The 247,829-nt window shown below is 39.3% G+C and overlaps 2 protein-coding genes across 5 annotated transcripts; both read left to right on the top strand.

The window, feature by feature from the left end:
• The first annotated feature begins 42,364 nt into the window (after positions 1 to 42,364).
• Positions 42,365 to 232,988, top strand: NCOA2 (nuclear receptor coactivator 2). Of its 4 annotated transcripts, none has more exons than XM_038127372.1 (24): positions 42,365 to 42,511; positions 52,753 to 52,832; positions 112,697 to 112,941; positions 157,278 to 157,379; positions 158,262 to 158,434; positions 180,312 to 180,415; positions 184,499 to 184,676; positions 186,084 to 186,269; positions 187,121 to 187,222; positions 187,319 to 187,459; positions 190,788 to 190,935; positions 193,065 to 194,334; positions 202,945 to 203,155; positions 206,305 to 206,514; positions 208,283 to 208,498; positions 209,144 to 209,273; positions 212,271 to 212,436; positions 214,299 to 214,577; positions 215,425 to 215,502; positions 216,041 to 216,278; positions 217,004 to 217,181; positions 219,429 to 219,627; positions 225,020 to 225,109; positions 228,831 to 229,164. In XM_038127372.1, exons 4-24 carry the CDS (start codon positions 157,297 to 157,299, stop codon positions 228,840 to 228,842), a joined length of 4,392 nt encoding a protein of 1,463 aa, XP_037983300.1. In that variant the 5' UTR covers positions 42,365 to 42,511; positions 52,753 to 52,832; positions 112,697 to 112,941; positions 157,278 to 157,296; the 3' UTR covers positions 228,843 to 229,164. The 4 variants fall into 4 exon arrangements, with proteins under 4 accessions (XP_037983300.1, XP_037983299.1, XP_037983301.1 ...); XM_038127371.1 differs by having other exon boundaries at positions 42,401 to 42,552; positions 228,831 to 232,988; XM_038127373.1 differs by lacking the exons at positions 42,365 to 42,511; positions 52,753 to 52,832 and adding an exon at positions 75,035 to 78,040.
• A 7,358-nt stretch (positions 232,989 to 240,346) lies between these two features.
• Positions 240,347 to 247,301, top strand: PRDM14 (PR/SET domain 14). Its single transcript, XM_038126925.1, has 7 exons — positions 240,347 to 240,887; positions 241,189 to 241,245; positions 241,315 to 241,472; positions 241,650 to 241,920; positions 243,451 to 243,653; positions 244,896 to 244,997; positions 247,074 to 247,301. Exons 1-7 carry the CDS (start codon positions 240,347 to 240,349, stop codon positions 247,299 to 247,301), a joined length of 1,560 nt encoding a protein of 519 aa, XP_037982853.1.
• The last annotated feature ends 528 nt before the right edge of the window (positions 247,302 to 247,829 follow it).

Here is a 247,829-nt window from a genome sequence, read left to right as displayed (position 1 = left end):
TCATTCTTTGACACGGTAGTCTTGAAATGTAAACTTCAGGTTAATTTCCAAAAACTTAAGAAGTATTCTTGACTGTTAATACTGACGTTGCTTTTTTGTCTCCTTTTGGCCTTATGGACAGACATTCTTGTCCTTTGGACATTTACAAAAGCACTTTTGTTTCCACAATGGCTTAATATTCATCATTGCCTTATAGGAGTTGTTGGTATCTGCCAAGCAATAGAAAGTAACAACAAGTGTTCTAGAAATTGGTTAGAGTATTGGAAGCCATCATTTTCTGTCTCTTCTCTCATAACTAAAAATACATATTTATCATGTTTGATGAGGCAAGACCAGTAATTTTTAATTACCTGCCTTGGGATGGAAACACTCATAAACTTAGAAGATATTGAGACTTCTATTTCTAATTTGATATTCTTTGTTTTAGCGTTAGAGTATTGTTTGGCTGAATAACTTCTTTCGAATTGCTTAAAATTGATTTTCAAATGTCATTGCAGTTTTGGCTCTTTGCTTGTAATCTGAGTTTCAGTAAGATGGAAGAAGATTAGTTGTCTAATCATGTTTTCTTAATTATGGCATCAAGAAAATTAGAAATGGAAATGACTGAGGAGTTCATTATTATATCCTATGCCAAATAAAATAGGCAGTAGTTAATTTATCCTCATCAATTACCAGGTCCCACAAAGAGAAAGCTTTGTCCATTTAGATGGATTTGAATTTAATAATTTACACAGACAGTGGATAGGGTTGGTTTGGTTTGGTTTTTTTCTTAAACCTCCTTCTCTTTGCCCCATCTTGTCGAAACTTTTCAAGATTTAACAACAGATGATTTCAAGCCTTTTTTTGAGGCCCAAATGTGTGTTTGTTTTATGTGCCAGAATATTCTCTCAAAACCAGTATTTTACTTTTAAAGTGGTTATATTTAATTTCAAAGTACAAACAAGGAATGCAGAGCAGCTGAAATTAATTTTCAGAGTTTTAGTTTTCATCTGGGCACTTTCTCCTTGACTGGTTGCAAAGACTGATTTCTGCTGTGTGAATCATTCATGAATGTGAAAATACTCTTTGGAAGTACTGTTTTTCTGGTGATCCCATGCCTAGACTTAAAAATGGTGAAGGAATTTGCTGAGCAGAGAAAATGCATAGGCTATTTCTTCTAAGTTTAGGTTATGCTGAAGGTAAATCATGTATGTTGGGATAATGCATTTAGAAAATCAGCAGTTATTTGTAACCATTTGGTATTTTTTCTAAACACTCTTTTTCTTTGAAAATTTTAGTTGTGTTTCTGGAGTTATACTACCCAGAACTGTAACAAGCAGTGTGGTCCTCTGGTAAAGGTAATTGGACTTCTATAAAAAGGGTCAATACACATCTGCAGTCCTTTGTTCTTTGAAGATTTCTGACTGACTGCACCTGAGTTGATTTTGTTGGGGGCAAAACTTGATTTGAAAGGGAAGGGAGGATTTCCATAACCATGCTAGCCTGAAAGTAATGTAGGTTGCTGCCAGAATTGTTGTTCTGTCCCTTGCCTTAGCTAGCACGAGCCTTTCTGGTTGCTTGGTGAGCTAGACCAGGGAGCTGGTGACCTGAAAACAATCATGTTTGGGTTTTTTCCATTGGGTTAGTTGCCTGATAGTAACCCCAGAGTTTTACAAGTAATTATGGATAAGCAAGAAGAAAAGTTGCAGGGTAAAGATCAATCAGGTTCCAAAGCAACTGCCCCTTTCAACAGCATGTTGCTTAAAAATTCCACTAGATTACAGTGTGGGAGATCTTTAAAGGCTTCCAGTCACCAGTAGCAGAAGGGAGCTGGTCTCTCTGGTAGTTCCTACGTGCCAAATCCATGAAGTATTAATGGATGTTTTTCAGATCTTCTGGGGAAAGGGGAGATACTCATTGTGGTTTACTGTACTGTGATACCTTTTATCTGTCATCAGGGTTTCCAAGCAGTGCAAGAGGATACTGCCAGTGTAGAAATAGGGATTTTGAAAATGTAGATTGTCCTGGATCAAACAAATAACGTTGCTTTCCTTAACAGCCAGGAAATTATGGGGTTTTTTGCTTTTTTGGTGTGAGATTTATTTTCTTCTGCATCAACCCCTTATGTACTGAAGGAGGTCTTCCAGAGAGCTTCACAAGAATTGCACTGTATGCGAGTCTTGGTAAATGGAGGGGAGGATTGTTTGGTTTCTCTTATTTTGTTTTCCTGTTTTCAGGAAGTTCACCAGCTGATTCCTAGGTCATACTTGGGTTTGGTTTCATTTGTGACTCAGCCCTTTGGGCCTGTGTTGTAAATGTTGGAGATTGGCAGTTTCAATAGGCTCCCTGTGCAGTAGTGATCATTGTTGTCCTAATTGTTCTGTCTGGAAAATGTCAGTATTGAAGGGACTTGAACACAAAGTGGAGACAGTGGTGATGTTTGTAACATTTACAGGCCGGTGGGAGCCTGCATACAGAGATGGTATCTGGAGGGGGGGCTGTGGTTTAATGCCTGAATCTTGTTATGCAAATATTTAGGTTATTTCTGGTGCAGGGTATAAGAATGTCCTACAAAATGAAAGCTTGGGGAATATTTAGAAAATCCTTTAAAAAGAAAAAGACTTCAAAGGACTGACGTCAGTTATCATCTGTTCATCATATTTGAATTTCTTACATTGTGAGCTGTGGATTATCTTTAGAGCACTGGATTAGCCCATGCTTGTCGGTTTGTTGTTGGGGTTGTTTAATACACTGTAAGTTGTTGTGGTGGCTATCTGGTGAGTATCCCCTCTTCACACTGCTCATTGAACTACTCAGTTTTGGATCTGATAACCCTTCATCTGTACACAATAAGGAATCTTGTGTGCTCTTCAGAGCTAAAATAGGATCAGTGCTGGAGTGTTTCTGGATCAGATGTGCAAAAGAAACATGCACATCAATATGTTGAGTGTCATCAGAACCTCCTTAATGGGAACTGAAACTCTTTAGGATGAATAAATTGCAATACAACTTGGATATAGCTCACATCCACATAGCAAGTGCTGGGTGAAATGGGACTGCTGTTGGCATCTGCCATTGTCCATTCCCTTTGGTGAGCAATGGGTAAGGAGGGCTCGGCTGCAGCAGCAGTAGGCTGACTGCTTTCTGCCTTTTAGAGAAGCTCTTTTGATGTTGCCAATTCAAAAGGCAACAACTTTTATTTCTGGTTAAAAAAAAAAAAGTGTACGGCCTAGTTTTGAATCCAATACACTTGCTCTTGATCTCTCTCTATGTGTCCTGTCATTTTTATTTTAGGTTTCTGCAGGTACTTTAGTTTTATCCAGCACAAGGATGGCAAGTCTATGATGTGAGTGCCAGAAATGACAACTCCTTTTTCTTCTTTTTGTGTTTGAAACTTATTGCAGAATCAGAGCAGCTAAAGTGTAGCTTTATAATTCAATAGCGTTTCAGTATTCATTCTTTGTCTGTGTTTATTGTGGTTAACATTAAAGGTCAGGCATTATCGTTCAGCACAACACAGTTGTTACTCCTTCATGCCACACACAAGAGCATTAGGCAATTTGATATACTGAATTGAAAAAATAATATGTTAGTCAGTCTGGTTTAACAGAAGTTGATATTCCTGGATGGTTTTGCTTTGCATATGGCAGTTCACTCTCACTGCCTTTCTCATTTAGGAAACCGGGCACCTAAGATCTCAGAATCTCTAGACTGTAGTTTTGCTGTATACCGCATGAAAAATTATGGTCTAGAGCTTTGTGTCTCCTTATATTTGTTTTTAAATGTTGAAGACTGTATCTTGCATTGTAATCAACAGATAAGTATTCAGCCCATGGTAATAAGAATACCGTAACAGGGTAGGAATTTCAACTCTTGAACTCCGGACTAGAAACCAAGCCAAAACTTAACTCCTGTTCTCACGCAGGTGATTCCTCCTCTTTGTTTCTTGATTAATCATTATCTTTGTTTTGTTTATGTAGATTGTAAGTTCTTGTGGCAAGGGTTGTCTTTTGTGCGTGTGTGTGCGTGCGCGTGCGTGTACCCAGGACAATGAGGTCTGGAGCCGCAGTCCGTGGAAGCTGTAATAAGCAATCACCTTGTTATTGTTTTCCTGGATATCATAATAAAGAGTATCAAATTAAAACTGTGCTTGAATAGTCTGTTACAAAAATGGAAGCATGTCAATTGCTTCTGGCCTTGCTTACAGTCCGGCAGCATCAGGGAGATGCAGCTCAAAGGCAAATGCGGTGTTTTGTTTTGGGATATTCACTTGAACCAGTGAACACCAGAGACAGGAAATCTGCTTAGGCTAAAGAGGAATGGCTTGTAACTTGGGCTGGAGCTGGAACTTGCACAAAATTATTAGTTCAGGACTGATTTTCAAACCTGTTGTCAGCTTGAGAAACTGCACTGGCCCTCCCTCTTGGGAAGGAGGAGCTTGTTTGCTGTAATGTTTGTGCAGCATTTTGTGTCCTTTGAGTAGAACTTTCCAGCTTGAGAGGGTAATCATGAACTTGGAGAACACCAAAAGCTGTGCTGGGCAGTGTCTGGTGCTGCCTGGGAACTTGCTGTTCTGGTGTGTCCACTCCCTTCAGCTGAACAACTTTTAAAGCCTTTGTAGACTTCAGCTTCCCTGATATAGAAGAGTAAAATTTCATCCAATCTGAATTGGAGCCTCCACACTGCTCTGTTGGTGATTTGGCAATGTGGTGGGATCTGAGAACTGTTACCAACCTAGGGAAAGTTAGACTGCTTTTAGAAAACTTCTACCCTGAATGTTATTTTCCATCAGGTTTGATTTGGTACATAGTAGAAGGGATGTCTGCAGATCCCATGAGCTCTGTATTCTCTTCAGTTCATGACACATCAGATTGTTGCTTTTGAAGAACTGTTGAACTACTTAAATATTTCATTCTTTAAAACCTGCATTTGTAACTTTTAAATCCTCAAACTAATTGAAAGACAATGTTAAGTGAAGATTAGTCTTTCATGAAGACACGTTCTTGACTTCATGGTTAGACATCATAGCTTAAACTGTGGCTTGAAAAGAAATTGTCTTTGAAAATCAATGGAAAACACATAATTTCAAGAACCAGAGCTACTTGCCACTGTTTATACCTGTCAGGTGACAGAAAATCTATTGTAGGTGATGAGGACAGGTAGATCTTGATGGGTACATGGCATCTAAGGTGATTGTAACAACTGCTACTTTATCTTTCCCTTACTGCACCTCTCAATATCATCGTCTCGCTTTGATGCCAGGTTTGGAGTGATCCAGCAAGTACGGATGGGAAGTGGAGCAGATGGGATCTTAGGAGTCAAATCATGTGATGAGTTTGGGATGTGGACAAAACAGCCACTAGAGGCCACCAAAGTCTGCGACAGCTGCGTTTGACTGGGGGTGACCGGTAGCCAGCAAGAATATCTCCAAAAGCCCACTTCTTTGCTGCACTTTCAGCGAAAACTACTTGTCTTTTAAGAAGCATCTGTACTGTAACTAAAAAAAAAAAACAGAGCATTGAATTAAATAAGATCGATCTCCTTGTAGTTTTGACGTAGTAATAAAACCTGGGTTATATTGCGCAGGGCTTGGAAGGCGTCCTAATTTGGCAAGAATCTACTTCCTCACTTCTGGTTGAGAGAACAGAATGTAGGCATCCAGTATTAAAGCTTTTGTCTTAGCCCAAAGGGGCAACACCTTAGATGAAAAGCAGCACTGAGAGTGCAAAGTAAGCCTCAGATTGCATCTGCTGTCTGAGATCAGTTTTGTAGGCAAGTACACAGTGTTGTGGCAGATGCTGCTTTCTTTGCTGAATATTTGGGGTGGGAGAAAATACAGAAAACCTGCTCTCTCTATTTCCTCAATTTTTAGTTCTTTCAAAATGAAGTTATTTGTTAGAAAGGCTTATGAAATTGTTTCCTGCACTGAAATTTCAGCTTTTATCTGCCAATGGGAGATGCTTGTTCCATGGGAGCTTTGCTTTTGGACATCTGCCTTTAGATGCTACAGGAGCTATATGAAAACTTAGCCTGCAATAGTTAAAACAACTTCTCAGAAAATACAAGTTAAAAGTTGCAGCCTACAGAATTTTTTTACAGTAATAAGGAAGTTTTTTGTTCTTTAACACATTCCCTCTTATATATAGAAAAAAAGTGTTTTGGTGTGACGTTGGAAAATGGTGTGGTCCTCTAATTTTTATAGTTGTCTTTGGGGTAATTTTACCTTATTCTGCCCAGAAAAAAAAAAAAAAAAAAAAAAAAAAAACAAAAAACAACAACAACAACAAAAAATCATGCATTGGCTCTAGCTGTTCTGAGTCCTGATAGGATTGCTTTTGCTGCCGGCAAGCAGCACAGGGAAATCTATCTCTGGAAAAATAATAAGAACTATGGCTCTCCTTCAGGAATTTCCTGGGACTTTGGTGGAGTCTGGGCAAAATTTTCCTGAACATCTGGATTTGGGTAGCCCTGTTAAGAAATGGCAAGCTATCTGAATCATGTTATGAACCATGAACATGCTTTGTTATGTAATTCATTAAACTGATGGCGATGGGTTGAGCGTCTGACTGGCCTAATCATTGGCTTGGCAGAGCCACAGTGCCTCCTGAGACAGTGTGAAACGTCAGTTTGTATGGCTCCACATCTCTGGAAACGCAGTTGAAAACAGCTCCAAAGACTTGCAATGCTCACACTGAGAAGGTACAATATCAAGCATTCTCCTCTTGCTCTGGTTATCGCTTTGGAGATGAATGGCTGCACTGAGACCAGCAGGAATGCTGCAGCAGCCAGGAGCTGAGATTGTGCTGGAAGCAGTTGATTCCCTCAGGACTTGAATACATACCCCCTGTTCCCCACCACCAAGCCGGCTCTGCTTCAAAAGCTTCAGAGATTTTAAATGGAAACCTTCTAATTTATAGTGACAAACACAGCTTAGCAGCATGGGGAACATTAGGAGCCTCTGAGTAGAGAATAGAGTATGCCCCACCCTGGAGAGAATGATGTAAATCATTCTAATTCTTGGCACTGGTATTTAAATTTTGTTCATTGCATGCCATAAAAAAAACATTCAGACATTGTAAACTGTCTGTGTTGTCAAGAAAACTCTCAGAAGCTTTCTGGAGGAAAATTTTTTAGAAGGTAGAGGAAATGGTATCATTTCTAGAGGCAATACAAATGGTGCCATAGTTCTCTCGATACTCTGCTTCTGCTCTCTCACTCTCCCCTCTTCCCCTTCTATGCCCCACAAGTCAGTGAAGTCATGAGAATGAGCTGCAGCGAAGGCCAGAGAAACTACGATTAACCCTGGAGGTTCCTCTTACAGGGAAGCCCAGCAGACTTCTTGTCTCCACAGCTGTAAGGCTTCTCTGCAAAGAGCTGCTATCCTGGACAAACCCAGAAGACCACATGCTCCAGTGTCTGGCACTCATGGCCCTTTAGGGAAGGGATGCAAAACTGTGAGAGGTGTCCTCATGTTTCATCCCCCCGGTTTCTGGCAGTTATCACTTCACAGGCTTCTGAAGCATCTGGTACATCAAAACTGTAGGGGTTTTTTTCTTTTAATTTTTTATAGTCACCAATAGAAGTATTCTACATGCATTTGTGTAATCCCTCTTGAATCCGTTTAAATACTTGGCATCCACAATACTCAATAAGTTACACAATTTAACTATGCCTTGTTTGGAAAAAATATTTCCTGTGGCTTGTGCTTTAAACCTGATGATTTCCTTGTGTGAGTCTCAAATAGTGAATAATCATTCCCTCCTCATCACTCTCATATTATGCTTGATTTTATAGACCTCTCTTTTTCAAGCCTGATGGTTCCCTCTTTATTTAGTATTTTCTTGTGCAGAAATTGTTCTGTACATGTGATTATCTGTGCTTTTATGTACCTTCTCTAGTTCACCTAAATGCTTAATTTTTGACCTTATATGTTAAGTTCATTGGGAAGTATATCCTAACAGTTCATACACTTCTAGATTTAATTTTTTTCTATCTTGGACCACTTTTTTCTGATACATATTTCACATCATAGTATGGGTTGGGCTGGAAGGGACCTTGAAGATCCAGTCACATGCCATGGGCAGAGACATCTTCTACTAGACCAGGTTGCTCAGAGCCCCATCTAGCCTACTCTTGAACACCTCCAGAGATGGGGCACCCACAACTTCTCTGGGAAACTTGTTCTGGTGCCTCACCATCCTCACAGTAAAGTATTTCTTTCTAATATCTAATCTAAGCCTACTGTCTTTCAGTTTGAATCCATCTCTACTTGTCCTGTTGCCACATGCTCTTGTTAAAAATCCCTCTCCAGCTTATAGGCTCCCTTCATGTACTTGAAGGCTCCAGTTAGGTCACCCCTAAGCTGTCTGTTTTCCAGGCTGAACAATCCCAGTTGTCTCAGCCTTTCACCTTTAGAGATTCCCTCTAATCATCTTGGAGGCCTCCCTGGACTCACTGCAACACGTTGATATCCTGTCTGTGCTGAGGCCCTCAGAGCTGGATGTGGCACTGCAGGTGGGGTCTCACCAGAGCAGAGTAGAGGGGCAGGATCCCCTCTGTCCACCTGCTGGCCATGCTGCTTTGGATGCAACCCAGGATAATTTTGGCTTTCTGGGCTTCAAGTGCACATTGCTGGATCATGTCCAGCCTCTCATCCACCCGTGCCTATGAGTCCTTCTCAGCAGGACTGCTCTTGATCTGTATTGACATCAGCTGTTGCCCCCACCCATGTGCAGCACTTGGCATTTGGTCTTGCTAAACCTCTTGTTAAACTCCTGTGGGCTCGCTTCTCAGACTTGTCCAGGTCCCTCTGGATGGCATCCAGTCTTACATGTGTTTACATGTCAGTTGAGCTGCAGGTGTTTACATGTCAGTTGAGCTGCATAACTATATTCCTAGAATGCTGAGATATCAATCGATTAGGGATACAATAGTTCCTGCCAAGGAAAATAAACAGTGACTTGCTAACACAGAAGTGAAAGACTTTATTTTGAATGTAGCCTGGTCTTCCTCAGCCATGCTCACTTTTGTGGTCCGTTGGTTTTGCTTGTAGTGTAGAGCCTGTGTAGTGGTTGTTCTCTGTTATTGCTCTAGTTGATTCTATGAAAACATTTTTTATATGATTTGGGAAAATTCTCTTCGACAGCACCATTTATTTGCAAGTGAAGCTGGCTTTAATGCCTTAGTTCTGCAATATTTCAGTAGCAAGCACTGGATGTTTCAACATGAGGTCTTGAAAGAAGGCAGCATAACCAACTAACCCCTTTTGGCAAGAGTATTGCTGACCCACCTCCATTGCTGGGAGTAACTTGGATTTCTTTGGTCATCAGCTAGTTCTTAAAGGGTCACAACTAATCTACAAAACATAATTTTTAGAAACAAAAATCTTCAAGACAGAGCTACCTTATTATACTGGTTTGTTTTGTCCTTTTCCCATTTTACTAGTCACTCATTGTCCATGGCAATTTCATAAAATGCAAAGTTGTTTTCTTCGAGTGAGGAACTATCTTTTGGAGTCTCAAGCACTACAGTTTGATCACACCAACATCAGCTGGCTAATACTTCCAAAAGCAGATTTAGATCTGACAGCAAAAATCTCTGTCTTTTTATGAGCCTTGGAATAGTGATTTTAAACTTACTACCTTCTTCTCGTTAAATAGTGAATCATATTTAGCTCACATAGATACTAGGACACTGACTTAAGGATCTGTGACCTACAAATGTACTTTATCTGCTGTGCCTTGCAGTGGCTGCTCTACAGGAAAACAGTAAGGCCTTGGATTCTGTACTGCCAGATCCATGGGGAAGGTTGTCAAAAATCACCAATAATTTCAAAAGCAGATTTTCCTACTCAAGACACACCATGATGAAAACAAGATGTTGTGCTGTATTGCTTTGGATTATCCATATTTTCAAGTGGGAGTCCTTTGACCTGGATGTCTGAATGACACTGTGAGTTAAAATAGCACATCTGCTCTAGAATAGCTAGAGGCCCCAAGACTTGCATCTAGATGTGATAAAAGATGGTGTGTGTATCAGACAGGGCAAACTGGAGAGGTATGTTCTAATCTAAGGAGCTGATGGTCCAAAGGCTTTTGTGACATCATGGAGCATGAATTACAGTTTAACCACTGGATGTGTGCATTGGAAATGTTGTCTTAATGTGTTGTTAAAATTGATCTGAACCTAGAAGATATGTTGGTTTTCTTGGTTGTGTTTTTTTTTGGGTTTTTTTTTTTTTTTTTAAAGATGAACTAAAAAGAAGAATTGAAGAAGGTTGGGATTTGAGAGGTGCTCTAATAACCAAGACCTAGAGGCAGTGGAGTGCCAGTGTTCAGATGAACTTGCAAGTGCCTACAGCAAAAAGAACTTTGTTCTGGAAGTCACATGCCTTTGAGGGAGATGCTGACTCCAACACTCAGGCTCTGAGGTACAGTATAGCCATTTATTTTGCTCCAAAAATGTCCCCAGAGGATTAAAATCTTTTTTGAGGTTTTTCCCCCCCACTGTGGCATGCGGTCCCTTTTCTGTGCCTGCAGCTATGAGCAGCACTTGTCTCTGGGCCTGTAATTTGGTGCAGTTTGGGACTTCCAAGTTCTCCAGTGCCCCCACAGTTCTTGGCAGCAGCACTGCTGCTAAGCGGCCAGAACTTTTGATCTCCATTCAGCCTGCAAATGAACATTTCATCCAACACCTCCATACCTGTGCTCCCCAGAACAATCAGACTCTTGATTGCATCCTCCACCCCTCCCTCCCTTCCTCCCTCCCAAACTGGAGCACTGCAGAATAGCTGCACAATGGATGACTATACTTCCAGCAGCGTCTGGAGGACTATAAATAGCCTTAAATAAATGCGCGTAAGGATCCAGCGTATTGTCTGAATGATCTAAAATTAGATTGCTCTAATGTTTGTGCATCAGTCTTCCTATGCTGTAGGAAAATGAATTTCTTTCCAAAGTATTTAAGCTTGAATTATGGTTCCTGAAGGATGGGGGAGGGTGGGGAGGCTGCTTGAAGGGAAACTCCTGTAGGGATGCATCTAGTTTTCATTTAAGACAGAGACCAGCCACAGTCACTACAGAGAGAAAAATAGCAGCTGCAAGTTCCTGGAAAGCATGGTCATATGTAGATTCAGTTTGTTCCTAAAATATCACCTTTATGCTCTCTTTATTTTTGTCTTTCAAGGACATTTGCACCTTGAATGCAACAAACATTTTGAATGAGAAGGTGGGGTGGCAAAGTCCCAGAGAGCGCATTTCCTTTTTTTTTACTGGGATTAAATGACATTGTATGTCTTGTGTTCAAGGTATTTTAATTCTTGATCTCCATCCATTCTTTGCAACACATAACAGTAGCTATGTATTTTAGATAAATTTGAACGTTTTCTGATATCAGCTGGAAATACCTGAGTTGGCTGTTACTCCTGAATAAGCATATTTGCTCATACTATAATGGAATAATGCTTTCTTATTCAAGTACCTTGCTATTGAGTTAAGGGAACACAAATTTCAACAATATCAGTCTCTCATTCCCATTTTCACTCTCCAGCATTTTTGGGGAGGAATTTATTGCAAAATGATCTTTTATATAAACCTTCAAATTGTGATTTGTTAGCAATGAAAGCACAGAAAATTATACATTATTCTCTTGATTAAATTGCACCTTGGCTGGAAGTAGTACTGAGGTTTTTTTGGTTTTGGTTTGTTTTTTTTTTTCTATAGAAACCTGTTTAGGCAAGCTTATTGTGCTAAGCTGTGCAAGAAGGGTCCACTGCATTGAGACAAAATGAGAGGTATCCTCTGTGTTGTACTATGAAGCTGGAAACCAGGGCAAGGGAGGGGGCTCTGAGGCATTAGGGTGCCTTGGTACAGCTCTGTTGAACAGCATTAATAACACATCTCTTGTCTACTTACATGCTATAAGGGACTCTGTCATTACACTGTGTGTTGAACTCATAAATGCCATTCAGATCTGAATTAACAGGTAAATTGATGAGGTCTGTGGACTCTCTGAATGCTCACAGAAAGTCTTGTATAGGATTCTGCACACTCTGAGAAGATATTCAAGGGTGTGTGTTAACTGTGTAGGGATCCAGTAGTTTCACATCTTCAATTTTCAAGCCACTCTGTGGGTTTAACTATTGGTTATCTAGAGGGCAACAATTCAATCACTGTTTGCATATGAAAAACTCTATTCCTTACAGCTTCTTTTGTGAGGAGCTGTAGATTTATCCATATCAGATCCCAGTTTTCTTTGCTGTTTCTATCAGCCTTTTGAGGGAGATGATTTTTTTAGCCTTTCAACACAGATACAAGGTGAAATTGTCTATTCAGAGTGAACTCCGTGCAAGGTGTATTATTGTATTCATACCTTTGCATGCATGAACGCGTGTGTGACTGTGCCTTGAGATGCAAATCCCGGCAAATAATCCTTTCTTCCCTGAATTTGCATGCAAAGATCTGCAGTGCTGCTAAATTAGCAGTAGTGAGTTTTAACCACACGAGGGAGCGATGCTTATCTGCACTGGGAACGCTGCAGTCCCTAGCAAGGCTTAGCACCTATTTACAAGATTAAAAGTCTGTATTTCCCGTTCTTAGCACCGTTCTTTCTGTCTTTTCTATGTCTCTTGGTGATGTGTATGATAAAAAGAATGTAAGTAGAAAGGATAAAACAGAACATGGTTGATTACAAGCCTCCAACTATGTCAACTTTCACCTGAAAATGGCAGAGTGGTTTTGAGCAGAGCGAATCCACCAAACCATGGGTACACAATGCTGAGCCCCCAGCCTGCCTGAGACACTGCTTCTGACAGAAGATTTCTCCAGCAGAACTGAGAACTGCAGCTATACCTGCTGATTCTCCAGAGCTTTGCTTTCCTCTTGGATTCCTTTCTGCTCCCTTGGAGGCAGCAATTGGAAATATAATTTTATTTCATTTTATTTCATAATTTATCCAACAGCAAACAAGTTCAGAAAGCAAATGTCTGTCTTTTGCTCTTACAGGCTGCTGGTGTATTTTTTCCTGCATTTCTTTTGGGGGGTTCCCCCTTCCCTACCCCCACCAAATCTTCCAGTTAATCTATTTAAGAGTTTGTCCGGGACACTGGCCACTTTATTAGGTGATTCCTGAGCTGGGATACAGGCACCTGCACAGGGGAAGACAAAAGGACAAAGAAGGAGGTCTGGGTAGCTCCACCAGCTACAGGCAAATGAGTGTTACATCTGATTATGCAAGAGCAGTCATAAAACAAGTGAAAATGGGAGCAGCAGATTGGAAGTGGCTGGTCATTCTGGGGGACTGTTGGAGACAAAAAGCTTGAAAGTCAAAAAATGAGAGCAGTGTGGAAAAGAGGGATGAGGAGCAAGGAGGATTGACAGCTGGTGGGGGAAGTGCTATGGATGAGAACTCTTCTGCTGTTCAGCTTGAGGTGTTGGGGTGAGAACCTGGTAGGGAGGGCTGGTGTCCTGGTCTCCTGCAGGCAAGGAAGTGGCTCTTTAGAGGAGAAGAGTTTTAAGGGCTCAGGGTGTGAGACTGGGAAGCAGCCTCAAGTCACTGCTAAGAATTCTCAGATTTGTAAGTATTTGTAGGCTGCTGTGTGTACCCACACTGTGGATACAGATTGGGGTTAGAAAACTATCTGCTGCCTCCTTATCTAGTCACTTAGCTAAAAAAAGATCTCAGTGATCTGTCATTAGTTAGTGTCATGGCTTAACAGAAAACCCTTACAGTCAATGTGCACTCATCCCCGCTCCACCTGGAGTCTATGTGAGCTTTCTTGAATTACCAAAAAGTATAAGGCTAAAATAAAGTTCAAAGGTGGTGTTATAAATGAAAGACACTGCCATTCCTCTGTTTCATTTTTCCTTATGTGCCATTTTGCATTTTGTTTTCATTAAATAAGTCTCATTTGGTGGGGTTTTTTTACGTATCTTCCTTTTCATGGAAGACTAGAGAGCTGGTCTGTAATGCAGAGACATCACACTCTTAAGGGCAGCCTTGTCACTGTTCATGGGCTCTCTTCTCTGGCAAAAATGAGAAATGACATGCGTTTTGCAGTAGCATAGCTGCAGCAGCCCCTGCTAGCCTGGTGTAACCTCTGGACACCCAGCAGTGCCCTTTCCCTCTAGAGGATTTTATGGTTTTTATTGGAGCGGGAGGGGGGGAAGGAAGGACCACAGGCAGCTTGGTCTGGGGGCGTTATACCCTGGGTCCTTAAACAAACATCTAGTAGTGCTCCACACTCTTTGCAAGCTTTCATAGGGGTTGTCAAAAAAACTCCATGAGGATCTGTTAGTATAAAGCCCAGTTTTCAGGCAATATCAACAAATTTGTTTTTTCTAAGCTTGTTATGTTAAGGCACTTCTTTTCCTGCTATGAGATGAACACAACTGAACTTTACATTGTGTCCATGCCTAGAATATGAAATGATGAAGAACAAATGTACTTCTGGCAATGTTCTCGGGGTAAGTAAGGCTGTAGATGGTCGATTAGGCTGGGGGATTCAGTAGAAGTTTAAGTATTTGCATATGATAGAACTGGCGGTTGTTAAAGTGTTTTATTGCAGGGTTTGATCTAAGCTATTATAAGAGTCTGAGCCTGGAAACAGAATATCGTCCTTCCCACCAACAAAGCTCCATGCATTTTTGACAGCCAACATGACCAAAAAGCTGGAACTTCCCAATGGGTGTATCCTAAAGAAGAAATTTTTGTAATACAACCAGAAATGTGCTTTAGATCAGAAACACTGGGTAGTTTTGATCTGCTTTTCTTTACATAGAACAACTTGGCCTTAGTCAGAAAACCCTTTGTATAAAAGCTAGTTTTTCATCTGTTTCTAGCTGTTTGGATGAATAATTGTTTTTCTCTGTCTCATTTCTGAAGGATGCTTGGATCCTTAAGAGATAGATATTTAATTCAATAACAGACACCTAGAAACATTTAGGTTGGGAAAGAGTTTCAAGATTGAGTCCAACCACAAACCCAACACTGCCAAGCCCATCACTAAACCACGTCTCTAAGTGCCTCATCTCTACCCCTAGGGATGGTGCCTCAACTACTTCCCTGGGCAGCCTGCTCCACTGCTTGACAACCCTCCAAGTGAAGAAAATTTTCCTGATATTAATTCTAAACATCCCTTGGCACAACTTTGAGGCATGCTTAGTTCAGTTGCCATTCCCCCTTCTACAATTTATTTGCAGAAAGCAAAATTATCATGGTAGCTTGTGCACCTCAAAGATCTTTCTGAAAGCACAGATTCCCTGCAGCAATGCTGGACCAGGGGAACTGTGTCCTCGGGCACTTTGATATTGCTGCAGATGTGAGGCTTTCATTCTTGCAGCATGGTGCTACAAGGCAGCGGTGAGGAGAAAAAGAGAATAGGGCCACTTCTCCTGTTACAATCATCTTGGCTGTATGAATATGCTGGTTTTGAGAAAGTTAGAGGCAAACTAGACCTTTCCTATTTTTTTTCTCTATAAAATACCAGTTTTGATTCACAAACACACTGCTTGATCACTCCTGAGACCATCGCTTGTAGAACATGGAAAGGAGTAATGCTTGGAAATGCTTTAGCAAATCAAGAAATATTATGTAGGGGAAATAGTTTCTAATGGAATAATCAATAAGACAGCCAGAAGAAGTCAGTGCTAAGATACAAGTGCTGGTAAATGGAAGTTTGAATTTGGTGTGGAAAACAAAACATTTTAGATGTGAAGTTTTGATCTTCCTGAAAAATAAACAGCAAAAAAAACCCCAAAAAATCCCCACACAAACAAATAACCAACCAAACAAAAATACACCGACAAAACCAAACCAACCAAGATTTTAAATAAAAAACAAAACAAAGCCCCCAAAAAACCACATCCCAAAACAAAAAAAAATGTGGCTGATAGGCAAGATAGAGCTAATTTCAGTACTTGAAGGCCATTCTGGTTTACTTTTAGGGATGCTGAAGAAATGTTAGCTTGATGGGAGCAGTGCTTCCATGGGACGAGGAGGGATCATTCAAGTTTTTCTTTGCCAGTTTAATGACTTTAAGCGCTTCTGTTGTGCTCAGACATCCTCTCTTCTCTTGCTGTATGAGATGACACAATGAAGGAATAAAGCCATTTTTCAAAATATTTCTCATGCTCCTAAAATGTAGCCGTGAAGTGAACAACCTTATTCCGCTTTGTAGTGAAAGATTTCCGGTATTACGTGGTCAGTCGTTACTAATGAAAGATCACATAAGTAAAGACAACAACAAACCAGTATTCACCAAAAAGCTTAACAAAACAAAATCATTCCATTTATAATTATGTTTTTAATTCCAGAGCTGCTCTGGGAGTTGTAGTATTGGGAGGGTTATTTCACTGATGACTGAATCACAGCACTTCTGCTTGAAAGAGAGGTATCAGTTTGACAACTCAGAGCTTTATTGCTCAACAGCTTTGAGCAGGAAGAGGAGCCGATAGTCATCTCGGAGGAGTCTGAGGACAGCTTCCAAAGCTGGAGCCTGGCCAGGAGTCTGGGCTAGGCTGTCTTGCTGAGAAACCTGTGCCAAAGTCTTTTCCTTCACCCACAGTCATCCAGCACTTCACATTTTGGTCTTGTTCAGTAAATTCTGTCTGTTTTTTTTAAAAACAGTCTTCTTGAAAACCTTATTTTAAAATACCAGTGATCTAAAAATAGGACTTGTAATGCAAAAGTGTGGAATTTTTTTCCTCAGCCACTAGGTGCTTCTGGATATGCTCATTTTAGACATGTTGTTCAAGTGTCAGCTGGATGCTTTAATGCTGTGACTATCCTAGCTCATCTCCAGCTGCTGTTCAAAAGCAGGCTGAACAGAGTTGCTCTCTGTTGCTCTCTAGTCCTAGGCAAGCAAAAGTTTATATAAATTGTATGGATGTTAGACAGTTTTGTTTGTTTTCTTCTTGTTCCAGTCTTCCATGTTCCCACTTTGTACATTTACACCAATGGAACAGTCAGCATTACACTTCATAATGCCCCCACTGGCTTGGAGATTACACCTCTTCCATCTTCAAGGAACCTACAGTACCTCAAAATACAACTAACCCAGAGTACATCTGGGAATTTGACAAAGGCCTATGTTTTATCACTGCATCAAACTTACTTCTTTCCCTTCGATTTTCTTTTACTTTTCTTTGTTTTCCTACTATATCCTAGTTTGAGTCCCCATAAAAGATCTTAGATTTGATGGGTTGTATTACCTAGGATTCCAAGTGAATCAGCATTGCTCTACTGCTTCAGATGATTTGGGTTTGCGTTTTGGGTTGGGAGGTTTTTGTTTGTTTTCCAGTTGTCTAAAGTTTTCCAGGCCTTTAGTGCTTTAAATGCTGAAGAGCTTATTCTGTGCAGGATAGAAAAGCTACAAAAATGTAGCAGCAAAAAAAAGGTCTTCAAATTCCTATACCTGTCCTTACGTTGCTGTATTCTTTCTGAGAATCTGGCTTTTTAAATCTCCACCTCTTTGCTGCATCCTTCATCACTGCAGAGACACCCTACTTAAGTAACTTTCCACTTATAGCAAAACAGCCCAGATTCCTGTGCAGCGCATCAACCTCACTCAAGAGGTGATGTTAATAAAATAGTGCTACAATGCTAAAGCATTATTCTCCACCTCTCTCTTTTCAGAATCCTCTTAATTTGTGTTGATATTGTGCTTATGTTTCAGCTTATGTTAAGAATATTCATAAAAGCAGACTTACATGACCTTTCAAACTGTAGTAAACTGAAAGCAAAAATAAAATGTTCGCTTCTGTTACAGCAAGGAAATTCTGAGTTAAGGGGGGGTTTTCACTTTTGGTAGCAAGAAAGATGAGTGCTTTGCATCTGTTGTGTATCTAATTGTCAGCAAGGTGATGGAAATGTAGCTCTGCTCTGCACTGTAACTGAATTAAAGAATGACCTAGGGATAAGATTATTTAACTCCAGGTTTTTACACCTGGCAAAGCAGTGGTTGGTGTCAGCGATGCGTACTGCTCCCAGCTGCAGATGGATGCTCTCTGATGCAGAACAATGACATGTTATGTCTTAAAGATGCAGGAAACAGAACTCACAGGCCACAGATTTCTGAAACTCATGGAGGACTTTAGAATGCCTTGGTTTTTGTCACTCTTCTTGATGCCAGCTGCTTTTGAGATGCCTGTTTGTTGCACTCACCACCAGGCCATCTTCTTAAACGTTCCTTTCAGGATTTCAGCTTGGCTTCACAGCAAAATACACTGAAAAACATTAATGATTTTTTGAAATGTCTGAATCTTTGAAAAGCATTTGGAACTGATTAGCCAAAAAGCATTACAAGCAACTGTGAAAGTATTAGGAAACAATACTGTGTAACACACAGAGCCTTCAGCTAGGACAGGCTCTGGATGAGCAGTTCAGATCATATATGCTGTCAATCACTTTTCTTTGTTGCCTACTGTACAAAGGAAATTTTTCACATCTTCAAAGTACATGAATTGTGTTTGAGACCAATAACAGGGTCACCTACAGGAATTTAGAGACATTGGACTTGCAAATTCTTGTCCGCAGCCCAGGGATGGTTAAATAGCACATTCACTACCCATGGATCAGGTTGTCTTTATCGTGCCAAAAATGAAGGTGTCAGATTTGTTGCACATGGATAGATCCATTTAGTGATATGATTCTCTTACATGTATGCAGCTCTACCCCCAGAAAAACAACTTGCCCTAACAGAAAAGCCCTGTCTCCTGTGCTTTTTCTGGGCCATGCTGAAGTTTCTTTGGTCATATACTAGGAAATCACACAGTATTTACTATGTCTTGCAACTCTATTGCAAATAATGGGGGCTCTCTGAATCAGTACTCAGGCTCTATAATGCAAGCCCTTGCCTTAAGATGACACCACTTAGCTAAAGAGTCCCCACAGCCATGTGAGGACTGATCTTGACAACAGGAATTTCTCATGGCCCTTACCTTAGGTTACTGAGAAGAGCCTTAGGTCTTTACAGTCTTTTGCCATGCTCCCTTTGCAAAATGGAAATATTTTCAGTTATAGATATATATTTTTATATAATTTCAAATTTTATATATTTTTATATATATATAAATGTAAAACCAGTCACATAGCAAAGGAAAAGCAAAATGAAGCATCAAAATATAGGAGAAAAGCCTATGAAAGGTCTGTGTGTGCAGAGTATATATGTATATATAGATGTATATGCACATGCACACACAACTTTCTGGATGCTTTCTGGTTACCTCCCAGTTAGAATGCATCCAGGGTGTTTAGGTGACTGGTTTCCCTATGGTGCTTTTTACACCATATAAAAATAATATTATTTGAAATAGATAGCTGCTATGGATTAAGAGAAAGCTTGTTCAGAATGCCACAGATAACTTCTTGGAAATCTCTCTCATTTAATTAAAGCAGGGGGTTTTGTTTCTTTTTGAAAGCTATCTGTCAGCACAAGAGCAGCATTTTTTTTCTCAGGGATTGTTTTATATCAGAGTTTGTGTACCATGGACTTACTGTCTTCTAGTAGAAGTTTTCTCATAAACAACAATTATATATATCTATATTTATATAAAATACATTTCAACTTTGTTTTCCTTCTAGCAAAATATTCTGTATTTCATGAGGTTAGGGATTGTTTTTGCCAAGAGACTGGGTTTTGCCACTTGTAAAAGTCATTACGCTACTGGCTTCAGTCAAGATGGCCAAGTGCAACATACGGAATTGCTGTTCTGTGGAAATGTGTTTATTTTTCCAAGAGGTGATTGTGGCTCCCAAAATAGCTTCTGTATGACTGTGTAGTAAATTTTAGATTTGCCAGTCTTGGCACTGTCCTTTCAAGCAATTTATTTCCTCCTCCATATTACTTCAACAGTATCTTTAATGAGTATATGTCTCAAGCAGTCACAAGGGCAATTTGAGTCCATCCCATTTCCTGGTAAACATGCAGCCTTCAGTGAAATAAGCTCTTCTGCATTTTAAGTTGTGTGCAAACTTTCACTTGCATTTATTAGCACTTCCTCAGATCAGCCAGTGCATATTATAGCAGAAAATGGAAAAGAAGACCTTTATTTTATTCCATTCTTAGGTGAGAAGAGTAAGAGGAAATAAAAGCATAATGTCTATTTTTACTTCTCTTTTAATATTAATATTGCTAAAGTGGGTAGTGCAAATCAAGCTCTATTGCTTTTATTCTAATAAGACCCTTGAATATTTGTCATGGTTTAACCCCAGCTGATAACTCAGCCCCACGCAGCTGTTCACTCACTCCCCTCAGTGAGATCAGGGGAAGAATCAGAAAGGTGAAAGTGAGAAAACTCAAGGGTTCAGATAAAGAAATGTAATAGGTAAAGCAAAAGCAGCACACACAAGCAAAGAGAAGCAAGGAATTAATTCACCATTTCCCACAGGAAGGCAGGTGTTCAGCCATCCCCAGGAACACAGGGCTCCATCACACACAGTGGTGACTTGGGAAGGCAGACACCATCCCCACCTTGCTCCTTCTTCTCCCCACTTTGTATACTGAGCCTGATGCCATATGGTATGAAATATCTCTTTGGCCAGTTGTGGTCAGCTGTCTCAGCTGTGTCTCCTCCCAACTCCTTGGCACCTCCAGCTGCTCCCTGGTGGGATGGAGTGAGGAGCAGAAAAGGCCTTGACTCTGTGCAAGCGCTGATAAGCAACAGCTAAAACATCTCTATGTTATCAACAGTTTGCAGCACAAATCCAAAACACAGCCCTATACCAGCTATGAAGAAAACTGATTCTACACCAGCCAAAACCATCACGATCTTTTTATCCAAAAGACACTGGCAGGTATTGGTAGAAGTTATGTCTGAAAACCAGGGAAAAATCTCAAAGCATTCCTCAGTGATTAGGAGAAAAAACATATTACAAGGGTGTTGCAACATGAAGAAAGCATCAGAAACACAAAGAAGGCTGAAGAAAGTCTAGTGAAGCGGAGGAAGGCCTATCTAAGGAGACCAGCAAACAAAGGGCTGCTCCTCCTTGCAATTCGATTAAGCAAATCTTGTCAATGGCAACGATTAAGGCTGTGAATACTGACAAATTCATGAAAAATGCATTGTATGGTATTTTCACTTCCTGTAGAGCAGTCTCATTAAGCATTTTCCTCCATGGGACCCTTGTGTAGGCTAAACTTCCACAAGTTACAACATCCTTCATGCCTCTTGGGACAGAAGCCAAAGTCCGTTCTGAAGAGGATGTATCCCTTTTCCTGCCAGGGGCTGGAAAGGGACAACGCAAAATAGATTAAAAGAAGCAGTGATTGTCTCTGGGAAGGATGGCCGCTGGTCTGGGACCACATTGCTGAGAGCAGTGGCAGGTGACATCTGTGTGGAGAGGGGAAGTTCCTCAGTAAAGTTCCATCCACAGCTCCGCTTATCAGGGCTTTGCCAAGGACAAATGTTTGGGGCTGGAGAGCAAAGAGGTGTGGGGCAGGGGGAACTTCCTATTTGTGAGCTCTCAGCACTTTTCAGCTCTGTAGGGAAGATCTGAACTGCTTGGCTGTAACTGCTTAGGATGGGACAAGTGTGGTGCTGTCTTCTACAAGGTCTCATTCTAGAAACAAGCTTTATCTCACAGTCTGTCTTTGTCAGAAATAAATTAACAGGCCTGTTCTTATTCTCAAAAAATTACTTCTGTCACAAACAATTATTTTCTTCATTTTGGGAAAGAGATTTACAACAGAAATACCACAAAAATTGAGTTGCTGCTTTACTGATAAGGCCATGTTTACATTTGCTTGTGGACTGTCTCTGTAACACCAGCTAAATACAGATAGCAAATCTTTCAGTCTACCTAAACCCAACTGCTTTCCACCTTCCTTTCTTGTTGGCTTTAATGCCATGTTGTCCTATATACTGAGTTATGATAATTAGTAATAGAAAAATCCTTTTAAAAATACTGAAAGCCTGATTTATTTTTATATCAATAAAGCTTTTGTAATTTCTCAGCTGTCTTGTAGCTTCAGAGAAAATTCAGAGTACCAGCAGAGTAAGTGTAGTGTGGGAGGGGTTCAGCTGAAGCATAAATTAACTGTATTTCATTTCCCCTTAATAAAGAATTTCAGTTTTTCCACAGCTAACTGTATAATCAATTTGATCCCCTGCTGGCTTGCTAACTTGCTGTTGGCTTTGCTTCAATAATATCAAGCCTGTAATGAGGGAAATGGGAGGCTCTAATCACACAGAGGAGAAATAAGCAGCTGCAACTGAACGTGTAGTTTAACTGTGCAGAATTTTGCTGCGGCTTTTATCGCTGAAGAGCTCCAACACATTTCCCCCCATGTCCGCCTTGCTTTGGAGACTAAAAAGCAGTGTACTCCTCCAGACTCATTAATCATATTTCACTGATTGGGTGACACTAAATACTTAAATCCTATTCAGTTTTCGGCAGCCTTGAGCTCATTCCTTCACCTCTGTAAAGTTTTAGCTGTAAGCTGTACTTGCGTAGCCAGGGTGCATTGCAGCTCTGCTTTGCTGTATTAGTAATGTCACATAATTCGTTCCATTCTGCTGTGAAATTGTTGGTCAAAGTATGCTTTAATTGTAACATTATTGTGCCACAAGTCTGGGAGTGCTTATAAAGAAAAAAGAGAATAAATACAGTATAATAACTGCTGAGTTTGTTTTTCCTGCCTTCACCATGCCTAGAAATTATACCCTGTGTTATGGGTTTGTTCAGTTACTCACTTGTAATTCCACATTTTTTTCCCAACACTTTGGGTATACAAGACACAAGTTAAACATACAAGATAAACAAAGATTATCTTTAGTCACAGTATCACCAGACAAAAGACTCTTCTGAGCTAGCAGTCTCCACGCCTACATTTCTATTTCTGCTCTTCATTCTAAATGCTCCACTTCTCGTTGCAGATAATCTGCCTGGCAGAACTCTGCAAAAAGGAAAGTCTTTGTGTCAATTTAAACATTTTAGCTGTTTGTCTGGGTTTTTTTTTTTTTTTTGTTTGGATTGGGTTTTATTTGACTTCACTATTTCTGTGAGAATGACTTCTGCTTCATATTTGAGGGCTTTTTTTCTTGCCAGTGCATGGGGGAAATAACTGGTGAGAAGAAGTGGGGGTTAAAGTTCAATTTTAGTTTTCTGCGTCATTTGATCTCATTTTGACTCGTGGCCATGTGATCAGGCAGAATTCAGTGCAAGGAGAGGCAGAGTGGGGGAGGCTGAGCAAGTGTCAGAAAAGCTTAGAACAAAAGTAAAGATCATTAACTAAAATTTCTTTTTGTTTACTTTTTGCCTGCCCCCCCAATTATTAATATAAAAGTATACTTCATAAACAATTTCTTGTTGCTTCATGTCTTGTTTTGGAATCCCCTACATGCAGATCCCTGATGAAAAAAGCATTTTTTTATTGCACACAAGCATCACAAGTCAATATTGCTGCAAAGTTGTCTGACTATTTTCTGTGTCATTAGAAAGTCCTTTATGCCATTCCAGAATATGTGTCCTGTTTATGATGAAAATTTAAAAACCAAAGTGACGTAAATGTAATTAGAAAAACAATCTTGGTTTGATTTATAAATGGGATGATGCTCACCATTGATTCTGCCAATGCAGTGCATATAACAGTGCATGAAATGGCCCTCTTCTTGAGAGGAAAGACATCAGAACTCATTCATCACCCTTTTTTTCCCAGCTTTGAATGGCTGTCACACTGTGTGTGCATGCAGGCAGGTATGTGAACACGTGGATGCCTGCTCAGGTATCAGGAAGCTGACAGGAGGTGGGATGGCTCCTTGCCCTTGCACTCTTTCAGTCTCAGAGGACCATGCTGTTGTCAACAGTGCCAGGGCTCTGGTTTTTCTACTCCTGTGTTTGGCAGAACTCATTAGATACAGCCCAAAACCAGAGCACACAAGCAATCCTGTGGGCCACAGCCTGGCAGGGTGGAGTTCTGGGGATGCTGTTTGGGGCCAAGCAGCATCTGGAGGTGCTGTGGAGGAGGAAGTCTGGTTGCAAATCAGGGGTAAGCCAAGTTTGTGTGCTCATTTCAAACATCATGGGTAACAGCCAGGAGTGAGGGATCCTATATATTGATGGTGAGCATTCTCTGACAATGTTTTGTATGCTGGCTGGACTGAGCAGTTCCTCTTTTATGTTGTTTTCTAGCAGGATCCCGAGATTTATGCAGCAGATGAGTCTTTCTATCTTGGCTCAAAAGACAGAGTTGCATTGCCTTTTAATTCTCGTGAGTCACCATTTTCAAGTCTGAGTGCATAAAATTAAGGATGAGAAGCATGTTGTTTTGGTTTTAGCCCTTAAGAAAGGAAAAAAATATTATTAATGAAGTTTTACATTTCTCCCTCTGCATAAGGAAGAGTGGTTTTTATTACAACATGACTACTCCAAAGTTTCAGAGAATAACAGCAGCACTGAGGAAGAAGTGCACAAATCCTAATGGGTCTGTAGTAGCAGTTATATTTATTAGAAACTAGGCCAGGAATTGCTCATCCTCAAGACATTTGCCAGTAGCAGCCATTACCTGAAGTACTAGTTGAGAAGAGCTGAAAAGTCTTGAAGTAGAGTCAGGCAACACAATTTAAAGGAAGCTTTGGCAGGATGAGGGAGTACCAAAATCCAAAGAGCAATGGTGCTCTTTGCTAAACAGAGCTTAAGGTGTGGCTTTACACTTCAAATAATTTAATATTATTTGAGTGTCACCTTCCAGAATGACACATTATTAGAATGTTGGTCAGAATTCTTGTGAAAAATGCAGATAATGAGCCCCTGGTCCTCATGATGAATATTGTTCATGAAATAATTTAAGAATTATTGAGAGCACATACATCTGAAAAGAAGCTGCTTGTCTTCTCCTTTCAGATCTTGACTCTTTTGTTGTGACTGATGGAGATGTCATTTGGCACAAGGCCTTTGCAAAATGAAGCCTTTCTCCGTGGGACTAGCAGAGAGAATGACAGCCCATTTCTAATTTGCCACCATTCATCTGCAAGAGACTTTGAATGGTTTCTGGCTGGAATGATTTGACTCAATCAAAAAATATACCCATTGCCAACCCCCTCCTTCATTTCCCTCCATCATGTTTTATCTAATGTTTCCAAACTTTGCCTCCTGTAAAATTTGTGAAGGGGAGATTTCAAAACCTCTTAGGAGTTTAATGTTCTCCTTGCAACCTTTAAGACCTTTTCTCTCTTTCTACCCTTCATTTCAGTTTGTTTCAATCTATGCCAGCGTGCTGCATGTCTTCTGGGAGTGAAAACTGAGCCAGATTTAGCTAGAGGGAGTGTCTTTCTCTGCCTTATTAGAAGAGAAATGCCACAGTAGCAGCCTGAGTTTTGCATCCTTTTTGTGCTACAGCATCACGTTGTGAAACTGCCTCCAAATCGCTGTCTAGTGTCACCTGCAGGGCTGCCTGGGCACGCCTGCTTCCGCTGCTCCACCTTCCCTTCCCTGGCTCTGCCTGTACTCTCCCCAGAATAATTTTCAAAGCTTGTTATTATATTTTCTTACACTGTTTTCATTGTCTCTGGTTTTCGTTTTGTTTTGGTTTTTTTTTAATATTATCTCCATTCTCATCAATGCCATCAGACCCTCTCATTTTAGCATTATGTGATGCGATTAGCATGTTGTTTACAACATGCTCTGCCATTGTATTAATGAAGCTGCTAAATGAGATGAAACCAGTTTATAAACCTCCTTAAGCTCATAGAAAGCTAAATAAACTCATATTCTCACTGCTTACCTTTCTGGTTTTTAAAGATGTCTTTCAATGGCTTTCAAGCCATATAAGTCAGCTCAAATTCACCCTTTATGCAAGATTAACAGGACACATCACCAACCATCACACAAACAGTGAAACAGGCCCTGCTATTATTTCATGAGGACAACCAGGTTGGGCACTGCAGGTGTTACTTCCATTTTCAAAGTATTTTAAATAAAATTTTATCACAATTTTTTTTAAGCAATCAACATTTCTTTCAGGTATATTCGGATCCTTGCTGAATCTTACTTGGAACTATCATTTTCTCTTCTGATCTGCTGCCTTGCAATAAAAATCAAAGCATTCAAGCACTTCCTTTATGAGGTTACTCATTATGAGTCTGGAAAATGTACGCAGAGAGATAAATGTTCTCCAGAAAACTCTCTAGTAATTTCTGACTTTTAATTTAGAAAATAGGCACCCATGTGGCTACAAGTCCAGACCATGGGCTGTATAAGACACTTGATGTTAGGATAAGGGAAAATGAAGATTTTGAGCAGACTGAAATATAGCACCTTATATACTTTCTTTCTGGTCCTAACTTTCTCCTGAACATATTCAAATACATTTGAACAGTTGTATCTTACTTTTTCTGGACAACAGTCTTGATTGTTGTGGATATCCTATACACAGGTATGTTAAAAAGATTTACCTGTAACTTTATGGCTAAAAATTAAAAAGCATTTTAAGAGCAGTGATAAAAATACATCACGTAGCACTTTATTATAGTTTTATAATGCTCTACAGAAATTAAAGCACTACTGCATCCTGTGTTATTAGTATTGCACCAACTTATCATGGTAATATGGTCAGAGAGGAATTTGTCAGCATCACACAGCACTGCGGTTACGTTGTCTCACCGAAAGATATTCCTGGCTTTTAGTTTGGTACTTTCCCAAAACATTCAATACATCTGATATGAGTTTGCTTGTTAGTGATTACTCTGATATTCTAGGAGGTTGTTCCTCTATCTCATAAATAAGCTGGATTTTTTTTCTTCATAGTTTTATCACATAGGATGCTGCATTTTAGTTTTTCTTTTGAGGAGGTGTGACTTACATGTTACTATTCATTGTTGGACATTCCACTGTACTCTGCCTCTGCCCAAAATTTTCACAGGAGTCAGTCAAAATATTCATCAAACTTTGTGCAGTTGTCTATTTCCTAAAGGTATTTTCAGGCCGCAGTTTTAACAAATTGCTAGTTATTCTGTGTGCCCCATTTTCTGAGAAAACATCAGAGGGGACCTGATTTTCAGAAAGCACTGAGGACAGCAGAACAAACCACATTAAAATTTCAACTACCCTGAAATTACCAACTGTTAAATCTTGACGATCATTGCATTCATTTCCCCAGATTGTACCCTGTACTTTGCTTATCATGTAGTATTAGAAGTAACAAGTGTTATCTCTTGCTACATGTTTGCTGCAAAAAGTATCTAATTGAAGAAATGTTGATGAATGTATAATTTCTGTGCTATGCTGGATTTATAATATTTATTTTGATCGTGTTAAAACTACATAAATACCAGTTTTAAATCCCTCTCTCAAGTGATTTTATCTTGCCTATTTATTATGATTTAATTTAGTATTTTTCACTTTGTTTTTATAGTTTGCTTGGACCTGGAGTTATGATGTCCCTCCCACTATGTTTCCCCTTACTTTTACTTATTTATACCAATTTTCAACATTTTTTCTTTAGGATATCAATTTCTTTCACCAATCTCATAAAAATACCTTGCTCTCCTGTCCTGTATTCTCCTTTCTGCAGAGTGACTGTTTTTTTTCTTTTGAAATTTAATGCAGCTATAATCCTTTCTTTGATTTTCATCCTCATCTTCTAATGAAATTAAACATTCATGTCACAAAACTTGTGCTCAGTTAAATCCAAAGGTCTGTTTAGTGTCTCAAGTTATATTGTAGTATTTCAGTGAAGGGCTTGGACAACTGTTCTTCATTTCTTAATGGAACTCTAAGCAAAACCATGTTAAACAAGGATTTTTTTTTTTTACTCTCCATTATTTTGTTCATTTTGAAAGATGATATCTCAGTTTTCCATGTGAATTTTCTAAGTTCATTCTCCAGCTAACCTAAAAAAATATGTTGTTTACTTTAAAAGATTTCAAAGTCTGGGCAAGCTAAGATAGGGAGACTCAAATGCGTTTGCATGACGATATTATACTACAGGCCGTATATTCCTTTCTTCTACAGAAATGGGATTATGGCACGAATATACAGGATTTCTTATCCATATAATTTGATGGCAGGAAATATTAAAATAAACTATAAACTCAATTTGCAGCTTGTCTTCGGGAGGAAATTGGGATATTACTGGTAAAATACAGATTGCAGACTAGCAACTAAAAAACATGGATTTGCAGAAATAGAATGATTACATAACGTTCTCTGTCATTTTCTTTCAGTAACATTGAATATAATTACCTTACCATTTATCTCAGTAAATGTTAGGTTCCCAAACAAAGCTACATAAACAGAAATTTTTGAATCCCTTAGCAAGAAGACCTTGAAGAGACTTCAACTACCTATATTCTTGATGAGGCCTCTACATCTTAATTCATGCAATCAAATTAAATAAGGAATTAGTCCAAAGAAAACAGTTATTACTTTGTGGGAAATTCACTTCCACAAACAGAATTAGTATACTTTGTTAATTTTTTACAACAATGAGGGCCTAAGTTTTAAAGGTGTTGAACATCTAATCAGTTAATAAGTGAATTAATTGCTTATGGAAAGTGTTCTATGGAGATACAAGGAAGCTGCAAATTAAGCTTTGCTGCTGTGAGCTCCATCTCTGTGCATCAGGCCCATTGGTATCCGATGTGTTTTTCTTATGCTCATTTCAGGCCTGTTCACGTATGAGGAGTCAAAATGGGTGCCTGTTGGTACTGAGTGCTGAGGCTGCTCGTCTCTGACGTGCTGCTGTCTGGTACCCTGTGTCGTGTGGCTCCTGATGAAATGCATCGCCTACGGCAGGCAAGGGGAGGTTGTCCTTTGTTACCATTAGATAGCAACTTTTTTTTCCCAACCTTCCCCCATCAAACTGGCGCCCAGGTTTCAAGAAAAGAAGTTTCACCAAAAAAAAAAACACAAACAAAAAAAAAAAAAGACCCAAAAACCCACAACAATATTTACTTTCTTTTCAAAAAGCAAGAAACAAGTAAACATCAGAATGTTTATTATTTTTGTGTTGTTTCCACACACAGCTATTGCTTCGAATTGACAGCAGTGCAATTTTTTTCTTCCCAGTGCCTGTGAGGAACTGCTGAGGTTGAGCATTGGCTCTGAAGAGCTGGGGAACCGCATTACACTTCCCAGCACCTACTGAGGCAAGCATCCCAAGCTCCATCCACCCCTGAGATCATGTCCTTCCCCTCGTGGCCTCCTATCTTGGTCAGGATGGAAAAGAAAGCGGCTTCTCTGTTAAAAAGGTAGCCTGAAGATTTTTAACGGTCTCAGTGAAAGAGGAAGTAAAGACCAAGAGAAGATATGATGAAGATAAGGATTGATTTAAGGGAGCCCAGCTGGGGCAAGAGTACCCTACTAGAAACTTTCCAGTTATAATCCAAGAGGTGCATATTCGTGCCTCAGTCCTGGCTTGAATTGAAATGGACTGCTTGACCCAAGTGTTACGTAACATCTCATTATTTTGGCTAAGATGTCCAAAGTAATGTTTTTGTTTTCAAAAAGTTGAATGCTTGTATTGCTTTTCCCACAATTAAAACCATGCTGGGATGGTTAGTTTTTGTCAGCTTTGAAACTTCGGCTTCCATAGTAGTTTTGTTCAGAAGTTTTACAAGGACATGCAGTATTTAGAAACACCGTCAGCGCCTGAATTCTTGCCTGACTTACAATACCTCAGCACCTATTGCATCTGGAGCCCCCAAACGCACACGAATTTGGATGTGACAGTAGAGTTTGATTACTGGGGTATAAAACACAGAAACTGGCTGTGAAATAGTACAGCTGTTCTGTGCTTTTTAATAAAAACCTAGGATGTTTAGGGAATTTCAAGCCTTCGGTTTGGAGCTAATACACTGCAAGCTGTTTGGCTTCCATTGCCTTGCACGTTGCAGCATTTCCTCCTTAGAACAGGCAGTAAGGAGCAGTATCACTAGGAAGAGCCTGCAATACAGTGAGATGACTGCTGCTGGCTGGGAAAAAGCATAGGGTATAGCCAAAGAAAAGCTGGCTGTAGTCTGCTTTTAATGTTTTTTTTTTTCTGAAGTACGACTTAGTTTGCTCTGTGTAAATGACGTCAGCCCCGCAGTTCCACCCCATTTCATGGGGCAAGGAAAGGGTAACACACAGCACTCCTAGGAAAAAGAGCTGACGCAGGGGTTTGATGCAGATTTCTACCTACCTGTGTGTGAACCAGTTACACAAGAACTACAAAGTGTTCTTGTCCTCTTTTTATTTTTTTTCAGTAAGTGGTAGTTGCAGACACTGTGATTTGAGTTAGGGCGAGGTTCCTTTCTGCTTGTATTTAGAATAATACTTGCATTTACAAAACACAGTGTAGGGTTGAACCTTCACATTGTGCCTTTTGGCAGCTTTTTTTCTTCAATAAAATCAAGCCATATTTCAGTGAAGATTCTGTCTTATTGCAATCTGTACAGGATTTTCTCATGTGTTTCTATCTGGATTATAGGTAGGTAGGTAGGTCTTAGAGAAACATGAAGTTTGAGATTGCTGCAGGTATAATGAGATATTTCCATATCTTGACTATTCAGGAACCTAATTTTTTTTCTTTTTTCTTTTTTTTTTTTTTTTTGCAATAAACCTTTCTTCTTGCTCTGAAGTAGCAATTCAGTCATGATTTAGTTATGGATTATGGGATATCTAAAATGTATGCACATTTCCTTGTGTAAGAAACAACTTGATTTTCATTTTCACTTTAATTTACATTTCATTTCCAGAATTTCTGACTCCAGTCACCAAACTGGAGAAATTACCCTTGAAAGTGGTCTTGTTTATTACAATTTTATCTACTCAGAAATTTACATTTTTATCTTTTCTTCTCTTTGTTTCTATTACTTTGTCTTTTTGCCCTGACTTCAGCATATTTACTTAAAATGGCTATGAATAATTACAGCTGGTGATTTTATAGATGTCATTTTATGTCTATAATGTGTATATAGGCACATTTCTAGATATAATGCATTGTATTAGAAGTGATATATATATGTTTTAAAAGCAATATATTTGAATGGCGGTGTTCAGATGAAATTCCAGATGTTTAAATACTCTGCTTTTACAAAATAAACAGCATTAATTAGAAATTACTCTTGCATTACTTCTTCATTCCATTGTTTGGGGTTTGCCAGCTCACTTGATTTTCTTGTTTGAGTTATGCGAATTAGGAAGACTTATTAGACATAGGCAAGCCTACTACTCCCTGCTCATACTCTCCCTGATCTCCATGATTATAATCTATTTCTTCTAGTTTTTGTCAGAATAGTGAAAAAAAATATAAGGAAAATAAGCTTACAAAATGAGAAAATTGCAATTTATTACTACATAGCTGCAGAGGCCTTCTGATGTTTTAACAGAAATATAATACCTGACTTCTCTAACCAATGCATTTTCCTACCCCTCTAAAATCTGCAAGTATTCACAAACAATGTGTCAGTGAAAGGGGTGCTAAGACACTGTGGAACTGAACACACTTTAAAGTAATTAATCAAATGGAATTCCTGAATAATATCACAAGCAGTTCCTCCATAGAAAAGGCATGTAACCAATTTAATAGGAATGTGTAATATTTTAGTCAGTTTTCATGGGTAGATTATAAACTAAAAATTGCATGCAAGATAGCCAGTATGGAAAACCAAACCATGTGTATTAAAAGTTAATCAACACATTCAAAATTATACACAAGTTATACACAACTATACATTGTTTTCCTTAAATAGAGCTTGTTCCATGTCACAAATCAGGGTTCCTCCTCTGTGACTGTTAATCAAAGAAAAGGAAAGACTTTATCAAAGTAGTAGGGGATGAGAGTTAAGTAGTATCTAAATAATTTTTTTTTTTTTTTGCTGGCAGACAGGCTTTGTCTCAAAATTGTAAGTGTTGTATTGTTTTGGGTTTTTTTAATTGTATGATTTTAACAGAAAAAAAAAAAAAAAAGAAGTACATGGATCTACAATAATGAGTAGGAAAAACAATCTTAAAAAATACACCGGTAGCAAATAAATTCAACTAAATGCATGTTTGGAAGGCATATTTTATTATGCATGATAACCTTCCAAGAACCAGCTAAAACCAGGCCCACTAGCTTCAAACAAACACATTTCAGTTTCTGACTCCAAATAGCTTAAATAGCCTCCTGATTAGCAAGGTGCTTAGGCATGTAAGTAGTCTCAGTGAGTATCCCCAGCAAAGCTAAATATATTTGCCAAATCACTTAACTAAGGGTGTCTCCTGAATTTTTTGAATTGTTGCATTGTTTACCCTGCTCTAGTTTCTACCAAGTGACTCAACGACAGTTTAGCAGCAGGAGTAGGACAGCTCTCTATCATACCAAACCCTGTACTTGGCCAGAGTTTCATGGTTCCCTTTAACTCCACTCTCCAGGTGGAGGGTGAGGATGCGACTTGTAGGTTGGATTGGGGTGGTAGGGGTTTTTTTTGTTTGTTTGTTTGGGGTTTTTTCGGTTGGTTTTTTTTCTTTTTCTTTTTTTTCCCTCCGCAGTCCACCCACTCCTTATCTGGTATTTAGCTTGCAATATTTGGCCAGGGAAAATCTTTTTGCAATAAACTTGTACAGTCCTTAGCAAAATGGGATTGGGTTCAAGAGGTAATCACTACCACAGCAGAAGTGTAGTGCCCTATGTTTAAACCTAGAGTTTTGTGACCTGTTTAGAAAAATACATAACTGTGAACAGAACACCTAAGCAAATGTGACCATCTCAGTTTTATAAACATAAACATATCCTTCTCCATTTTGGAAGGTTTGGATTATTTTTTCCGACATATCAGAATGTTTGTTTTAAGACTGTAATGAGGTGTTACTGAGACTTTTCTGTAGTTTCCTGATCGTTCTCTGATATTCTCGATCCTGATTTGTAGAAATACAGACAGCACAGAAAATAATGCTTGTGCCGGTGCCGTTGTGTTTGAAAAATTCAGGCAGATCTGCTCACAAGCACAAGCGGTGTTATTTGTTAATTATGCTCTGATTTAGAATCTTGATTTTGCCAATATGTACAAATATTTGTGCGCTAAATAGCTGTCTTAGATTTCTTTCTTCAATTTTTGTTACATAATGGCTGGGAAAGGTCCTCATCGGAAGTGGTGTATGACTTTACATCAATGCAAATCATGTAATAATGTACAAAACTGCATTTTAAAATTCGGCAAATGCTAAAGTTAGGATGGTAGATCTGATCTTTGAACAACAGCAATGCCATATTGTTGGAGGGATGGGGGAGAAATAAAACAATTATTGGGATGTGGAAAGTGACGTACAGCTTGCATGGCAAATTATGGCAATGTCAAAGTAATGCTTCCAGCATCAGTAAGGCCTCAAACTAAGCAGTAAGTTCAGTATCTAAAATTAATTCCTTTCTCTGAACCAACAGCAGAAAGCCCACAGAGTGAGCAGGGACTAGCCAAACATGCCCTGGAAGGAGAGCGGGCAGGAACTGGGTTTGCTCAGGATAGCAACAGACTGAAGAGAAACACTCCTGCAGCTCTGCTTAAGGATGAGAACAGCAAAGAGACAGGGGAAAAAAAATCTCCATCTCTGTGGTAGATTTGAGGAGAAGATAAAGAGCTAAACTGCAGCAAAAGAAAGCCTGTTTAAGCACTAGAAAAACTTATGGGGAGAAGTTTAAAGCAATACAGTTGCCTGGGAGGCTGAGATGTCTTCATTACAGGTCATTAAGAACAGGTTAGACCGATCCATTAGGAATGAAACAGGTGTTGATCATCCTGTCTTAAAGGAGGGGGAGGACACAGATGGCCTCCTGACCTCTTTCAGCCTCATGATCTTGTTGTTACATTTTTTTTTCTGGATTCAGGTTATATATTTAACCAACCCAGCTGTATTTAAACTAAGAGGGAATGTGATAGTTTTCTATAAAGAAATTAAATTCCTCTTAATACTTTGGTTCTCTCTGATGGGCACCTTTGTCTCAGCTTGGTCTGTCCTTCATAGGACTTTTTTTTCCTTTTGCTAAACATATGGCTGAGACTTAGTAGAGGAGAGCACGAAGGACAATCTGCTCTGGAAGCCTGCATCTCAGCAAGTACAGTATTTATAAGACTCTTATCAAATATACTTGAATTGTCTAACGCGGGATCTTTCTTAAATGTAAGCATCAAAACGAGTAGGGGAGGCTGTAAGCTGCCTTCAGAGAAGGACAGAGCAGAAAGGACTGCAAGGGTGGGGGAGGAGGAATAGCTTTACATTGCTTCTCCTCGAAACCTTGCAGCTACAGTGGCTCTTGCAAAACACTTGTTGATTTAAAGAGGGCAAGCAGAGCTATTGACAGAGCCCATTACCTTCGCTGTCAGGTTGGACTCACCAGACAATGGTAAGGCTGAGTTGGTTAAGTTGTGTGTAAGTACACACATGATTACAAATTGTGCTTTTCCAAACTATTCGGTACATTTGCATCATCTTTCAAGCACCTAGTCAAGCATGTTTTGTCTTACTGCAAATAGGAACCTTCAGTTAGTGTATCCATTTCGCTTTTATTCCCTTTCCCCTTAAAATTTTTAAAGGAAACAGCTTTACTGTCGAATATTTTTAAACATTGCTATAATTATTACAAATGCATTTGCGGACTCAAAAGTGGAATGGCTGCAGTATGACAGCACAAGAAAAAAATATCATGATAAATACAATTGTAGCCTCTCTCTTCTTCAGCTCTGGCTTTTGCTAACTTCACTATTTCCTGATGAGCCAGTGGATGACAGGCATGTGTAGTAAAATCAAAACCTCTGTCTAGAAAAAACAGAGGTGAGAATGTATTATGGTATAATTAGAACTTCAGAAATGTGAACCATCTTTTTCTGTTATAGAGCTGTCTCCTTGAGTGTGCAAGGAAGCTGGAGCAGATACTCATTTGGGTAAGGTAATTTTGATGATCAATGATTACTTTTATTCAGTTCAGTGCTGTTGCCTCTTCTTCCTGGTGCAAGAAAGGGGAAAGAAACCCACAGAATTTCTTGCTGTATTGTGAACAGTGTGTCATCTCAACAATAGAGGTTCATGTGGCAACAGTATCTACTCCTAAGGTAGGGAAGGCAGTCCGAGGAGACCACCAGAGTCTGCAAATCCAAAGAGCTGTGCAGGCAAATAGGACAGATGTCCAAAACTGATTAGGGAAATCTGCAAAAGTTCTGGTCGCTTTGCACTCTCTGGCTCAGTCTTCAAGAATGACTGCTCCCCATTCCTGATGCCTCTGGTGAGTCAGATGAAACTGATGTCAAGGAGTTTGCAGAGGCCATGCCATTAGGGTGAAATGGAGGGGGTCTCAGGGAATGGAAAACCTCTGCCCGACCACATGGTCCAAACAGCTCAGGGACAATATTTTTTTTCTAATTTTGTTAGATTAAAATAATTCCATACAAAAATTTCGTTATTCTAGGGTTTAGGGTTGGAAGTAAAAAAAAAAACCAAAAAAACCAAAAAAAACCCATATAACTTTGGGAAGCTCTAATGATAATGTAATTGTTTTAATAATAAAAATAAAATTTTAAAAAACCCTAATGATTAAAAAATAGAGCAAGAAGCTGATTGTCTGAATTTACAGAAGTATAACTTGAAATGCAACTCTCTACTGAAGTGAAGCCAGACTCTTTAAATTTACTTCATGCTTTCTGGACTTTATTTACTTCAGTTAAAAGTTTCTAAGATCAAGCTTCTGTGCTATCTGTAAATCAAAAAGCTATCTGTGGCCTCCAGTTTGGAAAGTCATTTAACTGGTTCTGTGACTAAATCACTGTCATTCTTCCATCTTAATTTCATTTCTTTCACAATGGTATTAGGCAGGTACTGCAAAAGAGGGAGGTAGATTTTAAGTCTGCTGCATGAAATGTATTGCTTGTACAGACATGTTTAGTTTTTGACAGTTAAAAACATGCTTCACTACCACTCTGACTTTTTTTTTCTATCTTCTGGACTCTAATTACATGAGCTGGTAAATTTACATGTGTACATAACACTAGTTTTACATAGTAAGTGGACAGTGGTGAGCAGAAGTTGATCAGACTCAAAGCGTAATCATCTTAACAGTAAGTTTAGAAAGTACTTTCAACATAGAAGGTGTAGCGTCACTCAGGGTTGCATGTTCATGATTTAGGAGGAAAGTTTTCTATGTATAGATGTTTATGGTCAACAATGAGAAGCAATTGTTAATTATGAATTAATAAATCTGCCTTAGAATCAATATTCAGAGTACCTCCTAAACAGAGCAGCACAAAGGGAGCTCGTAAATGTGTACGTCTCCACTTGGTGATGGTGGGGTGGCCTTTACTTATGCCCTTCCTCAGCAATGCTCTTCAATATGGAAATCTTGTGAAGGTACAAAAATTTGTGTATTCAAGTGCAGGAAATCAAGGGAAGAAGACAACGTTGCACAATTCTAAACAAAAGGTAAGTTAACATATTCAGCAATGTAATTACAAGGGGAAGACAACACTGCTCTTTAACCAGCAAAACCATAATGAAACACTTCTACCTCTATTCCTTATACATAGCTCACTTTTGCCCCTTAATGTGTCTGCTTGAGGGCTGTTTATCATTTTGGTTAAAGGCAGAGTATAGGGGTGAGCTGGACTTTTTAAATCCTCAGTAGGAGGGATGGCAATGTCTTCTTTAATAGACTGCATGAATACACAGAATATGTCACAGCATAACGATTGTTGAACACATGCTGCAGGATGAGAATATGGGAGAGACCGAGAATAAAAGACTAGCAAAAACAAAGATAAAAGAGAAAATAAGGGTGAAAGGGAAAAAAAAGGTGGTCAAAGAAAAGAACAATTGAAGAAGTTGGAAAGCAGTGCAAAATAAAGCAGAATAGCATAAAGAATTTTTTTCCTACAAAAATATCACAGAGGCACAGAATTCCTGAGGCTGGGAAGGACCTCTGGAGATCACCAGACACTGGGTCCAGGACTCCAGGGGTACCCAGCAGGCACTATCCCTCTTCTCAGGGTTGGAATTTGGTTTCACCTGCACAGAAGTTTCCTCACAGTGTTCAAGAAGAGCTTTAGAGGCAGGTTTTGCTTGTCTGATCCAGCACTTCATGTGGTCACAATTATACATAGCTGAAGGAAAGTAAAGAAATGACAGGGCTGGGTAAATGGAGGTGCATCCAGCAAGGTAAAAGGCTAGGGTTTTGATATGACATTACAGCATGAGACAAATAAATACACTTCTGGTAAAATTATAGCAGTTGTGCTTTAGTTCTACATGTGTATTTCTTTCAGCTGAACATTATTTTTTCTTAGCATGAATTGTTTATTAAAGTAGCATGAGTAAAATGACTCTTCTATTCCAGTATAAAAATATTTGAGCAAATATCCATTAAAATTCTTATTCTTAGCTTATAACTTTCTTCGAAACACTTCTTTCAGTAAAATTTATCTTGATTGATTTTTTGTATTAAAAATTTATTAAGCTTTTCAATGACAATGAAGCAGATTATTAAATTAATAAGGCATAAACATACAACAAGATGTTTAAGTAATCACTTTTTTAGTTAGGAGCTTGTTATTTGAGGTGAAAAAAATTATCTCGAAAGTTTTTCTAGGAAAAAAAATTTCTAACCATATAAGCACTATGTGCATGGGATATGCTCTTCACTGCAAGCTCTTAATGAGGTTGTTGTAGCACTGTATCAAATCGTGATAAAGCCAAAATGTCCTTGAAGAACCTGGGCCAGATCCCAGATTCTTTAAAGGAAGCCATGTAAGTCAATGTGTTATTTTGAAAGGACAGATTGTGGTAAAGGGTTAATGGAAGCAGAATAATTAGCAATAGTTTGGAGATGTGAATGGAGGCCAGAGGGTCACTGTAGTTGTAGGAACTATAGGGTGTATGTGTCATGCCAGGGGGGTGGTGTGGTGGTGTAGTGGGTAAAGGTAGTGGTGACTGCGGAAGGTGGAAAAAGGCAAATGTCAAGTCCGTCTTCTAGGAGGGAGATCCAAGGAACTACAGGCCAGCCAGCCTGACCTCAGACTGTGGGAGGATTAAGTAGTAAATCCTCCTGGACACCTTCACCAGGTGTGTGAAAGGCAGAAAGGTGCCTGGGGGCAGGCAGCAAGTTAGTGTATCCATTTCTCTCTTTGCAAGGGTTTACAAAAGACAAATTATGCCTGACCAATATGACTGGTTTGCATAATGTGATAAGTGAATCTGTGGAGGAGTGGAGAGCAGCTGATGTTGTTTATCTTGATTATAACAAAGCTCTAGACACAATTGACCACAGACCTCCTTTAACCACACTGGAGAGGTATGAACAAGGCTAAGTAGAAGATAAGGTGGAACACTGGCTGCCCCACTGGTCTCAAGAGCTGCCATCAGTGGGAGCAGGTCCTGCTGGTGGCCAATGTACTTCAGTGGTGGATACTGTGAGTGATACTCTGTAACAGTCAGTGAAATGAAGAGCAAAGTGGGAGACAGCGGTCAGCACTCTGGACAACCTTAGTGGACTGCAGAAATGGGCTGGCAGGAACTTCATGAAGTCCAATGAGTGGTGGAGCAGCATTCAGTATCTGGTACAGAATAGCCATTTGAAGGCCAAAGCAATAGGAAAGGATTTTCAAAAAGAAATTCGGAAGTCCTGCTGAGCAACAAGTAAGTCAGCAGAGACCTTGCAACAAAGAAGGTCAACAGCATCCTGGGCTGCCATAGGAAAAGAATAGCCAGCAGGTTGAGAAAAGTGGCTATTCTATCCATGAAGTGAGACTGGAAAATTGAGTGCAATTTTGAGCTACCCAGTGTGGGAAAGACACAGACATAAAAAAGAAAATCCAGAGGAGAGCCACCATGATGGTAAGGGTGCTGGAGCACATGATGTACACGAAGAGACCAAGAAGGTCAAGCCATTAGTCTGAAGAAGAAAAGGTATACATTATAAAAGGTATAAATTTTAATGTTCTCTTCAACTTCTTAATGGGCAGATAAAGAGAAGACGGAGCCTTCTAGGAAGTCCACAGTAACCTTTTCATTGTGGGAAGCAACAGGCATAATCTGGAACAGACCAATTAGACATCATGGAAAAAAAATCAACTCACAAATGTGTTCAAGTTGTGGGATGGGTAGTACAAAGAGGCTATAGAGAAAGTAAAAATCATCTGGTAATGACCCTGGAAAACCTGGCATAACTTCAAAATTGGCCCTACTTGGAGATGAGGCTTCAACCACAAGACCTCAACAGGTCCCCTGAATCCTGAAGAAGGTTAAGATAGTGGAGTATTTTTACATAGTTTTAATTTTTTTTTTATGGGTTTGAGTTAGGTATATACTGTGTCAACAAAAATCTTATGGGTTCATAAAGACCATATTTAAATCCACTTGGGAAGGTTAATGAATAAGTGTGGATTCAATTCCCCATAAAGGTGGGCAAAGTGATTCTACAGAGTAAATGCAGCTGCTCATGAAAAAGGCTTTGTGCACCAACCAGCTGGGTTATATATAGCCCTGATGTCAGCAGGTGCACATAACCATTCTTCCTTATGCATATAAGCTGCAGATAGAGCTTTATGAGACAGCAGCCATAACTGAATGGCCTACCAAGTTCATAAACTACCAACAATTTGTTCATAACCTTTCACCTTATGGAAAAATAATTTTACTTATTTGAAAACCAGTTTGAAACACACCTGCAAGTGCTAGTTTTACTCTGTGTACCAATTTTTAAAGAAGTATGGTACGTAGAAAAGGTAAGAAAAAATAACATTGACAATATATGACTGTACTGACTGGGAAAACATGGTTGCATTCAGATTTTGAATTTTTTCCCATTAATTTGGGGGGGGGAGGAAGTTATGAAAGGAAATTCAACCAAATCTCACTGAAAACTCAAAATAATTAAAAGCTGCTCTCAATGCTAATTTTCACATCAGGAAAGGTTGGCAAATCACAGTGAATAATCAAATGAATGCATAAAGTGGTGTTGTGAACAAAATAGCATGCAGAAGAATGATGGCAAGGAAAGTGAATACAAGAGAATAACAGGGAAACTCCTCTATTACTCTTGTTTAGAATGGATGAAGTTTTTGTTTTTGACTGAAGTTTTCAGTTTTTGCTGAAAAACAAAGCCCAGCTCTGGTCAGTACAATGCAGCAATGGTGACACTGGAGAAGTTTCATAGAAGAGCTGTAATGCTGAATAAAATCTGCACTGAAGTGTGTTTATGGAATCCATTTCCTATCTGGAAGATGGTCCTTTCCCTTTAAAGAGCAGCAGTTAGGAATAACATAATTACTGGTCTTTGCATGCAATGACACTTGTAACTTTGGGTTTTGGCCTTAGATGACAAAATGTATTTGCTTACGAGTTAGAAGCTTGTAACAAATTTCAATGGATCTGAGCATATGTGAGTAGTTAAATCTCCTCTCCCACACTGTTTGACTAGGAAACTTAGCCAGATAGGAGCCAGGGCTTTTTGTTAACGTTGAGACTAAAAACTCCATGTTATATGAACTGTCTTTTATGTGCCTACCACAGCAAGTTAAAGATCTTCCATGCTTTTCCTGGTGGATTTAGGTATTAGTTTAATAAAGATTTTCGGTTATGTTAAAGAAAGTTAGATGTCAGAAAAAACCAAACCAAGCTTTCCTAAAAAAGAAACACTGGAATTAAAATTATCTGTGCAATTCTAAATTGGACTATTTATGGTCACAAAATTAAAGACATACTTTTTTCTTTCTTCTCCCCCAGTGAACCACTGTTTCACTTTGCATCGGAGAACAAATCACAACTGTGAGATAAATGAGATTATTGCCTATCTAACTGTTAGCTTATTTGCTACAGAGATTTGCACAGATATGACAAATGAGGTCAGAGGAAAAGTTCTGTCTCTCCAGGACTCTTTATGTGCCCCCCCCCCCCTTTTTTTTTAATTTTTAATTTTTTTCCCCCTCAAATGCAAGCTACTCTTACTTGCTATGTTATTTCAAGATAATATTCTGGTGTGTATGTTTCACAGACAGAATTAATCCTCCATCTCTTTTTTGCCTGCCTGTGTATGGGCAGGGTGGAAAAGCTTCCTGAAGACTAAGTAATTTCTCGGCCAAATACAACTGATGGGGAGGGGCATTCAGAAGGGTTGTCCTCTCCAGCTGCTGCAGCCCTGCGCTGGAGCCTTGTCTTCTGAAGATTATGTCAAAAGTACTCCAGCTAAAATAGTGGCATTAAGGTGGATTGGATCTTTGGTTACTATCACATCAAAGCTCCAATTGAGCATGGAAGAACGACAATCCCTCCATCCTCATGTCTAATGGGACTAAATTCAAATAGATTTCTGATGGGCATCCCTCCCATTTCTGAGTTCTCTCAGTAGAAGAAGAAAATATTGCAAGTTTTCAGCTAGTTGATTGCAAAGGCTTTTTTCTTTAACATGGAGGAGGAGAGTGGGAAAGAGTTTTCCTTTAATTTGTTTGGAAAAACAATTGAACTATTTTTGCCCAATGCAAGAAAACAGCTTAAAAAAATGAAGTCAGAAAAGTATGGGAAATTTCATGCAGCACAGTAGAGCAAAATGTAACCATCTGAAAAACAAGGATTATGATCAAAAAAATATAGGACGAGCCTAATTGCAAGCAGTTAGCTATACGACCAGGAACAATATATAATCTGCAGATAGCTACAGAACAACTTGGGGCTGCACATCCAGGCTACAAAATGTCAAAAATAACGACTGTTGCAGTGTAAAGTACAACTCGCCATTATCCAAACGTGTGAAAACGTAAAGCTTTTCTTGTAAGATAGGATTTCTGCATCACGGATTGCTTCTTGAACTAAAGGGCAATGTTTAACAATCGCCCTCCCGCCCTTAACAAATTTTAACTCATTTATTCACTCCTCCAATCCTCCTTTCTAGGGAAAGCCTGCCTCTCAATCCTCTTGCTCCCATGAGTGAGATACAGCTGACACGATTTTCAGCATGTGTGTCTTTTTTTTTTTTTTTTTTTTTTTTTTTTTTCCGGAGGCAAAGAAAGGAAATAAGACTGTATCCCCCCGCCTCGCTTCCCTGTTTTCGTGAATATGGGCCACTGAAAGCCGTAAGAGGGCTGACTTCTCCGGTCCCGCCTGGGAGCGGGGTTCCTCCAAGGACGGACAGCAAAGGGCCACAGCCAAAGTCTCTCCCTCCGAGAGCGAAGGACTTTGTTTTTCCCTTCCCCTTTCTCGCCGGTTCGGGTGCCGAGGAGGAGGCTCCCGCGAGCGCTGCGCAGGGCTGCGAGCGGGGCGGCTGCCATTGTCCCTGCGGGCGGGGCGCCCGGCGGCCCCGCGCTCCGCCGAGCGGCAGCGCCGAGGGGCGGTGGCGGCCCCCGGACCGCGCCGCGCTGCCGCCCGCCCGGCCCGGCCTCCCCCCGCCCGGGGCCCGGCCGCTGCCGCCGTGCCCGGGGGCAGGGGGGAGTGACTTGTGCCTCCCCCTGCCTCCTCCCCGTCCAGCCCTCCTCTGGGTAGAAGGGGAGGAGGAGGAGGAGGAGGGCGAGCGGTGGGAGGGTCTCCATTGAAATAAACAAGCAGGCAGTTATTAAAAAGGAACATGGCGGCCGCAGCCCCAGCTTCAGCTTCATCTTACAAAGCGAAGGTCAGCGCCGGCGGCAGCGGCGGGAGACGGCACTGACCCCGGTAACGGCTCCCGCACGGCCCCGGCGCGGCGGGGGGTGTGCCCGGGCCCCCCGCGCCTGCCCGGCCGCCCCGTGTAGCGCCGGGGGGACGCCCGGGGCCGCGCCGGTGCGCGGAGGGGCGGCGTTGGCGGGCGGCACCGCGGCCGCGGCGAGGCGGCTTCCCCCGCGCCGGCGGCGGGGGGAGCGGGGCGGGGGCTGCGGCCCCTCCGTGGGGAGCAGAGGGACCGCGGGGCCGCCCCTTGCCGGGGCATCGTGCTCGCACCCCCGCGCCCGGCGGTGGGGGGTGGGCGCGCGGGGTTACTTCTCCGGGACGTCCCCCTGGTTCGGCGAGGGAGGGGGGGATAGGGCACCCCACCCTGCCGGGCCGAGGGGGCCGGTTTCCTGCTCTCAGGCCAGGCGGAGGTCGGGTGCCGCCTCTCCGCGCCCCTGGCTGGGGGGGAAAAGTGCGAGGAACCGGGAAGGCGAGGGGCTGATCTGGGGGTCAGGGACTGCCCTGGCCGGGCTGGGGGATGATGGGGCAGCGGGGTGCAATTTTGAAGGGACTGTTCAGGACGTTCCCCCTCACCCCCACCACGCAGCGGTAGCGAAACTTGAGGGAGGGTCTCTCCCCGATGACAAAAGGGGTGATTTGGGGGGCAGAGCGACGCCGCCTCCCTTTCCCCGACTGACAACGACCGGGTGCGCAGCGGCGCGGGCCGCTCCGCGCTCCGTCCGCGGGGCCGAGCCGCCCGCCCCCCTTTCCGCGCCGGCCAGCGACCGCGCCGCTGGGCGCCCTCTCCCCTTCCCCCTGCGCAGGGCGCCTCGCCGCCGCTCCGCGCTCTCAGGGGACGCGAGGGGAAGGAGGGGGCGAAGCGGGCAACTTCTCTAACTTTCTGCGCGGGGGTTGTGCCTGCCCGTGCGCGCAGCGCCGGGCCGGGCCGAGCCGCGGGGGCGGGCGGCGGGGCGTCGCAGCTGCGTGCGAGCGCAGCCCGGGGCGCCCGGCCGCCGCCTCCCCGCGGCCCGGGGAGGGGTGGGGGCCCGGCCGCCGCAGTGCCGTGTGTCTGCGTGTGTGCGCGGGGCGGGGAGCGGCGGCAGGAGGAGGGGGAAGAGCAGAGCAGCCGGCCGGGCGCGGGGCCGGGGTCCCTGGGCGGGTGCCGCTCCGCTCCCTCCCGCTTCCCCGCAGCGGGCGGCGGCTGCAGGCGGGGCGCTCCGCGGCGAGCGGAGCCCCACGCGTGAGGCGCGGGGGAGGGGTGCGGAGGTGCCCGCCGCCTCCGCGGAGGGCGGGTGCGCGGCCCCTCCCCTCCTCCGCGGGGGGCGGTGTGTGCGCCGCCGCGGGCACCGCGCGGCTCCGAGGCTGCGGGCCCAGGCGTAACCGGAGCCGTGTCCCTCGCCTGCCTCGCTGCCCCTCGCTCCTTCGGCGCCGCTTGGGCCTGAGCGTTCCCCCCAGCTCAGGGACCGCGCTCTGCTCTTGCTGGAGAGGGGCATTCAGGCCGTGTAGTTTGTGGGAAACCTGCCCGAGGGCCTGGCAGAAAAAGGTGGGGGGGGGGGGGAGGGAAATTAAAAAAAAAAAAAAAAAGGCAAGGAGGTTGCTGGTGGTCACTGGGAAGTCGTGGTGTCTGTATGTCATGATACATACTTAGTTTGAATTCGCCTGTATACTTCGGTCTGAAGTGTGTGTATGTGGGACACTGTAAATATACTTGTAATTTAGCTTTCACCAGGAGAGTCTCCGTGTGAAAGGAGAACAGCCTGCTTGTTCGACAATAATCAATTGGTTTTTTGGGGTGTTTTTTTGTCTCAGAGTAGTAAGAAGCAGGTGAATAGGCTTTAGAATTCAACCCATAATGTTTAAGTATAATTTAAACTAAGCATATAGTGCCTGGCTATGGCATTTACAGCAGAGCTCTATTGCCACTGTAAATAAGTAAGCATTTAAGACTGCCAGTCTTTGTACTTACAGCATTTTTTTTGTTTTTGTTCTGCCATTGTGGGTGAAGGCAGTCATTTGGATTTTATCCCTTTGGGTTTTTTATGTACTGAACTATAAAAACAGCCCTAGTCAGTTAATTTCCTGGCTCCTTATAACCCAGTGGCAGTGTTGGGCCACCTGGTGGGCTCCTCCTGTGGGGAAATCCTTTGGCAGTGCCCGAAGGGAGGGAGCTGCCAGTCCACTGTGTTGGATGCTCTCTGAGAAATGCCCATGTTGTATATAATTTTTAATGTCATACCGAAACTATTACACCCCACAGCAGAGGTTGTTTGCTTAAAGACAGCTTAGTGTGGATGGAAACTGGTTGTTTTATCTCACTTGGGGTAGGTTCTTGGTGCCTCCTACTTTTTTCCAGAAGACTTGTTTGTTTACGTCACCAGTGGTGTCACAAATAGGATATACCAGGTTTGCACATATTTCCACTTACAGATGTGTATGCAAGCACATACGGACACTGATGCATTTGTCCCCCTTACTTTTGCATTTATGGTAACAGATCTTTGGGGACTGGACATAGAAGTTGGCTCTGTTGTGTCATATGAGATAAGGAAAGTTGTATATTGCCCCCAAAAGGTTAATCCATAAATGTGAGAAGCTTAATGTTCATAGGAAATCTTGGTTATCTACAGTCTTGAAGAAAATACTTTGTCACGGACTCAACCTTCAAGAATATTGAGCACAACTTTAAGAAGAAAGGTTCATCTTTTCTCAACATCATGCGTTATTTTGAAGAATCATATTATTTTTAACATGTTTTTATCTTCATGGGCATTATGCAATAAATGTATGTCAAACGTGCTGCAATCACCTCATCTTTTTAGTCACTGTACTCTTTTATTTCGCATAAAACCTGAAGATTTCTCAACTTTGTGTTTTCTCAGGCTTGGGGTCTTTACTAGGGAGAGAATCCATGTCTGATGTGGTTCTTCAGTATCTCTGCTATGTCTGAAGGCACTTCTTTACTAAGTGTGTAAATTCCCCATTGTGTGTCCTGGTGGTGTCAGTGCTAAATTTGAAACTGAAGACATTTGAATACTTTATTGCCATCAAGAATGGTACTGTACTTTGGAACCAGTTTAAGTTTTTAAACTGGAATCGTGTTATTTGAGAGCGAAAATAAAGGTTATTTCAGGTGGAAACATTAGAAAATGTAAGGGATTTATTCACATATAGTGTAGAGTATTGCATTAAACTGAGACTCTGAAGTAAAAATTAATTACTTAAGAATAATGTTTATGTTTTTATAATCATTTAGGGTGTAGCTTGCTCATTAGAATGCTGAAAGGCTCTGTTGAAAGAGGCATGTAAACCGTCTGTAGTGTTGGCATTCCCAACTTTTCACTCCGTCCTCCAAAAAGCCAGTAAGAGCTAGCCCATCTGCAGGGAGCCCAGATTTTGCAGCAGGAAGAACAAAGTCAGTGAGCGAGCCAGCTGCTGCTACAATGCCCACTGTCTTCTGCTCCTTGCCTTTGTTGCTGATGTCACCGTCTCATTGGCAAAATCTGGGCTTCTGCGCTCAGCTGGAGTTTTTATAGCACCTGACACCAGAATTGCAGAGGCTTAAGAGGTCTAAGCCTTGAGGATGCTGTCAGTTCATTTGAAAGAAAAGACTAACCAAAGACTGCTACCAAATTTAAATATAAACATAACTCTCTTTGTCTGCGGAGCACTAATAGATTGTGCATTGGAGAAAGGGAACACTGAGCTAAAACTGTTCTTGCCATGCTCAGTTCTTTGTACATTTGCTGTGGCTGGCCTCTCCAAACAATGCAGATTGCATGCAAGTAGGTATATTTAACAAATTCCACACATTTCTTCAGTATTCTGATAGGCATTAAAATGCTCAATATTCATTTATGTCCATGTTTGGCTTTGGAGGTCAGAGGTTAAATGTGTTGTTACTGTATATACTCTGGTGTGTGACACAGCATTTTAAACTAAGAACAGAGTAACATTGATAATTACTTTATAGAAGGCATATAACAGCATTCATTCATACACCCATTTTCTACTGTTAGTTAACTTAGTTACAGACAGCTACTCTGGCAGGATCCCCTATTTTTATTTTTAAATGAGGTGAAGTTCACTGCACTGCTTTATTTTTGTTAGTTGTTAAAACATTCTTATACTTCTGGCAGCAGATAATGACAAATTCTTCAATGTAATGCTCGGAGCAAGGGAGGCGGAGAGGGAGAAATAGGGAGGGAGAGGAGGGGAAAAACCCTCCTGAGCATATGGAGACATCCAGAAAAAGATGTGCATCGTCAGCTGTGATTCCATTGTGTGCTTGCAGACAGGATCTGAGCTCTTCTTCTCTTGGGAATTTAAACCTTACAGAAGTATTCTTTGGCTTTTACCCGTCAGGATAATGGAGCTTAGATAACATATATTTCATGTATTTACTATAGATAATATTTTGATAATATTTTATGATTTCAGGGAATAAAATACATTTTCCTGGACTCCAGCTCTGTGTTGGAATAGCATTTTAAACAGTCATATGTATTGCTGAAATGGTAACTTAAGAGTAGTAAGAATAATTTCTAATATTACATCAGTGGTTACATATTACAAAGGCATCTTACCGGTTCTACAGTTAGTAGTTTGTCAGCAGTATTTACATTATGCAAACACTCCCTGTTTTAATGATTCAGTAGCTCAGCCTTTTCAAAACATACCAAGTAGAAATCTGACATGAAAAATGACAGGTTGTATGGTTTAATCAATTTAGGATACAGAATTAGAAGGAAAGAAAAGACAAAAAACCCAGGGTATTTTTTAGACAGTTTTAAGACAAAGCAATTTTGTCAGTGTTGTGAATATTCAGAAATAGCATTTATATGATGGAAAAATGAGTGAAAGAAATTAATTTTCTTTCATTCAGTCCTGAATTTACCTATTACCTAGAAGAGCCTTTCCTCTCCTGAGTATCTGGAATACTTTTGCCGATTTTATAGAATTATTTCAAGTTGATGAATAGTTTGAAAAATAGATCCTGAATGTGGTAGATTTGCTGCACCGTGTTTTGTAACTGTTTATGATTTTTCAATCTTTTTCTGTGGAAATTGCACGTTATTCAAATTAAAGACTAATGGAAATTTTATTTAAGGGTTTTATGGATATATAATGGAAACAATTCCTATGGAAAATGTATCGTCATCAAAGTGCTTGACATCTTGAAGTTTGAAATTAGTTCATTAATTTAAGTGTCTGAAGCTATACCGCAGAATATTAACAATATGCACATTTTTTTCCTCCTGCAGCTTCATCATTATGCTATTCCAAGTCTTGCATTTCCTTAAATGGCTTCCATAACAATGTCCCATTAATACAGTTACTGACAGATATTATTTTTCCTTTGCTCTCGTTTTAGCAGTTACAACTGATAGTAAATCTTACTCCTTTTGTGAGTGTGCTCCCATTACTTAGGTATTAAGAAGCTTCTTTGGAATGTGCATTTGTTTTTTGCAGCTAAGATGCAATGTCCTCAGTAAATCCTATTTACATTTTTCTCTTTGTTTTTAAACTTCAAGAAGTTATTTTCTGTTTGGAAAGGAAAACTTGTATTTTTCTAGAACAATCCCCATTACATGGAAACCTTTATTGGATTAATGAAAGGGCGGAGAGTATAGTCAACAAATTAATTAAAATATGTACAGAATGTGTTGATTTGTCCATAAATCTAAGGTAGTATGGATCACATGAGCTTCTATGAGGGGACATAGTGAGAACATATATCTGCTGTAGTGTTGACTGAGAGTTGCTATTTTGATGCTTTTTTAGTGAGCTGTGTAAGACATATTGTTGCTCTTGGGTAGGATTTATAGTGGGCATATCACAATTGGCTGCTTTATTGGCTGCCTCAGTGGAGAAGCCTGGGACTGAAGAATGGGCATGGAAAGTGAAAGAACATTTTGCTTGTTAAGTCAGAATTATTATAGAATTTTACTCTTACTCTGCCTATGCTGTAATTCATCTGTGTGTGAACAGATTTAGTTTTTCATTGCTGTCAGTATTGATCTCTAATGAGCCTGGCTGACGGATTTTGAAGAAAATCACTCCAATTAAAAACAATGCAGTTTGTCACCTATTTTTACCTCATGGATTATGTAGGAGATACTAAACTGCATTTAAAAATAAAACTTATTGAGTAGAGAGGTGTCGGAACTCAGAATGTCCCACAGACATTCTCGGACGTTCCAGACCCAGGTCAAAAGCATCTGAGACCCTGGCATGCAGCCAGAGACCCCTGTGGCTTTGAACCTGACCCATGGAACAGTTTACCAACTTTGCAGGAAGAACAAGAAGTCACAAAAGTTTAGATATTGTAGTAGAAGTAGTCACGAAGTAAAGGGTAGGATTTCTGAGTGCTGTACAGGGGGGTTTTAGGCCTTGTACGCAGGGGTCCAAGTTTTGTACAGGGGGGTTAGGAGATCTAAGATGGAGGGACTTGGGTGTGCCCTGTCCTCTTTCTTTCTCCTTCCTAGCCTCCATGTCTTTGGTGGTGTTGGCACTCACAGATTGGTTTAGAGTAGAAAGTCACTATTCAATATAGATAGTAGGTATTGGGGAAAAAGTATAAACATGTAGTACGTAATATATGATATAAAAGATGGCACCATCCTCCTGGGAGGGCAGTGTGCCTTTGTCTGACCTGCTGAACGGGCCACAGCAGTTCAGGAGAAAAATCTTGTAGATAACCAACAATAAACAACCTTGAGACCGGACAACAGAAGACTACTGAGTCTTTCTTCGAAGGCACGGGTTGGAGGAGGGACTTTTCCATCTTTTGGGGTCACCCCAATCCGGGGGTGAAACCCCACAGAGAGGAAAGTCTGCCTATGAATAAATTTGAGAGTATATGCTGACACTTTTATTACACAAACTTACAAATTCATCATATGTCTGTGTGATGCAATTAGAAATTAATAAAAAAACCCAAAACCCCAAAAAACCCAAAGCAACCCAAACCCTATGAAAACCCAAGGTCATAAGTTTTAATACTTTAGAATCTGAGAATTCAAGTATCATCTAGGCTATAGTGGAGATTATTTTTCTTCCTTCTGCTTACACCATGCTTTGAGTTCATTCAGCCCTTTCTCTTTACTCTTTCAAAATTATTGTCAGGACTTGCTGACCAAGTACTTATGTATTCTGAGAAATACATGCGATTATTGTCAACTAATTTCACTTGCTAGTCTCTCTCAGTTTTATACCTTGGTCTCCAGATACATGAACAATGTCCTTGTCCTGTTCTATCCATTTCCTGAAATAGATTCTCTGTGGAGGAATATTGAGTGTATAGAAATAAATAAATAAATTCCAGTTTTCACTTATATTCTCATGGAGAAAAGTTCTTCTTCCAGTCTAAATCTTTGTATTTTTTCCAAAATTAAAATATACAGATAGAAATGTACTATTTTCTTTAAATGAGTCCGGAAGAGTTGTTGCTATTATCGAGGGTGCAAAAAAAACCAAACAAACCAAACTTGTTGATATTTTACAGGTTATAAAAGTGTAGCTCTAATAGCATAGTTTAAAGTTGGGTTTTTTTTTTTATTTTAATTGCTTGCCAATTTTTGTTGGCATTTGCAGTGCAAACATACTTTTGCTTGTTTTGCTGGATTTTTTAAGTGTTACTTTGTAACAAAGATACTGAATTTTTCATGAGGCCTCCAAATATTTTTTGCTACAGTTCTGTGTGAAGCTAGTGATAACTGCATGATGGTGAGATCATTTGTGACTCCTTTTCTTCTTAGTTTAGGAATGATGGAACCTGAAGACTGAATGTAGATGAGAAAAGCCTCACTAAACTTGCATACTGTGGATGATCTCTTCCAAGTATGTCTGAAAGTGGAGGCTCCCACTCCCTTTCAGCTAAACTGTAGTTTGTAGCGTTGATATTGTGTGTTTTGTTCACAATGAAGTTTTTATGGACCATGGAGGTAAATGCACCTTAGGTACCTGGAATGGAGACAAGAAGGGAAAGAAATGACTGTGCACAAATGGAAAATAAAGATGTAAAGTGTTCTGAAGTCAGAAGATTGTGTGTTATTCTGTTCCATATCAATTGTTTTTAGTTGAGGTTTTTTGACCTTTAAAACAGTTTTATTTTACTCTTTGTGGGATGGAGGATTGGATGGTGGTGTTGGAAAATGGCAGGTGTGGCTGGGGTGCATTCCATTTTTATATCGTAGGTAATGCTGATAATTTGTGTATTGTTTGAGGCAGTGACCTGCTCTTCATGTGGGCTTTTGTGCACCACTGTTGACAGAGTTATGCCACTGTGAGTCTTGGCTTCTTGCAAGAGTAGTTCCCTTGAGTTGTGAGGGTCATCCCAAGAATCCTGATTATTGTGGGTTGGGTGTAAATTTGCACAGGCATAGGTGGTAGTTGGCTTGCTTTTTCTTCAGCCTCCAGAATGGGCTTGAGAAGGGAAGGCAAAGGACTAACAGATAATTTCGTTGTCCATAATTTCTTCACTGACAATCTAGTTTAGTTAGAAAAATGTATCAGAAATATACTAGATAATACATCTATTCAAGTACATGAGCCTGTCGCTAGTTGCTGTATAATTCAAGAGGGTTTTTTTTGGAAGAGAGGTCTTGTTAGTCATGTTTTTGTGTTTTGAAGACTGTGAAGCTATAATGCATCGTCTTTGTTTTCAGACCATATTACTGTTAAACGTTTTATGACTAGAAAAAGGAAAATCAGCAAAGTTTGTCCTTTCCAGTGGGGCCTTGTGGACACTACTGTTATGGTCAGGAGCCACGTCGCTTGTGTACAGATTCCTTGAGCGGCTGTATTGGAGGCCGCAGAGACCAGGAGGTGGGTTGCAAAAATATGGAAAAACAGCAGGAAAATAAAAGTGAGCAGCCGCTTTAGTTGTCAAGAAGCAAAATGGTAGTGGAGTACTAATTCACCAGCGCCCAGCAGATAAAAGACAGGAGATGAGTAGGAAACGCTCCTTTTTGCACAGGCAGTGTCCTGTTTACTGCCCCCCAGGAGAAAAGGTCTCCCCACTATGGGCTGGGGCTGCAGCCCCCATGTGCTGCTGAGACTGTGGCTTCTCTTTGGTGTCTCTCTGAGCTGCCAGAAGATCTAGTAGCTTACTTAACATTTTATTCCAAGACAAGATGATTCTTTTCTGTCAGCAAGGACCCACTCAAAGCCCTGAGTTTGTGATCCACAGAGCTTGTGTGCTTTTTGGACATTACTGAGGAAATAATGTAGGCTTATCTTCCGTGTGTATATTTTATATAAGAACACTTCTTTGTTAGTGGTGCCCCTAAAGAGTCTGTTACTGTAGTGGTATCCTGTCTGTGACTGAAAGAACTTTGCAGAGTTTGTTTGAAGAAGGTTTTTGTAAGATGGCAGAAATGGCAAAGAGGTTGATTGTAAATTCTGCTACTCTCGAGACATAATTAGTGTATGGTGGTTTTTTTTGCTGATGATTCTTGTAGCGTATCTCTCATTTTATTTGTGTTCTCATTTGCTGTATGTTCTGCCTTTTTGTTTGTCAGAATAGGAAAGTAGAAAACTCTTCTTTGGGGGTTTGCTTGGGTACATTTGTCATAAAGTGCTCTTTGACCTACAAACAGAAATTCAGGTATAATATTTGTGTGGGCAGTGGCACATTCCTCCTGCCTTGAAGGAATTATTTTGCTGTGCAGTGTATGGCCACTGTTCTGTGGACTCTTCACTGCTTTATGGGACTCCATATGAGTGAAAGGCTTTCTGTTCACTGATGCTTGTCACTTGGGTCAGGAGTATTTTAAGTGGAGGCTGAGAGAAGAAACATGCTTCTGTACATGCAACTTATAATAATGCTTGAAAGAACACCAGTTTCTCCTTTTTAGAGATTTGAAACTAATGTGCTGTCAAATCAAGCAGTCAACCAAAAAAGGAACCAAGCACTTACAGAGTTCTCACAGATTCTTTTGTGAAAATAGAGGCTGTGTACTGTGTAAGTTAATGTAAACATTTTAGCTGCTATCACTGTGAATTTGCAGTAGGCAGCAGGTAGAAAGGAAGTTGTGTGACTGGAGTGATTGTGCAGCTGGAAGGGGGTTGTAGTTATGTCTGGAAAAGCAGATAACGCTCCACAAAGTTTATGTTTCCCTCGCTGTGTTTTGCTTAAAACGGCAATGTGCTAAACATCATATTTTTGTTCTTCTATGCCCATCTCCAAAAAAAAGTAGACTAATATTTTTCTCTCAAATTTTTTCCTAGCATACTTGAGATGTATCTGAGCAGTGAGGCACCCTGCATACACAGCCCCTAGAAATCATTGTCTGCATCGCTGAGTGTTGGTGAGTTGCCTATATCCTATTGCATTTAATTGGATTGTGTTGCAGTTTTATCTTCTTCACTGGGGAGTTTGATGTGAGATGTCTTAAATTGATTGTGTGGATACAGCAGAACAAACCTTGGTTTTAAGTAACATGGGATACTGTACACAGAGTGGAAAGACTAACATTTTGGAAACTTTGAAAATAAAGGTGAGACTGGTTATGGAAGCAGAGAGTCCTTGCTTTGGTGCCAGGACTAGGAATGGGACTTTCTGCTGAGAAAGAATAACGCATGTTGATCCCTTCAGCCTTTCCCATTAGGTTTGTTTGATATTTTATACTGTAACTAAGGAATTGACATTTTTCGGATGTGCTGATTATGGTCTGTCTTATGGCAAAGGTTGAATATGAAATAATATAAGCTTTTCCATCCAACTCTGTGCACTAATAAATTACTTAAATTGAGGGTTGAAATTGGTATAATGACACTGATGACTTAAACTGCTTGTTGCTCAAGAATTACTGTCTTACGACTCCATCAAGCAGTGCTGTGCCTGTTTAACTCTGCTCTCAGGAAGGGATAATACTACTGAGAATTAGAAAAAGAGACCCCTGCGGATTGTTTAAATGCAGACTAATAATAGTTTGGTAGTGCAGTGAAAGAAAGTAGAATATAAATGCTGTGGTTTTATTTTAGGTATGTTTGATATATCAGTATATTCACTTGGTATAAATCTTTTACAGCAAATACGCATTTGAGATTTTATGTGAGAACCTTTTCAGTCTACTCATGAATAAATGTTGTCTTTTAACACATAGAGTGACTTATTAAGGTCAGAAATATGTATTTTTGAGGCTTGCACACTAAATATAGAGGTGGGAAATGAGCCTGCTGAAAGAGTTTTTAGTTGTTTGGGGGATGACTGTTTATAAAATGCCAACCAAATATGGGTAAAATTATGTAAGCCCACATCAAGTATCATTTCCTCTTTTGTTAATTATGTTCAGCAGTTTTTGAAAACTAACAATGCTTTTCTTCAAACTTTCCTAATTTTCTAGCATCAGTGAATGAGAAAACAGGTTAAGCAGTTTTCCAGTGCTTTTTTCTGTCTTTTCCCTTTTCAGTTCAGATAAAACACTCTGGAGTTCATTCTATTCAATGAAGTTTATAATTCTCGTTAATAATTTGTTTTTGTTTTATACTAACTTGAAAATGCCACAGAGATGTTATTACTTATTTACACATATTACTTACACCATATTAGTTATTATTTATTTACACTACTTACCTGGACTGCATTATCATAAGGTACTTGTGTAGGTCTTCTCAATAATGATCTGCTTTTGTAATAATTTAAGCAAATTGTTAAAAAAAATGCATATACTCTAAAGTATTGTTTTCCTAGTGAATAGCACTGAGAATGAGTTAGGTGTATTTAATAAAGAGAAAAATGTCACTGCCAGGATTCTCTATAGAGAACATGAAATTTTGTTGTCAAGTTGATTGTATGTTTGTTTTCAGTTGTCTCAATTTCAATTTTCGATTAGAAAACCGAATGCATTAGGGAAATATGAAAATAAAAAGCAATTTCCATATAATTACTTGGGGTTTTTTTCCTAATTAATTTATGTGGAGAAAAAAAAAAAAAACAAACCCAACTTGTCTTTTCCTTAGTGTTGTTACATTCTGCAACAAAACTATAGATTTGGTTGATACAGTGATAGAAAATAATCTGGTAACTTCACACATGCTGACCAAATCACAGTTTCTGTGTTTAGGAAATTCAAAGCCTTTAATAAGAGCAAATATGACATGAATATTTGTATATGAAGTCTGTGGTGATGACATTGAGGAATAAACCACTGTAAAAAAATGGATGTCATGAAAGGATTTATAGGGCAAGGATGAAGCAGAGAGATAGTTTTCACTCAAAATATCCTTTTGCTTTAAAGTGTGTGGTTATCTCTGTGTTCCTGTTATAGACAGTTCAGCAAAAATAGGTTCCATAAGCCAAAGAATAGTTTAAAATTTGGATTCTATTGAATCCTTGGAAATCTTTCTATTGAGTTTTGAATGTCTAGGGCTTCAGTCCTATTATTTGACATACTTGCATGTTCACCTTCTCTGTTGCAAGTTCAAAGAGCTGTAGCTCTTTATTTTCACCAGTATACCCGTCTGAAATTATACTGGTGTTGGAAGGATACATCAGTTGGAGTGTCATTTAAGAAATCCAGGCCTTGGCTTTTGACTAGTGTTGCTTGTGGAATTATAGATGTTGGTTTTGACTGTATGCTGCAAGACTGCACCATGACTGAAATTGTGCACATTCAGCTTGTCTACCACTGTATCAAGTTTTTTGGCAAATGAACCTACTAGTTAAAGCTTATTTGGTCTATTTTTTATATTAGTTGAGGTAGTGGGTAGCAGCTGCTGTGTGCTCACAAAAAAGGGAATGCAATTAGAATGATGGTGAGTTTAGACTTAAAAAAAAACCCAAACAGATACAAAATCTGTTTTAATTTCCAGTCTAAAAGTTACCAGTCAGAAAGTGTTTTTTATCTCCCTCTCTCTCTCCTTTTTTCATGAAGTGTTTTGCTTTGAAAGGAATATTTCTCAGCAAAAAGAACATAGATTAGAGAAATCTCAGTTTTCTGTCGCTCTTGATCTGGAGAGTCTGTTTCCATCTAACTTTGTAGTGATTTCATTGTCGTTTGTGTTGCAGTTAGTGTCAAGTGTGGTAGAAAATATTTGTGAGTCTTTTCATTCTGAGTTATAGTGCTTGTTGTTTACAGCTGTAGTAGATACAGAAAATTCTGACAAATGTCTCATTTTTGACTGTGTTCTCCTAATACATGTTTGTGTAAAGGGAATGCTCTCAGAAAATAAAGTGCAATACTGAAAATAAAACTGCCTTATATAGGAACAAATTTTAAGAGCCTTGGGTATTAATTTAAAGATGCAAATGAGGAACTTACAGTAGATTCCAAGTATCAAACCTGAATAAGGCAGAGCTAGCTTATGTGAGCTTGCAAAGCAGAGCTGGAGTGGTGCTTACCTAGAACCCTGGTGTCAGTTCAGAGCACCCTAATTCCCACAGAAGCTGTGTTTCTGAAATAGCTGAAATAATATATTGGTATGTGTTGTCTTTAATGAATTTGGTCTTCTCTGTGAAGGATACTTAATCTGCGTTGAATTGGTTTGTGATAAATAAAGGGAATGTGTTTTCATTGCTAGACCTCAAAACCAGGGAGTTGTGTCTTGCATGAAATGTGATAAGATTATTCTGTGTTCAGTCACTGCCGTTCAGTAGTGACATAAGTTAACATGAATTGCCTGTGAAGATGCTTGTAAAAGTGGATGCTTGATTATGGTGAATTTAATGTAATCAGCGTTAAAATGATACTCCTAATTTGAGACTGAAGTTCTGTGTGGGTGGTATGATGAGAACTGAAGTATTAGGAAATGAGCATCTATTGAGATTTATACAATTGCCCCCTAAAAGATTTTTTCCCCTAAAATTGGAACTGGGAGTTTATGAAAAACATTATTTTGTGGAAAAGTTGAAATTTACAGGAATGTAGTATATTGCATTTCTTTCCTTTAAATTTTATGAAAATCTAGAGTCCTCTAGAGAGAAATCTTATGCTTGCAACTAGCAGAACTAGATTTGTTAGTAATAAAAGTACTTTTAAAGTACTTTCATAGTTTTGAGGCCACAATGTTCAAATTCATTGTAAAGCTGGATTAAACTATTCTTATATATGTAAAACTCATTAACTACTGTAAACGGATTTAAATGGAGTGCTCTGTCAGTGAACTTTTTACTGCATTGATGGAACCAAACTTAATATATATCCAGGACTGTTGAAAATGCTCATTCAATTGATTGAAGCTGGCCTTTTGTATGTAGTTATATCCTGGAAGATTATTTTGAACATTGCAGTTTCAGTGAGATAAATAAAAAATATTTAGGAAATGGGATTGCTAACTTGATTTTATTCACTTCTTAAATATTGGTTTTGACTTTGTAATGGACTTTGCTAAGATTTTTCATTTCTTACCTTGATAGGAACCTTTTTATATGAACAAAGTTATACTGTATTAGCATTAGCAAAAGAAATAGCTGTCATTATCATCTGTGGAAAATCAATGTATATTTTATATATAGATTGATGACATTGTATCACCAGTATTGGAGCCTCAGAATTCTAGAGGGGTCAAGAACAGGACAACTGAGCACTTGCATCATCAAAGAAGATGAGATGCATTTACTTGGGCAGATTTTCCTCTGGGCCTGCCTTTAGTCCCTGAATTGGGAAGAGTGAAATATTTACACGGCTTGGCTCTTGACAGTAAATAGTATTAATTAAATACAGGGCTTGGAAATGGTACTGGTATTTCAGATGAAGGCCAGTAGATTTTGCCTTGGCTTTCTGGAAATTGAATTCCAGTAGTCTGTTTATTTGACAGCATTATAGTACAATACTTTGCGGTTCATGGATATTTGTGTACATTTAAAGTGGGTGAATTTTTCTGATACCACAATGTGGGGATGTTAGGCTCAGAAGACTTATCTGCTATAATGGTAAGGAAATTTGTAGATGATTATAATACAAAGTCTTGTACAATGTTTTTCTCTCTCATTAATTTGCTTTTATATTAACTGGACTGCCAAGAAATTACAGGTTTTCTTTTTAAAACAAACTTTGTATGTTGAAAAATTCAGATGAAAGGTCCTAGATAAGTCACAGGAGTTCAGTATTATGAAAATAATTTAGAAATATTGGTGAGTATTACAGTATCATTGTGCAGGGCTCTAACTGTTCAAGTATGTTACAGAAACCTCCTTTAGTCATCTCACCACAACCAAAAAAAAGGGTACTGTCACTCTTCTGTACACAGTATTTGTTACAGTATGTGTGTAAGTGTGTTGCTAAAACTTTATTTGCAACTGTGACCATGATAAATGAAGAATATGCTCTGTTCTCCTATTCCAACATCAGTTTTTATGATCCAGATTTTGCCTTTTTTTCATTATCAGCATTTTTCTTCCTTCAGTAATCCCAAATCAATAAACTACAGCATTCTCTGTACACTGTATCTTTCAAAATGACAACAATAGGCAAACTAGGAATATTTAAAATTAGAATTGAGAAAAGAATTAGTTTCATAGTAGGTATTGCAATTAGGTTTTTCCTTGAGGGAAGCTGTAGTAGTGTCAGGAGGAATTAAAATGTTTCTATTCACTTTTTTTTTGCAGCATGTTTTTCTTAGCTTATATTTGAATGTTCTCACTTAAACTTTAAAACATTATCCTTATGAGTAACACATAGAATTGGAAATCCCTTTTTGCCTTGGATTCTTTTGTCCTTCAATCTCTAGGTACCTATTTTAGTGCTTTAAGAGAGAGAGACATCCCCTACATTGCTTTCTTCTGGTTGTGAGCTTGAAACTACTGTGTGGTGACACAGTGTATAATAGTATTTTAAAATGGGATGAAACCATCAACATTTCTCTAAAAGTAGGTGGCCAGCACATGAAATTTCACTTGGGTTAATTTTTATGGCCTTTCAGTTTTCAGATGTGGTTTTTTGCTTGGCTTCTCTTCACAGATCCTGGTTAACTGTGTTTTTATTGCTTAGTCCTGCTGAACAGACTCATGTAAAACTTTTTCTGTCTCAAATTACAGTATGTAACTTCCAGAATGTATCCTGTGGTGGAATAGGGTTTATCTGCAGCTGATGGCACATAGAGCTTGATGCATGACTACTAATGTTTAAAATATTTCTTGTCCCTGACTGTGATTTTAGTCTTTCCTTCCTCATGAGCTTACTCTTTTGTCAATATCCGAGCTCTAGGCTCTTGATCAGCTGTATTGGGTTTTCGTGCCCAAGCTTTGGTAGCAGGTAGATTCTTTGAGAAACTTCCTTCTTGTGTAACAGTGAGTGTGCTCAGCGAGTTACTGGCACTTATGCCAGTAACCCCTGGCACTGCCAAAGACAGACCTGCTACTGGTCAAGGCTGGACCAGTTTGGAATGGGGGATATGCCTCTGAGAGAACATTTAAGAAGAGGGAAAAAAAAAATCCTTGCACAGTTGTAATTGCTATCAGAGAAGAGCAGGGCAGGAATGTGTAAGAGGAACAAATGTGCAGTGTGCAGACGCCAAAGTCAGTGCAAAAGGAGGGCCAGGAGGTGCTCTGGGCTGGGGTTCCTCTGCATCCCGTGGTGAGACCATGGTGAAGCAGCTCTGCCCCTGCAGCCCGTGGAGATCCATGGGGATGCAGAGATCCTGCAGCCTGTAGAGGACCCCCACCCTGGAGCAGGTGGGTGCCTGAGATGAGGCTGTGATCCTGTGGGAGGCCCATGCTGGAGCAGGGTCCTGGAAGGGACCTGCAGACCTATGGAGAGAGGAGCCCATGCTAGAGCAGGTTTTTGGTAGGACTTGATATCCTGTGGCGGTCCCGCTGGGGAACAGCCTGTCCTTGAAGGACTGCACCCCATGGAAGAGTGACCTAAACTGCAGCAGTTTGGGAAAGACTGTTGCCCATGGGATGGACTCAGATTTTAGCAGTTTGTAGAGAACTGTTGCTCCTGAGATGGACTCACTTTAGAGGAGTTCTTGGAGAAGTCTTTCCCATGGGAGGGACCCCATGTTGGAGCAGGGGAAGGACTCCACTTCCTAAACAGTGGCAGAGACAACAGGCGATGACCTGACCCTAACCCCCATTCTGTCTCTTCCTGAACTGATGGGGGAGAACGCAGAGCTGGGGAGGAAGGAAGGGGGAGGGGAAGGTGTTTTTAAGATTTTGTTTTACTTCTTGTTATCCTTCTCTGATTTTGTTAGCAATAAAGTTAATATCTCTGAAAATTAAGTTAATATCTCTGATTCTAACCTGTTTTGCCTGTGATGGTGTTTGGTGGGTGATCCTTCCCAGTCCTTATCTCAACTCATGAACTCGTTGTTATACTTTCTTTCCCCTGTCCATTTGCAGAAAGGAGTGAGAGAGAGGTCTTGGGTGTGTGTCTGGCATCTGACCATGCTCAGCCCACTACATCAACTTTGAAATATTTGAGGAACCACTACCAGCGAGTCAAATTGTATGACACTATTGTTGCCACACTTAAAACATACTGAATACAAATCTACAGAAGCCAAAATACCCCAAACCAGACCATCTTATATGAAATATCACTTGCTATTCCACCACTGTCACACCCCAACCATGCTACCACAGGCGATGTGCCACAACCTAAATGGTTAAATAGATTTGTTCTATTAATTTTCAGCCTTAGTTGTTTAGTGCCAAATGTGCTTTGTGTATAGCACATATGTTTCACAATAGTATGTATTTATTTTTGAATACAGGCATGGAACCATGCATATGGTGCTCTGGTCCTGTTTAGGTACTGTGGGCACTTAAAGGGGAAAAAAACCCTAGCAGCCTGCTGCTGCTGAACTTGATTCCAGTAACAGTAGTTATCAAAGTTGCATCTTACTTACTCGTCCTCTTATTTGCTTCATCACTCAGTTTCTGAGCTATTTTCTTCTGCCCCCAGCTTCCAGGAAAACTGTTTTGTGGTCTTCTGATACAATCTCGTAAAGCTTCAGGATAGTCCCACGTTTTGTGTCATGACAACTTGATCCATGATTGTGAGACGCTTTCTAGAGAGTTGAACTTATTTGTGTCTGTGTGTATTTTGAGGGGGAATTGCTCATTGAAAATTTATTTTTGGCCAGTGTAAAGCTGTTAATGAGTTGGCTGGAATTTCATGAGTAGCTTCATTGAGGAAGGGGGTAAAAGTCCCTGCTAATCAGAAATGCTGTAGTGGCTCACTTAGGAAATTCTGAAATGAAGTTTTGGATTTCAAGGCTAGAGTCACAGCAAGACTCTGCAGTCAGTAAGCCACAGGAAAGCCACCCGCGTGGCTGTGGGTACAGCTCTGAGTGGGAGCGGTTGCAGGGTGCAAGGACAGGCCTCTTGCAGGGCCACCATCTCTGTGGCACAGCCTGTGCCCTGGGTAGAGGGACAGCTCATGGGTCAGATGGCTCCCTGCGTCCTAGCCCCTGGTCTCACTCCCTGGCTGCTCGTGGGACCAGGGTGGCCCTGCCTCTCCCCATTGTGCCAAGCTGGGGACGGGCAGGTCGCCAGTGTTTTACAGCTGTGGCCCGGAGTGTCACCCGCTTCACCCGGGGTGACTGCAGGGGCTGTGCCTGCGAATGCACCAGCAGGCCTGGGCGCTGGGGCTGCACCCATCTTTGCTGAAGCAGGGAGAGGCTGCGGGCGATAGCAGCAGGCCTCCGCCTTCTGAGCACTGGGATCTGGGCGCACAAGATGGAGGAGGGAATTGCGCTGCTCCCGATTCAGAGCAGAGATTTGCTTTTGGGTCTCCTTCCTCTCAGGAGATGGCTGCTTTCTCTGGGTTGCTCAGTGTTTCTGGGCAGAGCTTTGCTGCCTCTGGAATAGCTCCGCTTTCTTTACTGGTATGTAAATACTTTGTCAGAGAAGTGGTTTTCCTCCACTGGAGGTGATCATTCTGTCTGTTCCATGTGTCCTACAGTAAAGGGCAGTAGTTTCTTCTCATGCCTTCTTTTATAGATGTAATTTATTTATCTGCTACCCATAAGGTTTTCTTCTCAGAGAAGGTACTGCAAAGGAAGCTAAGGTATACATTCACAGATATATTTAGCAATTACATCCCCTTGTGGATGTTCTTAATGCTTTGAATAGCTTACCCTACTTCGACGTGAAGTAAGCTATCTGAAACAAGGGCATTTTTTCCTGGTGAATTGACTATTTGCACAACTTGTAACAGTTTTAAAATATGTGTTTTTTCTGTTCAGCGGCTGAAATAAAAAATTCATTATAAGCACAGCTCTACTTCTTGTATCAGATGTATGATTGTCCATAATTAAATGGATGCATTTGACTACAAAGATGTAATACAATTAAAGTTTCACGTGGTTGCCGCTGCTTATGCCATCTTTTCTTTCCAAATCTGTTGCTAAGGTCAGTGTGACGTATTTTCCTGTGTAAAACTGATGAAATTTTGAAAACCTGAAAAGATCAAAATGAGACCTATTTAGATATCTCAGAGCAATTGAGAAGTAAAAATGTGAACTATGTATAAAGTGGCCAGCAATGGTAGAATTGAACTCTTAAAAATTTAAACCCACTAAGGGTTTAAATTATGTGTTATGTGTTATGGTGGGAATGGCCATAAGCTATAACTTTTCTTGCTTTTGACATGATTTGGAGACTGTCCTTACTGTTCTGATTTTGTAGAAATATTGCTGTATAAGCACAGTGGTAACTTCTTCATAAATGAGCTGTACTCAGTTCTGTTACACTTGTGTAAATAATTTCTACTCAAGTTGTATTGCGGAAGCTGAGAAAGGACGACTGTGACCCTGCCCTTAGAATTTCCTCAGGGGAGTAGGGACTTTTTTTAAGAGATGAGATTCTGAGAAGGGAAATAAGGTTTCTTGCAGAAAGTTTGAGCTAACTGGCAGTACAGGAAAGATGAAAATGTAAAATCCAATATTAGGTCAAACCGGCTTCTGCTAATATTTCACTTGCATTAGCTGAATGTAAAGACAACGTTGTGTTTTATTGGTTTTTAAATGATTTTGCTTACCACTAGCAGGGAAGGAAGTCAGTAAAAGGGAACTGGTATTTTCTTACACAGACTATGTCTTGAGGAGGAGAATAAATCTGCAACAACATGAGACTTCTTATTGCATATTTTAATAATTAAAAATGTGTAGAGGTTTTGTGTGTGGTTTTTTTTCTATGTTGTAATTTGTACTGGTTGCAGTATCAGTTTTTAGTTCTGTCTTGTTGATTTGTTTAGGATCCAGGTGATACCAACCACTCTTACACCATGCTGGTGACAGGTTCTGTGGCTCTTGCTGTGCTAAGCTTCTGCTGTTGTGTTGAGCAGGCAGCTAAAATGATTTATTTAAGCTGGCTTAGGGTCAGCTACAAAAATTTAACATATTGTTGACAATTTTTTTTTTAAATTCCACCAATAGTTTACATGAGATGGCAGGAATGTTTTTTAGAATTTGGGGACTTGGAATATTTGCCCCTGCGTGTGATTGAATTTTCCCTATAATGTTACCCATGGGAATGAAGTTGCAGTAACAGCAGGGATGGACCTTGCGCTAGAGAATCAGGGGCTTTTTCTTCAGTGCTAGGTTTGCCAGAACTGTACTAAACAAATCACTTGAGCTTAAGTTCCTCATTTTCTTAGCTGTAAAATGGGGTCAATCCTCATTATTTTCTCCATATGCAAAATTCTGATTCATTGGCATTTGTGGATTGTGTTGAGAAAATAAATATATTTATGTATTTAATTTCATAAAATGTAAATAAAATGCCTGCTTCTCTCTACCAATGTGAATTAATACTGAAATTCAAAAAAAATGCTAGAGAGAACTTGCCTATTAAAACATTGAAGCAGTGGCCTTTTGCTGTTTTATTAAACAAGAATCAACCTAGATTGTTTTGAGTTAGCAGTATTTTTGTCTGCTTTTGTTATGAGATAAAACACCAAGTATTGACTTAACTTCACATTTCACAGGAGAAGAATTAAAAATTATCCCTGTGAAGGGTGACTATGGAGTTACTCTTTGAAATTCTAATTTAACACTTCAATAATGGGTCAAGCCTGCTCTGAATCCTCTGTGGGATTATTTGATTTGCTGTCTGGTTAACCTCAAGGAAAATGGGATGTCTTTAAATTACTAGAGGTGCTAGCTATCACCTTATAATGGAACTAAAAGGGAAAATTTGTTGTTTTAAATTAGGATTGTGACCTGATGACTAAGGTCTTGTATGAATGGGGCTTATTTTTAAGATCTAACTTAAGGTTGAAATTGTAGGGTGGTGATTAAGGTCTTTTTGTTGTTTGGTTTTTGGTTTTGTTGGGGTTTTTTTGGGTTTGTTGGTTTGGGGTCATTTTGTTTTGTTTTTCTTTTTTTGTTGTGGTTTTTTTTTTAGTGACCATCAGTTTTCTAATTGGAGATTAATATAATTGAGGGATAAGGGGGAAATGTCTTCTTTAACCGGGGAGGGGAGTTGGTGTTAGGGTTTTACTATTTGTTTTGTCTTCAGTGTTATTTACGCATGGAGAAGTTTTTGTTTTGTGTTTCTTCTATTTGCATAAATGTTTTGTGCCCCAACAGGAAGAATCTGTATTTTTTTCATAATAAAATTGATTATGAAATTTAATTCACGTGACTGGAACTGAAGGGAGTTCTGCTTTTTATAAGTAGATAAAGAAGCAGATTGTATATTTTGCAAGTTTATGCATGTAAAGTTTATCCTGCCAAAACGTTTAAAATTAATTTGCAAATTATTGAAATACAAGTACTCAACTGTTTTTTGCTGTGTCATACGTGAAGGGAGTATTTGGCAGTTATTTAGTAACTTTTTGAATTTGGGGGAGTAAAATATTTTTTGAATTTGGGGGAGTAAAAGCAGGGGAATTTCAGTTAAAAATTAATTCACTCGAACATTTTACTTTTTACTATTTCATATTGGAAATTTGGTACATGTTGTTGCTACATTTTTTTCAGCCACACTTCACCTTTAGAAGTCATAACAAAACTAGTCATATCCCAGCTTACTTCTCTGTCTTACAAGTTAAGTTGAATGTTTAAAAAACATCTATAGTTTGTGATGTTATAGGATATAAATTAAGACAATGAAATCTTAGCATAATGCATCATTTTTAATGATGAGGAGTAGTGAATGGAGACAAGCTGTGCCGTGTGCATTGCTTATACTGAGAAAATTCACAAGACTTTTTGACATCAGTTTTGACTTGAATTGTGGGCTCAGCTCCAGCACTGTTCTGAGTGTAGCCCGTCCTACAGAACTTTCCATTGCCACACACCACGTGCCTGGATTTCACTTAAGATTTCTGGTTTGAGTAACTGGGTCTATAGATAGTTTAAATTGCATATTTAACAGAATTTACTTACTGTTGCTTCTGAGAAAATTTTGTTCCTTTTTAAAATTAATGCAGCTATATTTATTATGATGTAGTTAGATATTTATCGATTTGAAATAAATTTTGAATTGTATTTCAATGTCTTGTATCATGTTTCTGAAGTTGGTAATTGATATGGAAATTAGAGTCTTGACCAAATCTGAGGATTTTCAATTTTGGGAGGAAATACTAGGTAAAACAGCATAGTCATCAGTTTTGTACACATGCAGGGGAAGGGAATTTTTTTAGGATATGAGAGATTTTTTGTGCTCTCTAAGAGCTGGCACATATGTAACTAACATAGTGCAATAAGGTTAATAAAGAGAGAAAGGACACAGTTTATTTTACAGTATTTTGATCAAAGGTTTGTTTACAAAAGGAAAAAAAAAATACCTCTCTTGCATTAAAATGGATGTAAGGAAGTGCTAGTTGCAGCAGAAGCAGGCAGGGCTGGGCTTGCAAGCCTCTATCTGAAGAATTGCTAGCATGCATGAGCTGGGCTGCTTGTCCACTTCAAGCTGGATAGCTTTCTGGTGATAGGAGAGGTCCTACAGGCTCCCATTTGCTGGTTACTAAAAATAGTGGTGCCGGAGTGAGGCGAGTGCAGCAGCACAGCACCAAAAAACCTCTGCAGCCCTCCAAACACTAAAATTTAACAAGCAAATGGTTAAATCAAAACACACCATCTCTCTGTGGTAGACAGAGTTACAGGCCAGCTCATCTCCTGAGTCTGGCTTGGGCAGCATTCCCTGGAGCTCACTCATTCAAGCTTTTGGGGAGGAGGATGGCTTAGAGAAGCACAGGTAAAAAAGCTTTTGTTAGGGAGCATTTAATTTGCTTCTCTTGTTTTTTTCCTAGGGAGGAAATATTAACCAAAGTGTCTTAGGGGAGTGTGGGGAGTCAGTCAATGGCCAGACAGAAACTTCAAAGTATTACTGTGAAATAGAAATCATCAGATTTGGGCTTCTGTGAAGAGTGAAGAAGAGTGATTTTATTATTGGCAGATGAAGTCCATCTTGATTTCTCTTCCCCTTAACTGAAGTGACCCCTCAGAAGGTGAAAGGTGGCTCAAACTCTGATTAGCTAAGATTTGGAGATTTCCTGAATATAAGGTTACATGTTTTGCCAAATGAAATGGCCACAAATCCTCAGCTTTGCTCTAAAATTCCAACTTGGCTCAAAGAAGAAGAAAAGAATACCACATAACGTAATTTAAACAGACTGTTTCATGTGACAGTGTTTCGTTTTTGCTAGCTACTGTTTTCTCTCCATTTTATTTTTTAACAGTAGATATGTAGTTTAAGCTGTATTTCAGATGTGCCTTTTCTTCAGTATTTATGTACAAAACACCACTAAGAATAAAAGAAGAAATGCAGATTTTTCTTTTTTTTTTCAAGCTTGCTTATAGCATGCACAGAGAAGTGATAAATATGTTCACAATCCAAATAGAAAACTTTTCAGTATTGTAGGTATCATTTGTTGTGAAAGAACTAGTCACTCAGCAAACCATTTATGTAAGTAATTCATAAGACATTTTCTCTTTGTGATCGCAGCATTTCCCCCAATGGCAACAACTGCTTTCATGTGAAACCAGTAGTAAGTACATGTATTGATGTATTTTTAATTTCGTTTAATGTAATTGAACACCTGGAAGTAGACAGGACCATAATCATGTGAGCAGCCAGCTTTCCACAGAACCTCAATTTGCAAATGGCTACTACAGTTATTTAGTGTCTAATCTTTGTTCATGATCCTCAATTTAGGGGCCTGTGCCATTGTTAGGGTTGGTTTGACATCTGGCCAATATTCCTAACTGCTTACTATTAAGTACTTAGCATGCTTGCTGCTCTGTGTGAAATCATTATTTGTTAAGGTTCACAATGGTCTTGTGAGGTAGGGGCTGCCCAGGAAAGTCAATGGCAGAAATTAGGGTGAGAGACTAAACTGTGTCTTCTAGATATTAATGAGAAAATCAGTAGGGTGATGACTAGCAACAAATAAGATAGTTTAATTTGTAGGCATTGATGATAGCTCAATCAACTGGGTTTCATTTGTAGAAGCACACTATGACGGAGTGAGAAGTTGGTAGCTCAGTAGTATCTGTGCAAACAAACTCCATCCGAGTGAACTTTTTGCCTTCCAGATCTGTGCTGTGTTTGTATTAGCTGGGTCTTTAAATGCAGAATAAATGAACAAGAAAAATAACTCTCTGGCAAAAACTAAGATGAACACTTCATAAGGTGTTTAAGAAAAACAATCTTGATTTCCCTCTCTCCCCCCTACCTTCTCTGCCTTCACAGTCTCTGCTTTCTGCTCATGTCCAGCTAAGATAATATAGTAAATGTCTGAGCTCTCACTAGTAAGGCTGTCACATTGATGTTTAACTGACTTTGAAACACTGCAGCTGTAAAGGGGAAATGAATTCTGTTCTCTGTCAAAGCCTGTAAAAGAGTGTTTGTTTTAGCAGCTACTGAAGATGGAAGTTTTTATTCCATGACTGCTTTGCTTGTCAAAGCTGGACATGTTTTCCTGTATTAATAATATTTGGAGTTTTTCATTAGTTATCATTTCCTGTTGGCTCTTGAAAGGAGTATTGAGATGCTGATCACTGTCTCAGTCTTTTCAGCTTTTTCAGCCCTTCCAAATCTTTTCAGCATTTGAATGGAAATCATGGAATTCCTTTAGGATGGGGGTGTATGTGTGCACAGGCATGTGTGATTATGTATTATATAAAACTTTTAAAGCATTTGCAAATCTCTGATACTTTTTGATCCCAAAAGGCAATAGCTTTCTGTGCAAGAGACAGAGGGGAAGCTCTTCCAGTTTGTCAGGTGATGGAAGACTGTACCGAATATGCATGAAATGCAACTTATTACTCATCTAGTTGTTTTTTCAGATGACTTCTGTCACAGACTTTTGCTCCTGATACATACTGATCTTTTTATATGAAAAGACTGACCAGAATCTGGATGCTTACTGTTGCTGAAACATATGTTATGCTGTGTAATTTATTTTGAAAGTGGCTTATCTCATGCACTTACCAAATCCTAGCTGTTCCACAGAAATGAAATCTTTCTGAAGTGTTTCTGATGCATTGTTGCTATAGCGAGGGGGGAAAAAGGTGATGTAATGGAGTTGGAGTATTTTTGGTTTGTTTGGCTGCTTAAGACAGATCATCTAGAGCTCAAACTTAATTAAGTATAAGAGTTTGAAACTGGAAACAATAACCATGTTAAGTAAGCCTGTCACGATCTTGGCATCATTAGAAGAGAGAGCAAGCAGTGAGGGAAGCTGGATTTGTGCTGGTGTTGGTTCCAGTGGTATATAACTTACTAATTACCTTTGCTGTGAAATGGTTGGTAAAAAGCCAAAATACTGCTTCCCTAGTTCCCTAGGATCCTTGTTTTGAGAGGATTATACTTCCTAGTGTTTTTACAAGAATTACATGGATGCCAGAATGTTTCCCAAGCTTCTCTTTGATGATTGGTACAGTGTAACAGGGAAGGTTTACCAAAAATTACTGAGGAAGTGAGCAGGAGAGATATAAAAAAGGTGTGAGAATAAATGAATCTGATAGTTGTGCGTTTATGTGTCTTCCCTACCTTTGTCCTTTTTAGTCTCATTTCTGAAGGAAGTGAAACCCATGTGATCACAACTGAGATAAAACATGTTTGTGTGCGTTTGTGGGATAATGTGTGTGTGTTTGCCCTTCCACTGCCCCAAAGGAGCTGTGCCTCTGCAGGGTATAGGAAATTACATCATCAGGTATATGACTGTCATCCTGTTAGTGAAAGAAGGACCTTACCTGTTGGCAGCCCTCATGTGGCATCAGAAAATCATTATGGGGGAGCAAAATGAGGTATGGCTGAGGGCACAAAGTCCATCAAGTGCATTTTGTCAAGCTAAATTTCCAAGCTTCTTACTCTCTGCTTGTCACCTGGGGATTGAAACACCTTTTCATGCAGCAGAGGGATTATGAGGTTTAAGACTTAGATTAAAAATCAGATGATAAGTTAGAGGAAGACACTGTTTTATGTGCTTCAAAATCTGTTGAAAAAAACATATACAGTATTAATATAATCCTCTGTAATGTGTATGAGTATTTAAAATTTACACCTCCCTTTCTTTATAGAAAAATGTGAAAAACTCCATACACTGAGAAATTCAGGTTAAACATGCAAGTTACAGATACTTTCATTGTACAAAATTAAAATTACTACTGATAGTTGTAGTCTTGTTTTTCATCTTTGAGTTAGCCATAATGTCATGTCTTAACATCCTTTTTATTTTTCCATAGTCTCTTGATTTTCAAAGTAGAGGCAGAAAGAAAATGGCAAAAGAGTTCTCTGGCAGTGGATCAGTACAGGCCTTCATTTGTCCTTCCCCACATCTAACATAATGATTTTGACTGTCAGTGCTGCAAGTTGTTTGTTTCAACCTCAGATAATCAATCTGATTAAATACCTTGGTGGTATTTGATATTATACAGGAAGCATTTGAAGTGGCAGTAATATTTCACTGAGCTACTGCTCATGTGGAAAGCTTCCTTTTAATAGTCTTGGTGATAACAAAAACTTACTGAAAAGAATGAGGTGTATGTATATATCTTTTGCCACAAGTGATTGTAGGCTTACACCATTATGAGAACTTTTTTCATGTGCTTAGTTGCTGTCTGGATGAGTGAAAGCAGTGAGATTTATGCAGTTAGTCTACATTAAGTGTTTCTCAGTAATATGATTGAGAGGAAAAGTCCTTTGCATGGTAACATGGTAGAGGCAGGTGTCACAAACTCAAGCTGTTACTGGCCAGTTTTGTGCACATCACATTTCTGTGTGGTAGAAGATGCCCTTGGTCAGGTCTGATACCCCTGGTGAGGCCAGCTGTACTGCAGCCAGTTTTAGCCTAGGCTTCATTATTTCTGAATTTCAGTGGCTGGAAGACTTTGCTTCAACTTACATTATAAAATAACACCTAATAAAATTTTCTTACCGGAGTTAAGAAAGTCTGTCACTTCCACTGGGTTTCACCAAGTTCAGAGCCTGCTGCAGTGTCTTTGAAAGCCAGGAGTCATAGTTTTATCCCTTAGGTCTCATCTGTCTCCTCTTCTGATTTGAAAGTAATTTTCAGAGAGACTAAAACTTTTCTACTTCATAACATTGAGGCAGAAATTAACTTTGCAAATTAAAAGGATCCCAACAACCGAACTATAAAATTAGTTTCTAGTGAAAACTTTTCTTCATTCACTTTCCTCAGCATTTAAATAAAATGTCACAGTGGGCCTGGTATGTGAATAAACGCAGACCTGATTTAGCTTCCTGACTACAGTAGAAAAAAATTCAGGCATACTTTTTAAGGAATGGTTATTTAAAAGTAATGTGTTTTTGTTGCAACATGATTATATATTTAACAGGAAGCTAGGTTGGAGTCTTTATGACTAACTCTTATTACTACTGCTCCTTTGGTTTCCAGGAGATGATGACTATAATGATATACAAAATCTTCAGCTTGGTAGCATAGTCTTGGACAACTTTCCCTTTTGTCCCATGGTACAAATGATTGCTCTCAATCATTATTTTTTAAATAAACAAATAAGTTCAAAACCTATATCGATATAATATTTTCATTTTCCTTCCAACTTCTTGTTAGTCTGTATGGACTGTAAGATGGTAATGGGACCACATCCTGAGGTTTTAGTGCTTCATGTGCTCAAATGCAAAGTGTAACTGGAATTCGTGTTTGATGTAGAGGAAAAACATTGCTTTTTTTAAATCAGTAAGATATACCAAAATAATTAACTCTTTGAGATGGAGTCAAGCAGGGAATTATTGGGAGGAATTTTTTTTTCCCTCTTGCATATGTTTTTAAAATACTTTTCTTATTGACAAAGGTAAATATACAATGAATGGCAAGCATTCCTTGACCCCATGTCATTTGCTGCTTAGGAACAGTATTTACCTACAATAGCTGTAAAGGCTTGCATGACTAACAACTCATGCAATAACTCCAGGTAACTCTTTCAAAAAGCCTTGTGTGGAAAAGAAATATTTTGGGACAGAGTTTCATTTGAGATTCAGAAGCATTAAGCATGAATATTTTTCCATGGACCACCAGCCCTGTTCAGTTACTTTGGTAGCAATGCAGATGCATGCATTTTATGATTGTTCTTTAAAATACCAGGAATGTTGCTGTCAGTGTGCCTTTTACCATTGTATATTACCATGATTTGACAGCTGACAAAACAAGCATGTGAAGGCTGACATTTGTGCCAGATGTCTTTCATTATATATTTTTACAGGCTTAATTTTTCATGTGTGCACTTTATATTGGCAGCTTTAATATATTTTGCAGATGAAGCTTAATTGTTTTTCTTTTGTGCACATTTATATTTTAGTAGATTAAAATTTTACCACAAAATGTACTTGTAATTTAAATGGCTGTGCAGAAAGTAGAAGCTTACCAAAAACATGACCTAAAAAGGTTCAACCACTCTTTAGACTTTAGGAAAAAAACCAGAAAGTACCTTACTCTGGTAGAGAGGTTTTTGGCCACTTGAAGAACTTAACAATCCATTTTTCTTTTTATCACCTTTTGGTGGCCCTTGAGAAACTCATGTGAGACTGCTTTAAGGAGCAGAGTCCTGTTATTCATAATCAAGTGTGGTAATTTAATTTTTTTCACTGATTTAGCTAGGTTCTGTTAATACATGTTATTTTATGGCAGTTTAGGAATCCTTGACAAACAGGTGAAGGCCTGTTTTTGCCACCTTGTTTCCTAATGTGTCCAGGAAGTGCCTCCTAAGAAGGAACTAAATACAATGGAGTCCTTTGGTATCCCATAGCTCATGCTGTAGACTCTTACCAGCTCTCAGCCTCTTTTCACAAGAATATCTTAGGAAATGGTAGTGGAGAGTAAGTAACAATTTTTAATGCTTTAACAAGGGTAAGGAGTTAAGTAGGGTAGAATTAAGTCAGATTTTTATTTTCCTTTTCTTAAAGAGAGCAAGACATTTGAAAAATGCTTGTTGCATATGAGGGTGAGATTATGGTGTTGGACATTTATTTACAGACTGTGTTGATGAAAGGGACTTTCTGAAATAAGAAATAGCCACTACTGTGGCATTTTCCTGTGGTGGCAGGAGCTCAAGTTGTGAAACTGCCAGCTTGCCCACAACCAGATTATGGTTTTAAATACCTGTAGTAAATGCCAGGCCTGTTCAGTGTGTTGTCTTGAGGTGATCCTCAGTCTCGCTCAAAGGTTCATCATCAGTCTTATTCTAACAGGACTCTCTTGAGTATGTACTTGCAAAGGAAATGGTTTTGGTAAGTTAGTTCTTTGATGATCCCTGCGTGTTAGGAAATGAATGCTGCTAACCTGACGTTGAGCTGTCTGTAGTTGCAGCAGTGACCCCTTTTTCTCACTCCCATGTGGTAGCGAGATAAGTGAAAAGGAACAGAAAATGGATGCCGTTGCTTTTGCCCTAATACATTTATGATCCTCTTCCAAATGAGATTTGATTCTGGAGAAAACAAAATGGTGGGAAAAAGACTTGTGATTACAAGAATGAGATGGTAAGGTTATCCACTGAAGTCTGCTGAAAATGATGGAATAAAATTTAATGGGTATTTTTAAAACAATAAATGTAATTGTTGACTCATTTATTTATTTCCTTTTACATCATGTCCCACCCACATACATACACTTTTTTTGCTCCACTGTACTTTACAAGACTCTCGTGCACCTTACGTTGTTGCTGTTATCCTGTCCTTGCTTCTCTCATCTCCCTTAAGAATTTTCAAATAATGGTTTGAAATGTTAACACTTCTCCTTTTGAAAAATATTGTTCCTCAGCTTTCCAAATGAGCACCACTTTGAATTGTACTTATGATTTTCATTTTTCTGCATTTAAGAAACCAAAATGGAGTGCTGTCATCCTTTGTTTCCCTTTGGTAACAGAAACCATAAAAATGAATACGACCTAATTTGTGCTAGCAAAACTGGTAATGTTATCTGCATACATCTGAACACCATTTAGAATTCTGGTCATATAAAAATCTTCTCTCATCTCCCTTTCCCAAATGCAGAATTTTTGTGCATTTTAATATAACACAGTCATGGAGATAAATGAGAATTTTGAGCTGCAGAAAGGCTTTAAAAACTTAAGATACTTGTTTATTCTAGCCAAGTGACAAATGTTTTTGGCAAAGACACTGTTATGGCATGTTAGTTCCGTTGTAAATATATTAATTTGTATATTTGACTACAGATACTATGATGGATATTTTTATAACCATACATTAAGGACATGTTTTATTCTAAGATATATCTTCTAAGATATCTTAAAGTACATAAATTTCTGTTGTACTGTTTATATCAGTAATAACCAGAAAATTCTAAATTAAGACTGACACTTACTTTTCATGTACAAGTGTATTCTAAGGTTTCTGTTTCTAGATCTCCTAAACTGAGAGCTGAAACAGTGATTTCAATACTCATGAATTTCTGTGTTTGTTTTAGTATGGCATTGTTTCAACATAATTATGTGAATTATGTGTTTATATCCCTTCTATATATCTCAGGATTTGGTCAATAGAAGAGGTTTAAAGTCCAGCCTCTTGTGATTCCAATAACCAAGTAAATAAATAAATTGTTATAAACTCTGGCAGAAGCGGAGAAATTGGGCTATTGCATCTAGTGCTGTTCTACAAATTAAATGAGTGTTTAGTGCTCTCCCAAGTGTAATTCACAAATGGATGTTACTGAAATATGCACTGTTATTATCAGGCAAAAGATCCAAGAGAAACAACCCTTAGAGTAACAGTTCTACTTTTCACATAAATGCCTTTTATTCCTCTCCTCTACATGCTGTTTTTCCTGTCCTTTTTCTATCTACTGGTGTTACATCACTTGCACACTTGGTTTTTAAAGGCTCTTGTGAAAGTATCACTCTATTACTTCCAGCTGAGTAAGTACTCAGTTGCACCTCATAAGCTTTCCAAGTCACGTCTTACAGCAGTGACAACCCTGTTAGGAAAACAACTGAGTTTTTAAAGCCGCGTTCTTGTTCTGGTGCACCACGCGGGCAATGCTGGGAGCTGACTGCGGGCCCGTCGATGAGCGATGCTGCAGTAAATTCCAATTATTCTATCCAGCGGTGATGTGGATGTTGATCGGTTTTCAGATACTAATCCTGTTCCTTAATATAGCAGTTGGCCACATGTGCGAGCTCGTCCTGTTGAGGAATGGCCTTCGGGGAAAATGAGTCCTGAAACATTTGGGCACGGAGTTTATGCATTTCCTAGGAACTGGAGAGTTAAAGAAGAAATGGCGGATGATTTCAAAGGCAATGACAAAGTACCACTGGCCTATGTCACTGAAAAGCAAGTTAAGCAGTCTTTGTAAGACAGAGTATAAGACTTCTTTCCTCTATTGCATTTGGTAAAAACTGACTTAAACTTTTAGACAAAATTATTGGGCTATTCAAGTGCTGTCAGGAGTGGAAAAAAAACTTGAAAGCGATATGCAAGGTGGTTTCTCTTCTAGCGCAAATTCGACTATTCAACCTTAATGTCAACAGCTTTTGTCACCAGGAATGTCATATAACCAATTGCAGAGTAAAATCTCAGCCTAGCTACTTAGGGATGATTCCTTTCCTGTTGTAAATTGGTGGGAATTCTTTTGAAGGAGGCTTCTACGTCAGGAGTGTTTGGAGAGTGTCAGTGCAGGCATCAGCTGCCTTTCATTTGCCTGTCTTAACTGCACGTTATGTCCATCTTTGCTCTGAAAAGTTGTGTGTAAATAATTACCTGTCATCCCACAAATAGCCCAACAGAGTTGTGATAGGAAAGCAATCTTTGAATGGCCTGTACACAAAAGGACAAGTGGATTTTCTGTGTATTTGAAATTACTTTTTGTGAGAGTTTTTCTTTGAACTGTTGTTCTTCAGATTTGTAATTTCAGAAAACTGCTATACATAAAGTTCAAATCCTCATGGTAAACTACTAGTACTCTTAAATCCATTTTTTTCAACATTTTTTCTGCTGAGTTATGGGTGGTTGGTTTAGTTACCTATCTTTAGACAAACATTTGAGTCTGATGGGGCCAATTTCATGATCTGTGGGGAAAGTATGTTTAATTTAAGATCCAAGGACGCTTCTGAAGGACAGGTGTGTGTGTGTGTGTGTGTGTGTGTGTGTGTGTGTGTTCAAAATAGAATTAAGAATAAATAATCTTTTTTTTTCTTTTTGCCCTTTTTAAACTACAAAAATGTGTTTCAGTGAATTTCCCCAATACCATAATGTGTGGAAGCTTTGTACTTTATGGTTCTACCTTGTTCTTAGCTTGCTTTTCATTGCATTTTCATTTACTTTGGCTCCTATGAAATATGAGTGTCAGATTTCTAATGTACAGCAAGTTGGAACAGGTTTTACTGCATCTCCTTTCTTTCCATTTGTGCGTTTGGGTACACACAGGCTTGAGAGTAATCTACATTCGCTTGCTGATTAGAACATTTAATTTCTTTGCAGGATTGAAAAGAAGATTTACTTCTGTAGATCAATAGAAATTTACCTGTTTTGAACTTAACTTGTAGTTGTTACATGTTTTTGTACTTTGGTAGATATGACTAGCTTATTTTAAATTAACTTTTGGTCAGAAATCAACAATATTGAGAGGGAAAGACCTCAGGCAAACCAGGTATATATTCCAACTCTTGGGATGACTAACATTTTCTGCTTACTGTCAGAAGCACTTCAGAACTATATTACCTTGTTTTCACATAAAAACTGGATTCATGTCTTGCTCTTGCTTTAAATTCCTTTCCTCCTGTCCCCCTGCTTTTTTTTTTTTTAATTACTAATTTTTTTTTTGTTTGTTCTTGTAAAAAACCTTAATGAGATGTAGATTTGATAGGTCAGGGTACTATTCAACTTAGCTGCAGAACTGTGGATTTTAAGTTTTATGTGATAGGAAGAGTTTTCTTTGAATATAAATTATTGATATGGTAGTATTTATTCCTGATAGCATTTTGAACACATCTGCTGTCATGAGGATATGCTTGAGCCTTTTTTGAAGCACAGTTGAAGGAATGAATTCTGATGGCACCTCTAATATATATGCAAGGCCTTTCTAGTCCCAGTTGTAGTCATTTGTGACTTTTTGTGTTCAGAGGGACTGCAAGGAGAAATGTTGTTAAAATTTGTTTGCATAGCTATTCTCTCATGATATTTGTACAAGGTGTTTCATAAAAGCTCTCATTAGCTGCCTTAAGATAAGCCAGAAGAAAAAAAATCTGATAATAGTCTGTATTTAACATTTACTTTGTGGAGTTAGTTGTTTAGTGGACTGTTATATGTTTTACAGAAGCAAACCAAAATCGTGCCATCTTTTTAATAAGAATGCTAATTTTGACAGTTGGAGCAGTTGCTGAGGTTGTTGAGATTTCTAATACCTCTGTCATGTTGTCTGGCTTTATGTGAGCATTTTAGTTATTTTGGCTTAGTCATTTCTGCTTTTTCTTTTTTTTTTTTTCTTTTTTTTTTTTTTTACTGCCAAGGTTCCTAAAAACAGAGGCAGTAATAGTTTGTTCCTTGACACACTTTCATGCTTTACTGGGACATCAAGCACTCTTCAGGGAATTTTACAGAACTTGTGTAATTATAACTGCACATCAATTTGTTCATGTAAGAAACCAGGAAGATACATGTTTGTTTCTGCAGCAGCATAAATAGAATTGTTGCAGCAGCCAGTCCCATGCTTAGTTCTCCAGGTTGTGCTGCTTGTGCAAAGGTATTGATCTTTAGCGTGTTTAGCAATCTTTGCTTGGTTGCCCCTTTGTACATTTCAGGATTTGTCAGACATGGGATATGTTGCCCTGGAAAAGGGCTCATTTGACAGGAGGCTTCATGTTTTGCCCTTTGGGTCTTTTCCAAATATTATGAAGCACAATATAAGTTTTGCAGGAATGTTCAGGCAGTAATCTCAGTCTTAACTTTTAACATATGTCATATTAGTTGTTTAACATGTAAGAGGACCCTGAATGTTTCAAGGCGTTTATTTGAAATCCTAGTTCACAAAGACACTTGTTTCAAGAATTGAAATGTGTTGCATTTGTTTGACATGCTACCATATATACTTGTTTACTAATACCATACATTAATGGAAGCCCATTGTTTATTTAGAATAATGCTACTTGGAATAACACTTTGGGGGGATTTTTTTTTTTCCCCAAAAAGTAATGAAATCTAAAACTGAGGGAGTGTTGACATGCCTTTTCACTGTATCATAGGGTTGGGAAACCTTGTTCTGTTTTTTTATTAAATTCTGTACCAATCCTGTGATTACTTGAATTACTGGATTATCTTTTTGCCTGCATGGAAGCGATGCACTGACACAGCACTTGCTGTGATCATAGGGAACCCAGAAGATGATGCTTTGAGTGGTCAAGTGGAACCTGCTGTGTGTTCTGTAGATAACAAATGTAAAAGCACAGACCTTTAACTCCTCACTTATACCTGGTATTTGTGTGGTGCATGTGTTACCTAGGGAAGTTGAGCTGGCAGAGGCAGAGTACACAGAGCAGCATTCCACAGAACTTGTGACTTTGTACCCAGAAAGTGTTTAGCAACCTGTAGAGGTTGTAACAGCAAACATTTTAACTAACTTTGAAAAAGTTGCTATTACAGGAAGAAAATAATAATTTAACCTTAAATAAACACTTTCTGAAACTTAAAGAAAAAAATAGTTTTATTACTTCGTGGTTTTGTTTCTGGGTGGATTGCGAACATATGCAAAGGTTTGTAAGAGTTCATCATAATGGATGGTTGGTAGGATGATTTTATACATTATAAACAGCAAAAAAGGATAGCTTAATATGTAGCTGTGTTAGGAAGAAAAATCAGATTTTGTCAGTACTATGTAAATCTGACTAATCAGTAAAAAATACAGTCTGAAACATGTACGTACTAACTGCCTGTCTGAGGTGTGTGTCTTGGCAAAGTGCATTGGCTTTTTGTCAGGTGGACAAACTAAAAAGTAAATGCAGTAGGTATCAGGAAGAATAAAAGCTCAGTTCTGGAGCAATATAGTATTGCCAGGATGTAGTAGTTCTGAGGCCATAGGAAGTTTAATAGCAATAATGATAGTGAAATTGTTAGCAATTTGAAATGCCTTAAGTCCATCCTGGAGGTGGGTGAGACTTTTGGAGCACCTTCCTTTTCCCCCCTTATGGCTCTGTGAGTATCTTTGCAATCAGGTTGTCATTAACCACTGATAGGTTTTGAATGTTGAATGCCAGTGGAACGTGTGTTGTATTTTGGGTATTTTTGTTGTACTGTTTCTGAAGGTGAACAGACCCTTTAACATGAGTTTGTTTGTCAGCCATGCATAAAATTAAGGTTCATTACATACTCTGGACTATATACAGATCCATGCCACTTTGAAATGAGCATTCTGTGTCTACCTGAAAGGCTGGTGTTCCAGCTTAGCACAAAGATAGGTGTTACTATACTGATTTAGGTGGGCAGAAATTGCTCCTGTGCTTGGGCTCAAGCTAAGGGCTGGCTCAAGCTAAGGAATAACTTCCTGCTTGCTTCCTGTGCTTACATATCATGTAAAGGTAAATGAAAGATAGTCGAGTTCTGACAAATCTGTTACTCGTTGGTGGGGAGTTTTACGACTATTTAAGGAATAAAGTAATGCTTCTGATTTGTTTGCCAAGGATAGTGAATCCTGCTGCAGAATTTCAGTGAGTTGTTTAAACTATGAATTTAAATATTGAATAGAATGGTGTTTCCTAAGCAGTTATTTAAACAAAACATTGTCTGAGTGATGTTCAAAAAACCTCTTTTAATTGGCTTTTTAAAGCTAATTAATGAGAGGGCCTTCAGGTCTTGAAAAACTCGTGAGAGTTTATATTTGCTTTTCAGATTTAAAAGGGGTTATATAATTGATTAGGATGAGCAGCCTCTACTTTTCAGACTATAAAAAAGGAACACAGCTTCAAAGACGCCAATTTGCCAAAATAGCTTGGATATATTTAAAAACATTATTTAGTAACTGTTTTTTACTTGGGTACTGTTTCTATAAAACCTCTGATAGTTATTGAATATGTATGAAAGAAAAGGTTAACTATTTGACTTTTGAAACATACTGGGGGTTTTTTGTGTGTGTATTTTTTGTTGGTTTTTTTTTAACTCAAATTGAGACAGGATATTCCAGAACTTTTTAGCAATGAAGCAGTTCTCCTCCTTCAGTATATTCAAGACCACCATGCATTTCTAATGGAGACTTACAGGGAAAATGCCCTAAATAGAGCCATGTGCCAACCATGGCCTTTTGAATCACTGTTTGGAAACCTGCTGCTTTTTAATATTTACTTCTAAGCCTATTGTATAATTCTTTTGGCCACTGCATGAACATGCATTTTAGTAGTGTTAGTACTGTAAAAATCATAACACTGACTGTCGTGATTTTATTCTTAGATAAATCTACTATTACAACATTTTTCCAGCTTTTTAGTGTTTGGTCTGCTGTATTGGAAGATGTGTAAGTTTTTACACTTGAGTAACTGTACATGTGGAATCACTTAAAAATGAGAATAAATACATTTCCACATATGGACTTTTCATGAGCCTGGATTTTCAAAGCAGCAATTAAACACATTCTTCTTTTTTTCTTTTTTTTTTTTTTTTTCTTTTTTCTTTTTCTTCTCTTTTTTCTTTTTTTTGTTTTTAAAGAAAACATTTACATAACATGTAAGAGAGTAACAGAGTAACATGTACCTTATTAAATAGGGTTATCTCCTGAGCTGGAAATTAGGTGTGCTAATTTTTTTTCCTGGATTCAGCACTTATGACATGTGAGCAAGTCCAGCTTTTGTAACTGATTGCTATGGACATATTGACTTGAAGATTATCAAAGTGCCATTGCAGAACTGCAGACAGTAACAGAAAAAGTTTAAAATGATTAAATTTATTTTTGTGTTCAAGCTGAAAAGTTGTAGAATGAAGTCTGAGTTGCTTGTGTAGTAAAGCTTTCAGGTTTTGGTTCTTAGTTTCTTATATGTAATTCAGAGAGTGGTGGTGAACTGTACTGCATCCAGTTGGCAGCCAGTCACCAGTGGTGTTCCTCAGGGGTCTGTGCTGGAGCCAGTTCTGTTCAATATATTTATTGATGACATGGATGAGGGCATTGAGTCTCTCATTAGTAAATTTACGAACAACACTGAGCTGGGAGTGTTGGTCAATCTGTTGGAAGGTAGGAAGGCTCTGAAGAGAGTCATGGAATGGTTGGATGGGTGGGCAGAGTCCAATAAGATGAAGTTCAGCAAGTCCAAGTGCTTAGTCCTGCATTTTGGCCACAATAACTCCCTGCAGCATTACAGACTGGGGACGGTGCGGCTGGACAGTGCCCAGGCAGAAAGGGACCTGGGGATACTGGTCAACAGCTGAACATGAGCCAGCAGTGTGCCCTGGTGGCCAAGAAGGCCAATGGCTCATGGCCTGTGTCAGGAATAGTGTGGCCAGCAGGAGCAGGGAGGTCATCCTTCCCCTGTGCTCGGCACTGGTGAGGCCACACCTGGAGTGCTGTGTCCAGTTCTGGTCCCTCAGTTTGGGAAGGACGTTGAGAGGCTTGAGCACATCCAGAGCAGAGCAACAAGGCTGGTGGGGGGCTTGGAACACAAGCCCTGAGAGGAACAGCTGAGGGAGCTGGGGGTGTTTAGCCTGGAGAAAAGGAGCCTCAGGGGTGACCTTACCACTTTTAAGGGGTTGGTCTCTTTCACTAGGCAGCAACTGACAGAAGGAGAGGTCACAGTCTTAAGCTGTGCCAAGGGAAATATAGGCTGGATATCAGGAAAAAGTTTTTTACAGAAAGAGTGATAAAGCACTGGAATGGTCTGCCTGGGGAGGTGGTAGAGTTACCATTCTGGATGTGTTTAAAAGAAGACTGGATGAAGCACTTGGTGCCATGGTTTAGTTGAGGTGTTAGGGTGTGGATTGGACTCGATGATCTTGGAAGGTCTCTTCCAACCTAGTAATTATGTATGTGATTTTGTGTGATTAGAAATACTTGAAAATAGCAGCATTTTTTCAGTCTAACTGTAGTGCTATTTCTGTGACATTAGCAGACCTCTTGAATCTAGTAACTTTTGGCTTTGATTTTTAAAGGCAATTTCTTGTTATGTAATTATTTCATTGTGCTCATGTTTGAGTTGAAACCTGGTATGCTGGGTGTATGCCCAGAGTGCCCAGGGTAGCTGTTCATGCAGGATATCAGATGTGCACAGCTGCCCAGAGCTGGTGTGTGTGCTTTGCCCTCCAGCAAAGGTACAGCAGCATCAGCTGTGCCCTTGTCACATATAGCTGTACTCTCCTCTTTACCTGAAGGTAATTAGGAGTTGCTTTTAAAGGTAAGTTCTAGTTAAGCTCTTTGTATTTTACCATGATGTAAGTCATGAGTTGTTCACTTTGATTTTTGTTTCTTGATACCAAGGTCTGTGTAAGATAGCAGTCAGTACATGCTTAGCTCCAGAATGTCCAGAATTTTGCCCTACAGACTCCCCTTTTCTGGCCACCCATCTACTTTGGCTGTATGTCTTTCCTGTGCCAAGTGAGTGCTAGACTGCTACAGTGCTTGATGTTGATGTGTGTGCTGGAGGGTCCTCTCTGTGACTGCACCTGCGTTTTTTATTTCATTATCGGGAGAGCAGACAGGTCCTGTCTTGTTGGTAGCCTAGGGGCAGCCCTAAAGAAGCAGGGTGGTTAAAATCAAAGTATTTGGTCTTTGAAATGCCTCTTGGATGACAGTTATGTAGAGGGCCTGTTTTCTAGCATTCCACCCCTCCTCATTTCTAAACTGTCAATGGAGACTTGTGGGAATTCTGTGAGGCTTTCTGAGAAGTCTGCAATACCTGTCTAAAATTATTCTTAGTGGAAAATTTCATTACGTTCTGGTGTGACTCTGAGATGCTGTCTCAGTACCAGAGTCCTGCTGTAAAGTTGCCTCTGTCACGTGTTCTGGCTGCAGGAGCCAGATCCAGGAGACAGGTGATCCATTGCCTGAAAGAATCTTCATGTTATGAAGAATTACTTTGACCCACTTTATCCATCTGTCTGGGCTACTGGTTATTCTTCTCTCTGAAGAAGGAAAGATCAAAGATGCCCAGGTGTGGCTCAGCATTACTTGCTGCACAGAGCTGGCTAAACAAGGGGATAGGAGAATTCATGAGAGTTTCTCTAAGCAGGCACACCTCTTGTGTCAAAGTTACATCAGTTCTGTGGGGCTGTTAAGGATTACATACCTGGAGGATTACATACCTTGGAGTCAGGTATTCATCCTTCATCTCAGTGTGTATCAAAGTATGACTCTTGTTGTGATGTTAAGGTTTGATATGCTGGTTCTTCTTGGTAAAGATGTTTTTCTTCTTCTAAGACTGCTTGGTGTCTGATAGAGGTCTTCCTGAAATCTTCTTCCAATGTAATTTTACCCTCCATGTCTCTCTAGTCTCTGTAGTACTAAAAATGTGCTACTTTTTCCCCTTAGTAGATTTCTTCCTTTACTTTGGTATTTCTTCAAGAACTTTTCTTGTTAAAGATTATTTACTCTGGGAGATCTTTTTTTAAAAACTGTAAATGTTTCTTTGAACGCTTAATTCACACCATACAGAACCACTGAGCTCTAGCCTGTAGATTATATGAATATAGATTTGGGAAGTTTTTCTTGGAGAGTCTGGTGACTGTGGTCAGCAAAGCATATTTCTTTCAGGTGTCTTTAGGGCATATACAATCCCAAAGTTGGGTGAGTCTTTCATAGTTCAAACTATATCAGGGCATGAATGTCCAAATAGTGTTTGGGCTCATCATAAATGAAAAAAGTTTCTTAGACTTAAGTTGTTGCATTTAGAAGCTGAGGAGTCTCTATCCTTGGAGATACTCAAGGCCCATTTCAGCCATGTCCTGTGGAGCCTGCTGTAGCTGATCCTGCTTTGAGCACTGGGTTGGGCTAGATGATCTCCAGAGATCCCTTCTAACCTCAGCCATTCCATGTTTCCAGTGTCACTGTCTCTTCAGTGTAGTTTCGCCAATTGGGGAAGGAGGGTGGGACGGCAGGGATAGCTCCATGCAAATTGAAGCAACAAGAAGAAAATTTCAGAGAGTATTGGCCTCTCTTTGAGATTATCTCTCTGATTGGGTAACAGCTGCAGCCCTGAACCTTCCTGGAGTAGGATCAGTTGAAACCTGCAGCTGTGGATGAGGGCTGTGGCTGATTCCCACAGTATGCACCTCAGTACTTCACTCAGCATGATCAGCTTTGTGTCTGTCCTGTGACCAGAAATGATAGGGCAGGAGTTAATAGACATGGGGAAATTAAGAGCACGACAGTTGTCAACCGATTTGTTTTTTATCCCCCCAGTCACAGAATTGGGGCACTAAATAAAGTTAGCAGTGGTCCTTAAAGTGTGGTGAAAGTATGTATGGGCTTCCATTTGAGGCGGAAGTATGTAATGTGCATCCTGCTCTGGTGCTACCATCATTTGTGAACTCTGTTCTGTGCTTCTCTGTTCTGAAGCAGGAAGGGAGGGGGAGAAAAAAAAGGAAATTCAGAGTTCAAGGTTCCCTAGGCCAAAGCTTTAATACTGAAAAAAAGTACTTGGTATCTTGAGGAAGAAAAGCATTTTGCCAGAAGAGATTTTCCTGTGGCAATGAATTTAGAATATGTGAATGAGAGTCACTTCGTCATCTGGAAGTTGCTATTCAATGGGAGGGAGGGTCCTGCTCTACTTATATTTGGTTGCTGTACTCATTTGCCTTTCTCAGCATGTTTTTCTTAACAGTAAAGAAGATAAAGTTAATGAAGGAATTATATTACCTAGGTAAAAAACTTAATCATAATGCGTTTGCATGACACAGTAGAATATCCAAAGCAGCACTGATGACTGTCAAGCTACCATTTCCCATGTTTCAAACACTTGAGTGTTTAACCTAATTTACATTCTGTAATAATATATGCAGGAACGTTCTGGGGTTTAATAAGTGGGAAGCAATAAGGTTTTAATTTTGAATTGGAGCAGTGATGCCTTAAAGTTTTCAACTGAATTACAGAAATGTCTTCAGCTAATCTACAAAATTGTCTGCCATCTTTGTCTTTGATATGCTGGTGGTTCACTGTGGGTTTTAAGTGTTTGGATGGGCAAGAAAAATCCTGGTCATGATTGATCATGCATTATTTTCCCTTGTCTGAGACTGAAGGAAATTATTTTCTTTGTTACCACCTTGTGGAGTTTTGGCTGCTTTAGCTATGTGCTAATTCTGGTTTTTTTAGAACCACTCTGTCATGGTTGGAGGTAAGGGATCTTCTGGCCCTCATAGTGTTTTTTGGAAGGTCTCCTTTGAGAGGATGCTGAAGGAAAGAGTTTTCTGCTGACCATTTAAAATTATTCTGACATTTATATTGCTGCTTTGGTGGTGAAACGAGCCCTGCTTTGTAACCAGTGGTTATAACTACGGTATGCTAACAAAAATTTGCAGGAATGCAAGAGAGGAGAAAAATTTGGACTTCACCAGCGTATACATCATCTAGAAGTGAACAGAATTTCATGGGACAAAATGAAAACAGTTGCATAGCCCATGGGGATTTCCTCTACTGAATATCAAAGGTATACTGTAAACCACTGAGGTGTAGGCACTTCTGCTTGAAAAGCTTTCAAGATCCTTTATGATGAAAGTAGTTAGGCAGTTGAGTTTCTAACAAGTCTCGTTAGAAAGTACATAGCAGTGTTATTTGAAATGTCCCATTGACCTCAATAAGTCTTTGTTTTATTTCTTTTTTTTCATTGTTGCTGTTTGACATTGAGACTGTGTTGAAAAGACTATGATTTGATGTTTTTGGGTATGCCTGGCATTTTCATCTCAGTGGCCTGGCTTGCACTGGGTCAAATTCAACTTTGAAAAACAAATGTCCTAAAATTACTAGAAACTTCATTCTTTTAAAAGCAAAACTGAAATTACAGGTTTTTGACTATCATCGTTTCTGAACTTTTTAGGAATAATGAATTTTTTGGTTGCTAGATGGTATGTGTGTATTATGTACTTAACTGTTGGACGAAGAATTATTATGATCTGTACTAGAAGACAGTTTTTTCCAAATCTACAGAAATCACTACCATGCAAACAGCAGTCTTGAGAATAGTAGGAAACCCATGCAGAGTGTAAGACAGAGGCTTTAATGCTGAATAGGGTCTTTGTGAATGACCAAAAAACTTGCTTAAAAAAAAAAAAAAAAGAGGGAGTTTAAGGATGTCTGAGTTACCCGCTCCTGATTTTCATTAAACTTCTCAGCCATCTAGAATATTCTTCTCTCTTTTTTGAGAGGGCACTGGCCGGTTGGTCCAAAATCTGAAACTGGCAGGCATGTTGCAGTTTTAAATTTCTTGCTTCCCCAGGTATCCATGCTGAAAACCAAAAGTTTTGTTCAAATTGTAAAAGGCAAATATATTTGATAGCTTTGATTACAAAGTTAATTTGTTTGGTGTGTGTAGATTTAATCAGGATGCAACTGGAACTCTCTTAATCTCATCTAGCAAGCACTTTCAGTGACTAATTGTAGCTTGACTTCTGGAGTGGCAGTTTATAGAGATCTGAGAATCAAACAGTTAATGAAAAGCAAGCTGATGAGAAGAAGAGTGCTGCTGAAATCTGAGGAGTTCTACAGTTTTCATTCAGAAATATATTTAAAAAATTTAAATTAATCAAGATTTAGATTAATCAAGATACTTCAGTTGTCCTTCAGGTATTTTTTTGCTTCATATTGCTCTGACATTAAATAAGCACATACACAAATGATTGTAATTAACTTAGGAACTAAAAAAAAAAGCTTTTTAGAACATAAGCTACCTGAAAGTTGCAGTTTTTACTGATACAACCGTTCATGTAATGCCACTGGTAAACAAAATACAGAAGGAATTGCAGGCTAAAGAAAATAGAGTTCTGTGCCAGGAATACCATCTCCATTGCACTTTTTTAGCTGAGCTGCACACAGGGCTCTGCTGTCATGCTGTAGAACAGCAAGTGGTTTTATTCCACCAGCCTGGCCAATGTAATCAACATTTATGTGAACAAATTACAGATAACTGCAACAGGATTATCTCTACTACTTAACCTGTGATCTTTAGAAGCTCAGTGCACACATGTAGTCAAGAAATCAATGGCAGTGCTACAGCCAGCTTGGGAACATAAGGAGAGGTGTTAGTTGTCTGAAGAGAGACGGAAACAGAGGTTTGTTCCAGGCAAGATGATTTGTGGGGTTGCTGGAAGACATTTCATGAATACCCCATCTTACGTTCTCTGGTCAGGTGACGTAGGAATGATATATTCTCCAGCAGCTACGTGTTGGTTCTTACACCCCTTCCACACCCCTCCACTTTTTTTTTTTTTTTCAAAAATATAGTAGAGTTTTTCTGTGTTTTACATGAGATGCCTAAGGGACTTCTTTTTGTTTGTCTTGATGTGTTCCTCATCTGTGCACATTGTTCTCATAATGTACTTTATGAAATAGGCTATTATAAGGATAAGCTAGAGTAAAAATATATGCAGTAGTGTTGTTTTAGTAAAACATACTAAGATGGCAAAAGGTGTAACACTAAGAGGCATAATCACAGGGTCAGGTCAGAATAGAGAGGTCTTGGCTCCCATTGCAGCTAGACTGGCTGTGGCATAGCAAAATTGCATACAAGAATGTAAGGAATTAAAAGTCATGAGATTACTAGGAATTATAAGACTCAGCTGTGTCTGAGTACAGAAGAATATTTTAGTGCTTTATTAAAATCAACACTTAAACACAACTTGCAGAAAAAGATAAACCCAGAAAAGTTATAACTCCAACGTAGTAGTACAGATATTTTTGAGGAGCAGCATGTTAGTAAAATAACTCTTGAATCTCTGCTCTTAATAGAATCCAGTGCTGGAGTTCTGTAGCAAAGAGAGCCTTCTTTGAGACTTCTGTTTAGCAGCTAAATCTTATGAAATTATGCATTATCTGATAGATGAATTAAATGAAAACAAAAGGAAGTAGAGAATTAGAATAAGCAGACTAAATTGAACATTTAATACTTGTATTAACTTGAGTTGAGCACAGGTTCTGTATGTGTAGGACTGTGTGCTTACTAGTTGAGCTGTCTTGTTTGAAGCTAAGGTTAATAGCTTAAAAGTTGATTGACTTGTCATACCAGTCTCACCATACTTTTGTTTTTCCCAAACTAGATGAAAGGTTTCTTTAAGTATGGTTACTGTAGTACTGCATTCCTGATGATGCTCGTAGCTAATGACACTCTTTGTTGTAGAAATCAGGAAATGTGGGTTGAGTCTCTGGGGTCTGTGTGGCTGGAGTACGAAAATATTCTGTTCTAAGTGGCAAGGTCTTTCTGGAACAACTTGGTATGTATCGTTGCTAATACAAACTACGTGTCTGTAGGTTTTGCTTTGCAGATGTATTCACTTGCTTGCTGTAATGCTAATTCACTTCCACCCATGCCAAGATACTGCTAAAACAAAAACTGTCTTTTTGCAGTGATATCTCCACATTTCTTAGTGTGCTTGGTATGGGCATCTTGCTTCTCTCACCAATACTGTCGTATGACTTTTTTTTTTCCCCCCCTCAAAACTCAAGCATAGGCTCTGGTTGTTTAAATGAGCAGACATTTAACAAAAATTAATTTATTTCTACTAATTAAAACAACCCTTGTGTCATACAGCCTTGTATTTCCATTTGAATTTTTAAATTTAAATATAAAGAAATTATTCATAAATGTTTACATAACAGAATGTTTGCATAAAGTGCACTTAATGTATACCAAGCTCAAATGTGTGAGACTTTCTTGCCTGTTTGGCTTGTTTATCTAAGTTCTCCATGGAGTGTGGGTGGGGCAGAGTTGGCATTGAAGACTAGAAAAAGATTTATGAATTTGCAATTAATGTAACTGAAATATTAGAATCCTTGTGAGAAATTTCATTTTGACTGTGTTTATTGAAAAGCAAGATAACTTTACTGAAGTCATGTTGACACAGCTTCCTAAATCAAATACATCTGTAGTATGCTGGATGTTAATGAAAGGTCCTAAGGTTGCTTGTTTCATGTCTGAAGGAAACATTTTCTGTGGAAATACAGCACCTAGTATGTCTTGAAGTTGCTGCCTGGGTTGAGAGCCTCATTTAATCACTTTCTTAACCTCTAGTCTCTTTGCTAAGTATTTCAACCTTTGAAATATTTTATTATGCACTGACATGTTATATCTGGCTATATTAAGGACCAGCTCCTCAAATATAATCATAAGGGGGATAGTTCATTTCTGTGGAAACAAGTTTAGTCTGATTGAGAACATGATAATTGTTTGCATGAGAGACGTTGCAGTTTAATTCCTGACTCCCCATGTTCACTCTTAAGTAATTGTTGTGCACTTCAATGTTCTGAGGCGTGTCCTTTGATGCAAAAATGTAAATAGAAAGATCAAACCATATAGGTTTTCAAGATTTCTTGAAGAGATTGTTGTCACTAAGGTGTGTGTACAGACTGTTCTGAGGGACATCTCTTTTGCCTTCCTCATTTCTTCACAAGAAAGTCTCTTTTTAGCATGATGAACTTACTGAGAAAGCATGGTGATTTTAGTTTCCATGAAGACTGAAATATAAAGAGTATGTGTCAAGGAGTTGAGCAGTGACATACCTTTATGATGTGCTTGTTCTTTCTGCCTTTCCTGGAGGTAAACAGGGAATTGTCCTACAAAGAAGTGAGAAGAGACCAGAAATGTGTATTTGTTGTCCACTTTTAGGATAGGTGGCAAAATGTTGTTTTCTGCAGGTTTACTAGGCGGCAGTGAGGTTTGAATTATACAGTGGTTCTAAAATGACCTTTCAAATAAACTTTGACTATGGAAATGAGCTGGAATTTTTTTTAGTATTGCCTGTACACATTGCCTTTCTTGCCCTCTGCTCCAGTTTTGCGGAATAATGAAAAAAACCCTAAGTTTTACAGTTTTCCCAGTTACATTCTTTGCAGAGGGAGTGAAACTCCCAGTATCCTCACTCAATTTTTTTTCTTCTATGAAATATAAAAAGTTTTGCACATAATAGTAGTATATTAAAGAGTTAAGTACAGTTATATACTGTTACTATTTGGCAAGAAGGCTACAAATGCTGAAAGAGTGAATTCATCACAGATAAGAACTTAAAAAAGAGGGTGAGTTAGAATATGAATTGAATTTTTGGAAGTAGATTGGAAAATTAATATTCCAATAATTGTCCTGTAAAATGGCAAGATACCTACACTTCTAGCCTGTATCTGTTTATTCAGGTTTTAAGTCTTTTAGTTGGGTTTCATAGGATCTTATGAGAGTGCTCTCTAACATAACTGGGATTCAGTAGAGTAATGCTTTCTTCATTTCACTGCCTTAAAAACGATTTTTTGCCTCTATTTTGAATACTATTTTTATTTCCCATCTGCTTGAAACAGTTGACTTGCAAAGGCTGCAAGCAAAGATTGGCCATAAAGATACAGCAAAATTAAAAATACAGCAGAATGCTTCTCTTATTTTCAGTTGACTTAAAGCATTTTTTAGCTGCAACCACAGTTACTGTATGTTGAAGAGCAGGAGGCTGTGAGGATGGACTGTTTCTGCTGTAGTCAGGGATGGAAAATAGTTATTGTTTCAGGATCTTGACTTTGTTTTTTGGAGGCTGGTGGTGGTGTATTTGTTTGGTTTTTATTTGTAGACCAGTATATTAAAAACCAAACCAAAATACCAGTGTACCCTTTGTCTCATCCCCAACACTCTGCTAGGCTTCAGATTATAATTTAGAGTTGGAAATAAGTGCCTTCTGCCATGAGAATGAGAGCTGCATATCTAACATCTCCGAAGTTTTCTAGAATGATATTAAATCAGTGAAGGAATGGTGAGTACAGTGCCTTTTAAAGGTTTTGTTTTCCACTTTTTTGCACTACTTTTAAATTTTATTGTTGTGCTTCATGAATAAGAATCATGATGTTATGGCCAAACATCAGACATCTTAGGAAATCTGTCTGTTTTCAAATTCTATCAAATCTGAGCATTCATCAAGTTGGAGCCAAGGTTTCATGAATTGAAAAGGCAAGAAAGATTCAGTAGTCAGAAAAACTGAGTACATTGTCTTTGGGAAAGCATTTAGGTCTCTGATAAGACTGGAATTCTGCTGTTGGTTACGTCATTCACGGGAAGCCACATGCATACAATTGGTATCTGGCCTTAACTTGCATAAGAGAAAGCCAGTCTGTAGAAATACTTTTTGTTTTGTTATGGTACTGCTGTGTCTTTTCTGTCAGTTTTTCGTGCCATATTGAAGTAAATTTACGGGAGAATTTTTATATATACTGATTTTTCTAAAATGCAGTTAAGAACTATCAGGAAATTTTTTTCTATAGTCCACTGAAAAGTCTCCTCCTATAAAATCTGTTTTATTTGGTCTACTTGTTGGATGATGAAAAAAATAGAAAACTATGAAAGCATGTGTTTGTTAAACTTTGTGTAGTGTGGTCATTCCATTTAGTTCTGGATTTAAACTCTGAAAGGCGGTAGTGTGGGTTGAGGGGGACTGAAATCTACATTATTTTGCAAAAGTTATGGGGAAATAATTGAACAGTTGTTTGGTAATTTAATTAGGATTTTAGCATGACATTTAAAATATATAACCAGTGCTTTGGATTGTTTCACACTTGGAAAACTTTGCCCTTATAAAGGAGATGGATGGAAGACAAGCCTAAAATAGGCAGATTGGCACATGCTTAACATCTTTAGAGGGGTTTGAATGTAAGGACGGTTTCCAGTAAGATAGTTCTAGAAAAACCACAGCATTTTAATCTGTTCGATGTTTCAGGCAGCAAGATTTCCCAGTTGTGTGATAACCTCAAATAAAACTGCACAACTGCAAAAAGCTGGAGAGCTTGAGCAGAAAATAATCTGGAATTATTCTATATGGCTTTTTTTTAGAAATAGAAATACTAAATGAATAAATCCTCCTTGTATTCATCTCCAAAGTAGTCTGTACTCTGTGGGTGCTGTTATATCCTGTGGTTCTGCAAGTTTTGCACCTGAAACTGTAGTAAGAGGAGAATACAGGTTTCTGCTTGCATGACACCACTGTGCCCGAGTCCATAACCATTCACCCACGTGTTGCTGAAATGTCCAAGTAATAATGAGCTGCCCTCTCTTCTGAGTTAAAGTCTTGCTTAGTGTGGAGAAAGGGAACTCAGTTGGTGCAAGTTGTTTGTGGCTTAAACCTCAGTTTTCTGTGCATAGTCTTACGCTTTTACATGGGGGTAAAATTGCCTTTTGCCATTATCTGTGGTAGCTGCACAGCATAGATGATCCCTTGGTAAAAAGTTAGGCCATCTCACAGTGTATGGAGGGTGCTGTGGGTGCAGTAGCATTCACCAGCATTGCATTTGTGCTGGCTGCGGGGACCTTAGCTCCACTGCAGAATTGTCATCATCAGTTCAGAACCAAAGGCAGTTACTGATAATGACTTGCTGAAGGTTTCATCATAGAGATAATACCATCATATCCTAGAAATATTAAAGCTAGACCTTTATCATTTAAGTGATGCTGGAAGATCTTAGCCTGTGTCCAATTAAAGGCAAAGCTTATATTGTGTTTGGCTTGTGTGTATTCACTTAGCACAATGTGTCATCACTGTTTTTTGTTACAATAAACTTTTAATCTGTTTATATTATTGCGCCTTATAGGCATTAATGCTTAGAAGCCTAGTGGGATATTTGCTAGGTGGTTATGCTAATAAATTTATCCACTCAATTTATATTAGTGTTCAGTCTTGTCTAGTCCAGGCTTTAAAGGTGTGTTCCTGGTGGATTTGCCTAGCTCAGTCTAATTAGCACTGCTAGTTGATGGAGTTAAAGCCTAGTGGGAAGCTTAAGCATTAACTTGTGAGGTTAAGCACTTTTTGAAGAACAATTGCTTTGTTTTAGCAAGGGGCTAGTTAGGTCAAAACCAGTAGGAGATTCAATATCATTCTTAATTTCGAGGCAAAGTAGTGCCTTAGCTGTGTGCTTCCAGAAATTTGGGCTTTCTGTGATTCACTGCAGCTTCTCATCTGTGTGTAGTACAACACAAGTGAGAGAAAAGGTGCTATTCTTTCCCTATATATCAGAATTTGTAAAAGACCTCTGAGATCATAGAGTCCAATCCTTGGCTGACCACCACCTTGTCACTGAGTGCCATGCTAAGTTGTTTCTTGAGCCACCTCCAAGGATGGTGACCCCATCACCAATGTTTAACAACCCTTTCCATGAAGAAATTCTTCTTGATGTCCAACCTAAAGAGATACCCTTCTCTTTGAAAGGTGTTCATTGAAACCTTAGAAGTTCAATGTTTAAACTTGTTTTTGCAGTAAAAAATAATATGATTACAGTGTCTGACTGTCTTAGGGTTTCTTTGCTTGTTAGTTTTGAATTATTAGCCCTTTTCAGTAAACATTGACAAATATCTCAAAGGGAAGAGGAATAAATATCTTTAAAAGACATTTATAACAACAGAAAATTAAGTCAAGGGGGGAGAGACATTATTACTGGCTGAACTGAGGAGGAAAAAATGTGAGATCCAAAGGAGTTGGCATAGGTTAGGGTGATTTCATCCATGTCTCAGGCATGGGAAGAGCTTTACAAGGTCAACCAACCACATGGCACAAATCTGTAGGAAAGTAAGCTTTGTTAGTCATAGAGCTTGTGGAGTGACTCTTAAGGAAGCATGTATTATTTTACCAAAAGCCTTAGCTTAAGTAATCCGTGTTTAAAAAGGTGGCCATGGGAGTCAGCAATTCATTGTCTGCATGTTTAATTAACCAATAATTCTAGTTTAGATTTCAAAGGTGCATTCAAGATACATTGCATTGTCATAAGTAAAGTCCAAGCTTAGTCTTGAGATGATGGACTAGAACTGTTTAAGAAGGAAAGTTAATTCAGAACAAGCTTGCAAATTTGTTTATTTGTTAATGTTTATTTGTTAACTAAAACCCATTCTGTAGGGTGGTTGAAACATCTGTTATTTGGGTGTGGTCCTTCATATAAGTAGTTTAAATTTTTTGCTAATAAAACTTTTCAAGTAACTTGTCTCAAGGTATCAGATCAGGGAGGTTTTCTTTCTGTGTACCGTAGTGGAAAGAAATTTTAGATGCAGTTGTAGAAAAAAGATCAGCTCTCTGGGAAACATTGGTCTGGCATCACAGTTGCAGATGGCATATGAAGCTAAATCTTTTATATCTCTGTTGTTTTGCAAAGAGACTTGATGCCATTATTTTCCCTTCTTGGGAACACATGGAAGTTTTCTTTGAGTCTTTATACCAATTAGGTAATTGATTATATCTTATCACACTCCACTGTATATGAAAATCAGCTTGTATATGTGCATAAGGGTTGCATAATGGCATCAGCAGACTTGTAACTTTTCTAATGTATGTAAAAGTGCTTAGCAAGGGCATTTTTTAATGAGGAGATTGTTTGCTTTTTCCCATAAGACTTATGCTTCCTATTTGTAATGTTATCTGTTTGTTTAGATAATTGTGAAGAAGTGGAATTTTCTTTGCCTGCAAATGTGTTGTTTCTTCTGTTAAATCAGAAACTCATTTATTGTGTGATGGGATGAAGCCTTTCTGGCAAATCTTAGAACTGTCTAGTATCTGTTTCTGACATTGTCACTACCTTGGAAAGGTTTTAATTTAAAGCATTTCTTATGTCACTCAGAAATGGAAAAGTGATAAACCATTATTTATTGATTTTAGTACAATTTTTGGGGGGTCATAACAACCCTATGCAGCACCATTGGCTTGGGGCAGAGTGGCTGGAGAGCTGCCTGATGGAAAAGGACCAGGAGGTGCTGATTGACAGCTGGCTGAACGTGAGCCATCGTGTGCTCAGGTGGCCAAGAAGGCCAATGGCACCTGGCCTGTGTCAGGAACAGTGTGGCCACAGGACCAGGGCAGTGATTGTCCCCCTGTGCTCAGCCCTGGTGAGGCCACGCCTCGAATCCTATGTTCACTTCTGGGCCCTTCAGGACAAGTAAGACTTCGAGGTGCTGGAGAAAGTCCGGAGAAGGGCAGTGGACCTGGTGAAGGGTCTGGAGCACAAATGTTACTAGGAGCAGCTGAGGGAGCTGGAGTTGTTCAGTCTGAAGGAAAGGAGACTCAAGGGAGCCTCCTATGTGCTCTCCTGAGAGTGTAGTGAGATGGGGCTAGGTCTTTTTTCCCAGGTAACAAAGGACAGGACAAGAGGAAATGGCCTCAAGCTGTGTCAGGGGAGGTTTAGATTGGATATAAGGAAAAACTGCTTCACTGAAAAGGGTGGTCAGGCATTTGAACAGGCATCCCAGGGAAGTAAGTGGTGGAATCATCATCCCTGGAAGTGTTCAAAAAGCATGTGGCTATGGTGCTTGGGGACATAGTTTAGTGGTGAATACAACAGTGTGAGGTTAACAGGCGGACTGGATGATCTTCAAGGTCTTTTTCAATTGCAATGATTCTGTGATTCTGTAATTTTATTATTCTGTTAAAGTCTTGATAAAATTGAAAATGTATAAGACATCTTAGAACTACCATAATAAAAGATCATCTTCACATCAGATCTTTTTCTACTTTGAGATCATAGCTTATTTTTTTTTGTTATTTCTTACCTCTGCTTAACTGATGAAAGGAATCTGTATGGCTCCTGTTGTTTATATATCCATGGACTGACACTACTGCATTTTCCTACCTTGCTGTTTTATTCACTTAATTAGTAAGGAAAATAAAGTTGATCTTCTGATTTTTTTAAAATTATGTGGGTCAGAGACAGATTATGATACTAATTTAATAATGCCCTCTTAATGATCTTTGTGATGGAAAATGCTCAGGTGGATAAGATAAACTGGAGTCAGAAAGCAGAGATGCAGGGTGCCAGCCATTCTAATACAAAGCGCCTTCCTTCCTAAGTGATGTCATCATCAAAATAAGCCAGCCACTTTTTAAATGGAGTTGGGATCATGTTCTGCAATGAATGTTGACATAATTTAGGGATTTATCGTGTCTTTGAAAACAAAATAATTTAGGAGGACTTCAGTGATGCTGGACTTTAATTTGAACAAAGTGATGAAGTTGTCGTGTCATGCGTGCTGGTATGCAGATGGTAATTGTGCAGCTGTACTAATTTGAGTACAGCTGTGATTAACTTTTGCTGCAAAACACTTGTAGTCCATAGTTTCTGCCACTTTCTGCTTCTCATTTGAAGTATATTTCTTTTTCTTTGTGGGTGGAATCTTCCTGGTTCCATTCAGTTCGCTTTCCACTCCAATGAAATGAAGATGGTGGTGAAAGAAGCGAACTTACTTCCCCAAAAAGCAGCTAGATGAAAGTGAAGCAAAAATCAAGTTTAGCAGTCTTTTGGGAAATCATTGTGAACTTTTTAGACTGCTGTTTCCAGCGTATTGACATGTGATCAAGGTTTTAAATGTATAGCAAAGGAAAAAAAGGTATGTATACATTGATTAGGTTTTTAGAAAAGCATTCACTTTTGTTAGGAAAGTGAACAATATATATTTTCCACTTCACGTGCAGATTTATGACAGGAAACCTGAAACAGACTATTGAGGACATCTGACTTTGTTAGAAATTGTGTCATTAATTAGTTGTGATTTTTCAGACAACCCTGTAGGAGATAATTCTAAATGTTTGTAACAGAGTGTAAGATGAATATCTGTTAAAGTCACACTGTAGATGAGAGTGGTTGATCCTCGCAAGAGATGAAGAAGGGGAGAAAAGGAGGATACCATGGGAGAATACAAACTGAGGAATACATACTAAGTTTCTCTCTGGTACTACCTTTACTTTGGGCATTATAAATATGGAGATGGTAACGTCCTTATGGAATATGTTGTGCACCATATTTGAAAAAAAAGGCATAGCATCCCATTGTTTGAAATAAAAAGGATGTTTGAACACACAACCAAAAAAAATATGCTGCAAGTTCCAAGGCATGATCAAGTCTGGACTAGTTAGGGCTGGACAAAAAGTACCTCTCTAAAGCTAGATGCACATAAATTTGTGTGTATTTGTGTATTTACACTACAAAAAGTGTGAAGTACACAAATGATAAGCCATGTGATTTGAAAAAGAAATCTTTTAAAAAGTTTTAATGAGACACTAACATGACAGATTAAAACTGATTGATACTGATATGAATATTATGAAGAAGAATTAAGGCATTCGGAAATGATGTGAAACAAATCAAAGCAAGGCAGGATGGGAGGAGAAGCCAGATCTAAATCAGAAGCTTGAGACAGTAGAAAGTAACAAAAGAGAAAGCAAAGCAACTCAAGGAGAAAACAAAACTGTAGCTTTGCAATTCACGACACAGAAAATGGAAAGTGTATTTCTCTTGTATTTTTGATTTTTAAAAAAATTAATACTCACATGTTTTGAGCTCTTGAGCTGATGATGAAACACTTGCCTTTCCTGTTCTGGCTCAGCAGGATATGAAACAGCAAACTAGTTGAACATACTGGGTTAGTTTGTCAACTTCTATCCATAACTTCATGGGCTTATCTGCAGTTATTTGGACTGATAATACAGATTTTTCTTTTTATTGAGCAGCCCCTCACTCACACCTAAACTTGTCACATGTGGAAAATTTATATATACTGAGAAGAAGTTTGATATTGTTTTGGGCAGGATGTTACTTACTCTAATCCTAACAGACTAACTCCAGTCTTGGATAAAATCTTGTAAAGGCTGACCAAGGTCTTGATTAACCAGGAGCTAAAACACAGCAATATAATTAAAATTAACCAATATAGTTTATTTGACAAGATCGTATCTGATTTTTTTGGGGGAGGAACGATAAGTAGCTTTCATGTTACATGTTAAGATACAGTATGTTCCAGAAAGAGAGCTCAGGTGTACTTCAGGTGATGAAGTGAAGGTTGCTTTCCAGTCTCTCCTCCCCTGCGGTAGCTGTGCAAGGGCAGTAGAATGTTCCCATATCAATTTTGAAAAATAGTCTTTGTTTGTTATTTTGATCCAGAGCCACCGAAAAAGCCCCCAGAAAACCAAAATAGAAACAGACCTGGGACCAAGGAGTAGGAATCAGGACTTATTTCTCCTCAAACAAGCTCTGAAACTCTAGTTAAAAAAAAAATAAATTTACTATCACTTTTTGCTCATGTTTCTTCCAGTCATTCTGCTCAGTGAAATACATACACAGAGAGAAAGAGTGAGAGAACAATAGATCACAACAGATCTTCTGGTTTGTTAATCTCTTCTCTGTAATGGGATCAGGTGTTTGCTCACTACACACATAAATAGTGTGAGTGTCCTCCAAAGGGAACCCAAAAGGACAGGTGTAAAATGTTATCATGTGAGTTCCCTAGCACGATAAATGCCTGGCTTTTTGAAATAGTTTATTTTTTTACTTCACAGATGTCTTGAATTGGGGCTGTGTAATTTAAACATTGCATTTGTATTCAAGCTCATGCTAGTAGTTCATGAATGAGCAGTTCAGCAACAAATATGATGCCAAAAAAGCAGAGTTGCATTAGCAGTATGTTTTTAATGTATTTCACATTTAGTTGAGAAATTTTTCATCAAATGACCTTTCTTCTCCAAAATGAGTACTTCATTCTTTCACACTTAATTTGCTTAAATTATAGAATTGGCTCCCTTATCTCCCCATCCCAAAGTCTGATTGATTAGTATTTCAACAACATTTTGGCATATATATAAAAAATAAAATTTAATCAATAAAAAACTGTGGCCTCTAAAGCTGACAAAAGGGGCAAAAGTTGGAGAAGGTGATATTTAAAGCCAAACTGTTGGATATGCTGAGAGAGCTCAATATGAATATGAAATCTGATTTTCAGTTGCTTCCATCTTCACCAAGTTTTTGTGCTAGGCGGCCTAAAGCTGAATTGGGCAAGGATTGCAGTCAAAAAATAATCTTCTGACCGAGGCAGCTGTAAAGAACAGAATTCTGTGCTGGTCTCTGCCACCAGCTCCCCATGTGACGCTTGCATGTCGTTCAGCTTTTTTTGGAGGTCGGCACCGAGTATTCATCTTGATTGCATGTGCTCAGCTTCGGTCTGATTTGCAAAAATGCTGAGTGCTCAGTCTTCTCAAGGAGAAGCTGTACTTTGAGTCAGGAGATTACGTGGTTTGAATATTTAAATGAATGTATTTCCTAAGTACTGCGGAAAAGAAAGGCCTAAGTTTCCATAATAATCACCTCCGTTTAGATGCTGCCTGTTGCTCATGTTGGAAGCATAATGCTGATCCTAAACACAAATTATACTGTAAGTGAAGCAGGTCAGCTTACTTGTGAACTTCACAGAAAGTACCTTTATGAAAATAATACTCGACACTGAGCATTTCTGAATTCTGCACCAAGTGGTGCGTGCAGTCATGCAATGGGCAGTGGAAGTAAGACAAAACATCGAATGCAGGGAATACTGTGGTGGAGTGCAGAGGGCAGCACAGTTGGAATTTGTGTGGTTAGTTGCATTATAATTCATCCATGTGAGGAAACTGATTTCCTCAGGCAAGCTCAGTTAGGTCCTAACTCAAGAGCTTGATTTTCTGTTCCTGTGCTGTAGTTGTTTGGGGGTTTTTGAGGTACGCTAGCGTGGAAACAGAGTGAGCAAGATCAGAACCCTTATTGTCACGTGAAACGTGGTTTTGATGGGGTGAAGCGATTTTGTGAGGGGTTTTTTTGTGCTTTTTCCTCTTTCAGTTTTATAACTTAACTCTGTTGAACATTGAGAAGGTTTATATGGGTGGAAAAGCAGTACTGCCTCTTCAAGATACAAAGGTAATAGCAGAAAGAAGTAGCCCTAGGATCACTTACTTCCACTTGGTGTCTGCAGATGGTTTTAATGACTTTGGTCTCCTGCAGATACTCAGCTGCACTCATGCCAAATTAACTATTATCTTGTAACTGGTTATAAATACCAAGGAATAAAATTTGAAGAAAGCTAATTTATGGTTGGAACTCCAAATCTTCTCTTGTAAATATGACATGTCTTATTTCATTCCCCTTTCAGTTCATTGCCTTTAGCCTTTCATTAGCTCATTGAGGTGAGGGAACCCGAAAAACATTACCTTAGATCGTAGGAGTCATTTAGGTTGAGAAAGACCTCAAAGAGGATTGACTCCAACCATTAACCTAAACACTGGTTAGAATGAAGGGTTTTGGGATGTGTAGAGATGTTGCAAATACAAGTAAGTGCACAACTTGCTGGTACTCAGATGTGTATGTAATGGAGAGGTTTATTCTGTCTCTGTGGATGATTAGTGGTACATGTGGTATGAGTGCTCATGGTCTTTCTGGGGGCTGGCTTGTTTTTCTTTTTTAGTAATTTTTTTAGAGTTGTGTACTTTGAGAGAAACTCTAGAAACTCATAAAAGAAATTCCTGTTTTGTAATGAAATGGACATTTAAAATGGCCACTGTAGGAAAGATTCATACAGCATCACAGAGTTTTTGGTTTTAAGCTGATGTAGCTCTTCCTTCTCTCTCCAATAAACAACCACAAACTTCATTAGCTGCAGTAATTGTGCAAAACCAGAAGTAAGTTATCAGATCATCTCAAGTATATGGGGTGTATGTAGCAGAAAGGAAACTAGTCTGCAGCAGATGGTGCTTTGCCATGTGAAGAGAAGCTTTGTTGTTCCAGAAATGCAGACGTACACATAGTAAATGAAAATGTATTGAATATCCAAATATTGAAATGAGTAAATTAACCAGTATCACTTGGGGTTGTTTGTTTCTGGTATTTTTCTTCTGTTGGTGGGTTCAGAGGAAGAGGGGGTATGCTTGAGGGGGTTTTTTTTGGGAGTTTATTACTTGAGAAAAGGCTTAGCTGTCTGTGTTTTCCACTGAGATGTGGGGTGAGTGTGCTTTCCTTGAAATAAAAAAAAAAGCAGTTTCTTCTAATTATATAAAAGTCTGAGCTTAGAAAACTAAGGAAGTATTAGGGAGTAAGTAATTAAGCAATCTTGAAAGGTAATGTGCATGCCAGGAAAAGGTCCCATTCTTTCAGTGGCTATTAATTACTGTCATATATGGAGATAAGGTAACATAATTTTAATATTTGAATGTTACTGTTCCATTGTCAAATTCTACTGTTTCATTGTCATGACATTTTGTTTGACAAATAATTTTGCTGAGGACTTCAGCAATGGATAATTAACCACAACTGTGGCAGAACCATGCAAATTTTTGCATGCATTATTGCTAGTGCCAGGTAAAAGTATCCCAAGTAAACAGAAGGGGACAGTTGATTTGAGGTTGATTGGTAAACAGATACTTCTCTCTGTGTACTGAAAGCATGTTTTCAAGCAGTTGTTTGCTTTGTAATCTTAGTTATTGTTACAGAATTTGATTCTAAATATATTAACAAGTACTGCTGGAAAAATACTGGTTTTAGATTTCCAGCAGTCAAACAGTATCAGTATTTCCAAAATATGCCATTAGATGTAATTGTTTTCTTTCTTCGCCTCAGCCTTTTATCTTGATAATGCTTATTGCTTGTGACCATGAGCATCCCACTGCAACTTTGGAGATGATTTACATAGATCCAGATGTGTTTAAGTCCATATTTTCAAGCAGAAGTAGATAAAAACATTTTTGGCATTAGTGCACATGTTTCTTGGGAAAACTCTGTGTCAAACCTCCTGACCTAATGTGTTGATATGGGTGTTGTTAACTGAGCTCTGTACAGCCACGTTCTTCTGTCGTGCACTTCTATTTCCTTTCCTACTTCAGCTCTTCTAGCTCTGAGTGATTTTAGCACATCTCTGAGTAAGAGCTCAAACCCAAATTGCCACTTTCTAAGTGAGAGATTCTGGGCAAGTTTGGGAGTTTTTTCCCCCTCTTATATGTTTTAAAGACTGGTTTTAGAAAATCCACACTGCTTCATCTCGGTTAGAATATAACCTTTCTTTGGTCCTGGTCCACTGCCAACTTTAAAATTAAAATGAAAGTGAACATTTCTAGTAAGTTTAAATATTTTGTGGGTTTTTTAATGTTATATTTAAATATATGTGTAATGACTGTTTAGTTTTGCCTCCCCTTTTTTCCTATTCCAAGGAAGCTCATATGGTCAGGTATTTAAAAATAACTCTCTGTAAAAAACTCCTGGAGTCATGTTTACTCACATAAAGCCCCAGCTGAGATGGGCCTAATGTTAAGCCATGGAAAGTGCTGGGTTGTGCTGCTTCTGCCTCTCCAGGACCAGGCCTGCAGTGCTGTGTTTGTGATGCTCCATGCTCGGTGCCCATCCTCTGGCTCATCACAAGTTTTCCTGTGACAGACACAATTAGTTTACTTTCTTAGCTTGTTTGTGAAACCTGTAGCTTTGAAATAACTTGTCTTTCCAGCTGGTCAACAGCTCAGCAGCAACTGCCTTCCCTGTATCATCACCCGTAGCCTTCCCTGCCAGACTGCTCTTTTTCTGAAAAAAAGAATTTTCCTAAGACTTCTAACACACATGGAATACATTGCAGACACATTTGATACTTAGAATACTTAATTCAGGGCTTTAATGATGATATTAGTATACTTTCTCGTCTTCAGGGCAGTGGCTACTATAGTTGCTGCCAATTGCAGCAACTGGGATGAGTGGAAGCCCTTGCAGGGACCCTTGTAGGACAATATTTGGAGGTACTTAAGCAGGATTCTCTTTTGGGTTTAGTTGTGTAGTTTAGTTATCTGTATTTTCATACTGATTTCCTTTGTTTTCCATGAATCTGTTCTGACTAATCCTTTGGCCTGTATTTCATTAAAAGTGTTGACTGCAGAATGATGGTTTTGGTAATAGATGAAACAAAACTTTTCCTTTTTTTCCTTCGCGTGTGCATGTACAAAATAAAAAGTACAGGATGACCTTTCTTATTTGGTAATTGAGAAAGTGCTTGACTTTGTTAGGAAAGCCATAGTATTAAGAATACTGGTCACTAGTCTTTTTAAAATTACTGCCAGTATGGTGTATCAATTCTCGCTCCCACTTACCCTCTTATTCAGTCCCCTTCCCATCCCCCACTGCTCCCTCCCTATTTTTAGAGGCAACACAAAGCTGTTCTGCTTCAAACGAGGAACAAAGATTAGGTTAGAGTTTTAATGTTTTGCAGTAGATTTCTGAAATGTTAAATGTTAAACAAGCCATATTTGAGCATCGTATTCCTAAAACCGTTCTGAATTGTTTCTGTGTTGTATTCATGAATGCTGCATTTGTTTACTTCTAAAATTTTTACTCCTTATCCTAAAACCATCAGCAGATTCCAGCTGAAGTTTGAATTGTGGCAAACCTGTGTGTGAGGAGCACAGATTCCCTTCTCCATATTAGAAATGGTGCTGTGTAACATTCCCGGTGCTCTTGTGAAAATGAAACTGAAGTTCAGAGTCTCTGTGCTCCTGTGATCTTCAGGCTGCATACTGAAGAGAGGACTATTAAAGAAGGCTGTTTATGTGGTGGTGATAAAAATCACACGTATTTTCCGGTGACCTAAAGACCCTGCAGATTTTATTAAACTTTGAAGAAAATCACGCACATGTGTTCATCTTTACCTGTTCTTGATAAATGCATGTAACTTGCATGGAAAGGTGTTCTTAAGACTGCTAATGTTTACATATGTGTAAACAGGATCCTGTGATGCAGGATTACAAACTGAGTATGGAATGAGGACACTAGACTTCTGGCATATGTGAAGCATATTGCATGTTTCACAAGAATTCCTTGGTTTAATGGTAAAATGATTGTTTACAGTACTTAATAATGTGGGAAACATTTGTGAGTTAGCATGTAGTTCTTTTTACCTTAAAGAATGCAATAGGTGAAAAAATGCTTTGCCAAAACAATGGGACGTTTCAAGCAAATGCTGTCAGTATAGACAGATAGAGAGGAATCTTAGCATAGCCAATAAAATTGAATAAAATGAATAAAATGATTAATTAGTTATTTCAGTTTCACAGTCTGAGATTATAAAGTGTTATAAGTGCTGTTATTTATAAGCTTCTTCTGTAAAAAATGTAAGAATGTGATACTGGGTGTGTTTACTAGAAATTGAAATTTAATATTTTTCCCTGGATATAATATAGTGTGCACCTGATTTGATGTGAGAGGTAGTTTTTAACTACAGGGCAGCACATTTTATCCAGTTTATCAAAGCCATCTAGCTATTCTTGTAGTTAAAAGAATCAGTCATTCCACCCTCCTAGTTTTCTTCTATCTTGAAAGCCCCATTCTCCTAAAAAAACACCTTTGTTTTACATTTCAGTTTGCCATCAGACCTTTCAGCTTAAGGCCTTGCCCTGTCTGTCCCCATGACAAATTCTGGATACTCTGCAATCACCAGTGAGGTGATGAAACTGTCACTTAAGCATAGGTGCATGCAGTGGGGCATGGAGCAATGAGCTATTAAAATTTACGTATTTATACAGCTTGCTTATTCACCATTATAGGGGACCTCATTTTATATCTTTATGCAAAGCTCATCTGGAAAAAAAAACCTAAAACTAATTTGATTTGGCACTGCCATTAGGGTGGGTTTTTTTCCTTTCTGTGTTGAACTGTCAGTTCAGGTTTTTGCTTCGTTTTATAAAGGGTTGCACTAACACTCGCTGGAAGACACGAAAGTTTCATCTTTTGTGAAGCTGATACTGAGAACAGGTCATAAAGAATTATGGAATCTACACATGGCTGAATGGATCTGGGCTTTTACAAAGCAGGTTTGACACCCAGCCAGTTTTGGTCTCTGCAGACCTAATAAATGAAAGAGATTTTTCCACTGCCCTGTCACAGAAAACAAAAACGCAGCTTATTGAATTGGCTGTTCACTGCCAGTTGAGGAAAAAAAATTGTCATTTTCTTGCCCTGTATAATAAAAGCAGTACTAATTAGTAGAAAGTACCTAACCAATCTTACATCCTTTCCATCTAGTTTTTGAAGCTTTTAAAAATTCATTTTTATACATATGATTCTGGTAAGAACTTCTGAGAATTTCAAATGTTGTTAAACTTCAGCAATCAAATTGCATATTTTCAGCCACCTCTTAAGCAGACAGGAGTTGTTACAAGAGTCTCTTTCAGAGTTGCACTGTTGGTTTGCAAACTTCCTCTGACATCTATAAAGGCAAAACAGTCCTTTTCTTCTTTTTAAGTTCAAAATAAACCTCTAATTGGTTTATAGGGCCTTGGACTCAAATTGATGGCACTTCTGTTTGTCTGGGATGCAGAAGGAAGACATGAGGGGAAGAGGGAGCCCCTTGCATCTGGTTAGCAGGCCCAGCTCTGTAATTGCCTGGAGATGAAAGAACCATTTGATGGTGGCCGTTAACACCTTCCAGTGCAATATCCCCAACTGCCTCTGCCCATCCTCCTAGTGCAGCTCACAAAGTTGGCACTCTGATAGACCTGTGTCATGCCCAGGAGGAAGATGGGAAGATAGATAGATAGATAGATAGATAGATAGATAGATAGATAGATAGATAGATAGAAAGAAGATTTGAGGGGTATGGGAAGTGGGGTAGAGGAAAGAGGAAGTAGAAGAAATGTGAGGCAGGAAGCTCTGGTGTTACCGAAGGATGGTTTACAAAACATTTTGCAGTCTGTTGATAGAAATGGGAATCTGTCCTGCTGTCATGCAAGAGGAGAAACAGAGTTACGCATGCCAGTTGGCCACTTTTTAAAGAAAAAAAAAATCATTTGCATCTAAAGGTGGTTGGTTTGCATGCTCAGCTGCCCTGTGAATGTGCAGGGGTATCAGCCACCAGTGTGATGCAAGAGCTGGGAGTCTGCCGGGACGTGGACAGGCGTGTGCACCAGTGTTTCCACATGTCCCCTGCTGGAGTGGCTACTCAGAAAACTGGAAAATGCAGTTCTCTCATTTGCACTCATTAAGGTAGCAATAAAACTGGCCTGCCTGGTTAGAAACCAGTCAGGTAGCAGTCATATTAATGGCCCTTAGCTTCCCAAAAAGGGGCTGAAGGGAGGAGTAGTGCTCATGTGACTCAAGGAGTGGATAAGGTGGGTCAATAGTCTGTGAAATAGATGAGGACAGAAACGTGGCATGGGGGTGTTCAGGGTGCTCTGAATAGGTGCAGTGAGCATGACCAATCGTTGCAGCAAAGTGTGAAGCTCTCTTTACCTCCTTTAATTTATGTGTAGTCAGAATTTCTTTGCACCCTACCTTGCATAAGAACATTTATTTGGTGAAAGCTGGGGACTGCAGTTGGACTGAGCTGTAGGTATAGCAGCTGCAGATTTTCTACTTGATCCCACTTGCATGTAATGAACACTTGAAACAAGTAAAATATTCTCTCTCTTTTGAGAGATGCAACTTAACTCCAATTGTGTTCAGCAGAAACAAAAGCAGTTTCTTTATTTCTGGGGATATCTGCAGAAAAATCCTGGAACCAAAGAATATGAGTCACCAAATTTAGTCATAACACTGGAACTGGTTTGATTTTTAGAAGAATTGAGTAGCACTTTTGGGACAGTTTTTTTAGAAATTAGAAATTAAATATATATGCTGTGTTTGTTTTATATTTTTATAGATAATGTTCAATTTTGTTTTATATTTTTATATATGTTCAACTTTATATTTTTATATATAAAGTAATCTGTATAGATGCATATGCACAGTATTATTCTTAGTAAATTTAGTCAATTTCTCTCATTTGAAATGTGTATTTAAATGCTGTCTGTTCTTTTGTGACTCAGGAATGTGTAGGATTAATATATAATAATTCTCTGTTTCTGTGTTGTAACTGTCACTGGAGGTAAGTATTAAAATCATTTCACATTTGGGGAGATTGTGATAGAGAAGCTGTCTCTTTCCATGGGTTTCATAGTGAGTTGATGGTGACTTGGCTTAAAGGGGTGAAAAGACCCATGCTTGGCAAGAAATAAAAAAATAAAAAAAACCAGGCAGCACAATTTGAACCAAAATACTGAAGTTAGTGTTGATTTTTCTTCCCTCTTTGCTGAAAAACTTACAAATACTTCTGTAACTGCTGCACAGTGGAGTTTGCAGTGTATCCACCACACTGGCTGACGGTGAAAGAAGTGCCACTGAAACCATGAGTGGGGCAGATTGATGTACTGGGGGCTTTCTTCAGTTCTTGTACAAGGACCTGGGACAGGCAAGCTTTGTTGCTGAGTGCTTCAATATGTTTTTGAGGATGCTTTCCCCTTACTAAATTTTCTTACTGGCTACTGCTATCACTTTGTGAAATCTAGGCATTTATAATGCTGGTGTATGCTAAGTTTTGCCAGATTAATTACAGAGCAGTTATTGAGGCTATCAGCCATGCATTACAGCTTGGAAACTGCTGTTTGGAGTATTCTGAGATTCTTCAACCTCAGTTGGAAAGAGACAGGAGCTGGCAATAGTCATCAGATTTCAGAGGGCTGGTCTAGCTTAATCAAATGTACTTAGCTGGCAGTGAACGTGCCTGATTCCCAGTCTTTGGGCTAGCAAGAGTTAATCTGTCTATGCAAAGGGGAGAAGCATCAACAAGTGACTGAGGCAGTTTGGGATGGCAGGATAAATTGAGCAGCATAGGATGAATGCAGGCAGCTTTTTAATAGTGAACTGTTAGGTTGGCTCAGTACTCTGGTGTGACAGCACACTTTGAGCATTTCTTTCCAGAATAATGTGATGGTGTTTGGGGTGGTTTCTATGAGAGGGAATGATTTGTGGGTTCCAAAGATATACCAAAAAGGAGATTACTAAGTTTTACAAATGTAGCCCACGCAGTAGAGGAGAAATCAGTGTATTAAATCAGAGCTGTCAAGCACTGAGGCACCACACTCACATTTCCTCACACAATATCCGTAGAAAATATTCTCTGCTCCTTCTCATCATGGTTTTGAGGCTCAAAACCTACAGTTTCTGGAGCTAAGCACACTGTTGGCATAGCAAGTTATTGTAAAAAAGGACATTTTATTCAAAGAATTTCGCAAATTAGTCACTAAGAGTATAATGGAGTTTAATAGAGTTTAATGTTCATTATTTTGGTAAAGAATCTATGCATAACATGCATTTTTATGTGTTTAGGAGTAATAATATTTCTCGGTTCTCCTATTTTTTATTCTGTGCTCTGTGGAGAACTTTCTTGTGTCTCTGGAAAATGTATGAATTATATAATGTAGTTTTGAATGTCTGAAAATTACCTTGGTGGAAACTAAAGCATAGTTTTATAATAGTCATAGAGCCCTGTAGCAGAAATGGGGATTCCCTGTAGCAGAAATGGGGATTTGCTCACAAAAATAAAGGGTCAGAGTGTATTTCTGCTGCAAGCCACAGTAATAAGAGGGAGATAACTTTAAAAGGTTTTCTTTGGTACAGTACCAAAGCCAAATGTGTGCCAGGAGTCATTTTCACTTTGAGATATATCCTAAGAACCACCTCAGTGGTCCGAGAATACTACCGGTGTATATGCATTTATTCTGAGGACTTTTTGTTAACTTCTATGCAAGATATCCTTGTATCTGTGCTGGTACTTAGTTTTGTTTTTATAACTCTGATTTACTTTAAAAATAAGTTAATTCATACCTAAGTATATGACATCCAGTATTCACAAATCTGAGACTCAGGTGCATTGTTTTGAAAACAACAGACTACAAGTAGATTTATTTTAGTAGACAGCATATGGATTACATACTGCTATATACCTCTTTACTATTTGCTCTGTAGCTGTTTTGGCACCGTTATTCGTAGACTAAAGAAAACAAATTCTCTTGTAGAGTACATGAAGTGAGGTGAGCTTAAATGTTGGTCTCAAAGAAGTGCTCATGACATAACCAAGCTTTAGTCAGTAAGAACAGTGCTTGAGGTGCTGCAAATTGCTGTAGATCCCAAGAAAAAGTCTGCGGGGGACATGAGCTGATGTCCACAAAGCTATGACACGTTGACTCTTTGCGTCTGGTGTTTCCCTCAAGACTTGGTAAAGAATGGAAAAGTCATTCGACCTGAAGAATATTTGACTGAAACTGAATTACCTTGAGCTCACAGTGGTGGCTAGGGTTAACAGTAGAGGGCTGGTGTTGTGGGTGCTCATTGTGCTTGACTTGGTTTCTAAGTGTGCTAGTTCAAAACACAGTGGGAAAATTAAAACCATTCAAGCTGCCCCCTTTCCCCCGCTCCCTTCTGGTAGTGGAGGAAACACTAGGAGAGATTATAAAATGGAATCACAATTTACTGGAAAATTGCAATAACCACAGCAATGTTAATAAAGGAATGTAATAAAGTGAGTGTTTTACTTACAAAAGAGGATTTACCACTGGACAAACCAAAAACATTTCCTGAAGACAGAACCCAGTGTGGTTTCCCAGCCAAAGGCAGAATGGCAACCGGCCCCATGCTGAGCCGTGTGGTGGATGGGAAAACAAAGGCAGTGTGGCAGGGATGCTCTTGGCCTTACTTCCCTCCCAGCTGGAAAACAGTGGGAAACCAGACTAAACCTGCTGGGATGTGACAGGGCCTTGAAGCAGTTTAGGGGACCCTTCCTCTTGGCCTGACTGCAGGAGCGGGACTGGGACGCTCAGTGGTTCTGACCGCATCTCGGGCTCCAGCCGCAGCTCCAGCGGCTGCTGTGGCTGCCATGGCTGTGGCTGGGGCTCCATGTGGCTCCAGTGGGCTCCATTTTCTTTTTGCTGGGGCTCGCTGGCGCTGTCTTTCAGCACCAAACCAGAAATGCTGCGGTTCAGAGGAGCGGAGAAGGGACTGCCGGCAGCAGAGAGGGACAAGGCGTGCCAAGCTGGCCCTGAGAGCTGCACACACCCTTCCTGGGTTCTGCTTCCAGCCTCAGCTTCTTCCTGCTGGAACCATGTTCCTGCCATGACGTGGGTGGTATGGAATTAAACAGTGCTAGAAACTCCATCCCTTTTTTCTCTAACCAGGGCACCAGGGCAAGGGCTTTGTTTCATATGACAGTGAGACATGAAACGAAGGGATGCAGTGCCACAGCAGTTGGAAGCTGTAGGTGCTGTTGTCAGTATTGGTAACTCACTTTTTTTTCTTTTTTTTTTTTTAATACTATGCCCCAAGTCAGTAAAATCAATGGAATACAGGTAGAAGTTCATTATTCCATTTTAATCTACTTTTCAGTGTGAAGGCAAGCTGTGAGCAGCTGTGTGCAATGTATTGTGGAGCAGTAACCTTAATGTTGGGATTCTGTTAATTTGCATAAGAACCATAATGTTTTATACTGAGCTCATTGTGTCATGTTATTTGAACAGATTGAAATGAAAGAATAAACTACACTATACATGTTGATCAATGCATGAAGTCGTTTTTGTGTTGGTGCTAGTATATGGGATTTTATAGTTATGTAGAATTATAGAATTCTTTGAGAAACTTCTTGAGATTAAAAAGGAATCATGATTTGGGGATTTTTGATTATTGAAAGTTCTAGTATTGTGGGAAATTATTTTCCTTATGATGATTTAAAGACCAGCTTCCCTAACAGAATTTATAACAGAATTTGTTTTATTCATATAGAGAAGAATCCATCGCGAAATGATGCCAGTGTTGTTGATCATAGCAGGCACACTGTTTGCATTGGAGTGTGGCTTTGTGCTAATTGTATTAGCAATAAAAAGCTGTTGAAGGTTTTCAGGGAGTAATTTGCATTTCAAAAATGCTGGAAACTACTTTAAAAAATAGGATAGATAGAAACAATGAATTTATGGACTTGGATGAGTCTTTGCTGTTAGGGAAGATATTTGATACACTTCAGCCAGCTGTCTTAAGTCCTTGTAGGAGTCCACTGTTCTAAAGAAGCTTAGTCTTCAGATGTTTAGTTCACTGCACTGAGCCTCACCTTTTTCTTGACATATATAACCAAGTGTTTATACATTCACAAATCTTATATAAATACATGCAATCCTAGAGCCTTTTCAAGCATATCCATTATCAGTGTTTTATGATTTGTTTTACATTAAAGCTTTCCTACTTGAAGTAGTGTTTTGGTCCATAAATATTGATTTTGATGACAAAATAATTAGGTTAGTTTATGTTAAACAAACACATAGCTTTTTTGGAGGTCTGCTGGATTTCAGAAGAGTTTTTAGGAACACAGTATAGTGGTCTGTAGGAACAAAATCTATTGCAGTTGCTTACAGTTGAGACACAACTAGCAGTGACTGATACTTCTAATCACTTGGGCAATGCTGTATGAATTCAGATACTTTCTTTTTTCTTCACTGAAAAAAGTCCTTTGCTGACAGCAAATGTGTTATACTCTGCCAAATGAAATAGTGCATGAAATTCTGCTCTTGTTTTTTAAGCAAGAAGTTTTGTGTAGTTTCCATGATTGTACATTGAAGTACTGAAGTTTTCTTCAACCTAATTATATTTTTCATCTGAACTGTAACTAGTGATCAGATAATTATTCTGGCTTTAAAAAAGTACATACAGCTAATATGGACGCTTGATAGCCAGTTTCATTGCTAAATTGAATTCAAAATATGATAAAATTATTTCTTAGTAATTTTGGAAAAGGTTGGTAAGCGTTTAATGCTCATTTTGTTTTACATATTGATGTTGAAGCTTCTCAGTTTATTTTTGTAAGAATTAACATAATTGTTCTAGGACTGTGCATGTGGGTCCCAAACTTCTTTTGCCATAGTTGTTAAGAATTAGGTGCATCAAATGTCTCTAGACTAAATACGATCTCCCAGGAATGGCTAGTCATTCCTTAGAAATAATTATTTCTTATTGAAAAATAAATGTCATATTGCATTTAATCCATGTCATAATTAACATCTGTCTGTGAGCATGTGAATGTTTTTCTTTTCCTGGTCTCCTCTTCTGGACCTTATTTATACAAAATATTTGCAAGAGCCATCAGGAAATTGTTGCTCTGTTTGCTCTTGTGAGCTCAGTATAAGAATCTCTAAGTTGGACTTTGCTCTAAAAGAATGTTATCTGTTTTGAGAGGTTTTCCTTTTTGTTTTATATATATATATATATTCTTTCCTTTGTATATTGACAGCATGCTGCATTTGTTTTTCATGATGAGATAAATAAGTAAATAGCTAAATAGAGAAAAGGAAATAAGAAGCTTCTCAATATTTCATTTAAGACGGCTATTTCCACTCCAGGCAGGGGCAGGTGATCACAGGCAATAGTACTGTGTGAAGTTATCCTTCGCTTTTGTAACTTATACAGGGCTGCTCCTGATTTACTGCAAATGTAAAGTAAAATGGTTTTGCTTAAATCACCTCTATTAGCTGTGTGTGACCTTAATGAGGAATGAAGCTAACTCATTTCACTTCAGGTCTTCCTGGCCTAGAAGTATTTTTTGAGCAGCTGTAGCTTTTCGGGCAGTCATTGGTACCTCCAGGATGAAAACATCTGAGGGAATGCTGGCTGTGCTGCGTGCTGTCCGATGATGCTGTGTATATGTTGCTTGTAGGCATGAAATAAAACTGGTGGTGAAGGCAAGGGCCGCTTGCGTGGCATGGGGCTCCCCCCAACACTGTCCACCCCCAGCTGCTACTCCTCAGCTTGACCGCTCAGGTGGCAAGATTTGCACAGTTCTGGTTTGAGTGAGCTGAGTGAGTTAAGCTGTTAAGGGCTGAAAGAAAAGTGCCAGAAGTTGTACTAAGGAAGGCTGCCTGGTACTTTTCAGTATAGGATGTTCCTTGGAATTTTTTATAACTTTACAAAATGTTAGCCTTTGGCACAAGGCAGTTGCCGCCAGCTTAATTTTTTTTTTGCTGCCAAGAAAATTTAGCGCTCTGTGAGCATGTGTGGAAAAAGTTGTTTCTCGTTGTAGATTTTTAAAAAACCCACAAACAAACGAAACAGAAAAAAAACCTAGTCTTTTTTTGGAAATGCTCCATGTCCCTCCCTTTGAAACAGAAACTAGGAGTTAGAGTGTGGGAAGCGCTGGTGAAGGACAGTGGGGAAGAAGAGACGATTGTGAGTCACAGCTTTGCCTTTGTCAGCATTGCAAAATTCTCAGATCGAAACAAACTTTAGTTTTTTAAAGAAATTACAGATCTCACATGGTGTCCTGGGCATGTGAGAGCTGTGTGGCCTGGAAGAGGAGAGGGAAGCTGGGTCTATACCCTAGTGCCTGAGAGCCAGAAGCAAATGCATGGGACGTTGACATGCGTGGGACTCTAGTGTGGTCCTGGCCCCAAAATGCCGTAGACTGTGAACAGGGGAGGCAGACGTGGTGGCAGAGTGAGAGCTAATATTGGAGGAATGAAGGGAGAAGGGGGAGTCAAGGAGAGTGTGGCACTGCTAGCCAAGCCTGGAAGTGACTGAGCTGGGAGAGATGAAAATCCTTGGAGAGCAGGGTAAAGAGAGCCTTGGCAGGGGTGCTGAAGGTAGGAATGAAGAAGGACCAGGTCTTGAATCAGCATGGGCCAGAGGATATGGCTTGAGGAAAACAGGCAGAGAAGTTTGTTCTGGAAGGTCCAGAGATCTAGAATGTTAAGTAAACACTCTTTGATTTCAGTAGAAGCTCTTTGAGGGTGTTTTCAGTCATCACCTATGGCTAATTTCCATGCAGAGAATCATTTCACATTTGCAACCAATTTGATATTACTTTCCCACAAAAGCTGTGTGGCATATCTAAAGATTTCAGACCAACTGCTGTTTTTTTGTAGGTGTCAGTGTGACAATGTCTGATGTCTCTGTTTCTTATTTCTAGAAGTGGTGAATGCAAACATTTTTCCAGTGTGGCAGTGTCCAAGTCAAGGATTGTCAAAACTGAGCTTATCTTTGCAAATCTCTTTTGTTTGGCCCCTTCTGAGGAAGTCCCTCAATTTAATGGTATTAAGTCACATGCTAATGTGCTGGTTTTTTTTTTCTTGCAGGACTCCTGCTCTGTTCTGTGCACAGGATGGACTTGCTCTGGGAATGAATCTGGTTGATGCATTGGAGAAGGCTGTTCTCTGGAGTACCCCTGCCTCACTTCCAGCAGAAGTCAAGACGTGCGTGGTGGACGAGGCAGGGGATTGCAGAAGGCAGGAGCCATTCTGGTACTCTGTGCAGCTGCATGCTGCCCTGGCGAGCGGGACTCCCTTCCTGGCTGTGCTGCAGACTTCCTAGGTGATGCTGGGTAAGCTTCTTGATCCTTGCTTTCTTGTGGATGACTTGAGGTCTTCTGATCTTGCTTGGAAAAGTACTGACCACTGGTGGCTGGGGATGAGGCAGTGGGGGCTGAGGTTTGGAGGTGCTATATAAAGCACAACATAATGCCAAGTGCTGTGAAAAATTAGGTCTGAGTTATGCCAAACTGGAGACAAAGTTGTCTTCAGAACTGGAGAATCATTTTGACCTTAAAGCTGTCATTGCTTTAGTTAGTAAGCTAGGAATAACACAGTTATTCTAGGCTAGGAGTAACAAAGTAAGGGTCGGACTAACCATTATGTTGATGGAGCACTCAGCTGTACCGTTGAATTCACAAAGAAATCACTTGTTCTGTCTTCCAAAAAAAAGTTTGAGTAGTGTGCAGTAAATCAGGTATAGGACCATACTCCAAATGCCAAGAGTGAAACAGATTATTGTTTTGATTAGTGGGAATTTTGTAAGTTTTTGAACGGCACAGAGGTGCTGTGGAAGTGGTATGACATAAATGCGACGTGTACCATGCCACAAAAGCAAACAAAGGCAAAGTTTAGGTTTTCCAAGACTTAGCTTCTGATATTTCCTCCTACGAGTGCTTGCATCCAGATTAGTTTTAGTGTAGACATTTGTATCACGCAAGATGATTTGGGGCGCAAGAAGCACAGCATATTTTGATGCTGTCAACTCAGATAATATATGTACATAAAATTAAAATGACATGTAAATTTGTCATTCATTGCAGGCACATGACTCTTGTGCCTGGTTATTGTATCAGATACTAAGTAGTGCTTGTAATGCCCACTATCAAAATGGCTTGGAGTCTGAATTTCATCTGCATTTCCTCAGGCATGGGGTTTGTATTTTTCCAGTGTCATGTCCATAGCTAGCTACAATGCTGTTGTAATCAGTAGATAACAGAGAATTTTTTGGCCAAGGCATAATTAGGCTAAATATTGTTTCAACTTAGCTAACCTGAATGCAAAAAAAAATTAAATCAGGTTTTATGAATTAACCAAGAGCATGTTTTCAATGCCTAGAAACATAGTGAGTGTGCTTGCCAGATAAGCTATTTCCCTCTACTGCAGGGAAGAGAGAGAGAGTAAAAAACTATGAAGGTTTTATAATGGCTGAATATTATATTAAATACACAGGGTAAGAATGTACGTTCCCCTTCCAGCCTGCTCACAGGGGATCTACTACATACAGCTCTGTGAAAGGCTGCACTAATGCTTTAGGTGTTGAGCAATATTTCTAAGTGCTGCTTTCTAAGAAAACATGAGGTATTTTTGTTTGACTACTGCTGTGCAGTGTGCAAGTCTTTCTTTAAATCTTTGAAAATAAACAGAAAAAGGCAGTGGGGGTGGCAGGGAAACAATCTGTATTTTATGAGCAGAAGTTAAAAATGAAATTATTTGCTTTATCTAGAGTATCGAGAGTTATGTTGCAATTAGACTGATGCAATAGCACGCATTACGAAAGGATCTCACCACGAGCAGGGCCCGCTGGAGGAAAGCACGGGACTGGAACAGCAGGGCTGTTGTGGGCCTGCAGGGCAGCACACTGGCACAGCTACACCGGGGAGATTATCAGCTCATGTGGGACAGGAATGCCAAGGAAAATAGAAACTCTGCCATTTCTGCGTGTCCCATAAAACGGGGGGTGGCGGGGAGCGAAGGAGGGTGACTTGTTTTTATCAATGTGCCTACTTTATTTCAGTGTCACGTCTAATCCGGTGTGGAAAATGTTTTCTGTTATGTCAAAGAAAGAAGGAATGGAAATGACAGCTAATTATGAGCTAATATACTTCAAATGCTGCTAATAAGAGTGGAATTTTACTCAGATCACTCTGTTTCTACAATAGAAAAGTAAAATTTCTCTTGAGTCAACTGAAACATCTGTTGAACAAATTGGTTCAATTTCATGAGTCTGTTGCTAATTCTGAAAAGTAGATGGTGTTTTATAAGATCAGTAGAGTCAGGGGGCTAGAGCCCATATTCTTTACTTTTTTTACTATTATTAAAGTAGGTCATGTCAAAATGTTGTGTTTTTTATGAATACAGTAATACTGTGGTTAATGTTTCTAGTATTTCAAGCTTTACCTTTGGTTTAATGAGTTTTCCTCACTGTTTTTAATCAATATTACTAGTAGTCTTTTAAGTTGTGGGCTTCCAGCTTTGTATGACGTTTTTGGTAGTGAAGCAGTTGAGCAGGTTTTGAAAAAAATCCTCTTCCAGTGCATTTCTGTTTCTATCTCTAATTTCTGTTTCTCTTTCTTTGTTTCTGAATTTTTACCTAGTGTGTTTTACTTACGAAGTTTAAATATTAATGTTTTAGTTGCTCCTATTGCTGTGTTCTCATTTGAACTGATTCTTTTTAGATTTGCAGATGTGGGAAAAATATTGTAGATGACAAAGCAGTTTATAGCTTCACATGCTAGATGCCTAAGAATGTCTTGGAGTCAGCAAGCTGACATATGAATAAGAAGAGAAGAAAAAAGGGAGACATTAAAAATAGTTTTTCCAAGATTTTGTTCCCATGTGTCCGAAATGTTTTTATTTTATCTCATATACATACGTGCCTCTTAAAGTTCTCAGATATATGTCTTAACATTATCATCACTGAAAGAAAATCACAAATGTAGAGCAGATCAAGTTCTGTGTGCTTTACTGCTAAATATTATAAAATCAATGCAAGTTCTTCCTGTGTACTATTTCCTATGTACTATGTATTACAGCCATAACTGGTTGCAATTCTTTGACATATTTGAAGGGGAAAGCTGGTCTTTGAATTTAGTCAGTGAACATATACTTTCTGTGTGCTATGTATATTACATGGGAAATACAAGATTGGCATTAACCATGTACAATTCAATTCAGGGTAATTGTAAGCTATGGTATTTTCAGCTTTGTGGGCAGAGTGTCCATTTAGAGTAGCTTAGTGTATGAGGGATGTGGATGAAAGCTGATAATACTTTCTAATGTTCCTTTACTTAAAAAGTAAAGGAAATTATCTGTTTATTACAGCTGTTTTTTAAGCTGTAATATTTCTTAATTATGTAGTAGTTTGTTTGTCTTTAACTTGGAAGATAATGGAGGTAAAAGTAGGAGGACAGCAGTGTGGGATATCATTGCTTTTGAGGGATTGCTGGGATGAGGAGGAATGGAGATGTATAGACAAGTTTTCTGAATGTGCATGTGAGTACTGCCAGTGCAAAAAGCTGCCCCACTGCCGATAAAATGCTGCAAACTCCCCATGTGTTGGTTTTGTCCTTGGTGCAGCTCACTGAGGCTGGAGATGACGTTCATGAAATGAAGTGAGGGGAAAGTTTTGTGGCTGAATTCCTGTGCCAAGTCTTTTTGAAGTTGTTAGCAGCAGCTGTGCTGTAGCTAAAGAAAGGCTTTCTTTGCCTCCATCATAACATCTGCATGGTCTTTAACAGAAGAATTGTTCCATTATGATGTGTCATTTAGGCAATCTGGGTTGCCTTCATTAAGTCCTTTTTTCCTTCTCCTTATTAGAAATGCTCACATTACTTTGGGAAATAAGTTTGTGAAGATCTGGACTTGAGCGTTTCTGTGTAGAAACAGTAGGCTTCAGTCAGAAAAAAAAGTCAGAAGATGAGTGGAGACTTTGAAGCTCAGTGAGTCTCTTCAATCTGGGCAGCTCTAGATGGACATCATGAATTAGATTTTTATGTGTCCTCTCTTGTTTGGAGATTAGGGGCTGAACATGCAGCCAGTTTTTGTGGAGATGCCACGAACGTGACATCATGGCAGCTAGCATTGGTCTGACAGCTTCCAGAAGTGTGGCTTGCACCCTCTGTGCTGAGGTGTTGCCCCCTCTCCCTTGTGCCACTGCAGTCACAGCTCTGGGCTGAGCTGGCTCAGGGAGCTAAACCAGAGGACAGCTCGATGCATTTTTGATTGAGTCACTTGGCTGGCTCTTGACCTCTTTGAACTTCATAACAGCAGAGTTGGACAAATGTCTCTGCTGAAGATGGCCTGGATGAGAGGGATGGCAGGACCCGCCTCTTGTAGTTGTAAATTGCTTTCAAAACCATGCCTTGGTTGAGAAGGCAACCACAGGAAGTGTTTTTAAGAAATGCCTGCTTGACTGTATATTGTGTTTACTTTTAAAGTAGAGAGAAATCAATCAATCAGGTGAAATTTTAAAATTTTAGCTCTAGTGTTTCTTCAAGTTGAAGTTTTTACACAAGGACTTTTAAACTGAATTTTTATTTAGTCTTCTTACAGCGTGAGAGTAAGAGTTCTGTAATTATTGTTCACTCTGTTAGCACTGTGGAGCTGGTGAGTTCTTAAAGCCTAAAGGGTGGGATCGAATGGTCTGAAGTATAAGGTTGTGGTCTTGGAGAGCAAAACAAGGGCGGTAGAAATGCTGCCCCTTCTCTCTGTTGAGGATTTTGGCTATCTTGACTGTAAATATCTTGGATTTAGAGGGATACCTGACTTTCAAACAGTATGTTGCAAACTAAATCTGGAGGAATACACTGTAAATTAAATGGGGGTGTATGTGGTTTTTTTGGTAAGAACTACCACATTTTATCATCAGGAATTACTGGACATCCGTTTGCTTTCCGGTTGAACAGTAGGATCAGTCTTCCTTCTGTAATCTTGTAGGAAAATGACTGTACTGGAAAAGCAAGAGTGCTGATTTACGTAATTGTACTCATTGCAGAAGTTTGGTTTGTGAGTCCCAGTTCACATAAATAATCAAAATGAGAGAAAAGGACAAGAAACATGCTCCTGCCTATTAGGGTTTTTAAATAATATTTTCAGAATTATCTTCTAGTCAAATTGTGATTTTCTTCAATTTATGCTAGTAAGGCTGTGGTTATTCCCCATACTCACTGTCTGTAAAATTGAACATAGACTAGCCACAGTGAAGAATGAACACTACACTGTGCAAAATAATAAAGTTTTCATTATTGGTGCTATTGCAAATTACTTGAAATACTGCATATTGAGTGGAAAAGTTAGGTCTGCCTGTATGTGTAGTTCAGAGTGCAGCCTGCCTGCTGGGGGAGTGTGATGCACCTGCCTCCTCATCTGAGAGTGACCGTGACCACGTCACCCGGGACTGAGCATGCCCTGGTGGTAGCTGGGCATTTCAGTCTCACATGTGAAAAACATGAGTTTCCTAATGCCTAAAGAGCCCAGCTAGGTCCTAGGAATAGATATGCTTGGCAGCAGTAGTCCAAAATAGGTATTTTATCTACACATTTAAAAATAATTAGCAAAATAAGATCATAAAGTCAGTAAAACTGAGCGCATTTAATACATTCTGGTTCCAGTGACGTTATGTGAGGTAAGGGCAAGCAGACCACGACTTGTTTCAAAAACAGGAAGCGCCTACATTTATATAAATTGCAAGTTTCAGCTGTCATAAATGTGGTTTCAATGCAGTTGCAGGAGTAAAGCCCAAAGTAGTTATAACCAGCTTACTTCCTCTTCCAGTCAAAGTGCAAATAGCCATATAATTAACAATCTGTGGCTCATTTCTGTAGCTGGGTTAAGTATTCTGTTTCGCCTGTTCAGTCACTGTATAAACACAGAGGGAACTTGACTTGGTTAAGAACATTTTGAAACACAAATATCCCCAGTCATAACCAGATCTGCAGATTCACAGAAGAGGGTCTTCAGTTGCCCCTTGAGCTTGGCAGCAGCAGTGAGACCTGTGAGTGTGGCTGGATCTCTGCCAGGCTCCTTGGAGAAGAGCGAGTCTTGCCAAGTTGGCATCTTGCCATGGTAAACTGCATGGGGCAGCAAAACCTGCTGCAGAGCTGGTAGACAGTTTTCTCTTTAGGGACTTCCCTTCTTACATTCCATTACAAATTGGCTTTATTCAAAGTCTTTTATCATTAATTTTTTGAGGACTGATTGCTCAGCTTTTTTGGACAGCTTTTTTCTGAGTTAATTCAGCCATCCTGCCTTTGACTGTACTCCATGCACTTAGTGTGACAGAAAAGTAGGAGTACAAAAGGATAAGAAAGAGTTCTTCTTCTGTTCCCCTGCACTCTCGGGTTGGTTTAAATATGCTTTAGGCTGCTTGGAGAGCCTTTGAAGAGAGCCCTAACTTTTCATCCAGACAAGGCCTGTACACTCTCTGTCTCTGCTGATATAATGCACTTGAGCAGCAAATACCTACTGAATATTCCCCATGTACTCTACTTGCTGGAAAGGACCATTGAGGAGCCTTTCCAGGGAAAGTTTGCTCACCCAGGAGATTTTCTGCAGGGAAGGACTGCAGAAAATGAAGCTGCAACACTGGCTGCATACGGTGATTGAGTGGGCCTTTTCTTCATGTGATAGGTAGCACTGCCTTTTGCAAAGCCCTGTAAGAAACCTTTGGGCAGAGCTCAACAATGATTCCTCTGTCCTAAACATAATATAGAAAATTTCCCTTCCCTTTCCTAGCTTTCCTCTTCAAATATCAGATAAATAATGGAATATCATAAATTCATAGTGACCACCTTTTGTCTTTAGTCCTTAAAAGGGCTATTTCATCCTGTTCAATGTTTTAATTTCTTCAGGAAAAGCTGGCAGACTCATTTTGTGGTAACTGGAACAACCAGAAAAGCTACATCAATGACCTGCAGCTTGACTCATGTTTGAATGGAGTTTGGAAAAGCACTCTTAGCAGCCTGTGCATAGCAAACAAGATATGTACAACAGAGATTGCAAAGGGAACAGAAGTCAGGACAGAGTTCTGCTTTGAGCTCCACAGTGTTTTAGCTATGATGGACAGACAAGGGAACGCGAAAGAAAGTGAGAGCTCTTTTGAGTCTTGTAAAAAATCCATGTTGGTTACGTATATTGAAATGTTTCTTTCATTCTAATTAAAATTTGGAAACTTTCAGGACACAACAGGTTTATAACATTTTTTATTGTGTAAAGGATTTCTTTCTGTTCTTTTTTTCCAATGTTGTTAAGAGAAGAACATTTCAGCTGCCACTCTGAAGAGTATGGTTGCCCAGTTTCTGCTGCTGTGTCTGCTTACTCTGTGTCCGTAGGTAATAATTTATCATAACATCAATATAACATTACCTTTAGTCATTCAGAAAAGCCTTATCTTAGGTGCTTGCCAGAGTTACTCATATGTTTCTTTGCTTAGCGTGACATGGCCATATTTTCCTTCATGGCTTAGTTCCTACCCGGGCACAGGCGATGAAATGTGCTCACACTGCGCTGTGCTTTATCACCGACTGCAGGGATTGGACCGAGCTGTGTTGTAAAAGACAGTAGGGCCAGTCAGCTTGTTGCAATGAATGGATTGCTCTTATTCGTGGAGGAGTATCATCCAAACAGTGGTCTGTGGGCCAAGACCAGCCTACAGGAAATTTCCATCTGCTCTGCTTTTTACCAAAGGAGATGGAGAGCAGCTTTGCTGCAGCAAATGCTGCCCAGCAACTGGACTGCTCTGGAGGCTTGCCACAATCCACTTTAGAGGGCTGGCTCTGAGGGAGTGGAGGAGCCTCCCTTCTCTTGTGGTCTGGCTTTATTTCCATGATAATCTCTTGATAATATTTCTAGGATGGCTACTTGCGGTGTGTGCAGGCTGGCCAGGTTGGTGACTACCCCAAGGACTAGGAAGTGAAGTCTGTGAGAATTAGCTGGTGTGAGGTTCTGCAGCCAACCGCTAAAACAGAATTGCCAACTCCTTGTAATAGATGACCTCTTTTAATAGAAAACCACATCCTTTAAAACACTTCATTAAAAATGCTCTTATCAACTCCAAGCTCCTCTGACATATAAAAAGCACCTTATTTGCATGTGAAGTAATTCAGATTCAAACTTCTAATTGCCATTTGAGAAGTCAAATACTAATATTTCAGTGGATTTTAATATTATAGTTTTATATTGCCTTTTAGAAGAACTGCAAGATTAATTTGAGACTGTAACTATTAAACCCAAAAAGAATATGGGAAGATTGAAAGCCTTGTATATATATGAAACAATAATAATATTAATAAAATTGTATGTGTACTCTTCATTGTCATGCAGTGGTAGTCTATAAAATTTTTATTATCCTGAGATAATATGCATATCCATTACATGAGAGCACTGAATACCTTTTTAATCTGTGCCTATCATCCAAAGCAAATGCTTCTAACAATTGTCTCAACACTTGTTTGTGTGTTTTGATCATCATAAGGTTAAATACTAAATTAAGATTCAGATTTTTATATGATTTATAATTTTTTTAACTTTTTTTTCCAGATTTATTGGTTTAAGAATTTTCACACCTAGGAAATCATTAGGCTCTTGTACTAGTGAAAATGGTTCAGGTGAAAATGAAACAGTTGGAAAATCACGTATAAATTGGGTGATATTTTTAAGAACTCCGTTTACTATAATTCAGTCAGCTGATGGTAGAAGAAACTTGTTACTTTTTTGTATGTGTATTTATAGAAATAATCTGGATCGCTTAATTCCAATTTCGTGAAATGGAAATATATGTGGTTGTAAGGAGTTACTGCAATTGGCCTGGTCTCTGATTGTATAGCAGAATTGTTGTTCTTAAATAAAACTGAAAGAAAAAATTCTGCATCACAGATCCCTCATGTCATTGCTCTGTGGACCTACATAAAATCCTTGTACTTGTAAATTCCCCTGAGCCTCATCAGGTTCAGTTCCTTTAAAGTTTCTAGCTCTGGCATAAATGATCTCTTTGCTGGGGACAGATTGTTTCTCCTTATCAGGAATGGGGCCCATAGTTCACTTGAACTAACCATATTACCAAGACCAGTGTTAAATTCTCCAAATCGCTCCAGTAATATAAAGAGCAATATAAATTCATGCTCATTCTAAAATCACTTTTTACATTGTAAGAAAATTAGAAGAGATTCACAGACTTACATAAAACACTGAGTGGTTTTATAGCATTTCTGTGCTACTGGATCATCTTGGGGTTTGAGTCAGGTTTCCTGAATTCTCAACTTCACTTCTTCAGTCTTTTTATCTCCTGATAAGTTGTTGCTCCAGTTGTTTGAGCTCTGCTCTAGATCAGACTGCTCTGCCAAGGTGAAAAATTTCCCTATGTTGAGACATGTTGTAGATACCTCTGAGTACCTTCAGCCTTCTCCTTTGTGTTCTTAAGAGTCAGTTCTGTTGCCTTGTCTTTGTTTCTCCTTTTATGCTGGCTTTTTCCTCTGTTCATTTTGCTACTGATAAGCTGAGTGGAGTAGGTTTCCTGTAACAGCATCCATCTTGCTTTCCCCTGGGTGAAAGACTATTCACTTGTTCCTGGCCTGGATCATAGGTGATACCAGTCCTGTTAACAGATATCTGAAGGCTGTGTGTATATGTGACACAGTTTATTTTTTGTATTTATGTATATATATGTATAATAAGCATCTTGCTGTATAGAATTTTGTGTAATATCTAATAGCTAATGTCTGGCATATGCCACCATGTTTGCCAGTTAGATGAACTGCTCTCATTGCTTTAAAATATTGACTTCTGTTTTACTTTGAGTTTTATTTATTTATCTATGAAAAATGAAACATTTTTAGTAGCTTTTTCTGTTTTCCAAACATGTCATTGACTTTTGAGCAGTTTATGAAAGTAATATATGACTTAATGTATAGTATTCTAAGGAGATGTGCTTTGCACATATAAGGTCTTGATCTTTGCTGTAAGGGCTGCTAAGCCCTATGTATGGTCTTTGCTGTACCAGGAGGTGAGATGGTAGACTGGTGTTGCCTTAAAATCTACATCTTGATTTATTTATTTGAGGTAATTTTTTATTCTGTCTCTTAGTAAATTATTTGACTTCATAACTATTAGAATTTTGCATGTGAACGTATTTTATTACCTGCTTGGAAATGGCTTAATGCTGTTATTTGATTGATTATTCTCTGGTTTATATTCCTTCACTGATCACAGCGGTAAGGGCTAGTTTTATATTCTCTTGTTACATTTATGAAGGGTTTAGCAACTAAAAGTCAAATGTGAAATGGAGCAATGTAACTATTCATGCAAGTGCTGACTTGTGTTTATATTCTTGAACATTGAACAGACTTGTATAAATGCTAGATTAAAAATAATTTTAAACATCACAAATCTATCACAATTCATAGATTACAGTAAAATACATAGCTGTGGAAAAGTGTCTGGTTTTATCTCCTATTAGAAGTTAAATGGGGCCTGTATGCCTGTTTTTCTTTAAAAACTGTCTAGCAAATGTGCAAGATGGATTTATATATTGTGGTATTACTCTTAGGTGATCTATTAGTATAGCCAGCTGTTTAGTTGGGTCCTTTTAAGTTAGCTTTCAGCGAAATAGCAAGAAGGTCAAATATTGTCCTTTATTTTTAACCTCTTTTCCTACAGACACAAGTCTCATGAGGTCACACCATGTACTTGTGTAGATGCACACACATCCCTCCAATTCTCCTCCTTATCTTTTGAACCTATTGCTGATTTTGATCACAATTTTTGGCACAGTGAAGAGCTTAAAATTCAGATCCTGCAGGTTTTATGAAAATAAGTAGCTGAGTACAGGTGGAACCACCTAAAGGTTTCCTGACAGAGGGAAAGGTTGCAGCATGAACTAATCTTGTTAGTTGTCTGGGAATCCTAGTGATGGGAAAAGAGAGGCTTTAAGCAAATGTCCCAGCTGTGGGAAAAACTTCCTTCAAAGCTTTCACCTTTCTAGACACCAAAGTCAACCAACCAGAAGGTACAAATCTGTGAGAGATGAGGCTTAATTAATGCTGTTGCTCATGAAACTGCTTGTTCCCTTGATATTTAATAATAGTAATATCAGTAGCATAAATGTTTATACTTACATGAAGTATATTTTTGCATATTAAGTTCTTAAGGTAAATATATAGGGATATTCTTATGGCAGTCCTAATTTTCAGAAACATTTTTTGTTTTTAATATGAACATTAATTTAAATGTTTACAAAACGTCTTCTCTCCCTATTAGTACAGATCGAGCAGTTCTTTCCCCTTACTTCTAAAATGACAGATACTGTGAATGCTTTCCAGCTCTGTTTTGCATGTGGTTCTGGATTGCAACTAGCCAGAAATGCTGGAGAATTCATGGCTCTATGATTGTGCTCCAGGAGAGTTAACTGGGAAGAACAAGGTCGGTACAGTACGCTTACTGAATATGGAAATAATAATAATTGTAAAGCTAACCAACAAGAACTGTATTCTTAATAAAATGTGTGGGTTTTTTCAGTGTAATCATATGACTATATAATACAAAAATTGCTTTGAGAGTAGGTCAAAGATTACGCATAGCAGAGCCTTGTGTGATTGGTTATGAACAAGCGAAAATAGGGTAAACTTTTGACCCGGCAGCAGCAAATGGAACTGTGTAAAGCACCTACAGATGGCAGGATTTAACGTATAGTCGGTCTCTCGCCCTTTCCACAGCAATTATGATCATATTACAGCAGGCACCGAGGGGAAGGCGCTCTGCAGCTCTAATACAGTGTGTCTTTGAAAGTTTTGAATATGCAGTTGCGTTTTGTTTTTGTAGGGCCATCAATTAGCTTAGCAAGAAGAATTCCACTTTTTTTGCTCATGTTTGACTCGATGAGTTCCTGACCAGTGTGCTGAGTCCATTTGGAACAAAAAAATCATTTGAACGGTCTGAATAATTTCGATAATTCAGACTGCGGTAGATTTATTGCTAAGCTTGAAAGACTCAGTAAAAGTTTTTATGCTGTTGTGCTGCTGATGCAGGCTTGAGGGGATGAGGACAATGTGATTCCAGAGAGATCTCTGGGAAACAGCACTTCCAGTCAGCTCCTTGGATTCTTGTGTAGATTCGTGCATCTTCCTGGTTGAGTTTTAGACCAGTTTAAAATTTGCAAAATTTAAACTTCAAAAACACCAATCAATAAACCACTTACTTGACAAGACTTTGGCATTTAGATTAGTCAGTGTCTTTTGGTTTTGTTGTGCCTATGAAATACATGGAAAATTAGAAGAAGTGAAAGTGTTGTGAATTAGAAGCCAATGATTGCCCATTTCCTGTAAATTTTGTCAGTTACAAAATCAGAAGCCCAGTTGCACTTTGGCACAGACTGATAGTTCTGAAGTTATGTTGAGCCTATTTTGTGTAATTCATTGCCTGTCGGATGTTTGTGTATCTTGTGTATGTACGTGTGCAAACTTCTCCCACAGTTGTTTCTCCTATCAGGCTTTGACGTATCGGCATTTGGGAAAAGAGTGAGTTATAGGAGGCATGCTTCCTTCTAGCTGGGATCCAGCCACTATCTCCCTTTCCGTCTCTTTGCGTTGCCTTCTGGCCTGTAATCTGATGCGGGTGCCAGATGTGGGGAGGTGGAGCAGAAGCAATCCAAGCTTTTTAGACCATTTCATGGAGGGGGTTATTTTATTATATTTGTGGTTCACAAAAATTTTTCCTTTGGTTTTTCAGAATGACTTCTTTGGAGAGTAGAAATTGCAAACATATGGTAGTAAGCTAAATAAGATACTGGAAAATGCTCTTTGGAGGAAGGGAGAATTTTTAAATACTGATAAAGCATGGTTGGTTGGATTTGGTTGGTTTTTTTTTTTTCTTTTAAATCATGCTGAAGCTTGCACTGTACATAGACTGCTGGGTGTAATTCCATTTCTTTTTGGAGATGAATTGTGTTCATTTTAGCCATGCCTGTACCTGCAGCAAAGAGCTGCTGCTGCAAGCTTTAAGGCACTTAAATGGCTCAGTGACTGCTACTACATGAGTTTGATCTGGTCACACAAGATTTCAAAACTTTCCTGGTTGTTAAAATGCAGTGAAATGGAAACTACTCTCCTCAAATGTCAAACAGCGCACACTGTCATAGATTAATTCCTTCTATAGTTTTATAACCCCCTCTCACACACAAAAAAACCCCCCACCAAAACAAACTTTAGGTCAGTTAAAAATCCCACTGGTGCATTCCCCTCTTTTACAGATGGGCAGCTTTCAGATCACCAGGTTTGAGTTGCACTCAAAATTTGCCTGGACCTGTGAAGTCCGAGCTCTTCAGAGTGGGCTCACAGCCACAGGTGCTGCCCTGTGCTCCCTGTGGAGGCAGGGATGGGGGCCAATATGGTGGCCTCTGCCAGGGATGGTGGGCTGGCAGGGTTACCTCACAGACCTCATTAAAACCTCATTGAGTAATCTTAATCTAAAGGTAGTGGCATAATTTTTCAGTGTGAGGTGGTTGTCTGTTGTGTTCATGACTTCAATGTATTAAAGCTTTGCATGACAGCTATTGCACCTGAAAATAAGGGCAATTATTGTCAGCTTTCTGCCTCATAAATACCAGCTTCATGGAGGTATTCTGAATTTGTTGTACTTGAGAAATGCAAATCCAAAACCAATTCTACAGAGAAAGATGATTCTTAATACACGGTGTAGAAAGGGAAATGAATTTAAAAGGTGGGTTTCATATTTGGGAAAGAAAAGGGTTTTCAGAACCAGAATATCCAGACTCGTTTTGTCTAGTTATATTCTTGTTCTTTTTGAAGCCTAAAAAAGTATTGAAGCATTATTACTGAGATGGTATTATTGCAATATTATGGAATTATTCCCACAGTTTCACTGATTAAAATAGAAATCTAATTGAAGGATGTGCACTTTTCGCAGCTATTATGTAAATAACTAGTCTTGTATTCCAGTTCCTGAAATATCCTGAACAATTATAGTTACCTCTTTGCTGCTTTAAAATATAAAATCTATTGACACATCAACCAAACTGGGGGGTATATTAAACCTGTAACAGTGATCTGTGCTTTATAATGGCTGCATATTCTTCTTTTAATTCTGATCATTATTGCTTGCCACAGTATAAGAGAGATGCTCATATTTCCTAAACATTGCTGGAAATAAAAGAGTTAAAATGACTCTTCTAGGATTGCTCAAAGCTGAGTACGAAGGTTTCCATTATGAGTGGCACAAAAAGTTCTTATCTACCCTTTGGTAAGTAGGTGAAATGCCTGTGTGCAATAAGGGTAAGCTCAGTTTCCTTTTAGTGTTATCTAAATACCTAATTTAGTTTCCTTTGTATGTGCTCTGAAAGAGTAAGTGACAAAAGCTGTCATTTCTTTGACCGCACCTTGCATACAGTTTCACGTAAAATGAAATGGTGGGCTTTTTCTGCCTCCAGAAGACAACTTTCCAAACCTGCTGGAATCTTTCCTTGTTGTCCTATATCGAGGTATTGCTCACCTGTGTCAGTACTTACCTGGTTTAACTTGGGCTTGAAATTAGCATGGCAGGAGAGCATCATCACCACCATATCAGTAACATTTAGATTTCACAAGAGTATTTTGGATATTAAGAAGTTTTAAAGTTTTCAATAAACCATTGTATAATCATTACAAATAAAGTAATAGAATATAGTATGTAGTATGTAGTATAACACAGCTATTTTTTGTGCTGCTCACCAAGCTAAGTGCTGGCTGTGTAATTGGAGGATAAAAGCAGTAATTTGCCCATAGAGACCTAGGTAAAAGAACATTTTTTCTTGATACATTTATGTTGCTAGTGGAAATGTAGACAAGGTTCAGATTCATATCTATTTTTTTCCCCCCACAAAAAGTATCAAAATATCAAGGTGAGATATTTGTTACAAGAAAGTGTTGAATTTGATACACTTCATTTGTAAATGCATGAGGAACTCTGCAGACCTTCCAAGATTTTCTCTTATCCTCACCTAAGCTGTGAAGATTTCTGGCTTTGCCCAATGTCTGTGACATAACAAATACCTTCAAAATCAAAGAAGTAACTGGACGCATTCATTTTCCATAAGATATGGGAGTTAGGTCGATACATGCCTTCAGCAGAGGAGAGGGAGCCAGGAACATGTTATTTGTGCCCCTGCTGGCTCAGGGAACAGTTTGACCTCCTGACAGTCAATCCTGAGGAGCAGTGGGATCACTGGTAGGGTGCAGATTAGTGAAAGCTGATTGGCACCAAGCACCAACCCTTCCCCATGTTTGTGGACGTGACCACTTACAGCTAATAAGCTTATAATAATTTCTGCTTAAGCACAGGTGGTGAAAGTAGCGGTGAAAAAAAGGTAAGGAGCTTAAATACAGAGATGGTACGGGGCAAATTGCGATGAAACACGTGCAGTGTGTGCTAATGGTCCCTCACCTTTTGCATGGGGACTTGTGTTTATCCCAGTCCTCAATGCTGATACTCCTGTTTACACACCAGCTGTAGGGTAGGGGAATCAGAGCTTCAGCTCCAACAAGAAGCATTGCTTATCTCTCTGCTACATCAAACATTTTTGCAGTTGGGCATGAACATCAAGACTTTTGAGGGTTTCGTGTAAATCTTGTGCAGGAAATTATTCATGAGGGGCACATTTTGTTGCCTGTCTGAAGGACTCCACTTACACAAAGGAATTGAGGAATGTATTTTGTTTGGTCTTCTGAATGGTTTTGTATTTTGAAAGCTCAAAAAATTCTCTAAACCAGATTGCTTTTCTGATTTGAAAATAGCACATGCCTTCCTGCCTACTTTGCATTTGTTACCTAAATGGAGTAAATTCAGTTTGGAGAGGCTTGGAAAGAAGTGAAGGATTTCAAATGATTCCACTTTAATTAATCCCAGGAAAATTCTGCAAATCTGTCTTTTCTTAGTGTGTGCTGGATATCCTTAAATTCCATTTCATTCTGTTTGCATAGACAAGTCAGGATAGGTTTTTTTCTCCCTATGATGGTAGTTTGGTTTGCCAGTCACTAGCTTTGGTTAGCCAGTCACTAGCTTAGTTTACCTCATTTTGGTACATACAGAATAAGGAGTGTGTGTTTTTGTGATTTCTTTCTTCTTTTTGAAACCTAATTTTATGTAAAGGAAACGTTTCAGTGGTGGTGTTAGTTAAATCTAGCTTTGAAATTCTGACCTTTTATGAAATAGTGTTTTGCTACCAATTGTTATAAGCCAGTAGTGATAACAGTGGTGATAATTTTTTCCCCCTGTAAAATATAAATCTTTGGTTTGTTTAAACATCATGTTATTAGAACAGAGTAAGCTCCCTCTGTGGCAGATTATAGTACCTTCTTTCTTCAGGGAAAAAGAAACAAACACAAGCAATACAAAGAAACAACCCAAGGCTTTTTTCTTTGTTATCTTTCTTGGCTAACATGTAAGGACCTTGGGTCCTGCTACTGCTGCACTTCAGAGGACAGCTGAACAGATGATTTATGCATGTTACATGCTTCTAAGTTCTCAGCAGTCTGAGACAACATAAGGACTGTATCCTGAAAAGTAAAAAATTTTCCAAGCTTACTCCAAGAAAGCACTTGCACATAATCTTTACAGTTAAGGCCATGAATGGAGCCCTGTTAGGTAAGACAGTTCAGAGAATTGCAAGACTTAAGTATTTAATCCAAGGCATTATTGCTGTGGTGTTAACTAACAAACTGTCTTTCCAGTGCTATGTTCTCACTAATGTTCTCATATTTATATATCAGTTTGGAGTTGTTTTCTATACAAAGCTTTCTGCATCTTTATTTTTTATTTAAAAAGCTTTTTGCATCTTTATTTTTTATTTAAAATATTTTTCAGGAGTTAACTGTTGACATCAGGAGAAATGGTAATTTTTTAGCAAATGAAAATAAAAAAGAATAAAAAGAATATTTACGGGAATAGTTCATGTGTTTAGTTCTGGTTTACATACCTTAAGTGCTGGTAAGTGTATCTTCTGGGAAAGTTGCTGGAAATAGAATCAGTCTTTCTAAAATGTATTATTTTCTACTGTTCGTCTCTCTATATAATTTTTATTGTAGAACTGGTGCTACTTTCTTCAGGTTCATTCTGATAACTGATATAGTCTCCAAGAAAATCTCATTGTGGAGGAAGACAGCTTTGTTTTCATCCCTCTTTAGCAGATCCTGACAGCTCTGCCTGTGAATCCAATGCCCCTTCCAGAATGCTTGCATAAGATTATTCTGGAGAATTCCTGTACTATCCTGCAACCACATACCTTGAGTTAGTAATTTTTTCTTCTTTCTCACCCAGGAATATGTGTAGATTTTCTGTATTTTTACAGAGATAACATCCGTCATACTTTCTTGCAGCTTTAATTGAAGTTTAAGGCACTGTCTGGACACTTGTAGTGTCCCTATAAGTTGCAATCTGGAGCAAAAAGACAGAATGCCTGATTCTACCCACTTTAATACACCCGGCTTACTAAATGGCCTTGAATAGGTAATTTTATGTCTCTCTTCATCCTGAGATCTATAAACTTCCAATAATAAAACATATATCCACCTTTTCAAAAGTTCTTTGAAATCCATGAGTAAAAGGTATCCCATAAGGTCAAAATATGAATTATTTATTGCTACATGACATGCACAGCATGCAGACTGTAAGGTTATGGATATTTTGTCTGTTCCTTTTTCCCCTGAGAATAAAAGTCATACTTTCATAGCTCTACCTAAAAAAGTGTTCATTGTATGAATTCTAATATAGTTTTATGTGTATGAGTGTGTGATAATATTGAAACATTGGTTTCTCCAAGGGATTGGTTTCAACTGTTAATACCCAGTTTTGTCTGAGAGGTGCAAAAAAAATAAACATTAAAAAAAAAGTTAATATGAGACCAAAAAGAATAGTCACAGGTGAAGCAAATATTGGGTTTTGGAGTAAGCAAATTACAGTTTCATGGCATCAAAATCATGGTAAAGTTACTACAGGATAAGAGATTACTGTTAGTGCTTGTAGCCATTTGTTTTCTAATTGACATACCAGCAGTGTGCTTTAAAAGAAACTGGTTTTTCTTTTAGTATGGTCCCTAGGATTTGTTGTAGGTCCTACTTGTCATCAAAAGAGTTGTGTACTCTGCTTACTGTTTACATTATATATTTTATTAATTTAGGCATCTGTTATATGTGTGTGTATGCATAGCTTATCTTGAATATGTATATATAGGTAGAGATACAAAGCATGCAGAAAGCAAGAATGGGCTTGTTGCAAGAACAGGCCTTTACACTTCATTCTCAACTGAACATTCTCAACTGTGCTTGGAAATCAGTAGGCAGCTAGCACAGGTTTTGTAGTACTGCTCCACATGTTCCTGCTGACATGTGCTACTTTAATAATTTGGTTTCTCTGTAACAGTTTTGGCCTCTAAAAGAGTATAAGGAATGGTCTTCAGTGGAGCACACTTAAATTGCCTAGAAATGAGATCTGTGACATTAGCATAAATCTCAAGTGCTTGGCCTTTAATTCAAGTCCAAATATTAGGTCAGATTTGTATCCAGCTAAATCCAAAAGAACTTTTAACTATTTGGGATAGGCACAGACTTTCCAGTGCTGACAATAGAGGCAAGAGGGTTCTTGCACTGGTTTAAAACTTCTCTTGGAGATTACAGACTCCTGGATACGTTTGGTTCTCTACTGCACTTTTGGATAAAGGGCAGTTCTACAGCTGAAGTAATATCCAGTTGGAAGGATTGGGAATATGTTACTGGAAATCAGGTGGTGATGGTGAAGGGAAGCAGTGCTATTCCCAAGTAGGAGCTTTTTCTGAAAAATTAAAAAAAAAATACTTCTACATATCAATACATTTCATTTAGAATACTGTACTTTTGGACCATAGTAAAGTTAAAAGGAGCCATGTTAAAAGGAGCCATCTGCTTGGAAGTATTTCCCTTTATGTTGCCTTCCTTATTGGTTCTCTTCCAATACACTTCAAGCATTCTTTTGCATGGTCTTTGTATTTATTGGATATTTTCGTTTAGCCCTCCTCACAGCTGTAGAATCTGGTGTCTTAGCTAGTCTGGTTTTTCTTATCTACCCACCACTCTGACTCTTAAGAATACTGAGGTACTGCAGGCTATATAGTTATAAAAGTAATTAATCTAATTTACAAATAGCACAGGTATTAAGTAAGTGTGATGTATTAGAAGTTGCAGGAATACTGTGCCATGGAAGCTTCCTAAGAACCCAAACCCTAAATGGGAACTTTGTCACTTCTTTCTCCTTATCTATCTCAGTAATCTCCATTGCAAATACGAATGTTAGTGTTATGTACAGGATACTCAGCTCAATGTTTCCTTTGCTGTTTTTTCCCCTTGTGTTATGAAATATTTCAAATCATAAAATTATATTGAAACCACAGGATTTTTTAAAGAAAACCACACTTTTGTAGAGAAGAACAGCACAGCAGACAGGAGCTGTAGTCTCATATTACCCGGTTTTCTAAAGTTAAGGTGTTTTAATTGGCCTTGTTACTTAATTTCCAACACTTCGTTCATTGCTTCCACTGGGGGCTCTCCACTCTTGCTCCTCTCAAAAAGTGTTCTCACATGTGCCCCTCAGTGCCTACTGTGTGTGCATTTATGTAGTACTGACAGCCAGTATATTCAGAACTGCATTAAATCCAAAGTCTCCAAGCAGCAGGTAATTTAAGAAATTGAATCTCCTGGCTGATAGGGACATGGATTAGCCTTTTTCATTGGTTCTCGACCTTGTTTGTAAAATTTATTTTATTGTAGATATCTTGTCCTCTTCATCTGGAAGGGCTTACATTTCTGGATGGCCATCCTTGTATGTTGCAGCTCCTCCCATGTAAAATTTAAGTGAAAAATGTGGGATTTTTTTTTCCAAAAGCCTTTCAAGGGAAAAAAATCCTTCAGCAGCCCCCTGCCACCTTAACTTTTTTTGAACAGTAACATCAGCAAGCAAATGCAGTGTCACACATGCTTATCAAGAGAATCATACCAGTTTGAGAACAAAGCTCCTTTTACTGTTGATTCATGGCCTCAGTTCACTTAAATTTCATTGTATCCACTCCTATCAGGCTCTCTTCTGGGAGTAGAGTTATAGTCCTTGAACCTTGAATCTGCTTAGAGTTAAGTTAGAATAATTTTCAAAAATATGAGTGGTTATCAGAGTGTCTGTGTAACTATTCCAAAACAATAGTATCCAAACTCCACAACTCCCATAGCATTGTGGAATCACGGAATAGTTTTGGTTGAAAGTGACTTTACAGATCATCCTGTTCCAACTCCCCTGCATGGACAAGGAAGCCTTCCACTAGACTAGGTTGCTCAAAGCTCCATCCAACCTGTCCTTGGACACTTACAGGGATGGGGCATCCACCGCTTCTCTGAGCAGTCGGTTCCAGCATCTTGCCACTGTCGTAGTAAAGAATTTCTTCCCAATATCTAATCCGAACTTACCATCTTCCAGGTTAAAGCCATTTCCTCTTGTGTTGTCACTACATGGCCTTGTAAAGACTCTATCCTCCAGGTTTCCCCTTTAGGTGCTGGAAGGTTCTGTAAGGCTTCTTGGGGACTTCTCCAGGCTGAACAACCCCAACTCTCTGTGTCTTTATAGGAGAGGCGCTCCAACCCTCTGATCATCTTTTGTGACCCTCCTCTGGGCTCACTCCATCAGATCCATGTCCTTCCTATATTGGAGGCCACAGAGCTCAATGCAGGACTCCAGGAGGGATGTTAATAGAGCAGAGTAGAACGGGAGAATCACATCCCTTGACCTGCTGGTCACATATGCAATAAAGAGAAAATCAACCTTCCCATGTTCAGGACTCTCCTTGGCTTTATCATTCAAAATTAGCACTGCAGTGTCATCTGCAAAGCAGTTGATAAAAATGCACATCACAAAACGAAGTCAAAAGATGGTCTTGAAATACTGCTTAGCAAGTAAAGCTGATTTGCCTTTGGACAATGGTAGTGTCCATGTACTTGGAGTTAAAGGCAGCCCTACTGGGGCATCCTGCTTCTCAGATGGAGGTGTGATTTGGAAACAGAGCACATCAGTTCTCTCACAGTTGCTTTGACTGGATTGTGATTGCATTTCTGACTTTTGAAGACAAAATATGACTTTTTGTCTAGATTATTTAAAATCGTCTCTGTCTTTGCCATACTGCTGTTAAAACTGCTTTCTTTGAGCTCTTTTTGTCTTGATATGTTACATGCCCTGCCTGTTTTCTCTTTAGTTTTGGGGAAGAATTGCACAGCAGAAAGTACAGTTAATTTAAACTTGGCTGGTTTCTTCTCAAAAGGATATTTGCTTCACTCAAGACAAATGGCTTAAACAATATTATATATTATTACATTATTAACTTGGAGCTTAGAAAATGTAGGTTCTTAAGGACCTGGGACTGGCAATTTGTAAAAATCTAAATTACTCATAAGTCTCATATTAAAGGTTATTTGCTAATGATTTTAAGAAATAGTCCTGTGAACTGTCAAGTACTGCTTTTTCAAGATGAATCATGACAGCCATGTGTTTGAAAGATAAAATGGGAATCTCTTTGCCAAAAGGAAAGCAATGAAATACCCATTCCAAACTTGACTTTTTTCCCCATTTACAGACCTTGTATCTGCTTGTGCTTCAATACAACATGCTGAAATGCAGTCTTTGAGAAAATGAAATGCACTGCCCGTATTGTTGATATTTTCATTAAAGTAATACTTTTGAGATTGCTTTTGTGGAAAATTTACTGTGTATAAACATGGTATGGGTCACTAATTTTACATTGAGGGAAGATCTGTCAGGCCTGCTGTTCACAGTTGACAGTAGTTGTAATGTGTCTGCCCATCTATTTTCAAATGTTGTGTTTGACTTTTTTATACTGATGTACAATATGATGTAAATGTGTGTAGGAGTCCTCAGGAGGGGACAGGGTTTGCTATATTTTCTAAATATTTCAGATTAAAATGATCAAGCAGTATTCTGCTTCTGATCTTTTCCCTTCAGTCATACATATGAATTGACTTTGCAGTTGATTTTAGGGAAAACCTAGTGCAAAGTTAAGTTGTAAACAGATTCCTGTTTTGGAATTCAGTGTGTTGAACTTTATAAGAGTTAGCAGTAGACCCAAGTCCTGACATGTTTCCTCTTATCATAGACTTAAATATTCAGTGCAAACCACACTGGGGGTTAGTTGAGATTGTGTAGCATTTCTGCTCAGAGTTAAGTCTCTGTAAGAATTGTCTTGTTTCTACTGTAAATATTTATCTGCATACCTAAATTTTATTGCTTCTTTACTTAAATGAAATGACTATTGTCTTACATGCTTGAAAGATGTCATTTGTTATTACTGTTGCTTATAGCAAACCTGCACTTTTGTGTAAAAAGTGAGCAAGTCTGGTTTCTGTTGAACACTTAACTGTCATTATGTTAAATATTCCTTAATACCCTACATTCAGTCATTGCTGTTGGATTGTCACAAAGGTTGTGGTTTTTTTCCCTCTTTTATTCTAACAAGTGGGATTTGTAGTTTCTGAATTGACACAGTGCTAAAGTTAAATGCCAATTTTGTCACATCTGTGTCATTATAAAAATTAGCATAGACCAATTGTCCTGAAGTTGATATTTATTTCATAGCAGAGTATTTAATTATTTTATTGTAAGTCAAATTAATTTCAATTGCTCCTGCTTTTCCTTTCACTTTTTGTTTGATAGGCTGCAGTCTGTGGCTTTTGGTTTTCTCATCAAATAGTTCCAGTTCTTGTAGTTCTCAGGAGTATTTGTGCTTGGGCTCAGTTACGTTTCGTGGTTCTGTCTAATGCTGATGGAAATTACTGCTTGAAGTCTATTAATAGAAAACCTGAATTTCTTCAGTTTCTCTTCTGTACCTCATCTCATCCACTGATATTTTGGATGTTTAATAATACCAGAATTTGGAGCACGACTCTGTTTTTCTGTGTACCACGTTCTGAGTGGTTAAGGCAAGGGGTCAGTCATCAATGTTTGCTGTTTATTGTCGCCATTCACCACTCAGCATCACAAAGTGCTGCTTCAGGTGCTTGTTAGAATTGATGAGCGTGGATGATGCAACATTAAATTAGCTTATTATTTCTTCTCAAATTTGTACAAAGCAGCTGTCCCTGTGTTCAAGTTTCTCCCAAGTGACACTGGTTGTAATCAGTAGCATCTCCTTTCTTCCTTGAGGTCTCTTGAAAGGATGTGAAAGCCCAGAATTTCAGGATCTGCAAGACACAGTCTCAGTGCATTTCCTGCTTGCTTCTTGTGGGAACTGGCTTTTCAAATGCAAGGCAATGTCTGCAAGCTGCTAGCAATTAGAAGACTGTTGAACATTCATGAGACATGACATTTTTGTGACTTCCTGGGAAATGTTAGTCTTCTCTTAAAAAGGAGATCTAGGTGCAGAGACCTGAGTGTTCATCACCAGATATGGCAGAATAATTTGATGTATCCTGAAGTAAAAGTTAGAGGTCCCACTTGCATTAAACACAGCAGCAAGTTTCTTTTTCAAGGGAAACACAGGCAATGTATCAAATCCTGCTGAGTTCACACAGTGTTGCTGTTACGGCCAGCTGGAGTGTTACACTGTTCTGCCCTGCCTGGTTATCAGAAACCTTGAAATTTCACCAAATTATTTTATCTTTAATCCTCTACCTTGATTGAGTCATATGATGTCATTTAGAAATATTTTATTTGTAGATAAGACTACATGAAAGAAAACCTACCTTATCCTTGGATTAGTAAGGATGGTTTTGTTGTGCTCATAATAGTAAACATTTTCTTGTCTGACTTTTATCTAGTTAAAACTTTTGTCTAATTCAAATCTCAGCCACTGAATCTTGCCAGCAGTCAGTCTGCAGATTTTGGAAACCTTTTACTATTAAAAGTCCTTAGGAGTACTTCTGGTTTGAGATGAGGTGAAATAAAGAGTTTGAGCTGATTTTAAAAATATATTCACTGGATGACACATTCTGTAGAGCGTAAAATAATTTAACTTATAAAAAATCCCAGACTCTTCATAACTTAGCTACATTCTGTTAAAAACACATGGTAGCACTAGATGTTAATACATTTATGTAACATAGTGTGTTAATACAACATTTTTTTCTATGCTTTAGTATTTCCATTCTGGTTCTGCTTTTCTTTGCTTACTAAACTTCCTTTGCTGAGTTCCTCTCATGTACTCTCAGCATGGATGGAAGCAACTCATGGTCTTAACTTTTCTCTCTGTGGGTTGAGGCCCATTTCGCACCAGAGAGCACCTCTCTGTGTATAACCCCTAGAGAGCACTGGCAGGCACTCTGCTTCAGAGGCTCTAGCAGGGGGGAACAACCTTTTTTTGTCTCCAGGAGGTGAAAGAACTGAGCCAGGAGCTGACCATTTCCAGATTGCACTGAAACAACCCCTTTTTCTTCACTTGTATTCCTTTTTAATTACAGGCAAAGGAGTGAAGCAGTAGAGATTTACAGAAAAAAAAAAAAAAAGAAAAAAAGAAATCCTCATCAGCTATTACTCAAAAATTTCAATTAACCATAGTCATCCAACTTGTCTTAAAAAGAACACAGTTGTCAGTGGACATGCCCATACAGAACTTAATTGCTATATACGGCACACACCTCAGTACTGAATTCTCCAGTTAGATGTTGCAGATACTTGCACATGGAATGCTCTGAGTGGATGTTTATGAAAGTTATGAAAGCCTTGATGAGCTGTCTTCAAGAAGCATGGACATTTTATGAAATGAAGAGACAAGTCAACAGTAATATCTAAGAGGTTGAGAGGGGAGGGAGTGTCTTTTCATTGCCCTCAGATGGACAGAAAGGAAAAGGTTCTTAGCACTGTAGGTGCATGTACTGCTAATACAGAGACTGACAGTGAGCAATGACAAATGCAGCAAATTCCAGCGATACGATTTCTGTGCCCTTCGAGAGGAGATGCGAAGGTCAGAAAAATGAGATTTATCTCCAGTATTCTATTTATTTTTCATCAGCTGGTAAGAGGAGGAATCCTAGCTTTCAATTAAGAGTTTTCAATTAGGAGCTCCTAAACTGATGAAATGTCTATGTCATTGACATTTAAGTCACCAGGTTTTCAGTTTTGACTTGAAAAACCAATGGTTTTGTGTAATGTTCAGTTAGAGGAGTTTGGAAAAAAATACCTAATATTTGGAAACTGTATATTTGTGTCTACATTTATTGAAATGTAACACATGTAAATCACTGTACTGTTTTAGTTCTTTATCTGAGCAGTAATATCCTTATAGTGCATCATGGCAGTCAGTCCTAGTAGTTTCTGGTTGTTCTCTATGCTGGCATAGTGCCCTTCCAGTCTTTCCCACAAGGAGTGAGACTTAATGCTGCCCAGTCGGCTTTCCTAAAAGTCAGTGGCCTCTTGCCTTGAAGAAAACCTGGTGAGTCAGCTTTGCAAACTCTTACAAACACAGTTTGACATGTGTTGCTATTTTTCAAATGAGGGCTGTTACTATAGCTGTCAATTGGGTACCTCTTTGGCTGCTCCAGCCTGATAGGATTGAAGGGATTGTGAGGGTAGAATTGGATCCGCCTGGGTATGGTATAGAGAGTGAGAGAAGGGACTAAGAAGTTATGTTTTGGAATTAAAAATACTGAAAAGGTCTTTTGAGGTGGCTTTACCAGTCCTTGTCTCAAGTATGTTAGAAGGGCAAAGTCTCAAGTATGTTAGAAGGGCAAAGAACACTAGATTGTTTTGGTATGTCCTGTCTGCCTGATTCACTCTTTCTTAAGGAAAAAAAAAGGAAGAAAAATAAAACAAACTTTATAAAACTGTGAAAAGCATGCAATGAGGACAGTGTTCTGTTTATCAGTAACAATTATTTGAACATAAATTGTAAATGCTCTATTGAGGCTGCCTCTTCCCCATGTCTACTGCAAAGTCACCTGCAGCTGGACAAAGGAAATGAAGTATCAATTAGGTATATTATTTCTTAGAGAAAACTTAGGTGGACCTCTTCTGCTGTGTAAGGCCTGTGTCTTATCCTAACATGAAAAAGTCTCTATTGCTAGAACTAGTTTTGAACGTCACCTGCTCATCCCCAAATTGAGTGTGTGATTCCTGTGAAACTATTTGAGAGGAAGCAACAACTCTGTCATTTCATTGGAAGCATGTATTCGCTGCCTGATAAAGCCAAAGAGCCCTTCCTTCTTTGCTGTTGCATGTTCCCTTATTCCCATTCAGATCAGTGTTTTCTATCAGGAATATTTTTCACTTATTTCTCCTTTCCCTTTTTGTCTAGAATTACTGTACACTGCAGTGGAATGTTCCCACTTCTCCATTAGTTTTATCTGTATACTGTTCTTCACTAAGCAATCTTTTTAACAACATCTGTGTACTTTCATTGCTTTTTCAGTCTCCAACTCCTATTTTATTGCTGCAATGACTCTTTTCTGTTACCTCCTTTTTACTTACACATAACTCTTTCTTTAATACTGTGATTATTGTGTTTGTGCTCACCATATTATTTTGAATTTAAATTTCTCATTTTATGATTCCTGTAAAAATTAGATAGTTCTAGCTATGGTATCTGACTGGGATACTCCCACTCTTTATGTTTTCCTTAGATTTGTACTTCACAAGTGAAGTGTTTTGTGTGTGTGCATTCTTGTGAAAGCTCATTTTCCTTCTGGTGATTGTCTGTTAATATATTTTCTTGAATATCAGAGATGCTCTCCCTAATCTTCAGGTTTTGTCCCATTACTATCATTTTCCAATTTGACCAGTATGCTTGATGCATCTTGTTTAGATAAGGAATTCATATGGAAAATGCAAATAAAATAAAATTAAGATTGCAAAGCAGTTCCTGTTCTATTGGGGTAAAAGTTGTATGTAACTCCAAATAATGTTCATTTTGCTTACCCTATGCGGTGTGGTGCTTTGAAAAGGAGGGGCATACTGAGAAAGGCCTGGGAAAAATAAACCCCCTCAATTTACTGTATGTTTTTCTGCTGAATGTATTCTCCTTATAGAACCAGATTATTTCTTCCTGAGGAAGACTGAGGATCTTTCTCAGAGATTCCCTCTATAGCATGGAAAAGAGAAGAGTAGAAAACAGGATTCATGCTGCTCCAGAAGGGGGCTTGTTCCCATTTCATTTTCAGCTGCTCTGCTGCAGAAAGGCTGGGCCTGAGCTCGTAATGTTGATCATAGTGTTGGAGGAGGTTTCCCCAGAGCCTTGGGCAGGGCTGCCTTCCTGAGTAGAGCTGTCCTTAGGGAGAGGGGTAAACAGAAGAAGTGATGGGGCAGCATTGGCAAAAACCATTTGTACAGGACAGCCACTATTTCTTCACAATTTCCGTTTTATTTTCCTGGGAGTACAGCCACAGTCTCTAAAACTGTTTTCCAGTTTCCTGGAGAAACCATAAGTTAATGATCAATGCCGTCTTTAAGGAGAATGAAGTGCTGTAATGGGATAAGATGGAAATAGAAGGAATTACAGGGAAGAACCAACCCACAAGAATCATCAAGTCCAACTCCTGGCCCTGCACAGCACCATTCCGAAGTCACACCCTGTGCCTGAGAGCACTGTCCAGTTACTCCTTGAACTCTGCCAGGCTCAGTGCTGTGACCACTTCATTGAGGAGCCTGTGCCCAACCACCCTTGGGAGGAAGAACGTTTTTTCCTAATATTTACCCTAAAGCAAAAGGAGATAATTCTGTTTCTTGTTCATATAGGAAAAGAGCAGGTACAAAGCTGCAGAAGTGGTTCTGTGGGCTTGACAATTATTTTACAGTTCTTCATCCACAGCTTTCTTAAATAGTTTGCAGATCCCAACAATGAAATGTCTGGGTACGGCTATGCTGGTCTGTGTCCAGCTGCACTGCTCAGTGCTGTCAGAGGAGGACAGACTTGGGGGAAATAAATTGGGGATGTTTATGTTGTGTGCAGAGGTAATAGGGAATTGGTGCTAATGAAGAAGAGGAAAGGCTTGTTCTGTAGTCTGTGAAATACTTCCGTGAGGGCAGGACAGAGCCTTATGCTTGTCTGTGTACTTTGCCTTTTACAAGCAGGAAAACTTCTGACTTGCAAGGTCCAAACCCACCTGGGGTCTGGCATTTAGGAGGGAACTCTGAAGCTAAAGCTTAGGTAGATTTCCCCACTTGACACTGTGTTTAAAAAAATCCATAAGGTATTTGTCGTGGTACTGAGTTAAAGCAAGATAAATGATGTCACTTAATATATAGAAGCACTGTCACTGGAGTTTGTAGTGTGGATCATTTGTTATTTGTGCTTTTTTGTATTTACAGTAGAGTTGTGTGCTGGGGGAATTTGAACCATAGGTTGTTGCTGAGAGAAGAGTATTTATTGCAACAGAACTAAAATTACAGGGAAAAAATTAAAGTACTCTTGGGGGAAAAGAATAATTTTAGCATGCCAGATACTCAGTATTAAGCATGCTTAATATTCAGTTTAGTCTCATATGACATGTTTACAACCAATGTATATGCCCCAACAAAGGCACTGTTTAAAAATATATTCACTAACGAGTTTTGGTGCAAGAAGTAGAGAGAGCCCTTATATTCCTCTTCCACATCGACAGCACAATTTGCTCTTCGATAGAGGAAGATGCAAAATGATTTCAAGTGTGCCAGGTTTGGGTTTCTCCAGGAGTCGTACACTTAAAATCAGCAGAAGGGAGGGAGGGGAGGTACTCTGTTATCATCAAGCTCTGCTAATGTAGCCCGGGTGCCACGTGACTGCAGAAAAGGCTATTATCTCAATGAAAAGGAAACTGCTTTTTAGAGCAGCAACAGAACAGAAGCAGGAGGAATTTTCGAGTACTCCACCATGCTGGATTGTCAAAGGGGGATCTCTCTGATCAGCAGTTAGGGAAGGATTAGCGTGGCCAGTTTGTCAGCTGTCATTAGAAGCAGATGACAGAGATGATAAGCTGCTGTGTGCGCACGTCCTCACTCAGCATGTGCTTTGGTTTACATCAAGACATAACACAGGTTTGGGATAATGGAGAGCTGGTATTTTTAAAGCTGTAAATTTACTGGTAATCGTCTGGGCATTTTTTTCTTTTGCTTTTGCTTTTTTTTTTTTTTTTTTTCCTTTTGCTTTTTTTTTTTCCCTCTCCTGTTTTTAATAAAAAACCAGTGTGATGAGTGGGGGATTTATCTACATCTTGATCTGAAGACGGAGAAAAACTAATAGGATCTGCCTTCATCTGCAAGGGCTGGAAGATGACAAGGTGTGTTTCTGAAGTGCTGTGACTTCATTGTTGGTGCTTTCTCTTTGCACGTATGTGTGCTCCTGTGTGCATCATAGGTGTCGGGATGTTGGGGGTGCAGGGGGGGCTAGGGGGTCTTGGTGTGGGGGAGTGGGAGGAACAGCTAATTTCTGTTTTGAGAAAGAGAGTTTAAAGATAATGTTTCTAAAAAACAATTGCAAAGAAATAATGTAAATTCGAGTCTGCAGTTTCTGTTGTTCCCCTCCCCCGTTTTAATGGCTACAGGTGTACTTGTGGTTGACTGTGACAGTTTTATGGGTTTATGAGGCTAAATATATCTTAGTGCACAGGAAATATTTTTGTAAGCAAGTTTTCTGGCATCCAGAATAATACACAAACCCATCTATATTTTCCCCCTGTCAAGAGGAGGTGGAGCCTGAGAGTGTCTTTTTCCTTGCAGTAATTACTATTCAATATTTGGTAATTTATATGCACATGAAAAAAGTACAAAGTATGTCAGAGTGAGACATTTTTGCAATAAAGCTTTCTCTTTCTGACAAAAAGCTTGACTAGACAAAACACACTGAAATATTGGTAGTTGTTATATAACTTCCTCTGTTCTCTAATCTTAATAGTTTTCTTTACAAGTACATGTTCATGTAAACAGAATGACATTCAGTTAATCTTCAGACCTCGTATTTATCTCATGGTTATGCATGATGATGTCATTAAATATCTCGGCAGTATTTACCTTTCTTTTAACCTTGGGAGGACAGCATTTAATATTGCAGATTAATTAACTAATAATATCCCCCTCAAAAAGGTTACTGGTGATTACTTGTAGTAAAGTGAAGACAGTATGCTGTCTCCCCTGCTTGGGAAGTTATTGCAGGCTTGTTGACTTTATTTTCCTCTCGTACACAGCATTAAGCCCAGAGTTTCTCCTTAAATCACAGCAGTAATACTAATCCTGGACCACAAAAAAAAGCTAAAATTAAGTGTTTGGATTTGTATAGGAGTGCTGGTTGTCATTTCTCTAGAAATTTGCCTCCAAAGTTAAGGGCAGAGTTGAGAGGATGCATATGATCAGTCATTACTGCAGTGCACTGGCAGTTTGCTACAAGTGTGTTTTCCCAGATTCATACTGAAATGGTGGTGGTAACTATCATGCTTAGAATCGGTTTAATAATTAACTAAATACATACAGGAAATGCCTTAGTTTATTTCATTTAGAACTTTGAAAAACTCATGCTACTTTGAGATAGGAGGGAGAAAGGAAAATGTTATTGTTTTTCAAATTAATGTAGTTGGTGTTTGAAGAGACTTTATTTCATGCTGTGAGGGCAGAGCCAGAAACGTAAACAAGTTTGTGCTATTTATTTGCTTGTTCTCTTTTGTCTCGGTTTGATTATTTTAATTGCAGCATAGTAACATTTTGGTTCAGAGGCCTGGGGCAGGCGGTGCCGCTGAGTGGAGGCTTGAGAGCTTGTCACGTTCGCGGCACCAAATGTCGAAGCCACAAGAACAATGAAACTTCCTCTCTGCTTCTTGTGTTTTCTTCCTTTATTTCATTACAGAAGATCTAACAAGATAGTGGGGGCTGAGTAGTGCTTTCTGATATGTTGGCACCTATGTTTTGTAGAAAAATAAATTTTTGCTGCTTGTACAGTCATTTTGATTTCCCTGATGCCTTTTAGGATGTATTAAGGGGGGGAAATTCGAACAAAATCAACCTTTTGTGTAGACTGTGTTCTTCAGGTGGTTCTGTGTTCTCACAAAACTCAAGTTGGGATGTTTTCTTTCATAAGCAGTTTCTTACAGAATTATTATATCTAGCATATATAAAACTATCTTTGGTCAGAGTAATTTTGTTTGCCCACTTTTCGAAATTGTGTATACTTCTGTAGTCAACAGGGTTACACTGGTAATGTTTAAAAGGTGTTGCTCTCTTTTTTTTTCTTTTCCCATTTTGTTGTTATCTCTGTAAGGGGGATTTCTCATGCAAGGAAGGAGGGAAGGTGACGACTGCATTGCGAAATGTACCAATATTGTAAGAAAAAAACCCTGCTTGGAAAGTGTGAACTAGAGGTGTACTTTGAAATGTTTGGGGGTTTTTTGCTCCAGAGTTCTTAGAACAATTTTTAATAATAAGTGTCATTGGGAAGTCAACTGTCTGGTTAGATTTTTAACAACATTTTATTTATTTATTTATTTATTTATTTATTTATACTAGTCATAGAAAAGAATGAGGGAAGGTGTGAAAACAGCCTTGATTCTCAGAGTCTACTTTATTAAGTAGAATAAGTTTGTTAGCACATTAATACGTAATAGCCCCATAATTGTAGTAAGAAAGCTGAGTTAAGGACTGAGGACTGGGTCTACAAGCCAAGCTGTTGGAGCTGAGTGAATGAAAAGGGTGTTTGTAAGTTGATAATCACTGTACTTGTGGGGAAATCCCGATGGAGTCATTTTACTGCCTGCATTCCTCCTTAGCTTCCGTTGCTGCTTACGTTCATGCATGGCAGGCCTAGAAGGGTGCCTGAATTGGACTAAAAATTATGATTAGCAGGTAAAGCTTTGGTCTCTGGAGGTGAGGTGTAAGATGTGGAAGCCTGGTCTTTCAGAAGTGGGCTGGTCTCAATACTCAGGAGCGAGGCTGATGCCTGCATGGTTGCCCTGATAGCTGAAGGTACAATGTGGGGCCGGGGGGAGGGCTGGCTGGGTGGTGAGGATGCAGAGCATAGGGATCAGTGCAGGAATTGGACAAAAATTGTGAATGAAGACTCAATCCAAAGGTTTATAATAAATGCATTTCATTTGCAGTGTGTGTTGTACCTGAATATCCTCTTTGCTTCTTCCATTTAATGTTCTCCTGTGCACGCTGTCCCTAAACAAACTTCATCAGGATGCTGTACTTGTACTTGCTGTGATTTTCTATTCCTGATAGCGTGTTGTGATTGAGCAACACAAGATTCCCATGAAGAATCTTCTGTTAGAACTGCTTGGAATAAAATTATTTTTGGTCCTTTTCCTGAAGTTTTGCCAGGTATTCAGTCCAAGTAGTTATAAATGTGTGTTATTTTTTGCTTTGAGGTTGTGTATTGCAGGCTTCTGGTCAGCTCCTTCTATGAATATAGTGGGTGTTCCTCTCTTTAGTGATTATATTCCATTACAATCCAAAATTAAAAATACTTGGAGTAGACATTGATTGTGATTCTTTACCAGAAACTGTTTTTAATTAATCCCACCTCATTTTTACAAAGAGAATAAAATGGCTCATGATTAGCATTCAGCTTTAATAGTAGAGTAACCTTGTTTTCTTTGGGCCACAGGATACAAGCATAGCCTTTTCCGGCCCATGGAGTGATTTATGACCTACAAAAGAGAGAAATTATAGTTTGATATCTTCTTATAGTAGACTAGGAGGAGAATCGAAGCTTCAGTGAAGTCAGTGATAAAATTCTGATTTATTTCAGTTGAGTCATAGCGTCCCCATAGAACTGTTCCTTTTTTTACAGTGCCATTTCTGCTTTGAGGAGCTTATACAGAGCTGTTGTAAAGCTTGTAGGGTGTTGCCTGTAAGCATTGTGGAGGCCAAAGGTACATATGGATTTAAGATGGAATTAGGCACCACTGAAGATAGGTTCAGAGGGAGGAGGAGGCACAGCTACACTGCAGCTAAGCTCGTACCACTGATTGTCAGAGACAGAGAGCAGGTATGGGAGGAAGGATCATTTACAGCTGCCTTGTGCCTTCTTTTAAGATACCTGCTATTAGCTTCCATGACAGACTAGTCACAAACTAAAAATTTCTTTTGGTTGACTCATATAGCCATTTCTATGAATATTTTATTTGGTCACAGCCTGGATTCATATATACATGTGTGTGTATATACATATAGACACAAATGACTACAAAGCTGGTGTTCATCAGATTTTATTTCTTGGCACTGGACTAAGTAAAACAACAACATTTTTATGAGTTTAATGCTTTTAAGTGCTTTAAACTGACAATTATACTTTCATCTTCTTCTGTTATTGCTGGTTGCATTTTTTTACTAAAGCAAATAAAATGAAGACGGACATGAAATTTGAAGTTGTTAGTAACTGTTATTCATGTTCACAGACCAGTTTTTTAACTACTGGATGTATTAAAAACATCAAGTTAATAATACTTTTTAAGTGCTGGCAAGACACTCGTGTGGCTCTGACATAAGTTGGTGGTTTTACTTTTGAGCTCAGTAACAATGTGCGTAGTTAGCATTCTCATTAGCTTTGCCAAAAGTCTAACGTCCATCTAGTATACATTTATTTTAAGTACAAAACTACTACTACCTCCCAACATTCTGCATGTTGGGAGGTGATACAAATATAAGCGTTCATGCATATAGCTGTATTCTCTCAAAAAGCATGTATTAAATTGGTTGCTCCTCAAACTTTAATAAAAAGCTCTTTCTACTTCCCAGCTCTTACGCTGCTGCTCCAGTGTAAATGGATGGCACTGGCATGCGTACCAGTATCAGCAGGAAGCACCTGCTGGGGGAATCTACCTGTTCATACAAATACGGGATGGGAATAGAGGCCAAGCTCTCCATCTGGTCTCTCCCATAACATCCGGAACCGCATCCTTGCCACTAGGCAGGCACCCTCTGGGACCGGGGTCCAGCAAGCCTTCATAGGCTGAGGAGAGCACTGAATTTTCCAGGACAGACACTCTAAATGCATTTCAGAGGCAGAGAGGGTGGGTAAGCTGTACTGGGCACTGTACTGAACAGGATGACTTGATATACAATTTAAAGAAGTGGTGCAGCATTCTGATCTTCTGGGGGGCACAGAAGACATCAAAATGAAGTCCACTTCACCTCATAGACAGCTGTTAAAGTTACCATGACTGCGGACATTTGTGCAGCTGAGTACTACCATTTGTTTAATTTGAATATAAGTATGTTTGACTTCAGACTATTGTTAACTTGCAACCTTCAGGAACAAAGCATTCCTGATTCTTAACTTGAAAATTTATTATTATACACTGTTAAATGAAATGTATGCTTATGAAGGCATCTCAGTATTATAGAAGGAAGTGTGGAGTGTGTATCTTGTACATGTGTGTGCAGCGGGTTATTCTTTCACCATGATAACAATATCAAAATGTGTAGAAAGATTATAGATAATGTTTAGGTACACTTTCTGCAGCTCAGAGTTTTAATTCAGTACTTGGCATTCTAAATAAAGGCCTGAAATTTCAACATGCTTCCTAGTAATGGGTGGTTAAGTAGAAAAGAAAGATAAACCCTCTTGGTGCTGTAGGTATGTGAAAATTGAAAAGATGAGTTCAATTTTTGATGAGGTACCAGAGAAGACACATAGAGTTGGAGTTATTGAAGTGCAACAAAAGTTTCAGTAAGATTATGTGCTTTTAGTATTAGTATCTATATACTCTGGGGCTGAAGGAACATTATTTTGATGCCCAGGTTAGAGATATAAAAGGTGGCATGCAACATAAGCACTTTTTGCTGAAGCCTGAGTTGCACATCACATTGCACATGAGTGTGCAGACTTGCTAAGCTGATCTGAGTGACCAGGAAGACCAACACCTCTCTAGCAGTGTGAAGTCATTGAAATTCAGATGGATAAATGAAAGAACTCAAATTCAAATATGATAGGTTTGATATGTGTGTATGTAGGTCCTATAACTCTATGTGTTACTTACTATATGCACCTTGAGTGGAAGCACACTGTGTTTCTGTCTGGCTTGCCTTCTACTTTTTACTTTTTACCTATACAGAACCATGTTTCCTGAGCTTTTTATCAATGGAATATGTTTTATCTAATGCAAACAGACTGGTGTTTGACAGGCAGTTAACTGGAGTGAAATCCTAATGTAGGCAAGCCCACATTACAGAGATGTGTAAATGCCTTTGTTTATGTGATTGGTCATACTTTTCTCATTGCTAAGATAGGCATCCTGAAAATCACACCAAACTATATAAGCTTTCTGGTGTTGTAAGTAATGTGTACATTTGTGTCAGTTACGAGATTAGAAAATGTTCATGGATTTGAGTTTTTCCATGGTGTCTTACACTTGTGAGAGTTGCTCCATTTTTCCTCTCCCTTGAGTATGATTTTCTCCTTGCTCTTTGGTGGTTTCTGGAGAGGAAGTTGATGTGAGAATTTAAGTGGACAAAAAACAGTTTGGAAACTGAGACTGGCAGAGAAGATTCAGTAGGAGTCAAAATATGCTTGACTCACTGTTCCAGAAGTGTCATCAACTGGAAATGAAAGCTGTTTAAATACGAAGGTTCCCATAATATGACACTTTTCTGTGTTGTTAGATTTGCTTCATTTATCAGCTATGCTATTCACGAAAGTTTTATTTAAATCACAGTAGATATGAATAACAGGCTTCAAAATCAGTCTCATACATTGTTAATAATTGTGAACTACAAGAGAAAAATTTAAATTAAATAAACAACTTATGTGGGAATTTGGACTCCTTTTCCAGGGAAAATGCTTGCAGGCTTAGCATTTTTTGCAGCCAAAGTTTAATACTTATTAAATGCATCATACAAGGCTAAATTGATTTAGAATAACTTTTGGTTTGGTTTGGTTTTTTAACTTAGCTTCTTACCTAATACAAACAGAAGGATGTAAGAGTGACTGATACACACACACACACACACACACACACACACACATATATATATTTATGTATGTATGTATGTATATATGTATGAATATATTCTGGCCTTGTATTTTGTTATTTAATTTGGTGTTTAAATGGAAGTTTTAGTGATATTAACCTGCATTTTTTTTTTGTCCTTGAGTATTAAGAATGACAAACAATTCTTGATAACTAGAGAAATAGAATCCCAGAGCTGAAATTACAATACAGAGTCTTGAAGGGTTTTTTTGGTAGTAACACATCTCCTCTTTGATGATGTTTTGATGCAAACAGGTATTTTCCTCTTTAAAAGTAGAAATCAAACAAACCTGTTGTATATTAAGGAAAAAAAGAAAAAGGTACTTCCTTCTTCTGATATTTTTTCACTGTTGTTTTATTAGAACCTGGTTTTGCTATTCCTGGGCATATTAGAGGTGCTGACGTAGCCTAATCCATAAGCAGCTGAGTGAGTGGCTCTGTTAAGAGCCTTAGCCTATGGGAATACAGAAGGTAGGAGCCAGCCTACAGAGTTGGGGTCAGTCTGGAGGGGTTTTGGCAAAGTCTCAAGCAGAACTGGGGGTTTCTTAAACCTGTGGGTTTGAGTAGCTGAGAAAAACCTCTTTCTCCGTCAAGATGTAGGTGGATTTTACAGAAAAGTCACATTAAATCCCAGTCTGTAACACTGAACATTAATGTTAGCCATTTATTTGATTGTTACAGCATGTGTTAAAGAGCTGCTGCCTCCCATTTGCAGCCTAATGTGTTTATTAGACGATCTTCCCAGTGGCATCTTGAAGTGTCTGTCAGGTAAAAAATTCATGAGCATTATTGGCTTTCAGGCTGCAAATGGAATATGCCGTCTTCTTGCTGTCTAATACACCACTCTAAAGCCATTACACAGGAGTGAGGGAAAAGATTGAGGAAGGAGCCTTCAGCTTAAAAATGTGAGTAGTAGGTGTTGGAGCCAGTTTTCAGTTTTTATACATGGACTCAATGGCATTTCCAAGTAAATTATGTTTCTTTTCTTAGTTCTAGTTGAAGAATAGAGTTTGCTAAATACTGCCATAAATCTTGTTTTAATGTTACCTGTAATAGACTGTCTTTGAAATAGAAAGAATTAGAAAAGATAGAAGAGGCTACAGGTGCACGTCAGATTTTAGTACAAATCCTTTAAAGGTGACTACAGTGTTTCATTTTGCTGCTGTCACCTTCCTTGTAGAAACTCTGTTTTCCCTTTTAGCTTTACCCTGTGTGACTGTTGTAAGATGGCAAATGTTTTAGACAGTTTCACCTATAGTAAAGGTGGTAGTGCTGTTTTGAGAAAGAAGCATACCTTTAAATAAATTAGTTTATGTTTTTAATCAGAAGTTACCATCACCAACCAAAGTACTGGACGTCTTGTTTATTTTGGCAGATTGGCATTGTTTTGTTTGGGGTTCCAGGTGTTTAGTGGTGAAGGACAGGAATACATAAGTTGGTTGTAGAGCATGTGGCTTACTTATACCAGGAATTCAGGAGGATGGTTTAATGTATCTCTTAACTTCCTTTTCTGTAACACTTCTTATTAGTGGATCTCTTGCTTAAATCTTATTTTACCAGACAATGCAGCCTTTTTTTCCCCTTGTTCCTTGTATTTCTCTCGATTTTCACCTCTTTTTTTTTTTTTTTTTTTTGTTCACTTTCAAACCCTTCTTCACATCTGCGTGGATTCGTGGAAGCACCTGTGCCGAGCGAGTTTGCGTGCGAAAAGGCCGCGCTTCTCCCAGTGCGGTGCGGCTCATGGGGCGGGCAGGCTGCACGCCCTGCCTGGCACTCGGACAGGTGGAGTGTGCTGGGAGTTAAAGGTTCCTCCTGAGCTGCTGTGGCTGACCAAGGAAAGGTTGGCTTTAGGCTCCAGTGGCCCCCCCTCTCTGATCTAGTATCTTATCCTGCCTCTGACGGCGATTTCCTTTGGAGGCCTGGGAAAGTGGCTAGCAAGCGTTGCCTTTGCTGAAAAGGTTGCAGATTGCAGTGTGTATCAATATTAAATGTTTTCCAGTTCTGAAATGAAGCCAGTGAAAAAAGAGTTCATAAGCAGGAAAAAATGTGAAGAATCAGAATTTGCATGTGACTTCCAACTTTCCTCTGGCTTCTACCAGAATTAATGTTACACAGAGTACATTTCTAATTTTGAAACTGAGATAGAAAGCTTTCTAGTCATGGCAACTTCACAGGAAAAAAGGATGAACTTAAATGGCTGTATGTTTGAGTAAACAACCACAGAATTGTAAGCTGTTTTTTTCAAATTAGCCGTTAGAGAAAATTTTTTGCCAAACTTTTTGCTGACTTGCAGTATAGTTTTGGTCAGTAAACAGTATTTTTCTGTTTGTTACTTAGCAAACCACTGACTTTAGTAAATCTCTTCAATATGTATCAGTTGTATGTTCACTAGTTCATCTGCTGGTGGGCTGGAGGGGTGGTAGTACAGTACTGCTACCTGATTGCCCACTGTATGGTACTTTACCTTTTGTTTGCTACTTTTCAGGTTGAAATAGCAGCTTTGAAGGTGTAATCCTCACTTATTCTTTAACTGCATTTGTTAGGCTTATAATAAATCTGACAGTTTAACAGGCCTTGTTTGGAAGATGGCCTGCTCTGATAAGAGATAAAATGCACATTATCTTCTTCTACATTGACTCTGGATGATTAACTGAATTCACTGGTGCTGAGGATCAGTGTTGGAAGGCTTGCTCTGCCTGCCATCTTCCTTCGTGACATTTGAGGAGTTGAGGAGATGTAAAAATTCACACAAGTGATTTGTACTAGATATTTTCCTGTCTCCCACTTTACGGTGCCTCTGCTTTTCTTGCCCATTTGAAAGATAGATGTTTACTATTGCTTTATAATTAGGTGAAGCCTCTCTGTGTACTCCAACTTCAGCAGTTGCTGGTGGAGGATGTAAAGGAGGATGTGCCGTCACGACAAGAGCAGAGACTATTGTTTTATTACTGATAACAACAAAAACAAAACAAAACAAAAAAAAAGAAAAAAGAAAAGAAAAATAATTTAAGCATATTTCAGGCTCTGTTGTTTCAGTCTCCCACATCTGGTAGAAACTGGTTAGGTGTCAATGAATATAGCTACTAAATATGTACTATCCTAAAGTTTTTTTAATTTAATTTTTCAATGTTTGTGATTTACATTAAAAAGTCGGAATAATTAGCCTGTGGGGATTTTTTGCAAGTATTTTGGAAGCTTTGACCTCTGGTAATGAAATGGAAAGAGGGGGAAAATGCAATTCTGGTCTTAAATATAAATAGGAAAAAAAGTATTAAGTTACCTGATATGTCCTGTTGGTATGGGTCATCAGTGGGAGAGTAAAATTAGTTCTTTGGATATTTTTAGTAATAATAAATCTGATTCTCTTAATTATCTCCTTCCTTGTAGGAAAATGCTACAGTGAGTGTATTTATATTTCCATGGCTCTATTACTCATTTATGTCCAGCGGAATTAAAGCTTGAGTTGCATCTTAGTCAGCATCAGAAGTTTAGCTCTTACATGTTGTTGTAGTTTTGGTGTTTTGTTGGGGTAGGACACATGGAAAAAAAACATAATGCAGAGTAGAAGAATCTGGTACCACCACTGAAGGCATAATACCATTTCCACAGTGGGATATTATGTTTGTATTTTGGAGTGCAATGCAGCTCTCAAACAGCTTACACAATAAAAAAGGGAGTGCCTGGTCTTGCATGACAATTAATTCTGCGAGACATGCATTCAAATTTAACTTTGTACGGCAATTTCTTTTAAAATAAAACTTATTTAGTTCAGTATCTGACATATCATGATGCTATCTTTTTCATTATCAAGCGTGTTTTTTATCTCTCTCTCTCCTCAAAGCAGTGATTACTGCTGGTTTTGTTTTTACTAATTCCCAATTTGGTTAATCATTTTTCTGCACCTTGCTAAATAACCCTTACCAACATTTTCTTGATTTTTGTATTTTTATATGATAGAGCTGATACTACATTTTCACTGCTTCTGAAGCATTGGATGGATTGAATGGTTTAATTTTTTTATCTTTCTTCTTTCTGAAAATTCCTGTAGAGATGTATAAAAAGATCAGTGGAGCAGGATAAATGCTGCTTTCTAATCTAAGGTAGTTCCCTTAAGGGGAAGTTTACTGGAGTCGAACTTTGAGTCTCTAACTTGTCGTTCTACTCATAGTGTCTTTAGTTTTGAATTGTCATGTTTCCTGGAAAAATTTTGACTTCAAATATGGGACTTCTGTTTTCTGAGCTGAGAAGTTCTATGAGTAGTTCAGGAACCTAGGAATATCTAAAAGTGCATTAAAAATTATTAAGTTCTCCTGTTAAAATATTGAATTCTATAATGTTATGCATATTTGTGTGGTATGAAACTGTTGGTAATAATTAATAACCAAGACATTTTGATACAGATAAACTAATATGTATTGAGGAAGTTAAGGCAGAATCCAAAAAGTATAATATGCAATTTAGCTGCTTCGATGTTTATTTTGCTGCTTCCCACAGATGTTTATTTCTGTGTCTAAATTAATCTATCAATTCAATAAAAATGTATTACATTTTCTGTTTCTTGCTTGGAAATTTCCCAGGACCCTGCTCCTTGGTGCTGTATGTGCCCAGAAGGACTTTCTTCAGAAAAGTGTAGTTTTAGTTTCTTGCTTGTGCCACATTCAATTTGTAGAGGTACCCAAAACTTCTCAAGTTCTTCATCTAGTGGTATGCATTGGTCTCAATTGTAAATTAGCTCATGGAAAAATATGCGAAACAGCTGCTTTCTTTTCAAAAGACATGAGGAAACTGGAAGAGTGCTTGCCTCTTTGACTTGTTAAAAGTCATTGCTGAGAAGTGGGAGATGGAGCTTTGCTACCCTCCTCAGCCTAGGGGAGTTAAATAAAACTCAATCCCTGTGTCTCCAGACAGTGTTTGAACTACTTACTGGTGAGTTTAGTGGTAGGGACCACACCCCTAAAGACTGTGCACTGCAAGAGATAATCAGCCTTGCCCTCTTTGCTTCATAAACATCCAGCTTTGGCAGAGAGGTGGCCTAGCACCCAGGAGGCTGTCGTGCACGCTGGGAAATGCAGGCATGGGAGCTCTCTCTGAAGAGGAAACTCTATCTCCATCGCCCAGGTTCTGGCTGTTTTAGTTGGTAAGATAGTGTTACAGAAGAGTCTATCCACACCTTCTAAAAGTTGATTCTTCCTCATTTCTGCGAACTAGGGAATAGATTTTAGTTTCTGAATTCCAGAAGAATCCCTGACCTCTTAGCTATCCCAGTCAGACCCTAAATATCTAGGGAGACAAGGGTTTGGGGGCACATCCTTTTGATTTTAGTACTGTGTGCTAGATATGGCTGAGTGACTTTCATTTTAGCCTTTGAGATTTTTTAGATTGCGTCATTGTCATCTGTCTAGCTCTCCACTTTCCAAGACACCCATCCCTGGATTCTACATTCTGCTCTGGAGCACAGTCACCTATAAGACAAGAAAATGGCCCATAAAAATCTTTGAGGTATAGAACAGGATTTTTAATTAAGACATAAAGGAGAACAGAAAGCAAACATGGTAGTAGGTGGTAGATTTCCAGAAATAAATTATGATGAGTGAGAAAGACATGGGTAACTCATTCTAAGAATAAACTGATAATGCTGCTGAGAAAAAAGATGTAATAGCCTGTAAGTGCAAACAAAATAAATACATATATTATTTGTTTAGTACTGTTTGCTTTTTGTAAAAAGGAGAGTAGAAGGTGCTAGCTAGTTTTGTGATTATGATGCTGCTTTTGTTCCCCTTAATACAAGAGAATAAAGCTTAAAGTTTGTGGTGGGAGATGAGTTTTGATATGTCCTAGATGTGTGTGGACCTAGTGGGATTCCTACAGAATAGCATTAGTGTGAATGCAAGAAGAATTGATTTATTCATGGGTGGAACTACTGGTGAAACTTTGGTTCCCACAAAAATAAAACTTCCTTTTGATGTAGGTCTGACAGAGTAGGTAGGAGAGCTGTCAGTAACAGTTTCTGTATGCTTTCTTGAGGAGGAGGGAGTTTTGGAGGATGGTGTCCACCATAAATGCTTACCTTCTTACTGCTTGGCAGGGAAGGGGAGTGAGAAGATGACAGTTGAGGGTTTGACAGTATTCGTGAATTGTTATGCTTAGTTTTCTCAAGAAAAATAGCTGATTTACATTTCTCAGGTATTACTTGGGAGGCATAAGAAATGAAGGGAATCCCCAGCCTAATTGTTCTTCTGAACTTTAGAAGAGCTCACCATCTGAGTCTGGATCAGAGATCAGATCTTGGGAATGTACAGCTTTCATCATTCTGATGATTTTTTATCACCTTGGTCAGTGAAAAAATTAGTCATAGAAACAGAGCTGTAAGGACAATTCCAGCTCTTTACTGACAAATGCTCTGTTTAAATATTGTTAGTTTCCTTAATAGTATCTTGCACCTTCCTTGGAGCTCTTATTTGTGATTCTTTTGAAATTGCGTAGTTTCAAGGAAGTGCTTAGCTCCTCATCTATGAATGTGTATTGCTACTCCTGTGCTTGGATAAATTTGGATGTGTATGTCTGCTGGGGCTAGAAGTCAGTGAGGACAGACAGCTGTAGGGGAGCAGCTGGTGTCAGGGTCAGGGTGTCAGCAGCAGGGTGTCAGACCACCCTGGAGACTGCAGTCGATGTCTAGTGCTCCACAGGGCAGCTGGCATTGGCGTGGCTCTGCCAGTGCCCTGCTGAGGCCACTGGGGGTTCTGCAGCCAGGACAGAATGGTGGAGCTTGTGATGGTGCATCTTCCCTTGGAGAGTTGTGTCTGCTCTGCCGCGGAACCTTCTTGCTCTGCTTACAGTGGGATCTTCTCAAAATGATAGCAGTGTGTATGTGTAGACTCAGTGGAGAAAAAGATAATCCAGGTATCTTTCAAATACAGTCTGGTACCAACAGTCTGGTACCATTCATGTCAAAGACCAGATGGAAGCTCTGTGCTATAGGCATGATACAGTCTTTCTCATGAAACTTGAACAGTATCTAGAAGAAGGGAAATTACTCCACTCTCTGCTCAAACTGGTTTAAAAAATACTAAGATGAGATCAGCTCAGCTGGTCAGAGCATGGAGTTAGTAATGCCAAGGTTGTGGGTTTGGTCCTGGTGTGGGCCGTTCATTTAAGAGTCGGACTCAGTGATCCGTGTCCCTTCCAACTCAGAATATTCTGTGAAAAAAATACTTTTATTTTTAAAATAAAATTTTATTTCTTTTAATAAAAAGAAATTTTTATTTTCTTTTACTTTTGGGAAATGTTAGATGGTGGTCAGTTCTGAGTCTGAGATGGCTCCAACTCATTGTTTGCTTGCTCAGGATTCAGTGAGCAGCCTTTCTCAGCATCAGCTGCTCAGACCTTCGTCTTTGGGCTGTTTCTGTTGATGCCTGCAGTATCTTCACTCGCTTGGCTCATTTGGAAAACCAAGATTTCCAATGTGAACATCTGATTACAAACACACAGGCTGGCAGCTAGATTTTTAAAAAATGTCAAAAAGAAGAAGGGAAGGGGACTGTGTCTTCAACCCCTAGTAATTCCCCTATTAGGTTCAGTGCATGGCTGACCAGGCAGAGGGAAAGGAACTGGTGGGACAGAAATGAATGGCTTGAAGGAGGTGGTAAACTCCCTTGTTTTGATACCTGATTTCCACTTTATGCCAAAATGAAGTGGTCATACAATTACAGGCTCCAGCTCTTATTTTAGTATGGTATGAATCACCTTTTGGATACACTCACCTCCTTCAGGCCCCTCATGCTTATTTTTCTGCTAATCCCAAACACTACAGGAGCTCTCTGAAATGTCTAGCAACACCTCTCTGCCATCATCCTCACAAAACTGGCAGCAACTAGGCAGATGCTGAGCTGGGACTGCCTCATCTTCCATGAATTTTTGATAATTTACATCATCTCCCTATGTCCTCTGGTGATTTCTGCCTCCAGATTATTGGTACTTGTTGAGAAATATGTAATCTGAGCTTCATGTGCTTCTACAGGATATAGGGAAACCAACAGTTGGGAGCAGAGCAGGATTTCCACAGGCTGTTTATTGCACAAATTATAAGCATTTGTTATTTTACTGCATTAGCTTGATAAGTTATTCTCCTTAGAGAATATAGATTATATGTAGATTATATGTACAAAATATTTATCGGTTCCTCAGCAATTTCTAGTGCTGGCAGTGGTTCTGTTTCTGCAGTTTTGTGTGTGTACTTTTGTAGGCATTATCTTCTGATTTTTAACTAAAGCTGCATGTGCTACCTTTTCATGTGGCTGTGACACATGTTTTATTTCATGTATTTCAGTTCTGTTGTGTTTTTCTTGTTGTATGGCACTATGGCTTTTCTTTTCTCTTTCATCATTCAGCCTTTCAAATTTACCATGAACATTCAGCAACTCAGGCACAAAATATACTTATCAGTTCTTAAGTAACTGGTAACAATCAAAGATGATATTCTTTACTTGCCCACTATAAATTTTCTTCTCAAGGAGTTTTGTATAGCATTTTGTAGGATCATAAACACAGTGTTTTTATTGGTGCCTTTCAAACAAGCTCTATTTTGAATGACAGATTTTGCCAAGTGAAATCTTAGTTGAGCAGGGAATGAGAAACTTGTAAATATGAACTGAGATCTCGAGACTTTTCCACCATAACCCTTTCTTGCACTTTCTTCCTTTTAGTTGCTGATATGTGTTCAAGATGAGTGGGATGGGAGAAAATACCTCTGACCCATCCAGAGCAGAGTCAAGAAAGCGCAAGGATCCCGATCAGGTTGGACCCAGGTTAGACCATTTATTTCTGGAAATATTGAGAGAATGAGTTTAAAAAAATGTTACACGTGCTTCTGTTTTTCAGTTAGAAGATGACAAGCAACATTCTTGCAAAAAGAAGTCAGTGCCAAACTACTTTATTGCAGTAATTCTGTGTTGTTGAGGGTTTGGGGTGGGGATGAGAACTATTCTTTTTTATTGTTGTTTGTTTGTTTATTTTTGAATCCAGCTTTGTGCCAAAATTTAGAATTTTAGTGACAATTTAGGAGAGATGTAAAAATGGTTTTTGGCATTCACTGCAAGAAGTCTTCAGTCACTCATTTTGTCAATCTGAGATTTTTTTTTTACTGCCTCTGTTGTACATTATAATCTAGGTCTTGAAAAATATTTTCCAGCTTTACAGCAACCAACACAAATGCATTTTAAAGCTTAACCACTCATTCATCTTTTCTTAAGACTGGCATAAATTCACCAGGAGGCAGGGAGTATGGATTGCTCAGTGTAACTATTTAAGCTGTTTTATTTTCTCATACACAATCACTATATAATACTCTTTGGATTCTCAATGCCATGTGGGAGGGATACTTGTAAATATTCAAATCCTGACCCCCCTCCTCCCCCCTCAAATAATCTTGTGTTTTTAATTTCTAATCCAAATCCTCTTTTGAAACAAAAACATGACTGCTGGAAAAAAAATAAGTAACATCTTTTCTAATGCTCCTTTCCTTGTTCCAGAGGAAACCTTTCTGTGTGAGAAAATTGTAAGTTTTATTTCGGTAGTGAGAGAGCTGTTTTTGTTAAACTACTGTCAAACCTTTTAAAATCATCTCTGAGCTGGCCAGAAGGCAAGTAAACTGACATTAAAGAGAGAACTTTTATAAACTCTTCTTTCAGCCCTAAAAGAAGCACTGAGAAACGCAATCGTGAGCAAGAGAATAAATACATTGAAGAACTTGCAGAGCTGATTTTTGCAAATTTTAATGATATTGACAACTTTAACTTTAAACCTGACAAATGTGCAATCTTGAAAGAAACTGTGAAGCAAATTCGTCAGATAAAAGAACAAGGTAAGAAGACTAATTAATTGACTTTGAATATTTTTTCTGTATTGTTGTTTTATTTTTGACTAACCTGATAGTCTCTTTGGCTTTTCTTTAGCAAATTCCCACGTTTTTCATTAATCAGTAATGAATAATGCTGTAAAGTCATGTGAATAGAATGTGTTAAGTATCATATTCAGTATTTTTAAAATAAACTTCACTGAAAATTGTTCAGAGAGAGAAAAAATTGATCAGTCTGATGTGTGTATCTAATAGAATTGAAATCACTTGGCTTTCACAGAAGTTAAACTAGCAGATGGCTTTGGGAAAAAAACACATACTTTTACATGGATGAGTAAGAATCCATGCAAAAGAGAAATGTCTAGGAGAGCGGGGTATGCAAGTGTTCTGCATAGTCGTTTTGCTTTCTTTTGTTGGTATGAATAGATATTGTGGACTAAATTATCTGCGTCCTTTAAATGATGACATCATATCCTCGACTACAATAGATTTGAAACTATTCTAATCTCTAGATAGGGTCCTGTTATAAATGTAAACCACAGAACGTGACAGTTTTCTTCCTGTTCTTTGTCTAGAAGATTAGTTTTGTATTTCTTTTCTTTTGATATATTTCCTATTGAAAGAGAAAACCCATATCTTTTAGAAACTTTAAATTTTTTGGAAGTTGGTTTTGTGGCACAGGTCTGTCTAGGCAGGCATACTGCAGGTGTTTGGGGGAGATTCACATTGTTAACATGGGTGCATATAATTTTTCTTTTAATGTAGAAGATTTATATCCCTTTGTAAACTGTGTTTAGAGTGATTCCCTTGATTTTCAAACAATTTAAACATCTTTCACTTTTTCACTTCTCTGTGGAAAAGTAATTTTTCCTTTTCAATACTGTGTGTGTAAAATTATAAAAGTGGAGACTGTATGTTTCATAATTTAGATACATATTTATCTAAATATATTTGTATATAAGTATATCTACAGTTTTAGACTTCAGTCTATTCAAAGCTAAATGGAAAGTGGAAGGAGTCAGATTGTGCCAGTTGCCTCCAAAGTTCTAACTGATTAATCTTAGGGAGTGTTCTATTTCTCAGCTTGTTCTCCTCTTTTTGCTGTTAGGTTGCTATGATTTTTTAAGTGGCTATTCTAGTGATGTTGCCATGCCCCATATTAGAAGTATACTTGTTAACCTGACACAATGTCCATCACTGTTTTGCAGCTTGCTGGCTTTTTGGCTTTTGAGATCTTTTTCCCTTATTTTCTTCATCCTTTTCTCAGATTGATTTTTAAGTTTGGGTTGTGGGTTGTTTTGTTTGGGTTTTTTTTTGTTTTTGTTTTTTTTTTTTGTTTTGTTTTTTTTTTGTTTTTTTTGGTTTTTTTTGTTTTTTTGCAGTCACCAATTAACACATACTCCTTATCTTTATCTGAGAAAAGGAAAAGGACAAAAAAATTGTGTTTTCCCGGGAAGGAAAATCTGCTAGTCCACTTTGGTAATTCAGTCAGCAGTTCTAGAAAATCTAGTCTGAAAATCTGGCTCTTTACTCATGGTTACTTTGTCAAATCTAGGGTTTTATTGTTTAGGACCAATATCACAACAATAGTTTTCATGAAACATTCACACTTACCAGGCCAGGTTATATGTAAACTATTGAAGTCATCAAGGGCCAGAATTGTGCTAAAGCTGAACGTGCAGTTAGTTTTTTAAGGTCATAAAATCTTACTGCAAAAACAACTGCATATACAGTCCTAGAGACAGACTAAACTGCTATGAGCACTGTTTATTTCAACAAGTAGAAGTAGTTTGCAACCCTTGAGCAATAAAGACACTAAATTGCTCTTTTTGATGTTGATTTGTTACACAAGGTTCTTCAGCTGATGACAATTAGATGTTCTGGTAACTGGGTATCCACATAAAACTCACAGCTGGTACAGACTGACTTTAAGCCTCTAAGAGGCACTGCAAAATACTGAGACCTTCAAGGTGGTCATTAGTAGCATCTCAGAAGAATGATCAGAATATTTGAAATTATTCCTTTGAGCTGATAAAGGTTTGATACCTATTCCTACATGGAAGCTACTTCTGTTCGTTGTAATCACAAATTTAAAAGGCTTTTCCTTTTAAAAAAAAATTCAAATGACAGCATACTCTGAAATGCAATATTATTTTGGAACAGGCATTTCATTAAAAATGAGAAAATGTCTCACATATATTAAGTGTCCAAATTGCACAAACAGTACAGTCTACCTGTACTTCTGTTGAGTGCCACAAAAAATCTGACATAAACAATGCAAACCGGTTGGAGACCTAATGAGGCTATTACAATTGTTCTCTCATATTTTATGGGCAGTTTATCACCTCACATTGGGAATCCTGCACTTAGATATGCTCATCACTTAATAGTATTAACTTTTATGCTGTTTCAAATCTTTCTGATTGGTCTTCCACTGTGAAGACCTGTTAGAACACCTTGACAACAGTCAAAACTTGCATTATCTATTTCTAAAACAAAAGTCATTAAAATCATGCTGTACTTGCATGGAGTGCCACGAGACTCAGGTTAAAAATAATATTTTGTTCCAGTTGTTTTGTTGATTTTTAGTGTTATGCAGAATACTTGTAGGACAAAATTAAATGAACGTCCTGAAACTCTTTAGTGATTCTACACTGACATGGACAAATGAAGATGGCTTAGTGGTCATACAGTGGGTCTGCTCTGCATTTCTTCCAAAGCAGATTAGATTAAATTTGTGAGAACTTAATTTACAGTTTTGGTATTTAGAAGTTTTAGTAAAGAGGTTGTTTCTTTGAAATAAATACTAAAAATTCTAATTGCACATGAAGGTCTAATTACTTACAAAAGCACAATACGTTATAAGTACCTGGAAAAGCCACTGAAAGCAACAAGTTTTATAGCTTCTACTGAGCTTTGTCAGGGAGACTTTATTCTAGGTTCTAGGAATGAGAACAAGGAAGCATGAAATGCAGATTGATATTTGTTTCTCATGTCAAGCTAGCTGGGCTGGTAGCTGAAAAAAGTAATAGATCTTTTGCTTTAATAATACTGTATAATTTAGTATAATGTTATCCTGATCTATTTTATATGCAAATATATACTTGGAATACTTTATCTGTTATCTTTATATCATTTCTCACAGTATATACTTCAAAGATTACTAAGTTGTGGTATGTTAGAGATTTTGTTTATTACAATTCGAAGCCAAGTTATAAATGCACGTGTAAAGCTAAATTCATTAAAAGAATTCAAGATATTTGGAAGATGTAACCTATGCATGAAGTTTTAATCTGGGTTTTGAAATGGTTTTAGTACTTGGGAAAGTGATGACAAGCTATTTTATGAAAGCTTAATATTTTACAGAGGACTTCTATCATACTATCTTACAATGATTGGATGGAGATTTTGTGAATGTCCAGAGGAGATGAAAAATTGTGATTATAGCATGAAGATGAAACAGAAGTTGTATTCATGTGAATCTTAAGTGGCTGTCCTTATTGGGGATTTGAGATTGTGTTTCAGGCACCTTGGAAAACACTCATTCAGTTTTTTATTTATTACATAAAAGTTGTTTGGAACAGTTGTGTTACACAGTTGTTGAAGTGTAAGCTCTCCTGTTGTTTGCAGTCCATGTTAAGTTACTTGGAAAGGATAATGGTCATGTATGGTACAGATGTGTTCATAATGTGTACAGACAAGTAAGTTGTGATTTGCACATGCTTAATTTAAAAAGCTTATGTTAGACAAGTGTAAAGACCATTGGGAATAATTCCTTTATATGCCAGACGTCCAAGGAGCTATAAAGCCATTTGATTGTACTTAAGAAATATGCTTAGTAAAATAGCATCTGATTGATTTTAGGATCATATCTTAAAAAGCAACTTCAGCACTTATAATACTAATTTCTGTCATTTAAGTACTGCTTAAAATGTTTTCTCATATCTGAAGACAACAGAAATCTGACAGTAAATAAAAGTAATCTGAATTTTCTTCTTTCTTAGTTGACAAGCAGTTGAACTGATTCACATCAATCTCATTTGATTTTATTCCAACAGTAGTTCTTTTCCTTCACTCTTGTCACCAGCCTGATTACCCTCATTTTTTAGTGGCGTTTTTGTCATTATTTTTTGGATTGCTTTGTCTCTGTTTGGCTGGGTTTTATTTCAAGGTTTTGTGGGGGTTTTTTTTGGTTTTTTTCTTCTTCTTTTGGATCTAAAGCAGGTTATAAAAATTAAACCCTTGCCCTTAGTTTGGAGCTCCTTTTATCTGTCATGCTGGCCCTAGTCTCAGCAGGTGAATAACTGATCTTTTAAAGCAGAGACTGTCTATCACATTTCACTGTTTGAACAATTCCTTCTTCAGACTTTTAAACTTCCTTTTCTTCATTGTCTAGTTGTGCTTTAGCCTCCTGTCTGAATATCAGCAATGCAGTAGCTACAGAGTATACTGAAGATCACCTTAAGCTTCTTCAGCAGTTTCTGCAGCTAAGTCTCCTCTGACCTCTTTGGTTGGAGTGCTGAGGAATGTGTCCTGACATAAGTGCAAGACATGGGGTTGTGTTTTTTTTTTTTTTTCCCAAGTCCCCTGAGTTCCTTTTATTAAACTCCAGGTCTCTATCTCCTATTTCTCCCCTTCTGTTCTCCAAGCCTTTCTGTCTTCTGTAGCAATTTTTTAAGATGGCATCCACCTGTCTTAGTTAGATTCACATTCAGTGGGATATAATCTACTGTGGTAAAGTATCCTAAATATGATTTTATGCTACTTGCATTATCCTGCAGAGTCCAGTTTTCATGTGTCACTAGTTTCTGAAGAGGTTTTATGTTGTGTAGATCAGCTTTTCAGTGGCTCAGGGAAGGGAAATTGGGTGGCAATTACCAGTCTAGCTGGTAATGGACACTTCTGAGATGTGAAACAGACTTTGTTTTCAGAATAGCCTTAAAAGACAGACCTTGGACAGAATGAATCACCATGTGAAAGCAAAATAGTGTTGGGAGAGGGAGAAGTGCTCGATGAAGAGAGACATGTATGGAAACCTGTATGAACTTTAAAAGAAGGCTTGTTGTTAATCATATTTATCTTCTTTTTCTGGTTTCACATTTGATAGCAAAACCAGTTTTTGCTTCCCTGTAGCAGATTACTATGTAATCACAGGGGCACTCCAGCAGGTAGTGCATTGTTGCCTCCAGCGCCAGTATGCAAGTAAAATCACTTGCTAAAAGAAAGCAGCATGGTCTTAAAGCTGTAATGAGGTGTTGCTTTGGCTGCTGCTACTTTGAATTTATCAGATCTGAGCTTAGATTCATATTTCACAAGGTATTTAAGCAACTGCCTAACTTTAAGCAGATGAGTAATCCCTGTTAAGTCGGTGGAACTACTTAAAGGTTCAAAGTTATGTGCATAAATATCTTGTAAAATCAGGATATTAAGGCAAGAGAGCATATGCAGACTTGTGTTTTGTTTGTTGGTTTTTGTTCTGCAAATATTTTACTAGGTCAGTTTTACTGTAATTATATTTTTATATTAATCATATTTGAGATGAGTTATTCAAATTTTCTGCCAATTTTTTAATCTTCTTCTTTTTGAAGGAATTCTACATGGCTATCACTGTGTGTATATAGTGTATTTTCAGTCTGATAGGATTTTAAAACTGAATTAACAGTCTCAGAATTTCACGCTTGAAGTCAAGGAACTTATGCAGAGCATTTACAAAAAAAAACCAACAAACCCAAAACAACTATTACTGAATTTGCTTTGTTGTCTCCCCTGCCTACAGCTGAGAGTGATACATTGAGAGTGTCTTTGATCTTCCTGTGTACATTGAAAGGCTTTCTTGCTAAATATGCAGTTTATGTTGACTTTACTACTTGCGTGACTCCAGAGAACTACTGATTCACTGAAGAATTTAAAGTGGTTTTAGGTAATGCAGACCATCCGTTTCTTTTCTGTATCTGATGAAAAGTAGCCATTGGCCAGCAGACCCATCAAGTGGGAAGCTTCCTGGTATTTGCTTATTTTATTGGAGTTGTGTATCATGCAGAATACTTGGCTTAAACCTTATCTACACATAAGTTAAGGCATTTTAACAAGATTAATATTCTTCTGTGGAGACAGCGTTATAATGTCATTAATATTACTTACTGAATAAGTAGCTGAAGACACTTCATGACATATAACTGTGCCCACACTGGGATGAAACAATTAAGAGGGGGATTGTACAGCATGGAGTAGAGAAGGCTCTGGGGAGGCCTTATTGCAGCCCCTTAATATGTAAAGGAGGCTTACAAGAAAGACACAGAGAGACTTCTTACTGAGGCCTGTAGTGCCAGAACAGTGGCAGTGGTTTTGAGCAGAAAGATTGGACTTCTTCCTTATGGAAGAAGTTTTCTTCTATAGACTTCTTCTTTATGGAAGAAGTTCTTTATTGTGAGGGTAACGAGGCACTGGAGCAGGTTGTCCAGAGAAGTGGATACACCATCCCTGGAAGAGCTCAAAGCTGGATGGGATGGGGCTTTGAGCGGCTTGATCTAGTGAAAGATGTTCCTGCCCATGGCAGGAGGGGTGGACTAAAGTGATCTTTAAAGCTCTCTTCCCACCTGAGTTAGTCTGTGATTCTATGATTCTCTTGCTTCAAGAAGACAGATAAAAATGATCAAGTGTGCAGGCTGCAAACTTACCTGTGGAAAATAAGTCAGCTGTTGGAAAGCCCTGGTTTCACCATCCCTGCCCTTCTCCTGATCATGGGTTTCCATTTCCTCCCTTACCGTGACAGTAGCATTTCTGCAGTTGTGTGGTGAGCCTGAGCCGTGTTTTTGAGGTGGCATGTTGTAGAGGATCTGTCTCACCCTGGGTCCTTGGTGGGGCCCCACTCCCACACAGATCCAAGTGTTCCAGCCATGACTGAGCTAAGGGCCAATGCCCACGCCAGCTGTCCTGGTGTTGTTGGGCATTGCAGGGTGTCATGTGATGGCTGTCACCTAACAAGACATTCCTCCTGACCATGGGCTTCAGCTCACTCGGTGATGGATGGCTTCCATGCCAGAGATAATTTGCTTGAAGTTTTAGGCCAAAAATCTAAGCTTTGACTTCAAGTTATGGGTCAAAGTTAAAGAGAAACTGAATGTTACTCTTAGCTGTTAAGGTGCTGGTCTTTTTCAGGTAGAAATGGCCATTACTGGCGAGTGCTACAGGAAAACTTTCTTGTTTGTTTTGCACCCTATTTATATTTGCTTTTCTTGGTCTTTGTGTTCTTTCATAAATTCTAAATGTCCAAGACAAAAAAAAAAGTTCAAACTAGCAAAGTGTGGCTCTTTACTTTGTATTGTACAGCTGCAAAGATGATTGCAGTGTAAGAGGTTGTGATCTATAACACCAACGCTGGGGAATGCTATAAAGGACTGAGCTGCTTTTCCTATTATTTAACCTTCTTTGAGGGATATGTCAAGTGTTCCCTCGTTGTTCTTTACAGGAATAAAGTAAAACTTCGTTAAAGTTTTGGTTTAGTTACTTTAATATGTAATGAACATGTTATTGTCTACGTACTACTGGGATGGTAGTAAAAATGTCTTGCATAAGAGAGATGGAGACATCTTGAAATTTTGGGTTTTGGAGGCTGCCTCTTTGGTAAGTGTATTGTTCTTAGACTGCATTTTAATTGTCACTGAGCACTTTAAACTTCAAAACTTTACAGGTTTGTTCAGGTTTTTTTTTGCAGTTTAACATGTAATCTCTTATGAACTGTAAATATCATAAATTTATTCAGCATTTTTATTTGAGGGGAAAACAAAATGCAGAAATATAGACTGACATCCATCCCTCCACAATATGGACTAGGCTTTTGAGTCTAGTGTTTCTCACCAGCTGTTCTGTGTTTAGAGGTGTGGTCAGAAACAAAGACTGAGTTTAGGTGCTAAAAAATAAATGCTGAGTTTAGGTTTCAAAGAACAATTGTAGCCTTCTGATTTGAGTCCTAATGGTAGTTGTTTTAGTCCCTTGTTGCTGGATGGTTTGTAGTGTAAAAGGTGCTGACTGTAGAACACCAAATCTTGCTGTGTGGTTTAGGTTAGTGAATGCAATGTCTTAATCTCAGCAGCACATAAAGCAAGTAAATGAAGGAGACTTCATGTTACCTTGGCTCTCTGTCTGCAGCTTAATTTATGGAATAGCAAATTAATTCACTGTGAATAGTGATGATACTTCAGTCAAAAAAAGATCATCTATTTTAAGGAATCTAGCTTTTGTTACACAGCTTTTATCTTTGCTTTTTAAAGACTGCAGCTTGAAAAGCAATAATATAATATTTACTCACAATAGGGTGCAATGCCTTTCATACCATGTTTGAATCCTGAAAAGCTGTGGATTCACAGCACATTGAAGAAGCATTGATCAAAGGCTTCTCTGTGTTCAAACTAGAACCAAGATAATTGCATCTGTTCTAAGTCATGCATTTTGTTATTGCTGTAAAACATCCTGTGTATGGACAGTTAGTTGGATATTTCCTTGAATGTGAAATCACCAAGGATATGAAAAACAATAAGTCAGCTATTACTGCTTCAGCTTTCTGTTTCTCTAAACCCTCAGTGGGCAACTGGGGGAAAATCACAGGCTGAATATTGAAGGGCGACATGGCAAGTGATCAGTTGCTTTCTGTGTCATGAACACTGTTGAGCTCATAGTGAATGTCCTCAGAAAAATGACTAGAGAGTCAATACATACATGATTTCTGTTTCCTTTCATCATTATGGGGTGCTGACACATCTCTATGTATTTTACAAGACAAGGGGTATTCTTAATATATTCTCTGCACACTTAAACAGACACATACTCTCCTTCCCTTCTTTAACTTGCACAAATCAGAGGAGGGGAAAGGGGAGACAAAAAAACTACATAAATTTAAGTTCCACCAAAGTGGATAACTCCATAAACCATAAATCCATTAAGTAGATACTCCATAACTGGAGGTGCTTCAGATATGCCCATGTTACCTGAATAAGTATCCACATGCTTCTTTGGATGAAGCAGCCGTGTCGTACGTCCCTTCCCTGAGGCCCAGGTCATCTCAGAGCAGAAAAGCATGTCCCTGCACCTTGCTTTGCTTGCTGGCATGAACCAGAATGGAGCCTCCACAGTGTGCCTGCCACAGAGGACTCCAGCACACAAAGGCAGGATACAGCCTAACAGCTGGAATTTGTGACCAACTCATATAAAAGGAGCAGATTGTTAATGGGAAGTTAACTGAAATCAGGAGCAACTTAATGAAGGAGTTGGTAGGTTCTTTTAGCCCTTCCAAAGAAGTCTGAATGTTCTTCAAAATATTCAGTGGAAGTTCTTGTCGTGATCCAGGAGCTGATGTGAAATATTTTGGGATGTGTTACAGAGAGCTGGCTAGGCAGTTAGAATGGTCTCTTGTCATCTTAAGATATGTGATCCTGAAGAGCACTAGCCTTATACTGGTACTTTTTCTCCTGAGGCACAATTTCCTAGAAAGACTTGGAACAACCTGCAATTCCCATGATTCTTCTGAGGAAGATGTCTTCCAGAAACAAATTAGGTGTGGGCCTATATTCAGCACTTGAAGAGGAAGTGTGTTTAAATATAGCATTTAATCTACTTGGAAATAAAAAAAAAAAAAAAAAAGAGGAAAAGATATCAAGGTTGTAATTTCTAAATATAGATTGGAAAACTCAGAGGGACCCTCATTTAGATTTTCCTTGGTTTCTTTATTTTGATGTTTGCTGGAAAAAATATCAAGGTATTTTGTGCCAATAACGTAAAATTCTTCCTGTCTTGGTTCTTTTGTATAAAGCCTTTCACCGTCTTGGGTTGAAGGAAAGATTTGAATGTTTGGAGGTTTTTTCCTAACTTTAGTTGAAGCGAAGTCCCCATTGACTCCTCTGAATGCAATGCTCCCTGTAACTAATTGTCAAAAATAGAGTTTTGTATCTAATGGATTTTCTTTGTATTTTCAAATTTCCCCCCATTTTTAAGGGTTTTATTTTTAAGCCTGCACTGTTTTCTTTTCAGTAATTGTCCTGTGGTGTTTTGGGGTTTTTTTTCACGCCTTCCCCAGACCTGCTGTCTCTTGCCTTTGCTGTGGCTTTAGCCATAATTTTACAACCAGCAACACCCTACCTGTGACAGTTTTATTCCATTCACTGTCATCCCTCTGATAATGTTTCTACTCTTAGTTGCTGTGGTAAGAAATCATCAAATAGTTTAGAGAATGTGACAAAAGTTACTAATGAATTGCTGAGTGTTACACTGATGAAAATCAAGGATTATTGTGATTACTACTGAGCTTGAAAGTTGAGCCACCATCTGTCTATCTGCAAGAGGTGCTGATTTTAAGTGAACATTGTAGTACAGATTGTCAGGCCATTGTAGTTAATGTTCAAAATATAATTATGTGTTTGCAGTTGGCAATCTAAAATGTAAATATGCCAAATAAGCTTTTTTCCCATTGCTTTTTTATATCAGTGATACAGGCAGAGAAGCCAGTCTGTAAAACCTTTATTAAATATAACTGAGGGAGGATATTGGCTTTCTCAGGGTCATTGTGAATCATGGTGCAAGAATACTCTTCCTTTCCCTGAGCTATGTGATGGTCATGAGCATTGCCACTTGTTCTTTCTTTGAAGCTCAGACAAGGAGCATATATCCTTTATCTCAACAGCTTAAAGAAAGGGCTATGGTTTCTTCTGTTGTTTTTTGTGGGGATTTTTGTTGGATTAGTTGGTTGGTTTATTTAATAAAGACTGGCCTCAGTATTCTTAAGTGTTTAGGCTGAGGTGAACACATAATACTGTGGAAATAACAGCTGTTGTGTAAAAGGTCTCACCTGTTGGTATTCTAATAGGTAAAATGTAAAATGAGGAGCAGGCACCCAAATTCCTTTTTGCAGGCAAATAAGTAAATTGGAGACTGGAGGAAAATGTTCTGGATTATCACTTGTGATGTAATGCTCAGGCTTGGCTGCAGATCTGCATTACCGACCTTCGTGCCAGGGAGGGACACGGCTGGAGGCAGACCATAATCTTCAACATTTTCTGGTTAAAGCTGCGTGTGTTCAGCATTTTCAGGGTGATGATTGCCCAGCAAGGGTCCCTCTCTTCCAGCCTGTGCCATGTCAGGAGTTTGGGGCTGGGAAGAGCAGCAAGACTACAGAGCTGGCTGGGCAGCACTGCCGGCACAACATGGAGCGTCCTCCGCTGAGCTCCAAGTTGCCCATGGGGAACTGTTGGGGAACTGTTCAAACAGCTCCAGATTTCTTCTCAGAAGAGAATTGATAAAGCTCACTGAGAAAAGAGAGAAAACAATACCATTAGTGTTTAATAATTTTCCTGTTTATGGATTATACTGACATATTTCAGACTGGGTGCTGATCCCTGCTTCATGAATCTGAGCTAGAGAAACAGAAACAGGAACACCTAACTCATTAAGTTTTAAGTGTGGTTCAGTCTGTTGAAGGGAGCACATTTGTACCTATCAGTGCTATTAGCAGACGTTTTAAAATGTCTGCTAATTAATATGTGACAGAATAAATTCATACAATTGGGGTTAAAAGTGACTTTGTCTGGATGTAAATCATAGCAACAATATAAGCCAAGATTTTCTAGGGTAATGAAAAAAAGATCTCTTAATTTTAGAGAATATTTTAGGCAATGCAGGTTAATAATTTTACCTTTCTTCCCACAGTATTCATAATGTACTTGAAGTAATGTAGCCACTGTTGAAATATATGAAATTTATCTTAAAACACAGTTTTGTGAAGGACTTGAATTAAAAAATCCCTTTAAATAACTAACATGCAGAAATAAAAGTTTCTCTAAGAAGTTTTGATTTTCCATCTGCTTTCCTTGCAGTAATAGGAAAGTTTCTGTTTCTATATTGCCTTGAAATTTTGGCTGAGGCCTGTGATGGTGGGTTAGACAAGTAAGGAGAGGGGCCCAAGGGTTCTATTTCTGAACACTGGGCTGTTATAGAAGAAAACTTTACTTGTCCTTAATGATTTAGGGCTTTTTTTGCAAAAGATTTATCTACCATAATCTGGACTATTAGAAACAGTAGGAGCCCTGTAATCCATGTTAACATGGACACATTAAATTAAAGCTGTTTCTGTTCTTCCTTAGCTGTCTTCAATTATCTGTACTCCATTTTGGCCTACGTTTTATTATGGAAACTTCTTTCATAGGGAACCCATGATCCATCATATTTCTTCTTTGTGGACCACATTAGATCTCTTGAAAACATATGCAGTTGTCAATGGCAATTTATAAAAGCAAAAAGATCTTTGCCTGTTGTTGTGGATGATCTGGTGTGTCACAAAGATTTATTATCAGCATCCTAAAATAAGACAGATATTTTGTAATCTTGGCGATGTGGCATTCGAAGAAAGGGAGTCATCTGTTTCCTTTTAACAGCTGGTTGAGTACAGAAGAGTTAGGCTTCAAGAAATAGAGTCTGGCTAGATTAATACTCCTCTCTAGTATGTTATTTTGGCCTAAGTTTTAGAAAACCAGAAGTTTAATTAGCTTGGCAACTGCATCTGCAGATTCTAGTCTAAAGAGTGTTAACCCTTATATCTTTATTTTCAAAATCTGGCCGGTGTTTTAACATGTCAGAGAACCAGTTGGAGGGCTGTTAACATTTGTAAAGGCAATATATTCTTTCTGAGACCATGGTGGAGCCCTGTTTTGAACGAAATTACCAGATTCTGCCATGTTTCTTGTCTTTGAAAACATTAGCTCAGCCAAAATGTTAAAGAACATTGGACTCCCACCATTTAGACATTCATATCAATACTGTTTTGAGAGATGAATTATCAAAATAAGATGAGGTTACTCATTGGTAAATATCTAACACTTATAAAATTGCAAATGCCAAGAAATACAGTAATTTTTTCTGTCCTAATTCAGCACATACCAAAGAAAATAATTACTTTGTTAAACGAAGTGATGCCAAATATTTGTATCTAATATTTCGGTGCAGAGGTCAGTTAGCTTGGCTCTTTCTTTTGAAATGCAGCCATATTAATGTAACAGATTTTAAGTCAGTGCTGATGGCTGTGCAGCATTTGTTATCACGCACAGTTGAGTAGTTTACGTGAGTGTTTTGAAATCATGTAAATAGCAACAGATGCAAAACCGTTTCCTGGATGTGTTTGTGTATACAGCTACAGATACATATATTTGAATCTGCTTATCTGATTCTAGCCCAGAATAATAAGTGGCTGATTGAATTGAGGGTATTTTGGGGTAAGGCACTGACAGCCAGTGTGCTTAATCTAACACATGTACTCCTTTATTGTGTGAGTACTGTATTTTAGGCATTTATTAAATACTGTAAATTACACTGTAATCAATCAGATATTTATGATTATACTGGTTACTAGACATTCTTAGGAAATGTAAATGCAAGAAGAGAATCCCAAACCCCTGTATTTAAAAATGCATTTTAAAACCAGTGAAAATTAGAAATTCTCAGCATCATCCTGAATTTTAGCCTTTTGATAGGGACATTTCCTGGGCAGGGCACCTTTGATGATTAATTTATTTAGATATTGCCCTAATCAGTCAGTATACACTAGAAAGACAGTGTTGGTAGTCTTTTTGGGGAAAAGATTATATCTTTAAAACACAGGAATACACGTACATTTAATTTTTCTGATTGCCAGTTAAGCACAACCTATCATTTCATATAAAAGCATGTGTTGAACATACTCAAATATTTTAGTAATAAGACCAGTCTAAAAATTTTGCAGGAGTAAAACTATACCCAGTTGTATTCCTTTCCACCTTTTTGAAAACTTTGTGGAAAAGGTTAATGTTACAACATGTCCAGTGATTCAATAAGTGATAGTCATGATGGAAGCTTAATTCCATGTTCTGGAGATGAAAAATAACTTTCTACTCACAATGTGGTAGTTTGACATATCACCCCAAGTTTAAATGAGGCATGGGGTGAGAAATAGTTTCTGGATTCAGGGTTCCTTTCAGTATTAGTTTAGATTTCACTTAAAGGGTAATATAGCAATTGTCCTTCTGTGTTTTTACTGATAAATAAAAATAATATCACCAAAGAAATTATTTTAATTGCTGCATTGTTTCATATTTTTATTGTGTGCTGGGGATGGATCAAGCCATTGATGATTTGGGGTCCCAGACAGGACAATTGAGTCTTCACTTGAGCAGCAGTAGAGAGAGGGTTGTAACTTTGGTCCCCAGCCCTTAACTCACCAGAGACTAGGGACCTTCTGGGATGATACCAGGTAAGAATAATCTCTTGCCCACTGCATTAGGTAGATAAATCTGCGGATAGTAGGTACGAGGTTCCGTAAATAATACGTATTTACATATAAATAATAACATCACTTTTAGCTGTCACTGTTATATCCAAGAGTTAGCAATCTTCATATATGTTATCTAAGTGTATTTATGAATGGGATTCTGCCTTGGTGCTCTGAGTGGTGCCGTGTGCCAGGAATGCAGCACTGCAATACCCCAGCTCATGGAGCTTGGAGACAACTGGCTCCTGGCCAGGCCAGGGCAGAAGGAGTGGGCACTTTCACTGCTGCCACTGTCTTCTTCCTCACTTCCAAGAAGCAGACCACTGAGTTTTGTAATAATGAGAAGGAAAAGAGGTCATAGATGTTGATGAAAGCAAAGACAGCACAATGAGAGGGAGGAAGAAACGAAGGAGAAGATAGTAAAATGCTTATTAAAGTATTTAGCAAAAAATACATCTAGAGATAATAAGCTTCTGTCTCTCCAGCAGTTAAATATTATCCTTGGTAAGTTGAATTTCATTATTTTTGTCCTTGTTCCAGTTTAACTGAGCTGGGGGCAGTTATTTCTCAGGCAGTACTTCTTACAGAAGGTGTATTGGGTGACAAAAATGCTGACTTGTACAAGAAAAGAATGATGGCAAAATGTCAAAATTATTAAGAGACAAAACTAGTATTAATTTTAGGTGTTGTTACTTCCATTTGTTGCTATTCCTAAATCCATCATGGGTTTTCAGTGCTTGCTTTCTTTTCAATGTCCATGAAAATTTTATATGCTGGCTACTGTTACTGAATTTTCTAAGAGCGGAACTTCACTCAAAGCTCGTAAAGCTGCACGAATGTTTACCTATATTTGATGGTTTTGTGAGAATATGAAGCTTTCCATAGAGTTAGTGCCTTAGTGGTGCTTCTTTACCATGGGAAGGTGGGGCAGGTATGTGTGGGACAGGAGAGCAGCTGCACCGCTTAGAGCAGCTTGCGCTGGAAAAAGAAACCGCGGCGTTGTAAGTGCTGCTACTCCTGAGCGAGTAATTTCACTTACAGCTTTCCAAGGGCTTTTAGCTCAAGCCCTAGGGTCATTTACCATTTAAGTGTGTTTCCACCAGCAGTAGTAAATATGAAGCTAAACCATGTGGATGTGATGAGCAGAACAGAACACGGACAGATGAGTTGGGCAGGCGAGCGTGCAGTGGGAGTGCAGCCCTTTCCAACCAGAGGGGAGCCGGGCTGACAAGAGGGCTGTGTCAGGGAGGTGGGCAAAGCTGTGCTCGCAGTGAATAAACGTGCTGAGAAAAAGTGCAGCTGTGCTTTTTTAATATGCACTGCAGGAGATTTCAGCAGCCTGATGATATATCATGCATTAATGTTGAAAAGATAAACACATTTGGAGAGCACAGGAAGGCCTTGTGTTTTTATGTTAGCAGAATGCTTCCTAATGAATAAGAACGTGCTGCTGGCTTCACAGAGCCATATGGCAGCTTTTCTAATTTTAGTTCGGTGCAGATGCATAATTCTCCCTTGTTTTACCTCCTGAAACCTTCCTGAGATGTTGCATAGTTTTTCCTGTAATACTTGATCTATAGTTTCTGGGGGAAAAATATGTATTCAAGAGTCTAAGAGCTTCTTTGCTCTGGACAGATGTGTGCTCTGTGATGAAAGAGCAACCTCACTATATAATCACTTCCCTAAAATAGTAGCTAACTTTATTCACAAGGATGGGATAAGCTGGTGTTAAAATTGATTGCTGAAATAGTTGCTGTTTCTTAGGCACTGGTGTTTTGAAAAATTGCTTGCTTTCAGGGAATAAAAACAACTTGTGTTGAGGCAATGAGAACTGGGTAAGGACGTGCACGGGGGTATCAAGTTTCAAGTGAGCCATGGATCGTTGTGCTTTGAATTACACAGCTACAAGGCAGGGCTGCTTTCCCTGTGGTTAACCAAGCATCAAAATAACTCGCACGTTCTTCACTGCTTTACTTCATCATGTGTAGTGATCCAAAACTCCTCACATTACCAAATACTATCTTTTGGGTTTTTTTCTCTTCTGTGTTTTATTCAAGTTGGTACATTTGAAGGCACTTTCTGTACTTTCAGCCCTATTCATGTTAAAAACCTCCTGTCCATTACCAGAGTCAATACAATTACTTAGCAATAGTCATACACAGATGTTATTGCATCTAATATTTGAAATGTTGTTTAATCTAATACTCAAAACTGTAAGGTCAGTTAAAATATAGCCTTTGCTAATTATACTTTCTATTATATGTTAGCACTAGTTTTTAGTACTGTATCTACCCTTACCTTTGGACAGTTAGATCCTTCTGCGTTTTTCTTGATTATTTGGATGTTATTTTTGCACAGCAATTCAGAAGGATCATGCAGGACAAACTTAGATATATTAATTAGGCAAGACAAGAGTAGTTAGCTAATACGTATCAAAAATGGAAAAGATAAATTGTTTTCAAGATAGTTCCAGTGTAAAATTAAATTGCATGTTTCAACTTTGTATAGCATTTACATTCACTGTCAAGTGATGTTACTGTTACAAGGATCTTGATTTGTATGATTTTTTTTAAGAGTGCAGAGTTGAGCTTTCTAGTGTCATTTATTACAAATCTTTTTGTTTATGTTTTGTTACCTATTATACAAAACAGATATGTGATTTAAGATAAGTGTGGCATTTCAATAGCAATTCCAGAAAATTACAAAGAGCAGGAATTATATGTAGGGCATCTGGGAAACCTGTTTTAAACAGTATTGGATAATAAACTTAAATTTACCTGTTACAGGGTTTTGGGTTTTTTTGTTTGACCTTTTTCTTTGGAGGGTTTTTTTAGAGCATGGGTTCTTGTCTGCCCAGCATTTCACCAGCATCTCTTTTTTTCCTGTTCTTGTTCTATGAAGAGCCTTAAATGTTGCTCCAGTGAAAAAGAAGCTAAATCTGTGTTGATGCAAATTTTCTCTTTCAAATTATGCTTCATCTTTTTGAAATTCCTGCAGAGGCTAAGTTTTGCTCTTTTAATTTAAAAATGCATCTTGATTTTGCAGAGAGCACGAAGGGGGAAATATTTCTGTAGCAAGTTTCCTTAAGGAAGTTGGAGCAGAGCTTGAATACAGACAAAGAGAGCTTTTTGAGTGGTTCAGCTGGTCCTGCCTGCCCACCTGTAGGAAAGTAGGGTTTGAAACATAACCAAGAGAAGGTGATGCCTGTCATTAACACTTCAGAGTCTGCTGTCAGAAATGCGGAGAGAACTGACATAGCTTGAGTTGGGAGGATGGAAAACCAAGAGGGCTGGCTAAGTTAAAATGTAGCAGGAGACTTCCAACTATTGCTTTTGGCTTCTATTTCTCTGACTTAGAATTTCTGTTAAACTAATGTGATTTCACAAAGGTTTGCTTTCAGAATCTGGAATGAGCTTTAAATAAAACTTGAGGCTTCCCACTCATAAATTCGTCGGAAAATATTTTTGAGGGCTTTTTTTTCCTTCTTTATTCTCTATGTTAAATGTAGAAAAGTAAATACAGTTTATGATCACTAGGAAGATGCCCAATTGAAAATATTAATATGTATTTTAGTATAATACTGCTTATGCAATTGTAAACATACTCGCAGTTTAAAGTCTAAATTACACACACCACTAAAATACTACATAATTGGATGTATATATTCTTTGTAGTATCTCTCTCAGGGGTACTTGTATTTTATTTAAATTTTTTTCTCTCCAGGCTAAACTCTTAATTGAGCGGAGCTAATAATTATTTAATGTGCATCAAGTTTATACTACTGTAATTCAGATAAAATATGCTTGATCCCTGGTAGCTATATTCATAAGGATGGGACCAGTTTCTAATTCAATGCTCCCTCTTCAGTGCAGAATTCCCTGTATGGAGATGAAGCCATGGGAAGTCCCTTTCCATCCCGCTCACTTCCTCTGGTGGCAGAAGGCTGTATTTCCCTGTCCACACTCTTCCTCCGCTGCCCTTCGGCCACTGTGCCTGTAGGAAACCTGGTGACACTTGGCTGACATTTAACAGGGGCAGCACTGTTCTAGCAGGAGGCATCACTGGAAGCTGTGAGGTCAGGGAAGCAGCTCCCACGCTCCATGTGGCTGCAGTGGCAAAATCTAATGGCTGTGGTTAGTGAGAGGGTAACACCAATGATTCTGGTGGGGCTGCTAGAACAGGGTTCTGAGAAGCTTTGAGAGGTTGGGCCTTTACAGCTATTTTCCTAAGCCTTGACATTCAAAGATCATTAATCTAATGTAGCAATTATAAACTCTCTGTGCTTTTGATTTCTGTGTTGGGCTCCCATGAACTCAAAAAGATAGAAGTAAAAAAGAGAAAGTAAACTTTACATTTTTACACCATTACTTAACACCAGAAGCTGGAACTGTTTAGAAAAACAAAGAATACTGACTTGTGATAATGCATTATTTTGTAGGCATTAGAAATTCATGTATCAATTATTGTTTTTTTCCAGCCTTTCTGTACCAAATTTTTGTTGTCAATTAGCCCCCTGTGCTGTATTGCTGAGGGAGAGATTTGCATTTCAAGACATTCCCCATGACTGACTGTCAGGACGACACTGCTGACAGGATTTGCACTTACTCGTCTTGTATGTGCTGATAAAGTCTACACGAGGGGCTTTGTAATTCAGTCAAAAATGGATAATTTATTGCATAGTTGAACATTATTAGTAGCTGCAGTTCATAATAGTGACGTGAATTACAGCTGGTCCTACTCAGAGGCTGTCTGAGGCCTGGGTTTCCTATACAATGCCACTTAAATTCAAGTGTGGCTTGTGGCCTGGATGTGTAGCCTCTTCTAAGCTCTCCAGCTACTTGAATTCTTACCCAATTAAGTTACAGATCCAATTAAGAAGTCCATAATTTTGGAGCACTTGCGATTTATAGTGCTTTTCAGAGTGCCTAGCCAAAGTTCATGAGTAGTGAACATTGAGTAGTAGTAGTAGTAGTTCATGAGTAGTACATTGTCACCATCTCTGGGAAAAGCGGGTAGGTAACATTCGAATATAAATAGAATTTTCATATTTTCTTCATTCATTACACTTTTTCCTTGAGAAAGCACTGAGTTTATTGATTTCACAAAGATGTTGGGCTCTCTGAGGGAAAGAGTGTAAAAGGGAAAAGAAAATGAAGAAGTCAGATGGTTGTGAGGGACAGCTAGTGAGGAAGCAGAAGCAGTCAGGGGTCAATCAATCAAAATGGAGAAAAGAGGGAAGTGCAGAGGAAAGCAGCAGCTCTCAGGAACTGGATGTGAGGTTTGAGAGATCCTTGGTCTGACCTGGTATTGCAACTTCTGTATAGATTACTATTATAATAATTTAAAATGTCCTCTTTTTCCTTTGTATAAAACCTCATCAGTGTGCATGAAAGAAAACCACTGTTTTTATCAATGTATAAACTCCATGGTTGTAAGAGTGAAAAAAATCAGCAGCAAATATTTTGTATTATGTGAAAAATAATCAGTAAAAGTAGTCTGTAAACTGGTGACACAAGGAAACTGTAATTAATGTGCTTTCACACCATTGTTGGATCACATCTGCAGCCCCTCCATTTCTGGCTCATAGAGAATAATCTCATGTTCTCCCACAATCGAGGTGCTATCAATGGCTGAAGCAGTGGTCGAATGAGAGCAAGAAGCTGTCCGTTCTAATATTTTGCAGTGTGAAAATAAGAGATCACTTTATGCTAGCAGGAACAGATGGGAAACAGATATCATCACTGGCTTTATTAAAAGCTCAACTCTATTTTTAGAGTTCTTTTAGAATTTTTAGAACATGTTTTCAGTTTCGTATCATCATATGGTGCCAACTCTGCTGTGTTGTAGCATGGGAAGGACTGTTCAATTGTTTTTCTGTTACACCTGATTTCTGCTTTTTGCCAAAACAAGAAAGGTGAGGGAAAAAAATAAAATACCACCTCTAGTCTAAACCAGAGATACTAATTTTATGTCTTCGTGAGTTCAAGTGGCAGAGGAAATGTTAATAGTTCTTTCTAGTGAATTTATTTCTATCAGATTATGCTAATCAGAGTGATTTAAAATTAGTCCGTTAGCTGCAACTCCATCTTCAGAGCAATTTGCTAAATCATTATTCACAATGGTGTTATATAGTGTATAACACCTAAGAAGACAGCTGAAATTTTTGTGAGTCTTTTCATGAAAGCAAGAAACCATAGAAATCTAGGATGAGACAGCCCAAGTGACCAAAGCCTTATTGCCAGCAGGTGATCACTGACAGGAGAACACCCAGGGCTTCACAAAAGCAGCTCCTTTACTCTGTGTCTGAGCAGCACATATTCATACTGACCTTAAAACCTATGCCAGGGAAATTCAGAAGAACTTCACCTGCATTATTGCAGATCTACAGATAGTGGAAAATACTGTACACTTGGATACATTTTAATTTGCATGACTGATACTTTAATTTTCACTCTCTGTGATTTTTCAAAGGCGCTTTGTTCCATCTGCACATGGTACTTTCAGTAATTCCTTCAATGAATGTTCTTCTAGTCTATTGTTGAAGACATAAATTCTTGTTAAAATTTCAGTGTGCTTTAATATTTAGTGAAATAATCTATTGCATCATACTAAAAAATAAGAAATTTCTAATTATTTTTAATATTCTAGATTGCAGGATGGCCCTAGCTTTTACATACATGCTGCTTGAAAAATAGTAAAATAATTTTGAGTATAGAACTCAAATTTTGTTTTGAGTATAGAACTAACAACAAAAAGTAACTTGTTTCATTACTTTACAATGTACAATGTGCATTAGAATATGTATTTTACATAGTAGTTTTATTAGTTTTATTATTTCATCCTTAAACAAAAATATCATTCTTGAAATAGAAAAATTAATACAGTTCATTATTTGATAGGAATTATAAACCCACTAGGTTTGAAATTTCTGTGAATATCCCTTACATTTGGAGTTGGGTATAACCTGTGATGCTGTATACAACACATTTTAACGTATGGCGTTATGTTCCAGGAACCTGAAATCATTATTTTCTTGCCTGCAATTTTCAAATGCAGCACTTGAAATTGTATGCAGTTCTAATAATATATTGGTAAATAAGGCGGTATGAAAATTACGTGATAGTAAGAACGTGGGTGGAGCCATGGGAGCAGAACTGAGGCTGCTGTTTCTCAGTACTGAAACCGTAGATTGTGGACTTATGTTTTTCCTTCTAAATATAGCGGTCATGGAAAAGCTTGGCAGCTGTAAGCTTTGCGTGCTCTTTTAGATCAGTCTTCAGCTACACCTTGATCCTAGTTTTTGCCCACTGCACCTTCATAAAGAGCCCTTGTCTTTGCCCAGTGTTAGGCTCTGTAGTTTGGTGAAATGTCTAGCAGAGAAACATGAGAAATTATTTCATTTGTGTCATAAGACCTGAAAACTGAGAAGCAAATAGGCTAGCTGTGCTTCCGTTGAATCATTATGGGAGACTGTCTAATCTCATTTTCAGAACTGTTGCACTGTAAGCATTTCACAGCTCTTCTCAATACTCTGTGGGCTCTGGGTGTATCAGTGAGATCAGTCTTCTGTCGCTTAACACATGGTATTCTCTCTTGCAGAAAAAGCAGCAGCAGCTAATGAAGATGAAGTGCAAAAAGCAGATGTATCATCTACAGGTCAGAGTGTCATCGACAAGGATGCACTTGGACCGATGATGCTTGAGGTAAAGAGCACAAAATCCCTGTATTTAGGGCAGTTCTGCTCCTCCTAGGATGAATGAAATAAAAAGGTGTAGTCAGAGGTCACTGTAAAGGAATGGTCAGGAGAGACAAGCCATCCTAGCTACTTGGGATTATGTCATTAAGGAGTATGCAGCATATTTATTTCTCTTGCATTCAGTGATGAAACTCTCTTTACCTTGAAAAGAGAGTTCTGCTTCTTTGTACAGACAGCTTGAGGGGCTTCAGCTGACAGCAAGTCTTGGGTGTCTGCTTGTGCATGTTTTATTTTTTCTGAACCACAACAGCTGTGGAAGACCTGTTGCACTTAAACATTGACCTATGTATACTGTAATATACTAGTGAATAATATTCCTCTAAAATTGCATGTCATTGCTATACTGCTTTAATATTTTATCATTTCAGCACTTGAAGCAGGACTCTTCCCTCTAGAATATGAAAGTAATCTAGGAGAGATTTTCAGGATGTGTATTTCAGTTTGTTCAGTTAAGATTTCTGTCTGATTTTAGCTGTTATTTTGATACCCCAAAAGGCTGTATGATTCAAGCCTAGCTTCCAAATGTGTTTTAGCAGTAATGTTGGGTAGGTATGTTATCAGGTATCCTTATGTCATGTGCACTACTGCTTTATGTGCTTAAACTCACTTGCAAACTGTTTATTCCCATCCCATTCTGACTGTGGACTTTATCTGTAAGGAAGAATAAATGTAACTTTAGGTAACATAAAACACAAACTCTGAATCAAGCTAAGGGAACCAGCTTTGGCAGAAGCATAATTATTCTGTCATTTCTGGATGCTTGTATAACAGTTTTAAGTATCTGTTTTATTTTTCATCATTGGTCAAATGAAGACATAGTTTTCTATACTGGGCATGAAATAAAGGCTCCAAATTCACACTGCAAAACATAAGATTAGACAGGTTGGAGGCATTGTTCTCTGAAAAGTGGAGGTAACAAATTAATTTATTTTATTTAATATTTATTATACATACTCCCTGAATTGGATGTTGTTGTTTTTGCTATCAAACAAGATATGCATTCATCTCTTACACTGCTATGTTAAAATTTATCTTTAATTTTCTATTACTTTAATTGTAAGGACCTGTTTTAATCACAAGGAAAATAGGAATAAGATTATATTTTTCATGGCTTATCTTGTGTGATTGGCTATTGCAGCAAACATGACATGTAAAATCACCCATTTATTCTGTTGTTACATTTAATTTAGTTTTCCTTTGCATATGAACAATGAAACATTGTGGAAATTAATGAACCACGGTCCTTTTGCACCAGGAAACTTAAAAAGGACTGAAAGTTGTTCTATATTTGCTGTGGAAGGACTACAGATACTTTCTTTGTGTCTTTATCACCTTAAGGAAATGCAATTCAGTTATTTAATCTTTACAGAACCCTTTTATACAACCTCTTAAAAAAACCCCTACCTTTTCTCGTTGCCAAATAATAATAAAAATTGCAATGCTGATGAACAGTTTATTAGTTGATTTGGTTTAGAAATGTTATTGTATGTTTTTATTAGAGAATAAAACTGAAGAATACTCAAAATAATGAGTGTTTCCAGCTGAAGAAAGTGAGTAAAATTCATCATGCAGCTGCCTCTGAGGAATATTTTAACATATTTCTTGCTTAAAGCATAAAGTAGATAGGAAGAAAGTGTGGAAAAATAGTCGAGAGAGATGACAACGTCTCAACACAAATATATTTTCTGTTCCAATATATAATCTGAAATATCTGTTTTCTTGATTTCTATTCAATCATACTGTCCATTATTTGTTCACTCATTTTCCCAATAGCGCTGAAGAAAAGTTTTTGATTGTGGTGGCTCATATCTGGGAACAGAAATAAGAAATCACTGCAAAAGTGGAGGCTTCTAAAATATTCAGGTGTCTTGGTGCACTAACTTCCTCAAAAGCCTGCTGCTACTTACCTTGATTATTTTCTTAAGAGAATGGAAAAAAATGAGAGACTGAAATATAAGGCCCTTTGTTACTCTAAGCCCAGATGGCCACATCTGTGATCAACTCAAGAAACAGCTGTGAGGGAGCAGCACAGAGAGCACTTCTTTGCCAAACAAGTTGCCACTCTAGGAAACAGTAGGGAAAACTGAAGATTATTGTGGGATGCCAGTAACTCTCAAAATCTCTTGCTTGCCATCTCCACCTTTGAAAATTTTCTTCTTAGGACTCGAGTAAACATCTGTGATAGCTTTGGTTTTGCAGCCCCTGTGAATTAATGTGTGGACAGCTGCCAAGCAGGATGGTTCAGCCAAACCCACACTCTTCTGCCAGCTCTAAATACCGTGGCTTCTATGGTTGGCCAGCTGGGGACTGATGTGGCTAGCATCTTTTTTTTTCTTTAATTAGTTTTCAGCCAACTCAGCTCTCTGGTCCAGCTCTTCATAGCCTCACGCAGTACAGGTTGCTGTTGTGATGTAGGAAGTACTAAATCAAACAGGCCATGCTTACACTGGCTTTAAATGGTGGTGAAATGCAGCCTAAGACACTAATCCATAACAGAGATGCTCATTATTATTCTAGAAATTATTATGCTGAAAATTATACTAGAGCCCCAGTCTATTCACTATTTTTAAATCTTTATTAGTTAAAATAAATACTACTCAGCAGGAAAATATAATAAATGTTAAGAAAGTACATATAAAGGATGGAGCTCACAAAGAAAGTGAATCAACAGGAGGAACCAAAAATTATCAGAAACAAAAAGAAGGCAATAATAAAAAACAATGCCAGAGATTAGAATTTGTGCCAACAGGAGGAAAAAAAAGACTTGGTTTATCTTAATTTAGAGACAGTCATGGAAAGTATACACTTATATATTTCTTTGTGGGTTTTATTACATTTTAATTTTAAAATAGAACAAAGAAAGTGTTTGTCAGCCATTGACTCAGCTGCTCCGCTTGCATGGTGCTTTCACTGACCCTCCCCTGGAGCTTGTGTCCTTATCTAACTTACCTAACTTAGTTTGGGAAGAACCTCTGGAGCTTGTGTATTCCTACCTCCCACTGCATTCTGGTCTGAGTAGAGCAGGTGGCCCAGATCCAAGTCCAGCCAAGGTTTGAATATCTCTGGAAGGTGGTTTTGAAGTCTCTTCCTATATCTGACCACCTTCTTGGTGGAATTTTTTTTTTTCTTGTGTCTCCGTGACATTTCCTGACTTGCAACCTGGGTCTGTTGCATCTCATCTTCCCTTGTGAACCTCTAACCTAGAGTTTGGTTCGGTCTTCTCTTTAGCCTCCTGCTAGGTGGCTGAAGGCAGAAATAAAATCCATCCTTAATCTTCTCTTTTATTGTCTGGATTTGCTAACTGCTCAGTACTGTGCAATATTTTAAACATCTCTGTAACCAGTGGACAGAACTGCCTGTTGAGACCAACACATGAGTTGTACAGTATACAGGTTGGGTCAAATCAAAAATGCCTTGTGCTTGCTGTGGCAGCTCTTCCTTGTTCAGACTGTTTTGCAGTGAGCTGTGTTCAGATTTAGTATGGATCCACTTGGTTTTGACTCACAATGAATTGTGGGTGGCCTGTTTTTCTAATTTATTTCTGTCCCTGGAGATACAATAACTAACAACTCTTCTAGTGATTTCCTGCCAATCCTTAGAGAGGTGAATAAATCAGGCAAAGCTGCAGAAGCCTGTGTAGATGGTTAATTGAATGCTTAGACAAAAAGCTTCGGTGCTTTTAAGTTTAACTGTATCCCCCCCTTTATCTGCTCATATGACATAAAATTAGAGGGATGATATATTTCTACCATCTGCAATCATGCTTGGAGATTGTGGGTTTTATTATTTTGCAAGGTGTGTAACTTTCTGTGCTTTTACACTGCTGTCATATAAGTAAGATTAGATGCTCAATCTGAAATGTGTCCTTTGCTCTTACAGACAATAATGTAAGAACTGGGATGGATGAGGAAAAATTCAGTTATGTCTTCTGAATGGAGTTTTTATTTTCTGTGTATTTTGTTAATCTGATTGTTTGCTATTGTGTTTCTCTCTCTCTCTCTCTCTCTGGTTTTCTCTTTTTCCCCTTTAGGCCCTAGATGGGTTCTTCTTTGTAGTGAACCCAGAGGGTAATGTTGTGTTTGTTTCTGAGAATGTGACACAGTACCTGAGGTACAACCAAGAAGAGCTGATGAACACAAGCATATACAGCATCCTGCATGTAGGGGACCACAATGAATTTGTCAAAATCCTGCTGCCAAAATCTTTAGGTATATAACTTTTCCTGATATTGTACCATTACTTATTTAACTTTGGTTTTGTAAGTCAGCATTTCAATAACTTAAGTTAATGTCCTAACGCTACTTACAGTTTCATCATATACATTATTTATTTTTAATGTAATATAGACTATGAATGATTAATATTATTCTCAAAAGCATCCTCCACTCTTTTCAAATTCTTCTTTGTTAAAATTGCTCTTAGTAATTCATGTTAGCTGATATTTTTTAATGAATCTCCAGAGTGAATCACTAAAAGACAGCATTAGCTGTGTGAACTCTCTGTTAGTTCTCTGTCTAGGCTGCTTGTTCCAAAAATGGCCCAGGAAAGGAGAAATATAAAAGAAAAATCAGACCTCCTTATGTTAGAATTTTTATTTCAATGTTGTTTTTCTCAGCAATACTTATTCTTAACTTTCAAAAACTGTTTTTGTTAGTTGCAGCCACTTTTGGATTCATATTAATACTAGTTTTAATGCCACTGAGTTTTGGAGGAGATGAAAAGAAAGTCAGTACTGGGTTCCTCATTTACTCACAGCAGTTTAAAAAGTATTGCTCAATTCACTTTAGCATTTTATTACTGTACTTTTATACTCTGAATAAGCAAAAATGTAAATGGCTAAAGTCAATATATTACTGCATTTATTGCATTTTATGACTGAAGAGGGCAAGCAAAGAGTATTTTAAATATGACCCTGCCATTTCCTAATGTGGTGTAACAGTGGTTCGCTCTGACTGATGTCCAGTACCTATATTTGTGCATCTCAGGATTTTGCTTCCTTTTTAACTTGTCTTAAGCACTGTGTTAGGCTTTAGTTTTATCCATAGCTCCACCCAGGTCATTTCAGCCCTTTAGTCTTACCCATTGTAGCTGTGACAGTGTGTTTCAATATATTCCCTATTGTATTGCTTCCTGTTTTTATAAGGGCATATTAGTTTCATTTCTTTCCCTTCTAATCTGGACAGAGATTTTTATACAATGCAGCCATGTCTTTTAGTAGCACCTTTTAAGTTTACTGGAAAGATCCTACGTACTGCCTTATTTTTTTTGGTCTCATAAATCAACTTGATCTGCCCAGTAGGCTTTTGCTGTGCTGTATAACTTTTACATGCACCAATATTTAGACTTTCATTCTTCCTTTCTACTATGTCATTTTGAGTCACTTGAAAAAACATAATAGCTGAACAAATTAACAGTGCTCTTAAAATCTGTTAATTTTATAAATGACCTAGTTATGTGCTGGTTTGGGTTTTAATATTAAAATTAAATTGTTGTTGTTGCTAAATGAGCTTGTTTCCCAACCAGTTTGTAAAACATCTTGATTAATTTCCTGTGGATAAGCAGCAGAAATGCCTGGGACCAGATTTGTCTCACTATCTGATTTTGCTTTTGCTCAGTGAATGGGGGATCTTGGTCTGGTGACACTCCTAGGCGTAATAGCCATACCTTCAATTGTCGGATGCTGGTAAAACCTCTGGCTGATTCTGAAGAAGGCCACGATAACCAGGAAGCACATCAGAAATATGAAACTATGCAGTGCTTTGCTGTTTCTCAACCAAATTCCTTCAAGGAGGACGGTGAAGGTAATTACCATTTTCAGTTTTTGTTAATGTACTTTCAGAGTAGTTGATAAAGTGACCCCTAAGTCCTGAAAACTGGAAAAATTCTTAGGTTTGTTTTTTTTTTTCATTTAACTGTAGAAATGTGCTTTTGTCTTGGCTATGAGCGTATACCCTTGCATGCACCTATTCATTAAACCAGCTGAGAGAGCTGAGAGAAATTCTGTTTACTTCAAATGGAGATACCCTAGTTTTATATTGCTGAAATTGTAAGAAAAATGTAGCTGACTAGGAAGAAGGTTTCAAAGGGCAATTTTTTGAATTCCTAGAATTTGCAGACAATCGTGGTTCACCATTTCCTTTACCATTTACTACTTCAGCAGGTAAATTTCCTCAGATTGTTTTGTAAGTATTCAGGTAGGTAAAAAGGGTTATTGTGAAGGTGAGTTCTCAGGAACACCAAGCATTTGAGGCAAGTTTAAGGAATTTGTCTTAGAAAGTACGAAGTGGTGAGTGTTGAAGAAATGTGCTCTTTGTGCCTGCAGTGTATTCTCTTTTATTACTTACTTCCTGAGTGGCTGAGCTACTACAGGTAGATTCATAAACATGTGCCAATACTTACGAATTGCGGTGGAGTCCTTGTTAATTTTTCTTCTGAAAGAAAACAAACCCACCTTTCCTGTTTTATTTAATGTTTTAGGAAGTAATGAAGATACAAACCCACTGAGTTTTGTCCATGCGTTTATTGGTACAAAATCTATATTTTGGTCCAAATAGATTTAAGGAACTTTTTTTAAGTATTTCAGAAGTCTTTGTGGAAGCAAAAGTCTTCCCTTTCCATAAAAATAAAAAATGAAGTAACATTTTTCTCTAAGATTTGCAGTCGTGCTTGATTTGTGTTGCAAGAAGAGCTCCGATGAAGGAAAGACCACTTCTTCCTTCGTCAGAGAGCTTTACTACACGCCAGGATCTTCAAGGTATTTTGAAATAAGTGTAGAAGTTTTTAATTTTATTTCCTTTTCCTCACTGGAGAAATTGCTATAACAAATACTTTCTAATGTATCTAATATCAGGCAAAATAACTTCATTGGACACAAGTACCATGCGAGCAGCTATGAAACCTGGCTGGGAGGATTTGGTGAGAAGATGCATTCAGAGGTTCCATTCACAGCACGAGGGAGAAATATCTTTTGCCAAGAGGCATCACCAGGAAGGTTAGGTTTCATACTTTTAGTGCTTTTTATATTTAACCTGTTTGTCATTTGTATCTCTTGGTTGAGCTCTCTTCGTTATGCTTTGAGGGAACAATCACCAGCTACTGACAGTCCCTTTCTTAAGCTGTTTTATTTAGCACACTGATGGCTCTCTAGGGAAGTCTTCAGCTTTCTCACTGGTTGTTTTAGCCTTCTTGTTACAACTGTGCCATCCTGGAGTGTGTTTTAAATCTTCAAAATTTCAAAATTATTTTGGAAGGAAAGACCCTTGCATGTTGTCCACCAAAATGTTCACCAACCGTTATTCTTCAAAACCTCAACTCACACATTGCAGTTCATTGCCTGTATTCCCTTTGTCTACAAAAATGGACTTTTACTGTCACATTTCCTGTGAGAAATATTGAGTGCAAATTCCCAAAGCTGCACCTCTCATACTATTTGGAAACCTACATTGTTGCACTTTGTCTAGCTGATAAGTGTTATAGGATATACCACAAGCACATCTACTCAGTCAAGATTATGGCAGGTAAGAAATAGGAAAGTATTGCACTTGGAATAGTCCCCATGAGGTTTCTGGGGTAGTGACTGGGTGGGGATTTTTCATAAAACCCTTATACTTCTAATTCTAGTAACACAGACCCAAATTAATAAAAGGAAATAACCCTATCTAGTCCATGGGAAAGTAATTTCAAAACCAATTGGGAATAGCTGGAACATTTCCAGTACAGAAGCATCATTCTTTGGGTTCATGTTTAAAGAACAGGGTTCACAGCTGGCTTGTAACAAATAGTTACCATGGTCATTAAGCAATAGGCATGTCATTTTGGATACTAAATTATAGCTGGAATATCAAATTATTCCACCAAACACACACCAAAAAAAAAAAAAACCACTTTAGTCATGAGGCATTAGTTTAGTGTTCCTTAATATGTTCTGCTTTCCTGAAATTTTCAGGTGGTGTTTTAGAAATGTGGGGTTGCAGAAATGCTGTGTTATTTTAGATAACGGTTTTTGGGGTATATACGGTAGAAGTGCTAAAAGTTCACAGCCTTGTGCTGAGATTTCAGGCAGAACTGAAGAAGGCAGTATGCAATTAAAATTACACCAGGGGGTTAGAGAGCAGTTGCAGGTAAGGACCCACTTGTGCCAGAGGTGATTTAGGGGTATGTGTTATGGCATCCCAGCACTTTATTTCAGTCTTCTTGAAGTTATTCCCGACCAAATTAGCAGCTACTACCCTGAGTCCTAAGGCTGAATGAGTCCTCTCTTAAGCTTTCTGTGAAATGGAGAAAATAAAAGTGTTTTGGAGTTTACACTGAATCCTTTTGCAGTTGTGGCTGAGGATCATCATGTAAATTGTAGAATTAATCTAAATGAGAGGGCTCTTTTCTTCTTGTCAAAGTGAAAAGAGTGAGTGGTAAGAAGAGGGAAAACCTCTGGAATTTCTTTCCTACAAATGATGCAGCACTGAAGAGGAATAATGGCTGAAATATTTCGCTCCCCTGCCCTGCACTGTGGAGAAGAAAAACTAGTCATATGTTGGGCTGGAGCATCTTTGCACTTGCAGTTTTCAAGTCATTGTGGTTTGAGAATGGAAGCAAAGAAAGTAATGATCTCCTACATGTAATCCAGCATTACAGTGTGAAAAAAATGCAGCATTAGCTTGAAAAACAATAAAAAATATGCTTTAAAATTATCTCTCAGTGAAAAATGCAGAATATATGGTAAGTTTTTATTGGCCACAGTCAGAAAAATAGCATTTCCTCAAGAGGAATATGGAAACATTCTTGTTTGCTTAAAGAATTAGTTTGGAAAATGATTTAAGTAGAGATTTCACTTGTATCCTGTTGGCATTGAGTACTGGAATTTCCTGATGTGGTATATGCTAAAGTTAAGAGCTTTGGACCTTCTGGTGCCCAAAGGTTAAACTGAAACAATGACATACCTAACAGTGAAATTCTGTTTTGTATTGTTTCACTGTTGTAGGTTTTTGTTTTTTGTTACATTTTTACTCTGAAAAACCCCTTCTGGTTGTTTAAATTGTGCTTCCTGTTTTCTCACTGCCTAGATAATACTTTGCAACCTTGCAGAACAATATATAACAGTGGGGGACAGGGAAGGAAAGCAATCGTAACCAGTCTTGCAAGGCTGAAAATGTGGTAGCTCTGTAGACCAGAAAAATAAGGGCCACACTTGGAAAACCACGTCATTTCATTACAACAGGAAATATTAAAAGACTAGCAATGAAATGAAGATCACATGATACTAGGAATTTAAAAAAAAATCAATAAGAGAGAGAAAGAACCTCACAGAAAACACAGATGTATGAAAAAATAAGAAATTAAATTTATTTGTAGTTCTTCATTCCTATTTTTTCCTCTAAATGATTATATGAAAATTTTTGAAGTGTTTTACTTCTCTCATGTCTGCAATCCTAATGTGATTGCTTTTGGAGTAGAAATTTTAAGTGATCACACTTGTTTCATTGATGGCAGAGAGTGAACAGTGGAATAAATGTTTGGGAGATTAGCTTTTCCCTAACATGTTTTAATATTTCATGAAAGAAGTGTCACAGGGGTCTGTGGAAGTTAAAAAACTGAATTTGTTGAAGTTCAGATTTACATTAAAAACTTAAAGGGCTGCAGAATGTGTACAGTGAAGTAAACCCCAAATCTGAAATGCAGTCTACACTGAGAAAGGGTAGCAGAGCCCCAGTTTTGATTTAGGTAATTTTATTTGTAATTTTTTGAGCTATACATATTTTGTATTTGTTCTTTTAGAAGTAATAATTTCTCTTTCCAGTTCTCATTTCTAATTGTTGTCATGTAAGAGTTTGTTCACTTTTTAAATTAAAGAAGTAGTGATTGTAATTGTTCCAAGACAATTTAGGCAGGCAATAAGGAGGAGAATATACAGGCTAATGGAAACAGATGATCTAAAAACTAAGGACATTTATATCAAATCATCATGATGTAATGGTACAATGAAGAAGTGTTTGAGGAACAAAAGGAATTAGACGCATATTTGATGAAAAGTGAAATGGACTTCAAAACCTTCCTGGCTGCTCCTGAAATACATTCTGTTTCATAGTATCTTCCTGTTACTGCTGTCACTCCTTACAGATTTTCATTTGATCACCCTACAGCATGTGGGATCCTTTTTTTTTTGTTTACATCACATCTCTTTATTTTCAAAATGCTCTTTTTGTTTATTTTGCTTATTTAGCACCGCATCTGCGTATCGGTGCTGAGCATCAGATGTTGAGCAGCTGAGCTACCTGCCCTGCAGTTTGTCATTAGTTCACCTGTGTTGTTGTGCTTGCCTGCAGTGCTGAGGCAGGGGCTGGCCTTCAGCCCTGTTTATCGCTTTTCCCTGTCGGATGGCACCATCGTCTCTGCCCAAACCAAGAGCAAGCTCATCCGTTCTCAGACGACCAGTGAACCTCAGCTTGTAATCTCCTTGCATATGCTTCACAGGTAATCCTGGCCTCTTCCTTGCATCCACACTCTGCTAAGAGTCATGCAAAGTACAAGGTTGCCAAAGCAAATAGATTGTTTAAGGCTGATAGATTTCAGTTGACCCAGAACTGATATCATGGAAACAAAGTAAGATTTTAAAATCAATGCTTGCAGCAGGAAAAGACTGTAAGATTGTTTCAGAATTTAAAAATGACGTGTTGGATTTTCAATGCCATGTTCTTATTTTCAGTGTTTTAATTTCCTGTATTTTGCATAGTAGATACAAGAAACTTTCCAACTGTAATTAAATGTAGAAAACTTAGAATTCTTGTAGTTCACATTCTGTTATTGGTTCTGCTTTTTCTTAAAGGAACATGTTATGATTACTAGGACTGCACTTTAGACAAATTGTTATTTAATTATTTGATTCCTTTTGTGCCTTGTCTTTTCCGGTGCTTGGCTTAGTGGCTCTCATATGTCCAATCCTAAGAAGTGTCACTACTGTTAGTTTGGGGTTTTTTTGCAAAAGGCACAGCCAATAATATGCTAAAGTGAGGGTTGAGTAATCACTGACATCAGAACTTTAACATACAATTTTTATTAAGTCATTGCACATCCTGCTGTATTTGTATCAGATTTTGTTTCAGGGTTTATTCCTGATCCTTTGTATAATTTTTTTAGAGGAAGAAAATAGTGCTAAACATAATTATAACTGAAACCATTTTATAGAAATTGTAGATTGATCTGACTAAAAGCTGTCTGCAATTTGTTTTCTTTGGATTGCTGAATAGACCTATCATTTTATTAAGTGCCAAATCTTAAATTTTAAAAAGCAAGCATTAATAATTTTTAAATGGTACTCATACATTTTCTTGCACTTTTTTTAGCAGAGTGGTGGTACTACTGTATTTGTAATAAAGTTTTAAAAATATCCCTTTTTTATACTTAATGTTTTTCACCTTTGCCTTTATACCTAAGGTAACCAATACAGAATAAGAAGATTCACTACTCTGTATTTTTCAATTATTTCACTACTCTTGCTTTAGCAAAACTGAAGGTTTATCTGCACTTACTTATACTGTGCAAATAGGAATGGTTTTTGTCTCATGGAGAATGCATATTAGGAGTGTTCCATTTGTATTTGGTTTTGGAAGTCCAGAGTTGATTTGATTTTTTTTTGTCAGAATCTCATTTTTTTTCCTTCCTAACCTACTTGACTCTGTCTCTTTTGTAGCTTTTAGCATTTGGGAATATATCTGATTTTCCTAATTTAAGTTTTAGCACAGAATAAAAAGTGTATTACATCCTCCCATAAACTAATTAAAATCTACTGAGGAAAAGAAAAGTGACCTTCAGGTGCTCTCACAAGAGCTTTTTCTGTGTGTGTGTGTGTGTGTGTGTGTGTGTGTGTGTCTCTTCTCTTTCTTCTGTCTTGTGGCTTACATCTCTAAAATAGGAGTTTCAGCTCCTGTGCGTGTGGTTTGTTGTTTTTCTTCTCCCCTTCTCCTAAATGCCTGTGCAGGACTGGATTGCTAACACACTGTTCTCATTCTGAACAAGTATCCAGTAGTTCCCTTGGCTCACAGGCTGTTTTGGAGCAGTATTGAAATACTCTGGCAGTGTAAAAATGTGACTTTTTCAACTTTCTTTTCGCTATGAACTTGGTGGGCAAATAGCCCACTCCAGCCTTGTGGTGGGGCTAACTTCGAGAAATTCAAAACTCCAGCAAACAGCTGTCCGCAGCTGTCTTGTAAAACGTGTATTTGTTGGGTCATATGTTTCAGATGAGATTGTTTTCAGTTCTAGAAGTTAGCTCTTGCCAAATTGTAGACGAGAGATACATTAAAGGGAGTGTGAAATTGTAACCTATCAGCATTTCTAATGACTGTCATTTAAATGAGGTTTAATTTGGTTTTTCCTCTCTTTCGTTGTTTTCTAATGAGGTACTGAAAAACCATACTGTTAATGTTCAGCCACATTGAGAGTTGCATATCACTTTTGTCAAATTGTTGATTTGTTTTTGATTGTAGGGGTTTTGTGTTATTTTAAAGTGAGGTTTGGGGTTTTGCTTCTTTTTCCGTAATGTAATTGCAAGTTGGCCACTGTCATTTAGCTAACAGGCTGTTTTTCTTCCTCTTGCCACATAGAGAGCAGAATGTCTGTGGAATGAATCAGGATTTGACTGGACAAGGAATGGGGAAGATATTGAACCCAATTAGTTCCAGCAGCCCTGCCCATCAGGCCATGTGCAGTGGGAACCCAGGTCAGGATATGACCATCAGTAGCAATATAAATTTTGCCATAAATGGCCCAAAGGAGCAAGTGGGCATGCCAGCAGGCAGGTTTGGTGGTTCAGGGGGAATGAACCATGTGTCAAGCATACAAGCATCCACTCCTCAGGGTAGTAACTATGCACTAAAAATGAATAGCCCCTCTCAGAGCAGCCCCGGCATGAACCCAGGGCAGCCAAACTCTATGCTTTCCCCAAGGCATCGCGTGAGCCCTGGAGTGGCGGGAAGTCCTCGCATCCCACCCAGTCAGTTCTCCCCTGCAGGAAGCTTACATTCACCTGTGGGAGTCTGCAGCAGCACAGGAAATAGCCATAACTACACCAACAGTTCCCTGAACGCACTTCAGGCCCTCAGCGAGGGCCATGGCGTTTCTCTAGGATCGTCGTTGGCTTCACCTGACCTAAAAATGGGAAATTTACAAAATTCCCCTGTGAATATGAATCCTCCCCAGCTAAGCAAGATGGGAAGCCTGGACTCTAAAGACTGCTTTGGAATATATGGGGAGCAATCAGAAGGTACAACTGGACAAGCAGAGAGCAGCTGCCATTCAGGAGAACAGAAAGACAACAGCGATAGCAACATGCCACCGGTTGTCAGTGGCGAGAGACCTGATGGACAGAATAAACTGCACGACGGAAAAAGCCAGACAAAGCTCTTACAATTGCTGACCACCAAATCAGATCAGATGGAGCCTTCACCTTTGTCCAGTACCATGGGAGACATTAGCAAGGACTCCACAGGAGGGTTGCCTGGGTCTGGTTCAGCACACGGAACCTCGCTCAAGGAGAAGCATAAAATTTTGCACAGACTATTGCAGGACAGTAGTTCTCCTGTAGATTTGGCCAAGCTCACAGCAGAGGCCACAGGCAAAGAACTGAACCAGGAGTCCAGTAGCACAGCTCCTGGTTCAGAGGTGACTGTTAAACAGGAGCCAGCGAGTCCTAAGAAGAATAATAATGCACTACTTCGCTACTTGCTAGATAAAGATGATACTAAAGATATTGGTTTACCAGACATACCCCCAAAACTGGAGCGGTTGGACAGTAAGACAGACCCTTCCGGTAGCACAAAGTTAATAGCTATGAGGACGGAAAAAGAAGAGATAAGCTTTGAGCCTAATGAACAGGTAAGCTAATTTTTGCACTATGTGTGAATTTCTTGTTCCAGGCCTGCATTCCTGCCATCTGGCTTCCACCAAGAGTAGCATCTTGGCACTTCAGGAGGCTGTTACCTGTCTTCTGAAATCCAGTCTTCACTGTTTCCCAGTTGGTGTTACTAGGTTGTGATGATCACACTGTGTAAAAGCACAGGCTCTGCCTGGAAGGAGATGGATAATGCAGGGTGCCTTTCCCAAATGGTAGTCAGGCAAAGAGAAAATACTCGTGACTCTTGGTTAGTGCTACCTAATTGACAGCTTTTCCCACAGGCTGAGGTTGAACTGCTGTTGTGCTTGCTAAATGGGTCCTTGACCTAGCCCAGCATAGCAGCTATACTCCTCCCATGGAAAACAGGTTCATACTCAAGAACAGGGGTTATTTGAAAGGACAGATAACAACTTTGCATTACTGGTCTTCGTGTTATGCTTGACCTGCAAATAGACTTCTGTGCCAGTTTGGAGGATTTGATGGGGTTTTCTTGTCATCTTAAAAATTCTTTATATTCAGCCTCAAGTTTCTGTGAAAGATTAATTGTTCAGTGCAGGGATCATGTCTCTTTGTGCAAGGTTATCTGCATTGAATTTTGCATTCAGAATTTCTTTGCTTTCTGTGCAAGATCACTTTTTGCTGTGCTGCCCAACACTATAATAAATGGTGTATTGTTGGGACCTATGCTAAGAAGTGTTATGTCACACTGGCTTTCATGCAGAATTCACTTTCCAAAAGCAACAGGTCCACATCACCCAGAGTGCTTCAGTTTTCAGAGCTTTGGAAGAAAAAGGGACACAGCAAAAGCAATCTGCTACTTCAGTATTACTGTTTATATTATTTATAAAATGGGTAATTACAATATCAATTTTAGTATAACGCATTTTCTGGGAAGGTTATAACTAGCTGGAGTTAATGATCCTTAGATTTGTCCTACACTATCAAATCTCCCAGCTGGTCATTAATCCCTAGGCAGCCCTGTGTGTGAAGCCTTAGTTTGTAAATCATGATCAGCTCATATACAATGCAAATGTTCATGTGTCTCATTCACAGCCGTATCCTTAATTTTTAAAAAAATTGTATATTTTCTAATGTGTAGACTAGATTTCAGCTTGTTTATTTTTTTAACCCATTGTGTCTTTTTATTATGTGCGCATAAAGACATTCTTGTTTATATTTTCTATATTGTATTGTGAGGCTGAGGAGGGATAGATGACATTTTCTTAGCCCTAAGACACAACATTGGATTATTATTTTTTTATTTGCCCTTTTGGCAGTCTATAGCTAGAAGATAGTTCTTTCAACAGTAGTTATAACCACAAAACATAGAGGCCAAACGTGCCACTCCAGTGTAGATGCAGCATTGTTAAAATCTGTTATCCAGGCAACTCCTAAGGTTACTTTGCTGCTTTTGTTACAACAAAATTTGACAACTATAGCCATTATGTAGGAGCAATTGTGGTTTTTCAATCCTTCCCACACTTTAGGGGAAACCAAGCCAAATTGTACTAATTTCTCCTCACTGAAATTTGCACTGATTTATCCTCAAGCCTGGATGTTAGTTTAGTTTTCAATAGAAGCCTGTATTTTTTAGTGTCTGTAGAGGTAGGGTTTAGATTCTCTGTGAGAACTGATGGTTCATTAGTCTAGAAAAATACAGATATCAAGAAATTCACAGCTAAACTAGCAAGAATGGCATATTTTTTAAATGTCTGATAGATTTCAGTTCCTAGTTCAGATCCTACACATTGAAGTCAGTACTAGATTGAAAGCAGAGATCTTCAGTCCTTCAAAATTAGGTACTCAACAAGAATGTAAAATTTGGTAATCACCAAAAAAAATGTATGCCCTTCATCCATAGATCAAAATCATGGCCTTCAGATGGTTTGTTCCCCTAGAATTAAATTTCTAAAAGAATTAAAATTTTCTCTTTCATGATCTCTGTGGGGTACGCAAGAAACAGTTTAGCTTACGAACCAATTCTCAGAGAGCAGATTTTGTCCCCTCTAGAACTTTGTTGTCTAGTCCAAGGTAGTCCTACGAACTCCATTTATTGCTGATGGAAACACAGAAAAATACTCCAGGATTTTTTTTTTTAATCTTATCTTAATGTATGTCTGAAACAGATGAGGTAAACTGTTTTTTACTGGTATTCCCATTGAGAAGTGGTAGCACAGGTGAACAGTTTAACTGCTCACTTTTTCATAGGCAACTTGTGTCTCACCCTAAATGTAAACATGAGACTAACTATGAAACCAGCTTTCAAGAAAGAGACTTCAGTGTCTACAAGCACTGCCAACCTCAAGCAGTTGAAAATCAGGTCTCCTGAATGATGAACTTCGTAAAGTGAATGGTCTATTCATTTTTTATTTTTAGGTTTTATGTTTCTGAGGTTGGGGAGGGATTTGAGGGGGTTGAAATGTGGGCTGTGGATGTATTGCCTTTTCTTAACATTTGAAGACAGAGTTTGTCTCCCAGGAGAGAGAGAACCGGAGGTACAGAAAGGTCTGGGACCTGGGTTTGTTCAGAAAACCACAAAGCAGTGCAGGAGTCATGATAAAGTGGCAAGGGCTTCCTCAGCTCCAAGGTATGGAGCAGCCAGTCTTGTCACTGTGATGGAAGACTGCTGGATAATGACAGAAGGGCTTTTGTTGCTCCCGTTGGTTGTAAACAGAACTTTAAAACCCACTTAAAATGCAGTGAAACCTGGAGCTGAATAAACAGAAGTCCAGCATGGAGTAGGAGAGGAAATGGTGGGGAATATAGAATAATGTAAGTGTTTAACTGTCTGAAGGCCAGGCCTTTAAACAAATAGCCACTTTACCCCAATTATAAAATCACTAAAAATATTTAGCATCAAAACTCTTCAGCTTTGGAAGATGGTCTCCCACAGGAAGTGCTCATTGCCTAAATTTAGATCAAAGCTGGAACTATTTAGTACAAGACTAGAACACAGATTCTTGAGCTAAATTCTTCCATCCTCCTGCATCCTTCCCCCTCCTTTTTCCTCCCATATGTAAAAATTAGCCATGTGCTTGTGTTACCTATTTTGCAGGTTTATTTAAAACTTCTCCTCCCCGAGGAATGTTGTATTTTTAAGTAATTAGTCACTGGAGTGTGCAGTTTCTCTGGAAACTGCAGCAGAGCAGCAGTGGGATGGCCTCAGCAAGGGAGAGGCAACAGAGTTGGGAGGCAACAGAGCCATTGCATTTTCTCCTTTTACTTTTGGTGTGACTTTCTGAGCAGGAAATGCTTTGAAGTGCACCACTGTACTAAAAATAGCAGTCTTCTAGGTAGTGTGTTTAAACATACTCTTCTGCAGAGAGCAGCAACTGACAGGAAGCCTTTCTCAAATGGCAGAGAATATTTCCAGCCCTGCCTTACCTTTTTCCCTTCCTTGGTGGGATGATGGTTATCAGGCTTTATTAGGCTGATTGCTGTTCCAGTTACGGCAGCTGTAGGGGGGGGGATGAAAGGGGGACCTGCTGGGGACACTCAGCAGGGTTTTTCCTCCGGCACCAACCATAGCAGGGCTGTTGCAGTCAAGCACCACAAGTTCTCATATGGCTCACCACTGTTAGAAAGGGAAGAGAGTGTCCCTCAGCAGTAAACCTGCTTTCTCCTGCTCTCCCTGAGTGTCCACTGCCAGGAGTAGCCCCTGTAGTGATCAGGAGGTGGTCAGATGTGGCAAGGACTGGCTAACAGCTTGGAGGGGAAGGAGAGTGAAAGTACAGGGGAACATTAAAGAAACATCATGAACATTGTTAGATATGGCCTTGCTAAAGTAGCTTGTTCTCTGAGAAATCACCTGGGGGAGCGTGGAATGAAATCCTCATCTCCATACGGGTACTCTCCTCTTTTCTGTTCAGTAGACCATAAAAACAGCCTGTTTGACAGGGACTTTGCAGTGCAACAGTCTGCACAAATGCTGTTCCAGAAATCATCTCAAGGATGTACATTTTTGTCCTAAAATTCAGAAGCTGCTCTGGTGTTCCTCACATACTTTATCAACTCTGCTGTATTCATGTTTTGTGTGAAAACCAATATCTTCCCAATACTAGCATATTTTCTCTACACATGCCACTCATCTTTAAAAAACCTATTTCTGGTTTAATAGTCCAGAATCCATTAAGTTCATGAGGAACATTTGTTTCTTCTTCAAATTCTATCAAAACCTTAGAATAGGGATTCCATTTTCTGAATGTCTTTCAATTAGAGTTCTGCTTTCAAATGTTAGTCATAGAATAGCTTGATAATTTAATAGGATTTCTAGCCAATTTTATGTTTATTGCAGTTACCAGGGAGAAAAATACTGTATTGGTTCCACTTCTAATTTCCTTTTCCCTTCTTTTCATAATCCTTTAATTTATTGCCAGTTTGGAGCAGGGATTTGGTTTCATTTGCCTCTTATGGTCAAATGCTTTGCCCATACTTCTGAGGAAGAAGATGAGCTAAACTTCAAATTTATGCAAATCAGGTGTAGTTTCAAGCTGTGTCCCCACAAAAAAGACATCCTGTTGTAAGTCCTTAGAATGCAGGGTCACAGTGCAAGCCATGGGCAATGCCCATGGCAGGAAGGAGATTTCCGGAGGCTTGAGTATCTTATCCAGTCCTTCACAATCCATGGAAGCCAGGCTTTGAAACAGCAACTTTTGTAAACCAAACTTCATGTTGAGGTGCAGCTGCCTTTCAGTACAGCTGAAAAAATTCTGTAAGCTCTTAAGTTTTATCTGTATTTCTCTATATGACAGTATAAAATAATATAAAATATAAAATAAGTACTTTTTCAAATGCAAAAATATCCCTGAGAATTATTTGTCTTACACTTTCCGGCACTTAGTGCCCAAGTTCCACAGAGACCGTCATAACTGCATTACTTAGACATAGTGAAAATACCCATGCAAGAACTTTCTTGTGATGCATAGCACTTCATCAGGTGCTTTTTTAAAAAAAAAAAATTCCTGACAAATAATTGTTTCACAGGGTGTGCCTTCTATTTACATAAAATTCAATTTAGGCCATTAACAAAATAAATATAGAATATAAATAAAAGAAAAATCCCATGGATCTAACCAAGTAAATATTTTAATGCTAGTTTCTGCACATATGGTGCCATTTGGGGGTGAGTCTGGAAAGACTTGGGCTAACATCATAGGTTGGTGTTAATTCCAAATCTCTTGGAGTTTTTGTAGCAGTTGAGAATCCTTATAAAAATATGAAGTTTAAGTATTTAATATTGATTATTAAGCAAAAAAAAAAAGGAGAAGGTTATGTATTTGGGTTGTTGTAATACATCTGTTGTATTTGCCCTTTCTTTGCCACTTCTGAGAGAAATTAGAAACATCTTAGGGAGTGCAGTTTTCTGACACATTTGGATCAATATGTTCTTCATTGGTGTTTTTTTTAGGTTTGGTTTTGGGGTTGGTTATATATATATATATATATATATATATATATATATATATATATATATATATATATATATATATATATATATATATATATAGTGTTTGAACAAAGAATTGCAGTAGCCAGAATGCTAAAAGAAGAGATGACACAAAATCACACATAAAACCAACCAAACCCCCCCCCCCCCAACATATAAAACTTCCCTTTGCTGTTGTCTCAGATACATGTAATGAAGGCCATATGTCTTAATTCCCCCAAAGAGTACTGAATCATCCTTCTATAATTTATGATGCTCTATATCAGTCTCTTCTCCTGGCTCTTGCGGTCTTCTTGTAGCAGATCTCCCATCGCTCAAACTGCAGCTCCTATAAACATCACTCATGGCTGTCTCTTGGAGCACCTTTTTGAATCTGCTTATCACCTGTCCCTGCAGTGATTTAGGCTTCACGTAATCACTTTTGATTCCTCCTGGCTCAGCCTTTTCTACTGATGTACTGGGTCCACCCAGCTGCTTGTAATTGCCTGGAAAGCAGTGAGTCATCAGAGGGATTTGTCAAGAACAGGTTATCTTGGACCAGTTTTCCCTCAGCAAGAGGGTAGCAGAATTGTTGGCATAAGAGAAATAGTGTGTCAAGATGTTTAGATTTGAGTAAGGCCCTTTTTTCCTTATGGCAGGGTAGAGGTGCATGGTCAAGATGAAACTGCTGTGAGTGGTGAGGAAGCTGTTTGGAAATCCCTCCACACACAATGGTTATTGAAGGATTCGCTGTCAAAATAGAGATGCTGCAGGACTAGTGCAGCATCTAGAGCTGCTCAGTGTTTTAGTTAACCTAAATGACCTGATGTGACAATACAGCTTGGTAAAGCTGAGTGTGGCACTTGAATGTCTGCAAACACCCCGGAGGACACAATTCAGATTCAGCTGCAATGAAGAGATACAGAGGCAAAATATTAGAGCATTCAGGGTGAATAAATGCTATTTATTATCATTACTCAAGAATAATGTCTCAGATTTTTTTTTTTTAAATATGAGGGGAGAAGTGACTAAATAGGAGTTTTTCAGAGCTGTTCTAGGGATCATAGTGATGATAAGATGAGTGAGAGTCAGTAAATGTCATGTGATTTGAAGAATCACATGCTTTTCTGGAATATGCCATCAAACCATACTATGTGTAGAGGAAATTTTCTGCTTTACCCAGCAGCTATAAGGCTTCATTTTAAGTCCTGTCTTGGACGTGGCTTCAGCAAAAGTGTGGATCAACTGAAAGCAATCCACAAGAGCAGCAAGAGTAATGAGAGGCTGAGAAAACAGGTTATTTGCTGAAGAAAATTCACAAGTTGAGATTGTTTGTTCATTTCAGCTTAAAACACAAAAGGGCACATGTTTTCAAATACAGAAAAAGTTAGAAAAAGAAAGGGTAGCGCAGTATGTTCTCCAGATTCAAAATGTGTTTGGAACGAAGGGTCTAAATCTCTGTGTGAGAGATTTTGCATTGAGACTAATAAAAAAAATAGAAGAGTAGTAAGGATGGCAGAGTGCTGAAACCGATTCTCCAGGGAAGCTGTGGATTTTCTGTCTCTGGATATCTTTAACAAGCAACTGTATGAACTTCCGTAGGGAATGGCATACACTGATTTTGCCTGGAGGCTTTACATTTCTTCCAGTCCTCTGATTCTCTGATTTCCTACCATTTTGCCAATAACACCAGCCTCTAGATCACCCATGTGCTGCCTTTTAATGGAGTGAATTCCCTCCTCTTTTGCACCATATACTACAATTTATATGACTAGGACGTGATGTAGAAATAATAAAAAACAGCACCATGATTATTTGCAGTCAGTCACCCAAAAAAAGCACTTAGCAGTGTAACCTTGGGGCATTTTAGCTACCTTTGAATAAAATAGCTGGACTTCCCCAGGAGCAGGTTAGATGTGGTGGCAGGAGTTCTGTACAGACTAATGTGCGGTGCTTCCTAGCTAGCCTGTGAGAACCTCAGTAAGTATTTTAAAGCCACCTCAGGTATTTCTACAGTATCCTGTGATCTGTGGTGTAAGCTTGCTGTCAGTAAGAAGTTCATGATATGTAGAGGGACAAAAAAAAAAGCCCAGGAAGAATTGTATTTCAGTTCTGCATGTTTGTGGTGTTCTTTCTCAGTTCCCCATCCTTCACGGGTGGCTGCTCACTCTGCCTCTCCTCTGTCATTGCACATTTCCTAACGAAGACACTGATTTTGAGTAGGTATTTGTTATAAATACTGTTATGATATATTTACTGTTCAAGATGGTAGTAAACTGAAACCGGACACCCTGTTCTTAATTATTACCCAAGTTTTACCCTTATCAAGAGTTTAGGATTGGAAAATATAGTTGCAATGACTTCCACATTTCAGTCAGAAAATTATTTTGATTCTGAGAGGTTTTAGACAGAGAAGCTGACAAAAATGAATGCCAGTGAAAATTGGTATTTGTAAGAGAAACAAGCAGGTCAGTAATTATGTTAGTGTAAGGTGAACTTAATTTTTCTCCCATCTTTATTTCATTAATTTTAACTGAATTTAAATGTCAATTCATATGTAGATTTCTCCTATCCTACTCTAGAGAAGTTATTTTAAATGATTTGGGAAGTTAGGAGTAAAATAAATTCCCAGTCCTATGTATATATCTTGCCAGTTAACCTATGTAGAGTCATTCAGTGTTCAGGTTTTGAATATAACAAAGAAAAGGCATATGGGGAATTGGTATAGCCATAACGTAACTTTCAGATTGTATGCTTTTAATCAAGTCATAAAGAGACTAGAAATATAACTGTGCTGAAAGAAATAGCAATTATACCTACATAAACCCCCATCTCCAGCACTCCTGGCTCTCCTGTTATCCCTGCTGTCAGCACTGATCACAGAGTGCACAGGGAGGAATCCCCCTGTTGCCCAAGGTATGGAATCATACGTCCCCATGTGGGGCTTTTGAAGGGTGCCAGTGCCACTCTGGGCTCCCCAAAAGCAAGGCACACCAGCCCTGGGAAGCCTGCCCAGTCCCTTTCCAACAGGTTTGTGAGCTTCTCCACGTCAGGCCTGTTGCCAGACACATCGAGGCCCCTGTGGGTGTGACACTGGGGGCTGCCTGGCTTGGCCCGCAGCAGGCGAGCAGCGACCTGTACCGTGGGTTTGTGTTCTTTGTTGCAGCCAGGCAGTGAGTTGGATAACTTGGAAGAGATTCTGGATGACCTGCAGAACAGCCAGTTACCACAGCTTTTCCCAGATAGCCGCCCAGGCGTGCCAGCGGGCTCGGTGGACAAGCAAGCCATCATCAATGACCTCATGCAGCTCACCAGTGACAGCAGCCCCGGCGCGGCGGTGGCCACCCAGAAACCAGCAATGAGGATTTCGCAGAGCAGTGAGTGCACCCCGCCCCCCGCTCGCGTACACCGGGCTCGGGAACCCCCCGGTGCGGGGTCGCGGTGCCCCGGGTCGGGTCAGCCAGGGAGGAGCCGGGCAGCTCCCAGTCCTGGGCGGGTGTTGTGTGGTGACAGAGCGCCATCTGCGGTCGTCCCAGCTCCAGACACACCGGAGTTGTGTCTGGCTCTCACAGCCTGGAAGTCTGTGTCCCCGGAGACGTTTTCAGGGGTGCCCTCAGATCAGACATCCCCTGCTGCCGTGCTGGGTGACGCTGCTGTTGTGAGGGCTTTGGCACGGAGACCGCGTGCGTTTTTTTGCGATGCAGGTTGTTCCTTGCTGGCAGCTCTTGCAGCAAAGCTTTTCTAGGCATGAAGGAGAGTCTTCTAAAACCACAAGATTAATAGAAGAACGGAAGATTAAGAATGCCCAACTTTAATTTGAGATTGTGGCTTTTAGTTGAGACACTTCCAGCTGACTGCTTTCCTTAACCTTATTAATCGGCTTACAAATCAGCATTGTAACACTGGTTTGCCATCATAATATACTGGAAAGCAAGCAAGACAGGAGTCTTATCAAGTACTAATGTTGAATAAAATAGCATGGAAAAACCACTGCTTCATTTTTTGCTCCTGTTGGCTAGGATGGCCGCATCTATTTACTTTGTTAGATGTGCTCTAGGTTTTTTTCTTATAAAACGTAGGGTTTAGATACTATTTTTAGCCATTCTGATAATAACAAACTAACACTGAGCCACTTTCAAATTCACTCAAATTACTTAGAAATGTTTAGATAAATACTAGTATTCTATCAATGAATATTAGTGTGTATATTCATATTAAGACCACTTCAGATTCTTAAGTTATCACTTGTTACCCATGTTGCTCAGAGAAGGATGCTTGGGTTTAATGTACTTGCTTTTTTGAGTATAGAGGTACTAACAGCAGCACCTCAAAAGTCAGAGGGGAATCTCTGTGCATGTGAAGTCTTCAGCATATTCTTCTTGAAGTAAGGTCTGTTTGTTCCTTCCAGCCTTTTGGCTTTCTAGGGGTAGCCTAGCTTTCAATCTGGTTTTAAAGCTACTGGCAGTACAGTAACAGTATGACTGTAAATGAGAGTGGCTTCATGGTTAGCAGCAGTTCTGTAAAAGCAGCATCCTGTTTCCCGTCTAAATTAAAACCCTAAAATATTTTCCCCCAGCTCAGTCTTGTGTCTGTGCCTGATTCCCTGAGGAACTTGTGCCTTATGTTCAATAGAGGAGCATACAAAAAACAGGTCCACAGAAAAAATGAGGGGCCTCTCATATGCTCACAAAAAAAGGAATGTAGAATGAATGTCAAATCATACACAATTCCAAAAGAGATTTAGGGTTTTTATGGTCGGGTTTTTTTCTGATAAAATAACCAACTTTAATTTTACAGGTTTTAATGAATTACATTTATTTTCAACAGACAAATATTTTTGTCTGTAGAAAAATAGAAAGGCTGCTAGATCTGCCAAATTGCTAGTCTGTTACATGAGGGATAGGGAGCTTCCTTCAGTCCCATCCTGACAAAGAGTAGAATAAGCAGGAGGTGATGTGATCTAAGCACCATCACAGCTCATCAACTATGTTGTTATTTTGTGCCACATTTCCAGAATTCATTTTTGTAATATTAGTTGGTGCTGGCAAAGCTAAGTAAGCAAAAATAACTAATTTATCTATGTGATGTGTCAAACTTCTGGAGCAAACTGTTCTGAAACTGTCACTGAAGTTTAATTTTGCTTCAGTCCTTCAACTTTGTGATATCCCTAATCTTGAGAAAGTAATTTTTGCTTCATAAGTAAGTTTTGTTTGCTTAGTTGAACAGGCAGACAAGACAAAACTTGAATCTCGTGGTTAGGAATTAGGTGTATGTGATGTGATATATTTTCTGTACACACATGTAAGCAAATACACCTGGCAGAGAACTTGCATTTAAAAAATACAATGAGTTCATGTAGTCTGGTTTTATAAAATAAAAGTCAGAGAGCTCTGTTGTGAGATATTTCTGTGCATTTTAACAAACTTACTAAACCTCATCTAAGTTTTCAGATTACAGAGTAGCACTACTTCAATCTAAAATAAGAAAGTATTAATTTAACTTCTCAGTAATATGGTGAACACAAAAATGCAGAAGGTGCTGTAAGGATCCTGTTACATCAGAGCCTCTTCTAGAGGAAGCTATCAGAAAGTATTGCAAATAATATTTTCACAAAAATGTTTAATTTACTTGCATGTATTTCATAGGTATGATTGGAAATGGAATCAAAGCTACAAGGTCAGTGTTTGATTCATGTTTGAGAACTAGTTGAGCACAAAGAGGATGCTTTCATGCATTGGAGCATTGCCCAAAGACCAGCTGAGCCAGATGCTCTCCAGTCACAGTCTGAAACTCACTTTGCTGAGGCAGTCTGTAGTTTTATTTGCAGAGGCTGATTTTAAAAGCACAACCCAGAAGATAGTGGTTACATAAAGGTGGCAGTAACCATCAAGGATGGTTCTTTTTTTTACCAGAATATTATGGTGGTACAGCTCTGTTTCTGGACTGGCTTTTTGTTGTTGCTTAATTATGGAAGTATTTCTTTTTATTAATGACAAAAAATACAAAACCCAAAAAATTAAGAGGCACATGTTGAAATGGGGCTATGGGATCCAATACAGAGTCAGTCTGTCCTTAATTTTGAAAACTTCTTCAGCGGCACAGCTAGTGCTGGAAAACTCTCCAAACTGAGATAATTCCTAACAATCTGCCTCAGGATGGCATCTGCATGCAATTACACTCCTACTAAGTATAAGATTAATTGGCAGTAGTATGCACATCACATAGTGGTGTGTTTTGCTGTAGTGGCTCTTCTGTCAGTTAAATTGCATCATTTAAAGTTTTTTTAAATATACATCATATCTGGTTTGTGTTTAGTGTCAGAATGTTCCATTTTGAAATTTATATTTAAATGTCAAGAAGGGATGTTTCTCAGACAGATATAGAGTGAGTAAATTATGCAACATTAAATAGCTGAGCCCAAGAGCTTTATTTGTGTCTGGGTTCTTTTCTTCTTTTTTTTTTTTTTTAACTTAGTGAAGTTTCCATTCTTGTAACTTTGCTTTTTTTCTTTGCTCCTCCTGTCTAGCTTTTAATAACCCACGAGCAGGGCAACTGGGCAGGTTATTACCAAACCAGAACTTACCACTTGACATAACACTGCAGAACCCAACAGGAGCAGGAACTTTCCCACCCATAAGAACAAGTAGCCCCTACTCAGTGATACCTCAGCCAGGACTGATGGGCAGGAATGAAGGGATGATAGGAAGTCAAGGAACTTTAGGCAACAGCAGCGCAGGTAAGATGATTTTCCTTTTTTTTTTTTCCTAATATACTTGAGTAACAGGCTATAGCATGTGCAGCTTAACATTGGGGTTAATATCGGTGCAGATTATTACTCTGCATGAAGTTTGTTTTGTGGGATGTTATGTATGGGCATATTTGTTTTGAATTTCTGTGTCTGCATATTTTTAGTCCTGCCTTTTATGCACTGCTTTTTACCTACCGATAGAGATGGGTCTTTCAAAACTAAATCATGGGCAGTACTTTTGCCCTGATGATGTTGGCTTTGCCCTCAATTGTTCTTTACGTAGTAGCCTTAGCTTCTTCTCGGGAACCATCAGATGTTGCAATTAACAACACATTCACCTAATAATGAACAAACATATAGCCTGTTAAACAAGAAAAATCTGGCCGATGGATTTATTTCAACTAGTGCATAATCCGAGATTGTGCAAGTGTGCGATAGCCACTGTAAGAGCTCTGAGTAAATAAATGGGCATTGTAAATCCTCTCAGCTGGCTATTTTGTGTCAAATTTGTATATTTAGTTGGCATCAGTATTAAAAGAGACATGCAGCCAAAGGCTGAAATATTTTATTTAAGCAGTTCAGAGATCAACTTGTATTCTTTCGAGTGTCCTCTTACTTTCATGTTCTTTATACATATTAGAGGATTTTATTCATCTTATATACACAAGTTAGAGAATATTATTGTGTCCCTGCCTTGCTCTAGCACAGCACATCTTTCATCTGATAGAATATGTACACAAATGGACCGAAACTGAGGATGTACCACTAAAGCAAATTTTGTACGGCAGCTGAAACAAAGACCCTCTTCAGAGGGTTTTTTCTCTGGTTATATGTCACCAAATATTTGAACTGATAAGTAATAATTGCTTGTGTGGCTTTTAGTATTCATTTAGGGATTTTGCATAGTGCAACTGAAAAAACCAATCTGAACCACTAGTCCAAGCTGAAATTAGTGTTTTATCTACTCTCTTGACTGATATAAAATTGAAATGCATAAATACTATGACTGCTATCTTTGGTGCTTGGGGATTTTTGTGTTTGGTTTTGCTTGAGGCTTTTTGGCTACTGTCGGAGTGTAGTATTCTATATATTCCAAGTGTAAATAAAACGTATTAGTTGTTTACAGTAGATGTGGGAGGACTTCCCCTATAATAACGGTAATGAACTTCAGCATCTATCGGAAAGTTCCTGTGAGTAATTTCCCTGCACTGCACATTTGTCTGAGATTATCTGGGTGAGCCTTGAAGCTCTGAAGGCTCTGGGTTCCAAGTGAAAGAAGTCGCCAAAAGATGTTTGCAGAACACAAATTGATACTCAGTCCTTCTAATTTGTAAGTGTGTTTAGTGTTAACACGTTGTTACTCAAGTCCCCATTCTCACTTAGCACTTGGAAAGTAAAGCACTGACACACATCAGCAAACGTGATTCATTTCCTGAGGAAGGAAGTTAAGGCTATCCACACACCCTCAGCACCTGTCGCAGACCACATGTGGGAACACTTACCCTGAGCAGCGTTTCGGAAATGATAAAAGGGTCTTCCTCTTGTAAGATGTATCACAGTCTCCAGTCCCTCAACTAAGCAGTGTAAGGCATCGTTCTGCAACTTGCACATCTGGATGGGCAATTGTGGTGGTACAGTGTGCTTTGAGTGAAACTACTGCATTGGTATTGCTGAAAATGCAGCTCCTCAGGCAGCAGTAGTGTTGAGGCTGTTCTGATCATGTGCTGGTACCTGAGTGTGTTTGGCTTTTGTGCAGGAATGATTGGTGGCAATGCCCCTCGGCCTGCCATGGCATCTGGAGACTGGGGCAGCCAGGCTCCCGCGGTGAGGGTGACCTGCGCGCCCACGGCTGGCGCCATGAACCGGCCGGTGCAAGCAGGCATGATCCGCAACCCCACGGCCAGCATCCCCTTGAGACCCAGCAACCAGCCTGGCCCAAGGCAGATGCTTCCATCTCAGGTCATGAATATGGGTAAGTCCATGTGGAGCTATTCCTTTTGGTGCATGCTGGATTGTTAAAGATGAAGCAGGAGAAAAAAAAAAAAAGAAAGTAAGAAATCCTCAGTTCATTTATAGATACGATAAGAGCCATATTTCACAGTGAAATTTTCCTGTGGACGTAGGAAAGGAGGTGTCTAAAACACTGAATTTTAACACGTTTTGAGATGGACAGCTCCTGCTACTCTGTAGCTCCACGGTTGTGTGGCCAAAGAAAGAGGACAACAAGTTGCTTTAGTTCACTAAAAAAGACAGTGGAGTTTTTTTAGACCAAATGCTGTGGAATGATAATTGTTCCTGGTCACTTTTAAAGCAAGTGCATTATAATACTGACTCTATGTATTTTTCAGTATTTTTCTTATGCTTGTCTTACTCATTTTTGCATCTATGATGTTGTTTCTGCTATTTTATAATTTTGAACCACTTTCAGAATACTCATATTTTCTCAGAATTTAAAAGGAAATTTTAACAAAGGAATAATAATGCTTTTAAGTGTAATGTTGCTGAAATCTTAATGCTTTTGTTTGCTTTTACCATAACATAGGTAACTCAGTGTAAAGAATTAACATGCAAGTAGCTTCTCATCAGAAAAGTTATATGGTTATTTTTTCTTGATTAGGGCCATCTGAATTGGAAATGAACATAGGAGGGCCTCAGTATAGCCAACAGCAGGCACCTCCAAATCAGACTGCACCATGGCCAGACAGCATCTTGCCTATAGAACAGGCAACTTTTGGTAATCAGAACAGGTGAGTCTTGGTGTCACATCAGAACACAGATTTTTGCAGGCCTATAATTTACACACCTCATGGAAACAAAGTTCTACATAGAAAATTCACCAAATGTACATCAATTTAATTTTTGTATTATTTTGTGCTCATGAAATGTATGTGTGTTCCAGTAATATTTATAAATGCTCTCCTTGCTGTGTAATGTGTTGAATGAATTGTAAGTTCTGTATCACAGTGAATGCTGCCAGCACTTGAGGTATAGTTGCACCATTTCTCACCTCTGTAGCATTAATGTGGGCATGATTCTGTCTGATTTTGCTGTTCTTGTTGTTAACAATTACACTTAACACTAAAGGTGGAAGAGTGCCAGTAGTACTAGCCATGACTGTGTAGTGAAAATATCTGTCCCTTCCTGCAGCAGGGTAGCATTTTAAGTGATGTAGGACATGGTTAATTATGTTTTGTTTGGGTTCTTTTAATTGACCTAAATTCTGTGAAAGAGGAGGATGGAAAGATGAAGTGAAAGAAAGGCTGCCTCTTCCCTGAAGTTAGCTCCTCCTCAGGTAATCAGTTTGGTCACAACTCATTAACTCATATGTAATATATTAATAACTTCATTCATCATCAAGACTTTTAAGTGTTGGCACAACTGTTATAAGCAGCTTACACTTCTTAAAAAAGAGCCATGTCTTCTCCAAAAGGTCTGCAGTTTACTTTAGAGAGACTGTGTATATGGAATGTCTAAGGAATGCAAAATGGACACGCAAGTGCGAAACACTGAAATATTTTCAATTGTGTAAGTAGTAAATCGAGGGATCACTGCAAAGAAAGTTAGGTGGATACATTTGGAAAAAAACGTATGTTTGAAAAAAAATGTTTATCTTCTGACCACATTCTCTTAGTTTTCATCAGGATGCCTGGAAATATTACCCATAAATATGTGTGGCATTTTCTTTGTTATATTCCATGCTTTTTGAGGTATTTCCTGGTGTTTCCCATATCCATATGCAAAATGCACTGTTTGTGTAACTGATTTATTAAGTTTTAAAACTACACCTTTAAAGAAAATACAAGGTCATGTCTGATCAGCAAGCCAGGCAGTTAATTCTTCCAGTTTTTTAACCTTTGCATTTGTCATCATTTCCCTATAGCTGAATCGTTTCCTTATTTCCTTATAGTTAATTTCCTTATTGCTGAAGATGGTGGAAAAAATTCCCATTGCATTGCATCTGAAAGTAACAATACTTTGACCACTTACACCTCAACTGGAGATGATTAATTGGTTGATGCTGCAATTTCTTGCTTTATTAATCCCCAGGATTGCTATTTTTATAATCTGATTGTTGCCATGTATTAAATGAGTAAAAATAATTCTTAAATTAAAAGTTAAAATTGTCATTAGGGTATATAAAAGAAATGGAGAAATTGTAAGTAATTGTCATTTTTTTAATATACAGAATTTTACAAATGTTTTAGTTTTTTTTATCATGTGTGTTCACACTGATTTGCAATTTCAGGGAGGGTTTTTTGCTAGCCTCATCAATTGTTTTTCCATATAATAGATCCCTTATTAGAAGTTATCTTTCAAATTTGTAGGCAATTTGGATCAAAGGATTTTTTTGCTCTTTTGTTTTTGCTGATTTATAATTTCATCTATGAGAGTTACAGAGATTTCTCTATATTAATTTGATTATTACTTTGCAAGGTTTTAAAGGTGTGTCCTATATCCTTCTTTTTTTTTTTTTTTTTTTTTTTTTTTTTTACTGTCTGGGATCCAATTAAAAAGGATATATTTTTGTTAGTTTTCCTGCCTGCCATCATTTGAGTTCATTCAGTGTGCAGCCTGACGATGCAGCTCTCCTGCTTAGCTTTGACATAGAGATTAGACTTCCATGGCAACCATATATCTCATTATGGAAACTAAATACACAAACATGTTTCTTTGTTTTTTCTAAACAGACATGTAAAAAGGGTTCACATATAGTGCTTTTCTTCCCTCCATGGGTGACAGCTTTTGTTGTCTCTGAGTAATTATCTGGGATGGGATTCTTCCACGATGTGCATATTGTAGCTGCCCTTGCCTGCAGAATGCTCTGCTCTTTTTATTTTCTGTTGTAGTTTTGTGGTAGCGTGCATGAAGCAGGGCAGGTATGTGAACTGCAGAATAAAAACGTGTCATTTGGCTGCAGATAAGGTGTTATTTCAGATTTAGTTTGTTTCTCGGGAAGTTTTGTCCTTTGGGTTTATAACAAACCTTTATTCTGCCTTTGTAACTGCAAGTGTGCTTCGCATACAAATTCAGGGGTGATGTAAGCAGGGTTTATAGAGTCATCACATGCTGCCTGACAGTTCCCAAGTTCTTGCTGATGTCCTTCCAAGGCACATAACCGAGTGTTTAAACTGATAACCAAGTGTGCATTTGGGGTAAACTGATGCAGTGTTTTGCTGCAAGCAAAAGGGGAATGTCCTTTTTTCCCCTGCTCCCTCATGCTTCTGCCCAGCTTTTCCAGTTGTTCAGCTTGTGCAAGATCAGACAATCCACGGACCTGTCTGTGACCTCTTTGGCTTGTTTAGCCTGATAGAAAACCAGCTAAGGGGAGAGTCTATGGAAATGAGTACTACTTGTGATAGTACACTTGATCAGACATGAAAATTCAAAGTTACAACTAGTTTTAAAAATACAGTTATTTAGCCTTTTGTCTTCAGTGACTATATTCTCTACTGACTTCTCAGCTCCTCTGTTGATCCTGTGATATGCAGTCTGCCCTTGGGCTGCCTTTATTGGGCTTTCCTGCTTGTCAGGTATACCACGCTTGTAGGGTCTTGACAGGCATTCGTCATTTAGTTACTTCTTTGGGTAGCATAACTTCCACCCAGAATAACTTTCTAACCAAAACTGGCAGCAATTAAATAATTTCAGTCTCTACTTGCTAGTTCAGTTTGAGTACTAATCCTCTGATATTATTTCATGTTTTCCAGCATCTGTTTACCAACTCTGTGTTCATGTTTTCACAGGCAACCGTTTGGCAGCTCACCAGATGATCTCTTGTGTAATCATCCTTCATCAGAGTCACCAAGTGATGAGGGTGCTCTCCTGGATCAGCTTTACATGGCATTAAGGAATTTTGATGGCTTAGAAGAAATCGACAGGGCTCTAGGAATACCAGAACTAGTGAGCCAGGTATATTGAACATGGTATTTTGTGTGTATTAGATATTGCTTTTATAAAATATGTTGTCAAGGTGGAGTTGAAAAAGATGAAAACACTTCTTGCAAGCTAGGATGGTGGAAGTCCATTTAATGGCTCAGTGTCACCTGAAAACTTTCCCTCAGGCCCTGGTTTAGTCTTCCTTCCTCTCCCCTGCCACCCTCACTTACTCCTTCTTCTGACCTGCTTTATGCAACTAAACTGATCAAAACAAAAAAAAATATGGTCAGAGGAACAGCTGTAGGAGGACAAAAGGTAAGATCATGGCCAGCAGCAGAATATAGGAAAGAGGAAAATAAGAGCATGAAGACCTAGGAGCCGAAGAGCAGGATCAAGAGTTTAGTGTGATGGGGGCAAGAAGCTTTTGGATTAGCAAACCTGAGATGTGTAAATTCACCCATGGTTTTTTCCTTAGTTGATTAATATGTGTTATTATCTGAGGCAGCCAATTCCATTCCAAGCACTTAAACTGTAATTTTTTTTCTAAGTTTTGAGCATGCTTGCTACACTTTATTCTATGCTTTTTCATCCATTCTTCCCCACAGTTATTTTTGTTGACTTCCACGTCGTTCTTGCCTGTTTCAGTCTTAACATGGTGCAAAAAAAAGGAGTAAAAATAAAAGTATTTTGAGTAAAAGTTGGTTCCTGACATTTCTGGCACCAGAATTTTATTTCCAGAATCAGTATATGTCTGTACAATGACTTAATATTCTCAGAGGAGCCTGCAATACCCATTTCATTCCCCAGCACTCATCAGCACCCTGAGCATAACTTGTGAACTAGCTCTGCATTTTAGATATGAAATAGGACCAATGAAATTCTGCTTTGAACATTAGAAAGCTATCTCCAAGCCTATTTGGTACAACACAGAAGTCAGTGAGGTGTAGAGCTGGAGATACAATTTATTGGTGAACTTCAATTTTGCGCTATGAAACTTTCATGCAATATTATAGAGGTTTTGGAATGCCACCACCAAAAAATATGAATAATGGTTTATTTCAAACTAAGCAGTAAATATGTTTCTATTTAATTAATAATTCAGTGGAAACAGTTAAAGGATCTTGCAGATAAGAGGACTGCTTCATTTTAAAGCATGTTTTTTAAAATAGCCGTCAAACAATTTTACAGCAGCTTAAAGACTTCCTTTCATGAGGGCACTGAAATTTAGATTAACTTCATTTTCAAGGTCAGTATGGAATAAGCTATAAAATTATTCTGGCTAGAGCAAATATTAGGGGAGTATCTAGAATGGAATTCAGAATTGTGTTAGTTTATTTATGCTAATGGATAATCAGTTAGTGCAAAAATGCCCTGAAAGAATTAGGCACTCTGTTCACATTAGCTTCTGTAATAGTTTCAGGCATCTTTATTTGAAGTCATTATTTTGTTTAAAGATACTGATAAAAATCTACTTATTCATTTGTAATACCTTTGAATTTATCTCAGATTCAATGGCAAAAATATGGTGGCATCACTTCATTTACAGATTTTGATCCAGCATTTGTCGTTTCATGTTTTTTTCATTAGCAGAGTAATCCAATGTCTGTGTAAAGAACACAAGAAAGATTATGGGGTTTTATTTAAAGAAAAGAACAACATAACGAAGGAAAAGAGAGAGGAGGAATTTGTCTCTATGAATATATTTTGATACTCAAATATACGATTCTGCTTATTTTTAAGTTTTATATTGAGTTAAAGAAAGCTCATGTAATTTTCTGTTTCAAAACATTCCCATCCTAGAAGGTTGTTTTCGCAGGCTGTCTGTATTAGTCCCGTATAATCCTCTGGAAAGCCGTGTCCCACCAACTGTTCCTATTGTTGGTGTATTTCTGCAGAGCCAAGCTGTCGACCCCGAGACCTTCCCGAGCCAGGAGTCCAGCATGCTGATGGAGCAGAAGGCTCCGGTGTTCTCGCAGCAGTACGCGGCGCAGGCGCAGATGGCGCAGGGCAGCTACGCGCCCATGCAGGACCCGAGCTTCCACGCCATGGGGCAGCGCCCGGGATACACCGCCCTGCGCATGCAGCCCCGGCCCGGCCTGCGGCCCGCCGGCATCGTGCAGAACCAGCCCAACCAGCTGCGCCTCCAGCTGCAGCACCGGCTCCAGGCACAGCAGGTACGGCCCCTTCCGTGCCCAGCTCTCTCTCTGAGGCGGCACGTGCGGTCAGCTTGCTCCAAATAGACTGGGTCTTGCTTCATTCCACTTTCAAGCTAAAATTTAACAGCAGCCACAATGAGTTTTGACAAGATAGTGCATTGCACGCTCTCTTTTTTGATCTTCTTTTTTGGCACCTTCACACTGTTCTTTGTATAATACGATACAAGAACATGACCAGTATTTAAGCCCAGATCTCACTAAGTCTTTGAGCATGGTTATATTGGTGCTTTTTGTTACATACATCTTTTTCTATTTGTTGCATCTTGACTCTTCTAACTTCCAGTCTAACTGCTTTTATTGCTGCCTGTTGCCTACATCCTACATCCCTCTTTTTTCCTTGGCCTTGGCCTGCTTCTGAGAATTAAGATCTTGTTTCTTGTTTTGTTTTTAAATACGTAGGTTTGTAGTACTATCAGTGAGCTATCAATGCTTTTTGGATTTAAGGAGGAAAGATCATTTATGCCTTCAATCATCAGGATAGTCTGATTTGGAGTAAACCTCAACAGTCCAGTCCCAAAGTGAAAAAGAACATGAACTTTGAAGGGATCATGTTTTGTATAGACAGCGTAGTACCTCAGTTGTTATTTTTATGCTGTATTATCTCTAAGAAATAGTATTCTGTGAATGGGTGTAGGATTTGAGGAGGAAAATTAGTCACTGCTTGGATACGTAGAACTAGGTCTACAGACCAGCTGATCAGGGAAGTATATCTGTATGACTTTGTATGTAACACTTCTTTTTTTCCCTTTCCTTCTAAAAACTTTTGGGTTTTGGTGTTGGGGTGGTTTGGTTTTTTTCTCTTTAGAATCGGCAGCCACTGATAAATCAGATCAGCAGCGTCTCCAATATGAATCTGTCTTTGAGAACTGGAGTGCCAACACAGGTGAGAAAAATAATACCTTTTAAAAAAGAAAGTCACTTCCTTTTTTGCTTTCTTGCCCCTATACTATTGCAGTATAATGCAATAGTAATGGTATGTGGCAAGTAAGTACAATTTCAATACAAATATTGCAATCTGTGTGATAGGGAGTATTTTGCTGTTTCATTTCTGAGAGTCATTCCCATGGCATTTTTACATGGGATGGATGATTGTTTAATAAAGATTTGATATAACAGCATTTTTAACCATGCTTCTCATTTCCTAAAGATGTGTGTTTTTGATGAGCTTCTCCATTTGCAAATACAAATCACTGCAGCCTTAAACGCTGGTATTATTTCAGTTATTGAGTCTTTCAGTGTTGGAAGTCTTTCCCAGCAGAAGCATTAGCAAGATAATCCTCTCCTGCTTTTTATTTCTGTTAGTTGTGTGATGAGGGGGGAAAAGGCTGGAGTCTTTGAGATTGCTCTGGTGGAGATGCCTCTGCTGGCTGGGGTGCCTTGGAAGGGTTATTGATGGATGGGTGGTGGTGGTTTTCCCCCAGGGCCCCATCAACGCGCAGATGCTGGCGCAGAGGCAGCGGGAGATCCTGAGCCAGCACCTGCGGCAGCGGCAGATGCAGCAGCAGCAGCAGCAGGTGCAGCAGCGGACGCTGATGATGCGAGGGCAAGGCTTGAGCATGACCCCCAGCATGGTGGCCACCGGTGGCATCCCAGCAACCATGAGCAACCCGCGCATCCCGCAGGCAAATGCACAGCAGTTTCCATTTCCTCCAAACTACGGTACTGGTTCCACTCCCCCGCAGTGCATTTTGTCAGTCCTTACTCCCCCGTGTTCTCCCCAGTGCTGGGTCCAAGTCCCCCCTCCACAGGCTCTTGCCTGGCTCCCTGGGAACAGTAGAAAACATGGCAGTTTGGACCCCTTGGAGGTTTCACTTTCCTAGCTCTAGTACCAGTTATTCTCCAAGCACTGCTCTTTCTTCGACCAGCAGGAGAAGTGCAGTGTGTGTGTTTGTTTATATATAGATATATGCAGATAAATATATGTACACATACACAAACACATACGTATGTATTTGCTTGGTGGACTGTGAATTTTGAGTGAACTGAACAAAAACTTCTTCAATTTAAGTAATATAAATCAGTTTTGGATAAGGCATTCCATTTCCTACCCCTAATCCAATGTGTAATATAATTAATACCATCTCCTTTCTTTGTTTTACAAAGCCACAAACCACTTTGTTCTGGGGAGTTACCTCCACACAGTTACTGTTATACAGTTTCTTTCTTTATACCTACTGTACAAGTTATGTTATAATATATCAAATAATATGTTATGTGAAAGTTGTGCTGATATAACAAATTATGTCCATCCAACTCTAAATTTGGTATCTACTCTTACCAGATGACAAAAGTAAGACTGGTTAAAGACACATTTGCAGGTATGAGCTCTTGGTTTGTTTTAACTCTGAATGTACAGTGGGTAAATTTCTCATTTTCTTCTTCAGGTATTAGTCAGCAGCCCGATCCAGGCTTCACAGGGGCCACCACTCCTCAGAGTCCACTGATGTCACCGAGGCTGGCTCACACTCAAAGCCCCATGATTCAGCAGTCTCAGGCTAATCCTGCCTATCAGTCCTCTACGGAGATGAATGGGTGGGCACAAGGGAATATGGGTGGTAACAGGTAAATCCAGAAGAAAACCAAAATGAGCACACAGAGTAACGGGGTCACTTATGGTCTACACTTATTTATGGGCTCATTTTATGTAACTGTTTGTGTGTTTGTTTGTTGCTAACTATCTATCCTAAAAGAGATTTCTTTTTGATTTGGCTTGACAAATTGGTTTAAATTCTGTCTCATGCAAGGCAAAGTGAGTGCATAGCTAAAAGACCTGCATCCACACAATGCATTGCTTTGTCTCTTATAACTGATCAAACACTGTGTGCCCTTAAGAAGCACCTGTGCTGCACAGTGAGCTCCAGCCCCTAACGTTTGTGTGGATGCATTTCTTCTGCATATGATTTTCATCCCACACTGCTTTCTACATGGCTGGATCAGCTAAACCAGAGCCAATGCATTCTATTGCTCTGGAATTGCAGGGACTGGATTATCACCTCCCACTTTAAATGCTGGAGCGTAACCAGGTTCAGCCCATTAGTACTTGCCCATGCTGGGGGTCAGCATATCGCTGTCATTCCCTGACAGCCTTGTAGCAATACCTCTCGCATGCAGTCACCTTTTCAGCTGAGGCCCCTGCCCCAGTGGGTGTAGCTCTAATAATCAGTCTGTCCAAATCAAATGGGTTGGATGCTGAACACTATTAGTAGGCAGCAATGAGCTTCCAGATGTCAGTGATCTGAGCTTTTCCTTGGAAGATGGGAGGAGCTGTCAGGTACAGCCTTTATCAGTCGGCACTGGGGTGCACACAGCTGTCTCTAGCACAGTGCTTTTGTCATCCTGAAGTTCTCAGGCTTACTGTCCTAGCAGAGCAACAAATCTTTTTCCTGATAGTTGACAAAGATTTAATAAACCCAAAACACCAATATTTTACTGATGAGACTAATCCAAGCAAAGTTCCTCCTAAAACAGCTGATTTATCTCTTATCCTCATCCTTGTCATGCCTCATCCTCTCGGTCTTCCTGAAGCATCTGCAGGAGGCATAGCTACCACTGTCATGGCTTCTGCCAAAAATGGCAGCAGGGGCAGCTCCATAAGTCCAATGGTTGGCTTTGCTAAACTGCAGCTCTACAGCAGAGACATGTCAAATGTGCTTACACAAGCCACTGAGTATTCACAATGATCTGTAGTGTACTGTTTCAGCCATCCAGATAACAACTTAAAAATTGGGTGAGGTGGCCTGAAAAGACATGGAATTGGAAGGAAAAGAATGGTGGGATTTTCTGGATTTGGTCCTGTGCCCAGAATGCCATTGCACTGCACCAGGTCTCAGAGTGCACAGCAATAGCCTAACAGAGTACCCAAGTGCAAGCTTGAGTGTTAACCCTGGAAGATTTCCTCAGCTGTGGGAGCAGTTCTTCACAGGGAAGGGCAAGTCAGCCACTGGTACTGAGACACAGCAGCCCTTCCAGTATTTCAGTCTAATGCACATCCTCTAAACAGACACATTGTCAGTAATAGTTCCTTCATTGGCTGTTGAATTATGCTCAAAGACTAGAAAAGACTGATGTGTAAACAGTGAAATGCATTTTAGGAAATGTAAAGTCTCTCATATGGCTTTCAACATTATGGGAAGGAAGATAGTGTCCAGATGCATTTGGACTAAATAAAATCTAGGATGAGGTTTCTCACATTACTCCCCAGTAAGTTGTTCAGAAATGCCCTTAAAGAAACATAGATGGTAATTATCTTAGACTTTATGTTGTTTCTTACAGTGCCACATTTTGAAAACCTGATGCTAAGACCTAGTAAATAAATTCCTGAACAATTGCATGTCTGTATTTGTGAGCCCGCTTGCCATAATTGTATGTGCAAATCTGGTATTTGTATATGCAAATAGCCTGTTTTGCAAAAAAGAAAGTTTATTACCCTATCTTCAATTTTAGCTCAACAGTCCTGCACTGTGCCAACACTAGAGGTTAAAGGTGCTTTCCTCTCCCTCCAAACATTACTTTAAAATACATACAAAGTTCCTTTAGACAGCTAATTGGCTGTTCTTGCACGTGCATAACAGATTTGTACTCTGCCGTAGTTTCACACACAAAGGCATGCATTTTTGTACACAGACATGGGACCTTAAATTTTGAAAATCTGCTCCTTAGACATTAATGCAGCTGGAAAGTAGGTTTTCCTTTGAAGTTAGATCAAATAACAGTATATATAAACTCTAGCTTAAGATATATTATTAAAAGTTTCTTAGTGGCTTCAGCATTCTAAGTCTGACACATTGCTTTTTCCATTCCTTGCTGTAGCATGTTTTCACAACAGTCCCCACCACATTTTGGGCAGCAAGCAAGCACCAGCATGTACAACAATAACATGAACATCAGTGTATCCATGGCAACCAACACAAGTGGTATGAACAACATGAACCAGATGACAGGGCAGATCAGCATGACCTCAGCGACCTCTGTGCCTACATCAGGGTTGTCCTCCATGGGTCCTGAGCAGGTGAGAATCTAAGGATGTGAGATGACAGCTAGAGGATTTGTTTTTACTTCCATCAGTTTTTCAGGTCCACTGCATTATGTTTCTCTTACTAGCTATCTTGAAAAATTAGGATAAAAGGGCTTTGGTTTTAGTTCTGCACTCGAATAGCCAAGGTGACCAGTGAGGTAGGGAGCACTGTAGCTAGCTCCTGGACTTCCATGGGAAGCACATGCTGATGGTAGCTCCTGTTCTCAGTAGGTAAGTGTCTATGGCACAGTTGCAGTTGCTGATTTTCCCAGCAGTGGAGGCTGGAACTGGATGGCAGGCAGCTGCTTCCTAGAAAGAAGAGTGAAAGCTGCCTGTATGGGCAGGGTTTGGAAGATGCTTCAACTGCCACACTATTTGTAGTCCCAAACAATAAATATTCAATCAGCTTTCAGAGCTATCCATGTGTGGCAACTTTACAAGCACTAAATGCATATTTTTTGTAATGTGCATATAAAATAGGTTGCTGAATCAATAGGTAAGTAACCTGTTCTTTTCTGCTGAGAGGATGTTTACACACTCATTCTTATTTGATACTGCTACTTAGGATATCTAAATAAGAAAAAAAAAAACATTTCTGTTTGTCAACCTGCAATTAAACTTTCTCAGTACATTATTAAATGTTTGATAATAAAATCCTGTCAATTAACAGGCTCATATATTTGTTTCAAAACTGACCTTCATTTTGTTCAAAAATACAGACTTGAAATTGTGGACTTTTCTTAGAAATATTGGCAGGAAGGTACCTCTTGTGTCTTCAGGTAACATCTGCTACTATAGACATCTCTTGCTATAACTTTTTTCTGATACCATAATGTTCCAGTTTAAAGCTGGTTATGTTGATGGCTTGTAAATGTATGACTTTTTTCCAGCCTAAATTTGATGAGAGTACTTACTTTCCAATGTTGTCCTTTACCTTAAATAGCTCTTTTCTTCTCCTGTATTTTAGAAAGATTCTCTCAACATGATTTTTTTTGTTGTTGTTGTTTTTAGATTTATTTTTTTTTTGCCTGTTTGTTTAGTTTTGGGTTTTGTGGGGTTTTTCTTGTAAGCCAAACAAGCCATGGTTTTTCAGTCTCTTAGGCTTTAAACTCCCCTTGCTTTCCTGCAGCTGTTCTAGTTTGAATCAGTATTTCCTAAGAACCAGAGCCATGTGCATTACACTAGTTCTTCCCCATTTCTCTTGGAATATTCTGACAGATATAGCTGCAGATCACATTTGTCTTTTACAGCTGCTACATACTGGTGACCCAAAGTAATTTTGATACTCCCAAGTCTGTCACCTTCTCTGATATTCCCAGTTGCTAAGCCAAATTATAGCAGACTTGGTTTATTATTAGTTACCACATTAATAGAGTTGTATACATTTACTGTAGTAAAACAATAGTAAAACCAAAAAAGAAAAGAAGGGGGATTTTAAAAGCTTATAAAGGTTATGACCCGATCTGATTTCTCAGCATACCTGTGCTACACATTTTTTCCTAGGAACCTGAATTTACAAACTGCATTGTAGAAAGAGATCTGGTTTTATTTCAAAGATTTCCATGCAGGCTACTGTTTCTCCTGGCACAGCTGTCACACTGCTTTTCCTTCCTGTTAGACTACAAGATCTTGTTTCAAGATAGCATTTATCTAACTTCCAGTAAGCTAAATAGACTGAGATTCTTTATCCATCTCAACATTTGGGTTTCAGCCCATCAGTCCGTTTTTTGGATCTACTTTAAACTCTGTTGTTGCAACCTCCTCCTAGAAATGCGAATGGAGTAACCAGAGACCGTGATTTAACTGCACCAAAGCTGTGTAGAGCCAAGTTCTGCTTGTAATTTCTCTTCCTGTATATGGGTTGCCTTGGTTCTTTTGGTGACAGTGTCACACTGAAATCCTTATGATAGTCCCCCAAATTCTTCTCAATACATTCTGCATAGATTAATCCTGCATTCTTTGTTCCCAGAAGTATTGCCTCCCTCCTGTCTCCATCAAATTCCATTTCTTAGATTGTGTCTGTTAAAGCAAAGTGCTGTGGTTCATTCTGTAACAGTAACCTGTTTTCCTCCTGATTTACCACCCCAGCATTGTGTCATCTGCAAGCAAATGTTTTATGCTTGGTCTGGGTCAGAGGTGGCCAGCTGACAGCTGAGGGGACATTTCTGGGCCATGTGACAGTACTTTTTAGTCCTCAGGAATGCGCTGTACTGCTTTGCATTTTCTTTGTTAAGAAACACAAGTAACTAAAAATGTATGCTTGAATACTAAAATTGACACCTTTTTTTCCTGTTTTCAGGGCATAGTGTTTTACTTTAGTGACATCTTTATTTAGCAATTAACCTAGACTCTGAAGAACTTTTTCTTGTAACTGGTGGTTTTCAGAATTACTGTATTTTCTGTAATTCTGCTGACTGTTGCCATTTCATTCATTCTTGGGGGTTTTTCTTATACTGCCATCTACACTTCTGTTTACTTATTCAGTGTCACTTTTTTGTTCCACAATACATAATTTAAACTTCACGTGCTTGTCTCTTTCTAACCACAATAAGACTAACAGTGATTCACTGTTACTCTTTGCAAATGGTTCTATCTTTTGAAAAAAACTCAACTTTATTACTATTGGATGGTTTTAGAAGTAAGATCTTCCTACCTAATAATAAACAGCTGTGCGTGGACTGACTTACCTGGTGAGAAGCAGGTATGTTCCCAGGTATACCTGCTACCAGTCAGGTTTTGTTGGCGCTCTCTCCTCTCTCGTTGCGGCCACTATGTGGCACAGAGACATGCAGAGCTCAGAAATACTAGGTTTGGTGTTTATCTGATCATACTTGTGTTATCTCCAACTTCTCTTGTTTACCACCTGGGCTCCCAGCATCACCAAGCAAAAAGATTGTGGCCAGAATGGGCTTGGTAATTATTATATACTTAGAGGCTCTTTTATATATTTAAGGAATGAGATCTTGTCTCATTATCATCTTGTCTCATATAATTATGATAAATCTCTTCAGGCTGCTCTTACTAGTGTTTCTTCTAGGAGGCTGCTAGGAATACTGAAATGTTGGCTGCCGGGTCTGTGAGTTCCTCCTGTCCAAAACAGCTTCCCCAGGCATCAAAAAAGTAAACCTTCCTGGTCTTGCACCATTCATAGATCTTACTGTGCCCTTGTCCTCATCTTCTTGTTGGCACAGTGGACTACTGCCATGGTTTTGCCTGTTACTTATTTTGCATCATGGATCCGTGCTATTTACTGAGCTATCAAAGAAGCAGTTTGAAACCTATGCAAGAAAAATAGGCTTTTCACTATCTGATGTTAACCCCTATTTAGAAGCCCAGTCAGAGTAGTTGTGTATTAATCTGCACAGGGCAGTACTCCCCAGGCCATAATTATCATGGCATTTAAGAAGAGTTATCTTGAAATGGTATTTTGATTTTGTTCAGCATACTAGATTAAAGGAGCTCTGGAGTGGTAGGAAACTTTACTTGTTATACACCTTGTATATAACTTTGTTTTTTGGGAGACTATTAATTTTGCTTAATTGCAAAGGAATTGTGAAACATATTTGTTCTTTTTTAGTCAGACTTCATATGTGATAACACCACCTTACCTTTCTTCAGAAAATTATAAAAACCTTTCCATTTCTTTGTCCTTCTCCGTACTTTTCTAATTGATTTTTTTTTCAGTCAAAAAAAGTTAATGTTGGATATTTCAAGGTCTTCTGAAGCAAATATATTAATATAACAAAATAGGGGGGGGGGGTTGTTATTTTTTTGAGTTTGGGTTGGGTTTTTTTAAATATCTGATACCATGTCAGTCAGGATTCTTGCATCATTACTGGCAAAGAGATTCTTTAATAGAAACTTCATTGATGTCTTTGTTCCTTTTGTTGTGGCCTGGAGCCACCTTCCTTTTCCATACCTGTCCTAAGTGCCATGAGGCAAATCATGCAGTCATCTTTTGGTTCCAAAATTGCTGTTGCTTCAGGATACAAATCTTTTATTTCTGCTTTCATTTTTACCTCCCTTTGTCTACTAAACAATCAGAAAAAGTATTTGTGCTTGCACATTCTAATGAATATTGATTAGTAGCAGAAAGCACTTTTTAAACATTAATTCATCAATTGCATTAAGATAGAGCTGCAAAGCTGTCTGTTATCTTTCTGAATAAAATAATGTGGTTCTCTTCCCTTCTGATTTAAATTTTTACATTCCAGTTTAAAAATCTCTCCAAGGAGCAGAAAGCATCACTAGGAGGCTTGCAGCACTTAATTTCTTTGGAGTCAAAATTCCTAAGGCAAAAATATTTTAAGTTTTTTATCTTTTCCATTGAATTGTAGTCTTGTATCTGGCAGAATTGGAAACCAGTCTTTAGGTGGTTGCATATAAATGTATTTTTCAAAATCAGTGACTAGCAACAGAAATAACAGTCAGGAGGACCTGAAATGAGAAGGCTTTGTGTGGTGAATTCAAGACAGTCTTCCTCATCAAGAGAAGGCTGAGACAGGATCTTACCAATATATATGTCTGCAGGGAGAGTGTCATGAGAATGGGATCTACTCTGAGGGAGTAAAATTGACTCAAGAAAGTCTTCCTAGAAAGAGGTTTCTTTCTTTTCCTGTTAAACTTGTAAGGAAAACTGTTTCTTCTAATATTTCAGAACCTTGCTGAAGGGCTCTGTTCTGTATTTTATGCCGGTTCCTACATGGTGAGATTAATCCTTTGACTGAGAAAGCCATGCTGTAAATTTGGCAAATTACACATGACTAAGCATGACAGACCTGTGGTTGTGGAGAAACACATAGCTTCAATACTTTCCTGTGACTGTGTTCAGAAAATTGTGCAGACCATCCTTTAGGAAAGCATGTCACTGCATGTTTTCCCATTTAATGTTAGCATTCTCCCATTGCTTGCAAACATAAAAGTATTGTTTAAACGGAGTCAGTCACTTGGTATAATTTAGCCTACATGTTATCTCATCAGGCTTTGAAAAAAGTGTGTGGTGGTTTGCAAGCAGCAAAGCTGTGTGTTGTTGAGGTTAGGAAGGTAGTTACATGTCTCTGCTTTCAGAACTTTGATAGCAGGGATTTCCTCTTCAGATAACGCTGACATAATTTATGGAACCCACTTTGTGAAATATGCATAAGGGTCATAGTATCAGGAATGAAATCTTTGTTGTTGACTGTGAAGCAGAATAATATAAGTCAAACACATGCTGTGCAAGAGGAGTGCCTGGCTATACAGTCACTTCCCTGACTTAAGCATCATCTCAGGAGTGGGTGTTGGTACATGCAAGTAGTGTAATGGTCTGTAATGCTTCTTTTTAATTCCCAGCCCTCCTCCCAAAATATTTTTTGATTCATTCTCCTTAATATCTTGTTACCAATAGGTTAATGATCCTGCTATGAGGGGAGGCAATCTCTTTCCAAACCAGCTGCCTGGAATGGATATGATAAAGCAGGACGGAGATGCAGCACGGGTAAGAAATGGGGTACAGGCACAGCAGAACTATGAATATCCTGAGGCTGGAGCGGGTACGGTACCTTTTTACTTACAAAGCTCCAAGTGCCCTGGATAATAGTAATTAATGTGAGGGAGGATTGCTCTATAGACACAGAGAAGGAAGAAGGGAGGGAGGGAGGGACAGACTGACGATGGACGGACAGACTGAGAGCGGCCGAGTGACGCAGGGGAGGCGCCATCTAGCGGCGCCTCCCCCGCCCGCCTCCTCCTGGCCCGGGGCGCAGTTCAGTTCTCTGCTTTTAAAGAAGAGAAATTTGAGTAACAGGGGAAATTGGAAACATCTGTCTGAAAAGTTACTAACATGAGTGAAAATGGAGAGTGTGAAAGTACTGAGGCAGAAGTAACCATACATGTATTCTATTGTATCCCTGTCTTTTTTGTATTCGTATGTATTTAAAACTTCCCAAAAGCCAATTCTTCTCACATCTTCATCTTGCTCATATAAACATACAAATGTCTGTCTCCAAGAGTGGGGGATCTGTACATAAAGAGTCTCTTCTGCAGCCATTTAATGGTCACTTTGAATAATAAAAAGATGCAGTGTATTCTGCTCTAGCAGAAGTTGTTACATACCAAGGCATTATTACAGAATCATAAATTGGTTTGGGTTGGAAGGGACCTTGAAGATAGCTAGTTCCAACCCCCTGCCATGGACAGGGCACCCCCTGCCATTAGACCAGCTTGCTCAAAGCCCCATCCAACACTGAATACTTCCAGGGATTGAGTCATCCACAACTTGTCTGGGCAACCTGTTCCAGTGCCTCACCACATTTACAGTAATGAATTTCTTCTTACATCTAATCTTAACCTACTCTCTTTCAGTTTAAAGCCATTGCGCACTGTCCTGTCACTATATGCCATTGTAAAAAGTCCCTCTCCAGCTCTCTTGTGGACCTTTGTAGGTACTGGGAGGCTGCTAAAGGTTTCCTACTTAGTGTATTCTCTAAACAGTTAAATTCCATGTGCTAAGAGAAGCCTGGGTGTCAGAGAAGAAAATGCCAGATACTGCTGAGGAAAGAAAGGGAATAAGGATGTTGAGACAGGAGCAGACTAAATGAGGAGGTAAATTTTAAATAACTGTTGAAGAGAGAAGGAAAAGAGAGTGAATGTGACAGAAAGGGTACAAGAGATGGTGGAGGGAAGTCAGGGTGCAGGTGGAAAGAAATGAGAGGCGTGACTTTTGGCAAGGAATCTCTGGAGTGTAAAATTACAATAGTGGAGTCAGTGCCATGATAATGAGAGGGACAGTAGCAATGCATAAGAGAAGCTTTGTTTCACCTGAAGAAAAGCAACTTCTTCAAACTTCTTAGATTATTTTGGAAAGGTACATCAGACTGTGCTTCGCGATTTTACATTTATTCTACTTACGTACCTCTGACTGCCAATGAAAATGCAGTTTATATGCACTATAAGTACCTTTCACTGAACTTTGAACTGTAATAGACGTTAAACAGCTTCTCTTTTCACGCAGCTGAGCCATAAACTACTCCTACAAAACTTATATTTTTTTAAGAAATGTCAAGCTGTGTAATTAATATGCAACTTTTGCATTACATAGTTTTTCTCAAGTCGCTGGTATAGTGGGAGTGTTTATTTAGTATCTGTCTGGAGATACTGTTTCCTAAATGTCCACCCTGAAAATAAGGACATCTTTGGATTTTCATTTTTGTTTCCACATCAAAAACCACTAACAGGGTTCCTGAACTGCCTCTCAGCATGTTGGAAAGAGGAGTCAAAGTTTAGTTTGTCTATATTAGTCAGGGCATGAGGGATGTGAGTGTGGTGCCTCTGTGCTGTGATGAAGGAAGGAGGAGCCATGATCAGGAATCAGTGCTGGTCACACCCAAGGAGCTCCAGCTGCACCAGCTAAACTGGGACTAGGAGATGTACAAAATGTAGGACCTGGCTTTCCTCCTTTGTAGGATAATTCTTGACACTGACTTTATTTGTCAGTAAAGCTACATTTCTAGGCCTTGTGTGAGTACAGAGGAAGGTGTAGTAATGTCCAAAGCATGGTGTAGGCAGCTTCCAGAAGACAGCCTAGCAGTATGCATGTGGACTGTTGAGAAAGTTGCCTACCAAGCAGCATTGTCCCTGAGCAAACAGGGCCTTCCTCATGCCTAACAGGAAGCTGTGAGCAAAAAGCTGCTCCACAGCCAGAGCCACGGGATGTGAGTGAAAAGCAACCCCAGGGGAGGAGGAAAATGGGTTTGGCTGAATTGGCTCTCTGACCTGACTGACCACAGCACCCCATGGGAGCAGGCATTTACAAGGAGAGGAAGACAGAAAGGCACAGATTGCAGCCACTGGAAGGAGTAGTCTTAAAACAACTGTGAAAACCACATCCTGATGTTTTTGTGTATAAGAAAGAAGATAATCAACTCAGCTGAAACCAGTTTGTACTATATTTGTGTAAAGACATCACAATGGTATTAACTATGAGGTAAAAGACATCTCTAGGGACCCATAGCTGAAGCTGGCTTTACTTCTTTATTCCCTTTTTCATTATGAGTCTTGGCTGGGAAAATGAGACAGGGCAGTTGTTTTCTTCGACAGTGATGCAGCCCTAAGAGAGATTTTTGCACATATTCTGAGAATGAAACTTCTTTTAAACCCTGTTGCCCTGCCTTCAGCTGAAGTTTACAAGAGGTGGATGATCTCAAGTTATTATAACATCCAGGATAATTGGAATGAATTAAGGACCTAAGAATGCAGTGAAATTAAACCCTCACTGATATCAAAGGAACTGAATCACTAGGCAGTTGTATCAGTGTACGTGGTTGTGTTCGAGGGTCCCCAGGACAAGGGAAGAGATGAGAATCTTGACTCCATGTTTCAGAAGGCTACTTTTTATATTATTATATATATAATATTAAAAATTCTATACTAAAACTATACTAAAAGAATAGAGAGAAAGGATTCATCAGAAGGCTAGAAAGGATTAGAATGGAATGATACTAAAAACCTGTGACTGCTCAGAGCCTCAACACAGCCAGACCATTGGTCATCAAGTAGCAACAACTCACATGGACCAATCAAAGATGCACCTGTTGCGTTCCACAGCAGCAGATAATTATTGTCTTTCTTTTTCTCTGAGGCATCTCAGCTTCTCAGGAGAAAAAAATCCTGGCAAAGGGATGTTGTCATATATGCAACAGGAATTTTATACTATCATCCCTTTATTACAAAAGTTTCCTACCTTTTCGGGTTTTCTGGTGAGCAGCTCCTCTGAGCACACCCTTTCTCCCTCACCAGGTAACCAACTGACTCCAGTTCCCTTCCCACTTCGTGGCATGTTCTCTTAATAAACCAACCCACTCTTTTATAGCACCTGTTGTTCTTATTAATTACAGCTGTGGCCTGTTGAAGTTAGGCCTTCTCCTCATTTTTGATAATTGGCTCAGCTGCAACTCCTTAGGGGTAAGATTACCTTCTATGCCATCTCTATTCTATCCCCCCACAAAGGGATTTTCATGAAATATCATGGCAACAAGTGTACACAAAGAATAGTTTAGCTTTATAAATTCCAATTAAATTTCAGGTGTAGAGCATTACAGTAATGCAGAGTTGACAGTGGATGTTGCACTCCAGCATCCCAGATCTCATTGACCTGTCCATCCTCACTATCCCAGCAGGAAGAATTCATTTGCTTTTCCCCCATTTCTGTTCTTTTGCAGAAATATTGCTGACCCTGAGGGTGGTATGGTTGCTCCTTTCTTCAGCTGACTGGGCTCACGGCCCCAAACCCTTACCAGTTTGAAGAGCTGTGTCTGTTTGTCGTGTCCCCGCGGAGCTGCCAGCCCCGGCAGCTGCCTGCTGCCAACAGGACTCAGCCCTGCCTTCCCGAGGGGAGCTGGGGGTCTTTGCCGAAGAGCAGCCTCTTCTTTGACAGTCTGGAGCTAGCGTACAGACATTGCTCAGTCTGTTCACTGCATTCACCTTAGTGCAACTTAGATCTCTCCTGCAAAGTAAATGTTGACAGGCAATTTTCATAAACCATGTCAGATTGAATGTATTTAAATGTATGTATTTAAGGAAAAACAACCATGCTCTTGTTCTGTTTCTGTTTAGTTCTAGACCTTGGGGTTTTTTTGCTTTGTTTTCCCTGGCTTACACAGTCTGGTGCAAAGGATTCAGTTCTGTCTGAAGACTGGTGTTTTAGACTAAGGCCTGCATTTTGGGGCGGAGAGGAGGCATGGAGGAGGGCATAGAAGCAACGTCTGGTACATTTAGAGACCTCCAACAAGCATGTTCCACTGACAGCAAGTCAGAGAAGATCAACTGATGCAGAAAACTTTACAGACCAATTTTGAATGGGGTTAGAGTTATGAAACAGATGAAAATTACCCTGTGAGAGGGCTGTTTATAAGGGGTGATTTGGTTGGGTTTTGTGGTAGTGTTTATGATGCAAGTCATTAATCCAAACATACAAGTTGGTTACATTCTCATTTAATTAAATTCCTAACAATCAGCAAATCTGTTTTTGTTTTTAACCTGGCTCTCCTGACCTCTGTCATTTTACTCTTTCTAGTAGAATTAAAAAACAGGTTACTCCGTTATTTCCTTAGGTGTGTTTCCAGCAATCTGCACAGCCAGTTACTGGATGCCGAACAGCAGAGTTCAATGGTAATGCATGTAATGATTATGGTAGTGGCAGAATTGGTGCATAATATCAAAGATACCTGCTTTAAAGCATGATAATTTCTGGTTCCCATCCCCTTAGCTGGGAAAATAACAATTCCTGTAATACTTATAGCAGATATCACTACAGACTTCACCACTATCATGTTTCTGATTATTTTAAAGCAGTGTGGACTATGAAGACGTTTTGTAAGGTACATAAAATCCAGTTTATATGTAAACAAGCAATAATTTAAGTTGAAAACTTAAGTGTTTTACTTGTATAATTTTTGTGAGATATACATGTTGTGAAGTTGATTCCAAATGAGGTACTTCAGTATTAAATTAGATATCTTCTTAGCCGTGTGTGTCTCCTGGAAAAGTGTTTTGTAAAGGATCACAATGCCTTGATTAGACCTAATTTGTAGGCTTGAGACTTCTCATTTTCTAAGCCTTGTGATTCTGCTCATAATACCATTTAATTAACCTATATTATATGCAGCCACTGTAGGAACCAGTTCTTGATTTTTGTATGTTTATATCCTTTCGTAACAAATCTTAGAAAAACTGTTAATAAGCAGGCCGCTGTTAAGGCGTGTTGTTTTTTTTCCTTGCCCACTGTGGTTTGAATAATCTTTTACTATACTGACATCACTTTCTGAGGACTTGGAATATTAAGAAATTGATGAGTTTGACCTGTTTTCTTTCTGCTGATTCCTAATTGTTTAGGAATGGTATTCCCTTAATTTAGTGCTCCCACTGACACTCTCCAAACCATGGGCCCGCTTGCTCCCCCTCCATCTTTCCCTGTGGAGGACTGGAGAGGGGGATTGGAGGCACGAAAGGTAAAGATCATGGGTTGAGATAAGAACAATTTACTTGAAACAGCAATGAGATAAGAAAACAGTTACAGCTACAGTACTAGTGACAGAGGGTACAAGAAAGAGACAAACGATTCTCACGGAAACTCACGACATGCCCGATGCTCCCTCCGCCACTGCGCTGATCCAGAAGAGAGCCCTTCTCCTGGGAAGAGACTCCCTTCCCTGACTGGGGAATGATGTGAGGTGTTACAGAATAATCTCTGGGTCCTAGCCATGCCCTCTCCTGACTTCTGCAAAAGTTAACCCTATCCTGGCCGGAACCAGGACAATAATCCATAAACTTTCTAGCCTGAATGCAAATTTTTTTGATGAAATGTAAAATGCAATGCATTTTATAATATCTCATCAGCCCTGCCTTTTGGGATTCAAAGGTTTTTCTTGTTGTCATTGAATTTGTTTTGGTATTCAGGTGGGAGTTCAAATAAAATAGCAGCTATTCTATGTTAAGGCTGAGGAAAATATGACAAAGGCTGTTTCTGTGCTTGTCATTAAAGAAGACAGTGCCACCATTTTGGAGAAGCAACACTTTTTCAGCTGTCACTATTCTGTTGCCGAACTCAAACAGAATGTTTAGTCAGCTGAGCCATTATTTGACCTGCTGATGGGAAACAAAAATAACCATCAGCCCTAACCTCCACAGCCTCATTACTACACCATTGGTCTTGAACTTGCATTATGTATCTGACAAAAAAAATTACTTACATAAGAAATGTATAAATTTGAAGGAATTAATTTCATGCACCACAAAGTGTAAATGAGTTTTAAAATAATTTTGTTGCTATTCCATTCTTTTTTGGTTCTTAACCATAACCTCTGCAGATAGGTTATTCTTTTTCACAGTGGAAAAAAATAGTTTAAATTTGCCCATTTCACAACAGACCTGCAAGCCCTTATCTGTAGTGATTATGATACTTCATCATCCATTGCCATTTTGAAAGAAAGGAGATTGTACCTATCACTTTGGCTCCGTTTGGGTTCATTGTGACTTTTGTCGTCTTCTAAGTAATGAAAGAGAAAAGTGAGTGAAGGAATCTTCTGATCATATTGATCACTATAGAAACAAAAAAGCCAAATCAATTCCCTTCATTATCAGTATTTTTCATCCTGTATACAGTAAATTTGTCGGAGAAAGTACTTGGATTTTGTTTTAAGAGAACAATTAATCAGTGTTCTATTTACATTATTAAATGTGAAAGGCGCATAATGTGAACAATAAGCATATATACATGGTCGTACGACCCGTTTAAGTGTTCATGTAATGTGGTGAGTTTAAAAAGTGAAGTGAGCTGTTTTGCTACAAAGAGGTAATTTGTACTCAATCCTTAAAATATTGTCCCACACCGGTATCCCTTTGGGCCTGTATTAATTAAAAGCAATGTTTTTGCAGTTTATACAATACATTTTTTAATCTTTGTTTAAAAGCGGAATTCATATGGGCTTAACAGATGAAATGGGTGGCACAGCTCCACTTGCAGAACCCAAAGATACACAATCAGTTTTGAAATGCAACTTAAGCCATTAATTGTTGGTGTGAATTTAAAAGTTTTCTAGTATTTGTATGGTAGTATGCTGCCTAAGAGCAAAAGCATTCTCTGCACAAAAGAAAATTTACTGTAGTGGCTTTGATTTTAATTAGAATTTTCTCCCTGGTGTTTCTTTGTAGACTAAAACAAAATCTTTTAAGTTTCTTACTACAGGTAAAAGCTATGTGCAAGAACCTCAAAATGCTAAAATCTAGCATAATGCCTTAGATCTGTTTTTAAGTCTTGTATATTCCTACATAGCTGTCTGATGTATTATATTTGTATAGTGAATTGTGTACAATTTTGGAATAAGTGCATCATCACTTAATCTTTATGTTGTTCAATAGAGATGATGGACACATTTCTTCAAACATTTACTGTCATTTAATTTTTTTCCCTTTATGTCATTTGTGGGTTTTATTTGTACAGTTCATCATGAAGTTGCATCTGAGATGTGTGTATATGAAAAGATTATACAAGGGTAAAATTAAGCAATATATAAACTATGGTTCTTCAGGAGAAAGCTTACAGTGTTTCAGGTTGTGATTTATTTTCAAAACGGAGTTGACTCTGAACATCACTTTGTTCACCTGCATTGATGTTTGTATTTCTAGTGTTAGCAGTTTATGCAAAGGTAGATATATTCAGAGAAATTTTAAATACATTTATGCAAGTTAATATTGCTTTGCTGATGCTATTTGCTTATTTGATGTTAAATAATGCTATTGTAAATAAAGAATTCTGTTGTTATTGCATCATTTAATAAATTTTAATGCCTTCGGGTTTTACATGGCTTTAGAGATTTCAACAGGTTTCTGTTGTCTCTTCATTTGTTAATAAAAGGGTATAAGAAGTAACACTAAAGCACTGGAGGGTAGATGGATTGTAGGTTTTAAAAAAGTAGCAGGCATTGGTAATGAATTTATATACCAGCTAGTTGTTGCTTGCAAGTCCTTTCATCTTTTCAGAGCTGTATTGACTGAAAATGTTTATCACATGGTTTAATATGAGAACAGGTCATTATGACTACTTTTTTTATCAGTCAGGATGAAACGGGCATCTTTCATGGCAGTGTCAGCAGAGGCAGACCTCAGACGTGGAAATGAGAAGAGTTACGGGTTTGTTCTCCTTGCCATGCCAAATGGTGCATTTAAGACAGTTGAAAAAGTTTGATTGGTCAATTAAAAAAAAAAAAAAAAAGGAGTTACAAGAATGCTTATAGCATTCCAGAATGTACAATGTAAAGAATGATCTTATGTTGTCTCTGGGAAATGGATGAGGCAGAAAAGATACTTATATTAAAAATTTTAGAAATTAAAGTTCTTTTAAAGACCTTCAAACACTAGTAACCTTTTGCCATTCCTACCAAAACAAGGTTTATCGTGCAGTTCTCTTATTTTCAGCAAAATTATGGTGATATTAGGAAACTAATGCAAGGAAAGGAAGTTTCTTCCCAATGTGGAGTCAGAAGCAAGCAGAGAAAACATCCATGTAGTAAGAGGCAAAAGGTTTCCAATGGGAACCTTGCCTTTAGACATTCTGATAGTTAATCAATATTGTATTGCCACGTCTGGGGTCACCATTTATTACCGTGGGTCTTCAGGGCAGTCAGGACTTGGTGAAGTGAAGGAGAGATCTTGACTCCATTTCAGAAGGCTGGTTTACTATATTATGATATATATTACATTAAAAAGACCACACTATAACTATACTACAAAGAACAGAGAGAAAGGAATCATCAGAAGGCGAGACAGGAATAGAAAGGAATGAATAACAAAGTCCTGTGACTCCTGGAGAGTCCGAGAGCTGCTGCCTCCTCGATTGGCCACCAAGTAGAAACATCCCACATTGACCAATCGAGGAAGCACCTGCTGCACTCCACAGTAGCAGATAACAAATTGTTTACACTTGAAGCTGAAGCCCTTCAGCTTCTCAGGAGAAGAAAATCCTAGTAAAGGGATTTTCACAAAATATCACAACCACAATATTGAAAAGAAGATACAAAAGTTTTAGCTAAGACTCCTGGCATCAAATATGATGAGCTAATGATGACCTCTGGTATAACTGCCTTTATGAAAGAGAAGTGCTGCCTTTTACTTTCTAGATTAGGCTTTGTTGACAGAGCTCAGTGTATGTGACATATGGACAAGTTCTTCTAACCTGATGTGACCAAAAAAAAAGTGACTCTGCCTTTTGAAGGTCCTTCTCGTGGTAAACTGCATTGAGTCTTGCAGACTGGACTTTTCACAGGGATAGAACAGGGGTGCCTGGCAGTTACAAATTGTTCCCCAGCTCATTGGTCACCACTTACAGTTCTTTATGTGTGTCCAGTGTAAAAGGAGGGTATATGTCATGCATGCTTGGGCTCGGGCTATGGCAAGGGCAGAGAGCAGCCAGTGGTATCAGCCCTCTGCCTTGGTTCTGGGACTGTGAAATATGGAGATAGAGATGCCAAGTACAGCTGGAGTGGGCCTCTTGACTGAACTAACACCCCTGTCTCCTGGAAAAGTGATCACAGTGAAACCTTCCTGATGGATTAGTTCTTGTCCAGAAGAAAGCAGAACTCAGAGCAGCCTTGAGTGATTCTGTTGGCCTTGTGCATGTAGTGAGTATGTATGACTTGTGTAATATCACCATTTTGAAATCCCTGCTGGCACTTCAGCTGAATTCCAGCTTTTAACACAAGTCAGTCCAGAGCCACAGTAAGAGGTCCTACTCTAAAGTCAGCTAAATTGATTGAGCACAAATTGATGAAGTCCTTAGGAGACGTAGGCCAGGAAAGGTCCAAGTTGGAATTAGTGTGAGTGAACCTGTATGAACAGTGGTCCTTCAGAGCCAGGCATTGAGCTCTTCGCCACTTCAGGACAGGTTCTTGGGATGGGTCTCATCTGAAGAAGAAACCACACCAAGAGTTAAAGACTCAGGTGGTATGATGGACCCCATTAACCCTTCTCAGACTTAGGTTAGTCTGAGCCTCCTTTGTTACTGCTGCTAATGACTCCAGCCTCAGGCAGCATGGAGGACTTAAGCCAGATGTGTGACCAGGAGGAAGCCTTTGTATATCTTGTTTCTTCTCTTCAGTCTCTTGTTCTGTAAACCTACTTTGGGGATGAAAAAAACCATACTTCATTGCATTACAGGGTTTAAGTTTAAGGAGCATCTTGGAGTCCAGAGGCTGTAATTCCCCAGTTTCAGTGGGTTGTATTTTTCAGTTTGTGTGAGGAGGCTGGCAAAAAAAAAAAAAAAAAAAAAAAAAAAAAAAAAAAAAAAAAAAAAAAAAAAAAAAAAAAAAAAAAAAAACCAACAAAAAAAAAAAACACCAGAATCTCTGATCAGAAGTTTGAGAGACCCTCAGGAGGAAAAAAAAAAAAATCAAGTTCAGGATCTTAAAGGACAGTTAGAGAAACATTTGATGGTGGCTGAAACAGAACATTCTGCCTGAAAGGGTGAAATCTGACAACTGTACCCTGGAGTATGACCAGACTGTGGTGGAGTGCTCAAGGGACAATTGTGTGAGTGCTTATGTTTGGTGCATCCAGCTGCACCAGCCAGCAAGTAAAGGACCTGAAAGGCTCCGTGTGAGGGCTGGGACTGTGGGCAGGGATACTGGGCAGGCAGAACGGCTGTGCCCAGAGTGAGGCCATCCATGAACCAGTGTTTGTGAACCTAGAGAGGGAGGGCATGATGTGCTTTCATCAGTGAACTTTGAGCTCTACCAGTTAAAGAAGAGACGGAAACTTAGCTGTGTTTATGTTTTACCTGGGTACAAGTGGGTGCAGTTGAGGTTAACACCTTGTTAATGGCAATCTGTGTGACTGAACGTGTCAGTGTCCTCTGTATGCATCCTGTGTCTCTGTGTCTCTGGCATTTGTGCTCAGCCTTGCTGCTGGGTGAACCTGCAAACCGTGGCTGCTGCCATTAGAAAAATTGTTCTTTCCTACAAGGGAGGGTGGGCAGGAAAACCCAGAGTCAGCCAGTGTGATTGTCAGGAGCACAAGAGGTCACTGTGTCCAAGGATGCTCGTATAACTCCCTGCTCCAATGGGATTAATGTTCTGTTACTTCTCCACCCCCAAGGAGCTGGAATCCTTCTGTGGATCATTAAAAGATTCTGGCTTTAAAAATAACAGCACTTTGGGCATAGGGGACAGGCCAAGTGACAGTTAGAATGCCATCCAATTGGTGTTTTCCCCACCTCCCCTGAAATTAGGTAGGTACTAAAGGCAGAAACTCTCCATGATTAAAGGGTGGCTCTGTGCAGAGAAAGGAGCTGAAGGAGCATTCAGACCCTCCTTCCACCACACAGCTAGAGGTAGAGCTCATTCACACAGCAGCAGGAACTTTGCTTGGAATGTGTCAGTTCCTACTGAATATGCTCTAAACTACTCAACTGCCACTCACTGAGACTTCATTAAAGAATGAAGAAGGTAGCAAAGACTGGGGAAACTGAGACATTCCCCCAGTCCCATACAACTGCTGGGGAGGTGAAGCTGCTCCAACTTCTGTGATGTGCCCAGGAATTTCTCCCTAGGAGATACTCCTGCAAAGACAGAGGAGGAAACATGGGAAAACTCTCCGATTGCTTGAAAAATGTCTCTCCCATCCAAGTTTCAGGCTATACTTCACTTTACCACTTCATTCTACAACTACTCAGGATGCTGGAAGGTCCCACAGTGATCCTGACAAGTAATTTATTCAGCTCCCTGAAAAACTGTTGGCAAAGTGTCTTTAAAACACAAGAACAACGGGTATTCCTGCCTTTGCTTGTGTGTTTACTCAGTGGCCCACTCCAACTAAGGAAAGAGGATTGCATCTCTATGACAGGATTGGTTTGATCCAAATTTTAGACTGGCTTCCCCACCTCTTTCTTGTGCATGTATTTTTCAGTTAATTGTCTGTTCTCAGTGTACTTGGAATGAGTTGAAAGCAAATAATTACTTTTGTGAAGTCACAGAACAAATGGTATCACCATTAAAATGCTGCTGTATCTAAAGATACAGCTAGTACAGGAAAAGGAAGGTTGAATCACCTTAATTTTGTTTTCCTCTTTTTTTAATAGTCCACCAGCAGATTCAGTTGCTCTTCTGCTACCTATCCTCTTCTATAGCCATAGCAATAAACTGTTTCTTCTCTGAGCTCATCTAAATTGCAGCTCAGGTTATTTCCATGACAGCATCTGGTGCCATTGCTGGGATTCCCATGTCCATGCTGCAGCTGAGTATTGGTGTAGTCTTTGGGGGACTACAGGGATGCTCACAGGTGTAACTTGTGTGCTTGGGAATGTGTAGAAGGCAGGCTGCTTTAAACCTGGAGTAAGGGAGATGTAGAGTGGATGCAAGATTGATGAAGAACTCACTCATGTCCAAACTGAGAGATGACTGAATGCTATGCAATCACCCTGCAGGGATGTCCCTTGGTGCTTGTCTTAATAATGAATCCCCACATCAGTGCAAAGAAGGAATACGCTCTAAAATCCTGCAGGAGGGAAGGGAGGCTAATAGACTTCTCTGATTACTTCATAATAAGACATAAAATCAGGGAAGGGAGGCCCTCTAGGCTGGGGCTGTCTACAGTACTGACTGGACTGTTGGGGGTGCATCTGCAATGCTGCCCTTCTGCTTCTCCCACATCTCTCCCCGAGGTCATGACTTTTTTAATGCACTAAATGCCTTTAACCTCTTAGAGGATGTTAAAGCATCTAAAGATTAAACTGCAATATAGTGGCAATGGTGATTCAGGCCCTTTTCCTCTCCTGTGTCATCGGGCTTCTAGAAAAAGGAAACCTTTTGTTTCTGGTTGTATCTACAATTTAATTAATGATGTGACTTTTAAAATTTCATGTTGTACTTATTTGACTTCATTTCTTCTGAATCTCTAATGTGAGCATGTTTCCCCTAGCACCTTTCCCTCTTCCTTTGCTGTGATACCTGGACACAGCATTGTCAAAAGATTTCAGATTCACTGGTAACACTTAAATTCTAAATATAACTCAAACTTTTCTGTGCAATCAGAGCTCAAAGACTTATTCCTGTAAATCAGATTAATGCTGGTACTACTTTTATGCTACTGATGCATCAATAAAGTTGTGTTGAAATGCCTGGCTGAAACTGTTTCCTAAAGCACTATAGCATCAATTCTGTTTTACAAATAACAGAGGTTTGGCACAAAGAAAAGTGGAGAAAATTAGAAAAAAAAATTAAAACTGAAAAGACAATTGAAAAATCAGGCCATTTAAGCGAAGGGATTATCTCAAGCAAGTTTTATAAGGCTACATTCCTACTTTCTCCATAAGACTAGTGCATATTAGCTTTCCTGGTATATTTAATACTTTTGTCTTGCAGAGGTTGGGATGGAGAATGAGGTTGTAGATAGGAGAATTAGCCCAATACGTTTAATGGAGACTACAGAAATGTTTCTGCTCAACTTTGGGGACAGAGATGTGTTGGACTGGCTGTGGAAGGGATCTTGGCAGCTGAGGGAGACTGGATCAGCTCTGTCTCTTTCCAGTGGAGTTGTGTGCTCCAGTTTGCTGTCTAAGTGTTTATGTCCTGAGTGAAAAAAATAATGGGAGATTGTAACTGAAAGACTGTGGTAAGTAGGAATTGCAGTGCCTGAAGGAATGAGGGCCAAACACCCTCCCTGCCCCAGGCAGCCAGTGATTCTTTCTCAAACTCTATATCAAGAGCACTTAATTCAGGCCAGATAAGAAATCAGGATTGAAAGAATGGCTTCACCTCTGGTCAAGTGCAGGCAGTGACTGTGTCTGGAGCTGAGGTTTCTCTGTCTGGGGATGCTTCAAGTGTTTTCTAACATATCCCTTCTTTGGGATGAAGACAAAATTTTACACAGGATCACATGGAGCTATACTAATTAAGTTTTATAGCACACCAAATATAACCACTGAAATGGCATTTAAAATTCCAGGAGCTAAGCCTGGCTATGTTCCCCACTCCAGCTGCGTCTGTGTGCAGCTTGGCTCGTGCTCTGCTGTGTCCCAGCAAGCCCTATGCTGCCTCTCTCTGAGAGAGCCCCCTGGGTTCAAGTCCCCAAGCTCTCTGCAGTGCAGCAGAGCCCATCCTGTCCCTTCCCTCCGTGCCTGCACGTGCAGTGTCACCCAGGCTGGAATGAGATACTCAGGAGGAAGCTCTGCAGTAACATATGCTGCATGGGGGTTTTGTCCTGGGCTGAAGATTTCTCCATCTCTCTGCACCAGCAGGGATGACACTCTGCAAAGCGAACACCTGGGCCCCTGAGATCCAGCCCCTTCCAAGCCCCCTATTCATTGCAATTTTGCCATGTATCCACCTGGAAGGCAGAAGAAAACCCTATAAAAACCCGGGATGAAACCACAGACAGGGGGATCACCCAGCACCTCTGCAGGAAGCAAGGCTCAGCTGTCTTCCTCTGGTCCCATCCTGGGCAGGACAGCATAGGCCTGGTCATAGAGCCACGAAAACCTCAGCAGGAGCCCGGTGCTCTGCTAAGCACCTAACAGGAAGCCCCAGGCTAGAGTAAAAGCACCTCAGCTGTGCCCGTGAAGCCTGCAGCGACTAATACTGCGCTGCTTCTGTGCGTCCAGGCCACTGGAGTTTCAGAGGTGTTTTCTGCCTTACCCCACCCCTGCAGCCTCCGAAGACACTGTGTGGGAGCCTCGTCTCCTGCCCCGCGGAACCCTGACCTCCGGCAGCAGGTGGTCCGTGGGGAGCAGCGTTCAGCACCCCGGCCTCCTGCTCTGGGGCGAGGCAGAGCCCACGAGGCTGCGGCCGGGCCGGGGCCTGGGGAGGCTGAGGGCAGAGCCGGCGCTAGGAAGGTGGGTCCGGGAGGCCGGACCTCCCACCCACCCCCTCCCTGCCCCGACGTGGGGAGGGGCGGCCCGGCCGCTCCGTGAGTAGCCGTGGCTCCGCCCCGGGGTAGCCGCGCCTGTCGGGGCAGCACCCCTGCCCGCCCCCGGGGCTGTGTGACCCCCAGGGCGGCCGCCGCCGCCCGAGCCCACCCACCCCGCCCCGCTCCTCGGGCCGATATAGCCGCGGGGGGCCGGCAGGGCCCTGCCCGCTCGCCCCGACGGCGAAGGGCAGCTCCCGGGCCTCCGTCCCGCCCTGCAGAGGGACCCCGCGCCGGCAGCACCCAGGTGTCTGCCCCCCTTCCTCCCGGCCCGGCTCTTCCCGACATGGCTCTGTCCCTGGCTGGAGAGTCGGTGGCCGGAGACGGCAGAGACTCGCTCGGGATAAGCCCCGCCGGCCTCGCCTCCTACTACCCCTCTTTCCTCCCACCCGCCCATTACTTCGAGACGGCCCCCGACTTCTTCCAGCCCCTGAAACCCCTGGGCGAGCTGGTTTCCTCCTCGCCGCCTCTGCCTCCATTCACCTTCAGCAGGGTCCCCGCTTTTCTGGGCCAGCCGCCTCCTCTGCCCACCGACCCTTTCCCCAGCCTCCCTTTGCCCGTCTACACCAGGCTGCCGGCCCCCTTCCCTCCCAGCGAGGGCTCGGCTCTCGGGACGGGGGCCCCGGGGTCGCTCTCGCCGCCCTACCCGAGCCCCCCGCCCAGGGCTGCCCGCAGCCCCGGGGCAGACGGGGCGGCGGGACAGAGCTACAGGTACCACTTCACCGAGGAGGAGCTCAACGCGGTGCTGTACGGGGCACTCCGGAGCAGCCAGCCCACCGGGAATCTCCACGCCATCTCGGGGCTCCGGGTGTCCCCCTCCAGCTCGGGTAAGGGGGTATTTGACGGCTGCGACAGGGGCACGGGGTAATCCTGGGCGGCAGGTCGCTCCTTGCAGCCAACTGTGCGGGAAGGTTCGGGGACAGTCCCAAAAGGGGTGCAGGCAGCCTGGCTCAATGGGCATCGCCGGGAGCGCGTCAGACTTATTTTCCCTGTGGTTTTCTTGCGTTACGAGCCTACACCTGGAAAAAGCCGGGGGGTGATTCGGGCTGCGGCCTTTGTCGGGGAGGTAGGACCCAAGTTCTCCTGCAGGGCCGGTGCCGTGCTGAAGAAGGGGTTCCTCTTCTGCAGGCGCTGCGGACTCCGCCGCCCCGCTGCTCGACCGGGACTCGTTGCAGCTGCCCGAAGGTAAGTGTCCCGGAGCGCCCGCGCCGCGCCCGCCCGCCCGCGCCGCGCTCAGCCCCCTGTCACCCGCAGGGCTCTCGGTGCTGAGGGTGGCCTACGGGGACGTGTCTCAGCTCGGAGTCTTCTGTACGGACCCCATCCCGAAAGGAGTCCGCTTCGGCCCTTTCCAAGGCAAAGTGGTCAACACGAGCGAGATCAAGACTTACGACGACAACTCGCTGATGTGGGAGGTAGCGGAGGCACCGTCGGGCTCACCCCGCGCCCCCAACGCGGGGCCGGGGCGAGGTTTTTGGCGTCCCCTCTACTGTAGCCTGCAAGAGGGGCTCGGCCCGGTGTGGGTGGTGGGACTGGTGAGAGCGGGACGTGTACGGAACGTCAAACCTGATCCTTTTTTCTCTGCTCGCCAGATCTTTGAATACGGTGGCCTGAGCCACTTTATCGACGGGAAGGGCGCCGCTGGCAACTGGATGTCCCTGGTCAACTGTGCCAGGTTCCCCGAGGAGCAGAATTTGACGGCTATCCAGTGCCAGGGACAAATCTTCTACGAGACCTGCAAGGAAATCTTCCCGAACCAGGAGCTGCTGGTGTGGTACGGCGATTGCTACGTGCAATTTCTGGGCATCCCCATCAGCTTGAAGGGCATGGCGGAGGGGAAGAAACCCCCGCAGCACCCCGAAGGTGAGCCTGCCAGCAACCCCTTGAGCGACACTGCCCCTTATTCCCACGGACGTGTGCCTGGCCTGGATTAGATTCACACGAGGGGAGGTAAAGAAACACAAGCACCACCTTTGTCCAGCCGTTTTATTTTAAAGGCTTCCCAGACCCTGAGATGAGGCGGTGGTGGGTGACCGGTCCTGCCGCGGGGGCGGTGGCCCCGCAGCCCCGGTCCCTCGGGTCTGTCCGCCCAGGGAGCCGATCCCCGGCTGCCCCTTCCTGCAGCATCCAGCACCCCGAAGCAGCAGCTTCCCCTCGGCACCGGGAATCCGGGGTTTGCACCGAGGGCTGCCGGCAGCGCGGAGCAAGAGGCTCCTCTTTCTTCCGCCGTCAGTCCGCGGTTCCTCGGGGAGTTTAAAGTGTTGTTTGGTCTGACGATTGTAAAACATCTGGTGGTCCTGGGCTGAGCATGCCTCGGCCCCGCAGCGCCGTTGTTCAGTATCCCGTTTTGGAAGGAGATGGGCTTTTCGGGGTTATTCCACTTTTGGTCCTATTTCATTTTAGGATTGCACACCGACTTTCGTGTAATTAACGCTCTCAGTAAATGAGGCAGGCTGAAGTCGATCGGATCCCCTAATGCCACTATTGCTCGCAAAAGAAATGTCAAATGCACTTACGCCAGGGTGGGTGGAGAGGGAGGGTAGTTCTACTTGTAATGTACAGAAAGTATGATCCTGTAAGCAAAACTTATGTATGCAGAAAACAGATTTGTGCCAGTGCGGGAAAAGCTGGAGCAGGGAAGGGATGGGTCAGCCCGGTGCGGCAGAAAGGAAAAGAAGCAAATTTGCATGAAAATTTGGCATGGAAAATTTTGGACCTGTTGTCTTGAAGCGTCTAATTCAGACAGATGCTGAATTGTTAATTTCATCTTAAAGCTTGAGCTGAAACTACTTTTATTAAAGACAAAAAAGAATGTATAAACGCCTGAACATTTTTCTGGTGTTTTCCCTAAATTCTGTGGTAAAAAAGGAATTGAAATTTAAAAAAAAGTCAAATAAATATGATATTTTGTTCGATAGTTATTTGAAAACGATAGAAAAGGTGTGCAACTTTTTTTTTTTTTTTTTTTCCTTTTGGGATGGTGGGCAAAATTTGCGGACGATTCTTGATAAATATCTCACAGCCGTTGCATACGGGGAGAAGTTTTTATGTGGGACTCTGAGTTGTTTCTTCACATGTATTGTTGCTATTTATGGATATACAAGGATGAAATTCTGTTTTTGGTGAAGTTAGTAGCTAAACAGAGTAATTTTAGCAGACTGTGGGCTCTCATTTGTTCCCCTCCTCTAAAAAGGCAAGGGGAGCACTGCGAACGCTCAGGAGACGCGGCAAGTATTTTGTTAAAGATATTGCCAGCAACAGTTTACAGTCGTTGCCCTCTCAGAGACTTAAATTCCCCGTAGGGGTCCCAGCTCTGACAAGGATGCAGATTTGATCTGAATCCCTTTTGCCGTGGTGTAACGGAGAGGTGGCACTTTCCCTTCTGCTGTACAGAAGCCGGGGAGAGCTTCAAGTGTGAGCGCTGCGGCAAAGTTTTTGCCTACAAGTACTACCGGGACAAGCACCTCAAGTACACCCGCTGCGTGGACCAGGGGGACCGCAAATTTCCTTGTCACCTTTGTGACCGATCCTTTGAAAAAAGAGACAGGCTGAGGATCCATATTCTCCACGTTCACGAAAAGCACAGACCTCACAAGGTGAGCCTGCTCCCGGGTCTCTCGCAGTCACTGGCTCTTCTGAGAGTACTTAATAATAAGTTGGTTTTTTTGGTCCAGATAAGATGCTGATAACGTTCCTCCTCCTCCGGTTTCCATGCCAGTTTCCTGGTGGGACTGTTCAGAAAAAGCTTGCCATGTGCAGCAAAGCTTGATTAAAGAACTTTAATGGGTTTAGGTTGGGAAAGTAAACCCCACAGTCTCAGTTTAAAAAGAAACAAAAATTTCTCCTGGGCTTTTCGGATGATTGCATCTGAGTGTTGCTCCTTTTCTTACACAGTGTGGGGTTAACTTGTGTTTAAAGGTGCTTGGCTTGTCCAGGATCAGGGGAGAGATGTCTCATGTCTGTTTCCCACACCCCACCCTTCGACCGCAGCTTTATCTGTGCCTGTTGGACCAAACAGGGCTTAAAAGTTTTACATTTTCAGTGTGAAGCAGATTTTCAATTGATGAAAGTAAATCTTTAACATGCTTTACTCATCTCCACCAAACACCTTGCTTCTAGCAGCACTGGGAACAGAAAATCAGACTTTTTCTAAAAGCTTGGGAAGGGCAAATTCTGGTGCTTGAAATGGCACAGTTAAATCAGTCCCCAAAATTCTCCAAATACCCATTTCATGGACCATCCTACAATGTCTTTTTTTTTCCCGAAAAAATATTTTGTAACTAAAATGGCACTATTACAACGTCAGATTGTCTGCATGGAATTCGTAACAGATAAAAAATATTCCATTAAATATGAGGTATTAAATACCATATAATTCCTGTTCCTTTCCCTTGCCTTGGTAAATTTAAGATTATTTTATTCTCTAGATAGTTTAGCTTTAGGGAAAATTAAAACTGAGGCTTGATTTATATATATTTTTAAGTGATTCTACAGAATTTTTCAGATTTTTATTACTGAAAATCAATATTGTCTGTTCTGTAAAATAACAATTATTTATTGAAACAATTTTAACAGAAATGATTTGAAATTTTGCATGGCTTTAATATATATATGTACATATACAGATAAATTTGTTCTTAAAACCAGACTAAACTTTTGGGTATTTTAATTTGTTGCAGTGTAAAATTGCTATTGTGTTTACACGTGAATACATAAATACATGTGTGTATCTAGATTATATGTAAAAAATTTGTGCACATCATCCACATACCTAATTTTTTCCTTTTAACTATGCGGTTACATGCTTCCTTTTAACTTTATTCCTTTTTTCCCCCCAGTGCTCAGTGTGTGGGAAGAGCTTTTCTCAATCCTCCAGCCTGAACAAACACATGAGGGTTCACTCTGGGGAGCGCCCCTACAAATGTGTCTACTGCAACAAGGTAAGGCAAAGCCCTGCCCCATCCCTCCCTCTGCTGTGCTTTGTTTCTTCTCTTTTTCTTTCAAGAAAATGCTTTTTATTGAACTGGTAACCAGACAAGTGGGTGTATATTCTGGGCAGCTGTGAGGTAAGGTGACAGGACTGGATGAGACTGAAGAAACAAGGTCTGGTCTCCATCTGACATGGAATTTTTGGTTCATACCAGCTCAGTGATCTGCTGCAGAAATAAGGTCTAGGGAAGCTTGAGAGCATTTCAAATACCATCCAAGCATGCAGCTATATCCAGTATCCCACTTCTTCATCAGATAGGTTATTTTTTGTGTTATTGACACTGCTTCTGGACTGCAATAAACAGATTTGGTCTATAAACTGAACATGCTCAACATGAATTTGTGCGTGCTTACCTTGAAATATCAAGGCTATTGACGGGCAGATGGGCATGGAGGTTTCACTTAGAAAAGAACACTGGGAGAACCATACAGCCCTGATCAAAGATGCAATGCACTCTGCTGTTACTGCCCATCACAGCAGGGGTGGTTCAGATGAGTTCTCCCTGTGAAAGTGCTGGCAGCTCTCGCAGCAGACAGCATGTGGATGCACAGGCTGCTGGAGGATGAATATTGGTCAGGTTCCCAGTGCTGTGGAGTGTCCATGCAATGCAGAAACCCCATCAGCAGTGGTAACCTGCTCCTGATTTTGTAGAGAGAGAAGTTTAGTGTATGACTGGTTGGACTAACACGAAACTAAAATGTCCTTCTGAAGTGCCCTTAGAGGAAACTCCATTTGGCCACTATATTTTTTTTGTCTCCCCATGATCATCCTGAACATACTTGTTCTCAGAGATTAGGATGAAATCTCATCCTTAATCTTCTGACCACAAGAGGAGGTGGCAGAGCTTTATAGGCTGCTCTGTGAAGAGATCTCTACAGACATTTGGCCAGTTCTGGTTGGACTGTTGTGGATTGGATCAGATTAAATTGTTTGTCCTCAGGCTGCAGGATGCAGCTATCCTAGGACATAGCCATAATTTCTGAGGCTGGAAAACCAGGGTCTGTTTTAATGAATCCTCACTGGCTCCTCCTGTGTGATTATGACTCTTTTCCTCTTCTACCTCTAACAGTGGCTTTGCTTTTCCAGGTCCTTAGCTGGAAATCAGTGGTCACTTATTTCAGAAACATTGTGAGATTAAAGGAACAGTGCTGGGTCAGCATCACCATTCTCTCCCCAAAACATATTTTTGCCCTTGATATACACCTCTAAGGACATACATAAGAGTCTGTGATTGTTTGTGCTCTAAGGTTCCTAGTGAAAGGGTATCTCAGATGTATTGCTGTTTGCTGTGAAAATTTACTAGAGAGTATTAATTTTGCGAGGTCTGCAAATAGTGAAGGGCCTGAAATTGTCTCTTTTTGGATAACAAAAAATGGGGAGAGCATGGGCAACTTTACAACATTCCTGTTCAAATTTTAATGAGAGAATTTTATCCCCAGATGGAGGAGAAATCTTTATGACTTTGCTACTCAAAAGTGTTAGTGGTGGGGGAACAGGCTGGAAACTCTGCCTGCAGAAAGAGTATGATGGAGCAGGGAAAATGAACCTATAAATGATATATGGTGGACTGCATAGGTGAATTTTAGCAGCTGCATCCCAAGACAGTCAAAGGCTTTAACTTTAAAACCAAAAACTGTAAGGAAAGCCTGCATTATGTTTCCCACACATAAATGAGCTGCAAAGATAATTAGGGTAGTATTGACTTCTTCCCTCTGACAAAGAAGGTATTTACTGGTGTCTTTGGTCAGAAATCTTTCTCTGAGCTTCATCTATCTCCATGGACTCAGCCACGTTTGTATACCAATAGCTGTTGCCTTCTGATTCCTCCTTGCTGGGAGTTTTCATTATTTTTTTCCACTTACCTGAGGAGTGGAAATGTGAGCTATTTCAGGACTTAATTTTCAGGGTAACGTGCTTCTGACGGGGTCTGGGTTAGCTGAAGGTGGGGGATTGCACATGTGAAAGCAAATTATTTGCAACTCCATTTCCTTTCCTGCCCTGCCCTTGATGATCCCTGCCCTTCCAGGCGTTCACAGCATCCAGCATCCTGCGCACTCACATCCGCCAGCACTCGGGGGAGAAGCCCTTCAAGTGCAAGCACTGCGGCAAAGCCTTCGCCTCGCACGCGGCCCACGACAGCCACGTGCGGCGCACGCACAGCAAGGACAAGGGCTGCACGTGCTCCGTGTGCGGCCAGCACTTCCCCGAGCAGGAGGATTACAACTTCCACATGAAGATTCACTCTGCTCATTAGTCAGGAACCCCACGGACGTGTCCTGGACCGGCTCATTGTGTACATCAGTCTGTGTGTATCTGTTTGTGCGTGGCTGTGTGCACAGCGCAGGAGGTGACACCTGCACTGGCTCTTGGGGTAGGACTGGTTTCTGGACCCAGGGCATGTGACTGAGCACAGGGAACAGGGTACAACCCTGATGCCATTCTCCATCTCCTCCCATACCCTAATCTCTAAAGGCGGGAAGGAATTCTATCTCCCAAAAACCCCTTTGTGCACAAATTCACTGTGAGGAGTGTTTCTGCATCTCCAGTGCCTGTGTACTGCCTGGTACAGTCTGTATCAAAGCTTGTGTAAGAGATGTTTTTATCAGGTGCATTTCTTAAAGCTGATTTAACCTCTTTGTGTTGTTTGGACAGATGACCACAGGTATATGGTCTACTTACCCTTAACCTGTCTTTTAGTGATGTTCTATTTAAATGTGCACTTCCTCAGAGATACTGGCTGCTGGACCAACAAAGAGCTATTTTAAATCATTCAGCTGCTGGG

Source organism: Motacilla alba, chromosome 2 (assembly GCF_015832195.1).
Source record: "Motacilla alba alba isolate MOTALB_02 chromosome 2, Motacilla_alba_V1.0_pri, whole genome shotgun sequence".
Classification (NCBI taxonomy): domain Eukaryota; kingdom Metazoa; phylum Chordata; class Aves; order Passeriformes; family Motacillidae; genus Motacilla; species Motacilla alba.
Note: the sequence above shows the minus strand (reverse complement) of the source record. Positions and strands in the feature narration are given on the sequence as shown.

Excerpts from the sequence above, each read along its gene's own strand:
- NCOA2 (XM_038127371.1), top strand. The coding sequence starts at position 157,297 with ATGAGTGGGATGGGAGAAAATACCTCTGACCCATCCAGAGCAGAGTCA. Across the intron at positions 187,223-187,318 it reads TACACGCCAGGATCTTCAAG|GCAAAATAACTTCATTGGAC; the intron begins GTATTTTGAAAT and ends ATCTAATATCAG. Across the intron at positions 214,578-215,424 it reads ACCGGCTCCAGGCACAGCAG|AATCGGCAGCCACTGATAAA; the intron begins GTACGGCCCCTT and ends TTTTCTCTTTAG.
- PRDM14 (XM_038126925.1), top strand. The coding sequence starts at position 240,347 with ATGGCTCTGTCCCTGGCTGGAGAGTCGGTGGCCGGAGACGGCAGAGAC. Across the intron at positions 240,888-241,188 it reads GGTGTCCCCCTCCAGCTCGG|GCGCTGCGGACTCCGCCGCC; the intron begins GTAAGGGGGTAT and ends CCTCTTCTGCAG. Across the intron at positions 241,473-241,649 it reads ACAACTCGCTGATGTGGGAG|ATCTTTGAATACGGTGGCCT; the intron begins GTAGCGGAGGCA and ends TCTGCTCGCCAG.